Source organism: Canis lupus, chromosome 9 (assembly GCF_011100685.1).
Source record: "Canis lupus familiaris isolate Mischka breed German Shepherd chromosome 9, alternate assembly UU_Cfam_GSD_1.0, whole genome shotgun sequence".
NCBI lineage: Eukaryota > Metazoa > Chordata > Mammalia > Carnivora > Canidae > Canis > Canis lupus.
In genome coordinates, this window is record NC_049230.1 from 44589993 (window position 1) to 44815803 (window position 225811).

At 49.3% G+C, this 225811-nt stretch overlaps 3 protein-coding genes, 3 long non-coding RNA genes and 1 other non-coding gene across 18 annotated transcripts; 3 read left to right on the plus strand and 4 right to left on the minus strand.

Annotated features, from left to right (window-relative positions):
• The first annotated feature begins 4331 nt into the window (after positions 1–4331).
• On the plus strand, positions 4332–4438 carry LOC119873469. The gene has a single exon (XR_005365060.1). It is a non-coding gene; the product is annotated as a U6 spliceosomal RNA (small nuclear RNA).
• A 9876-nt stretch (positions 4439–14314) lies between these two features.
• On the plus strand, positions 14315–200577 carry ABR (ABR activator of RhoGEF and GTPase). 6 transcript variants are annotated; one of them, XM_038548426.1, is made up of 25 exons: positions 14315–14746; positions 14837–14977; positions 15041–15497; positions 104419–104603; positions 126778–126876; positions 134449–134634; positions 141138–141245; positions 143809–143869; positions 148613–148665; positions 149240–149380; positions 151425–151546; positions 153100–153265; positions 157173–157295; positions 157637–157712; positions 158169–158273; positions 159433–159507; positions 162411–162508; positions 162917–163048; positions 191631–191690; positions 191919–192028; positions 192725–192864; positions 193888–194022; positions 194842–194947; positions 197102–197249; positions 197875–200577. In XM_038548426.1, the coding sequence occupies exons 1-25, from the start codon at positions 14429–14431 to the stop codon at positions 197962–197964; spliced, it is 3435 nt and encodes a 1144-aa protein (XP_038404354.1). In that variant the 5' UTR covers positions 14315–14428; the 3' UTR covers positions 197965–200577. The 6 variants fall into 6 exon arrangements, with proteins under 6 accessions (XP_038404354.1, XP_038404350.1, XP_038404348.1 ...); XM_038548422.1 differs by lacking the exons at positions 14315–14746; positions 14837–14977; positions 15041–15497 and adding an exon at positions 55128–55640 and having other exon boundaries at positions 197875–197964; XM_038548420.1 differs by lacking the exons at positions 14315–14746; positions 14837–14977; positions 15041–15497 and adding an exon at positions 61029–61160 and having other exon boundaries at positions 197875–197964.
• LOC111097453 lies at positions 130409–140850 on the minus strand. The gene is made up of 3 exons (XR_005364747.1): positions 140732–140850; positions 136680–136781; positions 130409–131120 (listed from the first exon to the last, which is right to left on the minus strand). It is a non-coding gene; the product is annotated as an uncharacterized LOC111097453 (long non-coding RNA).
• Positions 154754–168486, minus strand: LOC111097452. 7 transcript variants are annotated; one of them, XR_005364741.1, is made up of 6 exons: positions 168246–168486; positions 165997–166199; positions 163136–163861; positions 156047–157846; positions 155734–155935; positions 154754–155206 (listed from the first exon to the last, which is right to left on the minus strand). It is a non-coding gene; the product is annotated as an uncharacterized LOC111097452 (long non-coding RNA). The 7 variants fall into 7 exon arrangements; XR_005364745.1 differs by having other exon boundaries at positions 155734–157846; positions 166142–166199; XR_005364744.1 differs by having other exon boundaries at positions 155734–157846; positions 163136–165937; positions 166142–166199.
• Positions 192610–195498, minus strand: LOC119873333. Its single transcript, XR_005364748.1, has 3 exons — positions 194396–195498; positions 194186–194251; positions 192610–193226 (listed from the first exon to the last, which is right to left on the minus strand). It is a non-coding gene; the product is annotated as an uncharacterized LOC119873333 (long non-coding RNA).
• Positions 200578–202505: 1928 nt separating the features above from the next.
• TIMM22 (translocase of inner mitochondrial membrane 22) lies at positions 202506–209533 on the minus strand. Its single transcript, XM_038548427.1, has 4 exons — positions 208977–209533; positions 206508–206704; positions 204762–204834; positions 202506–203190 (listed from the first exon to the last, which is right to left on the minus strand). The coding sequence occupies exons 1-4, from the start codon at positions 209209–209211 to the stop codon at positions 203114–203116; spliced, it is 582 nt and encodes a 193-aa protein (XP_038404355.1). The 5' UTR covers positions 209212–209533; the 3' UTR covers positions 202506–203113.
• A 3276-nt stretch (positions 209534–212809) lies between these two features.
• Positions 212810–213291, plus strand: LOC102152706 (thymosin beta-4). The gene has a single exon (XM_038548428.1). The coding sequence runs from the start codon at positions 212835–212837 to the stop codon at positions 212967–212969; it is 135 nt and encodes a 44-aa protein (XP_038404356.1). The 5' UTR covers positions 212810–212834; the 3' UTR covers positions 212970–213291.
• The last annotated feature ends 12520 nt before the right edge of the window (positions 213292–225811 follow it).

Consider the following 225811-nt stretch of genomic DNA (forward strand, 5'->3'; position numbering starts at 1 on the left):
TTTCCACTTTTTGGCTATTGTGAATAATGCTACCGTGCACGTTGGTGTCCAAGTATCTGTTCGATCTGCTTTCAATTCTCTTGGAAATAAGCATCTGGGAGTGGAATTGCCCTAATTTTGGCTTTTTAAAAAAGATTTTATTTATTTGAGAGAGAGAGAAGGAGCATAAGCGAGCACAGGGAGGTAGGGGTACAGGCAGAGGGAGAGGGAAAAACTCCCTCAGCAGGGAGCCCAGTGTGGGGCTTGATCCCAGGATCCTGGGATCATGACCGGAACTGAAGGCAGACACTTCACTGCCTGAGCCCCTCAGGCTCAGTTTTGGTTTTTAACCAACTGAGCTTATCAGAGAAACACTCCTATGATTAAGATTAAGGACTAGATGTTAAGAATGTGGACTGTGGGGAAAAGCTGGAAGAAAGTTAAAATACAAACAGTTAAGACAGTGTAAGACAGCCAAGCACCTCCTGTATATAAATGCATCACAATCAAATGGCGCAACAGAAATGTGAGACCACAGACCCTAATACTTCCCCTCTGTTTGTGCAGATGATCCACAGATGTGTTGGTATCTCATGTGGGTCTTCATCCCAGGACCATAAGGATTCTAAAAGACTCCCAGCACTCTTTCCTCTGCACCCCTCCATAGGAAGGACAGATGGGTCTGCAGCTTATACCTGCTCTTCATAAATTGGAACCAGGGCTATGCCTCTAACTGTCACAGTTTTTTTGGCAGTCGGCAAAGATGGCCTGTGGTGGCACTCATGTATCACTTGCTAATGAGAACTCTGAAAAAGGCTGCAAGCTTAGTAATTTGCTGATTGCCTCCTGACCGCCTCTGAGAGGGCTTCTGGGCAGGGACACTCCAAATAGCATCAAAACTGTGCGAAGGCACCACTGAATTAGTGAAATAAGCGCTCTCCCCTGCCCACTGGCATCAGTTTTTACTCACCGTGGACAGTGGGTGAGAGGCTATTTTTGAAGCTACTTTCTCTACTTAGAATATTTCAAAACCGTGGGACGGCCCAGGTGGCTCAGCGGTTTAGTGCCGCCTTCTGCCCAGGGTGTGATCCTGGAAACCCAGGATCGAGTCCCGCACCGGGCTCCCTGCATAGAGCCTGCTTCTGCCTGTATCTGTGCCTCTCTCTCTGTGTCTCTTATGAATAAATAAATAAAATATTTGGGGGAATAAAAAGAATATTTCAAAACTCTTCTCCAGTGGGTTGAGCACTCACACTTTCAGATGTGCACTTGGCCACCAACAAGTGCCCATGAGGAGCTCAGCTGCCCCATATTCACCCTGGGTGTCATTCTCACATGGCTTGTGTGCCAGGCAGATGACAGATGAGCCTCATCCTTTTTTTAAAAAAAGATTTTATTTATTTATTCATGAGAGACACAAAGAGAGGCAGAGACATAGACAGAGGGAGAAGCAGGCTCCCTGCAAGGAGCCTGACATGGGAGGATGTGGGACTTGATCCCGGGATGGGGATCACGCCCCAAGCCAAAGGCAGATGCTCAACCGCTGAGCCACCCAGGCGTCCCGAGCCTCGTGCTTATCTACAAAAAGAAAAGAGAGGGATGGCATTTGCAAAAGCAGCCTCCTCTGCCTGGAAGAGGAAGAAATAGGTTGTCTCTTTAGATATCACGTACACATACACACGTACACACATGGCTTCAAGGAAGTTACCAGAGTGTTTTATTTGTTTGTTCATTTAAGTATAAAAAAGTAAATGTTGCAATAGGTCTCAGGTTCTGCTCTGAAGAAGCAGCTACTTCCTTTCGGGGTGGCATTTTTAGTGGACGTGGTATCTGGAGAGGATTACCAACACCAGGGTCATAAGTATCAGTTGATCTTGGGACGCCTGGGTGGCCCCAGCACTAGCCATTTGGAACTGAGCTTAATGCCGCAAGCAGGTTACCCGACGCACCGTCTAGAGCGATTTATATTTTCTCTACACATGTAACTGTTTGAGCAAATGGTATGCTCCACAGATTAATCTGTTGCTTTGTCAGGTGGTACAGCCCACAGTGAGTCGCTATGACTGTCCCTAAGAATAAATACAATTTGCACCCCTCTGAGCTGCATGTTGGTCTCCACAGAAGAATCTGGCAACTCAGTGTCTTCCCTCAAACAGATAACATCAGGCGCATATGCCACTGAACAATGTGTCATTTTTCTTAGCAAGACACACCTTGTTAGGTGAGGTCAGGGGCCTCAGTTTTAGGCCCTATCTGAGTAACAAAATACCCCTAGGCAGTTTTTGTTTGTTTGTTTCTCGCCTTAGCTCTATGAGAGAAGCTCACCCCTGTGTATCCCATTTTCTTCCCAAAGCTCAGGGTTGGAGATCACTCCCCTACCCCCATCATCCCCACCTCACTGGAGAAGTAGCCTTGGTTAACTTGTCCTTTCTCCTCCCTCTCCCTGTTTTCCTCTCTCTTAGACACAGAAACTAATGCTTATGATCACAAGTGTTAGTCCTTTTAAGCCTTGTCACTATCTTATGAAGTTGGTAATACTATGATCCTTACTCTGCAGATGAGGGAAGTAGGGCACATGTCATTGACTTGTCCAAGGCCACACAGCTAGGAAGGGGCAAGGGTGGTGGTGGTCAGGCCCAGGCTCTCTCTCTGGTTCATAACCACTGTGCTTTTCTGCTTCTCCAGACTACACACACACACACACACACACACACACACCACCCACACTCTCCTGATCCTCTTGTGATCTGGACCCAGCCACCGGAAGCAGGGCATGATTTAGGCTTCTGAGATGTGCGCATTGCCTTTCCTGGACTTCACAGCGCCCTTTCCTGCTTACCCATTCAACAAGTCTCACCTTTCCATGATGATCACGCAGCCCTCCCCTCTGCTGCCCTATCCTCAGCTCCTCCTGCTTTAACTCTTCAATACCCTTTGGCGATGGATCCCTGTGCAGAGGAGCTTGTAAGCTCTTTAGGTGTCAGTCCTCTATCAGTGACACTAGAGAGAGGCTTGCTGATTCAGACTGGGAGCCCCCCGCCCCGCCCAGGCCTGACCCAGGATCCCAGATGGGCAAAAACGGATGGCTATACCGGAGCAGCGTGTTCACTTCTACACTGGGGAGTCTTTCTCTTTCTCTCTCTTTCTCTCTTTCTCTCTTTCCTTTCCTTTCCTTTTTTAAAGATTTTATTTATTTATTCATGAGAGACACAGAGAGAGAGAGAGGCAGAGACGCAGGCAGAGGGAGAAGCAGGCTCCATGCAGGGAGCCCGGTGTGGGACTCGATCCCCGGTCTCCAGGATCACACCCCAGCCAAAGGCGGCGCCAAACCTCTGCGCCACCGGGGCTGCCCCCTCCCCCTTTTTAAAAGGTTTATTTATTTATTCTTGAGAGACACACAGAGAGAGGCAGAGACATAGGCAGAGGGAGCAGAAGCAGGCTCCATGCAGGAAGCCCGATGCAGGACTGGATCCCGGATCCTGGGATCCCTTCCTGAGTGGAAGGCAGACGCTCAACCGCTGAGCCACCCAGGCATCCCAACACTGGGAGGTCTTGTGGTACAAACACAGAAGTGTTTACAAACCTTGCCTTCAAACACAGAAGGGATTTCAAACCATTTGCTCTAATTTCCCCATTTTACAGATGAGGAAACTGAGGGCTACAGGGGTGATGTGGTCTCCCCAAGACACCAGTTGGCCCACTGAAGCCTTGCAAGTCCAGCCCCAGGTCCTCTTCCCTCCACCCCCAGATGATGAAGCACATCATTGTCAGAGTGCAGTGGCCTCTAGCACCAAATGAGGGCAGGCATGTGGTCTGGCTTTCTTCAGAACATAATGGAAAAGATGTGGACACAGGGCAGTGACTGACATCTCTCTCTGCCTCTCAGTCTCAGAATGCCAAGGGCTGTAGGGCAGTGATTCCCAGATGGTGGTGCTCACCCCACAGGGGGGTGGCCCATGAAATGATTTCAGATGGTATCTGTGTTTTTATTTTAAGAGTAATGTACTTATGTTAATGGTCATTAGGGAGGTATACAAGTAGATGCCAAATCTATTAACATTTATCATGCCTGTGTATGACTGTGTAAGAGGGGGCTCAGTAACTAGAAATCCGGTCAACTAAATAGGAGCATGGGGGGATTTGTTAACTGGAAAAAGCCTTCTACGCAGATGACCGAAGTTTGGGAAGTGCTGTTGTGGAGAATACCAACCATTTTACAGAGGCTTAAACCAGGCACTTGCTTCTAGTGAAAAGACACAGTCTCAGCCTCATTAATTACCAAAGAAATGCAAACTCAAATTAGAATGAGATAAAATTTTTCACCTTTCAGATTGATAAAGATTATAAAATTTGTTCTCGCTTCAGCAGCACGTATACTAAATTTGGAAGGACACAGAGAGGATTGGCATGGTCCCTGGGTACAGATGACATGCAAATTGATGACAACTCCTGTGAGGCTGTGGTAGGAGTGATCAAGTTGATGTTTGTGAGAACAGGAGCTCTTTTTTGAGATGGAAATAGGAGAAGGAGAGTAAGTAGAAATTCTGTCATCCTGAATATTAATTGGAAAAGCCACTATAAATTCATCGTGGGCTGAGCTGTTCAGGTGGAGGCTGATGGAGTGGGGCAGTGGAAAGATTCACCTAAAGCAGAACAGAGATAGAAGTTTATTGAATACATGGCAAGGGGGCCGCGTGTAGGACAGCAAGAGAGAGACTGTCTGCCAGGAGGCAGAGCTGGGGGCTGTAGTTCAGGCGGGGCCTGAGGAGGCATGGGAACGCATAGAATTTTCCTTTGTTGGTACATATGCCCTGTTGTACGTTGCCCATTGGTCAGCTAGCACTTGCAGCTATTTTGAGGTGAGTCGCTTGATGACTCTGTTTGCACTCACCCTGGTGGTCACTGTGGCCTTTCTACCTCACACAGCTTCTGGTGCTCATGATGGTTGCCTAAAAACAGCCTCTACATTCGTGATATAGTTTAAATATAAATATTCCCTAGCTTTTTCCACTGAAAGGACCTATCAATAATGACTAATGCAATAGAAATAAACACTTTGAATACTTTAACTGACATCTCCAAGTACCATTTCCCACTAAAACAAAACTGGGCTCTTTGGAGAAATGGCGGATTTTAGGTGTGGGACAGGAAATACAACAGACAGGAAAACATCTGGAACATCTTGTCAAACAAGAAAACAATAAAGCTATCAAAGACCACTAGACTGATGTCAAAAAGCCTAGAAAGCCCAGCTTGAAGAGGCTCCTGCTGACCAAAGATGGGACAATTTGAATACCAATAAAGATAATAGCTACAGTAGAACAAAACATGAGTGTATATTTAAATCCCTAATTTAACTATTATATTAAAAACAATTCAAACCAAAATAAAACCTCATTGTTGCCTTTCAGGACACTAGTAAACCAACTCATTTTTTTTTTAATATTTTATTTTCTAGTAATCTCTAAACCCAATGTGGAACTCAACCCCACGACCCTGAGATCAAGAGTTGTACAGTTCACTGACTGAGCCAGCCAGGCATCCCTAAACCAACTCATTACTTAAAAAAAATTGGAAATAGGGGTATCTGGGGTGGCTCAGTTGGTTAAGTGCCTTAAGTGGCTCAGGTCATGATCTCAGGGTCCTGGGATCCAGCCCTGTATCAGGCTCCCTGCTCAGCAGAGAGTCTGCTTCTCCCTCTTCTTCTGCTTGGGAAGTGCTCCCTCCCACTTGTGCTGTCTCTCACATCCATGTGTGCTTGCTTGCTCTCTTTCAAATAAACAAAATCTTAAAAAGTAATAATTAAAAAAAATTGGAAATAAAGGTGAAAAATCAAGCATGTATCATGTGTTTTCTGTATGAACTGTATCTCTGGATAACCAAAGGGTTGATGAGGGAATGTTTCCCTTTATAGACATTTTCTAGCTACTAAATGAAGAAGGAATGGTTGTATAACACCATTTGCAATCATCAGCAATGGCTACTAACTTCACAAGAAGAGACAAGTCCAGACATGATGACATTTTCCCAAAGAAGACATTCAAATGACTAATAGGCACATGAAAAGGTGCTCAGCATCACTAAGCATTAGGGAAATGCAAATCAAAACCACAACGGAGACATCAGCTTGTACCTGTTAGGATGTCTGTTATAAAAAAGATAAGAAATAACAAGTGTTGGTAGGGATGTGGAGAAAAGGAATCCCCAAGCACTGTTGTGAAGAATGTAAATTGGTGCAGCCACTAAGGAAAACAGTATGGGTGTTCCTCAAAAAATTAAAAATAGAACTGCCATATGATCCAGTAATCCCACCTCTGGGTAAAAATCCAAAGTAAATGAAATTACCATCTGGAAGAGATATTTGCCCTCCTATGTTTTACTAATACATGCTACAACATGGATGAACCTAGAAAACATTATGTTAAGTGAAATAAGTCAGAAAAGTCCGGAAAAGAGCTAGTGGCTAGTGGGTTGGGGGGAATATAGGGAGTGACTGGTAATGGGCACAGGATTTTTTTTTTTAGTTTTATCTATTATTCATGAGAGACACAGAGAAAGAGGCAGAGACACAGGCAGAGGGAGAAGCAGGCTCCATGCAGGGAGCCCGATGTAGAACTCGATTCCAGGGCTCCAGGATCACGCCCTGGGCTGAAGGCAGGTGCTCAACTGCTGAGCCACCCAGGATTTCTTTTTAGGGTGATGAAAGTATTCTGGAAATAAATAATGGTGATGGTTATACAAGTGAGAAAATATACTAAAACCACTGAACTGTACACTTTAAGATGGCAAGATTTATAGCAGGTGAATGGTATCTCAATAAAAAGTCAAAACAAAAACATAAAAGCCCCAAATAATTCTACGATAAAAAATTACTAGAACTAATGTGTAAGTTTAGCAAGGTCTCAGGATGCAAAGTCAATATACAAAAAAACCAATTATAATGTTATAGTCCAATAATGAACAATTAGAAATGAAATAAAAGACAATCGCATTATGATAGCCTTTAAAAAATAAAGTACTTAGAAATTGAGCTAAAGATGTGCAAATCTACACACTGAAAACATGCAACATTGCTATGAGCAATTGAAGAAGACTGTAATGTATGGGGAGATACACCAAGTCATGGTTTGGAAGACTTAGTATTGTTAAGTTCTCCACAAATGTATCTGTACATTCAATATAATCCCAAAGCCCAAATAGACTTTTCTGAAAAATCCACAAGCTGATTTTTTAAAATATTTAATTTATTTATTCATGAGAGACAGACAGATAGAGAGAGAGAGAGAGAAACAGAGACATAGGCAGAGGGAGAAACAGGCTCCATGCAGGGAGCCCAATGTGGGACTCAATCTTGGGAATCTGGGATCCCCAAGCCAAAGGCAGATGCTTAACCACCAGCCACCCAGGCATCCCTACAAGCTGATTTTAAGATTTATACCAAAAGTCAAAGGACCTAGAAATAGCAAAGACAAATTTTTAAAGGAGCTGTTGGAGGGCTTTACTACCTGATTCAAGACCTATTATAAAACTGTGGTAACAAAACAGTGATATTGCTGTGAAAATAGACATATACACCAACAAAACAGAATGGAGTCTACAAATAGATCCACATTTACATGGTCAATTGACTTTTTACAAAGTTCCCAAAGTAATTAAGTGCAAAAAAGAGTCTTCAGGGCGGCCCCTGTGGCGCAGCGGTTTAGTGCCGCCTGCAGCCCGGGGTGTGATCCTGGAGACCCGGGATCGAGTCCCACGTCGGGTTCCCTGCATGGAGCCTGCTTCTCCCTCTGCCTGTGTCTCTGCCTCTCTCTCTCTCTCTCTCTCTGTGTCTCAATAAATAAATAAAATCTTAAAAAAAAGAAAAAGAAAAGAGTCTTCATACTAAATGGAGCTGCAACATTGGATATTCACATGGAAAGACATAGCCTCTGCCCTGACCCTATATCACGCCCTAAATTAACTAAAAGTGGATTGAAGACAAACACTAGACCTAACAGTATTCAAATTCTAGAATAAAATGTAAAAGAAATCTTTGTGATGTTGAGTTAGGCAAAGATTTCTTGAACAGGACACAGAAAGTGCAAAAAAAATTATGAACTGTAAATTTTATATATATAAACTATACAATTCTATTTATTTATTTATGAGTTTTATTTATTAATTTATGAGAGTTTTAAATTTATTTATGAGAGTAAACTATACAATTTAATATAAGCTGTAAAAATTAATAAACTGTACTTCATCAAAATATAAAATGTTTTTTTTTAAGATTTTATTTATTTATTGATGAGAGACAGAGAGAGGCAGAAACACAGGCAGAGGGAGAAGCAGGCTCCATGCAGGGAGCCTGATGTGGGACTTGATCCCAGGTCTCCAGGATCAGGCCCTGGGCTGAAGGCAAGCGCTAAACCGCTGAGCCATCGGGGCTGCCCAAAAAAGTTCATTAAAAAAATGAAAAGGCAAGCTATAGACTAGGAGACAGTTATTTGCAAAACATGTTCGACAAAAGGCCTGAATAAAGAATATAAAGAACTATTACAACTCAATTATAAGAAGACAAATGTCCAATGTAAAATGAGCAAAAAGATATGTACAGATACTTCACAAAGAATATATACAAATGGTCGAGAATCACATGAAAAGATGCTACACATCACTTGTAATCAAAGCAATATAAACTAAGATGGGCTAAAATGAAAAGACTCAGAACACTAAGTATTGCAGAGGATGTAGAGCAATGGGAGGGACCCTCATACCTTGTTGGTAGTAGCAGAAAATGGTATGGCCGCTTTTGGAAGCAAAATCTTATCAAGTTGGGCAGCCTGGGTAGCTCAGCAGTTTAGCACCGCCTTCAGCCCAGGGCGTGATCCTGGAGTCGTGGGATTGAGTCCCACATTGGGCTCCCTACATGGAGCCTGCTTCTCCCTCTGCCTGTGTCTCTGTCTTTCTCTGTCTCTCTCTGTGTCTCTCATGAATAAATAAATAAAATCTTTAAAAAAAAAAGAAAAATAATCGTATCAAGTTAAACATACAGTTGTCATACAACCCAGCAATCCCATTCCTGTGTGGGGTTTTGTTTTTGTTTTTGTTTTTGTTTTTGAGAGAAATGAAAAAGTATGTCCACACAAAGACAACCCAAATGTCCATCAACTGGAGAAGGATGAACAAATAGGGGTGTATTCATAGTATGGACTACGCCTCAGCAGTAAAAAGGAAGGAATGATCTAAACTTTACCAACTCTCTTAATTTCATCAAACCATAATCCATTTATCTGCAAGATGATGATAATACTTCTGTCACAGGACTTATGATAGAGATTGAAAGTGATAAAGTACCATTAAAATGCCTATTCTCAATCCTGGGGAGAGAGGAAAGGGAGGAATGAAATAGAAATACACTTAACATAAATGAGACTCAAAAACATTATGCTAAGTTTCAGCACTCAGCCGAAAACCACAAACTGCATTTATTCATATAAAATTACAGAAAAGGCAAAACTATAGTGACAAAAATTACAGAAAACTGTGGTTGTTTGTGACTGGGAGCTGGGGGAAGGGATTGATTGCAAAAGAACATGATGGAACATTTTAGGGACTCCTGGCTGGCTCAGTCATAGAACATGTGACTCAGGATTGTGAGTTTGAGTGCTATGTTGAGTATAGAGATTACTTAAAAATAAGAATCTTAAAAAAATAAAAGGTGGCATAGGATACAGTTTTAAAAGTCCAGGTAGGGTATTGATCATTCATTCAGTCATCATTTATTCATTCCTCAGCAGATGTGTCCTGGGTTCTGGCTGTTTGGCACCATATTAGGTGCTGTGACAGTTGGAGGAATAAGAAGTGACAGCTGGCTAGAGCCAGAATTTCCTCCAGGAGCCCTGTAATTAATTACAGTGTGGGGTGACTGGTGTTGCAACCAAGGTAAATCCCTCTGCAGATAAGCATATCTAACTAGACCCAGGAAAGGGAAGGCTTTAGAGAAAGTCCCAGTTGAGCTGGGCTTTGATAGATTACAAAGGATCTTATCAGGTAGAAGAGGAAGCAGCATGACCAAAGAAGACATGAGAGACCAAGGAGTAACTGGGGGAATGGTGAAGCACCTTGTGCGGCCATATCAGAGAGGGCACTGGGAGGCTGGAGGGTGTCTTAGTGGGTAAAACAGAGAAGGAGAGCAGGAAACGACACAACAACCTGGTGCGGGTATTTTAGTCAGGAGATTATCCCAGAAAGCAGAGGGGAGGGAGACAGACAAGAAGAGAAAGCCAAGGGAGATGTCATTATGGATTGGTTACCACTGTGAACAACTGGGGCTCGTTCCTATTGGACCCCTGAGTAACCATGTAGAGTATATCTCAGAAATGCCTTTCAAAGATAGTAGCCTTGGACATTTATTAAGCAGCTCCCATTTCCACTGTCCCTGGGATGGATATTAACTTCCGCTTTAGCAGTTTCCGTCTGGGATGCCATTGACACGACTTTGAAAAAAAAAACCCTGGGGCAGAAAGTGGGAGAATCATAGAGGTAGGTGCTTGAGACCACAGCAGCCTGTGGGAGGTACCCATGCCAGCTGCAGCAGAAATCTGAGATGGGCCAAAGGGAGATGGATCTGCTCAAAGGGTGACTCAGATTAAGAGACTGAATGCGTGCAGCAAGTGGAAGAAAAAGTTCAGAAAATGGGGTTGGAAAAGTAGGTTGGGTCAGAGATCCATTGTGAAGTGTCTTATATGCATTGTTTAAACTTTATTTGCTAAACTCTGGCACCTAACAGGTACTCAACAAATATATATTTTTAAAAGATTTATTTATTTATTTATTTATTTATTTATTTATTTATTTATTTATTTATCTATTTATTTATGAAGGATAGGTGGGGGTGGAGCAGAGGGAGAGGAGAGTCTTTTTTTTTTTTTAAGATTTTATTTATTTATTCATGAGAGACACGGAGAGAGGCAGAGACACAGGCAGAGGGAGAAGCAGGTTCCCTGCAGGGAGCTGGATGTAGGACTCGATCCCACCACCTCGGGATCATGACCTGAGCCAAAGGCAGCCATTGAACCACTGAGCTACCCTGGCATCCCTAGAGGAAAGAGTCTTAAGCAGATTCCCTGTCAAAGGCAGAACCCCATGCTGGGCTCAATCTCAAGACCCCAAGATCATGACTTAAGCCAAAACCAAGAGTCCAACGCTTAACAGTTGGTGCTACCCAGGTTCCCCTACAAGTGCTCAGTAGATATTTATTGAATGAATGAATGCTGATGACAGATGCACCTGGGCCAAACCTTTGCAAATCTACTGGGCTTTAGAATCCATCAGACTAGCTGTGTGACTTCTAACCTCTTTGATCTCTTTCTCTCTCTCTCTCTCCCTCCCTCCCTCCCTCCCTCCTTGAATATAATACCTTCTTTACAGAGTTTTGGTGAGGAATTAGATGAGATCAAAGATGTATGGCAACTAGAAGTATGGACTCAATAAATGTCAGCCACTCTACCTCTGCCCCCATGATGACCCAAAGCCAAGTAATAAAGCTGAACTACCCACCAGCTAGAGACAATGAAGGTTGCTCCTGGGATCTGTTTACAGAAGATGTATGCTGGCATTTCCAGCTATATTGGTCCTCACGGAAAAAATTAGTGGTATTAGTAACAACTTCCTTGGACCAAAAGGGAATCATACTGCTGTTTTAATTAAAGGACAGAGTTGAAACTATCCTCCTAGGGAATTTACAAATTCAGAAATTGATGCTTGTAGTAACTGATGGGTTTTTTTTTTCTTTGTGCATTTAAATGTACCTATTGAAACATCTTCTAATCAATATGCTGTTGACTGGGATCATCCATCCTTGCTGTGCTGCATTTCTCTCCCATTCTTAAATTTTAACAGAAGCCAAGATGCTTGTGGACTCTGTTTGATGGAATACCTCTGCACTGGTTGTCTGTAGGCATTGGGGGATCCTCAATCCTTCCCACAAGAGATTGTGGCGCCTCTGGAGATGTAGGGAGAAAATATAAAGCTAAGGTGGGAGAGAGAGCAGCTTGAGGAAGTAGGTGAAGGACTGAGAAATCACACAGACTGGGGAATTACTCAATTAATGTATCTTAAAACATCCATTCCATCAGTTTGACACAAGACAAACACTATGATGAGTCATGCCACTAGCACACCATTTTTTTTTAAAAGAGAGAGGGAAGAAAGGATATTGGGAAAATGAGTAACACAGACTTTGTCAAAGAAGGAAATTCCAGAGTTGAGAAGCCTCTGTGGGAAGCACATCTGCTCCTAGTCTGGAGTGATTCACAACTGGAGAAGGAGCAGGAACCACAAGGTGGAGATTCATTCATCTGCCCGCTTGTTCATTCATTCATTTCTTTCATTCAACAGTGATCAGTTATCTCTCTGCCACACTCTGAAAGAAGCAGCAAGAATACAAAAGTGGAAAAGACACAGACCCTGCCCTTGAGGGTTATAAAAGCAGGGGAAACAAAAGATGTCACTAACAGTTATAATAAAGTGGAGTAAGGGCAAAGATAAAGACATGGAGGAGATGGAGTGGTGGTAGAAAGAGGAGGGAGAGGGGCCAGAAAAGGGGGCCACTTCTCAGAGGTGGAGATCCTTTAGCTGGGTCCTAAAGGAGGTTGGAATTCCCCAGGCAGCAGGAAGTTGTGCCTGTGTGTAGGGATGAGGGTTCCAAGTAGGAGGAAAAGTCACCCATAAAGAGGGAGATGTCTTTGACGACAGTGTGGAGTTGGTAAGTCCAAAGCACAGGAGGAAGGCAGAGCAGTGGGCAGAGACCATGTATGGGAGGGCCTCCTGTATCCCGCACAGTCTAGGCATCATCCTGTAGGTAAGGAGGAGCCATTGAAGAGTTCTGAGCAGAAGCATGGCACTATCTCAGTTGTGGCTAAAGAATATCTTCCTGGTATCTTTCCAATGGCCAGCCTTAAGGGATGTATTTTTTTTTTTTAAGAGTTGTATTGAAAGGGATTGAAGAGTGGGAGTAGGCTAGCCTGTTCAGACAGTTCAGGTAGAGACAAGTACCTAGGTGGTAGGTGGCTTGAGGGAAAGGGTTGCTGAGTTTAGCTCTAGGCCCTAAAGGGCACTGTCTGCAGGAAGAGTTTGCAGCTGCCAAGTCACTTAGTCTCTTAGAATATCAATTTCTTCATCCTTGAAATGAAGGAAACGTGAATCACCGATAAGGTCCCCCATTGCAGCAAGCACGAGACAGGTTATCCGGATCTCTCTGTGCAGACACCGGGGCCTTCCCTAAAATCCTGACAAGAGGAAGGGCAACGCGCGTGGCGGCCGAGTGCGGAGGGGAGGCGAAGCCGGAGCCCCCCCCCCCCCCCCATTCGCTCCACCGCCAGTGCCAGCCCAGGCACCTGTCCCCAGCTCCTCCTTTCTTTTCCTCCCTAGGGGACTCGTGTGAGGTCACAGCGAGGAGGTGGAATGGAGGGCCCTCTTAGATGCCCAAGTGTCTATGGCTCCCGCTGCCATGGTTTGTCAGGCGCGGGTACTCTCAGCTTTGGAGTCACAGGGGGCTCCAGCCAGAACCCCTTGAAGCTGTCGCCCTTGCCCATCTCTCCGCCGGAACAGCTCTAGTGAGCACTGGAGAGAATGCTTTAAAAGGCGCTCGCATAAACCAAAGTTCACTCCCCAGTTTTGAATTAAACAGCTCTGTGATCTTGGACACATTAGCTCAAGGCGCTCAATAAATCCTGGGGAAGGACAACCCCGCTGGTCGGCGACCGCGCCCTCTGACACCTGCCCCGGCCGCCGCGCGCCGCGCCTCCCCCCGCCGCCGCCCCCACCTTCTCCTCCTTCCCGGTGCGAGGCGCCGCGCCGACTCCGGGCGGACGAGGCTGCGCAGGGCCGGGCGGCGGAGGGCTGGCTGCGAGCCCGGTGCGCCCCCGCCCGCTGCCTCGCCGGGGCTCCCGCCTCCCTCGGCCGCGCGGCCCCGCGCTCGGATGCAGGGAGCCCGCGCGGACGGCGCGCGGCGGCGGGGAAGGTGCGAGCCCGGCCTCCCGCCCGCGGCTCCTAGCGTCCGCCGCGCGGCTCCGGGGGCGCCCCCGAGGCCCCGCCCCCGGCCCGCCCCCGGCCCCGCCGCGGCTCCCCAGCCGCCGCAGCCCTCGGGTCTCCGGGCCCCGCGGCGGGAGCTGCACGCCGCAGACTTCGCGCGTCCTGCCCAGGGCGGGCCCAGGGCCCCCGACGCCCGCCTCCGCCGCGGGTGGCCGCTGACGTCAGGAGGCGAAACCCAGAAGAAGGGGAAAAAAAAAAAAAAGGCACAAGGGCGGAAGGGGTAAAACTTTTATTTTTTTCTCTTATTTTCTTCTAGGGCTGAAGTGAAGGGCAGGCGACTGCGCCCGCGAGGGCTTCCGGGAAGAGCCCGGCACAACCCCGGCCCGCTGCGCGCGGGGGAGCCGGGCCCCGGAGGCCCGAGGGGGCGGCCACCATGTGGGACCCCCGGGACTTTGAGCGGCACTGGCGGGCCCAATTCCCCGGGGAGGAGGCGCCCGTCATGCGGCTGGACTCGGTGCTGGACGTGGAGCGGGAGCTGGAGCGCTGCAAGCTCAACCTGAAGCGGCTGCAACAGGTGTTGGCTGAGGAGAAGTTCAAAGTCTCCTACCTGCAAGCGGCCCTGGCCAGGGAGAAGCGGGACGTCGGCTGCGGGCGCCCGGAGGGCGGACGCGGCGGCAGCCCGGGCGCTGGGGCCGAGGAGCCGGCGCCGGCCGGGCGGGAGCGGGCGCCGCCAGCGCGCACGGAGGACGGCGCGGCCGGCGGCGGCGCGGACCCCCCAGGCCCCGGGCGCGGGGACGCGGAGGTGGCCGCCACGGCCGAGACCCCTCCTTGCGCGGGCCAGGACCTTCACTCCTGGCCGGGGCCCGCGGGGGCAGGGGGCGCGGTGCGCAGCTTGACCGCCGCCATCCACCAGCAGCTGTTGCAGCCGCGCCTGCTCTTCAGGCCCCAGGAGGAGCACGCGCCCCCCGGCCACGATGGCACAGTCCCCAGCGCCCGGGGAGACGAGTTGTCCTCCGGGACTCGCGCGGGGCGGGGCTCGGACGAGGGCGAGCCGGACGCCTCGGTCGCGGATGATGGGGGCAACAGCAGTGATCACGACTTCGAGATGGTGGATTTGAACGAGAAATTCGTCCTCGGCCACTTACTCGTGGCCCCCTGCCGGCTCGGGGGCCGCGATGAGGCCGAGAAGCCGGCGCGGGCGGGCAGCCCCCATCGCTGGATGCACCTGATCCACGGGGGCCGGCGGCAGCAGCAGCAGCAGCAGCAGCAGCAGCGCCGGAGCCGCGACCTGGAGCAGCTGGAGGCGGAGGCCAAGGACGGGCGGAGCTCGCCCCTGGCGGCCGAGGAGCGCCCCCGGCGCGGGGCTCGGGAGCACCTCCCTCCGTGGCGGCGCAAGAGGTTCCTGCGGGTGCCGGAGCGGGACTCTCCCAGCCACAGCTCTCCCGAGAGGGGCAGTGACTGTAGCCACAACAGCTCGGACCACGAGGACGGCTTCTCTGCAGGTAGGCGCCCCCCTCGCGCGTCCCGGGGGCTCCCGGCCCCTTCCTGCACCCCTCCCTGACTCACCTTGTTGATCCTCAGGCGCTTGGGAAGAAGGGAGATAAAATGTTTCTGTTTATCTTGAAATCACTTGTAGAACTGAAAAAAAAAGAAAAAAAAAACCCACTAAGATTGTGCAACATGATTTCTCCTCGAGGATGTTTGTGAAAATAGGCAGTATGGCTAGGGCCAGGGGGTGATGGAATGGTGTGCTTGGCTAGACCACGGGAGGAACCTTTCTTTTCAGGCCTCAGCCCTTATGCTCTATTGTAAACATCACCGCCTTCCCTCCCCCCAACTCCTCTTCCACTGGTCGGTCAGATTCCTTTGCACTACATGATGGTACCATTCTCGTCACAAACTACAGTGGTTCCCCTTTTCCCCCAGATTCCTTGATGTGAAAGTTTAAATCTTTCACTTAATTTTTGAACTTCTCTCTCCATCTTTCCCCAGCCTGTATCTTGTATTCTGGCCAAACTGAAACATCCTTTCACTCAGGGAAAGGTACACAAATCCTCACTATCCCCTCCCTTTGCTGGCTGCCCCCTTCCTAGAAGGCTGCATCTGATCTGTCAGCTTCCAGGAGCCTGAGTGGGAAGGGGAGGGCATAGAACCATAGTTTTCAAGCTGGCCTAGTGCCCAGAGATCATGTCTAGTGCAGTATCTTCGTTTGACAAAGGAGAAAGCTTAAGCTCCGAAAGATTAAGTGCTTGTTGAAGTGCGCTGAGACCTCTACTCGAGCCTTCTTGTCATTTGTTGTTTCTCCTCACATTTGGCCACTATTTTGAGGACAGGACCTGGTCCTAGCCATCTTTGAGTCCTCTTGTGGCAGTCCGTATGGTGCCTTGCACATAGTAAGTGCTCACTAAATATTTCTTGAATAAATGGATGATTGCTTTGAACTGAATGTCTCCTAGCCACCGAAGTCCTCATAGGTCAGGGAGTAGGAATGGGGCTAAGGAGCAAAGGACAGATATGGATGGGAGGATCACCTGTCATTGCTCCTTTGCTGCCCCTGGAACTGTCAATGTCTCCTCAGTCACTGGGAAAGCATAAATTGATGTCTCGTTGGGTCAGGCTGTGATCAGGAACATAAGATGCCTTCTTGCTTGGTGAAGGAGAAAAAAAAAAAAAAAAAAGAAATCACTGATGCTGGGATTGTTCCAAAATCTCCATTATTAGATCTTATCTGGGTGAGTTTGCATTTGAATGAAAAACTGTCCACTTTGCTAAAAGCACATTTGGAAGGTCCATCAAGTCATCTGTTGTGATCAATTACACTTATTCATTAGCAGAGATTGGCTGCTTTTCCCATAGGTAATGCTTTTGATGTCCATGCTAGTAACATTTTTATGTGCCCCTTTAACTTAAGGAAAGAGTCTGAAGATTTCACTCTAGTGCCAAGTTCCAAATACTCCATGGAAGCTACCCAAGTGGACCAGAGCTGCCTCAGAGCTGGCTCCAATCCCATCTTCCCTGAGACCCACATCAATCACCCCTTCAGGTATGCCCAGTGCACTGGGTTTTCCCCAGGGAGTTCTTTTTATTTCTGTGTGCTGTCTCTTCTCTCCCTGAGGGCATTCTAGCACAAAGAACATCTTGATGAAGATTAGGAATTAGCATTCTCTCTGGCCTAATGAATTACAAAAGGTGCCCCCTTTCAGTGGACCCATGATAAAAAGATTCTCATTCCTCTGGGTTAAAAAGACTCCCGGTGGGGTCACATGTCTGGCACTTTGTGGCTGTGGCTTGTGGTGCCTGGGCTGTATTTTAGGCCTCACTCCAGGACCCCTCTGCAGGGCAGACTTGTGGAAGGAACCCAGCTGTTTGTCAGGGCCACACCTCCAAAACCTCCCCAGTGAGGGAGTGACTGGAGGTGGACATGCACATGCACACATGCGTGCACGCACGTACATGCATGCCTATACGTGCATACACCTGTGCACACAATCCCATGCATGTGTGCATGTGCACATAGTCTAGGAGAAAGAGCTTCAGACATATAGAGTCACTAGAGTAGAGGGATTAATAGCAGAGTTTTTCACTGTGGCCGGGTATGATGTGGGTGATAGCCCACTGAAATCAGTGTAGTGGGGAATGAAAATATCAAGAGGCCTTCCTTGGCCACTCTTGGCCATCCCTGGTTTATTTTTCTCCATAGCACTCACCAAATTACTGCTTCTTTTTTTTTTTTTTAAAGATTTTTATTTATTTATTCATAAGAGACACACAAAGGGAGGCAGAGACACAGGCAGAGGGAGAAGCAGGCTCCTTGCAGGGAGCCTGACACGGGACTCCATCCCAGACCCTGGGATCAGGCCCTGAGCCAAAGGCAGACGTTCAACCGCTGAGCCACTCAGGCATCCCCCAAATTACTGCTTCAGATGCTATGATTTTGCATGTTGATCTTTTTCACTCTCTCTCCAGTAAAATGCAAGTTCCGAGAGAGCAAGGATTGTTATCTTTTTCATCTACTGACATAACCTCAAAACCTAGAAGTGTCTAATACGTATTAGGTTTTACATAAATGTTTGAATGATGTATTTTTTAGTGAAATGGAATAGAAGAGAAAACATGGGAGTGAATTGTCTGTGGTAATGGTATTTTCTGTTTTAAAACTTTGTTTCAGGATGCCTGGGTGGCTCAGTGGTTGAGCATCTGTCTTTGGCTCAGGCCGTGATCCCGGGGTCTTGGGATGGGGTCCTGCATCGGGGTCCCTGCAGGGAACCTGCTTCTCCCTCTGCCTGTGTCTCTGCCTCTGTCTCTGTGTCTCTCATGAATAAATAAATAAAATAAGAATAAATAAATAAAACTTTGTTTTGATTATGTATACATGCAGGAGTATATACTGGGTCCTAATCTATTTCTTCTGTGGATTAGACAAAAAGGTTTGGAAATGCTGATAAAGACTATGGGCTTTGAAGCTAGACTGTGTGAACTTGGGAGAAGTTATTTGAATTTTCTGTGTCTTAGTTACTTCATCTGTAAAATGAGACTAATAAACACTGCTTACATCATACCATTGATACGAGTAATAATAATGGGGATTTTTGTTTCTGAAGGGCTTTGAACACATCTTGACACATAATCCGCACCCACAGTGTTAATTATCCATGACTATAGGTCATTTTCTTTTAGGTTGATGCTTCAAAGATTCTTTCTTTTTCTTTTTTAAAAGATTTTATTTATTTATTCATGCAAGACACAGAGAGAGAGGGGCAGAGACATAGGCTGAGAGAGAAGCAGACTCCCTGTGGGGAGCCTGATGCAGGACTCCATCCCAGGACCTCAGGATCACCACATAAGCTGAAGGCAGACGCTCAATCGCTGAGCCACCCAGGTGCCCAGTGCTTCAAAGATTCTTATTCCCAGACCATTCTGAATCACAGATGGTTTGGTTTTCTATAATGCATGCGTTTTTTCTAGCTTGGCTCTGGCTCTTTCTAGAACCTTCCAGGAGCAGAGCAGGACCCAGGGCTGAGTCTTGGCTCATGAGGCCCTCTTGCTGTATTGACCCTCATGTTTCTTATGTTTCTCCTTCTCTATTAGCAATCATGCCCTTTATTTGTATTCAGAGATCCTCAGTGAAAGTTGAGTTTTATTGGGCCATGCAATCTCAAGGTCTTGAGTCTCAAGAGCTACATGAGAGCCACATAAAAAAGCCCAGAGGCAGAGATGTCCCCCTCCTTGGAAAAGGACCATTTTCTCTTATGAGGTAGATTCCCATACAAAGACACATCTGTATCTATCTGTTTCTACATGTAGTAGCCAAACCAGAGTTTAAGTTAGAATCCCTGTTTTTTTAGTATCTTCCTTTTGGCACCTGTTAGCCTGGGTTGGTACCAAGGAAGACTAGGCCCTGTTGACAAGGATCAGGGTGGTGGTATGAATGGGGTGGGGGTTGCAGAACCAGAATTACTGGTGTTTGATCGTGGGTGCTCTAAAGACAGACCTGTGTGCCCTGGCTCTGCCCCTTACCAGGTCTGAGGCTACGGGCAAGCCACCTCAGTCTCTATTAGCTAGGAATAACAGGAATAGCCAAACTTACTGAGGGCTTGCTTTGTGTCAGTACCTGTTTTAAGCATTTTACATGTACAGACTCACTTGTACTTCACAACAGCTTCATAAGACAGGCACTATTAGGGATCCCTGGGTGGCGCAGCGGTTTGGCGCCTGCCTTTGGCCCAGGGTGCGATCCTGGAGACCCAGGATCGAATCCCACATCGGGTTCCCGGTGCATGGAGCCTGCTTCTCCCTCTGCCTATGTCTCTGCCTCTCTCTCTCTCACTGTGTGCCTATCATAAATAAATAAAAATTAAAAAAAAAAAAAGAATTCTTATTAAAAAAAAAAAAGACAGGCACTATTATAATTTCCATTTACATTTGAGTATCATGAGGCCCAGAGAGCTTACATAACCCTGGCTGAGGTCACTCAGCTTCTAAGTGGCACTTGGGATTTGAATCTAAGCAGTCTGACTCTTGAGTCCTTTTTTTCAAATTCTAAGCTATACTGCCTCAAATAATAGCACCTACCACTCAGGATAGTTATGAAAATTAAATACAATAAAATATTTAAAGAGTTTAACAAAGCACCTGGCACACAGTGACCGTTAAGGGCATACCTGTGTCTGTGAGCATTATTATTATTTTCTTCATTGCTAAAGTTCCCAGCAGACCCCAGCCCATCTGCTGCTGGGGTCAACCATCAGGGCTGCTGCCCACCCATGGGGCTCCTGTGTGGACTTGGCCTCCCAGGTGAGCAAACCACCTGCTGGATTTTAGATCTGCCCTCTTCAGCTGGGCACTGGGCAGACACAACAATATGCCCACATTCAGAGGCCTGATCAGTTGACATGCTTCCATGTCACTCCTGCCATAGAGGTTGGGTGACATTTTCTTCTCAGGGCTTATGCATCCCTTCTGTACCCTGTGGCATGCCCTGTGCCACATCTGTACTCCTTGTGAACCAAAGTACATTCTTCTAGCAAAGCCCAAAGGTGGCTTTGCAGAGTTAGGCATCCCCTTGACTGGTAAACTATTCATCTGATATTCTGGTTATAGTTTAGATGACAAAGTAAATATCATTAGTATTTTAAATTGGCAGCATTTTCTTCTTGGATTAAACTCGCTCAGTGGAGGACAAGTGGTCTCTATTTTTGCTGGCCCTTGAAATCCATTCATCTCTTCCCCTCAACAAGAATTTATTGAGGTCTTACGTCATGCCAGGTCTGTGTTAAGGGCCAAGACTGCAAAAGTCAGTGACCTGCCTCTATGGTTCTTACGGATTCTTTGGCTTCTGGGGTAGAAACCATACATTTTTAGATAAAGAAACAACTTTCCATTAGGTAACTTGGGAAATCCTGCAGTGAATGACCATTCATCTGAATCTTAGTGACATTCAAGAGCCTAGAACAGGAAGAGATCTTAGAGCAGGTCCACTCCTGCCTCTTCCAGACAGAACCCTGAAGACCTAAAAGTAACCTCAAGGTCACATGCTTATGACTTTCAAGGCTGGGCCTACGAGCCAGGATGAGGCTCTTTCCATTTTCCTATGGCCTTTTCTTTCCTAAAATTTTTTTCATTTCTTTTTTTAATTTAAAAAATTTGTTAAAGATTTTATTTATTCATTCTTGAGAGACACACAGAGAGAGGTAGAGACAAAGGCAGGTTGAGAAGCAGGCTCCCTTTGGGGAGCCCCATGTGGGACTCTATCCCAGGACCCCAGGATCACACATGACCTGAGCTAAAGGCAGATGCTCAACCACTGAGCTACCCAGGCACCCTCTTTACTAGAATTTTAAGCAGAGAACTCTAAAGACAGAAGTTCTGTCAAAGTCATGGTAATGGGAGCAGTAAGACACCTCATTTAGCCTTACAGCCATCTCAGGGGGTGGAAATTACTACTGCCATTTTATAGGTAAAGTGCTGAGGCTATGAGAAGTAAAGTAATATACTTGGAGTCAAACAGCTTGTGATGGAATCATCTTGAACTCAGGTCAGTCTTACAAAGATGACACTCTATAATTTTAATTTAGTGTTGTCCTGGGCCAGTTATAGAATTCCAGATTTCTGTACTTGGGAGGTCCTGCCATTGGATTCTGCCAAGGTGCCAAAGATTTTGTGTTTTTATTTTTATTTATTTATTTATTTTTAAAGATTTTATTTATTCATGAGACACACACAGAGAGAGGCAGAGACACAGGCAGAGGGATAAGCAGGCTCCATGCAGGGAGCCCGATGTGGGACTCAATCCCAGGACTCCAGGATCACGCCCTGGGCTGAAGGCAGATGCTCAAATGCTGAGCCACCTAGGTGTCCCAGATTTTGTATTTTTAATCTGCATAGGAAATGCATTTCCTATTAGGTACTCATGTTACCTAAATTGTTTGTAACCTAATAGGTTTTTTCCCCTTCCTGTGAGTGACTAATAGGATTTTTGCTCTAGGAAGAATTCCTTGTGTTCGGTGGATGTATCTGAATAACTTAACTCAAAGTACTGTGTTTTCTGCCTTAGTGGTGATAGAGTAATTTTTCCCCCCATTCCCTGGTGCAGAGAGATATTAAAACACTACCTGAGACCCATGATCTGCCGGTTGGCTGTGATTCATTTGTAACTGAAGTTGGCATTGCATCACTATTTGCTTGGTTTCTCAATGCTTACTTCCCTCCACCCCTCACCCCCACCATCTTAGCACTATCTACGCCTCAGGGGCACTCTACCAGCCAGCCAGGGGGTGTGGGTGGGTTTAAGAAATCCTTCCTCCTCTACACATAGTAAATACAACCAAGACTTAAAAACTTTTCTATTCCTCATCTGTTTGTTGTTCTTCTGGTTAAGAGGCTGTTCACAAAGCAATTGGCTCTGTACTTGGCTCTGGATCTTTATGTTTGAAAATCAGGATCTTGACATATTTTCCTGGCTTTGAAATAATGGTACACATTCCTCATCTGAAAAACAGGGTTGATGTGCGCCAGCCTACAAGGTTGTGAGGCTTATATTGGATAAGTTGCTTACTGTCTCTAAGCTCCAGGTTGCTTGTCTACCAAACGTGGGTGATGATAGCACCATGTCATAGACATGTTGTGAAGTGTAAATGAGATGAGTGTGAGGAGAGTGCATAGCACAGAGCCAGGCACATAAGCATTTAATAAAGCTTAGATGGTGGTGTTATTATTGTTCTAAGTCTAGGCCATAGCTCACACTCCTGTCTCCTCATATAATGAAGGTCCCCAAGTCTCTTCTTCTCCCTCTTTCTCTCCTTTCTTACTCCCTCCAGGTTTATTGGTGTTTACTCCTTTGGAGGAAGACAAGCTTTCTTCTTCCTCTTTTTTTTTTTAAAGACTTAGCTATTTATTTTGGAGAGAAGGGGAAAGAATGCATGGGGAGGGGAGGGGCAGAGAGAGAAAAAAAAAGGAGAGAAGCTGACTCCCTGCTGAGTGAAAGCTAGCCATGAGGCTAGATCTCATGACACCGGGATCATGACCTGAACTGGAACCAAGAGTTGGACACCCAACCAACTGAACCACCCAGGTGCCCCAAGCTTTCTTGTTCCTTTTTGGTCCCTAGTCCCTCCCCCATCAATCCCTGTTTTCCATGACATCTACAAAACTATCATCTGGCTTCTCTATTTCCTACTTTCTACCCACTTGTTTTCAGTCAATGCTCATTCCTGCCGGTGTCTTTTCCTGTGTTCTTTCTGGCATTCAAGATGCCCTCCTATCCCCATCTACCCAGTCACAAAGCCAACTCTTCCTATAATGGCTGGCTTTTTCATGGAAACTTGTGTTAGTTACGATACAGGTTTGCTGTATATAACAAAACCCCCCAAAAGTAGTGTAAGCCAGATAGAGGTTTATTTCCCTCTCAAGTAAAAGGATGCCAGAAGTAAGCAGTCCAGGGAGAGGATGGTGACTCCGTGATCATCAAGAATTTGGGCTTCTTTTGTATTCGTGCTTTTCTGCTTTAAGGTTGCCTCATGATCCAAAATATCTGCTGGAAATCTGGCCATCACACTCAAGTTTCAGAGGAGAATTAGAAGAAAGAGAGGAAGGACACAGGAGTGAGTAGCAGTTGTTGGTCTGCCTTTTAAGGCCCTTTCCTGGTAGCCGCTCCTAACAATTTCTGTTTAGATCTCATTAGCCACCTCTAGCTACAAGGGAAGCTGGGAAATGTAGTATTTTATCTGGGCACGTGGCCACCTCAAATAAAATAGGGGCTCTGTTACAAGGAAAAATGGAAGAATTGATATTGAGTAGGCAGCTAGCAGCCTCTGGCACAAGCCTCTTCCAGCTACTCCAACCCATCTTGTGGTTCTTAGAGTGAGCCCCACACTCACACAATTGTCTTATTATTGTGCCCTCTATTAATTCATTGACCCAAAGAACAAATGATGACTGAACCACTGCTCTGTGCAAGGCACAATGCCTTTTATATGTTTACTGTGAAGTGTTGCTTTCAAACTCAGAAGTTAGCTTGGCTCCTTGAGAGCAGGACCATGGCTTATGCTTCTTTTTCTCCCTCACAGTATCCTTCGCAGGGCTGGGCATGTGGTAGGTGCTTGATAAGTACCTGGTTGATTTTGGAATGTCACAAATGGGAATTACAGTGAAAATGTAAATCCCCTGCCTTGGTACTATGCTAGCAAATTCTGGTTGTGTAAGGCTTGTTTTTGTCTCATTGTGGTTTTGAGGAGCCAGAATAAGGAGAGTGAGGCATGGGACATCTCTAAACATCAGGGCTGCGCTGTAGCCACATGCACTTGTCCAGGTGTTAGGGCAGACTTAGGCTATTTTGGAAACTGGACTTGTTTGTATACCAAGCTAGAATTATAAGCGGAAATCTCTGCCTACCTGACTTTCTTTACCACCGCTCTGCATAGCTGTATTTACACCATGCGAATCTCGCCTGTTATTTCTGCACTGCTTAGCTGCAGAGTAAATCTGCAGTCTTTCTGCAGTGAGCGTGGGCTCTGGTTCACGTTGCTGCCTTCCCGTTTGATCCTTGCTCTAGTCTGCCTGAGACGAGACTGTCTGAAGGGAGCTTGCCTAGAGCTTATGTCACATCTTGTGGCTGCTGAGAAAATGATTGTTTTAAAATTTTTATTGGCACTTAGGAGGCGAACTTGAATATATTTAGCAACTACTACGTTCAAAGCACTATGTTTAGTGTTTAACCTGCATGATTGTGTATAATCCTCCTGTGAATACCGCTCTTCTCATTTTGCAGATGAGCACACTGAGGCTCTAACCAGTTATCTAACAAGCCCAGGTTCCCTTAGGGCTCAGCGTTGGGTTATTTGCTCTCCTGTTTAAAAAATTCATTATTTTTTACTGAGAGGTAATTCACATAGTATAAAACTCACCCCTTTAAAGTATACGGTCTGGGCAGCCCGGGTGGCTCAGTGGTTTAGCGCTACCTTCAGCTCAGGGTGTGATCCTGGAGACCAGAGATCGAGTCCCATGTTGGGCTCCCTGCATGGAGCCTGCTTCTCCCTCTGCCTGTGTCTCTGCCTCTCTCTCTGTGTTTCTCTCATGAATAAATAAATAAAATCTTAAAAAATAAATAATAAATAAATAAAGTATACGGCCATGAAGTTTTTGGTTTATTTCTTTTTTAAAGGTTTATTTATTTGAGAGAGAAAGAATGAGAGAGAGAGCACAAGCAGGAAGAGTGGCAGAGGGATGGGGAGAAGCAGGCTCCCCACCAAGCAGGGAGCCCAATGCCAGCTTGATCCCAGAATCCTGAGATCATGACCTGGGCTGAAGGTAGATGCTTAACTGACTGAGCCACCCAGAGGCCCCCAGTCTTGAGGTTTTAGTATATTCACAAACTTGTGCAACCATCCCTCGTCTCTAAGTCCAGACCATTTCCATCCGTGGTGGGGGTGGGGGGAAGGGAGGACAGTGAATTCTAGGCTTCTCCTGTGACCACACCATTTCCTCTTCTAAATCACCACATGCAGTGATTTAAAATAACTAGGCCAGGGATGCCTAGGTGGCTCAGCGGTTAAGCATCTGCCTTCGGCTCAGGGCGTGATCCCGGGGTTCTGGGATCGAGTCCCACATCGGGCTCCCCTCAGGGAGCCTGCTTCTCCCTCTGCCTGTGTCTCTGCTTCTCTCTTTCTGTGTCTCTCATGAATAAATAAATAAAATCTCAAAAAATATAACTAGACCAGATTTGTGGGGGGACATTAAGCTTGTTTGGGTGAGATATGTGCAGGAAAGGACCATCCAGTTCTTCAGTTGCTTTCCCATCATTGTGATGGTCCTGGTGCCCCTTTGCGTTCCTCTGGGCTGCACCCCACCCTGTCTGTGTTTTCTGGACTTGGGGTAGGGGAGCAGAACATCCCAAACCTAAGTTCACGAGCACCCATCACTCTTGCCCTGGGACTGTGGTTGGTGTGGTGAGAGGCACTCTTATTCTGACCTGGGTCTGATTTGTCCTTGTAGCCCCAGAATGTCACAGCACATAGAGGAGGTGCTCAAACAAAGTTCATGAATACCTGGGCTTTCATTTCATTGCCCCTGATGTAAACCACTGCAATAACCTATTGTTCTGCCTACAGCCTCAGCTTTTCTACTCCAGCCCCTGGTTATCTTCCACACTAAAGCCAAAGTGATTGCTCTTGCCCCTAAATTTAATTATGCGCCCCCTGCTTGCATTCTTCAATGACTCTCTGCCACCTATAAAGTAAACTCGGAGCTTCTAAGATACACATGTATCCAGCTGTTTGTGCTCCAGCCCACCCTCATCACTGTCCTCTCCTAATCCATATGTGCATGCACTTAATGCTCTAGCAATACTGAGCTGCTTGTAATTTCCAAACATATCCTGTGTACTTATTCCTCTGCATGTGCTATACCCTTTCCCTGGAATGCCCCTTCCATATTTGTTTATGTGACAAATTACTGTTCATCCCTCAGGTCTCAGCTAGGAGGCTACTTCATCTGTAAAGCCTCCCCTGCTTTCCTAGGTAGACCCAAGAGCTGGGTGTCAGTTAGGAGTGCATTTGGCTGCAGAGAAAGCTGCCATAATGGCTGTGGCATGCAGAATAATGGTCCCCAAAGGCATCCACGTCCCGATCCCTGGAACTTACGTTATCTTACATGGCAAAAGGAACTTTGCAGATGTGATCCAGTTAAGGACCTTGAGGGGCACCTCAGTGGTTCAGTTGGTTAAATGTCTTAGCTGAAATCAGGAGTCAGACGTTTAACCAACTGAACCACTGAGGTGCCCCTCAAGGTCCTTAACTGGATCGCTGTGATCTCAGGGTCATGGGATTGAGCCCTAGATCTGGCTCTGCACTCAGCAAGCATGAAATCTGTTTGACTGCCCCTCCCACTGTTCAGGAATACTCTGTCTCTCTCTCTCTCTCTCAAAAAAAAAAAAAAAAAAAAAGGACCTTGAAACAGATGATTCTGAATTATCCGGGTGGGCCCAATGTAGTAATATAGGTCTTAAAAATGGAAGAAGGAGGGATGTCTGGGTGGCTCAGTCGTTGAGCATCTGCCTTTGGCTCAAGTCGTGATCCCAGGATCCTGGGATTTGAGCCCCACATCAGGCTCCCGGCAGAGATCCTGCTTCTCCCTCTGCCTATATCTCTGTCCCCCCACTGTGTCTCTTATGAATAAATAAATTAAAAAATATTTTTAAAGAATTTATTTATTCATGAGAGACACAAGAGAGGAGAGGCAGAGACACAGGCAGAGGGAGAAGCAAGCTTCATGCAGGGAGCCTGATGTGGGACTCAATCGCGGGTCTCTAGGATCATGCCCTGGGCTGAAGGCAGCACTAAAGCACTGAGCCACCAGGCTGCCCCAATAAATTAAAATCTTAAAAAAAAAACTGGAAGAAGGAGATAGATCAGAGTGATACAGTGACATAAGGACTCAACCCACTGTTGCTAGCTTTGAAGAAGGAATGGGGCCTGAGTCAAGCATTATGAGCAGCCTCTAGAAGCTGGAAAAAGCAAGGAAACTAATTATCTTCCAGAGCCTCTGGAAAGGAACCCAGCCCTGCACTTTGATTTTAGCCCAGTGACAGACCCTGTCAGATTTCTCTCCTAATAGATAATAAATTGGTATTGTTTTAAGCCACAAAACTTGTGATGTTTTGTTAACAGCAATAGAGACTACTGCAGTGACTTGACCAGGTACAGATTTGTTTTCCTCCAGTCTAAGAACCCCAGAGGCAAGCTTTCTGGGATGGCTCAGCAGTACACTCAGGGGCCCAGACTTTCCCCATTATGGAGCAGAGAAGTGTTTGTCTTCTTGATTGTTGTCTCACAGTTAAAAAAAATCTGCTGCATCACGAGATGTGTGCTCATGTTTCAGAAAGGGAGTAGAGTGCAAAGGACTGTAGTGATCATACTGGCTGTTGCTTTAAAAAGCTTTCCCCCCAAGTCCTACCTAGCAACTGCTGCCTTCATGCTATTGGTCAACATTACATGGCCATCCTTAGCTGCAAGGAGGGCTTGGGATCAGGGATTTCAGCTCTTCAGCCTCTGTTGTAAAGATCCTTAAAGAGAGAAAGAGACTGGTTGGCTTTTGGAAAACCAGCCTAGTGCTAGCCACATAGTTCTTCCCTTCACTTTGCACATTTCACTCTTTTGAGCAATTATAATTTGGTTTAAAAAGGTTTGCCTCTCTGTCTTCCCCCACTGGATTTTTTTTTTTTTAAGATTGATTTATTCATGAGAGACACAGAGAGAAAGAGAGAGGCAGAGACACAAGCAGGCTCCATGCAGGGAACCTGATGTGGGACTTGATCCTGAGTCTCCAAGATCACACCTTGGACTGAAGGTGGCACTAAACCACTGAGCCACCCAGGCTGCCCCCCCAACCCCCACTGGATTCTAAACCCTTAAAGTGTATGTATGTTAGAAAAGGACTTTTTTAAAAAAAGATTTTATTTATTTATTCATGAGAGACAGGGGGGGGGGGGCAGAGGGAAAAGCAGGCTCCATGCATAAGCCCGACATGGGACTCTATCCCGTGACTCCAGGATCACACCCTGGGCTGAAGGCAGGCACTAAACCGCTGAGCCACCCAGGGATCCCCAAGGGACTACTTTTTAAAATTCTGGTCTTCCTGACCCTAGCACAATGCTGGTGTATTGTATTTATTAAACAAATAAAAGAATTATTGCATTTTCAAGAATTTTGTGGGATTTAGACTACCTGAGCAGACTGCTGGGGTTGCTAAGCATTTAAGGAGCTTTTACTTTTTTCTCCTCCTCTTACTTTTTTTTCTTTTAGATTTATTTATTTATTTTTAGAGAGAGAGAGAATGTGTGCACTTGTGCAAATAGGAGAGACAGAGGGAGAGGGAGAGAATCTCAGGCAGATTTCCCACAGAGCCCAGGACACAGGGTTTCATCTCATGACCCTGAGATCACGACCTGAGCCTAAATCAAGAGTCAAATGTTTAACTGACTGAGCCACCCAGGCACCCCTTCTTTGCTTTTATCTTCATCCTCTCTGTCCCTTCTCCTCTTTTTTGGGGGCCCAGAAGGACCCATTGATAAGACATATTCTAGAACCATTATTCTCAGGGCTGTGGTTTTTCTTCCTGAAGTTATTTTCAAGCTTTGTCTGCCCCCAAGAAGACTTTGACATGTGACCTTCTACCTTACTACCCTGTTTGTCTGCTCACCAGTTCAGAATCTGCCACATTGTGCCTCTTTTCCTTTTTTTTTTTTTTAAGATTTTATTTATTTATTTTAGAGACAGAGAGAGAGAGAGGCAGAGACATAGGCAGAGGGAGAAGCAGGCTCCCCATGGGGGGCCTGATGCAGGACTTGATCTCAGAACCCTGGGATCATGACTTGAGCTGAAGGCAGATACTCAACCACTGAGCCACCCAGGCATCCCCATGTGCCCCTTTTCCTCATGGGAGCATGCTGTGTCCTAAAGGTGGATGATACAGAAAAAGGATAATACTTCAAACTCAGCTAACTAGGCCCTCCCCAACTAATGGAGACCTGTGCTAGTCCTTAGGACAGTTAAACTAAGTATTTTGATTCCCCCTTGCTTTCCAGGAACATGGTAAGTAGGATTACATTCCTGGTTCCCTTGAAATTAGGTAGGGACCATTGCCTAGTTCTAACCAGTATGTTTGAATAGAAGTGATATGTGCAACTTCTGCATTAGAGCATTTAATGCTGTTATGAGACCTCTTTTCCCTTTGCTGCTGAAATGTACAGTGTGATTTAGATAGTGATTGTTCAGTCAGTGTGGGTCCTAGTGGGATGGCAAAACACAGCAGAGCTCCCAGTTAATCCTTAATAGACATGTACTAGAGTGAAAAACAAACTGTTTTTATTTTCAGCCACTGAAATGTTTGGTGCTCTTTGTTACTGCAGCATTACCTAGGTTATCCTGACTGACACAAATATCTGATGTAAATTCATAAAGAAGAATGGCTGTTTGGAGCTTCAGAAATCAAAGTATTTTCCTCAAAACCTCTAAGTTTCAGTAGAGCATGTGACTCTTGATGTAAAGGTCATGAGTTCAAGCCTCGTGTTGGGCTTGGAGCCTCTTTAAAAAAAAAAAAGAGTAGAAAAAAAAAAAGGAGAAGAAAGAAAGAAATGCAGGATCTCAGGCCCAACCTGAATCTGCATTAAAACAAAACAAAACAGAGGCACCTGGGTGGCTCAGTCTGTTGGGTGTCTGCCTTCAGCTCAGGTTATGATCTCAGGGTCCTGGGATTGAGCCCTGTGTCAGGCTCCCTGCTCAGTGGAGAAATCTACTTCTCCCTCTCCTTCTTCAGCTCTCCCTCCTTGTGCTCTCTTGCTCTCTCTCTTTCTCTCTCAAACAAACAAACAAACAAATAAATAAATAAAATCTTTAAAAAACAAAACAAACCTCTAAGTTCCCTTCTCACTAAGACCAAATGGTAACCGTAGCTGTTTGCAGATATATATGAGAGAGTCGGTCTCAGAAATGTGAAAAACAATGTCAGAAATGGCTCAATTTGTTTTACCATTGTTTTATTGAAGGATTTGCTAGAAGGGTATATAAGCCTCACTAGCAGATTAGACTCATGGCTAAGATTTTTTTACAGAGGATACAGAGCAAAAAGCAGCAAGAAAAATATACAGACACAGACACAGGAGAGGTCCAGCATAGGCTTTGATGTCTTTCCCTGTCTGAGGCCATGTAGGAGTGCTGTCTCTCTAAAAGCAAACTACAAAGACATGCGTAGAATATCTACTCCCAATGAAGTCTATTTGAGTCTTAAGGTTTGAAACTATTACTGGGTGCTGGTCACATGAGCATGTCCTGATAAACAACCAGGTACAGCAACTAAAAATAGGAACCCCAAAACGAAACCAAATGCAATCACCAATCTTGATGTTTGTGCCAAAGGACCAAACATGGCATCACAGCATGGTCCATAGTTCCAGGTACAGAATCATGAAATCACTACATAGTGAAAAGGATATTGGAATTAAAAACCATGAGCCCTGGGGGGCTTAGTCAGTTAAGCATCTGCCATTGGTTCAGGTAATGATTCCAGGGTCCTGGGTTCGAGTCCCTCGTTGGGCTCCCTACTCAATGGGGAATCTGCTTCTCCCTCTCTCTCTGCCTGCCACTCCCCGTTTGTGCTCTTTCTCTGTCAAATAAATAAATAAATAAGATCTTAAAAACAAACAAAACCTATCTTCTCCAGAATTCCACTGATGTGGTAGTAGATTAACTTTATTTGTGAGAGTAGAAGGCCTAAATGTCTAATCGCTCAGATCTTTGATAAATGTGATTTCCTTGGGATTTTGCACAAGAAGAGTGCCAACCAGAAAAGTTTTAGAAGTACAGTATAATTTTCCAAAATCGTTGTCTGTTTATTTGACTTTAGGGGCCAATTCTGGCAACCTACTTACCACTTACACATTATTTCAAATCATAAAGAACAGATTTGTAAGCAGAAGTTTGAAATTATCAATCTGTAATTTGGGGACCACCTGACTATAATGAAATGGCTTTGCCATGCTGAGTGTTTATTAGAAGTATATGTACACACATACTTTACTGTCCACGAGACTATTATTACTTCTGTACTATACTAATAAGTCTGGAAACACTGAGTCACTTGCCGAAGTCACATAGCTAATAAAGGACAGAGCTAGGATTGGAACCCAGCTCTTTTTGGGGCCAATGTTACTCTAGTAAAACCCACCACTAATTCTTTTTTTTAAAAAAGATTTTATTTATTTATTTGTGAGAGAAAGAGAGAGCATGAACAGGGGAGGGGCAGAGGGAGAAGCAGATTGCTCGCTGAGCAGAGAGCCCAACGGAGATGGGCTTATTAATTCCCGGACCCCCAGATCATGACCTGAGCAGAAGGCAGATTCTTAACTGACTGAGCCACTCAGGCACCCCTCTTTTTTTTTTAAAGTGAACTCTGTACCCATCATGGGGCTCGAACTTACAACACCAAGATCAAGAGTTGCATGCTTACCAACCAAACCACTAATTCTTAATCTCTCTGGGCTATATCTCCTCACCTGAAAAAAGATGATTGGACTAGAGGTTTTTCAGGCCTAAACTTTGTGAATACCAGTAAGTTAGATGGACTGGTACTGTGTGCCAAGTAATAGTTAAGAGCCTGGCTTTGTTTTTGTTTTTTTTTAAAGATTTATTTATTTAATCATGAGAGACACAGAGAGAGAGAGAGGCAGAGACACAGGCAGAGGGAGAAGGAGGCTCCCATGCAGGGAGCCCGACATGGGATTCGATCCTAGGTCTCCAGGATCATACCCTGGGCTGAAGGCGGCACTAAACCTCTGGGCCACCCAGGCTGCCCCACGCTGAGCCACCCGGGCTGCCCAAGAGCCTGGCTTTGAATCAGAGCAACCTGGATTTGGATCTAGTCTGTAGGCCACTTATTATTTTGTGCCTTTAACCAAATTACTTCCTCCTTCTATAAAACCTATTTTCTTTTCTGTTCAATGGAGATGATTATACCTCAACTGGAGTTGTGAAGATTAAATGAAATAAAGTATAGAAAATATGTGGGACAGGGCCTGGCATACAATAAGCTCTGTGTAAAATGCAAACAGCCACTGGTATGATGGTCAAGAGCATACTGTCTAGTATGAGTATAGCAATGAACCACATTGCTTGGGTTCAAAGCCCAGCTCTGCCACTTCACTGTTAATTTTTTTGTGCCTCAGTTTCCATAGCTGTAAACTGAAGGTGATAATAACAATATCAATGCCAAATTAAGTAGGTGTAAAGATTAAGTAACTTAATATATAAAGCACTTAGAAAAGCACCTGACACACAGTATATAATGTATGCTGGTTAATTTTATTATTATAGTTATCAGTTTCAGTTTTGCTGACAGTAAGGGTGAAAAATGGTACGTGGCTCATCTTGTTGCCTGGGCATATCCTTAATTGAAACCCAACGCATCTGGAAATCCTGCAGTTTGAATAATCCAAGAGCTGGAGCAGTGGAGCATCCAATTACGGATGCCTCACAGCTGCAGCCTGGGGAGGAAGGTAAGGCCTCAGCAATGTCTAGCTGAGGTTGGTCCTATTAGGGAGAAAGTTCTGCTTTGTATGCAGCTGCCTTGTCTTCCTTTTGACTGCATAATTGTGCCTTTTTGTTTTATTATAAAGCGTCTTGAAGAATTCAGAGCCCCCTCCCGCTGATAGCAGTAAAAGCCACAGAGTGTCAGTCTCTAATGAGCCTCGATGCTCTGATGGCTCTACCAAGGCAGCCAGGCAGGGAGCACACACACAGGCCCTGGCCGGTATCCACCGGCTCCCTTTGAGCATAGGCCACTACTCCAGACTTCATTATGGGGCTCCCTGAGTACCCCCAGGAGCCTCCATGCCTGTCCTCATTGTCTCAGAAGGGGACCTAGTTGCTTCCTGAATGCCGGGCTTCTTGGTAACCTTTGTGGACTGGCAAGTGAGAAAACAGAAATTAATTATTCATATCAGTGGGCCTAAAGGAGCTGTTGTTTGCAGAGTTGACTCCTCTTCTGGCCACCAGACTCAGAACTCCCCAGGGCCTTTGGGCAAGCAGGAGACCACACAGTCCTAGGGTACAGCTGCCCCAAGAGCAGGGGTGGCAGGGGGCTGGCCCTGTGCTACCTGCAGTCTGCTGATGTGCTTTTTTTGGGCCACAGAGGGTTAAAACAAAATGGAGACAATTTAAAATCTGGAAACTTGACATAAAAATCTGGATTTCTGGCTTTTATTGAAAGATGAGAAGATCTTGAGTACATGTGAAAATCATCAGGTAGTGCTGAACAGCTGACCCCTTCAGACCGGGCATGATTTCCCTCATTGCTTCAGCTTTCGTCTGGCCCTGTGTGCTGCTTACATTGTGAGGGGTGTGTGTATAGAGCAGTAAACGAGCAAGATTCTGGAGCTGGGCTGCCTGGGCTTGCATCACCTCTGCCTCTTACGAGCTGTATGACTGTAAGCAAATTACTTAACTCCTGTGGGCCTCGGTTTCCTCATCTGCAAAATGGGGGTGATATTAATAGCTTACCCAATAAATGTGTGAGAAATGAGTAGGTTAGTGTAAGTATTTTTACAGCAGCCTGTTAAATGATAAGTGCTGCTTGGGTGTTATTAGCTACTAGTATCATACTACTGGCCTAGTGTTTTAGGCATCTGAGATTAAATGCTAAAGACTTTTCCACAGAAGAAGAGAATCCTTCTCTTGTGCTAAAGACTTTTCCACAGAAGAAGAGAATATATTTCTTTCCTAGTGTGCTTCTTCACTCACTAATAAATCTTTACTCCCTCCTCCAGCCCCTAATCCCAGCACCTTGGAATAAGCCATCAGAGTAGTGCTACCCTCTGCAACAAACCAGCTTCAACATGGTGGTGGTTTAACAGGTGAAGTTTCTTCTGGATCCCATGACAGTGGATGTATTTGGAACCCAGGCTCCCGTGCTCTTGTGCATGGGCCCTCGTCCAGGTCCTGGTAGTTCTCAGTTTCCAGAGGGCATTAGGCAAACAAGAGAGTGAAGACACACATGCTTCTTAACTCCTCTTAGCCCAGAAATGATAGCCATTTCTTTCACTCACATTGTATTGGCAAAGATAAGGCCTGTGTCCCCTTTTAGCCCTCAGGCATCCTGGCAAGGGTAGCCCCTAACTGGCAGCTACTTCCCAGCTACAGTCTACCCTGGGAGGGGACCTGGGGCAGGAATCTTTGGTGGACACTCAGCAGTCTTTGCTACCAGTTAAAGAAGCCTCAAGCTGACATCTCCTCTGGCTTATTTTCTTGTTGCTACTTTTAGCTTGTGAAGAGTGACTGCCTTGTTTTTGTTTTTTGTCTGGTTTACTGCAGGGGGAGGGACCAAAACAACCTTTTTATTTTTAACTTCATGCTTCAAATTCCTATATACCATAAAAGCATTGATTTAAGATATCAAAATTAGATTTAGGCAATAGCATCTCACCCAAGTTACTTATTTGGAGAGAAATACAACTTAGTCATTGTGCTTATATATACATTGAGATAGCTGCCAACTTAGAGGAAAAAAGACATTTACAAGCAGAATTTTTATATTCAAATCTTAAATCTCTCCTTTTTTCTTCCTTTAAGTTGGGTTAAAGTAGGTAATTTAAACTTGTTACATGGAGGAGATATATGTATATATAATACAATCAAATATATCATAAATTTTAAAAATTGATGAAAGCCAAAGTACGTTTTTTAATTTTTATTTTTATTTTATTTTTTTTAAATTTTTATTTATTTATGATAGTCACAGAGAGAGAGAGAGAGAGAGAGAGGCAGAGACACAGGCAGAGGGAGAAGCAGGCTCCATGCACCGGGAGCCCGACGTGGGATTCGATCGCGGGTCTCGAGGATTGCGCCCTGGGCCAAAGGCAGGCGCCAAACCACTGCACCACCCAGGGATCCCTAAAGTACATTTTTAAAAAAGATTTTATTTATTTATTCATGAGACACAGAGAGAGAGGCAGAGACATAGGCAGAGGGAGAAGCAGGCTTCTTGCAGGGAGCCCGATGTAGGACTCGATCCTGAGACTCCAGGATCACCCCCTGAGCTGAAGGCAGATGCTCAACCACTGAACCACTCAGGTGTCCCCAAAGTACATTTTTAGAAGGGACTTTATAAAAGCTAATCTTTAGGATTAAGGGAATAAAGAAATGAAAAGATGTCCTAAACAGCATTTCACATCTCTTCAAAATAGAAATTGTTGCACACTGCCTGCTTTTAACCAATTTCTTCTTTCTTTTTTCGTGGGCTGGAGTTGGTGTGGATGGGCGGTTGTCTGGCTTTGGTTTGTTTGTGCGTGTGGTTTGGCGTGTCGGGTTGGGGCGGTTGGTTCTTGTTTCTTTATGTTTTTGTGCTTTTGTTTCTTTCTCTCTTCTCTTCTTTCTTCTTCTTTCTTTCTTTCTTTCTTTCTTTCTTTCTTTCTTTCTTTCTTTCTTTCTTTTTCTTTCTTTCTTTTCTTCCTTTCTTTCCTTTCTTTTCTCCAGTTTGTTTCTTTGGAACCACAGGGCCTGTCACATCTTTGAAGAAGAGAGATCACTGTGGGGTGAAGATAGTGTCTTCATCGCAGTTTGCACACAATCTCTGAGAAGGTTTTATGACCTAGGACAATGACCTCAGCGATCTTAATTCAGACTTAATTAGTTGGCTCTCTGGCTCCCAAATTTACAGATAGCTTTTTCCGTCCCTGCAAATCAGTCTTTAGGTGAATCGCAGAATGGGAAGGAAACACAGGATCTGAAGGTTTTTGACTACTTCCCAGGCTTACGTGACTCACATCCCGAGCACATTTCTAAAGCATAGGGTTTTAGGACACTGAAAGGTGGAAATAGACCACTCTCTTCCCAGGTCCCTGGGCTAGAGCTTGTTTAATGTCATATGTCAAAGAAAGATCTATATTAGAACAAACTCTGGATCTCTGATGTGGTCAGATGAGTTGACTCTTACTAATTCTTTTTGGCTCCATTCAAGGATTTGCTGGGGAATTTCACATGACTTTAGTTGATTGGCAAAAAGGTGAAAAATCACTTGAGTCCAAACCTGTCATCCCAGCTCAGGCTCCTCCCCCAGCATTTGTCTTTATGTCTCAATTTAGAACTTGCTTCATTCTGCCTCTTGTTTTTTGTTTGTTTGTTTAAAGATTTTATTTAAATGAGAAACACAGAGAGAGAGGCAGAGACATAGGCAGAGAGAGAAGTAGGCTCCATGCAGGTAGCCCGATGTGGGACTTGATCCCGGGTCTCCAGGATCACACTCTGGGCCCAAGGCAGGCACCAAACTGCAGAGCCACCCAGGTGTCCCATTCTGCCTCTTGTTATGGTCATTTCAATGACCATACTTTACAAGCCTTGTTGAAGTCAGGTGCGAGCTTATGGTGGTCAAGAAGGCAGATCCTGGAGCCACATTTACTAGCTGTGAGGACTTAAAAAAGCTATTTCACCTCTCTGTGCCTTGATTTTCTCATCTGTAAAATGGATGTGTTAGTAGCATATACCTCCTAAATGTAAGAATTTTTTTTTAAGATTTTATTTATTTATTCATGAGAGACACACACAGAGAGGCAGAGACACAGGCAGAGGGAGGAGCAGGCTCTTCATAGGAAGCCCGATGTGAGACTCCATCCCGGGACTCCAGGACCACGCCTGTGGACAGAAGGCAGATGCTCAACCGCTGAGCCACCCAGGTGTCCCTGAAATGTTGTAAGAATTAAGTGAAGTGAGGCTCCTGGGATGCCTAGGTGCCTCAGTGGTTGGACACCTGCCTTAGGCTCAGGTCATGTTCCCGGGATCCAGGATTGAGTCCTGGTCAGGCTCCCTGCGAGGAGCCTGCTTCTCCCTCTGCCTATGTCTTTGCCTCTCTCTCTCAGTCTGTGTCTCTCATGAATAAATAAATAAATCTTTAAAAAAAAAAAACTGGGGCTCCATTCCAGGACTCTGGGATCATAACCTGAGCCAAAGGCAGACTTTCAACCACTGAGCCACCCAGGTGCCTCTCCTTTATTTTTTTTTAAATAGAGATTTTATTTTTAAGTAATTTCTACACCCAGCATGGGGCTTGAACCCACAACCCCCGAGATCAAGAGTTGATCGTTCCACCAATTGAGCCAGCCAGGTGCCCCTCACATGCACTTTTATAGTTTGTTTTATCAAAAAGGAAATTTTTTTTAAAAGGAAATTTTATTACAATTGCCATCAAATATGGAAAACAGGGTGAGGCTATGTACATTACATCCTCTCTTTTTTTAAAAAAAAATTTTATTGTGGTGAAATACACATAACAAAGTTTATCATCTTAACCATTTTCAAGTGTACAGTTCAGTGATATTAAATACATTTATAATACTGTACAACTATCACCACCATCATCCTCCTCTTTTTATCTTGCAAAACTGAAACTCTACCCATAAAACAATAGCGCCCCAACCTCCACTTCCCCACTGTAGCCTCTGGCAACCACCATTTTTTCTGTCTCTATGAATTTAATTACTCTGTAAGTACCTCATGTAACTGGAATTATATAATATATATTATATGTAACTGCCTTACTTAGCATAATGTCCTCAAATTTTTCCATGCTATAGCATATGTCACGATTTCCTTATTTTATTTTAATTTTTAAAAAGATTTTATTTATTTGAGAGAGATTGAGAAAGAGAGAGAGAAAAAGAGAGAGAGAGCGCATGAGGGGAGAGGGAGAAGCAGGCTCTTCAAAGAGCAGGGATCCTGATGTGGGGCTTGATCCCTGAACCCCAGGATCATGACCTGAGCTGAAGGCAGACACTTAACTAACTGAACTACCCAGGCACTCCAGAATTTCCCTCTTTTTAAAGGCTGAATAATATTCCACTCTATGTCTATACCACATTTTGCCAAGGACACTTGGGTTGCTTCCACTTTTTAGCTCTTGTGAATAATGCTGCTATAAACTTGGAGTACAAATATCTTTTTGAGACTCTGCTTTCGGTTCTTTTGGGTAAATACCCAAAAGTGGAATTGCTAGAGCATGTCTAGTAAGGCCCTTTCTGCCCAGATAGCCCCAAAGATTGACATTAAAAGGAAGCCATAAAGGAATAACTTTGTGGCTCAGTCGGTTAAACATCTGCCTTTGGCTCAGGTCATGATCCCAGGGTCCTGGAATTGAGCCCTGCATGGGGCTCACTGATCAGTGGGGAGCCTGCTTCTTTTCCCTCTGCCATTCTCCCTGCTTGTGCTCTCTCTCTGTCTCTCTCAAATAAACAAAATCTTTTTTTTTTTTTTAAAGGAAGCCATAAAAAAATGTCCCCAGGTAACTTAAGAACTTTAGGTGCTGCTAAAAAAAATGTGGGGGGAAAAGCCTTTTGAGTTTATGTGTGAGTAGATAAGGAGTTGCCAGACAGTTGATAAAGTAATCCATTTGTGTTAGGAGCCAGCAAGCAGTCAGAGGGAGGAAGCAGCCCAGGGTGACCTTTGGCCTGAGAGCAAACACAGCGTCAGCAAGCTGAGTGACACTTAGATGGTGATACAGAGAAGTCCATTGTGATCTGCTATTTCAGAACACTTGGCTGATTGTGGTTTGAATCATGTAGGTCACCCTCTTGCTGCCCCTAGATTACCATCATGGTGTTGGAAGGTGTTGGGTTCCAAGTTGGAATGTTCACCCACATTCATTCCTCCTGCTGAGCTTTGGGGAAGGTAGGCAGTGGGGTGGGGTAATATCTTCCCACCCACATTACAAGTGATAGCCCCAGAGTCCCAACACAGGCTACGCTTATCTCTCTGAATTTCATTACTTTCTGCCTCTCCTTTCTCTCTGTCTCAAGGAGATCAGCCTCCACTAGCTTAGAGGTGGGCAGCATGAAATACTTGTGTGAATATTTTCTTTGGGAGCAGAGATTAATGAAAGTTAAGATAACCACTTCGCTGCAATTTATAAATTTGCTGGTGTGTAAATAGTTAAGCAAACCTGCTGGACTTAAATAGATGGAACTTTTTTTAGATTTTATTTATTTATTTTTATTTTTATTTTTAAAAAAATATTTTATTTATTCATTCATGAGAGACAGAGAAAGAGAGAGAGAGAAAGAGAGGCAGAGACACAGGCAGAGGGAGAAGCAGGCTCCATGCAGGGAGCCTGACGTGGGACTCAATCCTGGGTCTCCAGGATCAAGCCCTGGGCTAAAGGTGGCGCTTAAACCACTGAGCTGCCCGGGATGCCCTTATTTATTTATTTTTTAAAAGATTTATTTATTTATTCATGAGAGACACAGAGAGAAACAGAGGCAGAGACACAGGCAGAGGGAGAAGCAGGTTCCCCATAGGGAGCCCGATGCAGGACTTGATCTGGGATCCCAGGATCACGACCTGAGCCGAAGGCAGGTGCCCAACTGCTGAGCCACCCAGGCGTCCCTTTTTTTCAGATTTATTTATTTATTTATTTATTTATTTATTTATTTATTTATTTTCAGATTTTAAAAAGTCATTAGATAACATGGACTGTTTATAACCTCCAAGCTGATCAATAAAAAAAGGTCAACAGGGGCACCTGGGTGGCTCAGTAGTTGAGTGTCTCTGCCTTTGGCTCAGGTCATGATCCTGGGGTCCTGGAAGCAAATCCTTCATCAGGCTTCCTGCAGGGAGCCTGCTTCTCCCTCTGCCTGTGTCTCTTCCTCTCTTCTGTGTCTCTCATGAATAAATAAATAAAATCTTAAAAAAAAAAAAGGTTGACAAATACCTTTACTATATTTCTCAATGTTCATAGAGTATCTAAATTACCAAGTATTAGAGGGTTAAAAGAGGAGGATTTGGACAATAAAACATCATCCACAGGGCACCTGGGTAGCTTAATTGGTTAAGTGTCTGATTCTTGGTTTCGGCTCAGGTCATGATCTTAGGGTTGTGAGATCAAGCCCCAAGTTAGGCTCTGTGCTCAGGGTGGAGCCTCCATGAGATTCTTTCTCTCTCCCTCTCCCTCTGCACCTCCCCCACCTCTCTAAAAATAAATCTTTTTAAAAAACCAAAACATCATCCGTTTCAAAGCAGGTTGCAGAGAGTAAAGCATTGTGTATCTGATTTTGTGACCATGTGAGATAAATTCTGGGCTATCATATAAATTTCTTCTTTCTAGGAGAAAGGGATGCAGCCACTATTAAATCAACTTCATTTATACCTGAATTGTGCAAACGTGTCTGGGGAAAGAGTTCAAACCTATGCTTCAAGACCCTTCAGTTTCACTGTGGGAACAGGCTAGCAAACAGGTTTTCACTGCACGAATGTGAATACAATAGAGACCCATGCTAAGGGCTTGCCATCTTTAACTGTCTCCCAAGACACAAAGGTTTTTGTCTTCTTTGTTTGTTTCATTTTGTTTTGTTTTGTTTTTATTTTTGTTTTTGTTTTTTTTTGACACAAAGGTTTTTGTAAAACCGTCAGTAACCACTGTGTTCAAATACCGGAACGGTAACAACCACATCTTTGCAGATTGACCAATGTTACAGGAGTGGTAGTCCCTCTTCACAATCTTGAGGACACATCCTTCGGTATTTTTTTGTTTATTCAGCTCCAGTGCCCACATGCCTACCAGCAAAAATCCCAGCAGTTCCCTCTTGAAGCTTTCCCTTAGAGCCAGAGGGAGCAGTGGTCAGTGCTGCTACACCCAAATTGGCAGAAAATTTGAGTCTCATTAGTAATAAGGATTTCTCACTGCACAGGCCAACAGGTGACCCTGGAACATGAAAGTGGTATGGGAACGCACCAATCAAGACCCAGCACAGCCTGCTGTCGTCCTTGAGACAGGAAAACGTTAATTCCTTGGTCTTAAGCTCAGCCAACGGCACCTGCTCCTGATACCCATTCCTTTAGGCCATAGACAGAATGGCTTACCATGTGTTCATTTGCCCAGGAAGCCAAGAGGACAAGTTCTAGCGTCTGCCACTATTTCTTTTCCCTGGACAACCCATCTGGGGGAACTGGAAAACTCTTTTTAAACCTCCAAACTCAGTGGATCTTCTTATACCATCTTTCCTAAACTAGAGCAGGGAGGCTGCCTCTGATGTCAGGCAGTTCCAAAGTGGTTGATTTAAGGAATTATAAGGCTATAAGATCTGTGACTCCAAGAGCATTTTCTGCAGGGGGTGGTGGTGGTGGTGGCAAGAGGCACTTCTCTTTTCTATAGAAAAGGCAAAGGGACAAATCTAATTCCTGGTAGAGTGTCCAGTTTCTGCTATTCTAAGCAACACCAAAATTAAAACCATGTACATGACCCATGTGTGCATATGTGTGAATATTTCTCTAGAGAAGATCTAGACATGGACTCAAAAAGTTGAAGACTATGTGCATTTTAAATGTTCATCGATATTGTCAAGTTGTCCTCCAAAAATGCTGTTCCAGCTTAGACTCTTCATCACACTTTTTGAGGGTAAAGCACCAACATTTGTTACTATTTTTCGTTTGTGCCAATCTCATGGACAGAAATGGCATCTCAATGTACATATGGCCCCAGTTACTAATAAGGTACAGTATCTTTTATTCTTTGGCAATTCCTATTTTCTCTTCTTTGTGATATTCTTTGCCCATTTTCATTTACTTATTGATTTATTTTTTAAAGATTTTATTTATTTATTTGAGAGAGAGAGAGCTTGAGCAGGGGAAGGGGCAGAGAGGGAAGCAGGCTCACCACTAAGCAGGGAGCCTGATGCGGGGCTTCATACCAGGATCACAACCTGAGCTGAAGGCAGACACTCAACCGACTGAGCCACCTAGGCACCTATTTATGTATGTATGTATGTATGAAAGAGTGATGGGGTGGGGAGGAGCAGAGGGGGAAGGAAGAGGAGGGGGAAAGAATCTCAAGCAGACTGCGCTGAGCAGAGACTAAGACTAAGGTGGGGCTCGATCCCAGGACCCTGAGATTATGACCTGAGCGGAGTTAGATGCTTAACTGGCTGAGCCACTAGGGTGTCCTAAGCAGCTTTTTTTTTTTTTTTTTTAAGGTTAGTAATTTGTTGCGGTTTTTCTCTCAAACCAATATTTGGACTTTTTTTTTGAAAATCAGTAATTTCAAACTGCAAATCAAGTTCATATTGTGAATTCATGCTTTAAGCTTATCCCTCTGCTCTAAAAACCATAGATAAAACTTACTTATTATTTTTAAAAAAGATTTTATTTATTTATTCATGAGAGACACAGAGGCAGAGACATAGGCAGAGGGAGAAGCAGGCTCCATGCAGAAAGCCCGATGTGGGACTCGATTCAGGGACCCCGCGATCATGCCCTGAGCCAAAGGCAGACCTCAACCGCTGAGCCACCCAGGTATCACAAAACTTTTTTTTTTTTTAACATATAGCTGTTCTCAAAAATAAGATATACATTTCTATGAACCAGAAATGGAATGTGAGAAAGGCAGCTGAAGCCAGAGCCTACTGGGCTCTGGGTCTTGGGGAAGGGAGGTTGGGACAAGAGGGGGATTGGGAGCTAAACTGCCTGGGCGCTCCTCCTACTTCCTCTCTACTACTAGTCTCCCACATAGCTGCTCCTGATGCTTTCCTGCTCCAGGATCTACTTCTTCCCTGCACCCCATCTTACCCACTGTTCTGGCAGCAGTCCTTTCCTGGGTGTGTTGTGGCCTGTGGTTTCTTCTTTCCACCTGATACTCCCAATTCCTTCTAACTGGGATTACTTAGAATTCATGGTCGAGAGTACTCTGTGTTGGAGTACGTTGTTACAGGTTTTGTGTTAATACATGATTTAGATCATGTCAAGAGATTTGGGTTAAGAGGCGGAGGCATATAACAAGTTTATTATAATAGTGTAAAACATACAAAAAACCTCCGTGTGCTCAGTCTTCCACCTTGAACCAGAAGCCTCAAAGGAAAATTAAGTTAGAATTGATATCTCAGTTTTATTTTATTTATTTATTAAAAGATTTTATTTATTTATTCATGAGAGACAAAGAGAAAGAGGCAGAGACATACATAGCCTGCTTCTCCCTCTGCCTATGTCTCTGCCTCTTTCTCTGTGTCTCTCATGAATAAATAAATAAAAATCTTAAAATAAAAATAATAAAAATTAACATGAGTATCTACCATGAAGCAGTCCCTGTATTATGCATAAGAGTATTTTTATTATACAAGATGAAAACAGTAGGGAAGTCTTTGGAAGAAAACATATCAGTTCTAGGCACCTATCCCCACCACTTTCACTCCTCTCTCTTGAAAGAACCCTCAGTTAACAGCTTGTTGTAGACAATATATCTTTCCAGTCCTTTTATGGCACACATACAAATATCATATCTAATTTGTGCATTGTCTCATTTGTTCTCACAACCAAAAGAGATTAGTATTATTAATTTATTTTCTGGATGACAAAACAGAGGCCTAAGAAAGTTGGATAATGTGCCAAGGGGCTTCAGCTGATTAGTTTGAACTCATGGTTCTTATTTTGAAAAGAGCCAGTGCCTCTTTTTCAGGAGAGGGAGGCACTCGTCTTGAAAATAATTAATGAATGAACCTTGCTCAGTGGTGTATTTCTTACCCAAAAAGGTCTGAAGGAGTCTGAGGGACACTGGGGTCTCCCACTCAGCTGCATTCTCCTTTCGCAGTTGTCCTTTTGGAGACCTGAATGAGCAAGCCCTTGCCTAATAATTTGAGGTGACTCTTACCTGGATTTCAGATCTTGCATTTTGCTAGACGTTTTATGCCCTGTGAAAAGACATCGTACAAGTGCTTCCAAGAAAGGTTTTCAGGTGCTAGGGACTCTAACGGTTCTCCCAAGCGCCCGAGGGGGAATCCCAGAGCCCCTGACAGTGGCTCCTGCCAGGATGAGCTGGAGGAGAAGCCAAGAGGAAGTAGGTTGGCCGGGAGCCTAGGACAGATGCGCCTGTGCTTTCTCACTCCCCCTCTACTCCAGGGACTTCCCCAGTGGATCTGACACCAAGGCCAGGAAACGGAAACTCTTTGATCTATTTGTTTGTTTTAAAGCTTGAATAAAAGATTGGAGCTAGCTCCTCCTGCTTCAGCCAGCCTCCTGACTTGTGCGCCGCTTGGGGCTGTTTGGTTGCAGCGCGGCGGGACCCACACAAATGCCACATCCCATGGCAGGTCCCTTCCCACCGCAGCAGGGTGAGCTTGGGCCTCCCTTCACCCCGCAGGGTGCTGAGGGGTAGGCAGATCCCGAAGGGTTTGGGCATCTGCCTTCCTGCGCGAGTCAGAGAAAAAGAGGCCCCAGGCCCTGAGTACATTTGCATCGCAACAACTGCGTAAACCTCAGAAACCGAGGCCGCCTCCCCCACCGAAGAGGGGGGGTGGTCGAGCAGCGGGCCGCCCCGCGACTTGTGATTTGATATTGGATTAATCATGGGAGCAGCCTGCGAGGTTTAGCCCCGGTGCTCCATTTCACATTTAAACGCTGAAGGGCCCTGTCCTGTGACTAAGAGCCTGCGGTCCCGCCCCCATCCTGCCCTGAGGCCCCGCCCCCCAGCTGTCCAGAAGCCCCACTGGGGTCAGAAGCCCCACGCAAGGGGGGCCTCCCCAGGATCCGCTATGCACACAGACTAATGGAGGAACTAGTAGGGGTCAAGGAAGAGCTGAATTTACCATTCTGTAGGCGCCTGGAGCCTCCTCCTTTAAGTAAGAGGGCCATTTGTCTTCAAACCAACTGTTTCCAGCCCCAGTGTTTCAAACCCTAAACCTAGCAGGCTTTCATCAAGGGTCTGTGGATTAGGAATAGATGATTATGAATCATCTTCCCTTTCCTAGCAGGCTCATCAAATTTCATGCAACATTTACCAAGGGCTAATATGTGAGACATGAAAAGGGTGTTACACACTCTAATGGGCATATCATAGCAGGAGGTCCTTCAGAAGAGGGTTGGGAAGTTGGGCTCTTTGTCCACAGAGGAAATGCCCTTAAATATGGCCTCATCATTTGTGTGTGTGTGTATGTGTGTATATATATTGGTGTATACTGATTTCTAAGAATTTTTTTTTCTTAGTCCAACATTCTGATCTAGTGTTTACTCTGGATAATACAAGGTTTACAATTTATTTAAAAAAGATTTTATTTATTTATCCACGAGAGACACAGAGAGATGCAGAGAGAGGCAGACACAAGCAGAGGGAGAAGCAGGCTCCATGCAGGAAGCCCGACACGGGACTGGATTCCGGGTCTCCAGGATCATGCCCTGGGCTGTAGGTGGCACTAAATCGCTGAGCCACCTGGGATGCCCAAGGTTTGCAATTTTTTGAAAAGACTTTATTTATTTGAGAAAGAGTGAGCAGGAGAGAGAGCATATGAGCAAGGGTAGAGGGAGAGGGAGAAGGAGACTCCCCTGCTGAGCAGGGAACCGATGAGGCTCTTGATCCCAGGACCCCCGGGATCATGACCTGAGCAGAAGGCAGCACTTAACTAACCAACTGGGCCACCCAGGCGCCCTGCAAAGTTTACAATTTTAACATAAAATTACACTTATATCTTATTTACTTTGAACACACTTAGATACTTCATTCAGACCAACTTCCCTTTTGCCCAAGGAAGGTGCTCTACTTGGTGCCCTGGAGAAAATTCTGTTTGTCAAGAAATTCTATACTGAACTGAATTTTTCAGCTTCCACTGTTTTGGAAGTCTTTAAAGGATCTTTACCAATCTAGAAGCTCCTGGCTCTCTCAAATCTGACAGCCCTGACTTTAAGGCGAAGGGATTATATTTTTCTAGATGGATCTTCCTTTTCTTGCTCTAGCAGCTGTTGAATAGCAAAGTATGGAGGGTGCGCACACTTCTAAAGAGGGAATAGGGCTACTTTGACTCTTTACAAAATGCTAATGAGTTAACTCTGCAATAAAGATGAGACATCTACAAAGGACATAGGGTGTGGTTTGGCTTAGAAACCTCAGCACATCTCACAGTATCTCTTCACTAGGTTTCTGTAAGTTGGGTGGGGGTGGGAGGCTGTTTCACTTTTTGCCTTGTTTTGGCCCTCTGGAGAGCAGTGGGTGTAGTGTGTGTAGTGTGTGTGTGCATGTGCATGCAAAGCTCAAGCAGCATAACAGTGATAGCTAATGATGCTGAGTATGTAGACGGAGCAGGCACCCAGCCGGGTGTCTTACATCTGTTATCCCATTTCAGCTGTCTCAGATACCATCATTATCCTCATTTTACAATGAAAGAAATTGAAGCCTAGAAAGATTGAATTAAGGACACCAGGTCTTAAACCCAAGTCTGTTCTGTCTCTGGAACCCACATCCTGACCATTAAACTGCATCCGGACCAGCAGTGGCCCAGAAACTGGCCCCATGAAGCTATGGCTGATGTGAGTGGCTTTGGGTGATGCTGCTGCATGCAGGGGACGGAAGCTTTGAGCAGCAGTGCCCAGGGGAATTAGTAGGTGTCCCCTTCCTCCCCCTGCACCGGGGATGAGAAGATGGGCTAACCCAGCCCAGAGAAGAGCCACTCTTGTGCTGATGGTTCTGCTTTTGTAAAGTAATTATCTGTTTCTGCCTTGGCCGGCAGGCCTACAAACTCCTGAACAAGGAAATAGGAACCTTTTACCAAGACTGGCCCAAGCCATGGCATTCTCCTCTAAAGTATCAAATTATGCTTTATCAGCAGCCATTCCCAGCAGATAAAGTATCCTCCTGGGAAGCATGCCTCAGCCCCATTGAGTGTACAAGGGAACTCCCCTGGGCACTGCGTCATCTTATCAGCTGTGGGGGCCAGGATTGCTGCCTTCCAGGGAGTGTCATTGATTTTATATTGGCAGTGTGTGTGTGTGTGGGACGCTTATAAAGTCAGAAATGCTTATGAACCCTATGGCCACTTGGAAGGTTTATTGAAAGTAGAAGGGCTATCTCTTCCCATTCCTTCTCCCAGAGCTTGCAAATCAGTATACCTAGAATGTGTTGAAGGTATGAGGAAATACTGATGTTTCAGACTCTTGGTCTACTGGTCCCAGTGTGCTATGCAGACATGGGCATTTCCTGCCTGTGGCACATTGTGAAAAAGTTTGGTAAGCACATCTCTCTCCTGTTCTCCTGAGATTGCAATAGCAAACCCAACCCTCCAACTTACTTTGTCCCTATCATAGGTTGGGGTTTGGGTGGTGAATTCAAACTGAACTTTTCTTTAGAGATCTCCCCGCACCACCGCCCTCCCTCCTCCTCCTCAGTTTCCATTGCTAAAGGGCTGATGTTGCTAATATAGCCCTGGCCAATCCCAAGACTTCCTTCTAATCTCAAAACTGTGGTCCATCCCCAAGGAAGGAAGAGTCCCAAGGCCCGGTCAGTAGCAGTTCTCAGATTCTACTGAGGATACTACAGATGAGGCTTCATCTTCAGTATTTCCTGGGCAGTGCTGACAAGTGGGTGATGTTCCTCCCTCCCACAAGGAAGCAGAGACATCTCCCATGTACTGAGAACAAAATTCGATGATGAATTAGAGTTTCCTCCTGGGGGCTCATCTTCGTGTTTGGGCCCAAGGTGGCGCAGAGCAAAGTGAGGTTATAGTTCATCTAGGTAAAACTTCTGGACCCAGGAGAGAATAAAAGCTGGACTGGCCATGGCTCAGTGGCTGAGAAATGCCTGAGCATAGTCTAGAGAGCTGTTGATGATAACTACGCAAAGACCCCCTACTGTATGCATACCAAAGTAGACTGGAAAATGCTAATGCACATTTTACTCTTTTATTGTCTAAAAAATGTGTTTATGGCTTTATTACTGTTAGAACAGGAAACAAAAACCTGAATAAACTCACTAAACAGCTTAGAGGCCCCTGGGTGGCACAGTCAGTTAAAGCTTCCCTCCGAGTCTTAGTTTCAGCTCAGGTGTGATCTCAGGGTTGTCAACTCCACTCAGTGTGGAGTGCCGTTGAATTTCTCTCTCTCCCCCTCTGCCTCTCCCCACTGCTTGCTCTTTCTCTCAAGTAAATCAATCTTAAAAAACAAACAAACAAACAAAAAAAAAACACTAGCTTATATGCAGCACACCTTTTACATTGTCTTTTGGTGACATGTGAGATGCATACAAGTAAGCAAATTACAGAGTGCTAATTGCAGTGTCGCCTCTGAGCCAGCAGCCTGGGTGTTCTCCATAGCAGGACCCTGCCACAGTTCGTTTCCCCATTCTTCCCTGCCTCCTACAGACCTAGAGAGAACTGGTTTGCCAAAGTGTCTGTGACCCTGACCGCTCCTGAGCAAAGCTTCGCACCTTCGTCAGCTCCCTGAGAATGAGGGTCTTCATGGGAGATAGAGCACTGACCCTGGAATCAGGCACCTTTGCTTTCAGGATCAGGCAAGCCAGACGGGAAGTCAGCTTCTGTCGGTGTCTCGGGCTGTGTTGTCCTCCACAGAACAGACCTCTTCCTTTTGAAATCAGCAGAAGTGCTGCTGTGGACAGATGCGGCCACATGGACTACTGTTGGCGTTGGTGGTCTTTGTAGGAAGTCAAGGTTCCTTGTAGGCCTGGAAGGAAATGTGGCCTGCTTGCGTGTACAGCTCCATGTGTGGTCTCCCAGAGAGAACAGCAGGAAACCAGGGGCTGTAGGGGCCAGAGCTTCTCTGTGACTGCTTCCTCATCTGTGGTTAGTCGTGGTGGGAGGCAAATTGGATTTCTTTTACAAAAGCGGTCTTTTTTACCTCCAGAAAAAGAAGAAAACAACGGCTTGGCTTTCCTAAGGGCCTCTCCAAAACTAACTTCCAGTGTGGAGGCTCTGGCCAGCGAGGAACAGCAAAGGCTCCTATCTCAGCAGCCTCTAGCAGGACTTTGCTCCAACAGTCAGTAGGCTACATTTGCTCCAAGAACCAGGGATCTGGGGGGCAGAGCAGGCCTGGAGCCAGGTCCATCTGGTGTTAAGGGGAGGTGCCATGTCGTTCCCCACTTGTGTGGAGTGGTTGCTCTTATCTCCCGTTCAGGCTGCCAGGCACAAAACCCATGGACAGGGGCACCTCTGGGGTTTGCTCTCTGGTGAAACTGAAAACCAAGTCATGATCTTATCTGGTGAAACTGAAAACCAAGTCATGATCTTATCATGATCTTATCTTATCTGGGGTTGCACTGGTCTCCTTCTGGTGGTCTCAGGCCCCTGTGAGAGCAGGGAACCACCATCCACAGCCCTGGGGTCCTGGAAAGAGGCCCTTCTGGGTACCCTTCTCCCATTTGCTGGTGACCTGTGGCCACCCTCATGTGATGAGCATGTGGCTTCCTGGAGGAAAGAAACTTGCATAATCAGATAGAAATAGGAACCTGGAAAATAACTCAGTGGGCCATGGAAGGGATTGGGCAATGACTTGTCTAGAAGACTCTGGGCCATGAGGGGGGCGTCAGGGTGAGGAGCCAGGTTTCGTGTGAGTCCTGGCTGAGATCTAAGGAGGTCCCTAGAGTGGGAAACGTCCAAGGGGTCAGGAGGCAGAGGGACAGTGTCTTCCTATCTGCAACCTGCCAGCCTAGAAGCTGAGCACAGTCTCACCCTGGAGGGGTGGCCATGACGGGAATTTGAAATCACTTAGTGTGAGGCTGCTGCAGCTTCAAGTCCTCGGCCATGACCCTCTCTAGCCCAGACCATGAGCTCAGGCCCTCTTTCCTGGTGGCATTGGAATAGGAACGATTCTCTTGAAGTGCTCCTTATAAATACTTAGCTGGGCCTGGTCTGGGGGGATGCCCTTGTGGGAGAGATGCCTCAGAGATGAGGTGGGGCCTGCAGCATTGCAAAGTGCTCCCCCAAGATGGCACTGCAGGGGAACTACAATTCCTCAGAGCCTTTGCCCTTTGAGGTTCTGTGAAAAGGTTTCTCAAAAAGATAGGGTCCTTCCTTAGGAAGGTGAATCTCTCATAGCTCACTATGTGGTACTATCTTCCCCCATGGCCTCTGGCTTTGTTCAAAGTACAAAACATTTTTGAGAAAGTTCTGAGTGTACTGGTTCTCTTATTTGGGGCCAGGGCAGTGCAGACGTAAACATTTGGATGGGGCTGGATGTAGAGCTGACACCTCAGTTTTCTCTACCTCGTTACATTTGTCATTTCATGATACATGCAGTAAATCATCACATTGTATGCCTTAAACTCACACTGTGCTGTCAGTTACACCTCAATAAGCCTGGAAAGAAGAAAGGGTGAAAGTGATGTGCTTAACACAGTGCCTAGAACAACTATCAGTGAAGCTGGAGGCACATTGACTGAAGACTTGCAGTAACTGGGTGCCTTTGCCCACAAACTCACAGGGACAGCATGTAAGTCCAACTTTTGTTGGTGGTGTTGCAGGGAAGAGCTGTCCCTTCTTTCTAAAGACAGGCTTGAGAAAAGCTGTAAATTCTGTTGTGTCCTTGAATTTGTGCTGAGGCCAGACGTTTTATTAGCAAGTGCCTATGTTCTTCCCCAGTTTCCAGAAGAATCTTCTCTTCCAGGCATCCATTCTGGTTTCCCTCTTCACCTCCTATTTCTGCCTAATTACATTTCTGCATAATTGCTTATGCTTTTCCTTCCCTCTGAATGCCCTGTCTCCCTACCCCACCATTTTTGTCAGTGAAATATGAGGTGTCCTGCCAAGGCCTGGAAATGATACTTCCTCCAAGAAGTGTTTAGTTATCAGCTCATTTCTTTTTTTCTTTTTTAAGATTAGTTATTTATTCATGAGAGACACACATAGAGAGAGGCAGAGATAGGCAGAGGGAGAAGCATGCTCCCTGAAGAGAGCCCGATGCGGGACTCAATCCCAGGACCCCAGGATCATGTCCGAGCCAAAGGCAGATGCTTAGCCACTGAGCCATCCAGGTGCCCCTAATCAGCTCATTTCGAAGTGGTGACCCCTCCATCCCCTCTCTAATGTTCTGTCCACACCATCCTCTGGACCCACCAGACACTGCCTTGCCTCTTGGGGACTTCTAGACATGTCTCAAATCTACTATCACAAGCCTGACAAAGGAACCCAGCCTTATATAGAGCTCAGGGAATATTCAGTGGGCTAATGAATAGCTTTTCTAGCCTCGAAACCTCTGGGGCCTCCTGAAATATTGGGGAACTGAGGGGTGGGAAAGAAGAAAGTTTTTCCCCTCCCTTATCAGCTATTTCCTAGTCATCTATCTCTCAAGGAATCATAGACTGGACAATTTTGATCCCTGCATATCAAGGTAAGGAAACCAAGGTCCAGAGAGTAAAAGCAAGTTAGTGGCAGAGTCAGGGCTTAGACTCATGATGTGCTCAGTTTACTGCTCTTTCCCTTCTGTTGGGGAGGTAGTAGACATAAATTTTAGGGCAGTCAGGGATTACTTTGATAATTCAATGATTTCATACATGCAGAGTCCTGAGATCAGCCCTGGCCCAGTAAGCACAATATAAGTGTTTGTTACCATCACCTTTATTATCATTCCTCTGCCCATCATTGACAACTACTATCTCCTCCCCTCAGATCCCATCATTTCAGGGGAGAGAAGAACCCTGGGAATATTAACTATGCCAGAATACCCTTCCTAGGCAGCAGGTGAGAAGCTGGTGGGTAGCTTTAGAGGACTAACCATCTGGTTTATTGACTCTAGGTGCCTAGGGTGATTTCTGGACTATAGACCCAGGTCCCAGCAAATCAGACCTTGACTAAAAATTGGGTGTTTTGTCTCTTTCTTTTGGTGAAAGGAAAATGAAAAGGAATCTTCTTCCTTTTTTGCAGGTACCCAGCAGACTGGGTGAGTCTGGCACAGTACCTCCATTGTTCTCTGGCCGGCCCAGGAGCCCCATAGCTCAGTGCAAGCAGCAGCCACAGAGAGTCTACAAGCCCTGTCTGCCTGCCCTTGTGAGGCAACCTGAAGACCCTCTTGAGCAAGGTCTTCAGGAAGACAGGGTACCCAGAATCAGTTCCCATATACTTCTCCCATCATTGAGCTGAAAGGAAGATTTCCCATCTGTCTGTTTGAAGGGGCACCAAAGTCATCACTGGAACCCAGTGGGTGACAGCTTCAGCTTACAGCCCCTGGGACTGGGGAGTTCAGCATTGCTGCAGGCCAGCAGCATCTTATTTCTCAGACTCCCAACTTCTGTCCCCTGCCAGACAATGGGAGGAGGGACTGGACAGGTGCATTCTCAGGGACTGCTTTTTCCCACAGGAGGCCTACAATTTGCCCCCTTCCTCTAAAAACAAATGTAATTGCAAATTTGGGACGGGTCCAGGAGAAGGACTCTGAGAATTGAGACCAAAGTTCCCTTGGTGGGCTGAACCATTTCTTGGTTTCTATTTCATTTCCATGTTGGAGTCTGATTGGGCAAAAAAGAGTGCAGCATTGAATGCTGGCTGCTTAGTGAGGGAGCCCTGTGCATTGGGGAGTTTTTAGCTGGGATTTTGTGTGAACAGTTAGGAATTAATTAGAGCAGCAATCCTCTTGCCCCAAATCTGATTCTAGGATCCTGTTTTTTGTTTTTGTTTTTTTGTTTTTTTCTGAGTCTTTCCAGAGAGCATGACCCCTCTTGTCATGATATCCCAGCTGATCTAGACAGTTTTGGGTTTTTTTTTTCAGCTGGTGGACTTAGGCTGGCTGAAGTGTCTGTACTCCCTCATTCAAGGGTCTTTGTGACCAGGAACATATTTAGCCATCCATTCATTCATTTACTGAAACCACTATTTCAAGGTGCTGGGGTTATAGTGGTGAACAAGAGAGATGGCGGTTTGAATCCTCTTGGAGGGTTCCATTTAGCAGGAGACACAGGCATTGAGTGGTTTACAAAAGCACTGAGTAATCTGAAATGCAGGCCTTCCTGGGGAAAGCTTCCTAGCAGAAGTGACATTCAAGTTAAGATGGGAGGGAAGATGAAGAGATATCCAGGCATTTTAGCTAGAAATATCGTCCTATCCAAAAGTTTGGAAAAAGCAAGAGAGCTAGGGGACTGTGCCAGACAAAGCTGAAAGGAAGTAAGGAGCCAGGCCACAGGTCCTTGTGTGCCACCAAGAGGATGTGGGTCTTTATTCTGACAGCAATGGGAAGTGCTCTAGTTGCTGAGGGATGCTGGGAAGGTTTTTCCTCCAACTGTATCATCGTGTGATGATGTCAGCCTCCGGAGTCTGGGACTGCTCAAACCAACTCAGGTTGAGACTCAGGTCAAATGTGACCACTGCGCTGCTTTCTTTAGCCACCACGGCCAGAATTTTATTCCTTTCCACTCTCCCTTCATTAGAATACATGTCACATGTGTTGATTTCCTAAGTCAGCTGCTGGTACCAGACTGTTCCTGAGACAGAAGTGATTAGCCCAGGACAGAGTGCAGTGAACTTGGGGAAGGGGAAATAAGGAGTCACAAGGTTTCATGACTAGAACTTGAAAGTGCCTTTTGTAAAAGATGGGTGTCCTGGGACGGTTTGGGGAGAGAAAGCCAGTGGTAGATTGAATCATTCATGTGGGAAGGATGGCGGGGTGGTCCCTTGGTCTTCTGTGATTCTGGTCAGACACCATCTGCTGTTCCTAAGGGTCTGTTCTAGGCCACCCACCCTGCTGCTGCCCAAGGGTCATGAATGAGTACAGGTGTACCTAGCTTCTGGGTAGGGGCACCCTTTGTGAAGGTGGCCTAGGCCAGACCACTTCCTCTCTCCACCTCTAAGATTATAAAGGTGAAATTTTGGGAGGACATCAGAGGCAAAATGATGGGGAAAAGAACAGGAGGTGTGGGTATCCCTGGGTGGCTTAGCAGTTTAGCGCCTGCTTTCAGCCCAGGGTGTGATCCTAAAGTCCTGGGATCGAGTCCCACATCGGGCTCCCTGCATGGAGCCTGACTCTCCCTCTGCCTGTCTCTGCCTCTTCTCTCTCTGTGTCTCTCATGAATAAATAAATAAAAATCTTAAAAAAAAAAAAAAAACAGGAGGTGTGAACTTCCACATGTGCCCCTAACCAAGTAGTGTTCTCAGCACTGTTGACACCTGGGGACAGACATTCTTTGGGAGAGTTCTGCATTTTGCAGGACACTTTAACATCTCTGGCTTTAAAATGTTCCTATAAATTAAATTAATTAAATTAAACGAAATGCTCCTACATATTTGCAAATACTTCCTGTGGGGGAGTACCAACTGCCCTTCCCTCACTGAGAGACACTGTTACATGTTTATAGGCACCGGATATGCATAGCTGTGCTTTAGGTCCTGAAGGAGGCAAGCTTGGAAACTGGAAAAAAAAAGCCCATTGGAGAATATCTTAGAGAAGATTTTGTTCAGTGGGGTGGCTGGTTATTCTTCCCAGATTCCTGCTCTCTCCTGACCCCACACGGAGTTCCTCCTGCCTTCCCTAGCCTCTTTACTCACAATGGTCACCTGCAGTTCTGTGCAGAATCTAGTGGGCAAAGCTGAGATTTTTTTTTTTAAGATTTATTTATTTATTTATTCATGAGAGAGGCAGAGACACAGGCAGAGGGAGAAGTAGGCTCCCCGCAGGGAGCCCGATGTGGGACTCAATCCTGGATCTTGGGATCAAGCCTTGAGGCAAAGGCAGATGCTCAACCACCCAGGCATCCCAAAAGCTGAGGCTTTCCAGGCCTCTTGGCTGAACTGTGGCAGGACCACCTCTAGTGGCTGATGTGCTGCTCTGTTGGGCCACCAGATGGCACTCGGGAGCTCCCCCCCCCCCCCCCCCAATCCGCCGCAGGACTGCTGGTGGCTGGAAGTGTCTGCAGAGGGAACTTGCCTTAAAGAGGCCTGGCCCTTAAACAGATATGGCTGCACACCGCAAACTTGCACGGTAACCCCAAAACAAGCTTCTACTGCTGACAAGCACCACTGTTTAGGCTCTGATGCTCCTTTGTCCTTGCCTTCCCGAATGTTGAGCCGCCACCTCTTGGAGCCAATCTCCTTGACAGCCTATCCTCAGCCCCTGCGGCCATTCCTGGGTCTGACAGGGACGGGGGCCAGGTCTGGCTGGTAGCGTCACAGCTCCTGGCAGAGCAGCACAGGGCTGGGGTGCATCTGCAGAACACTGGCTGAAAGAACAAGACGCATGGCCAGTTTCAGGGGAATGGCAGCCACAGGAGAGCAGAGGGCCAGCCTGTGAGCTCTGACCCCAGGTGGGCATGCCTCTGCTGCATTCTGGATCTGATAAGGTTGGAACCACTGAACTTGGTCTCTGTGTTTTTGGGACTCAGAGAATCCTTCAATCTCTTCTGCTGGACTCTTTCCAAATGCTGACGAGGATGCTGTGGTGAGTAAATCAGGCAGGGGGCTCCACCGCTATTGTTGAGCCCTCTGATCCACTCTGTAGGAAACCTCTCACAATGACCCCTGGCAGGGGGAGGGGGTATGTGTGTGCAATCTGAGCCAAGTTGAGTGAGGGCCACTTTAGGGGCTTGGCACGAAGATCCTCCTGAAATTGTATTTACCTAGTATAATCTAGGGCAGCTAGTCTGTCCAGGAAGCTGAACTCACTGTGGCCAGTGGGGGGGAGCTAGGCTTCCCCCACATTGGAAATGTGTGGGTATGTGTAGGGAGCTTCATGGCTACAGTGAGTTGGATGTCACTGTGCCTTCTCCTGGCCATGGTGCTGAGGGAGGCAGCAAGGGGCGTGAATGCAGTTCTCTGGTTTACATCTTGCCAGGGCTGCAGATATTTATGACTCAAGCTGACACAAAACTTTGGTAGAGAAATAAATAATTGGGGAGGGCTTTGAGTTAATCTGTGCTATCTGTAGATCTCACTGTCTCTGGAAAAGCAAGGAGGCTGGGACAAGACAGGTCGGAAGAGGACCAAGGATAGAACTATCAGGCCAAGACTTCTCCTTGAGATGTGACCCAGCAGAGGCCTAGGGAATTTCTAGGCCCAAGGGGTGAAGGTGCATCTCAGAACAGTAAATACTATTTTCCCGTACCGGTAAAGAAAACAAAGCAAGAATCCAGAAACAGAATACAGTCGTCTGCCTGAGCTACCTGCGTATGCTACAGATTTGAAAACTGAGCTGGGAAAGGCTTGAGATAGGCCCAAGGATAGAAGCAGTAGAGTTCAGTGGGGACTGGAATTCCAGAAACTGTCACAGAATTGATTGCATCCAGCTTGTGTCCATAGTCATCTGCCCTGTTGTGGTAGATGTGGTGTTGAGTACCAGTTCTCATTTTGCTTAACCATTGATGGGCTTGGGGATGGGGTGGGGATGGGGGTGGGGGTGGTTCTGGAATTCCAGTCTTGCCTTCCTCCTATGGCTCCAATGTCTTTCTCCCTGAGTTTAACTTCATTCTATTCATTCATTTGTTCACTCATCGCAGCCCAATTCAGAGATTATACATGTGGACTCTGGATTCAGCATCTTAGTTCATTCTCAAGTGTCACCAGCTGCTAGCTGGCCAATGCTTACCCTGTCTGTTTCTGGGGAATGGAGAGAAGAGCAGTGCCTATCTCGTTGGCTTATTATGAGGGTTAAGTGAGCAGTGTCCCACACTTAAGAAGCACTCTGCAAACGTCAGCCGTCATTCATCTTACTTATTCAGCCTGTGCTGTTGAATGCCAGCCTGCTGGGCTTTGGGCAGAGAGTCTGGTCTGGGGGCACAATGTGGTTATGGCTGTTTTCGAGTCTACCTGAGCCTCATTCATCCATGGGGCTGAGTGCTGTGGATACCCCAGTGAAAAAAAAAGATGCAGTCCCAGCTTTTAAAGAGCAGATCTGGCAGGAAGGGTACAGAGTCTTTTTTTTGAGGGGGGGCTATCATAGTCTGTTTTTTTTTTAATTATTTTTTTCTTTATTTATTTATGATAGTCAGAGAGAGAGAGAGAGAGAGGCAGAGACACAGGCAGAGGGAGAAGCAGGCTCCATGCACCGGGAGACCGACATGGGATTCGATCCCGGGTCTCCAGGATCACGCCCTGGGCCAAAGGCAGGCACCAAACCACTGCGCCACCCAGGAATCCCCTGGTTTTGGTTTTTGTTTCCTAATTTGAATGTGGAGGCCCTCCACCCCTACATGCACATCCAGTCTCTCTGCACACTGGTGCCCCCTGCCAGCCCCAGCATGGGGAGAGGTGAACGGACATCCTTTCCAGGAGCAGTGACCTCCAGGTGATCAAGGAAGCTGGGACTCCCTGGCCTTCCTCTTGTGCACAGTGGAGGTGGGTTGCTCACAGTGAGGATGGAAGAAAAGTGGAGGTACTGAGGTTGTAAGCATAGTTACCGTTTTTCCATCTGAGTAAGTGGCTGTGGAAGCAAGAGTTGGTTGTTGGGAAGGTAGTGAGTGAGTAGCAGACCTGGGAATTAAGGGCAAGCCCACTGACCTTCAGGATAGGATATATCTAAAAAAAAAAAAAAAAAGGATAGGCTATATCTCCTTCCCGCTCAGCGTCTCATCGTTGGCCCAGCACTACGGGCAAGGCGACCAACCCTTAAGTCTCCCTTACATTGATGGGTGGTTTGGCAGGAGCAGGTAGTCACCAAGGCTGGTAGGGAGCTGAGGACAGGCTATGTGCACAGGCCAGAGGGAGCACTGGCAAAGGTGGAGAGGGTTTGCTCAAAAGCCTGGACAGGGAATGGTTCTTGTGGGCCTGGAGGATGAAGTGGGTTGGGTGCTGATTCAGTGCCTTGGGGGTTCGCAGGCAGATCTGCACTTAGCTGAATCAGGGCACTCTGTCCACAGGAAAGCCCCTCCCCTGCTCTGACAGACTGGGGTTTGGGCAGAGCACTTAACCTTTGGCAGAATACAGATGAGAATGATTCTTTAACTCCTTCCTTCCTAGAATGTATTGGGTCCCCCCCCAAACTCCTCCCTATGCTCAGTGCCAGGAATCTGGAGGCTTCTGTTCCAGTCTCAAATCGCTCTGGTGTTCAAAGGCCCACACACTTGTCTCTAAGCCAAGACTAGAATCAGGCTGTGTGGTGTTACCACCTACTGGATGCTACTAGAAATGGCATCAAGGGCATCTTGAAGTAACTGCCCTTTCCTGGGACGTGTGCATGGAGATGGGTGTGTGGAGATGGAGGAGGGCTGGGAGGGTTAACTCAGTGCCTCCGTTTTCTCATCTAGAAAACACAGGGAGCTGAAGATGGCAATGAGGTTCGCAGTGAGATGATCTTATAAGCAAAGCACTGGGGTCCTAGGCAGGTGCACCACAGACATTCTCCATTAATTACTACAAGTGTCCCTCCTTACTGCCTCCAAGACTCCTCTCTCTCCCTGTACCCTGTATAGTGTTCTGGAGTGGGAGATCCAGGACAGGATTGGACAGAATGTAGGGAAAAAAGCAAACTGTGGCAATGTTAAGGAGAGCAACTGTAACGTTTTAGCTTGGAAATGCTGAAAATAGCATGTTCAAGCCTTTGTAGATAAAAATGTAAAATGTATGCAAATGTATGTGTCTCACGCAGAGAAACATACATCTGTGGCCTCCTGACAGCACCCGGATGTGGCCATCAGAAAAATCCCTGCAGCATACAGAGGGGGCCCAGGCTGCCTTGGTGGTGGAGGTAGATATTGGGTAGGGGGCAGTTCTGCTGCCTCCCTGGTCCACATTCCCCTTTACCTTTCTTCTGGGTTCCGTGCCTTCTGAGAGTTCCATGTGGGAAGAAGAGAGGCTCTTGGGCCCATCTCCACTCCTCCACTCTCACCATCCTCCCTCTGGTTCCTCTGAGAGCCCATTTGCTTCCTCTCCCATCCTGGCTCTATTTCTGGAGCATCTCATTGGAGATGCACACCCCCCTCTCTGCCAAGCTCCAGGTGCCTGCTTGGTCCTCCCAGTCTTGTGTGCAAGTCAGGGCTGGTGGGAGGGTGACAGCTGAGCAGGGAGGGGCCACAAGAGCCAGAGCCAGAGTCTGAGCCAGGAGAGTTGGGGTGGGGGAGAGCTGAGTGGATTTGGGGAGGGCCCAGTGTTACCTGCAGTTAAAAAACACCCACCATAGCCACCTGTAGAGGCTTTCTGCTCATTTACCTTGCACCTCCCAAGGGCTTGCCTGACCTGGTATGGGTTGGAGGCCTCCACCCAAGCAGCAGCAAGGGGTTGGGTGCAGGCTTCCTTTCAGCATTGTGGGTGAGGAGGGTCTGCAAGAAGAACTAAATTTGCAGTTATTTGGAAGGATGAGGAGCATAGCCCCCATGTGGGTGGGTCCCAGTGGAGCTGAGTCCCTTGAAGTTTTCTGCTTCCCTTCTCTTGGTTTCAAGAGAGGAGCTTCAGTGCCCCTTGCCCTCTTCCTCCCTCCCCCACAGCCTGTAGCCTGACTCCCCTCCCTCTCAGGTCCTTCAGAGTCCTTGGCCATAGGAGGCCTACAGGACCGAATCTGCAGCAAAGTTGCCTTGGCTTCCCTAGAACCAGCACCCAGGAGATGGGCATAAAGCCCCCCCTTCACTGTTCTTGGGAGGTCTTACCAGAAACTTTCTTTCTTTTTAAGATTTTATTTATTTATTCAGGAGACACAGAGAGGCTGAGATCATAGGTAGAGGGAGAAGCAGGCTCCCTCCAGGGAGCTGGATGTGGGACTCGATCCCGGCACCCTGACATCACGCCCTGAGCAGAAGGCAGATGCTCAACCACTGAACCACCCAGGCGTCCCAGCAATTTTATTTCTAAAGGTTTTGTTTTCAGAGGCGTCTTGACCCCAGACTTCCCTGAACTTGTATGTGATCATGCCTACAAGGTATGCCTCCTGGGCTGCGACTGTAGATCCCCAAACAAGTCTCTTGGGGAACCCAGTGGAGACCCCGGAGTGTGTCCTGTCTCCCGTTTTTCCTTCACTGCCCCTCCTGGACCCCCCCAGCCCCCTGCCTCTCTCCAGCCTCCGCCTTCGGGTGTGTAGGGCAGAAGCGCCCGGCTTTTAGGTCAAGGGTGTTTAAACAGATGAGGTTGTTAAGGTTTGGAAGGAAAGAGTGGCCCAGCGGCCAAGGCTTTCCTCGGGCGGGCAGGACCTTAACCCCGTCAGCGCCGCCCCCCAGGCTTGCCTAGGGGAGGGGCCTGACGGCTGCACCGGCCCCAGAAACTGCGCTTAGAGATCCTGGGGCGGCAGGTGATGTCACCCCTGCGGGGCCCGTAGGGCTCCCCGCGGCACTTAGTCTGCGGGTTGCCAGAATTCGGCCGAGCCCAGCGAGGGGAGGAAGAGGAGCCTGCGCCTGCGCCTGCGCCGCGGCCGGGAGCCCCCCGCGGGACCACCACTCCGCCACCGGCCAGAGCCCGTCTCGCCCCGGCGTCCGGAGGGACCGGGGCTGCCCCCCACTCCCGCGAGGGTCTGGCGGCGCGCGGCGGGGGGAGGGGGCGCGAGGCTCGCGCGGATTGGTGGCGGCCCCGCCCCCGCCCCCGCCCCCGCCCCCGCCCCCGGCCCCGGCCCCGGCCGCCGCGCAGCCCCGGGAAGTTGCTAGTCTGCGGGCGGGCTGCGGGGCCGCGGCTCCGGGATCCGCAGCGGGGCCGGCCGGGGCCGCAGCAGCCGGAAGGGCTCCCAGGGGCGCCCGCCTGCCCTCGCCCGCCCTCCCGCACCCGCGCCGCAGCCCCGGCTCGCTCCTCCCAGCTACCTGTTTGCCTGCCTCCCCTCGCCTCCGGCCCGCGCCCGGCAACTCCGGCCTCCCGGGCTGACCGCCCCTCCCGGCGCCCCGCCGGCCCGCGGCCCGAGCCCTCCCTCCTTTGTTGTGCGATGAGGCTCGGGTTTCCGATCTGACGGAGCCGCCGCCGCCGCCGCCGCCGCCGCCGCGCGGAGCCGCGGGCATGGAGCCGCTCAGCCACCGGGGCCTGCCGCGTCTCTCCTGGATCGACACCCTCTACAGCAGTACGTGCGCGCTCGGGCCCGGGAGGCCGGGCGGGAGGGGGCCGCGGCGCCCCGACGGCCCCGGGGCGCGACCTGCGGGGCTGCGGGCGGAGGGCGCGGGACGTGGGGGACACACGGGGGGTCCCCCCCGCTCTGCCGCAGACCGGGTCCCCGGAGCGGACTTCCAGCGGGCGGGGGGCCGCGGGCCCGACGGGGCGGGAGAGCTGTGTCCCCCCGTTCCCACCTGTTGTGTAACCGAGCACTCCCCAGCCCTCAGGAAGCAGAGCCCTAGTAGGGTGCTCCCTGCGCTTCCCGACTGACTGCTCTGTCCACGCTGGAGCAGAAAGGCCATTTTGGCCAAGTCCTTGGCCCCCGAGTTTGTCGCCTCAGGGACATCCTGGGGCCATTGTGTGTTTTAGGGTGGAGGTGGGGTCGGGTGGGAGGGACCGTAGGCGCAGATCTCCGCGGGGGCCATTTGGATTGAAGGAGCTGGAAACCTCCGGCTCAGCAGTCTTTCCTGCCAGCCTCATCACCACCCCCACCCTCACCACCCCCCAAAAAAGAAGAAAAAAGAAAACAACAACAACAACAACAACAACAAAAAAAATCCCTCGGCTTCTCCACCCCCTCGCTCCCAAATCTGCCTCAATCATGTGATTGCTCTTGCACTGCCGCTGGGGATGTGTAACTGATCACTCACTCGTACATTCCAGGGGCTCCTTCCAGGCGGCAAGCACCCCCACCATACACCCTTCCTCTCTTAGGTGACTCTGGCCCTGCACTTCTCTCCACCTCTCCCTTGAAACACCTTCCCCAAAGCTTTCAGGGGAGTAGGAAGAGGGTCCTGGCCCCTGAAGGAGCTAGTAAGTGGATTTTGCCCTCTGAGCACTTTGGTGGGACCCTCCCACTCTCTTGCTATGTCTCCTAGCCCAGAGTCCTGGGGCAGGGGGTAAGGGTTGGGGAGGCAGGTGGTGCCAAGTTCAGTTTCTGGACACTGCATGCCATGGGACAAGGACATTTTTAAGGGTTAAGCTGGCTCAGATTCCTTGGTGACAGTTATATCGGGGAGGACAGGAATGAACAAGGATAGTGCTTTGAACCCCAAGGTCTTGCCCTGGAGGCTCCTCAGTGCTCAGCATCCAGCCTCTGACCTCTATATCCCCTTGGGTGCCTCTCATTCCCCATACCTGCTTCTCTTCCCTCTTCTCCCTCCTCCTCCACTTCTATTCCTTTTCCTCCCCCCCCCCCCCACCCCCAGCTCCCCTTATGATGGTTCATTCCGCTTTGGTTTTTCAACATCAAAGGGGCAAAGCCGGATCCCCTGGGTATCAGTCTTGCACCGAGCCCAGCCACTCCATCTGCTCCTTCTCCCACAGACGCCAGCAACGTTGGGTGAAGGTCAGGGCCCATGGCTGTATGGAGTGTGTGTGCACACATGTGTCTGCGTGAATAGAGGCATACATCTGTTCAGAGCCCTGCTGCAGATCAGCCCCTGACCTGAAGGAAGGATTAGTGACCTCTTAGCCGCGCTCTTGCAAATAACAGTAATAACAATGCCTCATATTCACATGCTACTTATGTTCCTGAATATTTTCTGGCTCCTTGCAAAATCCAGTAGTGGTTTCCGTATTTCTCAAAACATAGAATCCCATGGAAATCTCTGTCTAGGTTTCTCTCTGTTGCCCTGACGAAGACTCCCCAACGTAATTCTTTCCAAGTTTTCCTATCTCTCCCTCACCCCCACCTCTTGGAGTAGGGAAGTAAAATTGTCTGAGGTCTCCTTGAAAATTTCTGCCCAGAGGAAGATGGGACCTGAAAAGAGAAATTAGACTGAGACCTTCTTTGGGAGTACCTGTTAACCAACCCTGAGTGAAGCAAGCTAGCATCTGAGCTGTCTTGTCTGCTGCTGCTGCTGCTGCCCTGGCCCCTGGGCTTCTAGGAGCCTGGATGGGGGGGTGGGAGAGGCGCTGACTTGGCAGCAATGTGAGGAGTCCTTGCCTCCCTCCTTCCTCAGAATGGCTTATTTGAGAGCCATAGAATGAGGCTTCCTGGGGAGGTGCTGTGCAGTCATGTTTGGGCTGTTAGCCATGAAGTTTCCTCTTGACAAGAGCCTAAATTAAAACAAATACCCGGGCTGTCATTTGCCTGGCAGCCTGGTTTCGTGGCTCCCAGAGGAAGTTCCTCTGGCTCTCAGCTGTTTGCTTACAAGGCTTACTGGGGTGGCAAGTCCCCACAAAAGCTAAGTCCAGCAGGAGTAGTAAAGTGGATGCCTCCAGGGCACAGGGTGGCCCACATATGTCTTAGATATGGGAATGAGCCAGTGATAGAGGCCCTTCCTAAGTGCCGCTCCTGGTAGCAGTGATAATAGCATATCCTAAGGATCCAGTATATGCCAGGCATGATGCTGGGCTGTCTCCATCCATCCTCTCCAGACCACACGACTATGCAAGATACGTAGTCTTATTTCCATTTGGCAGGAAGAGAGATGTGGTAAGCTCAAATCCTTATCCAGAGTCACGTAACTGGTAAGTGACAAAGCTAGAATTCAGTTCATACCCTAGGTTGGTAAGGAAGACTCTGAGTGTCACCTAGATATGTCTGAGCTTCCTCAAGGCTTTGGAATGTCATGGAATGGGGAGCATCTGTCTCTTTGGTCCTCTGTGTTCTTGAAATGGTCCAGCAGGATAAGTGGCCTCAATGATTCTGAGCCCAACCTGTCCATGGGTCTCTTGTAGGAACTTGGGGCTGGTCCTGGAGCTAAGGCAGGGGTGGTTGAGGCTCTGAACTCACTGAGCTTGGTGATTTTCTACTCTTAGGGTGCCAGACTGCCAGCCAGCCCCTCCTCTGACTGACTTCTTGCCTTTGGAGTTGTCAGCTCATTCCTTCTGGCTTCAGCATCTATGCCAGGAGGAGTGTGTGTATTTTCATTGCAAGCTGATGGTCATTTGATAATGGGTAGGCAGCAGACCCCCCTTTTCCTCCTGTGGTAGAAGTACTGAAGGGCTACTGTGATGGCGATTTGTCTGACCCAAGGAGATGGGTTGACTCCCAGCTACCAGTTAATATAGGACTGATTGGAGCAGGGTCTTTGCTTCTGATAAGCTGGAGTGGCAGATGAGGCTTCCAGCCATCCTACTTCTTGTCTCTCTACCACTCATTTTCCTACGTTCATGTAATAAATCAGCTTTGCCCTTCAGTGCCTTGCCTTGACCCTCTCCCCAGAGCTGGTATGATTCTTTCCATAAAGGGCTATGTTCTTCATTTTATCTTCCCCGTGTCTTTGTCTCATCACCTTCTCCACTAAACACCACTTTCTCTTGGTTCTCTTCTATACCATGGGGTTAGGTTAGATTATATTAAGCTCTGTGGAATAGCAAAATGGGAGGTGCTCTGAGCCTGTCCCTCTGAGTGGATACCACCCTCCACACATATCTGAACTGAGAAATGTATGTACCCCAGGCAGGCAATAATTTGGTACTTCTTCAAATGTAAAGTCTTTCTTCTTTTACTCCAGGAAACATTTCCAAGGGATATTTCAGTTGCTCGTGATATTTACATGTCCCTTATAGACTCAGTACCCTCTCCAAGAGCCAAGAAAGCATTTGGGGCTGTAGGGATACAAACCCATCTCCAGATCATCATGAACCAGCCTCAGTTTCCCATCTTATTCCTATATTGGCCACACCAAGGGCCAGGCAGACTGTGGGTCTGATCAGAGCAGCTGTCTCACCCAGGCCGCATCAGACCACCCCAGATGTGCTGGTAGACACCTGCACCTGCAGATTGATGCTTTCTTATCCTCTGAAAAGCCCCAGCATTCATTCCTTTTTTTAACACCAGCCAATTATTGTCATGGCTGCTGGAGTCTCAGGTGGGGCTGATGGGAGAAGAAGTCATCTACTCAGAGAAAATTTTTGTTATTGTGATTGTTGCTGTTGTTCTTTAGGAAACAGAAGAGATGACAGGAACATTTGTGAAGAATTAGCTAAGTGGGTAGAAGACAGAGGAATAGTGAGAAAACCCATCCTGCCTCACTCTTGCAGGTGGGATGGAAGACTTGGGCTGTTCCCTGAGGTGTGGTCTGATTCCTGGGTACCCTGTGCATACCCCTCTGTAATGCCAGGCCATGACGTCTCTTGTAGATCCCATATGGATTAATTAATGTTTATAAGGTGTTTTGAAGGTGAGGAGCGCTACGGGACTGCTGCTCAGCTGTCCAGCTCATCATGGTCCTCATCACAAACGGGGGTCCGTGAAAGGTTTGCTGATGCGTAGAAAGGGCCGTAAAGGCGGTGAGGGTGCTGGCTGGTGCAGAGTGCTGGACGTGGTCCTTAGGTGGTGCCTTGGCCAGCTCCTCATTCCTAATAAGCCTTCAGTAATTTTTGGTAGCATAAGAGGGAAAAGAAAACTGGGTTCTTGGCTCCTTTAACTCCTTACTCCACCAGAAATCCCAGGAACCCATTCATTGGCCCATTCACAAGTTTCCAGCTGTGTGGATTTGGTAATTGTAGCATTTGTAGTGGAGTCGGAGACCCCCCAAGGGAGTCCCACGCGCTGCTAGGGCTTGTGATTGTGCAATTGGAAGACTTTACTGCCAGGGTTGGTGCTGCAGCTGTTTGGCTCAGCTTGAGCCCCGTAGGGGCAAACCAGGAACTAGGCAGCTTCACAGTTGGCCTCACAGTCAACTCCACGTCCTTCCTTCTTTGCTTCTGCCAGGCCCCTGGCTGTGATAGGTGGAGGCAATCCATGGAGCTCCAGTACCCATCACATTCTACCTACACGCTCTTAGCACTTTCCGCTGAGCACCAGTAGGAAGAGGCCTGGAGCTCACCTGTCTTGAGAGCAGGATAGAAGAGGTGGATTTTGATTTGTGGCCTGAGTCTGCCTTAGTTTGCATTTCTTTGGACAAGAAAGGCTCAGTTGGAGCCATGGATACTCCTGACTGGCAGTAGGAGTGTCCCACTTGTTCCTGCAGCTTGAAGGGAACCTGTCCAGACCCTGTAAATGGGAAGGAAGAAATCAGGGCAATAGGCAGACTATAGAAATGTCCCCATATGGGGATTGGGAATAGATGCCCAGTCCAACCCCCTGCCCAAGGCATTTGGCAAAGAGCTTTTCGAGGTGGAGCCAACTGGAACCATGACTGAATGGATGAGGAATAGATGTTTTCTATCTTCTCTTCTGCCCTTTCTTCCCTGGCACACACCAGAATGAAAAATGAATGTGGGTTTAGTAGCCATGTAGAAACTACCAGGGTCAGTGTGGTCTTCAGGAGATGGGGCAGGTGGGGTGGGCTCTGTGATGGCCTAATTTGTCAAGTGCCATTTTTCTCTTTTCTCCACCCTTACTTCTGAAGCCTGCATGTCCCTCCTTCTAGACCGTAGGCAGACATGAGGATGTGGTCAGGCATTTTGCATAAGGTGAGCAAGGTCTCCAGAAAGGGATGAGTGCCTAGAAGGCCTTGAGTGGGCCAGTGGTGCTGGAGCTCAGAGTCCTTGTCACTCTGGGCAACATGGCCTTTTGCCTCACTGATGTGTCGGCAGAGCCAGTGCTGCCTAGAAAAGCCCCATATTGGCTGGGGATCTGTGGGTTTACTTGGGGCTGTTCGGAAAGGATGTGTCCATAATTGCCTTCATGGGATTGAAGGGCTGATCCTATTAATACTCGGGCTAACCCCTTCCTCCTGGGCATTGCCTCCTGGCCAGCAGCAAGGGTTTAATGAACCAAGATTATGGAGACCAAAGATTTTTGTGTAATTTTTTTTTAAGATTTTATTTATTTATTCATGAGAGAGAGGGCGGGGGGGCGGGGCAGAGACACAGGCAGAGGGAGAAGCAGGCTCCATGCAGGGAGCCGAACATGGGACTCGATCCCAGGTCTCCAGGATCACACCCTGGGCCGAAGGCGGTGCTAAACCACTGAGCTACCCAGGCTGCCCAGATTTTGTGTAATTAAGCCCAGTTCTTTATCTTTTCTCCACAGCAACAATTTATTTCCTCATTTGTGGTTGCCTTGTTCAGCTGCAAATTACCCTGGGCCTAAAGAGCGGAGGGGCTGTCTTTGTGAATGAGTTTCTCCTTTGAAGGTGAAATTTTAGGTGAAAAACCCTTTTCTGGGAATTCTGGAGTCAGAGTGGCAGTGCGTTCCATATGATGGCACACCTTGGAGTTGCACGATGGGAACCTCTTTGGGAAATGTGTCTGGGTGCCTCAAAGGTACATAAAAACCTCACCCTTGGGTCTCTCACTGGGCCCAGTAAAAAGAAAGCTTGTCAGTCCTGCTGGGTTTGTAGAAATTAGTTTTTCCATTTGGTTTGGGAAGAATGGACATGACCTATAACCAGCCCTACTATGTGCCAGATGCTGTGCTGTGCTATACACTTTCCTTATGTTATCCTAACACCCCAACAAAGTACCTGTTACCAGCCCCCTGTTTTATAGAGATGAGAGAACAGGGAAGTTAGGTTATTGGCAAAGGTCTCCAGTTTGAACTGGATCAGATTTCAGATTGCTCGGACTCTCTGTGTAGCTTCCAACAGCAATAATGGTTATAGCCAATCCTGTTGAGTACCTACAACGTGTCAACACTGTCCTGGGCACCTACCCTGTTTTATCACCAATCCCCATTAGGCCCTACTTTGTGAGGCAGGAGTTATTATCTCTACTTTATAGAAAGGAAAGAAACAAGCCCAGGGAAGTTAAGTAATTAATTCAAGTTTCTAGAGCTAGAGCACAAGCCAGGCTTTGAACATGAGGTTGGCTGGATTCGAAACTTGCTTTCTCCTACACCCTTTGCCTCTCATAGCCGGGTCAGTGAAGGCCCCTTGGCAGCTGGGGGTTCATGGACGTTGATTGATCTGTTCACCTCTCTAGCTAAAATGACAACTGTAAAAACTGTCTTGGCTCCCCCATGGTGTTCAAGGAGCTCTTGGCCTACAGGTGGCCTGTAGGTGCCTACTAACTGGACTACCTCTTCCTAAGGAGTGATCCCAAGGAGATCTCCCCATAGGCACTTGGAGAGTGAGATTACCTTCTCCCTGGGATTATTGGCCAGAAACACTGATGATTAACAACAACAAAACAAGTTTTAAGGGAAAGAGAGAAAATAGGCTTTGGGGGGTAGAAATGAGGTACAGCTAGTGCCCAGTTTCTAGAGCAGAGGAAGGCGAGAGGCAAGGAGATGGGGACTGGAGGAGGGGACTTGGCACAGCCAAGGCGTGCTGGTCTCACTCCTCGGCCTTTTAAAATTCACCTCCACAGTTTCCAGAGGAGAATAAAGGGCCCTCAGCCCTAAATCAGGCCACTGCACACCAAGGTCCTTTGCCCAGGGCCAGTTGTGCTGCAGTTCCAGGTTCTGCTTTTGAACTCGCGCAGGCACAGCATGCTAATGATGGGGTGGTTCCATACAGCCCCTCCAGCCCCTCTCCCCATCCCCCCAAGGGCCCCAGAGCCCAGAGCCCCCTGCCAAGGGGTCAGTCTGCTGGGGCTGGGTATGGCCTGTACCCTACGTTGTTCACCTTACCAGACCCCTCTTTCAGGATCGTTGCAGAAAGGGTTTGTGTGTGCTAAGTGTTCTGGATGTGATAAAACAGAGGATTGCCTTCCCTGAGCTGAGAACCAAAGCCTGAAGGTGTAAGTGGGGAGGAGAGAGGGGCATTCCACAACTCCATTCTCTTCCCTGCCTGAAAATTCACTGGCAGCGTACTTCCCTCATTGAGTCTGCAGGCATTTTTAGGAATTCCTGTTGAGTTGGGTGTAGGGACCCATGACCTGACCCTCCCATGCTACTGCCCTCCCTGTGGTTCCAGGATGCAGTCAGACCAGGGGTTCGGCCTTGACCAGGTCTAGCCTCTAGGTGCCACCCTGTGGTGCTCTCTATCCCACCCCCCTCCCTGCACCCCTCATCCTTACCCCCAGCTGTCTCCTGTTCTTCTTGCCCTTCCCCCCCAGCCTTTCAAGGGAAGAGACACCACTAAGGGAAGACAGCTGAAATGGGGCTGCCCGAGCCAAAGAATTGAGAGGGCTGGGAGAGCATGTCCTGGTGATGGGGATCCTGTCCCTCCAAAAAGGACATGGCTCCACTCTAGTGCTTCTCCACAATTCTTTTTGTGCAGGTTGAAATGATGCCTCATTGCAAAGTGCCCAAATCCTCCTTCACCTGAGCAGGGCTGGGGAGTGCCCGTTTCATGACCTGCTGCAGTAGCTACTACTGTCAGCTCTGTGTCATGAGACAGGAGCCAGAGGGCTAAGGTGGGGACCTCCAGTGTATACCATTAAGGGCCTGCTCACAGGTGGCCTGGTCAAAGGAGTTAGCTCCTCACCATTGAAATTAACTTAGCAGTGGCTGGGAGATTAAGCTAGATGCTAACTCTTGCTAACTCTTACAACCTAAACATAATACGTATATTTTATGTTATAAACCAGTAGATACACAAAGTAAAACAAAAGTTTCATTGGACTGTACTTAACTTTTCTATAATATTTGCAATGTACTTAAATTTTTATACTCTTCTATTCCATGCCATTTCATTGCATTCAAAGCAAACCCAGAAAGTGCTGGTCATGACCCGCTACATTGATTTCATGACCTACAGTATGAAAACAGCAGACAAGATTATCTCAAAAGGGCTTTTATAAACTGTAAGGAATAATAATTTACTGAACTATAGTCATTTATATACCTGTGTTGTGGTTTTTGCCAGATTCACACAGTTTTATTCCTATGGACTTAATGTTTTTCTTCAATTTGATTCAGTTTAAAATATAACTTACTTAGAAAGGGAACTAGTGGAAAATCTGTACCACTTGGAATAAACCAAAAGTTACCTTACAAATAAATGCACTAAAAATTAAACAGTGTTATTAATTCTAATTATGCACTGTTGCCCTTGGAAGGATCTAGATCTGAACCTCCTGTGTCCTTGTTTAAAGAAAAAGGAATAGAAGATACAGGGATGTTAAAGACATACTGGCATCAAACAGAGTCTTTCTTCTTCACTAACAGGGAGATTGAAAGGAATCAAGATGGGAATAATTTTCTCAACATGTGCCTGAGTGTGCTTTAATGCAGTGTGGCTAGCAAGTAGGTGCTAATCAAAGGGCCCTTCTGTGTTGACATTCTCTACTTCTGTCTACCCAGGACCCCTATTTCCTGTGGTGGGAGAGGAGAGGAGAGGAGAGGAGAGGAGAGGAGAGGAGAGGAGAGAAGATGGTTTTCTCCTAGGGACAAATATACTAGAGCAGAATCTCAAACTCTGCTGTGTATTTGAATCGCCTGGGGATCTTGTTAAGATGCAAATTCTCATCTGCATCTTAACAGATCTGAGGCCCAAGGTTCTGCATTCTAGCAAGCTCCCAAGTAATGCCAGTGCTACTGAACAGTCTGGGGATCACAGTTTGGGTAGCATAACTCCAGGGTCCTTTATTCCCATCCCTAGGAGGATGACTACAGACCAGGAACCAAGTCAGACTGTAACTGGATTCTAGACAGGTGAAGAGCCACCCATGACACATACCTCTTTTGAGCTCACTTTTCAATAAAAGCAAAAAGAACGAAGCGGTTGATTGGATATCTAGTGGGTACCAGATGTGGGCTAGTGTTCTCACATTCATGATCTCATTTAATCCTCACAGTAAACCTGTGAAAGGTTGTTACCCTCATGCAAGGATGAGAAGAGAGAATGGCCATTGTGGTTGGCCTCTGCTGGGGATTTCTGGCATGGCAGGCACACCAGACCTCTGTGTTCACCCCTTCCCTGAGTGGCAGAAATTCAGGCATCTGCCTTTTTGAGTGCCTCTGTCTAGACAACACTGGTATCCTCCCTACCTCCTTTCCCCTGCAGGGCAAACGCCAGTGTTAATGGAGCAAAATGCCTTTGTTGTTCATTTTCTAGTGCATGATTGAGAGGGTTAATGAGGGACCAGCTGGTGTGCCGCTCAGCCATGTGGAAACACCATTTCCCCTTGATTTAGGTGGGCAAACATTTGCAGGCCCCATGGCAGCTCCTGACTAAATGTTCCCCTTTTGGGCCTGGATGGTGCCTACCTAGATGTCAATGGGCATTGTGTGCCATCTTTGGTTGTAGAAACTTTAGAGGCCAAAAGCAGGAGCTGGTTCTGTCTCCTCCCTGGAAAGGAAGGATGGGACACAAATTTGATGTCTGAATGCCGTTTCTGGCCTGGGAACCCTGTCCTGGCTGATTGCTGCCACCACAGGCAGGGCCCTTGCAGCAGATGGCTGAGCACCTGGAAGCCCCTTTTCTTTTTATTATTTTTTTAAAGCTTTTATTTATTTATTCATGACAGCAGAGAGAGAGGGGGGGGGGGGGGGGCAGAGACACAGGCAGAGAGAGAAGCAGGCTCCATGCAGGGAGCCTGACGTGGGACTTGATTCCGGGTTTCCAGGATCACACCCCGGGCCGAAGGTGGCGCTAAACCACTGGGCCACCGGGGCTCCCTTTTCTGATGCTTTCTGATGCCACCCCACCTTTCCCTGTAGCCGGAGTTATGGTAAACCCACTTCCATCTGCCACTCCTTTGCCCAGAAACCTTCCATGGGGCCACATTTTATTTCCAGATGAGATCCAAACTGCCTTCAAGATCCTCCACGTTAGGGGATCCTCACACTTTCCTTTCAGGTTTCCCAGCATCCCGCAGCCAACCTCCATGCTCTGTTGAACTCCCTTCCAACCTCAAACCTCAGCTTGATGCCCACCAGCTCTAGGAAGCCTCCCATGCCTGATTGTAGTGCTCCCCTGGTTGAGGGCCCCAGCTCAGAGCTCTTGCTTGCTCTGGGCCCCATCATTTTTTTTTTTTTTTTTTTTTTTTCTGGGCCCCATCATGGAGCACTTTCTTACCTGTTGTTCTGTAGTGTTTTCCTATATGGTGTTTCCAGTCTGTTGTCATTTCTTCTCTGTCAGACTACACTCCCTAGAGACATGAAGAAAAATAACAAAGGCTGCCATTTATAGAGTGCCAGACACTGTCCTTAAGTACTTTACAAACAATGTTCCATTTAAGCTTCAACCTCCTGTGGAGGTCGCACCTATTTTTATCCAGTTTTATAGATGAGGAAACTTTAAAAAAGGATTCTAGAGACATTAAACAGTTTTCTTATAAAGGGCTGAGCTGGACTCTAAACCCGGATGTATGTCAGTTCCCCCAGCCTGTGGTCTGCACCAGAAAGGCCCAAGTGCCAGGGTCCTCTGAATGAGAACTGTATGTTTGAAAAACTCCTCTGCATGCCTCTTCCAGTTTGGGGACTGGCTCTTAACCACCACGTGCTTCTCCTGTTCCCACATACCCAGCTGTGCCCTAACCACGTGGTAGCTTGGAAACGCTTGGTGACGTTTGGTGATTGGTGGAGAAGGTATAAAGAAACAGTGTTCTGAGGGGCCCAGGTCCATCATACAAGGACCACCTAAGAGAATCATGGAGCAGGAGAGATGCAAGGAGGCAGTAGGGCTGGGCCTAAGGAGGGCAGAAGGCCAGTCAAAAAAGGATATTGGAGAGGCTAAGTCAGTCAGTGATCCTCTCTCAGTCCCACCTATAATTCAGGGCCTCACTCACATCAGGTCTGTGAATCAGCAGGGGCATCTTGTGAAAATAGATTCTTTTTATTTTATTTTTTAAAGATTTTATTTATTTATGCATGAGAGACACACACAGAGAGAGAGGCAGAGACACAGGCAGAGGGAGAAGCAGGCTCCATGCAGGGAGCCCGACATGGGACTTGATCCCCAGTCTCCAGGATCAGGCCCTGGGCCAAAGGCAGGTACCAAACCGCTCAGCCACCGGGGCTGCCCGTGAAAATAGATTCTGATCCAGTAAGTCCAGAGCAGAGTCTCCCACTTAGCTTTTTTTTTTTTTTTTTTTTTTTTAAGATTTTATTTTTTATTTCAGAGAAAGAGCACAAACAGTGGGGGAAGATCAAAGGAAGAGAGAGAAGCATACTCCCCACTGAGCAGGGAGCCCAATGCAGGACTGGATCCCAGGACCCTGAGATCATGACTTGACTCGAAGGCAGACACTTAACTGCCTGAGCCATCCAGGTGCCTTCATTTGGCATTTCTAGCAAGCCCCCGGTGATGCCCATTCTGAGTAGGAAGGACCTAGGCTCTTCGAAGCCGTTCTAGAGGATCTGATTCAACCACTTGCCAGTCTGGCACCTTCCTACCTCCCTTCTAAACCCCTTAGCATAGTGTGGGGAGCCTTTTCAGACACTGTCCCCAGCCCACCTCTCGCTTCACTTCCTGGTGTTCCCTACCACACTCCCGACCCTCCAGCCAAACTGAATTCTTCAAGTCCTCAGACACACCATGCCCCATCGTGGTTTGGTATTTTCTGCATGCTGTTCGCTGTTCCTTTCCCTAGAGAAGCACCCGTTGACCTTTCTTAACTAGATGATGATGAGGCTGAATGTCACCTCCTTGGGAAGTCATGGACTGGGGAGTGGGCTTTAGACCTAAGCTTCTAGCCCTGAAGAGAAGTCCCCCAGAGGTTTTTAGAACCCTTCCCTGTCCTGCTCTCAGCAAAGGTTAGCCATGGTCCCTGGCTTTGCAGAGTTGGAATCAGGTGACTTAATTGTCCTGCTTCTAACCTTCATTGTTTCTTGCCACCTTTGAGTAAAAATAGAGCTGAGAATGACTGAAGTGAAACCTGCCTTGGAGTCCAGAAAGGCAGAGATGGGGCCCCTCCCTGGAAAGGCATGGAGGTGTTCTTTGGAGCCCAGGGAGGCCCGAAGCCATCTGTGTGAACTCTGCGGAGGGGGCCTTGTGACCTGGGCCAGGGCTGCTGGGGCACTGTGGTCATGCCTGGGACTCTGAGAGGCCAGCCTGGCCCTCCTGTCAGTGTTCTTACAGCTGCTTTCACTTTAACGTTTTCTCCCTGGGCTGTGGAAACATTTCAGGACTTCCGGAGGGGTTTCCTTTGGTGCTTCCAGAGTTTTCCCCTGGGCTCTTTGCCTCCAGAATCCAGCCATAGGCAAGAGCAGCTTCCGGAAGGGCTGGGGCTGCTGCCCTGGCTGCCGGCAGCCCTCTTGGGGACCTCCTACCTGCTGGTCACCCACCCTTCCTCTCCTGCAGGAAGGCTCTCTGGGGCACTGGTTTTGGTGGAGCAATAGCTCCCACTCTGCAGAAAAATTGGCTCTTCTCATGTGTACACTTCCTGTCCAGGGGCTGAGGAGCGTGCTGCTGTAGGCAGGTAATTGAGGGCTTGACTTCTTGGGCTTCTGGCTTGTTTCTTCTGAGAGGAGCAGCTGGAGGGAACCAATGTGTGGCTGACAGAACATAGCCTTTAAGTACTTGCTCCAACAATGATCTCGGGTGATTTACTTAACCTCGTTGAGCTTTGTTTAGTCACCTATAAGATGAGAATGTTACGACCCATAATGATACGGCTGCCAAAGTTTTCAGCAAAGAAAAATAGAGGATGTCCAGTTAAATGTGAATTTTAGATAAAGAATGAAAAAATGTAAATGTAAGTATATCCCATATTTGGGATATTTTTTTAAAGATTTATTTATTTATTTATGATAGACAGAGAGAGAGAGAGAGAGAGAGAGAGGCAGAGACATAGGCAGAGGGAGAAGCAGGCTCCATGCTGGGAGCCCGATGCGGGACTCGATCCTGGGACTCCAGGATCTCGCCCTGGGCCAAAGGCAGGCGTCAAACCGCTGAGCCACCCAGGGATCCCCCTATTTGGGATATATTTGTACTAAAACTTATTCCTTACTCATCTGAAGTTCACATTTTCCTGGGTGTCTTGCTTTTTATCTGGTGTCTCTACCCCAGATTAAATGGCATGTATGTAACACTTAGCCAGGGACCCATCTAGATGTTCCTTGTTGATTTCATTACTCTCTTCTCTCCTCTGGGCCACCCCCTGATTCCTAGAGGCTAAGCTGATGAGAAGCTTCTGTAGACTTGACACAGAAATACTGATACTGTTTTTATAGACTTGACACAAAAAAATAATGATATGATTAATGGGAAAATGCCAGTGATAATAGCTATCATGTATCTAGCACTTGCTATATGTCCTACATTGTTCTAAGCACTTTATGCATATAAATTCTCTTATTCTTGACAACAATCCTATGAAGAAGACACATATGTTCACTTTATAAATGAGAACACAGATGCATAAATTAGGCAAGTAACTTGCTCAAAGACGCATAGTCAGTGATGAGCTGGAATATGAACCCAAGCAGTTGGACCCCTGTGTTCTTGGTCTTTAACAGGACATGAGGCTACATCTTGCAGTTGGTAGCAACTACCACAGTTAAAGATGTAAAGTTTCTTTAAGGTCAAGGACATAGAAACCTCCAGGGATGGTTTCACAGAGCAGGTGATAACACAGCCTGCTCCCAGAGGGAGGTGTGACTTCATGGTTTCCCTTGAGATCCCTGGATGGAAAGAAGGTTTAGGCAGGCATGAAGACCTCACAGTAGGGTCTATACTCACCTGCACCCCCCCTCCCCATCATGTTGTGGAGACACTGGCCACATGCCAGCCTGTCACCAGGTGCAAGAGATTCATCTCTGTATTTGCTGAGAGGTTGTAGAAAGTGAGTGTCCTTAACTGGCCTGGGCCCCAGGCCTGTCTGAGGTCGATGACTGTAAATCCTAATTCCAGATCCCCTTCAGATTTATTAACTCACAAATAATTGTGTTACAATGTGATAACTTCCTTCTTAAGAATCTTCATGATTCTCCAGGATAGAATTTTTTCCCTTTGTATAAGGAATGCATGCAGTTCTTGAAGATGAGAAAAATACCCAAAAATAGAGGGGAGAAAAATCCACGTTCCACCATCCTACCCCCTGAGAAGAGCTTTCTTCCTCTTTGCTCTTCTTTGTCACCTCAGGTCTGGGCATGTAGCCGAACTGTGTGCTCCTGGCAGAGGTGAGGCTGGAGGCCAGGGCATGATCGAAACCTCTAACAGCCCCATGTCCCAGCACCAGCCTTGGATGCTTGTGCCAAGGAAAGAGGATCTGCAAACCAACAGGTGGCATCTCCCCTTCTCCAGCTGGCTCTTTCAGACGGGGTGAGGATCAAGTGCCCGCAGCTTCTCTCTCAAGCCCATCCCAGGGGCACAGTGTGGAAGTACCTGCTGCTATGAGGGGCTGCCCTGGCTCTGTCCCAGCTTGTCACTGGAGACCAGTTTCGAGAACTCTCATGTAGGTAGCATTAGTGGCTCTGTTTGGCTGGAAGCCTAGATCCAAGCGTCCCCTACCTCTTTTTCTACCACGTGCCTCCCCCAGGTCCAGTTTCTCAGTGTTGTGGTCTTTCTTCATTTTCCAAAGGTTAACTCCAGTTAATTTAAAGAGAAATCCGAGACCAAGAGCTTTGTCTGATGTCTCTGCTACTAGTTTCTTCCAGTTGTCTGCCATCTTCTTCCTTTCTCTGCATCCTCTTCCCCCAGCACCCGAGGGACTGTTCAATAAGTGCTTGTTGGCAGGTTCCGAGATGCCCTGGCTCAGCCATCTGGAGACCGGAGTCCCCAGTCAGTTGCTTTACTGCAGCATCCATTAGGGTCCAGCAGGAAACAGGTGGCACACTCGGGCTGGGGAGTTTGGGGAGAGCTTAAACAGAACTATGACCAAAATGTGAGCAGGGGAAGGGGAGGCTCTGGTTCTCATACCTGGAGGCACGGAGGCCATGTGTTGAGGCTTGGCAGGAGCTGCAACCTTCAGAGGAAGCATATACCCTTAGTGGCCCACAGGGAAGGGCAGGGGGAGAAATGTCCCACCTCATGCCCTCTCTTCCTCTGATTTCTCTGGGGGCAGAAACCAGGGTGGAGAAGCAGGGAGAATGGACTGGAGGGGCACACTCCAGGAAACTAGCCCGTGTCCAGGGAAAATCATTCTGTCTGAATCTTTCCTCATCTGCAAAGTGAGGGTTATAAAATCTGTCCTGTGTGTGTTGTGAGGTCACTGGAAAAATCAGCTAAGATGATGAGTGGTGACAACATGTGTTTAGCATACTGTTTTATACCAGAATAAGGAGTGATTGTTATCATTAATTAACACTCACTGGGTACCCCCCCCCCCCCCGTGAAATGAGGGTTCTACATTCTTACTTCTGCTGGGGATCCTCTAATCTCCAAAGGATATGTGGATAAAGGAAACAAAAAATGCAAAGTTGCAAGAGCCTGGATCTGAATTCTCGAGCCCTGTTGAAAATGAAAATGTTTGTGTGGCATTGGGCAGGTTGTCAATGAGCCTCTCTGCAGTGGAAGTACCTCACTGGGCTGGTTTGGGGTTCAGGGGAGCATGGATGCTGTCATGACTATTAGTCAGCCCTGCGGGGGGTGGGGTAGGTTAGAAGACCTAACAGGCGACCTTGACCCAGTAGGAAAGACTTAACTTCCAGATGGGTGGTGTTTCTGAAAGGCCCAAGATGGGTGCTGAGGTCCCAGCCTTCGTGGTGTCCGTGGGCTGGGAGTCTGCAGGGTTCTCTGGCTGGGCTAGTAGATGGTGAGGCACCGCTGCTGCCTGCTTGCTTCTCTCAGCCACAGCACTTGTCAGCAGCACTCCCTAGAGGCTGAAAGAGTCAAGAACAACAAGCACGTCAAGCCAGTGTCTTCACTGGGTAAGTGTCCCACCTTGGGAGACTTCCACATAACTAAAGATTTATTGAGTGAACAAAGGAATGAATGAACACATGAATGAAGGATTGTTAGTCTGCAGTAAAGGTTCTCCTTTACCTGGGAGGCTTAGATGTGAATGTGGGTTCTATGGAGTAGTTACATCTTTAACCCTTGGCTTCCTCATCTGTGAATTCGCTGTATGATTCATGTTTATGGTGAGGTTGCAAAGCTGACATTTGATGAAATTTGGTTATGTAATGCACAGAGATGCCAGGCCCATGGATGCACCCACTGAATGTCACTTTTTGCCCTTTAGCAATACACGAGACCACAGGCACTGTGGACACAGGTCCTCTGTGGATCCCTCGCAGGGCTCTGTTTCCTGGAGGGCCTGCCTCCCTGTCCCCAGGCAAGGCCTGCTGTGGGTCCCTCTCCTTTCAGTCCTAAGGGACCTGTTCTCTCTGGGCAAGCACCCCCTCCCTGGGGGTGCCATCACTTCCAGGGGCCCGAGTTCAGGGTAGCATCCCTCATCCTTCAGCTGAATCTAGGCCCTACTGTGGTCCCCAGGCTCCAAGACGTGGGACCCCAGTATCTCTCCTTAGCATCACTGACTCAGGCCCAAGGCCACAGAAGCAACTCCTAATATTGACAATAACCATGGCTGACTTTTTTTGAGTCCTTACTATGCACAGGCACTGATCATCAGTTCATCCTCTTGGACTCACCAGAGTCCCTGTGGCTAGCTCGCATAGCATTTCAGGGAAACTGATTTCCCTTGTAGTCCTATGTACTTTATGCATTTCAAAACATTCTTCAGAGAAGGATCCATTCAGGGCACCTGGGTGGTTCGGTTGAGCATCTGCTTTTGGCTCAGGTCATGATCCCAGGGTTCTGGGCTCGAGTCCCACATCAAGTCCCTGCAGGGAACCTGCTTCTCCCTCTGCCTGTGTCTCGGCCTTTCTCTGTCTCATGAATAAATAAAAAAAATTGAAGGAAGGAAGGAAGGAAGGAAGGAAGGAAGGAAGGAAGGAAGGAAGGAAAAAGAAAAGAAAGAAAGAAAGAAGAAAGAAAGAAAGAAAAGAAAGAAAAGAAAGAAAAGAAAGAAAGAAAAGAAAAGAGAAAAGAAAAGAATCCATTCACTTCACCAGACTGCCATGGGTCCTTGGCACAAAAGAGTGAAGGGTCCCTGCTCATTCCCAGGGGACTTCAAAGTTCCAGGTTCCCTGTCCTCTGGAGGGAATTTAGCCTTCTGTGCGTGACTCTGGGCTGTGGCTCTCTGACAGTGGCCTTCAATGAACTGGGAATTAGAAGACCTGGGGTCTTCTCCAAGCCTGGCTGCTCCCTGGCTGCATGACCCTAGGCAGGTTCTCGGTGTCCTCAACCAAAACCTGTAATGATGGGGCTATCCCTACATGATTTTTATTTCTATTCTTTATATGAAATAGCACATATACTAAAGAGTTGATTAAATGTCTGGGTTTGGCTTAATAAAGACTTACAAGACAGTCTCCATTTGTCCTCCATTAAACTTAGAGAGACCTTGGCCAGGCCTGTGAAGGGACTGTGTGCCTCACTGTGTTCGTTTGCTAACATAAAGCACCACAGACTGGGGTGTTTAAACAATAGAGATGTGTTGGCTCATGCTTCTGGAGACCAGAAGTCCAATATCAAGGTGCCAGAAGGGTTGATTCCTTCTGAGGAAGAATCTGTTCTATGACTCCTTCCTCGCTTCTGCTGGTTTGCTGGCAGTCCTTGGGGTTTCACAGCTTGTAGATGCGTCACCTCGATTGACCTCTGCCTTCCCTCTTCACGTAGTATTCTCCCTATGTCTCTACATCTGCGTTCCCCCTTTGTAAAAAGAAAAGAGTCATGTTGAATTAGGGCCCACCCTAATGATGTCATTGTAACTCGATTAGCTCTGTATAGACCATGTTTCCAAATGAGTCACATTTCTGAGTGCTGGGGGTTAAGACTCCAGCTTATCTTTTTTTGGGGAAGACACAATTCATCCCATCACACTCACCTTCACTGCCCTCCCCCACCCCCAATGCAGACAGAGGTAACCACTGTCTTGAATTTCGTGTTAATCATTCCCTCCTTTTCTTCAGAGTTTTACCGCATAGGTGTGTATTCCTAAATAACATAACTGTGCAGGTTTGCCAGTGATTTATATAAATAGAATCATAGTATAAGTATTTTTCTGTGGCTTAACTTTTCCTGCTTAAAATTATATTTCTGAGATTCATCTTTGTTCTTGCCTATTGCTTTAGATTATTCATTGTCAAAGCTGCATAGAATTCTATTCTATGAATAAACTATAACTTATTTAGTAGTAATAATGGTACTCCTCTAGTTTTGGACAAAATCCACAGTAGGAAAACCATTTTACACTGTGACACAGCACACACGTACATACATACTGTATATATATCTGAAACAAGCTTCACCAGACAATACCTACTCTTAGTTGTGAGATGCTCCTTTTTAATCCATCCTAAGAGGTGACCTGCCAGAGTGACTGCATAATGCACTGACGGGTCAATTTACGATGACTGAATGTGCCCCCTCGTATGTCTGGCTTGATGGCCTTGTGGTTCTGTGCCCAGCAGGTAGGCACAGGGCATGGCTCTGCTGCTTTCACCGGGGCAGTCTGCGCATGCACTCATTGGCATGAGACCGCTGTGCCTGCTGGTTCCCACTCTTCCATCTGTCATGACTATTGGCATCTCCCCACTCCTACTGGGCATTTTATACCTGTGGCCTTGCCCCTGTAGCCCATCCCATGGGCTGTGGCCTGAGAGACCAAATCCCTGGGCATGTTAGAAGTGTGTGCTCTGTTGCATTACCGATTTGGTCAGGTAGCAAGAGAGAAGGTGGTTTCTGGGACCAGACTCCCTGGGTTCCAAGCTTGGCCACTCTGCAGCTATGTGACCTTGGGCAAGACATGTGGCCTCTCTGTGCCTCAGTTTCTTCATCTGGAAAATGGAATATTGAGAGTACCCACCTTATTGGGACAGAGTGAGGATAAAGTGGGTCAATCGTTAGTATAAGTATAGGCTCTTATTATTGTCCCTGAGCCCAATTGTGTGTCAGGGTCTGGAATCTCATTTTTGTTAATCTTTCTGGACACAATGGCTACACTGGGAAGAGGTTAGAATACTCCGTTAAAAGAAGTTGGAGGTGGATAGAAGAGCTGGTTCTGGACCCAGACTGCCTGTATTCAGATCTCAGCTCCACCACTAACTAGCCACGTAGCCATGAGCAAATTATTTTTAACCTTCCTGGGTCTCCACTTACTCATCTACAAAATGGGGCCATTAATAGAACCTGCCACATAATTATTAAGAGGATTGAATAAGCAAATGCACATAAAGCTTTTTTAAAAAAATATTTTATTTATTTATTCATGAGACAGAATGAGAGAGAGAGAGACAGACAGACAGACAGACAGACCTAGAGAGAGAGACAGACCTAGGCAGCGGGAGAAGCAGGCTCCATGCAGGGAGCTTGCACATAAAGCTTTTAGCACAGCATCTGGCTTTGCCTTCAACCTGCTTGCCCAGCCAAAACTTTAGGAGATGGCTCTTAAAAAAACAAATAGAAAAGAGATTTATTTTTAGGAATCACATTACTGGATATTTACCCCCAAAATACAAAACCACTAATTAAAAGGAGTATATGCACTCCTGTGTTTATTGCAGAATTATTTACGATAGCCAAGATATGGAAACAGCCCAAGGGACCATTCATAGATGAATGGATAAATATGTGGTGTATACACACACACACACACACCCAGAGGAGTATTACCCAGCCATAAAAAGAAGGAAATCTTGTCATTTGCAACCACATGGATGGATCTAGAGAATATAATGCTAAGTGAAATAAGTCAGTCCGAGAAAGACAAATACTGAATGATCTCACTCATGTGGAATTTAAGCACAAAACAAATAAATGAGCAAAGGGAAAAAAGAGAGAGGGACAAACCAAGAAACAGATTCTAGAAAACAAACTGATGGTTACCTGAGGGGACGGGGGCAGGTTATGGGGAGATGGGAGGAATAGGTGATGTAGAAAAAAAAAGAGATTTGTTTTCTCTCAGGACGCTGTCACCTATGTGAGGGGAGCAGCCACCTGGGCAAGGTTCCCTTTCAGCAAAAGCTCATTTCTTGGAACTGCCCTGGTCATGAGCCACTACAACTGGAGGCCCGGGCTCTCTCTCGTGACAAAGTGTGCACACCTTAGAATACATGCCTTCCCTGTGGTGCTGGCTGGTAGGGATGGGTGTCTTAAACTGGGTCCCCTTCGGCCCCAGCTATTATTGTCCTTATGAGGAGCACATTGGACTCAGACCCAGAGTTGTCCAGTCGCGAGGCAGGTAACAACACCCCACAGTGAGCACCTTTCCTTCTGTCCCTTGGTGGCCAGCAGATGCCTGCCCTGCCCACCCTATCCTTGTTACAGATGTAGGAGCCACGTGGAGGAGGATGTTCTCAGCACTCTTGTCTGCCACCTGCACCTGAGTCATCATCTTTCCCAGTCCTCCATAGCTGGTCAGCCAGACCCATGTCTTCCCCTGGCAGCTCCTCTCAGCCAACTCAGGGCACTTCCAAATTAAAATAGGATCAGATTCCCCTCCTGCTTCTGTGGTTCCCCATTGCCCTCTGGGAGGGAGGAGTCCCACTACTTAGCATAGACTTTGGGGCTCTATGGCCCAGCCTCCTGGCTTCTAGGACCACAGCACTGTCTCTGCCCTCACCTTGTACTTCTGCCTTCTGCTCTACAACCTCTGACTCCCCCCGAATTTCCCAGACTCCGCTTGATTCTTGCATCTGTACCTCGCAAGTCTCCTTCCCCATTTGCTTGCCTAAGGAAGAGGTTCAAAACCAGTTCATTATTTCATCCCTCAAACAGCTCTCTCTGACTCCTAGTAGAATGAATCATTTCTAATAATATTTAATATCATGCAATTGTTCAGGATATGGGCTCTGGAGAGAAGACTGCCCCGGGTTGGAATCTCAGCCCCACCACTTATTAACTGTGTGCTCTTGAGCTAGCTCCCTAACCTCTCTGTGTCTCAGTTTGCTCATGCCAGGAGCTCTCAGAGTTTCTGCCTCATTATGAGAATTAAAGGTGCACCAGACACATAGTGTCCACTGTCCGTGCACTGGATGTAAGCCTCACAAAGACAGAGGCTGAGTCTCCTTTGCCTCCCATTTGTGTTCTTATCATCTGGCACAGTGCCCGGCATATAGTAGGTACACATTGGATATCCATCAATGTAATGGAGGAAAGCTGCTTTTACCCTCCTTGGAGAGATATCTGTTTGGATCCTTTGCCTATTTTTTAGTTGGGTTATGTGTCTTCTTATTGTCAAGTGATTTGTAAGATTTCTTTATATACTCTAGCCACAAGTCCCTTACTAGATATATGATTTGCAAATATTTTCTCCCGATCTGTGGGTTGTCTTTTCACTGTCTCAATATTGTCCTTTGAAGCACAAAAGCTTTTGATTTTGATGACGTTCAATTTATCTACGTTTTCTTTTCTTGCTTTGTGTCCTTCGCCAAATCCAAGGTTATGAGCTTTACCCCTATGTTTTCTTCCAAGAGGTTTATAGTTTTAGCTCTTACATTTAGGTCTTCAATCCATTTTGAATTAATTTTTGTATATGAAATAACATATGAAATAAGGGTCTAAGTTCATTCTTTTGTAGGCAGACACCTAGTTGTCTCAGCCCCATTTGTTGAAAAACTATTGAATGGTCTTGGCACTCCTGTAGAAAATTCAGGTGACCACACACAGATGTGTTTATGTCTGGCATCTCAGATCTACTCCATTGATCTCTATATGTGGAAAGCCACCTCTAGCTCTGACCATTTACCATCTCTGCCCATCTGTCCTCAGCAGTCCTGGAGGCTCCTGCAGGACGAGTTACCAGAACACCCCACAGTGGAACACCATCTCCCAAGTGGCCCCTGGAGTTAACCACTTCCTGCATCTGGCAGGGTGACCACAGGGACATGCGACTGGCCCCTGAAAGCACATGGGGGAGGGTGCTGTGGAAGCATGCTTTCCCTCCCTCTGCTCGCACGCCTGCACATCTCCCAGGGAAGAGTACAAGGTCCCAGAGCAGGGCCTGTTTGTGCCAAAGCCCAGCTTCTGATTGGATGGATGCCCTTGATGTGGGCCAGGTAGGAGGGAACGTAGGGAGGGTAGTGGCTCTTGGGATGGAGAAGAGAGTGGGGCCTGCAGGAGGAAAGCATTCCTGGCACTAGAGGCATCTTCACCAGGACAACAGCCTTGGGAGGGAGAACCCTGCATCCATGGGTAGGCACTGGGATGCTGGAAAGGGCCATTAGTGTTGCCAAGCTCTGGTCCTAACCTGGCTTCCTTCCCTGTTTCTTGAGTGTGTGTGTGTGTGTGTGTGCGCGCGCGCGCCCGCGGGGGAGTGGGAGTGTGTGACTTTATCCCCCTCCTTCCCAAGTTCTTATTCCATGAGGTTGGGGGACTTGAATGCTTTAAGAGGTCAGGTGGGCTCTTGGCTGGTATATTCTCTGTGTAGGATTGTTGTCTCACATTGACTCCAGCCAGTGAATGAGACTTTTGTGGAGTGGGATAGAGAGCTGGGAGGATGGGGATCGGTGGTATCATGGGGACATTTTAGCTGCCGGGGAGTTCCAGACTTAGGGGTACTTTCGTGCAATATAGGCAGAGAACACAACGGAGCAGAGAACTGTAAAGCTACACCTGTTGAATTCTGTGTTGCTGGGCTTCCTGTGGGCTGAGGGTAGCGGGGGGTGCTTTAGCTGCCCGGGGGGGGGGGGGGGGGGGGGGGGGGGGCTGGGGAATGCTGGCTCAGAAGGCAGGGAAGGGGCCATGGGGTGGTGGTGGTGGAGAGGCCAATGGTGATGGTGCCGTCTGTCTCTCCCTCCTCCGGATCTCCTAAGGCCTTAGAGACGAATCTTCTAGAAGTGGCAGCCACTGTGGTGAGACCGTATTTGTTAGGTGCACGAGAGGGGAATCTATTGCTTGCTTCAGGGCCCACATCTCTTATCTCCAGTCCTCCAAAGGAACTGTGGGGAGAGCAGAGTTTTCTGTAGGGTGTGTGCCCACCTCCTCCCTCTTTGTTTGCTCCGCCCACTCACCCACCCCCAGAGCTGTGTGAGCCCAGTTGGAGTTGCTCACTGCCTGAGAATTGCATCAGCCCCGCCTGGCAGGCTGGAGCAGGAGCCTGTTGCTATGGTGACCACGAGGCTTCAAACCAGTGAGAAGGATGAGTTAGTCACAGGGTGTGGTTTTCTTGCCTTGCGATGCTATCATGTGATAGGCACACAGGTCTGTGGGCCTGTATTTCTAGCCCTCCACGGGGAGATGTGTCATCTGCCTAGGTGGGCATGGTGGGGCAGCTGCTCCCAAAGCCTTGTGGGCATTGGCCAGGTCTGGTGTGTGTGACCTGAAGACACAAGTGGCTCCCTTAGCCCATCTGCCTCATTTTGGAAACAGTGGGTGATTTGACCAAGTAAACCAGATTCTGGGGGAAGGAAGGGATCCAGACTAAAACCTGTCACCCAGTACAGAGGGCAGCTCTGCATCCCAGCCACGATTTTTTTTTTCCTAAACCACCTGACAGAGCTCATCTTGCCAACGATATTAAAGTGCTTGGCCAAGCCAGCACAGTACTTTGGTTCAGATATCTTCTCTCACATTTTGCCTGTAAGGGGAAGGAGGTAAAAAGTCCACATTCCAGCCATATCAAGGACCTGCTATGTGCCAGGCACTGCACTAAAATACCTCATCATTTTATCTCCTTGCCTTCACATTGGGGTGTAGGTAATGCTGTCTCCATTTTGCAGAGGAGCAGGCTCACGGACCTGGAGAGTTTCAAGTGACTTGCCCAAAGAGTTAAACCTAAATCTTTGGGTTTCATGTCCAGTGTTCTTTTGGATTCCGGGTCCACTAGAATCAGGAATTCTTAGGTTGTCTAATAAAGAAACACTGTATGTCTTCTGGTGGAAACACCATGGCAGTCTCTCTGCAGAGAAACCCGCATGTTCTGTGTATGGCGTGGTTGACTGGAGCTGTTCCTGATTTCTGCATGGGCAGAATGAGAGATGTGGGCATTGCCTGAGGACAGAGGAAAACCCGGGAAGCAGTTGGTGATGTCAGGGCAGGGCCCAGACTTGAGTCATTGATAGAGCTTGGGATTTCTGCCTGGGACCCTCTAGGAGTGAAGACTACTTGTTAAATGAATTCTCAGCAGAGAGAGGTTTGGTGAACTGGTCCAGAGTAAGATGGAGAACCAGGAGAATGAGGGCCTTTTCCACAGCCTGGCAATCAGATCTGACTTGTCGTGTTTATGAGGCATGTCAAGTTTATGAGTAGTTAGTACTTAGGTGGTGCTAGCACTCTTCTAAGTACACTTTAGATATACTTTACTCATTTAATCCTTACAGAAACCCTCGGAGATTGGGTGATATTACTCTATTTTGAACATGAAATAGAGGCACGGAGATGTTAAGTGATTTGCCCAAGGTCACACAGCTGGTAAGAGGTGGAGCTGAGATTCAAGCCTAGGTAGTCTAGCTCTGGAGCATGAACACTTGACTACTGTCTCTGCTCTTATCTTCTGGAAATATGATAGGGAGTTAGCTTGCATGGCCTACCCTGGAGAGTGTGTGTGTACATGTACGTACACATACACACACAGTTTACCAGCAATGGGAGGGAAGGCTCAGGGCTACACTTAAGAGCTCCTGTGTGTTAATGGCTGTGGCCTGTGTATTTGTGGGAGCCCAGGGAGACCTGTACCTGTGTGCACGAGGGCCCCTTTCTTCTTCCCTCCTTGCCTTTGTGGTTCCCTGGAGGCTGTGTGCCCTGCCATCACTGGTGTAGAGCTCTAGAACATATTGCTGCAGACTGTGCACCTGGATTGCTTGCTTAATCCTGTTGGAGGGCCCCAGGCTCCCAGGAAGGAGCTTGGATCTGGGGCTGTGAGTGGATAGTGGGCCCTGAAGAAGCAGGCAGTGAAAGTGGAAACACAATTGCTGTATATTTGGGCTTTTCTCTTGTGCCTCTTTTGGTACTTGGGTAGCCTATGGAGTGTCCACACAATGTGCAGCTTCTTTTTTTTTTTTTTAAGGAAGGAAGAAATCCCCCTTTTTTATTGTTAAATGTATGTATGTATGTATGTATGTATGTATTTATTTATTTAACAGAGAAAGCTCTCACAGGTAAGGGGGCAGGAGAAACAGACTCCTCACTGAGCGGGGATCCCAACATGGGGCATGATCCCAGGACCCTAGGATCATGACCTGAGCCAAAGGCAGATACTTAATTGACTGAGCCACCCAAGGCCCACCATTGTGCAGCTTCTTTCAGCCCCTGAGACACCAGACAAACTAGGATTTCTCTCAATGTCTTTCCAAGGGCCAGGATTTAGAGGATAAATAATAATAATAATAATAATAATAATAATAATAATAATAATAATATCAACAATAACAGTCCCCAACATTATTTACTACATGCGAGGCCCTGTTCTTAGTCCTTTACTTGAGCTAACTAACTCATTTGACTGTCACAGAGCTCTATAAAATAGTGTTATTATTATTGTCTTCTTTTTTTTTTTAATTTTTATTTATTTATGATAGTCACACAGAGAGAGAGAGAGAGGCAGAGACACAGGCAGAGGGAGAAGCAGGCTCCATGCACCGGGAGCCCGAGGTGGGATTCGATCCCGGGTCTTCAGGATCGTGCCCTGGGCCAAAGGCAGGCGCCAAACCGCTGCACCACCCAGGGATCCCTATTGTCTTCTTTTTATAAAGGAGGAAACTCAAGCACAGAGAGGTTAAGTAAATTGCCTAAGGTCACACAGCTAAAACTGGGATTTGAATTTAGATAGCCTAGCTCCAGAGTCAGTGCTATCAAAGCACTACCCACTCCTGTGCCCTTTCATGGCTCCTCGAGGAAGTCTCCAGGCCCTATAACCCTTCTCTTGCCCTCAATTCAGAGTCTTGCTCTCATTTTCCTGGGAGACTGGGATGTACCCACTTGCCTGCCTGCAGGTCCTATGTATGAGATACAGCCTCCGACAGCAGCCAAGCCCTGGTTTTTGTGGGTATTGTGCCCCTTCTCTCCTCTCATGCTCACATGCCCAGATGTGGAAGGGACATTTCCAGGAGGTCTCCTGGGAGCAGGGGTAATTAATTGACTTTGGCCATTGCTCCTCCGGCCTCATCCCACCAGTCTGCCCGCACTCAGATAATCCAGTGTGTAAATAACAGGTCCTGCCGGCCCTGTGGGCTCTGGTACCTGTGTCTCTTGGCTTGTCTTCTCTGGCCTGTGGTCTGCAGCCACACTTGTATGAGAGCCAGGTTGCAACCTCTTTCCCTCCCTTCTCCCACATCAGCCCCTGGGTCATGTCTGGTCCTGAACTAGTTCTTGGAGGAGGTTTTATTCCTGCAGGAGGTAAGGCTGGCATCTCTGGCAGCCAGGTGGGAGGATGGAGCTGTGGATCTGAGTGGAGGACCTGGGAGGTGGCAGAGGGGTAGGGGCAGAACCAGGGGAAGTGGTGACCTGGGAGAAGTTACATTTCCAGCTGTGACCCCTGGGATGGTTCTGTATGCTCTCCAAGACATTGCCATGGCATCGGTTGGGTATAGGGCGGTTGAACACTGTAATGGGTGCTCAGGTGCTATTTGATGGGAGAGAGAGTATTGGAATTGGGGCCAGCAGATACCTGACAGCCCCTGCCTAGAGCAGAGCTGGGCTTGTCTTGTGCCAGGTAGTTGGCAGCAAAACAGAAATGAACTGTGGAGGTGGAACCTACCTGTGTAACGCAGAAAGTGACTCCAAAGCCCTCTTTGGAAATCAGGTGGACTCCAGGCCTGGTTTAGTTCCCTGCCTCCTGCTAACCCCCATGAAAGAGTTTCTGTCTTTGGTTCTGCTCCTTCTGTTCCTTCTTGTCTGCTTTTTTTTTTTTTTTTAATTTATTCATGAGAGACACACACAGAGAGAGGCAGAGACACAGGCAGAGGGAGAAGCAGGCTCCATGCATGGAACCCAACGTGGGACTCGATCCCAGGTCTCCAGGATCACGCCCTGGGCTGAAGGCGGCACTAAACCGCTGAGCCACCGGGGCTGCCCCCTTGTCTGCTTTTTAAAAATATTTTATTCTATTTTTAAATTGTGATAAAATACATGAAAGAAAATTTACCATCGTAATCATTTTTAAGTATGCAGTTCAGTGGCATGAAGTACATTCACCTTGCTGTGCAACCTTCCTTACTGTCTGTCACCAGAACTCTTGTCATCTTGTGAAACTGAAACTCTGTACCCATTAAACACTAACTCCTCCTCTGCCCAACTGAGCTCCTGGCAACCATCATTCCACTTCCTGTCTCTGTGAATTTGACTACTCGAAGTACCTCATATAAATGGAATCATAGAGTATTTGTCTTTTTGTGACTGGCTCATTTCACTTAGCATGATGTCCTCAAGATTCATCCACATTGTAGCAGGTCAGAATTTTTTTCCTTTTTAAGACTGGATAATATTCCATTGTATGTATATCACCATGTTTACATTTTATTTATCCATTTATTCATCATTAGAGGTGTGGGTTTCTTCAGTGTTTCACTGCTGTGAATAATGCCACAATGAATACGGGTGTTTTTCTGTCTACTTTTGGACTTAGTTCTCACACCAGTGATAGGCCATCCTTGGGGCTTGGTCAGGGATGGGCTTGCTGACTTGGTCTTAGGAAAGTGGGTGGGTCACCAAATTGGTGGGAAGGCTTGACCTTCTGGTGTCGGCTTCTACCAAACACTAAGCCTGTTGATGCTCCTGGCATCAATCTACTTGCCTGAGGACATTCCAGACTTCCTTCTCCTCTGCCCTCAGAAGAGAGTGCTGGTTCTCTCCAAAATAGGAGGAAGGTGGCTGTAGCTCACCACAAGCCTGGCATGGGTGGTGTCAGGAGAAAGGGACTAGTGGGCATTGCAAAGTGCATGTGGAACTTCTTTGAGACTGAGGCTGGCCAGCTGACCTTACATGGAGTACTTGGAGATGTTTTAGGGTAAGCTGGTTATGCTGTAGAACCAGCTCAGTCCTGGAATCTCTATGACTTAACGCAAGCAAGGTTTACTGCTTGCTCACACCTCCTTGTCGGTAGGTAGGGGCCTCTGCTCCACGTGGTCACTTAGGGACCCAGTTAGATGGAGGCTGTACCTTCTGAACCCATAGCCTCCAAGGTCACTGCAGCTGGGGAAGAAGAATGGAGAATTGTGCATGAAGGCTGACCAGAGCAGAGAGAGTCAGAAGGCATCAGGGCCTTGGTGTGGTTATGTGTCTGTATCTGTGTGCACCTGTATGCATGTGTGTGCCTCTCTGTGTGCATGTATGTGTGCATGTGGGCAAAGAGCAGAAACCAGCTGGCTGGGCAAACCACATTGCCCTTTCCCCGCTCAGCCCTCACCTGGCTTTGTACCACTCCTGAGGATAGGTAATCTGGTGGTTCAGGAAGAGGCCATTGACTTGGGGGGATCCTCTCATCTCCTCTCAGTGGATGACAAAAGAGAATTTGTCAGACAAAACCACTGACACTCTGGAGCTGAGGGGGCAGAGAAGGACATGAATTTGGAGGTACCCTTATATAGCCCTGTTCAATAATAGAGTGATTTTTAAGGTCTAGGGAAGCTCTGTGGAGAGCCAGCAGCTTGAGCTGAATGCCAGGAAGTTGGCCTCCTGGAAGCAATGGACAGAGATGTGGGGTGTTTTTGTGGATGTATGTGTGAGGGTGTCTAAGCATGTGCAAGCTGGAAATGTCTTGGCTGACTTCTACAGAGAAAGGTGGGAGCCTGGGGCTACTTGGCCCTGAGATTGAAGGGAACCCCCAGTATGGAGGGCAGGAGTCATAGATTCTGGTCCTGGATGCCACCAAAGCACAAGGCTGCTCTAGGGGTTTTACTGATCCCTCTGGACCTTACATTACTTACTGTTTTCTGAACTGTCCCTTCTTACTTCTCAGCACTAGATTGAGGGTCATTTAATTTTTATAAATACCCTAGGGACTCATGAAACCATATATAGGAGAGGGGTCTCTGAGGAGGCCATCCCAGGCGGGTGCTAAGTGGGATTGGATTTGAAAGTCATTGTCATAATGCTTCCTCTTCACTACCTCCTATCCATTCCCCCTTCTGCCTCTTTGGGGCCAAGTAGCATTTCCCACCAGCATGTGGGCAGAGAGGAAGAAGAGCAGAGCCTTAAATCAAATCAGTCCAGGATCATTACTTGTCATTAATCCATGGCAGTTCAGAGGGGAAGCTGGAGACAAATTAAAGCTGTTAACTCTAACAAGAGTTAGAGCTCCTGTAGGATTTGTCAGAGTGACCTCCTGGCCCCAGACCCTAAATAATTGAATTGGTTGTTATGGGAGGAGATTCACAGGAGTTTTATCGAAATCAATTAGTTGGCAGAGACCTAGCATCTGCTAGGTGAGCGCCGGAAGAGGCCGTCCTTGCTCTCCAGACTCCTGCCACCTAGTGGGGGAAGCCAGAATCCGCCAAAGGCCAAATGAGTGCGAATTCAACTTTCTTTGTAAAGAATGGTTTTTGTCTGATTGATTGAATGCTATACTGTTCGTAAAATACTTTGCTTATTTGGCATCTTACAGTGCTCTTCAGAGCAGCCCCATGGGATGGGCGGGGCATCTGTGGTATCCCATTTCACAATGAGAAAGTAGAGGCACCCAAAGAATGAGCAATTTGCTAGAAGTACAGAAGAGCTGGGAGAACCCAGGTTTGTCTGACTTCTGGCTCCAGGCTTGACTCATTGTAAGCCACTGATTGGCTGATGGGCTACTGATAGTAGCAGTGGGGTTGTTCAGTCCTGCTCGGGGTCTGTTCCTTTCCCTGGGTCCTGCACATAATAATGCAGGAGATGTTGAATGACTATTGTTCATTGACACAGAAAGATTTCCTCCATTATGCCAACGTCATCTAACCATTCTGGACCAGTATTCCTGTATGTTCAGAAGGTATAGAACTGCTTTTTTCCTAGAGCAATTAGAAATTCTAGGTTCTTTGGAGACTATGCCAGTCAGACTATGCCAGTCTTTTGGACTTGGTCCAAAGAGTAGACTCTAATTTGTGGGTCAGTTGTTTATTAGCCAGGTGGCCCTGGACAAGGACCAGAACCTCTTTGAGCCTCAGTTTCCCCCTGTGTAAAATGGAGGAGTAATATCCACTCTGACAACATCTGAATATTGTGAGAACTGGGCTGCGGGGTTGCTCTGCACACTGTAAAACGTGGTGCAGATAATAGTGTTTATCTTCCATCTCTCTGAGCCTGGACACTGCTAAAGCCACTCTTCTCTGCCCAGGGCTGTTGGCAGGCCCCTTCCCCCTTGCCTGCTGCTTCTGCCCTTGTCATTGAACCCCGAGACTTAAGATTCCTTTGTCTCAGGCTTTGGGGCCCTGGCTTCTCCGGGCAGGTCCCCGTCTCTGCCTTCCTCCCCAAGGGAGCCTGGAGGGAGAGCATCTGATCGAATCTCCATGGCAACCAGAGAGGCCAAGCTGTACCCCCATACTGGGGTGGGGGGGGCATTGAGTCTGTTCCCAGCAGTGAGGCCGAGCCAGAACCCACTGCTCCAACTGCAGCTCTCCCAAGGCACTTGCAGGAACCAGCTGCTGCATCGCTAATTCCTTGTCTTCCGGCTGCCCCTTCGCTGGGTTAGCACCCCTGCTCTGGGCCTATGTGAAGGCCTCCAGGTGAGGAGGAGACTACCCTGTGGTCCAGGTGGCTGCTGCAGGCTCTGTGTGACTGGGGTAGGGGCTGTATCTCCCCGCCCCAGCCTGCACCCTGTGCACAATCTGAGTAAAGCCTTCTATGATCGCCTCCTCTGCCTCTTCCCAGGGAGCCCTCCTTCAGGACTTAATTCCAACCCACCTCTTGCAAGTAATCTTTCCTGGGCTTCTCATTCCACATAGCCGATGGCTTCCCAGTACGGTTTCAGGCTTCAGTTTCATTTGACTTGGGGTCCTTATGTTCGTCTGGTGGTTCTCAGCCTTACAATACATTGGAATCACCTGGGGAGTTTATAACAGCTCCAATGCCCAGCTCCCATCCCTAATTCAATGTGGATCTCTGGAGTGGGAGCCAGATAATTTCCAAAGTAGTTTCCAAACTTTCTGGGGGATTCCAGTGTGCAGTGAAGTTGAAGATTTGAACTATTCTGATGGCCTGTGATGCCTTGCTCAAAGCTGAACCTCTTGAATATAGGCTGATGGAGGAACAGTTGGGCCAGCTGATGGAGGAAGGCCTCCAAGAGCCTTGCCCTGTGGTCAGTTTCCAAAGCCCTGGTTCTGTTTTTTGTTTTTCAAGGACTAGGAGATCCCTGAGGGCACTTGCCCCACAGGAAGAGGACCAAGTTAGTAATGACGATTACTGTTTATTTAGCATTTGCCCTGGGCCACATGCCTCATACTAATATATTTTCTCATTGGGACCCCACAGAAAACTCATGAGGCTTAGACATTATGTGTTTTACCTCATTCATAGATGAGGAAACTGAGGCTCTGGAAGTGTTAATACTGGAATTATAACCTGCATCTGACTCAAAGCCCATGCCCTGGGCCACTGTGCCATCCCAGCTGCCCAGCCCCTTTCCTGTCAGTTGTAGAGCAGGGGCTATGGAGAAGGAGGTCGCTGGAAATGTGATGGCCCAGGGACACCTCACCTTAGTGCTATGCTACCCCTGAGGGCTCCTAGTGGTATCTCCTGGATCTGCTGAGGTCATGGGGCCCAGAAGGTGTCCAGCCTGCTTTGCTGTTCCTTCAACTGACCTCTCCTGACGACTCTTCTGCCCAGACACTGTCCAAGTCCTTTAACTTAATTATGTTATTTAATGGCAGCTCACAGCCCACTTGTAACATGAGCATCATTATCCCTGTCTCAAGGGTGAGTAACAAAACACAGTTCTTCCAGTTCTGTGGCAGCCTAGCTCCGGCATGGACAAGAAGACCCTAGATTGTGGGTCAGCTTTGGGGTCTTTGTTTCCACCACACTGTGGGGAGGCCAAGTTTCATAGTCCTGTGTGCCCCTCAGCTGTGCGGAGATGAGGCTCACTGTAGGGGTTGTCAGCCTCAAAACTGACCCCAGTGTCCTGGCCTCCTGAGAATATGGGGAAGACCTGGCTTAGTTGGAGGAGGAATTGAGGGGAGTTAGGGGATTTGGTGGGAAATGAGCCGTTCTGTGCCTATCCCAGGAAGGGGCTGACATTGGGGAGCCACATGTACACAACAGGGTACAGGCTTCAGCCCAGTACCTGGCAACCAGGGGAGGTCTGGATAGGGAGCAGAATCATTGTCTGGGACCTGGTGACAGGAATGGCAGGTCGGAAGGACTCTATCCATGCAAGAGGGCACTGAGACCCCAGCTCCAGCTACACCCGTCTGTTCTGCAATGCCCAAACAAAAGGGCACAGTTATAACCCTGTTCTTCACAGCTCTGTTCACCTCACTGGAAATAGCTTCTTCCTTCCCTTCCTGTCTCACTTCCCATCAAGGGATGCTCAGACACTCCTCCAAATGGATCTCTTCCTTTACCAGAGTTTAACACCTGTTGTTTCTTCCACTTCTGGGCCCTGACAGCAACCCGCCCACATGATTTTTCTTTATTCATTCTGGTCTTCCACATTATAATGGTTAAAGCACCAGTCCAGGAGTCAGACTAGCTGTGTTCAACTCAATCTTCCACTTGCCAGTCTAAACCTTGGGCAAGTGACTTGGCTCCCAATGCCCCCACTTCCTTTTTTTGTAAATGAGACTCATGACAGTACTACTTGCTTGGTTTTAAATTTTACATATGTCTACTTGTGTAACGACCACTCAGATCGAGATATAGAGTATTTCCAGCACCTCAGAAAGTTCCCTCTTGCCCCTTCCCAGTCAACACCCACTGCCTCCTATGCCCACCCTGGGAGCCACTAATGAGAATTTCTATCACCATCCATTTGTTTTGCCTGTTCTTGAATGTCATATAAATGGACCTGTGTATGCACTCTTTTGTGTCTGGTTTCTTTTGCTGAACATGTTTGTAAGATTTGTACATCACTGGGTTGCTTGGAAGATCAGGCTATGCACAACCAGTGCCCAGCACAGCCACAAATGACAGTGAGTGTGCATAGGACCACAGTGGGAGATCCCAGAGGGCAAGAATGCCACCTCTGCCCCTTTGCTTTGTTACTACCTGATGTAGCGTGTGACACACAGAGACTTTGGACGTTCTCTGAAGACCTTTAATGCTGCTTTGGTGGGAATGATGGTCAGGACTGGGCTTCCCAAGGTTGCCCTTCCCCAGTCCTATGGCAGTTCTGGGGCAGAAAATAAGCCTATCACCTAACATGAGCCTTCATAGCACACCTGCTGGGAGGGCAGGACTATTCCATACCTAGAACGTAACTTTATCCTGCACCTACATGGTTCTTAGAGTTGCTGAGAAGAAGTGGGAAAGATTCCCTCAAACTGCCCTCGGCATCTGTTTTGGAGGTTGGATGTACCAGGATATATTCTTGGCTGTGTCTAACATCATTGGTACTAGACAGCCTCAGGGGAAGGTTGTAAACAGCTTGACACCTGTGTGCCTCCAGCTGTTGGGTTACCCCTTCCCTCCCCTTGCACCTACCAGAGCTGAGGATGGTGAAAATGACGTCTGGTCATTTGGGTTTGAACCTTACCCCTCAACAGGCCAACTCTCCACCTTGCCCCAAAAGAGCATATCCAAGGTCTCTGTGGTCTGTCACTGGTTGGCTTATGTCCTGCCATCTGGCACAGGCTCCGTTACAGGTTTAGAATAGGTAACCCTGTGTTCATGTGTGGTCAACCTGGATGACTTCTAGATCTGGAGGTCACAGGATCCTCTGCCTGGATTGTAACTTGAGAGGAATATGTGCATCGGGCAGAATGACCTAAAGTTAGTGATATTTGGCAGTGATGTGGCCGGCAAGACCCCACAGGGTTAATGTTCCAGATCAGCAGTCCCCACTGGGTCCTGCCTAGCTCTCAGCTTGGTTCATGAGGCCCCCAGTGTGCCAGCCTGTGCCTGCTTCTCCAGTGCTCTCTGCTACCTCACCCTCCTGTTCACGCAGTGTTCTAGCCATGCTGGGCTATTTATAGTCCCCTTGAGGGGCCCTGCTGTTTGCATTTTGTGCCTTTGCCAAGCCTCTTCTCATTGCCTGGAACTCTGCTCCCATCCCCATCTGCCTGGCAAGCACCCACACATCCTTCAAGATTCAATTAATAATATTAATAACAGCCACTAAGATTTATTGGGTACTTACTATGTGCTAAATACTCTGTGCATTATTCCAGTTAATGCTCAGAGCAGCCCTGGGCACTAGGCTCCTTCATCATCCTCTTTCACATTCACTAGGTTAACCTGTATTCATTCATAGGTGGCTACCCTGTGTCAGGCACTCTTCTGAGCACAGACAGGTTAGAAACTGACAGATCCTGGACTGGAACCTAAGCTGTGTGACCCCAGGGTCTTGCTCTTAGCCACAGTAACAAACCATCTCCTGCTGAGTACCACCTGAGCTCTTCCAGCCATCCCCTTACCCACACAGTTGCCTCCTCCCTCCTCTCTGCCTCACCTGCAAGGTACTTCTGTCATGGCACCCAGAATGTTTTATTGCCCACTGAACAGTTTTCCTTTGCTGGGCTATAAGGGTATCACTTAGGAATATATTTATTTTAAGTGACAGAAAATCTAATATTTAGGGGCTTATATTTTTCACTTAAGTGAAAAATGAGATGGGCTACTTCTGGTGTGGTTCGGTGGCTCAACAGCTTCGAGGGAATGTCTATGTTCTTTCTTGATCATTTCCTCAGGCAGCAATATGGCCACTATAGCTCCAGTCATCACACTAGAGTTCAAAGCAAGAAGTCCCTTTTTAATTATCAAGGCAAAGGCCTTACCAGAGGCCCCATCAAGACTTTGCTTGTGTCTCATTGACCAGAGTGATATCAAATGGCCACTCCTAGTTGTAAGTGAGTCAAAGAAAGCGAGCATCTTGCCTGGGGCTGGGTCCTTTGCCACCTCATATAAAACCAGGGTGAGATAAGCAGGGATGAAGAGAAGGTGGATATTGGGCAGGAGATAAGCGGTACGTGCTTGTGTCTTAGGGCATAGAGATCATGTACTTCCAAATTCTTAGAATCTGAATGCTTTATAATGCAATGTGCTGTTGCCTTGCATTTATTCTATGCACATACACTTTTATTTTTTTTAAACATAGTATCCTACTGTACACATTATTTCCCTTTTCTCTTAATAAGATGATATACACCATCCATATAATTTTAATGGCTGCATAGTAGTCCATCTTGGAGAAATACTATACTCAACCAATTCCCTATAATCATTCAGTTTGTTTTTAATATTTCACAATCACAAACAGCCCTATGATTAATAACATAACCTTATTTGTAGATACACATAATTAATTTCGTAATCTTGGGTTATGCTGGGTTAAAAGCTGTGCCAACTATTAAAGCTTTCCAAGTGAGTTACCAAACTGACTTCAGACGAGTTGTGCCAGTTGTACATACTCTCCAAGTATGTTCTTTTTTTCTTTTAAAGGATTTTATTTTAAGTAATCTCTACACCCAACATGGGCTTGAACTCATGACCCAGAGATCAAGAGTCACACACTCTATGGGCATTCCGGGTGGCTCTGCGTTTTAGCGCCACCTTTGGCCCAGGGCATGATCCTGGAGACCCGGGATCGAGTCCCATGTCGGTCTCCCTGCATGGGGCCTGCCTCTCCCTCTGTGTCTCTGCGTCTTTCTCTCTGTGTGTCTCTCATGAATAAATAAAATCTTAAAAAAAAAAAAAAAAACCCAAAAGAGTCACACACTCTACTGACTGGGCCAGCCAGGAGCCCCTGTACCCTCCAAGAGTTTCTGAGGGTGCCTATTCCCTGACAACTTTGGGTATTTTTTTAAACCTTGATGATTTGATAGAAAATTGCAAATATATATATGTAAATATATATATGTGTGTATACATATATGTTTGCATTTTCTTTTATTACATTTTTTAAAAGATTTTATTTATTTATGAGAGATACAGAGAAGGAGAGTGAGAGAGGCAGAGACACAGGCAGAGGGAGAAGCAGGCTCCCCACAGGGAGCCCGACATGGGACTCGATCCTGGGTCTCCAGGATCAGGCCCTGGGTCTCTAGGATCAGGCCCTGGGCCAAAGGCGGCGCTAAACTGCTGAGCCACCCGGGCTGCCCTTTTATTACATTTTAAATGTACATATACACTGAGCATTTGTAGTCTCCATTTAATTGTCTCTTCATTTTTCTAACATTTAGAACATTTTGCAGAAGTTTGTGCAAGTGCTTTATATATTCAGGAGACGAGGAAGTTTATGGGAGCAAGGTGCAGCTGAGCCAAATTTGAAGGCTAAATAGGATTTCACAGGGTGGAAAGGGCTGAGGGTAGTGTTCTAGGTCTAGGAATAGCATATGCAAAGGTCCAGAGGGGGAAAACAGTGTTGCATGTCTGGGGACTGTATTAATTTCACAGAGGTGCTATAAAAATTGTTACCACAAATTTGGTGGCTTAAAACAACAGAAATTTATTTTCTCACAGCCTGGAAACCAGACTCCAAAATAAAAGTATTGGCAAGGCAGTGCTCCTTGCTGAGATTGGTGGGGGGAGAATTCTTTCTTGCTTCTTCCAACCTCTGGTGACTCCAGGCATTCCTTGGCTTTTGGCAGCCTAACTCCAATCTCTGTCTCCGTCTTCACATGGCCTTCTTTACATCTGTGTCCTCTCCCCTTCTGTTTCCCGTAAGGACCTATCATCAGATTTAGGATCCGCTCAATTAATCTAGGAATATCTCATCTTGAGATATATATTTTTTTTATTCATGAGAGACATAGAGAGAGGCAGAGACACAGGTGGAGGGAGAAGCAGGCTCCCCACAGGGAGCCCGATGTGGGGCTTGGTCCCCGGGCCCTGGGACCACGACCTGAGCCGAAGGCAGACGCTCACTCGCTGAGCCACCCAGGCGCCCCTCATCTTGAGATCTTTAACTTAATGACATCTGCAAATACCCTCTTTTCTTTTTGTTAAAGAGTTTTTATTTATTTATTCATAAGAGACAGAGAGAGGCAAAGACATAGGCAGAGGGAGAAGCAGACTCCTTGCAGGGAGCCTGATGCAGGACTTGATCCCAGGACCCCAGGATCATGACCTCACCCAAAGGCAGACTCTCAACCACTAAGCCACCCAGGTGACCCTGCAAATCCCCTCTTTTCAAATAAGGTCACATTCATAGGAACTGAGGTTAAGATTTGAGTGGTTAGGGCAGCCCGTGTGGCTCAGCGGTTTAGCGCCGCCTTCAGTCCAGGCATGATCCCGGAGACCCGGGATCGAGTCCCACATCAGGCTCCCTGTATGGAGCCTGCTTCTCCCTCTGCCTGTGCCTCTGCCTCTCTCTCTCTCTCTCTCTGAATAAATAAATAAAATCTTAAAAAAAGATTTGTGCGTTTATATATATTTCTACTGTAGCACCCACTGCAGGGACCTGGGAGATGTCTGATATTACTTGGCAGCAGAGTATGACCTGTAAAGGTAGATTCAGGTGCTGACCATGAAGGGCTTCGAGCTGGGGCATTCGGGTTTTACCCTTGAAATGAATGTGGAACTGTTGAATTTCGAATAGGGGAGAAACAGTCAGATTTGCAGTCTGGCTCATGGGAAGACAGTGTTGTAATTGTCCTCGTAAGAGCTGATGAGAGTGGGGAAGAGGTTGGGGAATGGGGATATTTCAGGATATAGAAGATGAGGAGCAGGAAGAAGGAGGGATCTAGAATGACTTCTAGGTTTCCAACTTGAGCAATCTAACATATTAACTTCAGGAAAGGGGTGGACTTGAGGTTCCTGAGGATGGAGATGTCCAGGAAATAGAGAGATGAGTCTATACCCCAGACTTCTCTCTGGTGTGTAAATAAAATTTGGGAGGGGCAGCAAAGCAGGGGTGACGGAAGCTTGGAAAGCACTATTTCCCCCCATCATTTTATTTTCAAATAGAAAAGTTTGAAGAATTATACAGTGAGGAGCACCTGGCTGGTTCAGTCAGTAGAACATGTAATCCTTAATCTCAGGGTTATAAATTCAAGCCCCACTTTGGGCATGGAGTCTACTTAAAATTTAAAAAAAAGAATTGTACAGTGAATACCCATGTACCCACCATCTAGAATCTATAATTATCTGTACTTTTTAGATGTTTTCTGTGCTTGCTTTATCATCCATATCTCCATTCCTTTGAGTATCATCAATCCATCTTGTTACATGTTTCAGAGCAAGTTGCAAACAGCAGTACACTTCAACACTTAAGCATGAATATCATTAACTAGAGTTCAGTGTTTAGTGAAATGCACAGATCTTAAGTGTATTTCACGAAGTTGACGAATGCATCAACCTGTGTACCCCAAATTCCTGCCAGCATACAGAATATTTTTTAATATTTATTTATTTATTTATTTATTTGAGAGAGAGCATGCATGTGCAAGCAGGGGGAGAGACAGAGGGAGAGAGTCCTCAAGCCGACTTCCCAATGAGCACAGATCCCGATGCAGGGCTTGGTCCCAGGACCCTGAAATCATGACCTGAACCGAAATCAAGAGTTGAGCCCTTAACCCACTGAGCCACCCAGGTGCCCTGAGACATAGAACATTTCTATCACCCTGAAAGTTCCCTGTGCTCTTTACAATCAACTGCTGTCTCTCTGCAAACCCAGAGGTAACTACTGTTTTCTTTTTATTTTCAACCATAGAGTAATTTTGTCTGTTCTAGAACTTCATGTAAGTGGAGCCATACAGGATATGCGCCTTTGTGTCTGGCTTCTTTCACTTAGCATAATGCCTGTAGGAGTTACTGCTGTTGTTGTATGTATCAGTAGTTTGTCCCTTTTTATTGGTGAGCAGTATTCTGTTGTAAGGATACATACAGAATACCTATTTTTAAGGTGTGGGCAGAGAAAAAGGATTCCACCAGGGACACTTAGAAGAACAGTGAAGGCAACAGAAAAAGCACCTGACAGAATGTCAAGGAAAATCTCCATCAGTTATATTGTTTGAGTACATATAACATAAAAGCTAAATAACAGTGGCTTAAACCACATGAGCATTTTTTTCCTCTCATATATAAAAGATGTCTGGGGGCACCTGGGTGGCTCAGTTTGTTAAGTGTCTGCCTTCAGCTCAGGTCATGATCCCCGGGTCTCAGGATAGAGTTTCTGGTGGGCTCCCTGCTCAGTGGGGAGTCTGCTTCTCCCTCCCCCTCTGCCCCTCCCCTCTGCTTGTGCTTTCTCTCAAATAATCTTGTTTTAAAAGAGTTTTATTTATTCATTTATTTGAGGCAGAGTGAGCATGAGAGAGCACAAGCAGGGGGAGAGACAGGGAAAGGGAGAAGCAGCCCCCCCCCCCTCCCTGAGCAGAGAGGTTCAATGTTCAATTCTGGGATCCTGGGATCATGACCTGAGCCAAAGGCAGGCACTCAACCAATTGAGCCACCCAGGTGCCCCTAAATAAATAAAAAACATATTTTTAAAAGACTTTATTTATTTATTCATGAGAGACACAGAGAGGCAGAGACACAGGCAGAGGGAGAAGCAGGTTCCCTGCAGGAAGCCTGATGTGAAACTCAGTCCTGGAACTGCAGGGTCACGCCCTGAGCCAAAGGCAGACACTCGACCACTGAGCCACCCAGGCATCCCTAAATAAATAAAATCTTAGAAAGAAGAAGCAGTCTGGAGGTAGGCAGTCCAGGAGTGGTATGGCAACTCCTTGTGCCATCACCAGCCCAGGTTCCTAGCTGTCTGCTCAGCTAGCTTCAGCGCTGGCTTCTACCCTCAGTATCACCTCATGGTTTAATATGGCTGCTGGAGCTCCAGCCATCCCATCTTCTTGCCAAACTGGCAATAGAAGGAGGAACCATGGGGGTGGGGGTGGAGTAGGGTGTGGTATACCTTCCAGCTAAGCCAGTCGTTTTTAGCAGCCTTCCTCAAAGTTCCACACATATCCACTTAACATCTCATTGGCTGGAACTTAACCACATGGCTCACACCACTAGGGAAAGTAGTCTTTTAGTTAGCCACTGGGCACACTGCCACTCCAAATATAATGATAGTTCTGCTACTAGGAAGGGAAACGGATATTGGCTGTTAGCAGCCTCCTCTGCTTTCTCTCTTTTGAGACCTGGCGGCCGAGCCTTTTTATCTGTGGCTTCTTATAAACTGAAGCCCGTGGTTGGTAGATTTCCATCCTCCTGAGTTCCCAGGGCTCCTTCCTTCTCTGAGAATTGGTTTCTCTCTTTTTTGTGTCTTTTGTACCCTTTTCCTGGTAAGGGTTCTCCTGGGTCTCTGACTGGTTTTACAGAGGGTGGAATGAAAGGGAAAGTATCTAAGAACATTTGCAGAGGGCTCTGTGTGTACCCCTGGGCCTCCCCCACTGCTGTGGCTGGCGCCCGTCCCTCCCCTCTTTGGTCAACTCTCCTGACAAGGAGAGCTGTGGAAGTAGACTTCTCTGGAAGTTAGACACTCAAAGGGAAAAGGATGGCATTTGGAGACAGACAGGCACACCTGGGCTCAGATCTTCTCTGGGCAAATCTTTCTGAGACTCCCTGACCTTGGCTGTAAATTGGGGATAGTACCCAGAGCCTCACAGATGTTTCTAGGTTGAGAGGAATAGGAGACACAGGTTCACGGCTGCCACTCTGATGAGAATGAATTGGATCTTATCCAGATCTCATCCTGTGACTTCTGGGAATATAGGTCAGTGTTGAGGAGGGTCAGCATGGCCTGCTGGCATCTGAACTGTTGGCTAGGTCAGGGTTCACCATAGCTCATACCCTGGCCTTGACTCCAAGCACTAGCAGGGCAGCTGGGAACCTCCTGGAGGAGAGGTTGGTTAACGTGATGTTTCGTTCCCTCCTTATGCTTCTCCAAAATGAGGAGACCTCACTAAACAGCCGGGCTCCCTCACAGTGCCAGACTTGGGCCTATTGGACTCTGCAGCTTCTTTTCCTTCCTTCTGCCCCCTGGAAATAGCAGAATCGGCTCCCTCCCCTGCCAGCCTCGTGCACAAGCCCTGTGTCCTCCCGTCAGTGGGCCCTATTTCCGTGTGCCTGGCATGCACACATTTCGGCGGCTGGATCTCATGGTTCTTCACATACATGCCTGTTCTGGAGAAAAAAAAAAATAACAGCTTACATCTTCTGACAGCTTAATGGGCTGTCAGCATAGGGACTGGAGCGAAAGTCAGAGGGAGCAGGTGCGGCGAGCCTGGGGGAAGCTCCTGGCTGCCGAAGGGCCAGATTGGACTGAGTATAGCTGTGGCCAGAAACCTTGGTGACCTGTTAACACCATTCTCAGGCTGCTGGCTGCCCAGGGCCTGGTATGTTGTGACAGAAGAGGAGGAGCCAGGGCCCCGTGGAGAATTTGGCTCAAACCCGAGACCTGAGAGGGACAGTGCATTCCTCTGCTCATTCATTCCGTCTGCACATTACTTGCCGAGGTCCTACTGCACGTGGGCCTGTGGGTTCTGGGCACACAGCGATGACTGAGACAGCCAGTTCCTGGCCCAGGGGCTCAGGGACAAGTGGGCAGGATCAACAGAAGCACTGGGAGGCCACATGCTGTAGTTCTGAGCTGAGGTGCCAGGGAGGACATCCTGGAAGATGTGGTATCTGAGCAGTTGACGGGACGGGGCCCAGACAGGGGGTGAGGGGCAGTGAGAGGGTTGCCGGTGCTGCTGCAGGAGAGACCCCACTGGTGGAGCTTGAGGGCCTTTCTGAGGTGCTGTGCCCCCAGGGGGCCCAGCCCACTGTCCCCTTGGCAGGGCTGCCTGTGCGTGGGCTGTGCAGCCTGCTTGGTGCCAGCAGCACCAAGGCAGTTAACAGCAGCTCGACTTCCCCGCGGCCTTCTCTCCCCCCTTCTCTGAAGGGAGCCTCCATTGAAATCACAGAAAGAAGTGCCAGCTTTTGAGTCTGCCATGAAACCCTGTCCCTGCCAGGCCTTGGAGCCACCCTCTCACCCACACCCTGCCAGCCTCGGGCTCCATCGTGTGCAGGGGGCCTTGTTTGGAGGCGGGTGCGGTACCTGCACCCTCCACCCTGAAACCCGTGCTGCCCCCCACACCAGGGATCGGCTCAATGTACAAATGGTACCCAAGGAGGAGGGGCTCAGGAAGTGACATCGCTCGGCCCGCCCCACCTCCTTATTCCCTATAAAAAGTAAAATGGTGACTCAGAGAGGAGAGTTGGAAGCGTCCTGCCTCCTGCTCCCACTGTGAATTTTTAGATTTGGAATTAGGCAGGAGGCAAAGGAAACGGCAGCTCAGAGTCTGCAACTGACATGCTATTAAGCGGGTGGCAACGGTGGAGCCTCTCCCCCCTGACTCCCAGCAGCCCCTGAACTGCAGCCCCGTTGCCTGCTGGCGCTCCCCAGCCTCTCCCGACGCCCGGGCCCCCCACGCAGCCCCCGCCCGGGCCAGGCCCTGCATGCTGCGGTGGGGGACATGGCAGCCGGGGGTCGCCGCCGGCGCCCACCGCGCTACCAGTCCCTGGCAGCCCTCGTGGAGGACTCTCAGTGGCCTTTCTTGTTCCTTGTCTCAGACTTCAGCTACGGGGCAGACGACTACGACGGAGAAGGGAATGAAGAGCAGAAGGGGCCCCCAGAGGGCTCGGAGACCATGCCATACATCGACGAGTCGCCCACCATGTCACCCCAGCTCAGCGCCCGTGGTCAGGGCGGCGGGGACAGCACCTCTCCCACCCCACCCGAGGGGCTGGCACCTGGGGTAGGTACACCTGCTTTTCCTTCTGGGTTGGGGAAGAGGGGGCCCCAGGGGACGGGGGGGCTAGGCAGGCCTGTGTGTCACAGGCCAGAGAATGCTTGGGATGCTCCTGGGGGAGCAGGGCTAGGGAAGTGTGGACCTGGATGTTGTTGATGCCCTCGTTACCTCCTTCAGGTCCCGGGCACCTCGTAGACTAGGCTCCCCGCCCCCCACCACCTGCTGCTCTCTCTGCCACCCCGGTACCTATCTCTGCCTCCTCTACCAGCCATCTGTTTCCCCTGCCTCCTGGGCACCCTCACTTCCTCTCTCAGCTTTCTCTTCCAGCCCCTCTCGAGCAGGATGGGGCCTGGGGGAGGGAACAGGCTCTCCTCTGGGCTGCAGCTGGGCAGGGGCTGCGCATGTGACCTGCGGGCTGTATGGTACAGATGCCTGCTAGGCAGAGCAAGGCTGGTCTCTCTGCTCTCTGTGGGGTGGAGTGAATTGCTTCAGTAACATTCCCTGAAGATTAAAGGCCCCATTCTGCCCTCCTCTGGTGACTCTGGAACGGAATGAGCTCTAATGGTGTCCCCCTCTCCTCCTGTCGACTGATAGGAGCTCTGCTCCAAAGAGAAACATTTTACAAGGAATATTAAGTATGTGCTTTGAGACAAGGTAGGAGGCTTGCAAACCTTATAATGAATCCTGCTTCTGGCCACAGAGATCAGCTCTGTCTGTGCCCAGCTTGTACACGTGTACCTGAAACACAGGGATGAGGGAAACATAGGGGCTCCTGGGGGCTATTTTTCTGGTGTTGGGGAGAATCAAAGCCATTCCTCAATTGTGGGGAGGGGTGGGACTTGGAGTGCCTGGTCCTGCTTGGTAGAGGGCTTGTCCAGGTGTGTTTTGTGGGGGTCCCCTTTCTTCTCTCTGATACCGCCCAGGAGCAGTCACTGAAGTGTGGTGGGATACTTGTTCCCCTCCTGAAGGGCCCAGCAATCCCCACTCCAGCAGGAGGGCTGCCCGGACCCTATCATTTCTGGAGAACCCCCTGCTTCTTTGCCTTGCAGCCTCCTTGGTCACCCTCCGCCCCTCCTCTCGCCCCCTCTTCACACACCAGGGTGGCTGTTATAGCCTTTGGCAACAAGGGCCTTGGCAACCAGCTTCCCACTTGGGGGAAGCCAGATTGTTGCTATGGCAACAGAGGCCTGCGGCAGAGCTTAGTGGCTGCCAGGCAGTGCAGGTTTGGAAATGGATGGTGGGGGCAGGTGAACAGTGGAGGGGACCAGTGAGGCTTGGGACCCCCCACAGCCAGCATTCTGGATTGTTGCCCTGTTGTCCTAAGGAAAGTGAGAGACCACCATCTTGAACATGTAGGGTAGGGTTTTTCTACTGATGAAGGAGGGAGTATTCTGGGACCTGAGCTAAGGCCACCCAGGGGAAACAAGGAGAAAATTCTTGTTCCCATCCTTGCCTTCAGGTCTCTGACCAAACAGCTCAGAGGACCCCTGGACGACTACGCTATTACCTCATTATGAGCAGATGCAGGAAGATTAACTATAGGACCCAACCCGGGACCAGGAATGCTAGCTAAGGGTTGAGAACCTGTGGCTGAATAGAGCTACTGGCTGAAAAGAAAAGCACTTTTGCCATTTACTTCTCCCCTCTCTGCCTTCCTCCTTGCTCCCTGTCACTGTCCCGTTCCTGATCACCTTGCTAGAATGCGGGTCCATTGATTTTTAGATTCCTTGATGAAGGATACTGTCTGGTGCCTTCTCCAGTGAAACAGGCACAACAGGAGACACCCCTACCCCCGTAGCCCTCCCCGGAGCTCTGAGGCTTTGGGGCAGTGACTTTTTTCACTTTGTGGCTGCCCACTTTGCTTGGTGGCTCACAAGGGAATAACTTGGTTTGAGGCTTTGAAATCCAGAGATGCTACAGTGACAACTGACTAAAAGGGCTTGGAAACCCTGGAATTGATTTTTTACACCATTGACTAGAAGTCATGCAAGATGGGGGTGAGGACCACTTATCCAACTTGGGGATGGTGGTGAAGATTCCAGCCCCACGCACCCTCACACCCTCTGCCTGCCAGCTTTCACTCTTAGAGTTGGTTGCATTTCTGCCCTTTCCACCGGGTCACTGGCTCCATCTAGTGGACTCTGCAAGTATTGCTGTTTACATTGGGGTGCTGGGGAGCGTTGACACACCCCTTCCTGAGTACTTGGGGGTTGTTTTGGTTAAAACAAAAAAAGAAAACAAAACAAAAGAAAATGAAGGTTTCTGCTACTTGGCTCTGCTCTTTTGGCTAGTCAGGGCTCCTCCCTGCCAGGCTTCCTGTTGGGGCCTTGGGAACCAAGGGGACTTTTGGACTAAATCAGACAATTGTTCTAGATATTCAGATGTCTGGCCTCTGGCAGCTGGGCATTTCATACCGAAATATGCAGCCAACCTGTGCCGGGAAGCCTAAGGTTTGGTCTTTGTATTTGGTCAGGGTCCTCCAGAGAAATAGAACCAATAGGGTGCCTACCTGCATCTGCATCTGCATCTAGATCTAGATATATAGAGAGATTTATAAGGAACTGGTGTGCTTCATTATGGATGCCAAGAAGTCCCAAGACCTTCAGTCAGCAAGCTGGACATGCAGGAATGATGTATAGTTTTAGGTTGAGCCTAAAGGCCTAAGAACAGCAGAGCCAAGTGGCATACATTGCAGTCTGAAGCCAGCAGGCTCAAAATCCAAAAAGAGCCAATGTTTCGAGCTGAGTGTAAAGCCTGAAAGAGACTCATGACTCAGCTCACCTGGCAGGAAGAGTTCCCTCTTATTCAGTCTTTTTCTTCTATTTGGGTCTTCAGTTAGTTAGATGAGGCCCACCATTCACATTAGGGAGAACAACCTGCTCTATCCAGTCACCTGATCAAATGTTAATTTCACTCAGAACCGCTCTCACTGCCACACTTGGAATCATTTTCACCAAATGTCTGGGTACCCATGGCCCAGTCAGGTTGACACATGAATGTGACCATCTTAGCAGCTTTACTCAGTGCCCCGGAAAATGGGAGGAACATGAGCTTTCCTCATCTTTATTTATTTATTTTTTTAAGATTTATTTATTTATTTGAAAGGGAGAAAGAGGGAGAGTGGAGGGTGGGACAGAGGGAGATGGAGAGAATCTCAAGCAGACTCCATGCTGAGTATGGAGCCCCATGTGGGGCTTGATCTCATGACCCTGAGATAATGATCTATGATGAAATCAGATGCTTGACTAACTGAGCCACTCAGGTGCTCCCTGATCATCTTGAAATAGGCTCACCTATCCAAAGGATTATTGACAGGAGGGACTGGGATAGCTCAGGTAAAGCCTGCAGCATTAGGTCGGGCTCATCATGATGCTCCGTCCTTGGTGACTGGGACCCACAGGACTTTTCTTGCCAGCTTTTGGAGCCAAGACCATTGAAAGGACCTAGGCTAATGAATATTTCCTAGATAACAACTGAATCTGCTTTTTGCAACCCCCTTTCTGGAATTGGATCAGTCCTGCGAGGTATGGTAGCCTAGATGAAGCCAGGTCTCTATAGTGTTGGCAGGACACACAATGCTCATTCCCCAACATGTCCCCGACAGCCTTGCTCTACTGCTCTTGTCTTAGATATACCCCCAGCTGTGCAGCTCACTGGGCATCAGGGTGAAACCTGAAGCCCTGCCCTGCAAACCCTCACTCTCTTCAAGCCCAAGCTGAGCAGGGCTCCTTAGTAGGTCTGGAGCCTCACACCACTGCTGGCTCGATTCAGCTGAGAGTGTCTGGTTTCACCTTGGGAAGGAAGGGCAGGGACTCTTGATCTCAGCCAACAAGTGGGGACAGACATTCCTCTGCCAGGACCATGGTCTTACAGAAAAGCTTGCTTCCTATAAGCCATAGACTCCTCTGTCTCCCCTCTTAGGAGATGCAGTAAAAAATGGAAACAACGCAAAGATTTGGTGTTGTCTTAGTGCTAGCATTTTCTAGCTGTGTGACCTGAGGGATGTCACTCACCCTGGCTGGGCTATAGTTGACAGATCTGTACAGGGAAGATACTGAGAATTTCCTCCCTCCTGACCTCACAGCTGTTGTGAGGTTTCCATAAGACAGCATTAGGCAGAGCACTTTGCAATTGCAAAGTTTGTATGTGTGTGGGTGGGACTGCTCAGTGTCAGACTCATTCTATAGTTCTTGTGGTACCCAGATGCATGCAGTTCAGAGGTTTTCTTTTCTTTTCTTTTTTCTTTTCTTTTCTTTTCTTTTCTTTTCTTTTCTTTTCTTTTCTTTTCTTTTCTTTTCTTCTTTCTTTCAGATTTTTATTTATTCAATCATGAGAGACACACACACACACAGGCAGAGACACAGAGAAGCAGGATCCCAGGTCTCCAGAATCACACCCTGGGCTGAAGGCTGTGCTAAACCGCTGAGCCACCCAGGCTGCCCCAGTTCAGAGGTTTCTAATAAAAGGATTAATTGAGGGGCTCAGACTTCAGCTAGCAGGAGAATCCAAAGTAAGAGTAGGAGAGTGTTGAGATGATCACCATTGTCCTCGTCTTCCCTACCCCTTCCTCCTCATCATCACAGCTGCTTGGACTTGCACCAAGCCTCATTTCTCCACTGGTGTGTGTTAGTGCTTTCTTTTACATGGACAATGTGCTGGTGAGCCTTCCACCCTCAAGGCTGTGGACTGGCTGCTTCTGTCTGGAGGGCCTCCAGATCCCTCAATCTCCTACCTGTGTAGTAGAACAAAGAGAACGCATGGAAACACTTTCACAGCAGTTGCTAAATTCAGGCGCTGTTATGGCACTTTATAAACATCAATGCTCTTAGCCCTCATCATGACCCTGTGAGGAAGAGCACCGTTATGGCCCTCTTTTGCAGATATGGAAACCTGGATACAGAGAGGTTACACAACCCATGCGGGGCCCCATAGTTGGTAAGTGGTAGGGTACTCGTCACAGCCGCTCTCTGTGACCTCTCCAGAATAGGAGCCTTGGCACCTTTGTTTTATATTTTTCTGGCTGTGTGGCTTTGGGCAACTTGCAGAGTGTTGGTACCCTTGGCTGTAAATGAGGATAAATGCCTCCTATCTGGAAGGGCTGCTGCGAGGACCAAGTGACATAGATCCATAAGAACACCTTATGCCGTGCCACACAAGAGGACCCACTCCCAATGTGGGTGTTGAATTTGAATCTCTCCTAGGATGGGAACCCAGTTTTTCATGAGGCGCCAGCTCTGGCTGCCCTAGGACCTTCCTGTCCCTGCTGTAGTCCTGTAGAGGTGGCTCAGCTCCCAGCAGCATTCCTCCGTGGTGAAGGCCCCTCTGGGGGACACCACCAGGCAGGATTCAACAGGGAGAGAGGCACAAAAAGGCGAGCCTGGTTGCTGGGAAGGAGGTTAGAGTTGTCTTGGGCTATTTCTCACTTAGTCACAATCTGCCTTCCCTTCTCCCTGACTGCCACTGCAAGGTGCTCCCCTTAAGCCCACCTTGCTGGACACCAACCCACTGCCAAGAGTTTGTGTGCTTAAGGAAGGACGGAAGTGCTGGGAAATCGAGATAAAGCCACACTTGGTCTGCTGCATTTGGCACTGGTGGATTCTCACTCTCCCCCGCCCCTCAGCCTGGTTTCCTTCAGTAGGACTGTGTTCCCTTTAGTCCCAAGAGCCCCCATCATACAACCACTTTCCATAGGAATCATTTATCTAATCTGAACCCCTTGATTTATCTTCTTGAGAGATCCTTTGCCTTGCCCTAGAAGCTTCCATGTGTACTCACTAAGTATTTTCGGAGCACCTACTTCTTATAAGATATTGTTCCAACTCTTTGGGGGAATTAGCAGGAATGGGGTTTTCCTGACGCCCCCCTCCCCCAACACACACATACTCCCTCTATTTCAAGGCCATCTGTGCAACAGCCTTGAGAGATGCACAGCATCCCAAGGGAGGAATCATGTGACCTCAGGTCAGGAAACCAGGGAGGGGAGTCCGTGGGAGGTAGCTTCAGAGAGTAGGTAGTGTTCTGCTTGGGTCCTGGTCAGGAAAACATTCTAGATAAAGAGGGCTGTGTAAGTTCTGGAATGTGAGAAAACCTCCTGAAGTTTGAGAAAAGGATAATGGCATTGGGCCCAATAGAAGAGGTGGGAGGTGAGGCTTGGAGTGAGCTAGGGCCCCCCACTTCTGTGCTCCCCACACCCCACCACCACTGCCAAAGGAAAGGAGATTAGCTAGTGCCTAACAAGGGCTGACACTTGCCAGGCACTGCCCTACATGTTCTAGTCCTCCCTGCAACCCCGAACTTGGTGCTATAATTGTCCCCATTTTACAGATGAGGAAATTGAGACCTTGGGAGCTTGAGCGACTTGCCCAGGGTCACACAAATGGCAACAGGCAGAGTGAGGATTCAAATCCAGGATCTAGGGGAGTTCTTTTTGTTTTTGTTTTACCATATAAGGGGTATCATGTACTGGCGTCTTCCCAACATTGGCTTTATGTAATAAACTATATATGATTTTTGGAATGACTTCTGTAACAGAGAGAGAAAGGCAGAGGGAGAAGCACGGTTACCAGGAAGATGATGCGTCTGATTTGATCTGCGGCTGTAGCAGACTCTGCCTGCCCCTGGCACTGGCCCCTTGGGGTCAGTTCCCATTGGGTGGTGTCTGTTCCTATTGGCCCAGAGTCTACTGAGCTCCAGAAAATCTGGAGGTGGAACTTCAGCTTTTGCCAAGAAAGTTGAGAGGGCCAGGGATAGTCATAGAGGAGGGAGTAGAGGCTTCAAGCCCAGTATGAGGCGGGGAAGTGAGAATGTGCCTGACCAGTTCAGGGGAGAGCGAGGAACAGAGGCTGTTGATTGGTTGAGTTACCAGCAAGGGCCCCATTCCCCTTGTTGAAGCTGACCTGGTGGCTTCCTGCTGGGCAGAGTGAGCAATGTTTCAGAAAGAATAATCTGATGTTAATGGGAGGCAAGACCATTGAACAATGGTCATGTCATTCCCTGCTTAAAACCCTCCAATGCAAAAAAAAAAAAAGAGAGAGAGAGAAAAAAAACCCTCCAATGCATTCCTTTCTCCTAGTGGTAAAATACAACCCTTAGCTATGCTGTCAAGACTCTGCTTGATCTGACCACTTGGCCCCTGACTACTTCTGCAACCTCATGAATGTGAGCTCCAAGATGGAGTCTTGTCTGTTTTGTCACCAAATGTTTGTTCATTGAAAACTCTAGTGCCAAAAAAAAAGAAAACTCTAGTGCCTAGAACTGTGCCTGATGCATAGCGGATGTTCAGTAAATGTCAATTGAGTGATCGAATGAATGCACACTCGCCACCCAGACTGAACTCATTTCCTTGTGCCTCACACAGTCCCATTTGCCTTCTCTGCCATCTCTACTCACATGGCTAACCCCTGGTCATTTCGAGGTATGAACTTCAATGTCATCTCCTCCAGCAAACCTTCTGTGACTCCCCCTTTGCTGCATCAGCTGCGTCTGTCTTGTGCACTCAGAGCCCAGTCTGCTTTCCCAACTGTGGCACTTCTTTTTTTAACTTCTTTATTTTCTCTGATTACATCACTGAAAATTAACTTTACAGAAATATATAATGTAGAAAGTAAAAGTCTCCTAACGTCCCATCCTACAGATAGAACTTCTGTTAAAAGTTGGTTGTATACTTCTCCTTATTTTTCTATGTGACATATAAATATGTGTATATGCTTTTTTCTTAAATCATACTGGTATACTGTTATGCAATTTGCTGTCCCTATTTTACTTAGTAGGTCTTGGATATTTTGTATATCAGTAAGTAAAGATCCACCTCATTCTTCTTTCTTTATGACTGCACACGTATTTCACTTTACGAATGTGCCGTAATTCACTTAACCATCCACTTCCGCTAGACATTTGGGCTGTTTCTAGTCTTGCGCTGGCATAAGCATTACTGCAGTGAATGTCTTCGTACACAGATCTTTGTGCACCTGTAGAAATATTTTTTTTTTTTTAATTTATTCATGATAGGCACACAGTGAGAGAGAGAGAGGCAGAGACACAGGCAGAGGGAGAAGCAGGCTCCATGCACCGGGAGCCCGATGTGGGACTCGATCCCGGGTCTCCAGGATCGCGCCCTGGGCCAAAGGCAGGCGCCAAACCGCTGCGCCACCCAGGGATCCCCTGTAGAAATATTTTTGCAGAAAAATGTCTTAAAGTGGAGTTGCTGAGTCAGAGAGTGTGAACATTTAAAACTATATAGGAGCACACCTGCATGGTTCAGTTGGTTAAGTGTCCATCAGACTCTTGGTTTCAGCTCAGGTCATGATCTCAGGATTGTGACATGGAGCCCCACATCAGGCTGCACCCTCAGTGCAGAGTCTGTTTAAGACTCATCCCCCACTCCCGTGCATGCTCTTCCTCTAAAATAGATAAATAAATCTTTTGAAAAAAATAAATATTTTTCAGAAAAATCCCTTACAGTTGCTGGGTCAGAGGATGTGAAAATTTAAAATCACAACAGACACTTCCATATTATCCTTTCTGGGGGAATTGTACCTCAGCCCCATAGTGCTAAGATAGTGCCCCATTCTTGGCACTGCCTTGGCCAGACTGACAATGGTCAGTCTGGCCCTAAGCCTATCAGCTCCATGGAAGTAGACATAGTGTCCCATTTGTGGCAGCATTATGAATGCCCAGTGCACAGTAGGCAGTTAATAAATACTTATTGATTTAGTGACTAAGAGAATAAGGGATGGAGAGTGAGTATGAGGGAAGACCATGGGGTTTGGGGAGAGGAAACTATCAGTGGCTTTGAGAGTGTGGGCTTGGCAAATGTCAGAATTCTCAGTCAATTAAGTGTCTGACTCTTGGTTTTGGCTCAGGTCATGATCTCAGGGTTGTGAGATCGAGCGCCACATCTGGCTCCATGCTAGGTGTGGAGCCTGCTTAGGATTCTCTCTCTTCTTTTGCCCCTCCCCACCTCTCTCTCAAGAAAAGAAAAGAAAAGAAAAGAAAAGGAAAAAGAAATCGCAGTCAGTGCCCCTCACCCTCCATAGTGTGCTTCTCCAAACTCACCTCCTGCCCCTTTTCTATTCTGGCCTCCCTCTGTGTTTGCACAGAAAGAAGTTCTCCTTTCTGGCCTCCCTCCTCCCTTTGCCCACAAACTCTTCCCCTTTTCCAAATGCTGCTTAGAAGCCACTCTCTGTGAGGCTTTTCCTCTGAGGCAGGGATAGTGCCTTTGTCCTGCATTCCCCTGTGTTGATCACTGAGACACTGTCTCTTTTGTTCCTATGTCCTTCACTTGATATAGGTTGAGAGCACTCTTGGATTTGTGTTTGTAATGCCAGGCCTTCTCTGGGTATGAAAGAGCAAACAAGTGAACAGATAGATGGACAGTCAAGATCAGGACTCAGAATGGAATGTTATCCTGACAGTGTAGGAGTGAGATGCAAACTTTGTCTGGGGCGGTGGCTTTAGAAAAGGAAAAGAAGGAAGAACCAAAGGGATTCTGTAAAAGGGATGTGGGGCCTGGGGGAAGGAAGAGTTGCAAGATGGTGGCCCTGCCAACAGAAGGGGAGAAGCCAGAAGGGGAAGCTGGCTTAGGGAGAGAGAAGGGTCATTTGGTCTAGATATGTGGAGTTGAGGGGCTGTTGGTAGAACTTCCAAGGGAAGAGATGCAGCTTGACAGTGTAGATGTCATGCTTGGAGCTGAGCAAGATGCTGGAGCTACAAATGGTGATGGGTTGCCATTGGCCTGGAAGCGAGAAGGGATGAGAGGTAGAGAGGGTAGAGAGCAGCGGGCCAAGGCTGGGGTCCTGAATGGGTGACTCCAGTTTACAGGAGGCCAGAGAAAGAAGGGCCAGCCTGAGCCAGAGCGGTCAGAGCAGCACTAGCATGCTCATGGGAGCTGAGGGATTTGCCAAAGCCCAGACTGCAGAGGCTGTGGAGTAGGAGAGGGAGGCCTCCGGCTTTGGAATAAGGCAGTTTAGATACCTTTGAAACAGGCTTCTTCTCTGGAAGGAGGAGCAGGAGCCAGGCTGAAGCAGTGGAGTGTGGAGGATGCAGAGAGGAAGCTCAGGTCCAGGGCTGGCTCAGGGCACTTGTAGGGGAAAGGGAGGGAGCATTGCTGGGACTTGTGAGTCACTTCCCCCCCACCAGGGGGAGGACTGAGGGCCTCTAAGTGGTGTCTGTGTGCCCGATGAAGATGGAAGGGCATTCTAGTTACTCACTGGAATTTCCAGCCAGCTGGGGTAGGGTGGAGCAGAGATGCCTTGGATGTTAAGGGAGCAGCTTCTGAGAGGTTTCAGGGTTTGGGGAAGAAGTGGGTATGGATATACTGGCTAGGGGCATGGGAAATGAAGAGGGGGATACTCCAGGAGACTTCTAAGGGTACTTCATGCTCACTTGGGTGGGAGAAGGGACATAGGAGGGGCCCTTGGGCTTTTAGACCCTTCTCGCATTCCACCTGCTTGTCTGATCAGTGGGGGCAGTCCTGCCATGTACTTGAAACTTGCAGGGTAGAAGACAGAAGCTGTGACATAGAGCCCTGGGCTGGCACACTTATGCCCTGGGGAATGCCAGGCCCAGTTGTTCCCAAGCTCTGGGAACAGCCTCACCCGCCCAAACCAAATGAGGAATTGTGGCTGAAAGGGCCCTTCAGATGTGCTCCGGGTATTTATAACCCAGCCAGGGCAAGGACAGGGAAAAACCAGGGACTGAGGGAGGGGGTGGGGTATAAGGTAGGGTGTGCCTCTGTGGAACCCTGTCAGCCTTGAGACCCCAAAGAGCCTACCCCAAATCCCTCAGTTTGTATTTCACCTTTGGTGACAGGCAGTCAGTGATGACATATTCTCAATTCCAACAGAATAGCAGGAGCCCCACCCACCTCAAACTCAGAGCTTCCACAGACTTCTTTGGGGAGTTGGGATAAACCATTTCCATTCTCCTCTCTCCTCAAACTTCCATCCAGCTTGGAGGCTCAGCCAGGGGCCCTGTTCTTAACTGAGGTATCCAGTGGAAAGGTGAGGGAGTGATGTCAGGTGGACCCAGGATGGTGCACAGTTGATCTTCCTTTGGAGCTCATTTCCAAAGAGTTTGAGTCCTCCCCGCTGTGGCCTAATATTACCACCTAACAGGGTATGTGACATGTGCATAAGGGGGCTGGTGGTACATACACACACTGATGGACAGGTCAGACACTGGATCATTAAGAGCCATGCTGACTGGTCCTGGCAACTATGTTTTAGGAGAGAACATTGTGAACCAGAAGCATCAGGAAGATTTCAGGGGAATCCCTGGCTGGAGACATTGTCTAGGGGCTGGTGGGAGATTGTGGGGGTTGGCTTGTGTGGGGCTGAAGCTTCAGGGCTCACCACCCAGAATCCTTAATCTTCACTTGATCACCACCCAGAATTCTGAATTTTTACTTCATCTACCTGGTAGCACCTATTATGCAGATTTACAAAGGGAAGTGGGTTGGTAGTGTGTGACGCTGAGCTGGATTCCAAGATGCCAGGTCCAGTGAGGAAGTGGGACAGTGGGGATATTCGGGGAACACCCCCCCCAATCTCCCACACCTACACAACTCCCAGCTTCCCTCAAAGAAACAATCTTCTGCAGCCTTGTCTGTGGTCCTAATTCAGTTCATGGATGTGTTTTATTTAGACTGCACCATGTTTCATTTCATTTTGTTTGTTTTTAAAGATTTTATCCATTTATTCCTGCGAGACAAAGAGAGAGGGTCAGAGACATACACAGAGGGAGAAGCAGGCTCCCTGAGGGGAGCCTGATGCAGGACTCGATCCCAGGACCCTGGGATCACGACCTGAGCCAAAGGCAGGTGCTCAACCACTGAGCCACCCAGGCGCCTCTTCGTTTTGTTTTAATGTCATTTATCTGCCATCATTTTTAAATGGAGAGATATCAGCTAAGAATCCAAATCCCCAGCTTTTCTAGGACAATCTGAGATGGGGCACCCTGAAGCCTATATTGCCCTAGCAGCCATTAGCTGGAGCTGAGTGGTGGAATTTTTCATTCCACCCTGCTCCTACCTGGCTCACTCCTACCTAGCTGCACTGTGGCGGCTACAGGAGTTTGCAACCTTTGCCCTAGGTATTGTGTGGTGAAAGAGCTTTTCCCAGGTGCTGCCCCTGAACTCCTCCCTCGGGAGAGTAAATGGATGCTCCCCTCTGGCTGGGGCCTAGACAACCACAAGGTGGACTTCACTATCTGGGTGGATCTCGCTTCTGCCACCCTCGCTAAAGCCAAGGGAAGCAGGCTGGGAGCGGGAAGGGCTGCTGGTGTTGCCCGTCCTGGGTTTATGTGTATCCTCTGCCATCAGGCTGGCTCTACTGGGCAGAGGCCTCTCTGGAGGCAGAAGAGCCCCAGGGAGGTGGGACTGCTCATCCCAGCAGCATCCGTGAGTAGGAGATGTGGCACCTCCCGCCGTCCGAGGTGGGCCTGCTGCAGACCCCGGCTGGCACTTCTGGTTCTGTTGCAGTGAGGCGGCCCAGGCCTCCTTTGCACAAAGCCTTGTTCTCCCAACCACAGTGGTGATAGAAACTGTCTCCTCGTCAGGCCCTGGCCTCCTCTCTGCAAAGGTGTCAGGACCTGAGGCAGAGATGAGCAGGGGGCTCAGCTTGTGGCCACCCCAAGGTGACAGCGAGGTTCGCCGGGCCTCCCAGAGGCCGCGCGGGCAGCTGCTCCGCCGCTCCTCCCCCTGCTGCCCGGGCTCTGGCGAGGGGCTGTAAATAAAGCCTGTCTCTGGGAAGCAGACCTCCCCCTGCGCCCGGCCCGTCTGCGGCCTCCTCGCCCCTCCTCCGCGCTCCAGAAGCCTCCGCCAGCCGCCGGCCGGTGACCGCAGAGGGAACGGCTCCACCTCACGAGTCAAGTCGTGCATTTCCTGTGTATTAATAGCAAACGCGAGCCTCGGAGTCCAGAAAGGGCGGGATCGCTGGGGCCCGCGGCGGCGGGGCGGCGGGGCGGCGGGGCGGCCGGCCCGAGCTCGGGAGCGGCGGCCGGGGAGCGCGGGGCCCCGCCTGCGCCCGGGCCGGCGCGCACCGCAGGAAGGGCCGCGGCGGCCGGCGGGGGCGCCTCCTCCTGGTCCGCCGGCGCGCCGCGCGGTCTCTCCGGTGACGGCCCTGCGCTCGCGGCGGCGGCGGGGCGGCGGCGGGGCTGCCGAGCGCGGCTGCCCCTCTCCGGCCGGGGACGCGCGCGAGGCGGCCCGCAGCCCCGGCGCGCGGGAGGGCCGGGAAGCGGCGGCAGGAAAAGGTTCATAATGGAGCCTTTCATCGGGAGCCGGTGGCCGGGTGCCAGGACTGACTCCGGGGAGGCCAGCATGCTGGTTTAGGCCTGCCCTGCACGCTCTTCCCCTCCCTGCCCGCCTGCCTCCCTCGGGGGCGGCGGCGGCAACGGCTGCTGCTGCTGCGTGGACCTCGCTTCCTGTTTGCCCTCCGCGCCTCCGGCTGCCATGGAAGAGGAAGAGGAGGCTATAGGCTTTTTGGACAAGGTGCTGGAGGATGAAGATGTGTTTCTCCTGGAGGAGTGCGAGCTGGGAACCCCGACCAGCCCCGGCTCAGGGTCCCCCTTCTTGGTGGCCGTGAAGGTGGGAACGTGACACGCCCTGGATGCTTGTCGGGGGAGGGGCAGGGCTGGCAGCTCTCGACTGCCGAAGCCGTGTGCGGGCAGAAATGGCTGGTTTGTGCACAGACCTCATGGCTGGGTGGAAACACCGCACTCTGGCCGGCAGGGGCAGGAAGCGAGGGGATGCGAGGGGCTGAGCTCTCTGGCAGCTGTTCCCAGGGCAGAGGTGCGGTGCCTGCCTTCCTCCTCCCCCCGGACCAGTTGTCCGCAGCGGGAGTGGCTGCTGGTTTTCCCCAGGCCAGCTGTGCTGGGGTCTTTCTCTGGCAGTGACATAAGTCACCTGGTGGGCACGGCCCTGGTTGTGAGCCTGCTGCCCCAGAGGAGCTGGTGGACTTGAAACCAGGAGGCCATAATTCACTGTTTCCATGGCTACAGTAGGATAAGGGCACTTGGGAAGTTTGGCCGAAGGGGCCACTTGCTTCTGAGCAAGGAGACTTGGGAGCTGAGGCCAGAGAGCATGGGGAAAGATTGGGAGCCAGAGGTCACTGAGCTCCGTTGAAGGAAAAGAATTGGATCCGCTGAAAATGGGGTGATAACAGCTGGCTTCCAGGCAGGAGCCAGGTGGGTAGGCATTTTTCCCAAGGTGGGTATAGGCAAGAAGCATCTGCCAGGGCCCCAGCCCACTCAGTCTAGGGCTTTGAACATTCTCCCCAGCAGTGGTCCTGTCCTTTCATAGCACTTGCCTTGAAGGCAGAGCAGGAGGGAGCTGTGCATCAATCCCCTTTCCTTCTCTTCACCTCCTCCCCAGGGGCGGGGGTCTACCTCCATTGCAACCACACCAGTGCTGCCTGAAGGCATGGCACACTGCACCATTGATTCTTTCTTTCAGCTTAGCCCACTTCTAAGAGCCCTAAGCTCGGCCTTTTGCTCATCACCTCTGTTCTGTGGCTAGAAGGGAATGCCAGTGGGAATGTATGGCAGGGAGTTTGCAGACTGCAAGCCAGGTTGCCTAACACCCTGTCCATTTGTGCCCCTTTCCCTGCCGGGCCGTCTGCACCCCAGAGGGTGTGGTACACAGAGCATTGCTGTGGGCAGGAGGCTGCCACTGGGCCTCTCTGGGCCTCTTTGTCCCTCCTTTGAGATGGGGATCACAGCTCTGCCACGCCCGCACTGCAGTGTGGTTCAGAGGACAAGCTAATGGAGGTAAAAAAACAGACTACAGACCCACAGGAGATGGCTGATGTGGGGTGTCTGGGTGGAGCTGTAGCTGTGGGCCTGGGTGCAGTGGAGAGAGGAGCTGTAATGGGAGGCTGGCAGTGGCTAGCATCCCACCCCTGGTTCTCTCATCTGATACTAGCTCAGAGCACTGGGGTTAAGTCACATCTCTACTAGGCCTGCAAAGGCCTCTGCACTCAGGATCTGAGCAACCTTCCCACCAGAAACAGGATAGGGAAAAGTCTGGTAATGAACCAAGAACACTGATTGGGAGCTAAGTAGTGTGTGGGATGGGAGATGTGTGTGTGTGGGGGGGGGGGGGGGTCCCTAATGGGCCTTCTCTGAGAACTCCTCCCCAGCACAGATGGGGTCCTGTTCATGTACTACCTAATGGACCCACCCTTACTCTCTAGACTCTGGCTTGTACCTGGGTCTTAGCCTGTATTTCAGTCTGCTCAGAACTCTAGACACCTGCCTCCTCAATTATGCCCTGTTATCCTCAAGGGCAAGGGCCATGTTGTATTCACTACTGAACACTGCACAGAGCTTGGGACGTGACTGATGCTCAGTGAATTTGTGGAGTGAGGGAGGCTTCATGGGGCCTGCAAAGGGTGTACCATGTTCCCGACCTTTTTCTCCTACTCAGAGGTGTTCCAAGGAGGAAGCACACAGATGCCAAGGGGGCCCAGGCACGCATCAGTCCTAAAACCCCAGATCCTCCCAGAGTCCTGTGAGCACCTAGATGGGAGTCTTCCCCTCTTTGCTGCCTCAATATTCCTGGACTTGTTTCAGCATGGGGGAAGGAGCCCTCCCTGAGTGTTGGAGAATCCCAGGCCCCCATCTCATCCTGAACACCCCTAGGATGCCCTCATTCTCTCCCAAGCTTGGTCAGTTATAGAGGGAGCAGGCAAACAAGGTGGCTACCAGAGGGGTGGGGAGAAACCTCATCCATTCATTCAACAAACACTGCCAGGTTGTGTTCTAGTCAAAGCACTTTGCCCGGCACTGGGGAGGAGACAAGATGAACATGGCATGGTCCTTTTTCACAAAGAGTTCTCCGTTCAGGGCAAGGGGACAAGTGCACAGATAATAGGAATAGAATGAGAAAGTACTCAAGGTTCTGATAAAAGGGTATGAACTTCGGGGGAGGAGAGACCACTTGTGTTTGGGTCAGAGTTGGACTGGGTGCGCACGTGTGTGCCCGTGTGTGTGTATGTGCACACGTGCGTACTCACAGGGCACTTCTGGAGGGTGCGTTCCTGTCCTAGGCTCTGGATGGTCTTCACCGTCTTGAATAAGAAACTCTCCTCAACAGCAGGTGGGAATCCAAGGCAGTTCTCTCTTTGCTGTAACTTTCTTTCAGGAGTACTTACTTTAAACCATGTTTGTATTCGTGAGCATGTGTCCAAATGTCAGTCCTATAAATCAATCCTGTTTTCAGTGTCATCTCTGAGATGCTCCATCTTCCTGGGGAACAGAGGTGAAAAGTGGTTTCCTCCAGAGCTGGGGCTGGAGCTTGCTCTGTCTTTCAACCCAGGCTTCTTTTTGAGGAGTTAATTCTCTATAAACAGTAACGTTAATACCGATAGCAACATCACCTCCTGGCGGTACAGAGTTGTGTGCTTTCCAAAAATCTTTCATACAATTCTATTTAAAGGTATGTGGGGCTGATAGCGACCATGCTATCTAAAAGCTGCTATTTAAAGGAACTCATTTGTCAAGAAGAAAAATCCTTCTGTAATGCAGATTAACCCATCAGGTGTTATTCATTGCCAGTTTTTAAATAGTTGGAAACACCCACATTTGCTTCACCTGCCCCAGTGTCTTCGGCCCCCACTGGCGGTGATGGCCATGCCTGTGTCCCCCACTGAGGTGTTTTCCTGAAGTGTGAGCTGCGCATATGATGGTTTGAGATGTGATTTTAGGTGGCACCTAGGTGTAATTTTTGCACTTTAGTAGCAGGCTTATATTTTAACATATATTAGGGAAAATACAACTTATACATCTTACGATTTCAAATACAATGCTTGGGGTAAGGCTGTGCTTTATTATTATTATTATTATTTTTTTAGGATTGTTATTTATTGAGAGGGAAAGAGAAAGCATGTGCAGGAAGGAAAGGGAGAGCAGGCTCCCCACCGAGCAGGAAGCCACATGAGGGGCTCTGTCCCTGAGGCAAATGCTTAATGGCTTAAGGTACTGAGCCAGGAAGGTGCCCCAAGGCTGTGCTTTTAAGAAGTCAGTTGTAAAGAACAATATTAAGTACCCAGTAGTGCAGGTGGTATGTATGACAAAACTACACGGATGGTTATATGAATACCTGGCCTTTGGAAACACTGCTGGACCTGCCTAAAGTCTCGGACAGCAAGGAGCCTAGAACACAGGGATCCACCCTCTAAATTCTGCTGAGAAATAGCTGAAGGAGACCTCCCCGGTGCCTAGCGCTAGGAAGAGGAGGAATGGCTGGATGTCCCTGCATTGTCTTGGCTCAGAGAGGGGCCAGCTGTCCTGAGGCTGATGGTAAGCATGGGCACAGCTCCTAGACCCAGTGGCATCTACTCTGTGCAGATCCTGATTGGGGCTCCTTGAAAAGTGGTGTGGCCCGTGAACTGAACTCTGCTGTGTGTAGTGCCACGTGGCCTAAGGCTCTGAATGGCAGGTGGCCCTGCCAGTTCAGTCCTCACTATTGTCTTGGAGGAGGTCAAAGTTACTGGACAGATCCTATCTTGATTTGGCCTCGAGCCAAACCTTTAGGGCCTTTTATTTAGCCTCTAAACTCTGTAGAAGACCAGGCCAGAGCTGGCTAAACTTACCTTGTAGATACTGACCCTACCAGAGGGACTTGAGCTCTTGGATGGGGGGCGGGGGGGGGGGGGGGGGGGGGGGGGGGGGGGGGGGGGGGGGTGGGGTGGGGGGAGGGAGGGGGGAGGGAGCCGACAAACTTTCAGCCTAGCAGATTGTGTAAAATGCTGGGAATGAACAAGCCCACAGTGGCTGCACTTACTTCATGAGCTTCATTTGGGGAAGAAATGGAGACAGTGTCACTCAGAAGGCAGCTTCCCTATGCTGGGGGCTGCCATCCCGTGGGGGACCTGAACTCTTCAGAGTACTGGCCCCAGGATTCTGGGTATGTGGGCACCACCTCTGGAGGGCTCTCTGGAGGCAGAGACCATCTCTCTCACCATTGTATTTGTATTCCCAGGGCCTGGCACATAGGGCAGAGTGAATGAATGTCCAGTGCTGGTGTTTTATGAAATAAGAATAGTCCCACAAGGATTGAAGAAACAATTGTGATTTTCTGGATAATTCTAAGCCAGGAACATGTGGGTCTGAGGAAAGAAAATAAAAAAAGAGAAAAGGGAAGAGGTTTTGGGTGGTAACTGAGAACAGGCCTCCTGTTGGTAACATGAGCAGAACTTAATTTCACATGCTCAAGCTCTCCACCACTTCCACCCCTATGCCAGCCAAAATTTCAGAGGGAGAGTAGCCGAGGGTGGAACTCTTGGAGGTGACTATTGACTTTGGAGGAGCTCTTTCAAGATTGGACTCTGAGGTAGAGTCTCTTGTGGAGAGGGTCTTGCTGAAATGGGCTGTCGCAAGGACTGTCACAGGTTCTGCGCTCATGCCAAGATGGGGGAGCTTGGCAGGAGCTGCAATCACCAGGTCTACACTCCGGTCCTAGTCCAACCAGCCCTACAGCTAAACTCACAATGTGCTTCAAGTGACTTCTCTTACAGGATGTTTTTCAGGCCCTCAGGTAAATCTTTGGTTGTCAGGGAACAGGAAGGGAGTGGGGTGCAGTAGGGGAGCACTGGCCCCCAACATGGAAGGTGAGTTTCCATTTGTCAGACGTGCAACGGGGCTGCCTCAGATCTGACCATCAGGGGCTAGGGCTGTGGCTCTGCTTCCAGCTAGTAGGACTTTGCTCCTTGAAGGGTGTGCTGCCTGCCTGAAGTGCCAACAGCTCCAAGCAGCTGGCAATTTCCACTCTGTGCCTCAGAGGGATAATGACAACACCTTGTAGACTGTGGGATTGTAGTGAGTTAATTCCTGGAAAGCTCTTAGGAACAGTGCCTGGTACTTGTGAAGCCATCAATAAATAACTATCGTCCTTCCCTAAAACTTAGTGTCCATACTGGTTTCCTAATGCTGCTGAAATAAGTTACCACATGTTTAGTGGTTTAAAACACAAATTTGTTCTCTTATACACTAGTCTTAAAGGCTCAGCAGTTCCTTCTGGAAGCTCTAGGGGTGAGAATCCATTCCCAGGCCTTTTTCCAGCTTCTAGAGGCTCCGTACTCCTTGGCTCATGGCCCCATCCTGGTCCTGAAAGCCAGCAGTGTGGCATCTTGCAGTCTTGCAATCTCTTTCCCTTCCCCTGCTCCCTTTCTCTGGTCACATTGCTTTTTCTGACTCTGACCCTCTTGCCACCCCCTCATAAAAGCCCTTTTGATTACATAATCCAGTGTCATCTCTCCATCAAAAAATCCTTAGTTTAATCATACCTGCAAAAATCCTTTTTTCTATATAAGGTGCTGTAATTATAGGTTTGGGGACTATCTTTGGCAGGACTTTTTTTTTTTTTTTTATGATAGTCACACAGAGAGAGAGAGAGAGAGAGAGGCAGAGACACAGGCAGAGGGAGAAGCAGGCTCCATGCACTGGGAGCCCGACGTGGGATTCGATCCCGGGTCACCAGGATCGCGCCCTGGGCCAAAGGCAGGCGCTAAACCTCTGCGCCACCCAGGGATCCCTGGATGTTGTTTTTCTATCACAGGGTCAGATACATTTCAGAGACTCTGAGGGCAGCAGCCTCTGGCACAGAGCTGATAACCCGGTTGCTAATGGAAGGCTGAGGATGCAGGCCCTCACCTGGGGAAGGGTGGGAACGCAGTGGGGCAGGTCATGCAGCTGGGGAAAAGCCACTTTTCTCCAGACTTCAGAAATTTCTGATAGCTTCATTCACTCTCCCAGCCTGTGCTAAATAAGTAAGGGTGTGCATGTAATGCCCAGAGAGGGTTCTGTTTGAGATTCCAGGTAAGCATCCGATGCTTGAAAAAGAAAATGAGAGCAAGGACATCATTAAAACAGTGGAAGAGCCTAGAATCTGGTATTCCCAGGACTGGGATGGAATCCCAGCTCTGCCACTTCCTGGCTGTGTGACCCTGGGCTCTTTTCTTCCCTCTTCCAAGTCCTATTTGCTTCCAATTTGCATAATGGAAAATATAGTACCGACCTCAGTGAGGTATTGGAGGGCTAAAGGAGTGCAAGAGGAACTTACAAGGCTTAATAAATATAAGGTGCCCACATGCTGGGGGTATTTTGCGCTGCCAGCCTTCAGGGATATGCAGAAGAGTGTGCTTCAGAGGCTCCCCAGGATCACCTGGCAGTTCACAAGAGGGCCCGCGTGTCAGATGGGAGGGTCTATGCCCAGAGAAGAGCCAGGGTGGAGAAAGCCTCTTAGGCAGCTGGAAGTAAGTGCAGAGGCATGAACACTCCCAGCAGGTTGGGAAGGCCAACAGATCTGCCGTCTGTAGGGGATGGCAGCAGGGGAGGGAGAGGAGCTAGGAGCTGGCAAAGGTGTTTAAGCAAAGACTAAGCCAGACCCCATATCACAGTGTATCGTTACATGTTTATATTTACTTGTTTTTTTTTTTACTGTCTTTCCTCTAGGTTATAAACCACATAAGAGTAGGGATTATTGTGTGTTTGCTTCTCCTTATATCTACAGAGTCTGGTGGCCATTCAGTAAATATTTGTTGGACGAATAAATGAATGACCTAATTGAATCCCTGAATAGTCACATCTTGCAATGTTGATTTTTTTATTTTTATTTTTTAAATTCCAGTATAGTTAACATAGTGTTACATTAGTGCCTGGTGTACAATATAGTGATCCAACAATTCTCTGCGTTACTCAGGGCTCATCTTGAGTGTACTCTTAATCCTCTTCACCCATTTCCCCCAGCCCCCTGACCCACCTCCCCTCTGGCAACTACCAGTTTCTTCTATATAGTTCTACAAAGAGTCTGGTTTTCTGTTTCTTTTTTTTTCTTTGTTAGTTTGTTTTGTGTGAAATCATATGGTATTTGTCTTTCTATGACTGACCTATTTCACTGTTATACCCTCTAGACCCACCCATGTTTTTGCAAATAGCAAGGTTTTACAGTATTGGTATTAAGTCCTTGACAAGCATCAGGTGTGAGCTGGTGCTCTCATAAGGTTAACCTGGCTCTGGTGTGTGGTGTGAAGGGAGGAGGGAGAGGCAGAGGTCAGTTAGAAGAATTCAGGTAGCAGAGCCAAAGCCCGTAGCAGAAGGGAGGGGTGGAACTGAGTCCTTGTAAGAGATTAACAAGACAGACTTTCAAGGCTAAATGGGGCACAATCACCATAGAAGAGAAGGAATCCTGGAGTGGGGAGGAGGCCGGTTAGGATATGTGGCTTGCACAATAAGGCAGTCAGGAAGTGCTTGGGTGATGTTGAGGACCTCAGCTAGCATCTTCTGTTGTGGGCTGGAGCCCTTGGGGACAGGAAGATATAGCCAGAGGTGAAGCTAGAAAGCCACAAGATGAGGCTCCTGTGGCCAGTTCATTGCATTCTCTGTATCCTCAGTTGGTACTACTTCGGGAGCCTCTTCCAGCCCCTGTTGGGTCTTCCCATGTGACCATGCCCTGCCTCTGTCATAGCTGATTTCCTTCCTTCCTTCCTTCCTTCCTTCCTTCCTTCCTTCCTTCCTTCCTTCCTTCCTTCCTTCCTTCCTTCCTTTTTTTTTATAATTTTTTTATTTATGATAGTCACACAGAGAGAGAGAGAGGCAGAGACACAGGCAGAGGGAGAAGCAGGGAGCCTGATGTGGAACTCGATCCCGGGTCCCCAGGATCACGCCCTGGGCTGAAGGCGGCACTAAACGGCTGAGCCACCCAGGCTGCCCTATTTTTTTAAAAAGTAGGCTCCACACCCAGTGTGGAGCTCAACTCGGGGCTTGAACTCACGGCCCCAAGATCAAGATGTGAGCTGAGATCAAGAGTCCTCCGTTTAAACGACTGAGCCACCCAGGCACCCCTCTAATTTCTCTGGTCTGTATTCCCCCTGTTAAACTGCCCCCTACACATGAGGCCAGGTCCTTGGTTATCATGCTCACTGTTACAAGACTGAATAGGTGGATGGGTGGATAGCAAATAAGGAAATGTGGGAAAAAGAATGTAGGAGAGAAAGTAAGATGTTAGCAACAGAAATATGGGTGATTGTTTTTCCTTTTTTATTCTGTATTTTCCAAAGTATAATAAACATATCTGGCTTTTATTCCCTACAAAAGTGATAAAGAGAAAAAAGGCAAGAAAACAGGTCACTCGGGTTTTTAGCCTCCTTTTTCACGAGCTGTTGGCTCTTGGTTTGCTTTCATACAGGTGGAAGCAGGGAAAGGCCTGGAGATGAGGAAGCTGGTTCTCTCGGGGTTCCTGGCCAGTGAAGAGATCTACATTAACCAACTGGAAGCCTTGTTGCTGGTGAGTATATGCTCTGGCTTGCTGGTAGGTGTCATGCTCGAAAATTACTTTTGGGTTTGGGGAAGAAGGGGAACCTGGACCAGCAGAGTCTGGACCAGCAGTATTGCTCTGCTGACAGCTTGACATTGGGTGGCCAGGGTCATTGCCAGAAAGGGGCCTGTGCCTCTCAGCCTCAGCCCTCTGTTACCTGCCCTGGGAAAGGCGGGAGAAGCACAGCCAGGTTGGAGATGGCAAATGCTCATGGCCCATGACCACGCACAGGCATTACTAATCAATGGTGGTACTCTGTCCAGATGGGGACCCAGCATCCACCTCCACACTGCTCTGGGCAGTCTGCCAGTCTATCAAGCTGAGCCTTCTTTGGCATTCCCCTAGTCCCTCATCCCTGGGGTACAGAGCTGAGGCCATCCCAAGACCCCGTGGCAGGAAATGGGAAGTGGAAGGGTATCTGTGTCATTTGAGAAACACCATAGCTTCACCTCTGTGAAGGTGCCTCAGTTTCCTCCCACGATGGAGGCATTGTGAGACTCAGACTGGGAGGGAAATATTATTTATATTAGATAAAGGTATTACACAGGTGTAAGAAGTTTTTGCCTTTGAGGAAAGTGCTCCTTAGATGCAGCTAGATATAATAGAGTAACTGTGGCATGTAAAGTTCTTTCCCTTGGGTGTTTTGCAGTCTGAAACATAGGATGATATCAGTAAAAGGGAGAATAAGAAATGAGGATGTAGATGAGTAGAAACTCATTCTTACAAGAATTGTAAGACCTTTTTTCTTTTTAAGATTTTATTTATTTATTCATGAGAGACAGAGAGAGAGAGAGGCAGAGACACAGGCAGAGGGAGAAGCAGGCTCTCTGTAGAAGCCCGATGTGGGACTGTATCCTGGGCCCCAGGATCATGCCCTGAGTCAAAGGCAGATGCCCAACCGCTGAGCCACCCAGGAGTCCCTGTAAGATAGACCTTTATGTACTTGCTGTGGGATGTGAGATGTTGTCACCCAATGCCTGACTTGGCATTTATCACCCAAGGAATAGCTATCGAAATGTGCAGGTACTTTGGGGCACCTGGGTGGCTCAGTTGGTTAAGCATCCATCTCTTGATTTCAACTCAGGTCGTGATCTCAGAGTCGTGGGATCGAGCCCCATGTTTGCTTGTCCCTCTCCCTCTCCTCCTATCCCCCACTCACACTCTCTCTCTTTCAAATAAATAAATAAAATCTTTATTTAAAAAAGCAGATATTCTGTGACTGCCTGGGTTCAGTTTGTGGTAGCTCTCCCTGGGAATTTATTGGTAGGCACAGCAATGTTTTTCAAGTTATGGACAGTATAGCAGATAGACAAGGACTGCAGTCTGGGGCCAGAACTAGGGCAAGACTTGACTCTGCCATTAATCATAGACTCAGTGCACTGTTGTTCATACTCTGCATCTGAACCCATTAGTGTGTTATGAAATCAACATAAGTTGAACCAGTATTTTTTTTTAACTGAGAAAATATTAGTGTGCATCACACATAGTAAAAGTACTGTTTCACTTAACTTTGGGTTGTTTGTATACGTGTATGTATATGTATGTACTGGGCCACATTCTTTTTGTCCTTTTTGAAAACCACTGGCTTTGGGCAAGCCATGAGTAACCTCCTTGGGCCTCATTTTCCTCATCTGGAGATGAGAATAATCCTCTTACCTCCTCTCTCTCTTTGTCATGGGGCTGAGAAGATCAGATGATCCTTTGGGGGACCTAGTAAAAGCCTGGTACATAGGCACTCAGATTAGCTGAAGGAAGGAGGACAGGTAGAGGACCAGACACATGTGAAGGGCACCTCACAGACGGAGAATTGCCAGTGCAGAATGGGGGGGGGGGGGGTGCGGCAAAGTAGTCCTCACTAAAAGGATGTGTGTTTGAAAGGAGTTCAGACAAAGGACCCAGACTGCGTGCCAGTGTCCCCCTTTGACAGCTCTTGCCCTTCAGCAGGTTAATGAACCCTGTGCAAGCCGCCCACCCTGAGATTAGCACTGTGTGCGTGGGGTTGTTGTAGGGACAAAATGAGTTTGTACATGAAGCTCTTAGAACGGAGACGAAGCCTTAGCTGGTGTTATTGTGTCCAGCGCTGGGAGAGACACATGTCGGGACCTGTTTCTGTCAACACACCCTTTCCCTGAAGGGAGGGGAGGCACGTCCTCAGCAGAGGCCAGCCACTCGCAGATTCCAACTTGTGCTCCCATCAGTCATTGGGCCTCATGTGAGTTTCCTTGTGTCCAGGCAAAGATAACATCAGATGTGAAGGCCAAGACACTCCCTCCCTGCCTCACCTTTCTAACAGCTCATGCCTCGAAGACAAACCCTGTGAGTCCTGAGGCATCCTGAGGTGACCCAGGGCACATCCTGCCTGTCCCCAGGAGGGAGGGGAGAGGCCAGGCCCAGGCCGGAACCTGGTCTGACCTAGTCTGCGCTGAAGGGCCCCAGGAAGAGGGGGCAGGACCCTCTACGGCCTCAACCTCAGATAATGAGCCTCAGAGATAAAGCATCAAGCCTCCCCGCCCTCTACTTGACCTGGGAGCCCTCCCCTCACAGCCCTTTAGTTGCTAAAGCCCTTTGCTCTTTGGGGGTGACCTGACCAAGGGGCGCAGGGAAAAAAATCGCTCCTCTCCGTGGCCCACTCCCAGATCTCCTACTCATTACCCAGCCCCCTGGCTCTGCTCCTACCGTGTTTGTGTGAGACTATTCTCAGCCTAACACTTCCTGATATGCAGATGGCTGGGTGTGTGTGGTGTGTGTACCCAAGACTGTGCATACACAGACGCAGCTGGAACCCACGCAAGAGCCTCTGTTCCTGTCCCCTGAACTGTTGGCTGGGGCCAGGTTTGGTAATCTGGAAACCTCCAGGTTCCTGGTTGGCTCAGATTACAAGCCAAGTGGGTCTGGGAGCCTGGGCTGAAATGGACGGTGGAGGAAGGGAGACAAACCAAGTGCCTGTCATTCTTCATCTCGCCAACTGTGGGGACTGTGGGAAGTGAGCTCAGGTGCTGCCTCTGGCCATTGCCTACAGCACCTCCCACCTCTGGGCCCCACTGGTTCTCCTCTCTCAGCTTCTTATTCTGACAGTTTGCTCTGGGGTTCTCAGGGCCCTTGTCTCTAAAATAGGTTAATGACGCTTCCCTCCCTGAGTTCTGGGAGGAGGAGCAACTGAGGTGATAGCAGCCTCCAGGCCTTCTGGGATAGGAGGTGGAGGAAGTCAGCTGATTTCTTTCTCCTGTTTTGAAGGGCAGGTTGCTGGGGGACAGAGTTGAGAGATGGTGGTGTGGAGCCCCACTATAAGTCAGAACCCACCTGGCCCATCTTCCTGAGAGGTATTTCATGGGAGACCGAGAGCCAGGCTTAGCTCCCAAGCCACTCAGTGATCCTCTCTTTTAAGAATTTAAGAATTTTAAGAATCCCTGGGATCCCTGGGTGGCTCAGAGGTTAAGCGTCTGCCTTCAGCCCAGGGCATGATCCTGGAGTCCCAGGATCAAGTCCTGAGATCTGAGTCCTGCATCAGGCTCCCTGCATGGAGCCTGCTTCTCCCTCTGCCTATGTCTCTCTGCCTTTCTCTCTCTGTGTGTCTCTCATGAATAAATAAATAAAATCTTAAAAAAAAGAATCCATTTACCTTCCAATAAAACAGAGAGCCAGGGGCTCACTCTGCTTTCTACAGCAGGATTTTGGGAGGAGGTAACAATATGCTAGATTTGGGCACAAGAATAGTGTTGGATCAAAGCTCAGTGTTGGGTTGCCTTGGCCTTTTAGCCGTCTGGACCTGAGGCCTGGATTCAGGGCTTCACCAGATAAAAGTAACTGTCTTCGGGGGTCTCTGGCTAGCCAGGGCTCACACACACCCAGCACTTGCCCTTCCCCCCACAGGTGAAATCAGGGCTGAGAGCAAAGGTCCCCAACCCTGTCCTGGGAACACTCTGATGGGCTGAGTACAGGCCCTGTCATGTGACCTGCTGCTGGTGAGCACCCATTTCTTCCTTTTTGTTGACAGAGTGGGAAGTTGAGGAGGAAGCAGAGCAGTTGGGTCTTATCTTTGCATAGGCGGCTGATGAGTGCTTCCCCAGCAGCTTCTGAGAAGTCCTGACCCTTTGGCTTCCCAGGACCATTCCCTTCCTAGGTCCTTTATTCCCCTGTCTGTGGGGATTGCACCCAGGCAGGAGCAAGAAGTAGTGGTTCTGGGACTCTGTGGTAACTTGTCCCTCCACTGGATCCTGGGTAGAAGGAAAAAGGAAGACTAGGACAGTGATCTTTTTTTTTTTTTTTTTTTTTTTTAACATTTTATTTATTTGAGAGAGAGAGAGAGAGCGAGCACAAGCACAAGCAGGGAATGGGGCAGAGGGAGAAGCAGACTCCTCACTGACCAGAGAGCCTGACATGGGGCTCCATCCCAGGACCCTTAGATCATGACCTGATCCGAAGGCAGACACTTGGCTGACTGAGTCACCCAGGTGCCCCCAGGACAGTGATCCTGAGGAACAGCTCTATATCCCTCACAGAGTGTTGGGAGCCCTGAAGCTGAGTGGGGCTGCACACCTGGGGTTGGGAGAACAGTGTTCCCTTTCTCTGGCTCCTGGTTCCTTCTGTTTCCCTGCCTGGTGTGCTTAGCCATGCCCTCTGCCTGCTCAGATCTCCCAACCTTCGAGGCCCTGTTCCTGTCACCTCCTCTGTGAAGCCCGCTGGGCTGTGCCAGCGGGACCACTTGGTTGGTATTTATAGTCCAAAATGGGTAATACCTTTCTGGCTTTGTCCACTAAATTGTTTCATTTGTGTTGGTTCAGTTTACTGAAATGGGTGATAATGTTCTCCAGAGCAAGAATCATGAGTCAGAAAAACAATCTAAAAAGAGAATTGTCCCCCCCATCACTCCCCTGCCTAAATCCCGCCAGGAAAAACCATGTCATTGCAGGGGCTTAAAAGCTGCATTCCTGGGGCAGCCCGGTGGCTTAGCGGTTTAACGCTGCCTTCAGCCGCCTTCAGCCCAGGGCTTGATCCTGGAGTCCTGGGATTGAGTCCCGTGTTGGGCTCCCTGCATGGAGCCCACTTCTCCCTCTGCCTGTGTCTCTGCCTCTCTCTCTCTCTCTGTCCTTCATGAATAAATAAATAAATAAAATCTTAAAAAAAAAAAAAGGCTGCATTCCTTTCCCCTGCCTGGTCTGGCCCCTACCCAGTCCTGCAGCCCTGCCTGGCCCCACACTTCCCCCTTGCCCTTGCCCACCACACACAGGCTCCCTGGCTTTTTCTAGCTCCTCTCTCTCAGCAAGCCTATGCCTATGCCTACCTTGGGACTGGTGTTGAGGAAGTCTGCCTGGAATACTGTCTTCTGCGCCCCCATGCTTCCATTTCAGGGTAAATGTTCCTTCACCACCCTGTCTTAGGAGGTTCCCTTCTTATTTCTTTCATTGCAGTTAGGTGTAATTAATGTATTTGACCATTTCCTTGTATTTTGTCTGTCTCTCCTAATGGATGGGAGGCTCCTCGGGGCAGGGATTGGATATGTGTTGTGAATCCATAAGTACCTGGTCTGGCTTCACATTAGGCACCTGGTGCACTATTTGTGGGGTGAATAATTATAATAGTAGCAGCTAACATTATTGACTGCCTTCTGTGTGCCAGGCACAAACTTGATATTTTATATAAATTATAGCTTTTGATCTTCCCATCAGTGTTCTTGAGAAGGTAATATTATACCAGTTTTACAGACAAGGCTGCTGAGGCCCAGATGCTAAGAGACGTGCCCACAGCTATTAAATGGCAGAGACTCAACCCCACACCTCCTGGCCTGCACCAAGTAAAGCCCCAGCCTACTTTTCAAACAAAGCCTGGATGTTAGGGTTGGTTGGTTCCAGCGCTAAGAGGGTCGGAAGGAGGGCTCTGCTTTTCCTTGCATTTATCATTGTTTCTGGACTTTTTAGATGTGGGAAGACGAGGGAGCTGAAAGTCAGAACACCATCTGGGTATTTGAGTAGATGGGCCTTCCTCTTACAGACAGACATGGCCCTGCCACCACCAGAGAGGCAGAAGGGACGAGACCTGGAGGCTTGGCTGGAGTTTGGCAGCTGTGGTGGCTTGAGCTGGTGGTCATTTCTCAGAGTGAGCCAGTGACAACTTTGGTCTCTATTGTCAGTGTTCCATCCAGTCCAGTACCGAGTTGCCCATTATCTGCTAGAATGCTTCTCTGGTTGGAAAACTCACTACCCAGTCCTGTGAGGTAATGGGGTACAGCCCTAGTGAGTCCACACCTGCCCCCATAACTTCTCCGTGCTGTTCCTGGGTCTCCATACTGACTCACTAAGTCAAAGGCCTCTTTCCACACAGCCCTTCAGCTAGATGAAGAACATCAACCATGTCTGACTTAGGCTTCTTTCTGCTGGGGAAACATGCCTGCCCCTCCTATACTTTCTCTAAATGGCAGGTGTCCTGGAGGGCCTCTGGAGTGTAGTCTAGGCATCTCTGGGGGCTTTGGGCCTGGGGAAGGCTAATCAAGGAGGAGATCCTTATCTTTTGATATCAGGTTTGTTTGTTTGTTTGTTTTTGCTTCAACTATGAATTTTAATAGCCTTTTTCCCCCTGATTATAAAATTAATATTTACTTGTTGTAGGTGATTTAGAAAATACAGAAAATCACACTAAAGAAAATGCACCCAGGTACCATTCTCCTAACAGTCCTACTATTGGGCATGAAGGTGATAGCTTCAGCTCCCTGCCAGTGTTAGGTAGTGGTCCTGAGTTACTTTTTTGCCACATCATGCACTCCACCTGCAGGCCCTGGCGCACCTTGGTGTAGATAAGCAGAGTCGACAGATAAGTTTCATCTTACATGTGAATGTCAGCATTGAGAAAGAGTCTGAGACAATGACCAGGCTCTGTGAGAAAGAGCATTATGATTGACTTAGAAATGTCTGCCATTAAAAAAAAAAAAAAAGAAATGTCTGCCATGGGTGTGGGAGGTAGGATGGTGGTATGTGTGCCATCTGCTTGCTCTCTATATACTAAATGAAGGGAACTTGAAATGTCAGTGCAGCTGAGATTGGTTTTGGGTCTCTTTGAGACTCTACCCTCAAATTCTAGAGCCATATTTTGTTTCTTGGAAGGAAATAGCTAAGGGTTTGAGTTCTCCCTTCCACTGATGTGGGACAATAGAGCTTATAACCCAGAGTCTGAGGCCATTGTGGAAGAAAGGCATGGACCCTGTTACACCAATAAGCGAATCCAGTATAAGCTAGGAGCCAGGGACTCCCTTGGGAGCCAAGGGCATGGGGGAAATGTGTCCTGGCATTGACCCTTGGGCCTGGGAGGGCTGCTAGACCAGGCCCTGGCTGTCAGGGTCCCCACCCCCCCCACCCCTTGCAGTGGGTCATGGCTTGTTGGGGCCTGTGACACCAGCTACTTGCTACAACCCACACTTCAAGTGCCCTACCCTCCGTGGCCTTGACTAGGCACAACTCCAGCTGCAGGAAGGGCTACTCCATGCCCTGGGCCTTCTGACCATTTGGTTTATTGCCTCTAACCTTCTCTCTCTCTCTTCCTCCTCATTCCCAGCCCATGAAACCCCTGAAGGCCACAGCCACCACCTCCCAGCCTGTGCTCACCATCCAACAGATCGAGACCATCTTCTACAAGATCCAGGACATCTATGAGATCCACAAGGAGTTCTATGACAACCTCTGCCCTAAGGTGCAGCAGTGGGACAGCCAGGTCACCATGGGCCACCTCTTCCAGAAGCTGGTGAGTCTTCCACTGAGGGAGGGTCCTTATCTGGTACCTCAGTGGAGCTGCTGGTGCTGGGGGACATCTAGTCTTCCCCAGTCCTCTTGGCCTCCTTGAAGGCCTGGGTTATTTCTGAGTCCTGGAGGAAAACCTGGGCTTCTGCTCTGTTGGTACCAGGGCCTAGTGTCTCAACTCCTGGCTTCCCACTAAAGTGAAGCCCTAAAGTACTTCTACGGATGTGAGAGGCCACATGCAGAGGTGCTCCTGGGAGGACACTGATTATCTCTCAAAGGGGGGCTCCAGGGCTGGAATGAAGGCTCAGCTGCTGGATTTCAGGTCGCCTGTCCCTCAGCTGACAGAGGGGCATGTGCCAGATGGGCAGGCAGGGATTGTTCTCTTGGAACACTGTGGGCATTTGCCATACTGCAGTGCTGCCCCTGAAATGAAGCAGTCAGGCTGGAGACAGGTCAGTAAACGATCCTCTCCTGAGGACCCTGGAGCAGAAATCACGAAGAGCTCAGTCCACCCACCATTACAGGGGAGGGAAAAGGTACAAGGAGGTAGAATGAATGTGCAAACATAGTGTTGGGAAAGGCTTTCGGAGGTCTTCCAGTTCCTAAGGCTTCTGTGACACCCTTTCTGAGACTGTCTCTGGGTGTATCCCCTTGAAGACCCCTAGGCAGACCCACAATGTCCCCAACCCCACTCTTCCCTGATCTTTCCCTGCCCATAACTTTGGCCTGCCCAGGGGACAGCAAGGAGACTGCCAGTCCATGGTGTTTGTTCTCTGGGTGTGAAGGGTGGTGGGCAGGGAGCAGTGCCTCTCCCTTACCTCCTCTGCAGTGGTGCGACTGATTGAATGGGCAGGCCTATACTTTCCTTATACTAGAGAAGACTCTTGCTTGGATACTCCTAGGGCTTCAAGCTCATAGCATGTTCAGAATGGAACTCACTATCTCAGAAGTTCTTTGCTCTTCCTGCCTCTTTCTCGGTGGGTGCTGCCATCATCCCATTCCTCATCCATCCACAACTCCCTTGGACTAGTCCTTGGCACCTCCCTTGTCCCATCCCTTTCCCCCATCCCTACTTCCAGAGGATGCTCACTGCCACCTACCTCTCCCCGACTGTCCAGGGCCCTCACCTCAGGAGCTGCTCCTGCCTTCAAGCCTGCCTCCCTGTGAGCCTCCCACCTCTACCTAGCAGCAGCAGAGAGTTATCTGAACAACTGACCACACCTCTCTTCTCCCCTACTTAGATCCCTTCAGTGGCTTCCCCTTGCCTGTTGGATAAATTCCAGGCTCAGAGAAATGGCTTATGAGACCCTTTGCATGCTGGCCTCTGTCCACCCTGGCCTCTGGCTATTGCCTCCCCTATCCTTATGCTGCCTGACACTGAACTTTCTATTTTCAGTTCCTGCAGCAGACACTCTTGACCTCTCTTTTCTTGCAGCTCTAGCTGCCTGAAATGTCCTTCCCTAACTGCTCCCAGCTTAGAAGTGACCTCTTTGGAGAAGCCTTCCCCCAACAACCTTTGAATGCAGCCCCATGCTTATCCCCTCAGTGAACATAGTAACTACCTGTCTCCCTAAAACCATAAGCTCTGGGAGAACAGACTATATTTTCTTCATCAGTAGACCCCAGAACCAGCCCAGTATTCAATACATGATTGAGTGAGTGCACCATGACCTTGACCTCTGTCACAAGGGAGAACTTGGAAGAGCGTTGATGGGGACATCACAGGGTCTGAGGTCTGTGTCCTGAGAGGCCAGCAGTGTTATAGGAACAGACATAGCTTCTAGAGCCACAGCCGACTTTGTTTTTTGTTTTTGTTTTAAGATTTACTTATTTATTTGAGAGTCAGAGAGCACGCATGCACACACACAGTGGGGGGGGGGGGGAGGAGTTGGGCAGAGGGAGAGAGACTCCCAAGCAGACTGCGCTGAATGGGGAGCCCAGTGTGGGGCTTGAAGTGCTGAGCGTGGAGCCCATTTGAACTTAAAGCAGGGTTTGATCCCAAAACCCTGAGATCATGACCTGAGCTAAAAGCAAGAGTCAAATGCTTACCTGACTACACCATCCAGGCATCCCATCCACAGCTCACATTGAATCCTGGCTCTGCCACAGATGAAACCTGTGGGTGCAATCTCTGTGACTCAGCTTCCTCATCTGTAAAAGAGAGGGTAATAATAGTATTTACCTCATTGAATTGTTGTGAGGACTAAGTCAGTTACTACCTTAAAAGTACTTGGAACAGGGCCCCGAAAAAGGAAATTAGTAAATACTCAATAGTCGGCCATTAGCATTATTGTTTTTACTATCACTACTGTCACCACCATCGTCTTTGTTATTCTTAGCAAGAGGTACCCCAGAAGTATTGCAGGGGACCCCACGCTCTTGGTTCCAGCACCCCAGAGTGCTTGCCCCCGTTCAGGGACAGTGAGTACCCAGTCATTACTCCGGGCCTGGTCCCAGGAGCCTGAGCTGATTGGCTTGGGGGACAGCCTGTCCTTGGCCCTCAGGAGGACAAAGCGAGCAAACCAGGGGGGTTTGGGGGCTGTCCCAGCTTCTCTTTGATACTCGGAAGCTGCTGTCACCAGGGTTCCCCATTCTGGTCTCAGCTCCACAGGCCTGGGTCATGAATTTGCTACCCTCCTTCCCTCCCCCAGCATTATGAACTGCTATCTGCGGCCCCTGGAGCTGCAGGCTTGGGAGAGCTGGGGTAGAGCCGGGCAGTCCAGGCATCTGGAGGTAGTTTATTTTCAGCTGGTCTCCATTACTGAGAAGGGAATTAGCATCTCTGCTATTTGTTTTATGAGATCACCCCAGTGCTAAGCTGCTGTTTCTAAGCAACCTCTACTTCCCAGTTAATGGCCCTGCAGGCCAGGCTTTTTAGGTTCTACAGATGGGGGTACATGGTGGAGATGGCAGTGCCAGGGATAGTCAGTAACCCCTTTATGCAGCCCTTCTGCCCAGGTGGCTTTGCTCTGACTCAGCCCCTGCTACTCCTTTAGGCCATGGGATGGGAGGATAGTGTTCCAACCTGGGCAGCCAGGGGGATGAGGAGAGAGCACATACCTGAGAGAAGGAAAGCAATGATTTTTACTTTGGTTTAGGAAGCAGCTGTCTAGCACCTTCCCTGTAGTTTGGGACACTGATGGGCCAGTACTCCCCCTGGAAAAGGAATTGAATTCATCCCTTCCTGCACTTCCCCCAAGATTTTTCTTTTTTGCAAAGTTTGGCCTGTCTGGGGTTGAGATGCACAGGACTCTGGCCTTGGCTTCCAGTTCTCATTTTTCCCTCTGGCTCTCCTGGCCCCCCCACCTGCCAGCTTCCTGCCACCTTCCTGCCACCTTCCACCTGCCCCACCTCTTTGGGATCTGGAGAAGCACAAAGATTCTGCAGAAAGCAGAGTGGTACAGGGTGGGTCTCAGGGGCAGCCCACTTTCCCCAGCACCTTGGTGGGATCCCAGGAGGAAGTCCCATAGCAGCTGAACCTCCTTGCTACTTCACTGCAAAATATTTAAATCAGAAATTCTAGAGAATAGGGATCCCTGGGTGGCACAGCGGTTTGGCGCCTGCCTTTGGCCCAGGGCAGGATCCTGGAGACCGGGGATCGAATCCCACGTCGGGCTCCCGGTGCATGGAGCCTGCTTCTCCCTCTGCCTGTGTCTCTGCCTCTCTCTCTCTCTCTGTGACTATCATAAATAAATAAAAATTAAAAAAAAAAAAGAAATTCTAGAGAATAAATGTAGCCAACAACTGTGCATTCATCTCTCAGAATTAACAGATGTTAACTCTGAAGATAGGCAGAAAGACTTTTTTTTAATATCTTTTTTTAAGATTTTTATTTATTTATTCATGAGAGACAGAGAGAGAAGGCAGAGACACAGGCAGCGGGAGAAGCAGGCTCCCCACAGGGAGCCTGATGTGGGACTCAATCCAGGGACTCCGGGAACATGCCCTGGGCCTAAAGCAGGCACTCAACCTCTGAGCCACCCAGGTGTTATGGGCAGAAAGACTTTTTAATCAAGAAAACAAAGCATTGGGATCCCTGGGTGGCGCAGCAGTTTAGCACCTGCCTTTGGCCCAGGGCGTGATCCTGGAGACCCGGGATCGAATCCCACGTCGGGCTCCCTGCATGGAGCCTGCTTCTCCCTCTGCCTGTGTCTCTGCCTCTCTCTCTCTCTCTCTCTGTGATGACTATCATAAATAAATAAAATTAAAAAAAAAAAAGAAAGAAAGAAAACAAAGCATTATAGATGAAGTCCCTCTTTCCCTTCCCCTTGCCCTTCTGCTCAGCCTGGAAGCAGCTACAGGAATGAATTTGGTGTGTTGCCTTCTGGGCTGTGGTTTGTATTTTTATTATATATCTGTATCTTCTTACTGTATTACATGTACTTTTAAAATGTATATGTTTTATATATTTTGCAATTCCATCTACCTTTGGGAAGTTGTCAGTGTTACTACACACAGATCTAGTTCATTCATTTTAACTGTAGTGTGTGTATGGATTCTCCTGTTTGTGAGCATTTGTTACCAGCCTTTCCACAGGAGGAAGGATGAAGCAGTGATTACCCTTGCTCACATTTCCTTGGGTACACATGTGCAAGTTTCTCTAAAATGGTGCTTCCAGTAGAAATATAGTGTAAGCCACATATATAATTCTAAATTTTCTAATAGCCCTATACTTAAAAGTAAAAATAAACACATGAAATTAGTTTTAAGAATATATTTTATGGAACGCCTTGGTGGCTCAGTGGTTGAGCATCTGTCTTTGGGTCAGGGCATGACCCCCGAGTCCCAGGATCTAGTCCCACATCGGGCTTCCTGCATGGAGCCCTCTTCTCCCTCTGCCTATGTCTCTGCCCCACTGTATGTCTCTCATGAATAAATAAATAAAATCTTTTTTAAAAAAGAAAAAATATATTTTATTTTTATAAAAGAAAATGTATTAAGCCCAGTAGATCTAGAATATTTTCATTTCAACATGTAATCAATATTTTAAAATTAATAAGATAATTTACATTCTCTTTTATACTGTATCTAAGCCTTTGAAATCCAGTGTGTATTTTATACTTAGAGCACATCTTGGGGAGCCTAGGTGGCTCTGTCGGTTAAGCGTCTGATTTTTGATTTTGGCTCAGGTCATGATCTCAGTGTTGTGAGATTGAGCCCCCTTATCAGGCTCTGCTCTGGGTGTGGAGCCTGCTTAAGATTCTCTCTCTCCCTCTGCCCCTCCACCCCTTCTTAAAATATATATATAATATATTTATAATATATATAATATAGAATACATATAATATATTTATATATTATGTCCACGCAGACACTTACACCAAATCTCAATTTGGACTAGCCACATTTCAGGTGCTCACTGGACGCAAGTAGTGATTGACTCCTGTACTGGACAGCAGAGCTCTGAGGTTTGTATGTAGAAGTGGATTTGCTAAGTAGTAGGCCGAGCTGTGCATATTTTCAGCTTTATCAGTTATTGACAAATTACTGTCCAAATAACAGTACTAACACCCCCATGAGCAGTCTATAAAAGCTCTAATCCCCCTTCCTCCCTCATTCTTGCCAACCCTTGATATCATTAGACTTTTAAATCTTGGCCAGATTGATGGGGATGAAATAGTATCTCGTGGTCTTAATTCACATTTTTCCACCCTTTACTCTCCCAAGAGGAAATATATATGCAAAGCACAGAGAAGACTTTCCATAAATATTTGAGGAACTGAATTCATGAGCCTTGGTTTCCCCATTTGCAGAAAGGGGTGATGGTGTCTGTTCTGCCTCCCAGAGATGAGGTTTTGTGTGGTTGTTAAGTAGTGGAGAGCTTTTGTGTTAGGTCCAGAAGGACAGGCAAATGTATACTGAGGCAGGTCAAGTCTCTGGTTCCCTAAGAGGCAGAGGATATGAGGACAGGGACCAAGAGAGCCCAAGGAAAGTGGGGACCACACCATTTTTTAAAAAGTAATCTACACCCAACATGGGGCTCAAACCCACAACTCCAAGATCAAGAGTTGCATGCTCCACTGACTGAGCTGGCCAGGCACCCTGGAACTGCACCTTTAAATGCTGTGCCTTACATTCAGCATGGGGAATGGGGTACAGACCTGGCCATGCTTGCCCTCCCAGCTCCAGCTAATTCCAGAATATGAAAGACACGTGAGGCATTAAGGGGCTTCAAACCCTGAGAGACCTTTATGATGCTAAATAAAGCCAAATGCTGTAGAATTTCTCAAGTGCCAACAAAGGCCCTGCCCTGCTCTCCCCCAACCCCCCAGTGCCCTCTCCTTAACCTTATTGGCTGAGCTGGTTTCCATGGAAACTGTCAAGTTCAAAGGGATACTGTAGTATGTGTATCCAGCCTTTCCCCTCTGTTCGCACATAGCCCTTTGGAGCAAAGTTAGAGGTTCTGAGTGCAAGGGAGCTCCAGGAGCCCTGTTTACGCTTTCATCCATTCATTAATCCTGTCTCCCATCCCACTGCCCTCCTCCCTCTCTCCTCTTCTCCCTGCAGGCCAGCCAGCTTGGCGTGTACAAAGCATTTGTGGATAACTATAAAGTCGCTCTGGAGACAGCTGAGAAGTGCAGCCAGTCCAACAACCAATTCCAGAAGATCTCTGAGGTGGGCAGCTCCCTGCACAGCCCCTGACAACTTGGAGCCTTCCAGTCTTCTGGCCTGTTGCCAGTTAGGGAAACAGTTCCCCTGAGGGTAACACTTAGAGAGTAATGATTTGTTTGATTTTGTTATTCTATTTAGGTTACTCTTATTAAAACAGAGGAGACAAAAAAAAAAAAAAACAGGAGACAAAAAAGGGGAAAAAAAGCAGTATTCTCATGCACTGTGGTGACCTTGGGCAAGTCACTTCCCTTCTCTTGGCCTTATTTCCTTTCCCATCAAATGAGGTATCTGGATTCTTCAGCTCATCCCAAACTTGCTTGATAAGAACCACCAGGGGCACTGTTTAAAATGCAGATCTTCAGATACCTTCCCTCAAAATTTAATTTGGAGAGTTTGGGGTGGGACCCAGGAGTCTATATTTTTAACAAACTTCTTAGGCGATGGTGGTCTCTTAAGAGCTTTGCAGTCCCCCCGACAGAGAGAGGACTGGGGCCCTTTGTGTGGAGAAGCAGCACTAGCCCCTGCCGCTGCAGCCAAGCCTTCCTTCCACACTCTGGAAGGAAGCAGGGCAAAGATGCTAATGGCAGGGAGGAGCTCTAATATCCTTCAGGAGCACAGCCCAGCCTACCTCTTTGGTCAAAAGAATCTCTGTAAGCATCCCACCCCCGAAGCTGTTGGCCTCACAGCTCCAGCTCCAAGCTTGGGTCAAGAGAACCTCTGGTTCTAGGGAGGGGGAGCTCCTTCTGCAGTTTTGGAAATTCTGCCTTACAGGCCTCCTTGGACCTTTTGCATTCCCATATCCGCTCTGATGCTAGAAAAGTTGGTGAGATACGGGATTGTGTTTGTGAGACTCCTGGGGTTATGGGTTATACTCCAGCTTGGAATCAGCTGAAAGGCAGCATAAGAGTTGGACAGATGGAGATGAAAATACCAGCCTGATTATAAGTAAAAGGCAGATTGGAAAAATCTGGACTTGGATCTGTAGCCACATTGGGCTTGCTGGGCATCTATCAGAGATGGAAACGGGGAGCTAAGCTTAGTTTCTTCTCCCGGACCCAGCCAGCAAGTGAGTCACCCTCTGCCTAGGAGGACAGAGTTGGGTAGGGAAGTCCCTGTCTGTGGAGTCACAAGGTTAGAGAAATGGTGCTTCCCTTCCTTGCTCCCAGCCCTTCCTGGGAACAAACTGGATATGCCTGATTAACTGCTCAGGGGAGCAGAGAGTGGTGAGCCTCCTCTTAGCCTAGGCCCACTGCCCCTTCTTGGGTCAGCAGGAACCCCTGCACTCCTCCCCAAGTCCTTCTGGAAGCCTGCCATCCCCTTGGCCTGCTGCCAGGTGGCTTCTCACCCTGACTCATGTGCTCATGCTGGCGCTTCCTACTGGCACTTCCACTTAATTACTGCAATTAGGGCCCTTCTCTGCAGTGGAGCAATTTCCTACCTCTAGGCTACACTGAGGTGGGTGATGGGCATGGAGACAAATTTCCTGAAGCAGGGAATCCAGTCACCAGCCAGAGACACAGACCTGAGGAGCTGAGTAACCCCCTTCTTCCCACCCCACACCCATGTTCCATCCCTACGGGTTTTTTCTGTTGAGAAACAGCTTGAGGCAGGAGTAGGAAATGTGGAGCTCCCACTGCCTGGGCCTTCCTCACCTCCCTTCCAGGCAGAGCAGGCAACATCACCTGGGTTCCTGACCTTGGCCTCACCTCACCCTGGCCTCCCTGCTGACATTCCACTTGGAGGTGCCTGCAAGTGAGGATTGCATGACAGCTCCAGTTGCAGGCCATCGTGGTCTGTGGCCAAGGGCTAGAGCTGGAACCTCTCTCTAAAGGCAGAGAGAAGAGGATCAGATCAGCCATCCCTAGTTTCTTTCTAGCACTCATACCAGGTCACTTTGCTTAGGGTTCAAGGAGGGGTATTGCCTCTTCATTGCTTGCAATTTCCTCCCTGATGCTAGCACCCATGGTGTGGGGAGTGGCAGGTAGGGTTGGGGGCTGAGTGAAACCCTCTCGGTGTGGTAAGATATAGGTGAGACTGCCCTGTGGAGCTCAGTCTGCCCTGGGTGCACTGCCTCCCAGCTTGCCCCTGTGCAGATGGGCACAACCCCTTGCCCCTTATCCCCAGGGCTGCTCATGCCCTAAGGTGCAGGTACACCTGCTGTTTGTCCTCTCAAATCCCAGGTACCCCAGGCTGATGTGGACAGACCCGTAAATAGTGGCTGCTGCTGGGGGATCCAGCTCTTGGCCCCTCTCTGGAAGGCCCTCAGAGTCACCAGGGAGGGGCTTTAGGGGGTATGTCTGAAGACCACCAATGTTAAAGACTTCTCTGGCACCCAGAACCCCTCTTTCTTGCCTGCACCCAGCTTCAGTACTCCACAGGCTCCTGGAGATCATGAGTGTGGCAGAGGAAGTCGAGCTCATAAGTCAGGGAGAGACCTGTGCTTTGGAATTTGTCCTCCTATCTGCACTCTGGGTTTCAGAGCACTTCTTGCTGCTCTGTCCACATCAGGGGGATGGGGAGGCTCAGAGGGCAGGCCATGTAGTGATTCCTCCCCTCTGTTTGGCAGGAACTCAAAGTGAAAGGTCCCAAGGACTCCAAGGACAGCCATACATCAGTCACTATGGAAGGTACTCTGGGGACCGGGTTGGGTAACAGTCACCTTCCTTTGTCTGGTTTCTGTGGACTATAGTGCCCTGCTTGTGTGAGCATGTGCACGTGAGTGTGTGTGTGTGTGTGGTGCACAGACGCGAGGAATCCAGCCTCTGTCCCTCGGCAGCCAGCCAGCTACAAACGTGCTCCTCCTTAGGATGCCAGCAGGCAGCTCTCTCCCCTCCTCCCCTCCTCCTCCCCCCTCCCGTCTCTCCACGCACCTCCCCTCTGCGCCCCTCCCCCTTGCGAGAGGAGCACTCTGAAGCGGCTGCTTGATTCAGGCTGTGCAGCAGCAGCCGACAAGGTGGCTGAGTGGCCAGGCTGCTGATGGGAGCCTCCGAGCGATGGCCGCAAGCTCCTGCCGCTGGGACAGAGGCTGCCATGGAAATTCTTCTCATCATTCGCTTCTGCTGTAACTGCACCTATGGTAACCCAGGCCCCCCTCTCACGGAAGGTGGTGTAGCTTCCCACCTCTGGGGCTGGCTGGAGTGGGCTTATTTGTGGCTGGGGAGGTTGGGGGGGCAGCAGGGAAGGGGGGTGCAAGCGGCTGGATCTGTGTTTACCCCTGTTCTGGCCAGCATCCAGCCTGGAGTTGAAGTCTGGAGCCATCCCTGGGCAGGGTGGCTTGGAAATGGGGGGTGGGGGGGAATTGGGGAATGGGGGAATTGTGGCGTGGCTTAGGAGGGAGTAGGCAACTTCCTGGAGATGCTGTTAAGGAGAGAAAGTGACAGGGCTGTGCCTGCAGGTGTGGCAGCCCTGGGGCTGGAGGGGGGGTCAGCAGGGGCTGCCAAACAGTGGCATCTGGTCTGGGCAGCAGTGCCTCTGCCCAGGGGGGCTCCAGCTCCTGCTACAGGGACAAGTTGGGAGTTTCTTTGTTTCGGGGAGAGAAAAGAAGGGGTTGAGCCGCTAGGGTATTGTGTGCTCCGAGTGCACATGCTGCCTTCACAACATTCTCTCCTCAGAACTGTGGTGATGGGAGAACAGGGCCACGGTTGGGAGAGCAGGAGAGAACTGGGTTGTTCCCAGAGGGTGTTTCTAGCTAATGGAGACCCTCAAGCTGAGGTTCTGGTGCTTGGTGCATGCTGGTGGGAGAGGGGGGCGTGGCAGGCCGCTGCTCTGTGAAGGTCATGTACTCACCGGTCAGTGGAAGGGACCCAGAGCAGTCTCTGGGCAGCTTCTTCAGCAAGGGGGTCCTGGGACAGGCATGTGCCGTCAGCCGGCGCTTGCTCAGCCCCGGCCGAAGCAGGCCTAGGCAAGGAGGTGTCTAGAAGTGGACCCTACCTGCTGAGGCAAGAAGTGCTTCAGGGATGATCCAGGCTGCCTTTGGCAGGGGTGGGGGTCAAGTGTTGCCTCTAGGCCAGCTGTCCTGGGCCCCACAGTGTGTTGGAGTGGCAGGTGGCTGGTTTTAGGATCTTCTTCCCTCTTACCAGGCGTTTTGTCTGCACCCTCTCAGTCACTTTGCCTTCACATCTCCGTGGTAACCTGGAGCTCCTTGGCGAAGGCTGAACAGAGGGGGGTGGCAGTTTGTTGGAGGAGAAATGATGAGGTTTCTTAGGCTCTTTCTCAGAGGCCACTGTGCTCAGGGGGGCTATTGTCCACTCACCTTCTCAGGCTGTCCTGGGCCGAGGATCGCTCTGGTTGGAGGAACCCCTGGGCCGCCCCTCTCCAGCTGCCGCAGCAGGACAGCTATGGGATCTCTAGTCACTGGCCAGAAGCAGCCCTGTGCCCCACCTGCTGGCTCAGATTCTGACAGGCTGGGGTCAGGAGGAGAGATGGACTTGAAATTGGCCTGTTTGAAGATCAGAAGAGAAATGCTGGCCTAGGAGTAGGTCAGGTCTCAACTCTGCCACCTTAAAAAAGAAAAGGGATTGGTCCTTGGCTTCCTCTTCCCTCCCCAAAAGGGAGTTTGGTCTTAGTGATACAGACCTGGACCTGGAGTTCAGTGTTTCTTTGGTTCCTGAGATGCTGTCTTTGAAGTCAGCTTCAAAGTGGGGAGGGAGGAGAGAACGAGCCCTTCCCAACCACACTATTTAGGATCTTCTCAGCCCCTCCAAGGGAGGCTGCTTCTGGGGTGCCCCGGGGGAGATTCTACACTTGGGGCTCACTCTGGCTTAATGGTTATTTGCTGAGCATCCACCCTGCAGATCTCTGTGCCAGATGCTGGGGAGGGGGGTAGATTCAAAAGGAAGTCATGTGTGATCCAGCCCCCACCCCCCAAGAGGGGACTCACTTTGGTAACAAAAGAGACAAGCTTACCCACTCCTTCCTGGTGAATCTTTCCAAGGATCCTCCCAAGGGTCACTGAGCTTTTACAGATGCTACCCTCCTGTACCAAAGAACTCAAAGTTAGGAGCATGGGTAGACCTGCGTTCAAAACCCAGCTACCATTGGCACCTTGTCATTGTGAGCAAGTCACATAACTTCTCTGTGCCTTAGAGAGGTTTCCTCACCTGTAAATGGGGCTAGTGATAATGGCTTCTCTTTTTAATCAAAGGAAATAGTGCATATAAGATAGTGCCACTAGACACAGTAAGTACCCAGCAAACTACAGAGAGGCCAGTTTGCTCACATCAGCAGTCTTTTAGGCACTGTGGGTGTGGTCTGCAAAAGTGCTCACTTTTGAGTCAGGGAAGGCTCCCTGGAGGAGGTGGGGAGACAGGCATTGTAACTTGGTAAGTGGTGTCTATCTCAAGAACAGGAATGGCATGGTGAGGAGAAGGGAGGGTAGGGGAAGCAGCTGGGCCTGGGAGAGCCATGGAACAGATGAGGGGGAGAAGGGTGGGGTCCCCTGCATTGCCAGGGGAAGCCAGTGCACAGGGGCCCTGGGGAGCGCAAACAGAACATTGGGGTTGTTCTTCCTCCCCTTCTTCCCTCCATATCTGACTGTGGCGCCAGGGTGCTCCTCCTACCTTTCCTCCTAGATCTTCTCCCCCAACCTGGGCAGTCATTGCATATCCCCAATCAGGTAGATTCAAGGCAACCGCAGGCATATTAATAACCCCTCTGAAACCCAAGCCACCATTTGTTTAGATCTCTGAGCTTAGTCAGAAACCTCTTCCTCCTGGGACCTGAGAGAGGGACAGAGCTGACATGGCAGTATCAGCTATCCCTGGGCTGGAACTCCAGGGCCCACCCTGGCAGCTATCTGCTGAACTTGCACTTTCTCTTGGGCCTTTGGGGTTCTCGGGTGTTATTTCACCCTGAAGATGATCTGAGCCACAGGTAGGTACTCTAGTGTCAGTACCGAGTCCCCCCACCTGGGCTGGGAACTGGGCTCCACCAACCCAGGATACCCTAAGGCTGGTCCTGCTGGTCTTAGCTCCCATAGACCATGAGGAGGGTCTCTAGCAACTGCTAAGTTAAGAGGGGGCTACAGATAAGTCACGGGAAGTGTGTTTGCATAAAGAGTGGTTTTCAACCATAGCTACATACTAAAATCTGCAAAGGAGCTTTTTAAAAAATGCTGATACCCAGGTTCCAACTAGCAGAGCCTGGGATTTAGTTGATGAGGTGGGGAGAGGGGGACAGGCAGCTGTTTCTTTCTTTCTTTCAGGGGCAGCCAAGCCAAAACTGCAGATAAGGCTCATGGCATACCACTGAGACTGTATCTTCTCCACAGCCAGCAGATAGCTCCCCATAGCGTCTGCCTAGTGATGCGTGGGGTATTTCTGTCCAGGGTTCCAGGGAACCCTTTGGTTTGGAGACTGGCTAGGGCATGAATGGTGGCTCTGGCACTGTCATAACCAGCATCCCACCCCTTCCTGCCCTTGTGGCAGGAGAGCAGAGGTCATGACCCCATGGACAGTGACATCCAGGTTTAGGACTCAGGCTGAACCACCTACCTATGTGGGGAGGGGCAAGCCACAGCTGCTTGCAGGAAGCTCTGCTGGGAAGTGTGGTCAGCCAGCTGCTGCCTCCACCTGTCCCTACTGAATCCCAGCAATCCTCATTTGGTGTCCTGGTTGGCCAAGGGCTGTGAGGAATGCCCCACGCTGAGTCTGAACTCTTTTCCCCAGCCCCTTCAGCACCCCCAGAGGCCCCACCTGAATTCCTTCAGGAAATCTTTGCTGTCTCAGCTGCCACTTGCTCGAGAGCAGAGCCTTTGTGCGAAGGGCTGGCCTGCCTCCCTGGCCCTCAGCCTGTCTTAGGCCTTTGTTGGGGAGTTTGATGACACAGAGGCCAATCTTCTCCTGGAGATGAGGCCAGCCGTGTGGGTCAAAGCAAAGCCTGCCATGTCCAGCTGGTTGGTGATGCCAGGCCTTGGGCCAGAGGAGTATCAGAATGGTTGGCGTGGGGGAGCTGCCTTCCCTGGAAAAACATCTTGTCTCTTACCTGTGTTCTGAGGTGCTGGGAGTGTCCGAGATGCACTAGAGCTCTGTGGGGCAAGGCTAGGGATAGCCGTATGATGCAGGCTTAGGGGTACAGAGGAACATCTTCATCCATTCTGAGCCTGGTCAGACAAGGATATCCTGAGAGATGGCCCTTCAAGAGGTCACATCTGATAGGAGACAGGATGAGGCAGGTGGGAGGGGACCTGGGTTTCCAGGGCTGAATGTCTGACTGTTGGCACTGTCTGGCCCACCATGGGAAAGAATGGAGCTGTGACTTCCTCCCCGTGGGTGTCCATGAGGCGGGTGGAGGGATAAGGCTCATCTCTAAGGTGTCAAGCTGCTCCCTATATTTCATCTGTCCTGTGCCCTTCTCCCCACCTTTGCCCACAGCTCTGCTCTACAAGCCCATTGACCGTGTCACCAGGAGCACCCTGGTCCTACATGTAAGTGTCAGGCCCCTGAATGGCTAGAGAGGGGTTAGAAGTTTAGTGGGAGATGAGCCTTGGGTGGTGGGCACTGGAGTCACTGAGAGCAGCCCATGTTGGGAGCTGGACAGCGAGGCCCTGACTACCCACCTGGCCTGTGGTGACCACACCACTGGGGCCAGAGCCCAAGTATAGCTTGGCTACTAAGCTTGACATTTGGCCAAATGTGTCATAGAGGCAGGCACTTCCTGCTTCCCCACCCCTTGCCTAATGGTCTCCAGGGTCCTGGGAGCAGCTGTGGGGTGGGTAGAGGGGTGTTTCTCCCAGCTGCTTGGGGAGATGAGACTCCACCTGTCTTGCTCTGCCCAAGGGGAAGAGTAATGACTGCAGTAGTAATAAAGGGGCACCCCTGCCCCCACCCCTGCTTCTCTGACCCTCATTTTTAGCTCAGATTTTACAGGCATGACCAGATTGGAACTTGGGTCCCTTAATGCCCCACCTTGGAATTCCTTTGGTGAAGATTGAGTCCCTACTGTCTTCTCGTTGAGCCCCAGAACTACTGCCCCCGACTCACCACCCCACCCCTTCCCAGGACCTGCTGAAACACACGCCAGTGGACCACCCAGACTACCCACTGCTGCAAGATGCCCTCCGCATCTCCCAGAACTTCCTGTCCAGCATCAACGAGGACATCGACCCCCGCCGGACTGCGGTCACAACTCCCAAGGGAGAGGTGAGCGCAGGACCCAGCCTAGCTTTTCACCCAGGCTGAGAAAGGCACAACAGACCACATCACCCATAAAGGCTGTCCTGCTTAGATGGGCACCACTGCCCTATCCTTTGTGCCTCTCCAACCTTCATCTCCCATGCCCAGCCAAGAAAAGGTCTTCAGGTCTCATTTATCTTCATAATAATCCACTAGAGAGTCTCTGCAGATCTGACACAAGGCCATAAGTGTTGGAACCAGATCATTCAGCAGGGGTTATCTGTCTTCAAGCCTGATGCGCTGTCCCCTAGACCAGGGAAACCAGGGGCTCTGGCTATCACATTATTGAATGTAAACACCCACTGTAGGCAGTATGATGCCCCCAGGGTCTCCTGGAAGGTAATGGCTCAGCCTGAAGGAGCCCAGGGAATCTGAGAGCAGAACTCTGAGCTCCGTGTTAACAGCCTGCATGAACAGGTGGGCAGGAGGTAGGGAGCAAGCCATAAAGCAAGACTTTATCTTGAGGACATAACTGAACTGTCACCACCCCCCCAACCCAACCTGAAGGGTTAGTACAGTGAATGTTATAAAGCAGATATGAACAGTTTGAAGGACTGGAACCAATATTAACTGACAAACAACTTCCATCTAAATTATCATAAAAATGTTTAAGTAAAAAAAAAAAAAAAAAAGGAGGGAAAGGGGGTGGGTGATGAGGGTTTCAGATTGAACAAGATCCTTACATTTCATCTAATACATTCAATCCTGACTAGAGTATACCAAAATTACTACAAAAGTAATGAAAGGCTGGAACAGGAGGTGGCCAAGGCTGTCAGGTTGCTGGAATGTCCCGAGGACAGATGTGGTATAGCAGCTCCAGTTCCTTGGGGGCCCTTCTTCGTGGAAGGGCGGGGATACACCAGAGAGGAGAAGCAGTGTGAAGAATTGGAGGGACAGTTACCCATATGGGTCAGCAACCTGGCCCTTATTCAGTACTTCCTGTCCAGGAGAGATAATTAAGTGGCATTTAGGAGTGAAGACTGGCTGGGTTTATGCTCCTTTGTTACATTTGTGAGCCTCCAGTGTCTCCTAGGGAGGGAAGTAATGAAGGGGTCTGGAGCATGACTAATGAGGCACAGAGAGCTGTCTCTGTGTACAACCCTTAGCCCCGGTTTACAAACCCTGGAATGTCACTGGTTGGTTTGACTCGAGGATATCTGAAAGATCTCCAGAGGGTTTAGAGCACTATCAGTTTCAGATCATTTTAACTATATATTTTCACCATGCTCACCTACATATTGCAGCATACGTAGGTCACACAGTATATAACAAACATGGGATAGGCTACGGCAGATTGTGACAACCCCTGAGAAGCCTGCTGGCTGTGAGGGTGTCAGGGCAGGAATCCTGGAAGTTCTACATGGAGCACAATGCTCTTAACCATCCAGAACCCAGGTTAAAGATGGCTGCAGGTTCCCCCAGGAGCTGCTACAGCCCCATCAAAGGTAGCCAGTGTCTCCCATCCACCTGAGGGAAGTTGTAAAATCTTAACTCACAGGTAGCCTAAACAGACTGAGAGGGTCTGTGGGTCACGGTTGAATTGAAACAAGATCAACTTCCTAGGCAGCATTGAAGAGGTTCCCAGGACCAGGGGGCAGGGTGTGAGGGAGCTAGACTCTGCTTATTATGCCCCAGTGTGGAGGAACCAAGTCATTCTGGACTAGGGTCTATCCAGGTGAGAGCCATTGACAGCTGCAGGAAAATATAAAGCTACCATTTATTGATCACATATTATGTGCCAGGCATGGGGCTCTTTCACATATACCCTCTTGATGAATCCTATGTAACAGGGCTGCCGTCATTATCCCCATTTTACAGATGTTAAGATTGAGACTCAGGTCAGGGAATGTGCCCAAGATTACAACCAGAAAGCCCATTGTGTGACCTTAACCACCAGGGACCAAAGCCCCCTCCCTGAGGCCCCTCCCAGCTGGCTGGTGTCCCCAGTACAGGCTGGGCCCTGGGTTGACTTCCCCTGAGCAGGTGGGGGTGGGTGTGCCATCTCCCTCAGACGCGGCAGCTGGTGAAGGATGGCTTCCTGGTGGAAGTGTCGGAGAGCTCCCGGAAGCTGCGGCACGTCTTCCTCTTTACAGATGTTCTCCTGTGTGCCAAGCTCAAGAAGACATCTGCAGGGTGAGTCCAGGGGCAGGGTGGGAGGCAGCTAGACTCTGCCCCCAAAGGACCCCCCAGCACCAGGGGCAATCTGCATTTATTTTTTCCTTTTAAAAAATATTTTAATTAATTTTATTTTACTACATGCCCCTTTTCTAAAAATAAATCATGCTTTTAATTATAAAGATAATATAACCAAATCACAGGGGGAAAACCCATCACCCATCGAATATAAGCATCAGTCGCCTGCTGCTATATTTCCTTCCAGTTTTTTAAAACATTCTTATGTTTCTTCATGTACTTGTAATCAGAGTGAATACCCAATTTTGGTCTCTGCTTTTTCCATTTCATGTCATAAGCATTTTCCCAGTCTCTTCCTAATCTTCATAATCATCCTTTACTTTCCTGCGTGATGTTACAAGTGGATATGCCATAATTTACTTAAGCACTCTCCTTTTATTAGACATCTCTAAATTTTTGCTAACTGCAATTCAGTGAATATTCATTAAATCTGCTGTCATTATTGGGTGCTTATGCCATGCCAGGTGCCATGACAAATGCTTCGACTCTATTATTTCCAGTCTTCCCAAAAACTCTCACAGATGAGAGGAAAGACTTAGAAAAGTTAAATCAGTTGCCCAAGGTCGCATAACTAGAGGTAGAGAAGATGGAATTTGAACCTTAATCGGACCCGAAGGCTGCTTTCCACCTCCATCTCTGCACCCAGTGAGCGAGGTCCGCCCTGTGCACTGAGCAGAAGAGGTTATGCAGAACTCATTCCCACATTCTCCCACCTCCATTTCCTTGCCATCTCCTGTGTACCAAGTACACTACCTCACAGTCCAGGGAGACAAGCCTCATGCCCACCTCAGCACTAGGGCTAGAGCAAGAGGTGCAAGCCTAAGTCCTAGGGGAAGCGAAGGAAGGAGAGGTTAGTAGTATGAGTGCACTTCAATAGAGGGGGTGACTCCCTGGAACTAGATCACAGATGAGATCATTCTAGAGCACAGATGGCAGTCATAATAAGCAAACACATCTATGCCTTTAGTCTTTTGCCCATGACAGACATTACTAATGAACCACAGCACTATTTCCCACTGGGCTTGGATGTGGCCTTATAATCTTCCGCCCAGGACCCCATGTGACCTCCATTGATCAGAATTGGCATTAAAAATAACGTGTGTATTCCATCTCCAGCAGAAAGGACAATGACTATGAGCTAAGTATAGATAAGCTAGGGGGAGGGGAGAGCGTGGGATGGAGGATAGGAAAGTGTTAGAGGTTTGGGATGTTTAAAAACATCAGTCCTACTGGGCCTGAAGATTGGCAAGGCCAAGTTCCAGAGCCCTCACTGCCGCTTGACTTTAGACCCCAACTGTCATTTCTCCGCATGTGGGTTTCCTGATCAGACTCCTCAAGGACACAGATCATTCTTGCCTGTGACAAATTCTCAGCAAATCCCTCTTGGGTTTTTTTTTTGTTTTGTTTTGTTTTGTTTTGTTTTTTGTTCTAGCAGTTCAGGCTTGCAGAGCCAAGTTCTCTCTCGCTCACATCTCTCTCTGGCTTGTTTGCAGGAAGCACCAGCAATATGACTGCAAATGGTACATCCCCCTGGCCGATCTAGTGTTTCCATCCCCTGAGGAGTCTGAGGCCAGCCCCCAGGTGCATCCCTTTCCAGACCATGAGCTGGAGGACATGAAAATGAAGATCTCTGCCCTCAAGAGTGAAATCCAGAAGGAGGTGAGCAGAGCCTGGCATCTGAATGGAGATAGAGAGGGGGAAGAAGGCCCTTTTCCTTGGGGCCCTTTGAGCCAGATGTGCCAGGGTGGCAGAAGGTTTGAGAGCCTGATAAGGGAGACAGGATGCAAGAGTAGGAGACCTCAGGTACACGCTCAGGAAAAGACTGGTGGTAGCACATAAGTGCTGAGCAGATGAAAGGAGGACCAAGAAGTCACTGTTCAGGATTTAATGGGGTTAGTCGTGGGAAGTTTCCTAGTGTATGCCAAGCACCATAGAAAAGGAAGGCAAGAGAAGAAGGCTTTCTTAAGGAAAAGCAGGGAGGACGCCAGAGAAGGTGCTTGAGAGGCTGCTCAGAAACGGACAGATCAAGTGGGCAAATAGTAGGGAGAGATACAATAACACAGTCAACATGCTCCTGCCTGATGTAAAAATGCACAGATGCTTGCACCCTAGCCTAGAACTGAAATTCTTCTCCAGCACATATGCAGCATTTACACACAGCAATCGTGTATTAAACTTGCAAAGGAAATCTGAAATTTCAAAAGCACTTTGTTGATTTTTTTAAAAAGTAGGTTCTAGACCTAACATGGGGCTTGAATTCATGGGAGATCTCTCCTCTGGGAGATCGAGAGTCACATGCTCTACTGACTGAGTCAGCCAGGGGCCCCTAAAAAAGTTTGATAGCATATTTCTGGACTACGGTACAGCGAGATTAGAAATCAACAACTAGAATACAGCTAAGTATATGCCTAGAAAATTAAGACTTTCAAGGTAGAGAGGAAATCAAAATGGAAACTGCAGACTGTTTAGAACTGCATGAAAATGAGAGTACTCCTATTGGAGTGTGGGTGTGACCAAAGCACTCTTTAGAGGAAAATGGATAGCCTTCAATTCATATGTTTGAAAATAGTGGCTAAAGTACCCCTGGGAGGCAGCTTTCCCACGCATGTCACAAAGGGCAGGGAGAGGCCTGGCTTCCTTTTTCTACCCGTTGGCTCAGCTTAGGCCTCACCTTTCAGGGAGCCTTCCTTGCTGTGCACCCACCATAGTCTGGGTTGGACACTCTGCTTTCCAGTACACCCTGCAGTCTGCCTCTTCCATTTGCTTTATAGGTCACAAATTGCAGTTTCATAGGCCACTTTCTCTCCCCACCCTTGAATTTGAACTCTAGTGAGGGCACTTTCTTCAGCTCTATGTCCCTAGGACTTAGCACGTAGTAGGTGCTTCATAAATAGTTGTTGAGGAATCCATGACCAGGTGGCTTTTTTTTTTTTTTTTAAGATTTTATTTATTTATTCATGAGAGACACAGAGAGAGAGAGGCAGAGACATAGGCAAAGAGAGAAGCAGGCTCCCTGCAGGGATCCCAATGTGGGACTCGATCCTGGGACTCCAGGATCATGCCCTGAGCCAAAGACAGATGCTCAACCTCTGAGCCACCCAGGCGTCCCCTGACCAGGTGGCTTCTAAGAATCCTTTCAGCAAAAAAAAAAAAAAAAAAAAAAAAAGATTCCTTTCAGCTTTGACATCCCTCTTTGAAGGAGAGGAAGACCACAGTGATGACCCCAGGGGGGTCTGGGGCAAAGGGATGACCTAGGACTGAGGGTCTCACTGGGGGCACATCTGCTCAGAGGGGCACAGGTGTCCTCCTCCTGACTGGCCAAGCCTCACCCTGCCTCAGTGGAGCCTGTTTCCCCAGCCAGCACTGCCTACCAGCCCCACCCAGGGCATCCTGCATGCCTGTTTCTCCCAGTCCTGGTCGCTGGTGGACTTTGTCTCCTCCCTCCTGCCCCAGGTGTGCAGACATGGCCTTCTGCTCAGTCGAATCAACACTTCCTGAACTCCACTGGTTGCTCGCTGCAGGGGTGTGCCAGACACCTCACGGAGCTCCTTGTCTTGCCCGTTACTGACCTCAGCATGTGACACGATGTGAGGAGAGTCCCTGGGGAGGCACATTGTTGTTCTCTGAGTCACAGGAGAAGCAGTGATTTATTCTTTTAATAATACTTTTTGAAAACTTATTTTTGTTCTCATCACCACATAACACTGGCTTGTTATAGCAAGAAATACAATACTGAAGCACACAGAGTGTAACAGATTATCACCCACCCCCCGTTGTTAACAGTTTGATATGTATTCTTCTCGACTCTTCTGTGCTTATGCTGGTGTGTATGGTTTTTGTTTTTTGTTTTTTGTTTTTAATGAGACTAGACTGTATGTGCCATTTTGCAACTTGAGCTTTTTGCTTTATTTTTGTGCATTATAGAGCTCTCTGGATCTGTCAGGTTCTAACAGCTGCATCCTATTCTGTTGCTTAACTGTGCAATGATGTATGAGATACTTAGATTGTTTCTGGTTCTTTTAATAGGCAAGACTACAGTAAACCTGACTGTATTCCTATTCCTCTCTGGTAGCTTCCTTACAAGGGGATGGCTGGGGCAGAGGGCTTGCTCTAATTGCCAGATTTACCTCTGGGAAGATTGCAGTCCATTGTGTACCCCACCAGCAGTGTGAGAGTCACTGTCCCCTCCTACGCTGTCATAACACTGGCTGTGAGCAGTTGTTACCATTGTTGCCAGTCTAGTGGGTAAAGCAAGTCCGTAGAGATGAATTCTAACTGAGGAACTTGAAGTTGATGCTGGAACAGAAACTTGAAGCCTCATAACAGTTACTAAAAGGGAAGGGAAAAAAAAATAAAAGGGAAGGGATCCTTCATAAAATGTAAAGTTGAAAAATTGGGCTGAGACATAAGGGCTTATTAAAGAACAAGAAATAGGGGCACCTGTTTGGCTCATTCGATTAAGTGTCTGCAGAAGTTGATGCTGGAACAGAAACTTGAAGCCTCATAACAGTTACTAAAAGGGAAGGGATCCTTCATAAAATGTAAAGTTGAAAAATTGGGCTGAGACATAAGGGCTTATTAAAGAACAAGAAATAGGGGCACCTGTTTGGCTCATTCGATTAAGTGTCTGCCTTTAGCTCAGGTCATGATCCCAGGGTTCTGGGATTGAGCCCCGCATCAGGCTCCCTGCTGGAGCCTGGTTCTCCCGCTCCGCCTGCTTGTGCTCGCTCGCTCGCTCTTTCTCTCTGTGTGTCAAAGAAATAAAAATCTTTAAAAAAAAAAAATGAACAAGGAATAATACTGTGCGGCTGAGGTGGAACATACAGGGTGGGGCATGGTAGGGTATTTGGCTGGGCACAGAGGCCCCATGTGCCAGGCCAGCAGTTAGGGTTTTGCTGAATGGCATCTGAGGTTTTTAAGCAGGGTATTTTGATGGTACCCAGTCACCAGTGATTTATTGAGGTGACTGAGTGATGACGTGGTTAGGCTAGTGGCACTACAAGAGGATTCTTATTTCTCACAGTTACCAAGAGGAAGGGGCGCATCATCCCACTCAGGGCCACAGGGGAAGCACCAGTTTTGGGCAGGATGCCAAAGACACAGGGGGAGAACCCAGCCCAGAGCCTGTATTGTGTCTGCCATAGGAAAGGAAAGCAGGCAGAGGCAACTGCTTAGGACTAGGGGTTTGAAAACTCAGTAGGGTCTGGGCTCTGGGGTGGTCCCTAGCTGTCTGCTACCTGGCCCTGGGTTATTTAGGACAGAGGAATATTGGGTCAGTGAATTGGGGGTAGGTAGAGGAAGTGTTTGGGGGTATGAACCCAGGCCTGGATGGTTTATCCATGGAGGTATGTACACAGAGAGGTCCTTTACTATCTTAGGGATCAGCTTGCCCTAGGAGGGGTAGTTTTCTCCCTGGCCAACTAGGCACCCCCAAGATAACAAAGCATCATAAAATATAAACAAAGGAAAAGACACGATTAGTGCCCAAGGAAGTGCTGTGCATAGAGCTGCCAAGTGAGGAGTGAAGTGTGTGAGGGAAACCATCTGTGCCCTCTGGCCCCCACAGAAAGCCAACAAAGGACAGAGCCGGGCCATTGAGCGCCTGAAAAAGAAGATGTTCGAGAATGAGTTCTTGTTGCTGCTCAACTCCCCCACGATCCCATTTCGGATCCACAATCGGAATGGAAAGGTGAGGGAGGGGTGGTGATGGGACCAAGGTGGCCCCCTTCCTCAGTCCAGGGCTGCCTGTTCTCTAGGGCTCCTATCTATGACCTGTGGGAATCAGGGACTCAGGCCCAATTCCCAAGGATGTTGCCACAGCTCCTGCCCCTGGACTCCCTCCCCCGGCTGGTGAGGAGCCAGTGCCCCCTGCTGGCCATCGCTGGCACTGCCACTCCTGTCGCTGGGCTTCCAGACTGGGGGCTCTCCTCCCAGCTGCCCCCTGGGCCAAGCCTCAAGTGCCTGGGTGAGAAGGAGCCGGGAATGTGCTTGGCCGTGTGGTCACCCCGCTGAATTCTCATCTGTCTTCAGAGCTACTTGTTCCTACTGTCCTCGGACTATGAGAGGTCGGAGTGGAGAGAAGCCATTCAGAAGCTACAGAAGAAGGGTAAAGTCCCACCCCACTTCACACTTATCTGTGACAAGAGCGGCCTCTTGCGTTTCCATAGTCTCCTCTGTGGCCCTCACAGTCACCCCACGAGGTGCCAGGGCAGGTGGCACTTAATTGATGTTACTGTTCACCTAAGGCCAAAGAATTGAGGTGATTTGCTTAAGGCACGAAATGAATTAGTGACAGGACTGGGCCTGGAGCCCAGGCTTGTCTCTTTTTCTTGTTCCCACTGTCACTCACACACAGTCTCGAGCCTTTTCAGTTAGACTCTCCCATTCTTTGCCCTCTAACAGAACCTATCACTGTCCCCATGTCCCTACAAGTCTTTCCCTCCCTTCCAGTGACCAACTCTGCCTCTAGACCTATGCTTCTTTCCTGCGGTAGCCCCCAGAGCAGAACAGCAGGTCCTAGTGGCCCTGTGATGACATCTTCCTTGCTTGGCTTCTCCTACAGATCTCCAGGCCTTTGTCCTGAGCTCCGTGGAGCTCCAGGTGCTCACGGGATCCTGTTTCAAACTTAGGACTGTACACAACATTCCTGTCACCAGCAATAAAGACGGTAAGATTTGGAACCTAAGGTTGCCTCATCAGCAGGTCTAAGCCCCTGGGGCATTCCTGGAGCCTCCTACAAGGACCTAGCCAGACACAGGGGTGTAACAACTCACTGGCCAGGTACACAGAGAGCTTGAATAGGGGTTGTTCTCTGCTGGGTTTCCAGATAGTCCCAACTCCTCCTTGGCCCTCTCTGGCTTGAGAGAAGAATCGGACACCTTCATGCACTGGAATCATGTTGCTAATATGTTTGTGAGGTAGTCAGACGATGTAAGCAAACGACTGAAGCATGGGATGTGGGGTGGTGGAGGGGAGAAAGGGTAGGTGGATTAGCATATGAGAAATAAGGCCAGAAGTTTCCAGGGACCAGGTCTTGGAATGCCAAGCCAGGGAGTATGTTCAAGCCGAGGAGACTATAGGATGTTATTGAGCAGGGGAGAGCTGTCATTAGGATGGGTCCAGAATAGGTGGAACCTGGTTGCTCATGGGTGCTGGGAAGGGGTTTTGAAGGCAGGCTCTCCTCCCTATGTGGGGATTATCTGCCCCTGTCCCAAGAGAAGCCAGACTTATATTGGTTAATTTTTACTTTGAAAGGCTGCACTGAGGAGGACAGCCAGGGGATAGGCAGGATTCCAGGGTGGGAGGAAAAGTAGCCCTGGTATGGGGTATGAAATTGTGTGAAACCCCTGGCCCAAGGCAGCCCCAGTGGCTCAGCGGTTTAGTGCTGCCTTCAGCCCAGGGCCTGATCCTGGAGACCCTGTATCGGCTTGTTGCAGCTTGACAAGTCCCACGTCAGGCTCCCTGCATGGAGCCTCCTTCTCCCTCTGCCTGTGTCTCTGCCTCTCTCTCCCTCCCCCCACCCTCTCTCTGTATCTCTCATTTTAATTAATAAATAAATTAAAATCTTTAAAAAAAAAATTCTAAGAAACGCCTGGCCCAGCAGGGAAGGTGTGGACTGGCCTTCCAGGCCAAGTGAGGGAAAAGGGATACCAGCTCACTTTCCAGGAAGCAGTGGACTCTGGAAACTCCAGCCACCAGGTGGTGCTGTGAGACCAAGACTCAGACTGTGTCTCCCACCCTTTTGGCCTTCCTATGAGCTGGGGTGAGAAGGGGCTGAAACCCGCCCTCTCACCAACCCTTACCCCAGGGGCTTTCTTCTCTTACAGACGATGAGTCTCCAGGACTCTATGGCTTCCTCCATGTCATCGTCCACTCTGCCAAGGGGTTTAAGCAGTCAGCCAGTAAGTACCCCCTGACCCCCAGCCCTAGGAAGAGTGGGGAGCCAGTGTTCATCCTTTCACAGGAAGTCTCCATGGACCCCTTGCATGGGGCCTCCCACCGCCTACCAACTCTCTGGTAGGCCCCAGGCTGGGGCCCTGACAGCCACCCTGACATGTGGGTAGGCATTCCCCCAACGGTCAGGAACCGGCTCCTCTTGGCAGGAGGATCATTTCTGCTTTGTGTCTCCAAGGTCTGCTCTTCCCTAAGCCCTCTCCAACTCTTGGGTGTCTGAAATCCTGCACTCGTCCCCGGCAGATGTGGGGAACATGCTCTGTGACCCCCTTAAGAGGTTAAGGCATGTCTCTTAACCTCTCGGGGCCTCAGCTTCTTTCTCCGTAAAAGGCAAACACACTTGTTAATACTGACCTAAGAACAGGCTTAGATATGACCGAATATGTGCATTGCCAGCACACTGCCACACACATCCCTTTTTCTTTCCCCTTCATCACCATCTCCCAAATCTTTGCAGTTCTTAGTGTTTAACAAGATATAGTCACACTTTTTTACCTAATGTTCCCGCATAAGAATTTATGAGTCAGTTAGACAGCTAATAGTTTCTTACCGTTTGCCAGATGAGAAAACTGTCACAAAGGGACTGAACATTGCAGAAGATCACAAACCCAGGGCTCCTAACTCCTGTCCTCTCCTCCTGCCCCTTCCCACCCCCTTCTCTCTGCCTCTGGGGGGTGAGGTCTGCCCTGGGCCTCTCTACCTACAGTCCACTGCACAGAAAGCAAGGTGTTGGCTCGCAAGCAGGCATTTGATAAACATTGATGGTGAAGTTCATGCGGTACCTTACTGGTGTGTGCCTGGGTACCTTGGAGGGCTGGAGAAAATGCAAACATGGCCAGCGTCTGGACGATGCCTTGGCATGTTCTGAAGCCTTTTCAAGTGCATTTTATGCTCTCATCCTCCTGACATCACTCCGAGGTCCCTGATATCATCCCCACTTACCAAAGCCCATACTTTTCACTTTAGAGCAGCATTCTGTCAGGATGGCCAGGACCACCGCACTCACCACTCAGCCTGTGCTGCTGGTACACATGTGGCAGCCTCCTGGACCCTCCCCAGACACACAAAACCCCCTTCTAGGAGGCACTGCCCAGGAGTATTCCTGGTTAGTGAGTTCTGTAGGGCTGTTCCGCACACCTGAGTCTGTGGCCCATTGTGCCCAGATGCCTCACCTGTTTGCCAGGATGAGCCTCAGGGAGCATGGCCATTGGGGTGCAGTGGCCCACTCTCCCAGAGCAGATGTTTTACCTCCCAAACTGAGACAGGGTGGTTAGACATGAGGTGAGCTGTTACAGAATCTCTCCTGACCTCCAGGGTGTCCTCACCTCCTTCGACTGGCCTCCTGAGCCACTTACATGTTCACTCTGACTCAGTAGGGTTAGGCCCCATGAATCTTCAACCATGGCTCTTTGTCCTGATATGTTCATTGCCACCTCCACAGTCGGGCCTGGGGTATAGGCACCATTGTTAGTTCTGTTTTATAGATGAAAGTGCTAAGGCAGAGAGGTTCAGTGATTTGTGCAGAGCTAGGATTTGAACCCAGTCAGTCAGACTCAAAGACCTCCCTTCTGTTCTGTGAATGTTCCCTTGACCCCTGACAGTGTTCACTCACATGAAAATCAGTAAATGGGGATGGCACTCATTCCCTCCATCTCTCAGCCACCCAGACCTGCTCTGGGGTGCTGAAGGCCTCTGGTGTTGTTCACCTGTTAATCCGTGCCCACATTTCCCGGTGTGCTCTGATGCCCAGCTATATCTGGTCTGCGTCATACCCAGGCAGAGACAACTCGGGGGCGGCTCCATCCATTCTCACTTCTGAGGAAAGCCCTTTAATGGGGGCCCAGGAGGAGCATGTATGTCCATCCTCTGACCTCTGCCTCTTGATCCACACTGCAGAGGGTTGGCTTGAATAAACGCACCTCCAGTGCACCCTTCTATGGGGATACATCTGTGGCAGCTCCCATGGAGAGGGACAGGTGTCAGGGTCTTAGCCCCAGAGGGAGTGTTTGGCTTTGCAGAGGGCCTAGGGTGGCCACCCAAACCTAGTGTTTGGCTGTGGCTGTGTCACCTGGGTCTGAGAGTAGAGGGGAGATTTTCAGCCTTAAAGGCCATGGTTCAAGGTAGAGCCACTAGGGCAGGCTTCCCTTCCTCCTCCCCAGCCCTCCACCACTTTGTTACCTGAAGCACATGGGCGGTGGTGCCTACTGTGTGCTGGCTCTGTGTGAGCCAGGGGCACACCGGGGGCTGGGAAGACAAGGCTTCTGCCTGTGTGGTGTTGTGGTGTAGTAAGGGGAGACAGACAGGCGGAAAAGATAACTTGAGTTAAAGTCAAGTACAATGAAGAAAACAACAAACCAAGCTTTTGGAATGTGGGGGGTATTTTTGGTTGTCACAGTGAGTGGGGTTTCCTCCAGATTTTCAGCACCCAGAGGCCAAATGCCCTCCAGAGACTTCCACCTCAAATGCCAGATGTCCTGTTGAGGAACCTGGGATAGGTGGGAGAAGGAAAGGGGGAGAAAGGACTTTTTTAGCCAGCATGGCCAGTGAAAACCTTGGCCTAAAGCTTCAGCCAAGTGGGGATGAGGGATGAAGGGACTGAAGGTGTCAGGGCCCTCAGGTGAGAGCAGCTGGGTAGGTCAGAGGGAGGACGCCAGTGTAGCTGGAGGGTGGAATGAGGCGGAGAAGGGCGGAGCCAGCTAAGAAGAGGGCGGAGAAGTGGGAAGGAGCCAGAACGTGGAGGGCTGTCCTACAGGGATGTTGCGGGGGACAGAAGCCTTTATTCCCCTTTCCATCCTGAGGTCCTGATCCAGGGGCCTCACTCCATGTGTGTCTCTGCCTGTCCCCGCTGCAGACCTGTACTGTACCCTGGAAGTGGATTCCTTTGGCTATTTTGTCAGCAAAGCCAAAACCAGGGTGTTCCGGGACACGACAGAGCCCAAGTGGGATGAGGTGAGTGGAGGTGGCTGGCATCCTCCTAGGGACCCCTGAGCTTGTCACCAAGTATACCTGCCCCACTCCTGGTGCTCGCTTCCTGTTGACTGGGGTGGCCAAGCCTGCTGGCTGGGTGAATTCTGTCTCCCCAACCCCCTGCCCTCCACTCCCCGCTCATTTAAGTGTCTGGTATTGTGTTTACGTCTAGACTTGGGGTTTTCAGCTCAGGCCCAGATTCCACTTCATCAGCAATTTGGAGGCCTCTGGAGCTCCAGAGAGGGAGGAGGTTCCTCCATGCCTTATGATGTGCTCCTCATGGGCCTTCCTCACCCCCTTCTAACCCATGCAAAGTTGGGGCCCACACTTGCCAGGAAGCTATGTGTCTTGGCTTTGGAGGTTCAGCATTGTTGTACTGTCTTTCCCCAGGAGTTTGAGATTGAGCTGGAGGGCTCCCAGTCCCTGAGGATCCTGTGCTATGAGAAGTGTTATGACAAGACCAAGGTCAACAAGGACAACAATGAGATCGTGGACAAGATCATGGGCAAAGGACAGATCCAGGTGAGGGTCCAGATGCAGCTAGGGCATCAAGGCAGGCTTCTGGGATCTGCCAGGAGGTGGTGCCTTCTGGGAAAGAGTCCTTCTCACCTGCCTTCTTGGTTAAGGTGCTTGGTCTTTTGTGACTTGAGTTCAAAACTGGTTTGAGAAAATTTCCCAAGGCGGTGGTTCTCCCCTGCTGAGATGGTGTCTTATTCTAGCTCCAGAAACCCATGTGTGCCTGCTTCCTCAGGCTTCCAAGGCTGGTTCAGGTGCATCATGCTCACTCCTGCACAATGGACTCAGGGGATAGCAGCCATCTTTGCTTTCACTTCCCAATTCTATAGTCTATTGATGGCTCTTCCTGGGAACACTGTGTTAAGAAGAATTCTGAAGCTGTGTCCGTGAATGCTGTGTTCGATTAGCAATGTCTGGCATAGGAGGCGTGGGGCCCTGAGCATTTGCCACTGAAGTAGAAGGGCTTAGAATCCTGCTGGCTTGCTGAGGGCTGGTCTCTGACTTGCTGCTAGGGTGGCTGAGCCTTATCCACGCCAGTTGATTGACTTAAGATGGGTTCTCTGGGTATTGGTAGAACCAGGTCCTGAGTCAGGTTAAGAGTATTTGTGCCTCAGCTGTATTTCTTGGGGCCCTCATTTGCAGCCTATGTCTCTGGAACATTCTGCCAGTTTTGAAGATGGCTACTATTCATTTACCTATCAGGAGGATGTAGGTTTGGGAGGATGACATTCAGCATGGAGCCATCCATACTCCATCTGGCACCTTGTGTGGTCTCAGGTTTAGGACATAGGTGGCCTCATTGGGGTGGATTCTGTGACCCTGAAATCAAGGAAAACAGTAACCGGCCCTGGGACTGAGCCCATGGGTGTTTGGTGCTCTGAGCTTCTTAACAATCGCCCAGATGTGATCTGGAGGGGTCAAGGGAGCTGAGCAATGCTTTTTGAAGGAAGTGTTTGTTGTCTGAGGCCCTGTGGAGATTGCAGAGTCTGGTGTCTGGCCTTTGGCTGGGTCTTCTTGGTGGTAGCACCCTTAGGGACCCAGGTGGGCCTCCTCCCCTCCCTACCTGTTTCACCTGAATGTTTGACTAGGGGAATGGCACCATTCAGTGGGGGCCCAGCCATCTGCCTCCTGTCTCCTCCCACCCCCCTCACCCCCAGAGTGTTCCTGTGCATGGCCCTTCCTGATGCTGTGGGACCAGCCCTTGAGCACTGTCGCCAGGGAGACAGTGTTGCCAGGCAACCATAAGCCAGTTCTCCGTCACTTAGATCAGAGAGAGGTTTGTAAATCAGTCTTGGGAACCTGCTTTCTGCAGGGATAATGGGTGGGAGCTCTGTCTCCACAGCCCTGGGCTGGCCAGAGGGACAGGCGGGGAAAAGGTTCTGTCTGCCTAGCTCCAGGAGATATCCAGCCAAGAAACATGAGCGGCTGCCGTGCTTCCTGAGCCATTGGTGGCCACGAAATGGAAGAATTAAAGAGGCTGGGGCAGCCATTTCAGTGAGCACCATGGGCCCCGACCCCCTCCCCTGCCAGAATCCAGATGCCAGGGCCCCATGGCACTGTCTCCACCTGGACTTCCAAGTCCTTTTCCTTCCCTCCTCCTTGTTCCTGTCAGCCACATAAGCCTCAGGAAAAACGCACCATAAATCATTACATCTTGGCGACAGGAGCAGATGGAGGCTTTGGGGGAAGGGGAGGTCGCCAGGTTATGTTTGGCAGAGCAGCAAGCCAGTCTGGTAAGGAAAATGTTTCTGTGTTTAAGCTTCGAGGAATGTTAAATGCCTGGGAATTGATATTAAGAGAAACACAAACCTTCCTGCTGCCAGCTGACCTGGGCCTGTGAGTAGCCAGCCTGGAGCCCGAGTTCAGTGGAGGACTCGAAGTGTCTAGGCCTCACCTCCTCAGGATGCAGCCCCCACGCGGCCCTGGGCCCTCAGCTATGGAGCCATCTCGCCCACCTTCCCGCGGGTCAGGGAGGGGGATAGGCTGTCCCACAAGGGGTACACCATGCCCCGTGAAGTCCGCTTGCCCTGCGACACCCCTCAGAGCCCCCTAAGGATGACCATGCTGGGTGGAAAGCCTGCACTAAGCCATTCCCATGTGGCCAGGCCCCACTGAACTGCAGAACAGTCTGTTCCCACAGCTTGCTCCCACCTCCCTTTCAGCCACGTGTCCAAGGAAGAGACTTGGCACCAGCCTCTGGCACTGGGTTCTGCTCCCCTTCAGCAGGCACCGAGGGTAAAGCTAAAGGTGGCTTTACATTAGAGGCTGTCTTCACTGATGTTCAGGTGGCCTGAAGGAGAGGCTGGGGGAACAGGGCCACCCCTTCTTCCGCCTTCTTTCTAAGGCGCTTCTCCCTCAGCCTGTCCAGAGAAGAGCAAGGGACCCCATTTCCTGAACTCTGCGTGTTTGCCCCAGAATGAATCTCTTTCTGGCTTTGCCTGATGCATCAATGGGGACCAGGAATCCTGAGTGGCAAACTAGGGGGATGGGGGACAGCATTTAGTGACAGGCAAATGGCAGCCCTAAGCAGCGACATGTGTGTGTGGCACTTGTGCCCCAGGAGGCACATTCCCAAACATCTCTGATCCTCGCAGCAGCTCCGTAAGGGAAGTGACAAGCATGTCCTCCTCACAAGGACACGGAGGCCCACTGCCTCTGCTGGCCATGTGCAGGGCAGCTATGCGCTCTCCTCTGTGTTGTGTCCTTATGCCCTGGGCCTCCATCAGGGAGTCTCTCAGCCCCAGCACAAGGCACTGGCATGGCTAGCGGCCTGGAGGAGGAGTCAGGCTGCTGTCCCACCCTCGTATCCCCGTTCACTGTATAAGTGAGCTTAAGCCTTCTTCTTTAATCTGGGGTCCTCTTATCTTGGCGGGGGATCCTCACTGCCTGGTGCACCTGGAGGGAAGCAGAACGAGCACACATGCATGGGAATGAGCCACGGGAGAGAGACTCACCATCCCCCTGCATTGCACCTAGCACAGGCTAGCCATTCCAAGGGCCATAGGGGCCTGGCTTCAAGATGAGACAAATGTGTCAAGACATGCCAAGCCAGTAGAGAGCACAAGATGCCAGTCTTGATGACAGTGCCTGAGAACTTACTGGGAGCCCAGCATGGGCTGCTGCTTACAGCCATCATCTCAGGGGTCTTCATATACCTCTGGTGGAGGGAAAAAAACATGATTAGATTAAAAAAAAAAGCTGAGGCACCAAAATGGTGACTAACCTGTCCAAGGCCAAGTACCCCGAGGGGAGGGAACCAGGACTGGAAGCAGACCCAGGCCCTGCCCTCCCATCTGCCATTGTTCCTACAGAATAAGATGGAAAAGTGTGCAGCAGGAATTCAAAGAAGGCAAGATCATCGTGGGCTGGAGTTTCAGAAGCTCCAGGGAGAAAATGGAAGGAGAGGGATCAGAGAGCATTGTGTTTTTTTCATTCCAAATGCAATGTTTATATTAGAAGGCAAATGGCAATTATAGTACAGAGACTTGAAACATAATCACAAACCATCCCTACTCCCACTCCTCCAAAGCAGCCGTTTGATTTTGTGCCTTTTCCCTTCCTCGGGCATAGAAATTTTATATAGTTTTAGTCACTGTGTGTATTTTGTATTCTTTCTATTTTCACGTAATATTACCATAAGCCTCTCTTTTTTTCTAGGGCTATGTGTTGTTTTTTTTTAATGACCTTTTTTGTTATATTGTCAAAAGTACTTCTTATACCTCATAAAAATCATTGTACATAATGGCCAGCACATTAATTGCCATTTTAAGGCTGTGTGTTATTCTAGCAAGGTGGGCAGGCTCTGGATCAGCAGAAAGGAGCAGGGTGGGCATTCTGGAGAAAGGGCCTTCATGGCCACGCAGGGAGATGGGAATGTGCAGAGGGTGTCCCAGGAAATTAAGGAGCCTGCCTGCCCTGAGCAGGAGCCATTGTGAGTCACACAAGAGGGAGGTTGAAGGAATGAATGAAAGAAGAGGATCAGTAGGGTTTTAGGCCAAAAGGCTCCTAGAGTGCATTTAGTTGAATTCTGTTTTGGGGTGAAAAGGAACTGAGACCAGAAAAGATGAGTGACATACCACAGTGGTTGAACCAAGGGTTCTAAATTCAGGAGCTCAGCCCCACATCTGTCATGCTTGTTTTGGGCTGCTGGGGAAAGGAATGAAAGGAAAGAAAATGCCCCTAGATGGGATGGGAGTAGACTTGAATATCAGCCCGTGACCCTCAACAGTCTGCCTTTTGTCATTACAAATCTCGTGGGGCTCCCTCCCATGCAGCTGGGTGCGTTTCTCCTCTTCTAGGCTCAGGAGTCCTCCCTTGGTCATCCCCCTTCCTCCCCCAAGCAGCTAGTATCTGCAGATTCTCCATCCAGGCCACCCCCACTGCCCGCCTCCTCCTCCTTGCCTCTGCCTGGCCCAGGAACCTCCCAGCTAGGAGGCCCCTCTTTGTCTGCCTTGGCTCCCTGGCCCCAGAGGACTCCCATATATTTATCCCAGTCTATTTCCAACCCTGCTGCTCCAGACTCCAGATGCACCATCCCCAACTGGGACCTGGCTGCTGCCTGATTAGCATATTCCCAGGGCCTAGCCCTGGTTGACTGGCTGGGCTAGAGGGGGTGAGTTCTCCCGGAGGACCTCACAGCTCGGTTCCTGCCACTGACTATGGACTGAAGAGGAGTCTGAGACCCAGAAGATACCTAAGCCAGAGGAGCCCTCCCATGCCCCTGCTCTCTGCCATTCCCTAGTTTGGCCACAAGCCTGGCGACAGCCCCCACCCTTGGGTCTGCACAACCATTCCCCCACCCCCACCCCCGCCAAAGCACACATCCCAGAGTAGGAGGCAGCTTCACTCAAGACCTTGATGTGGGAAAGGGCAGGGTCCCAGTCCAGGAAGGAAGCTCCAACCCTCCCGGTGCCCTTCACCCACACTTGAAAAGTTCAGGCTTGATGGGATGCCTTGCCTCCATCCTCTTCCCTTTTGAAGCTTAGAGCCCATGTCTGAAGGGGAAACAGGTAGTTTCTATAATGACCTTAACCTGGCCTCATAAAAGCTTGTTGAGAGTACAGAGCTATTATAAATGATGCTCAGGAGGAGGTCATGAAGGCCAGTCCCCTGCCTTCAGGACTAGGGTACAGAGCTCAGACTGGCAAATCTGATGATATCTAGACTATTACTCTTTTTGTTCATTGTGGTAAAATATACATACCATAAAATACATCATTTTAATAATTTTTAGGTGTACCATCAGAGGCGTTAAGTACATTCACATTGTTGTGCCACCATCACCACCATGCATCTCCAGAGCTTTCTTTCCTTCTTTTTTTTTTTTCTAGAACTTTCTTGTCCCAACTGACCATACCCATTAAACGGTAACTCTCCAGGAGCATCTGGCTGGCACTCCCCAGGCAGCCACCATTCAACTTTCTATGATTTTGACTATTCCAGGGAACTCATGGAAGTAGAATTCTACAATACCTGTCCTTTTGTGACTTCACTTAGTGTAATGTCTTCGAGGTTCATCTGTGCTGTAGCACGTGTCAGAATCCCTTCCTTAAGGCTGAGAGACATTGTGTGCGTAGACCACCTTTCGTTGATCCAGTCATGCACAAGTGGACATTTTGGTTGTTTTCACCTTAGACTTTCTTCCTTTTTTTTTTTTAATTTTATTTATTTATTCATAGACACAGAGAGAGAGAGGCAGAGACACAGGCAGAGGGAGAGGGAGAAGCAGGCTCCATGCAGGGAGCCCGATGTGGGACTCCATCCCAGGTCTCCAGGATCACACCCCAGGCTGCAGGCGGCGCCAAACCGCTGCGCCACTGGGGCTGCCCGACTTTCTTCCTTTTAAGTGAGAAAAGGAGCCTGGTCTTTGAGGATGGAGATTTCGTTGCCTCCTGGCTTTCTCACCCCAGAGTTAGGCATCCTTGTCTCCTTGACCTCATTTCCTCAGATCTCGTCTGCCCTCCCCTTGGTCCTGGTTTATATGTATCGAGTGTGAAGGGAGTTACCCTGATTCTGAGGCTCAGAAGATCACCATTTGGGTCATTTGATCCCTGGGGGCCTCAGTTTCTTCATCTCTTAAATGGGGATAATTATTCCCACTCTTCCTTCATCACCAGCTTGTGTTGTGAGGTTGAAAAGACAAAATATACCTAAAAGAGTCAGAGCTATGACATGTATATTTGTGCCATCACCAGCTTATCCATGCATTTCTACGTGCTGAGCGCCCTCTAAGTGTCAGGCACTATGCTGCAGATATGAAGAATGACCTCACCATATAGTAAAGAAGACAGAATTTCAATTGATCAGTGTTGATGGGCCTTTGAAGTCAAAACAGATTTGGGGGTCAGTCCCCCTTTCCTTCTTCATTAGTTGGGAGAATAGAGTAAGTTACTTTACTTTCGGAGCCTGTTTCCTCACCCATAAAATGTGTCCTAATGAGACTTGAATGTGAAAGTCCATTGAAGCCCTTGTCAGGGGCTGGCACAGAGTCATACTCATCTAATGATGACAGTCCTTTGCCCAAACTGGCATGTCCAGGTACACTGTCCTCTACCTTCCTGCAAGGACTCCAGGTCCTGGAGCAGTGCCCCCCAACCCAGGCCATCACTTGCCAGTGGCCCCCTGTGTACAGGCCATAGGCTGGCTGAGGCCACATCTGTTTTCTTACATTGATGAAGTCAGATCCAGCTTCGATGAACTGACCTCAGAGTAGACTGAAGGTCAAGGTTAGGGTGCTCACCACCTGCCAGCCCTGCCTTCACCTTGGGTCAAACAGCTCTGGGCTCTTCCCCCTTGATACTGCTCTCAGCTTGGCATGGTGTAGTCAGGCCTGGAGTGCAGAGTGAGCGAGGAGCTGGGAACAAGGGGCCATTGTCAGCCTAGAGTTGTTTCTGGTTTCAATTACTCTGCAGAGCAGGAGGAAATTCAGAGTAAGCATGGGTCAGGAGCCTGCTAGGGCGGGAGTCAGGGGCTCCCCCACCCCAAATCCCTCTCTCCAGCCACCGAAGGGTCTGTTTTCCCTGTTTGACCCTGCTTGAAGGGTCAGCATGCCAGTTTTATTGTTCTGGGAGCCTGGGCTTTGGGGCATTGGTCTGGTTGACCCAAAAACGCTTTTAGTTCTTGCCACTCTAGTTCTTCATGGGCTGGTACCAGGAGGTGCCGGCTCCCTCCCTGGGTGGGATGACAGAAGGGCATTCACGTGGGTCCTTAACACCTCCCAATGTCCTTTAAGCCACACTGACCACAGCTGGGCACCTGAATCCTGGGAATGGCCTGGTTTTGACTGGGGGTGGGGTGGGGGGTGGAGGCAGCTGTGAAAAAGCCTTGGGGCTGGCTTCTCTCTTTCATTCCACCACCCCAGCCCCCAACCCCTGGCCTGGCACCTCACAACCCTAGACAGCTCTCTACCCCAGGAGGCTGCAGTGGCAGTGCTGGGTGTGGCTTTGCAGACTTCTCCCCCCTCACCAAGGCCACCCTTCCCTTGCACCCATCCCAGGCCTGATGTGCACAACCAGGGGAAGTGTCTGCTTCTAGAGTCTGTGCTTCATATCTCTGCTGCCTGCTGTTCTTAGAGCCAGCCCACGTGGGATTCTTTCCTTTGCCGCTGTCATCACCACTGTGCCAGCCCAGAGGCACATGGGGACAGGGGTGGTTGAGTGCCAGGACTGTTCCTCTCCCTGCTTCCTCTCAGGGCCCTTGGGACTCGAGCCATTGCCCTCCCCACTCCCCACCTCCACCCCCCACCCCCTCTAGAGTAGCTGTTCCTTCTCCATGCCCCACCTGCTCTCACTCCTCAAGACAGGTCCAGATGCCTCAGTTACACTTGGAGAGCAGGCTAGGTATGATGGGGGGAAGCCAGAGTCAGATCCCTTGAGAGGGCCACCCTGCTGCCCAAAGACTTCCGCGCACTTGTACAACCTCTCCACACCCTTGCTCGGCCACCTCTGTCTCCCAGGTGTTCCTGATTTGGTGAGGCAGACTCTGCCCAGTGGATTCTGGAGAGAAGAAGCATTCAATAGGAAGCAGCTGGAGGCTCAAGTCTCCCTCTTGCTCTCCCGCCCCATTTGGGAATGCCACCTTGATGGGCAGGCTGGCTGCCCACTCCCCAGGGCCACCTCTCCGGGGTGGGTGTCGAGCAGAGGAGCTGATCCAGAGAGGACCCCGGGGACCGACTCATTCAATGTCTGAGAATACCCAGCTTCTCAATACACCAAAAGAGGGGTGTGTTCTTCCCAGCTCTGGAGGGGCTCCTAGACTCAGGCGGAAGAGCCAGGTTTGATCCCAGCTCCCCCACCTAATAGCAAGGTGGCCCCAGGTGACCTCTCCAACTCGTGTGAATATTAAATGAGATTACAGAGGTAATAGTACCTGGCTAAGCTCCCTGCAGGCGGAGGCTATAACTGCATCCTCCTAGAAATCCAAAAATTGGTCCCTAGGGTGGTCTCACTTTTGATTTTTTTAAAACCTCTGAGAAAAGGACTTAGAGGAATTGCCAGGGACACCCTCGAGTGAGGGCTGAGGCGAATGCTTTTAGGGGGCACCTTGTGTGGGTTCTTCCAGCTTCCCTCACTGCGGGTGCTGCGGACCCCCCATGGCCCCTCACTGCAGCCAAGCCTCTGCCATGGTATGCAGGGGGGTAGTGGTGGTGGCACCCGCTACTCGCTAAGGGTCTAACCCCCAGGCACAGCCTGCTCCCCACGGGCTGGCATGGGAAAGACGGGGGACGGCCTGCTCCTACCCTTGAGGCAGGACCTGAGCTGTGCTGGCTTCAGAGCTAAGATGACCCAGAAAGCACCAGCCTGAATGACTCGATAAGTGTTAGTAGCCCAGCAAAGGGAGGGAAGGTTGGGAAGGGAGCCAGCAAAGCAGAGGCCCGCAGCATTCCCAAAACAGAGAGAAAAGTAGAGATAAGACTTGAGTTTCAGATCTAGGACCCTGACCCGGAAGTTTCCTTAAAAAGCCCTTAATCTCCCTGGCCTCCACATCTCCCCACCCTGGGGCGAGCTGGAGCAATGGCTGTGGTTGAGAGAGATGGCAGTTCTCATGAGAACCTTCCCCCGGAAGGAGGCTCAAGGGCTCCAGGTTCTGCCTGCAGAGCTTAGGGATTGCTGGGAGGGACTTGCAGCACCCCAAGGGCTTCAGTCCAGGGCCTCTGCCTTCCTCGCTTTTATCTGATTGAGAAGCAGGGAGACTTTGGCATAAGATTTCATTTGGAAAGAAAGGCAGAGAGTGCCCTCTGCTTAAAAAAATAGATAGATAGATAGATAGATAGATAGATAGATAGATAGATAGATAGATAGATAATCTCCATTGATGACTGTTTGTCTGGTCCAAGCTCCTGTTTTTGACAGATGTGGAAACTGAGCCCAGAGGGAAAAAGTGGTTCCTGAGTCGCCAGTGACCAGGCAGGACTCTCAGCCAGGTTCCCTGGCTCCCAGGAGCTTTCTTCTGTTCACTTGGAGCTCAGATTTGGGTGGGAAAAGAACTGGATAATAATAGAGGAGAAGAAAGGCATGCAAGGTTCAGTGGACCCTGACCTACTTTCACACCTTCCTGCCTGAGGCTGTTCTGTCTTCAGCAGGAGGCTTGGGGGTCCCCTGTGGTACTCTGCTTACCACCCCCTCTGACTCACGTGGTGCTGGGAGACCCTGGCCATATACCTCCTTTCTGTGAGAAGGAGTAGGAAAGAGGCCAAGGGAGTCTGGCTCTTGGTCTGGCCATGAGTTTTATGGGGAAGTAATGGAAGGACATATGGTGGGTGTCCTCTGCCCACTCTGTCCCTGGATTGGTTTTGTTTTAGATAAGCAAGATGTTCCCAAAGGCTCAAGTGGATTTTCCAGCCATTTCCACACCATGAAAATCACTAGGGGTTACCAGGGGTGTACCAACAGGACAGTTCTTCTGCAGTGGACAAGTTCTGTGGTTATTTCAGCTCCTCCTGCTTACCTAGAGCCTACCAGCCTGGGGTAGCCAGGCAGAGTGGAGAAGGAGGCCATGTGGGGAACAAGACATGCTTTGACCCGTGCTGCCAAGCGGCACAGGCCCTGGGACATGGGAGGACTGTGCTACACCTGGGGCAGGCCGTGGGGCTGAGCTTCCAGAGCTGCGAGCCCATAGCCCTATGCACAGCTGGTCAGTGAGTTGGGCCCGGGCCCCAAGGAGTTCTGGCCTGAACTGCCCAAAAGAGTCCCGATTGCTGTGACCTTCTTTGAGAGGTGGTCGTTAGACTGGGACCCGCTCAAGGTCCTCCCCACCTTGAATGGGGAGTAGGTGTCTATTCAATGACAAATGAATGAATGAGTCAGTAAGTGAAAGTATAGCATCTAGGCTCAGCTCTATGCTATTGGTATTTGGTGATTTTGAGCAAAGTGTTTCTGTCCCTGGGCCTAATACAGGCCTTGAACATAGCAGACATTCAGTAGGTATGGATGGATAGATAAAATAACATAAATGGGTCTTGCTTTCTCATCCTCTGGAGATCTGTACCCTTCCAGTGCCCTTCCAATGGGTTAGGATAAGTACGCAAAGAGGTGGGAACACACATTAGGGATGCAGGGACTACAGAGCCAGGAATCTTAAGGGGAGTTTTCCATCTTCCTTTCTCTCTCTCTTTTTTTTTAAATAAGATTTTATTTATTTATGCATGAGAGACACAGAGAGAGAGAGGCAGAGACATAGGCAGAGGGAGAAGCAGGCTCCATGCAGGGAGCCTGATGTGGGACTCCATCCCCAGACCTGAGTCAAAGGCAGACGCTCAATTGCTGAGCCACCCAGGCATCCCCCATCTTCCTTTCTCACAGTGCCCTGTGATGTGCCACCCTGCCCACCAGTTTGTGCACAGCCTGCATGAGGGCCCCGATCTCTCTGGGCTCCTGAGCACTGCTGGTCCTGCTGGTTCTCTCAGCCTGGACTCCCATGCCAGTCTTTGGGTGGGGACCCCTGTGAACTTCCTTTCTTCAGCCCTCCAGCCTCAGACCCTACCTTGCCCTCCACCACCACCTTGCCCCCCAGCTCTGCTCCTGTGGGGCCTGCTCCATGCTGTGTTCCCTCTGGGGCTGAGAAAGAGCAATCTTGACAGACCTCCTGGTCCTCATCCTCAACACAATCCTAGGCTCCTCTCAGGCTCCCAGTTCCTGTACCCAAACTCTCTAGGTAGCCTGTTGGGGCTCTCATCTTCCCCCCTCACTCCCAGGCTGTCCCCTAGGATGTCTGTGACCTTGGTCTAGCTGGTTGTACAGAAACCCCCTAACCTGATTTAGTGTCATTTGGCTAGAGGAGAAGCGGAGAGAATCAGGGTTCCAATCTGGGCTGGGTGAGAAGACAAAATTCATTCCATTGGGAAAAAGGAGGTCACTCCAGAAAGTGGCAGCAGCATCCCAAAGTTCTGAGAAAGAACCTTCTTCCTCGTGTTCACAGGCTAGAGGATTTGCCTGGAAGCTGTCCCCACCCCCAGCTGTCACCAAGGCAGCACTGGTGGCAGTCCCTGCCTCTCCCGCCCACACATCTCAAGCTGCATATATTCCCTGTTGGCCTTTTTTCCTGCAGTGATGCTGCTGATGATCACTTTTACCTGATTTTGCCTCAGTCCCAGCTGTGGCTGTATGCCTGGCCCCAAGAGCCCCAGGATATACCCCTCCCTGGGTAGAACCCAGGGCCCTGCATGTATCTCCCTGAGGATGGCCCTTCTCATTACTCCTGCAGAGAGCCTGGGGTAGGGGTAGGGAGGCAGGGGAGATGAGGGAGGACAGGACAGTCCACTAGAAATGCTTTTAATTCCAAAGACAGCGACATCTGTTCATGTGGGCCTTCCTGCCTGGGCTCTGTTTATCCAGACAGGGGGCCCTTGCATGTCCTCAGAGGCGGTTTCTGCCAGGTGTGGCTGGATGGAAGGGATGGACGGAGGGAGGAGGGAATGCGGTCCCTTCCTGGGTGGTCAGAACAGCCTGAGCCTAGACCATCCAGCAGAGATGAGAAAGGGTCCATGGTGGGCTGGAAGGTCCAGAATTCAGACCTTTGCTTTTGAGGAACTGACTGGGAACATTTGTCTTGCACACCCCAACCGCCCCCTGCTGCAGCCTGCTCCTATCCTAGACCATTGATTCCGGGAAGGAGTGAGTCAGGCTGAAGGAAGAGAAGGCAAATTTGTGCTGTCCCAGAGAGAGCCCCCAGCCCACGGGGAGGCAGGGAAGATGAACACCTCAAGGGAAGAGCCTCCCAACTCAGCTACCCATCTGCTAAGGCGCTTATGTCACCATGGAGACCAGTTGGCCAGCTTTCACCCAATCGGAGCTTGCTTTACCCAGACGACTATTGAGCCTGGGGCGTCGGGAACAGGATCTGTACTGCCCTCCTTCTCCCACACACCCGGTTAGGGGGGTTGCACACCTTGCAATGCACTCCTCCAATCTGCACCCGATGGCATATGATCCAGATAGAGGGAAGAGAACCTTAGAAAGCCAGCAAGGGGCCAGTTTTGAAGTTAACCAGCTGGTGGTACCAAGCACACTGACATGGTCAGCAATTATAATGGCACCTTACCAGCCAGATACACAAGCAGCAATGGCACATTAGCCAAAGGAATGCAGAGGAAAGCCAGGGTGGATGGCCTATTTCCACAGCTCTTAAGGGCCATGCCAACCCCTCCTCCTCCAGGAAGCCTTCCGTGGTTCCTCTAGCTAGAAATTTTCTCTCCTTTTTCTCAACTGTTATTGTACTTTATCTGTATTGTTCTTATGGCATAAGACTGGGTTTCTTGAAAGCGAAGATGATGCTTTGTCCATCTAGGTATGGCACATGGTAGGTGTATGCTCGGTATGTGCCAAATGCACAAATACTTTACTGCTTCCTGTCAAAAGGTGTTTAAGCCCATGTCTTGGACTGTCAGTTTTATGAAGCACAGGCTTTTGATTCATGTCTGTGATTCCTTTGCCTCCACCCAGGGTTGGACTCAGCCAGGCCCTCAGTTAGTGCCTCTTGAATGAAATGAATGAGTTGGAGAAGTGAAGACTGCAGGAAAGAGCAGAGCGGCCCTGGAGGAAATAGGTGTTGTAACAGCCAGGGTGGGACTGGAGAGAGACTCTTCAGGGTAGACCTGGTGCCCTGGAAAGGGCAGGTGGGGGACAGGTCAGGAAGGGTGGCTCAGGCCTCAGCTGAGCAGGAGACATACTTGTGTCCCTGCGTCTCTGGGCCTCTTTCCTTCCCCCTTGGGGAGTACTGGGCAAGGTGTTATAGACCAAACCTGTATAGCTGCAGTGGCTTTGGGCAACTTTGACTTAGATATGGGGAGGCTCTGTGCAGTGTTGGCAGCCCAGCCATGTCTGTACCGCGTTGGCAGCCCAGCCGTGTCTGTACCGTGTAAAAGCAGGTATGGCATGTGGAGCCCTAGAAAAGATGGAGCTAGCCCAGCCATCCTACAGGGCCCCCAGAGCCCTGCAAAGCTCCAGGACCCCACCTCCACCAGCTAGGCAGAGGGGAGGGCAGGACCAGAGCCTGCTCTACCAGGATATCACGGTGGTGCTGTCAGCCAGACCTTGGTTATGGCCCAGTCCAGCATGGCCTTGGGCAGAGTGCTTGACGTCTCAGTCTCCTTCATTTCCTTGAATGGAAAATGGGGGTGCTGGTACTTACTTCATAAGGTTGAGGAGCATTGAGTTAATCTGTGTGGAAATTTAGCATGGTGTCCATCGCATCACTCATTAAGGGCAGCTCTTACTATGACCAGGTCTCCGTTATCTTTGCAGTGGAGCTGCCAAGGGCTAGCTCTGTGCCCTGACCCACCTGCCCTGGGGTAACCAAGAAATCTAGACTCAGCTCCATTTCCTGAATCTAAAGAATCAGCCACACTTCTGCAAGGCCCAGGGGTCATGAGCACCGATAGCTTTGGAAGAGGCCTGTCGTTCCCCAGCTGCAGATGGGTGACCTCAGGGGAGCACTTTACCTCCCTGAGCTGAAGTCCTCAAAACTCAAAAACAGAGACAGCAACATAAGCATCACAAAAGTTATGAGGCTTAAATGCAATCGAATATCTGAAAGTCTTCTGCATGGGACCTGGCTCATGGGTGGTACCCTGAAAATGTTGGTTTCCTTCCTACTCTGAGCCTAGCGATACATAATGTCACATCCTGGGTGCCTCTGGGTTTGGTGTACCCTAACTATCTGGGGGTTCAGCCCTTTCTCTTTTTCCCCAGGCACCAGACTCTAATTTGATGCTTCACTTCTCACTCTGGTTAGAATGTTTACCAACTTGAGGGTTCAAGAACAAGTTCTTTCTTCTCTGCCTTCTGAGCCATGCAGCGCAGACAAAGTGGCTGATGGCCCCTTTGCCAGTGTGTGTCCGATGCCCCTGGCAGTACAAACCTGTTTTGGGCTTTTCTGCTGAGGTGCACGGGGCCACGGTTAAAAGTGGCCATCAGAGAGGCACCTTTGCCGGGCATTTGTAACCAGTGTCATTCTTGGCTTTTGCTCATGTCCCTGGAGATGGCCCATAATGGCCATTTCCTTCCGGTCCACTGGAGCCCAGAGGCTGCCCTGCTAGGGATCTTCCTTATTCTTCACATTCCCAAGAAGAGGTCTGTGAGTGCCAGTCCACCTGTGTCGGGCTCTGTCACCAAATTGGCATCCAGGGAGGTGCCTTGGGACAGGAGTTGGGAGTTCGGGAGGCAGAACTCCAGGGCAGGGCAGGTCCTTCGCCAGGGCAAGGGCAGTTGCCCCTTGCCGACCCCCTCTGGCTTCCTCCCAAGCCTCCCTTAGGCACCCCGCGGGCCCCCGGGGAGCAGCCTGGTGGTGAAGGGGTTAACCGGGAATCTAGAAGGGAAGGGACTGGATTGTGTTTAGCCGTTTGTCAAACTTTAGTTAGTACTTGGGCTGAGTGAGGGTCCCGAGCCGGAGCCAGCCTGCCAAGAGTTAAAACCCAGAGATTGGGATTTTCGGAGGGGCAGCCGCCGGCGCCTCCTTTGAGTCACTTCCTTTGGTGGGGGCGGGCCCTCGCGCCGTGTCGGCCGGGTGCACCCTCCGGGGCGTCCCTGCAAGCCTCGCGGGGACCAGCAGGCGGAGGAGAGGGCCCAGGCCGCGCGGGTCCGCTCCTCCGGGAGGCCGTCTCCGGGGAGGGAGGGGGGGAGGGAGGGGGGAGGGAGGGAGGAGGAAGCCGCGCCTCCCACCACGCGCTGCCCTGCCGGCTCGTAGCGGTCCCGGCCCCGGGGGCTGAGCACTCGGCGCCCCTCCGGCTCCTCCGCGTTCGCCGCTCCCGCCCAGCCCGGCTCCGGCTCCGCGGGCCAGTCCCGGGCCGGGCCAGGCGCTGCCGCCGCCGGCATGACCGACGTTCTGCCTCAGCCGGATTGCAGCCTGAAGGCGGTGTGTGAGCCTCTGGAGCGCTGCTGCCTGGATCGGCTGGACGAGCCGGGGAGCAAGCGGCCCCCCAACACAGGCGCCCGGCTCTGGGGCCGCGTGCGCAGCAAGCTGCTCCGCCAAAAGGTGCGAGCGGGGTGGGGTGGGGGGACCGAGTGGTGGGAGGGCTGGGGACTGCTGGGGCCGCTGTTTCCCCACCCTCCTTGGAGACCCGTGACTGCTCCTGCCTGGTTATGGAGTCCTAGGACGGAGGCCGGGGTACGGTGCGGGTCCGCTCTAAGTGGCCGTGAATTGATGATTAATGCTGTTGCCACCCCCACCCCCCACCCCAGCTGCTTTCTCTTCATCTGTCCCTGTGTCAGGAAAAGGGGGGTTGTCTCCTGTGGGAGAGAACCCTCTGGCTCCTTTCTGAGTCTATACAGGTGGGAAAGTGAGTGGTTAAGCAGGAGTCTCCTGGGTCTCGGTCACCCCCAGCCCCAACTGGACCCCCTTCCCAAACCCAGTGGACATTGCTGGCTGCCCCTTTACTGAGGGGCACTGGTAGAGGCATCTCAACACCACTGACCATGTAAGACTTCTTTGTATGGGGTTGAGGGCATCATGCCCCACCAAGGAGGAAGGGAGGGTTGTGTGGAGGTAGTGGAGCTGCTGAGTCTCGGGCTCCAGCATCCAGGGGGATGCCTCATCAGGGACCACCCAGACAACTGCTGGCCCAGTGCCAGCTAGGCACCAGTGTGCCAGGGGTTCCCTGACCCAGCAGGCGGCTCAGACCAACCTGGGCCAGGGCCGACTGCCAGTCCTGCAGCTGGACAGGCCACCTTGGGGCTGTCTTTGGGCCCTGGCACAGGGTGTCCAAGGAAGAACCAGACCCAGCACCTAGAACACAGTAAGCACTTGATAACTGCAGCCTGAACTAAATGCCTAAGCAAGATGTCATGGGGTGCTTGTCCTGGCTGGCAAGGGCCATGCCCATCCTTCAATGGAGGCTTTGGCTATTCCCTGTGGCGGATGGAGATTTGCAAACCATCTTGTCGCTCAGAGGAGGGGTAACCCTCCATGCGAGTCCTCCATGCCAGCCAGCACCTGCCAAGAGGAAGCGATCCCGGGCCTATTGGCTCCTTGCCAAGTTTCACCCCCTGCTAGTAGGGCATACTTGACCTTCCAGAGGTGACATCAGTCCTGGAAAGTGCTGGGCAGGGCAGCAACTTGAGCTGTCCTGCATTGGCCCCTGTGTCACCTTCAGCATCTCTAGGGACCAGGCTAGCAGAGCTCTGCTGGCTTCAGCTGCTACCAGAGCCCCTCTGTGCTGAGGCAGCTGTCTGTGCCCGGCAGCAAGGAGCCGTCCCTTCCCTGCACACCCCCCTGTCCCCTAGCCCCTGCTGAGGCCAGCAGATACCAGCCCAGAGCTCATTGTCCACTCCCAAACCTCAGGGCTGGCAAGAAACTGACCTGGCAGGTCCCTGGCCTGCTGCCAGCCAAACAGAGGCATTCCACCTTCCTGTCCTTTGGGGGAGGTGCTGGCAAATAAGGGGCAACTTTTAAACCCCAAAAATCCCAGACTTTTTTCTTTCCCTGTGCGTTTGTGACTGGCAGATCTAAGAATCCACTTTGGATTTCTTTAGCCAGTTTTGCCTCTGGTGGCCTCATGTATCTGCAAGTCTGACTGTGCCTTCTGGGCAAGGGCAGTGGGCCAGCCAGGTGCTTGACTGCTGAGCCCACTGGCATCAGTGCTACTGCGGGGTGACTCTGGCCCTGGGGTACCCCTATGAGGCAGAGGTCCAGGCCCCTAGCTCCTGCCGTGTGACAAAGTGTGTCAGTGTCACAGACACAAGGGTCTGCGTGGTGGGCCATTCACTCACCCTGTTGTGCCCAGGCCAGTGGGCAAGCAGGGAGACTTGCAGAGCCAGCCTGCTTCCTGCTCCCCTTCTTTCCTCGCCTGCTCCCCCCTGGCCCCCCCCTCCCCGCCTGCATTAACCTATTTGTTTTGGTGCCATAGGCTCAGGCTCAGGCTGGCTGCCAGCTAGGGGGCTGGGACCAGGCAGCAGCTTAGGCGGCCTGGGGGAAGGGCACCAGGTACCGCCCAGCCTGGCAGGAGGGGTCACCCATTAACCCTCACCAGCTTCGCCCTGAGATGTGATGCTCTGGATGCCAGGACACTGTGGCCCTCCTAGTCCCATTTCACTAAAGATTCTTTACATTAAAGGCTGGAGGGGGGTCATGAATGTGACTCATCTGGGAACCCCATGCTAAAGAATCTTTTCAGATGGAAGAGCCCTGGGATCAACCTGGGGGTCCCTGGCCCTGGGGGTCTGCTGTTGCTTGGACAGGCTCTCCTTTGGGGCTCGGGGTGGTTCTTGCGCCCAAGAAAGTTCTGGGGCTGAAGCCTCCTTCTGGCCTCTGACTTGGCAGTTGGTTTGTTGTGCAAGCGTTGAGCAGAGGAGACACGTGGCATGGGGTTTGTGGGTTCTGCCGGTGCTCTCGGCACTTCACATTTCTACTTTCCTTTTCCTGTATTTTTTCCCTTAATTTTCAATTCTTAAATTTTTTGCCTCAAAGCACACAGAGACCAGGCTAGGTGCCTGTTCTTCCTGCCCTCCCACCTGCTTCTGGATCCTTAGGTAGGACTGGAGAGGCTGAAGGAGGAGTCCCATCCCCTGTCCCCCAAAGTGTCTAAAGGCTCTCATGGGGTCATTGTGGGAACCATAGAAAGGCTAGCAGGACCCCGTGAGGCCAAGGCCAAGCTGGAAGCATTTGGGGTGGGTGTGTCTGGAGGCAGGGCCCAGAGGAGTAGGGGAGAGTGGAGGTCAGTTCCTGATGACCTTGTCTCTGCTTGAGGGGTTGCCATGTGGGGCTGAGAATTCCCTGCATCAGAACTTCTGTCCAGAAGCTAGAGACCAGAAGGGCAAATGGAAGCATTTCCTGCTGAACCACAGAGTGACTCCAGCTGCTCTGTGACGGGGTTTGCTTCCCCATACTTAAGAGGAGAGTCAGAGGTCTTGCCTGAGGAGGGACAGGATAGGCAGCCCCCCCCCCCCGCCTTTGGGCCATTTGTCTGAGAAACCTTAGGGCTCAGGAGGGTCCCTTTCTTGCCGTCTTGACTGCGACTGCCAGACAGCTCCTGGCCCCTCCGAGAGTCTGTCATTTAACTTGACAGTTCTTCCTAACAGGTAGCACCAGGTATGTAAACTGTGTGTACACCCCCTAGGCTTACCTGCCATTTGCTGGCCATTCAAGGTGTTGAGGGTACAAGGGTGCTAGGCTGTCAGACGTAGATATGTCTTGGGCTTATTAATTTTATTTCATGATCTGGCTCTGGGCATCAAGAAAGATCTTGAAACCTTACGTGGGAGACATCTATCCTGCCCTGGCTGTCCGCACTCGGCCCTGCTCCCTTCCCCTGCCCCGCCCCTCTCTGCCTTATCTGCTGGAGGGAAGGGACCCTGGCTTGTATGGTAACCATTCATATGCCCACTTGCACCCCTCTGGCAATCCCTCAGCTGTAGGAAAGCGACAGTAGCAGCTCTCCCTTGAGCTGGAGATGCCTACAGCTGGCCCGTTTCCCCCTGGGCCTCTGCAAGAGCCAGGATTGTAACTAGGCTGGTTGGAGAGTGGGAATGGAGAGCAGAGCCGCTTCCCTGCATCCCCACGACCATTCTCATAGCACTTGCTCACTCCCTAGAGTGAGAGGCTCTTACTTCTCCGGCCACATGACTGGTTTCCTGACCGCCAGTGCCCCTACTTCTCTACTAAGCTAGCTCCCAAGAGACCTGTTTGATTTCCCCAGAGCAGGGATCCTCAACTCTGAGAATCTCCTAGAGGTTATGGATCCTCCATGTAGAGAGCCACCTGTCTGTACAGTTGTATGCTGTTTTAGATCAGGGTCACAAAACCCCTACTCTGAGTGTGGCTGGCAGGGTGCTGGGGAGGTTAGAGAGGGCATTGGCCTCTCCAATATCTCTGTGGCCCACAGGTGGCTTGGTCAGGCAGCCATGCTGGGCTTGGTGCCCCAGTGTTTAGATGGCCTTGGACCAGCAGGAACTGAGCCTGCCAACCAGTGTGGTTCCTGAAAGGCCAAAGCTGTTGGAGCCCAGTGTTGCAGTAGTATCCAGAGGCAGAGAGGCCTCAGGAGGGCAACATTTTGGAAAGAGCCCAGAAACTTCTGCAGGTGCTGGTTCGGGGAAGTTGCCAGGCTTTGGTCAGGGAGCACGCCCAGCCCACTGCTGCGTGGCCTTGTCAGCTGCCCAAATTGTTGGGAGCAGGTCAGCAGGCGGTTTTTGGCTTCCTTTTCCCTATCAGGTAGCACTGGGGACCTGAAGAGTATTTGTGTTCCAGCGGCTCCCTAACACCTAGAGGAACGCACATTCTCGCATGTCGAGAACCTGCATGCCCAATCCCTGGGAGAAACCAGAGTCCGTCCAGAATCCCAGTGAGCCTTAGTTTAAGGTCTCATTGTCCTTTGTCCCTAGGGTATGCTTAGAAAGAAGAAAAGCCACCCTGAGCACTGCCCTTGGGATTCTTCCGCAGAGGGGCTGGGAGGGCACCGTAACCCCGCAGTGATTTCCTCAGCTCTGCTTTGGCTGAGAGTGGAACTTATGCCTCGGCCAGGAGCTAGAACCACCTGTGTCCCGGACAGTGATCCCTGCCAAGGTTGGTGCCTCAGATGGGCACAGCCAGAGCAATGACAGCCACAGCTCTGCTTCCCATCGCATGCATTAAGCCTTCTTTGTGCTCTGGCCCCCTCCTTGGAGCACCTACACCCCTCAGGCTCACATGGCATAGGGTGTTAGAGACTCTACCAGGCTAGTAGGAGTCAAGGGGCCTTATTTTTCTAACCCTGAGTCTGCTGTCTTTACTGGCTGTGTGACCGTGAGCAAATCTCTTCACCTTTCTAGTTCTCTGGCATCAGTATCATGAAGGAGCTGAACAGGATGATCTCCTAGATCCAGCTCATATGATGATGTTGGCCATGTCTCAAGATTCCTGTTCCTAAGCCTTAAACTCTCAACACACTGGGAAAGTCTGGGTGGGAGAGGTCACAGGGCTGCCCCTGGGCCAAGGCCAGCCATTCACTGAACACAGCAGAAGAGAAGTGAGCAGGAATGTGGGGCTTCTTGACCCCTGTCCTGAAGGAGCTTTGGTGGAAAGGCATTGCTTTCTCCATATCCCACATCCCATTTCATTCATTCGGTCCCTGAGTATCGATGGGTACCTTACATGTACTGGGCACGCCACAGGTGGGAGGCAAAGAGCCCTTAATCTCATGGAACATTTTGTCTACAGAAGGGTCAGGCAATAAATAAGATCACGTCAAGCTGGACAAGTGCTGGGAAAAAAATAAAATTGGGTAATGGACTAGGGAGTAATGGAGAAGGAGTAGCCTTGCTGGAAGAGGTAATTTCGAACCAAGATTTAAGTGACAAGAGGATTCTGGGGGCACCTTGGTAGCCCAGTTGGTCAAGTGTGCAACTCTTATTTTCAGCTCAGGTTGTGATTTCAGGGTTGTGAGGTCAAGCCCTCTGTCAGGCTCCACGCTCATCACAGAGTCCGCTTAAGTCTTTCTCTCTCTCTCTCATTCCCTCTGCCCCTCCCCACCAATAAATAAATTAAAAAAAAAAAAAAAAGAAAAGAAAGAAAGAAAAGAACAATTCTGGAAAGATCCAGGACAGGCATTCCAGGCAGAGGAACTATCAAGGTAAAAACTCTGTGGCTGGTGGGGTGGCCATGACGTCTTCAGAAGCAGACAGAGGCCACGGGCGAGGGTAGGAGGTCACTCTGGTTGGAGCAGGCAGTGGCCGGATGGGGTAGGACCTTGTAGGCCACAGCAAAGAGTTCAGCTTTTAATCAAAGTGCAGCGGGAAGCTGCTGGGGAGCTTAAGCCTGGTTTTAGTGATGCTGTCAAGTTTTGAGCACTGGCGGAGTCCCAGACGTCATTCTCAGCCTGTGCCGTGAGAGGTGATAACCTATGCAGAGTTATTATTATCTACTCTGCTTTGCATGCAGAAACTGAGGCTCAGAGAGTGACCCAGAAGGACTGGAGTGGCTCCATGCAGGAGCTGCCACCCAAACCCGGCTCTCAGCTGGTGGGCCGCCCTGCCTGGGTGGAGAGCCAGAGCCCCATGGGGGTCTTCGGCTCTTCTTAGCTGCCTGATTGTCTAGGTGCTCATGGAGCCCATCAGGGTCAGGGCTGGATGCCCTGGATGGGTGCCTTCCTGCCTGGGGTACCCAGCTTAGCACGCTGTTCAGAGAAACGAGCGGTTACTTTTAGTGCTGTCTAGTGAACGTGGGACTCTCAGCATGTGGGACCAGGGCCAGGGCTGAGAGGTCCTCAGAGCAGGCCCAGGACATGGAATCGCCAGGGCTGCTCATTCCCAGGGACAGCTCTATGCCCAGATTGCATTCCTGGCCTGGGCAGGGAGGATGAGGTCAGCTTCAGACCAGGACTTTCTTTTCTTTCTTCTTCTTTTTTTTTTTTTTTTTTTTTTTTTTTTTTTTCAGAGCAGGACTTTCATAATGCTCACCGAAGTACTCCAAGTCCAGAGGGAGGCCACGGAGCCCACGGTGCTCCCACAGGCCCTTAGCTTTCCCATGGCAATGAGCATGAAGCTTCCTGCTTGGGACCTCAGCCTCCCACTCCCAACTTTGGAGATGAGCCCCTCTGGGCTGCCTCAGTGTTGCTCTGGCCCTGGCCAGGGTGACCCTCCCATCATTACCCTGGTGCCCCCGACATGGCCCTGAGCTGAGGCGAGTCAGCTTCCTGTTTGTCTGAGACCTGGTTCTGGGGCGAAGTGTCCAGATTATGTGAAGCAGGGAAGGTGGTGGGGTGCGGACAGCACTGAGGAAGACAGGGCCTCAGGGCTCTGGGAGAGATGCACCCAGCTTTGGGGGCCTCCCGAAGCAGCCCAGGTTTGAGTGCCATCTGCAGCCATGCCTGGCCCAAGGACTAAAAGTGTGGCAGGCTCAGAGCAGACTGAGGCTCTGGATTGCCAAGTGCTGGGGCAGGCAGGTCACAGTGGGTGCTATGAGGCTAACCTGGCTTCAATAAAAGCCTCATTCAGAGCTGCTAAACCCTTTCCATATGTGGGCCTGTAAGAACTTCAAAGTCCAGGGAGGGTGGGGGGAGGGGAGGCATGATCCTGGACTTGCATATAGTCAGCACAGGCCTGTCATTGGGCTGCCCTGGGAGAGGGGGCCTGACCCTGCAGGGTGAGGGCCGGCGGGGCAGAGCTTGCCTGGCCTAATCATGGGGGAGCCAGCCTCTTGGAAAATGGGGTGATTTAACGGATCCTGAGTGTGGTCTTCTCCAGACCAGCTGCTGAGCTGAAAGGCAGGATTTAGGCCCTGGCATCCCCCCTCCCCCTCCACCCTGCCTCTTTGAGTTTCTCTCAGAGCAGCCACGTTGACGGAATCCTCCAGTACCCTTCCCAAGAGGGAGGAGAGGCAGGCCTTGGCAGCTCCCTATTCCCCCCGTTGCCAGCCCTACCATGCCTCTCACGCCTGTGGTCTGTCCCAATGACAGACTGGCTTTGGCATTCCAAGGGGACCCAGCCCAGAGCATGTGGACACACTTGAGGGAGGGCAGGAAAAAGCCAACCCGGTACCGCCACCGTGGCCACTGGCCTGGGAGCCACAGGAAGTGTACCCCCGTCAGATGGGACACCTGGCTCAGAGCCTGGTCTCCACAGCGCAGCACTCAGCCTCTGGCAGGCATCTCCAGAAGCACAGCCAGCTATCTCTACCTTCCATTCGGTATCCCGTTCACCTCTGACGGTGACAACTCCAGTATACTAGATTTATTGCCCTTTTTGTTAAAGCATTTATTTTTATTAGCCCTAGAAACAACTGGCTTCAAGAGAGGTCCATACCACCTCCCCAGGTCAGGCCGAGGATGCCAGGCCCCAGACTCAGAAAGCCTAGGGTAGAGCAGTGCTGGAGTGAAAGAAAGCAGGAAGCCAGGCCCATGGAGGCAGGAGGTCAGGGATCAAGTAGGCTCCTCAGGACCTCAGGCCTGTGCTGTAGAAGTGACAGAGTGAGGATCTGAGGAAAGGGGCTCGGTGCCAAGGGGCTCTTGTGGAGGAGGGGAAGTGGAGGCCTGGGAGCCCCCGTGTTACATCCCAAAGTAACACACTGATGGCTGTGCCTCCCCGCTGCTGGTTCCATCTGGTAAGCCCCACTGCCCACGGACAAGACACATGTGAGGGTGTGGGGGATGGCAGCAGCAGAAGACTTTGGGGCAAGCTGCAGGGCTGCAGGAGTGCAGTACAGTGGGAAGGCCACGGCCCATGTTTGAACACGGACTGTGTCATCTACCCAGGAGAGCAAGAATGGGGACCCCAAACTCGCTGGTGCCTCTGAGACCCCAGGCCCTGGGAGGTGGCCATGAAGGAGGCCAGAGGGAAGGAGGTGCACTGAGGTCACCTGCCCCAGGCCGGCGAGAAAGCAGCAAGAAGGAAGGGCTTAGGCCTGAGGCTCCCTAAGGATGTTCCTGGAGGAACCAGGTGCACCCACCATCCAGAGGATGCCTCCCCTGCCCTCCTGTTCTTGGATCCTTTCCAAGCCCCTGCAAGGCCACTGGGGTTTCCTGTCCTAGACTCGAGGCTGGTCAAGCAGCTCCCCAACCACCTGCCAGATTCTCTTTGAGAAAGTGTCTCCATCTCCTTATGTGGGCTCAGGATTTCGCTGCAGATGACCTGGTGAGTCTCTTGTGGATATGGTTCCAAAGGTCAGCCGTGTCTCCTGGGCAGAGGGTTGCACATGCAGCCATGACCTGACTGAGTCTAAATGCAAAGGCAAACAGAACATAACTGAGCTGCTCCTGGCGGCATGGATGGCACACTTGTTCATAACTTTCTCCAGGATGTCCTATGGCTCATTTCTGTCTCCTGCCTGCTCCCTACTTTGGGGGAGCCCCAACTGTATATTACCTGTGGGGTGAAGGAAGGGCCCTCTGGAGGTCTCCCCCAGCCTGGCCTTCGCAGCCCCATCTATCTCCCCGCCTTGGGTGATCTGGCCTCGCCGAGGTACGCACTCCGTAGGGCTGGTGGTAGTGGCACCTGTCTGTTGGGACCGGACGGTAAGCAGTCAGGTATTCGCGTCCACTGACATCCTGGGGGCTGGCTCTTCCACCCCCAGCACTAATCTAATCAGGAAATAGCAAGTCCACATTTCCCAGGGGTTATAAATAGCCACAGCAGCTCAGGCAGCATCATTTCTCTGGAAAATGTGCCATGTCCCTCTCTACTCCTCACCCTCCCTTTTCTGTATTTAAATGACGTCCTAAAAATAGATTTGGTTTCTGGAGGCTGCTGGCCTGCCTGGAGGGAGACAGAACTTCATTGTCGGGGCACCAGGGCCGCACCTGCTAAGGGCACCCAGGATATGGCGGTGGTGGGGACTCACAGTAAAACACAGGACTGCCGCCTTACTCAGCCCTGGCCTCGGACCCGTGAAGTGTGCGAAGCAACAGCAGAGGGTGCCAGCAGGCTGCAAAGGGACAGTGTCTCGGTGTACCAGGAAGGCAGAGGAGAACCGAAGGCCTGAGTTCTCCAAGGAAAGCTTCCCAGAAGAAGCAGGGCAAGAACTGGGCCTTTGCATCAGAAGTTGCTTTTTCTGCATCTCCCATTCCCCCCAGGAAAATGTAAGGTTGCTGCTCGGCAGCTAGAACAGAAGCAATAGGGAGAGGAAAAATGGCAGAGTTGTACTGGAGGCAGCCCCAGATCAGGCACCAGGAGGCCTGATGTCTCCTTTCTAAATAAATAACGGAAAGAGCAGATACGTTGCTGCTGAGAGACACAGGCACCAGGCAAGGTGCTTTACACCTTACCTTGCAGGGCAGGTGAGTCAGGGACACTTGATCTTGTACCCCAACTCTCACTTCCTATGTGACATTGGGCAAATTCCTTATTCCCCTTAAGCCTCAGTGTTCTCATCTGTAAAACGGGAGCATAAAAAGGCTTAAACCTCACAGCTTTGTTAGGATGATTAATTGAGATTCTATATGTGAAGGGTTTGTCATTGTGTCAGACTCCTAGGAAATGCTCAGAACATTAGTTCTATGATTATTTTACATAGAACTAATGTACATTAGTTCTATGATTATTTTCCAGAACAATCCTTTGAGGTGGTATGGATGCCCCTGTGAGGAAGTTGAGGTTTGGGGGAGTTAAGTGACTTGCCCAAATTCACACAGTTGAGTGGAAGAGCAGACATTTGAACCTAGACAGGCCTGATTCTCAATCCCTGCTTTTCCCCACTTGTGCCCAGATGCCACTCCAGAACAGGGAGGGACCAATAACTTAGTCCATGGCAGCTGCCAGGAAGTGCCAGGTCATGGGAGATTAGAGCATGGGAGGGGCATTAGGTGCAGGGGCACCTGAGGGGCAGCCTGTGCCACAGACCTGGTGAGGGTTTGGGACAAAAAAAGTCTAGGAGAGGGAAGTTTTCTGGGACCAGTAGGACGCTTGGCCCCAGGGCTTCTGGAGTATTGAGCCTGGGCCACAGCCAGGCTGATGTATCCCACATGCCTTCCTCTGTGTGAGGAGGTGCTCGGACAGGGTCAGGGAGCATGGGGGCTGCTGAGTCCTGTCCACACTGCTCTCCCCCTGTTCTCTGCTCAATTCCACCCCTCCTCCATGCAGGGAACCTATTGCTGGAGGCAGGGCCTAGACCAAAGCTGGCCCACATGCAGACCCCAGAGCCACTGCCACCTGTCCCCAGCTGGTGTGTGGACAATAGAAGGTGTGGAAGGGGGGTGGGTGCCTGGGTGGCTCAGTCGGTTAAGAATCTACCTTTGGCTCAGTCATGACCCCAGGGTCCTGGGATCGAGCCCACATCAGGTTCTCTGCTCAGCAGCTCCCTCTCCCTCTGCTTCTCTCCACTGCTTGTGCTCTCTTTATCTCTGTCTCTCTCTCTCAAGTAAATAAATAAAATCTTAAATTTAAAAAAAAAGAAGAAGAAAAAGGTGCGGAGTCCCCTCAAGCTGTAGGAAGCTCCAGAACCCAGCCCACCCTGGGCCCACACAATTGTTTAGCTCTGTGGAAAACTAGAACAGTGGTGGCCACACTGTGGTGCACATGCTCTTGGGGGTGCACAGACTTTGCAGGCGGTATGTGGGCAGGTAAAGTTTTCAGAGAACCCATCTGTAGGCTCTCAGCTCCCACAGGTGCAACTGCCAGAAAGCAATCTGCCTGAGAAGGGCTTTTGGTCTCCAGCTGCCCTCCTCTGCCGGGAGCCCAGGGCTCGCTGTGGGGCCCAGCCCAGGGTGCCAAGGCCTCCTGGGTGGCCAACAGTGGGGCCTCTAGAAACATAGGGGTACATGTGGAGAAATAGAAGATGCTGATGGCTGCATGATGAATGCTTTCACAAGTCCGGTGTTTTCTAGTTCTTTGCTCTCCACAAAACTATTGGAAATTGTCCGCTGAGAGGTCATTTATTTTTTTTTTTATAAATTTTTATTTTTTATTTTTATTTTTTTAATTTATTTATGATAGTCACAGAGAGAGAGAGAGAGGCAGAGACACAGGCAGAAGGAGAAGCAGGCTCCATGCAGGGAGCCCGATGTGGGACTCAATCCCGGGTCTCCAGGATCGCGCCCTGGGCCAAAGGCAGGTGCCAAACTGCTGCGCCACTCAGGGATCCCCTGAGAGGTCATTTAAAATAAAGTTTGCTAATTAGGTATATAGGTAATTTAAGGCAGCTGAAGAGGAAAAAGTTAACACTGCGATAACAAAACTATTTTCAGCCCCATCTAGTTACTTACATGAACAAGATGTTTCACCCTTTATGTGTTTAAAAACAAAACCCAGGGCACCCAGCTCGCTCAGTCTCGGAGCCTGGGACTCTGGATCTCAGGGTCGTGAGTTCGAGCCCCACATCGGGTGTGGAGATTACTAAAAAAATAATAAGTCAACTTAGAACACACACATACATACACACACTCATATTGAGGCTGCACCCAGTTCCACCCTAGCAAAATACACACACGAACTAAAACAAAAAAAGTGTTCTACCCACCTCATGAAGAGACGCAAGCCCACCAAGATGGTACTTGGCTGCTGAATATTCATTAGAACTTATTTGTAACGTGCTGATTAGTGTTTTTTTTGTGCTCTGCCGGTCACTGTAATAACTAATCTAGAACGTGTCTTGATTATTGGAGCCTTGTGGTCTCAGGAAGCATTTCATTGCTACTTGTACAGATATTTTTGGTGAAGCAAAATATGATAGGGTGATGAATAAAAGACCGTAAGACAGAAAAGTACAAACTAGGACAAAACTCTTTGGGAGGGCAAAGAAACCATGCAGGATATCTGCAAGGGAAAAGGAGAGCTTGTATTTTCCTCATGGATGATGGTGGGTATCAGATCGCTGTGGTAATTGGATCCCACTGAATACACTGAAGACAGTGATGTAACAGTTTTATTTTAAGATGTAAATATTTACATTATCCTGGAAGTCCTACTCTTTGCAACTATTTAAACTTGCTTTGGAAATATTCAGATGGTGAGTTGCAAATGTGCTGGGGAGTGCATAATTTTTCCAAATCGTCGTGTGGGTGCGCAAGGAAAAACACTTTGAAGGCCACTGAGTCAGAGGAATGGAGTCCTGTCCCCCGTGAGGGATGCCTCGGATCCTCCCCTGCCATCCCCACTTCTTGGAGCTCCTGCCCAATCCGGGGGCCTTCCCTACAGAGTGTTTTTCTCCTTGGAGGTCAGCTGCTCACCCCCACTTGTCTCAGGGAGCCTTCGCAACAGTCCACAAGGCAGCTTCTGCTACTGGCCATGGGGAGCAGATGAAGCAGAAGAGGCTGAGCCAGGATCCCAAGGCCTCAGATCCAGGCAGCCTGGCTCCTGAGTTGGGGCCCCTGACTTCTGCCCACCCCCGTTCAGCACCTCCGTATGCACTGGCTGCAGCACCTCCTGTTTGTGAGCCTGTGTCTGCATCTGCAAAGTGGGTGATAGAACCCATCTCAGTGGGCGGCGGTCAGGAAGAAAGGAGGCGTGATGGGCCAGCGTGCCTACTCGTGTGCCCCAGCCCTTTCACGGAGGAGGGGAGTCCTTTACTAGCCAGGACAGGAGGGGCTGGGTGCTGGAGCCACCCCGAAGGGCTGATTTTGAGAGAACCATAGCCCCCAATCCTGCCTTCCTGACCAGTTAGCCCACTGTGACCGCCGCCAGCCAGCAGAGAGCTTGCCCCCAAGCCGTCATCTCCATCCCTCACGCTCACGTTCTCCTTCTTCCTTTCTCTGCAGTTGGATCCACAAACTGTAGAAACCAAGAACTGGCACACAGATGTGATTGAGATGAACGGGGTGAGTCCGGAGAGGCAGGAAATGTCTGCGCAGTGGGTGGGCCTCTGGCTGCTGTCCTCGGGGTGCTGTCGCGCCCCGTCCCCTCTCCTGTGCCTGCACCCTTCCCACTTCCACCCCGGGTGGTGAAGATGGCCCTCGTCCACAGCCCTGGGGAGGGGACCCGGGCTTTGGAGGCGCTCCGCAGGCACTCATACTTGGGGGGCCTTGTGCCTGCCTCCCCCCCACCAGATCAAAGTTGAATTCTCCATGAAATTCACCAGCCGGGATATGAGCCTGAAGAGGACTCCATCCAAAAAGCAGACTGGCGTCTTTGGCGTGAAGATCAGCGTGGTGACTAAGTAGGTGCCGCCCGCAGTGTCTGAGCGCTGGCATTGGTGCCCGGGGGCCCTGGCAGCCCCTGCCGCCCAGCCCCCCCCGCCTGTCTGGCCCCTAATTGGTTGCCCTCCAGCTCAGTAGTGACGGATGGCCAGTTTGGAAGCCAAAAGTGGCCTGCTGGGGTAGGTCTCCATCCTACACGATGCTGTAGAAAGAAACAAACCCCGGGAGATTGCCTGTGAAAATCCCAGACCGTCAGCTTCTGGTAATAAACGAGAAGCTCTGACAACTGTAGTGTACATTGAGGCTTGACACCAGCAGGCCGGAAGCCAGGAGTGGCTGCCCCTCAGGAAAGGGTCTGCATCCTTCTGCTCCCTGCCACCCCCTCCATGTCCCTGGTCTCCGGGACCTCAAGCATCAGCCTCAGTGGACCACGTGTAGGTCCCACGTAGGCACCTGAAGTTGGGATCTGTTCTGGGGAACATTCTTGCCTCAGGAGTCTTTGGGCTGGTCTCCCAAACCTTCCTCCTGCCTTTGTCCCTTGCTGTGGTACAGCCTGCCCAGGCTGGTTGGGCGGGGCGGGGGGGGGCTCTTAGCCCCTTCCGAGGCCCCAACCCTGGAGGAAGCAGGAGCCATCCAGGGATGCAGAGAGGGAGCTGTGAGGTCTCCATGGAGGGGAGGGGACGCCCTCCACCACCCCTCACAGCCCCTCCCAACAGGCGGGAGCGCTCCAAGGTGCCCTACATCGTGCGGCAGTGTGTGGAGGAGGTGGAGAAGAGGGGTATCGAGGAGGTCGGCATCTACCGGATATCAGGGGTGGCCACGGACATCCAGGCGCTGAAGGCTGTCTTTGATGCCAGTGAGTGTGGGAGGCCCTGCCTGGGCACTGGTGGGGAGAGGGCACTCCGGGAGCGCAGGAGAACCAGAGGCCTTGTCCACAGAGAGGCCCCAAGTAGCCGATGGCCAAGGAGCCTTGTCCTGTGAACTACAGTTCAGTGTGCCACGCGGTGGGCCATCTCGGAGTCTCTGATGCGAGGACTCTGCCTGTATTTTCTTGTGACATCGCCTCCCCTCCAGTCCCTTATCGATTGCTGCAGATGAGGAACTGAGACTCCGAGAGGCCAAGTCACCCAGCTTATAGGTTTTGAGCCTCCTTTCTCCTCAGCTCTTCCTTACTCCTGTGTTCCTGGCTTTCTTGCTAGCTCCCCGGTGCATAGTGGGCTGTAAGGAAATTAAAGGGCTTCGAGCCTGGGCTGGCTGGCTTGGGCTCCCTTCTGCTCTCTCCAGAGCCCGAGTGCCCTGGGGGAGGGACATTGCTGCCTCTAGCCCTGTAAACTCCTCCGTGGTGGGGCCTGACCTTTCTGGTTCTTCTCTCCCCCATCTTGCTGGTTCAAGCTTCAGTAGTCCGGCAACCTGAACTGCCCAGGCAGTGCTGATTCCATGGGAGCCGAGGGGAGGCCTGTGTTCGGGAAGCCTGGGGGTGAGGGACTGGGGATGTGCTGGCATACGGCTCCTCGGTGCAGCCTAGAAGCTGAGGCTTTGTCAGAACATGATTTTACGTGTAAAAAATGTGCGGGGCCTTCCAGAGGGAGGCTCAGCAGTGGGGAGATTCTAAAGAGGGTGTCTGACATGTGGTGTGAGTGTGACTCCAGAACTCTGGATGAAGAGCTCTGCTCCCCTGCCCCCCACAGGACTGAGTCACAGACCACCTGTGGGCACTGCCTACATCCTGCCTTTCCTGGGGAGACCAGAGCTCACATGGAGTGGGTGGGGGCTTCCCTGGCTGTGTCGTGTGGGATGGAGCGGGGCCCGCCCACCTGGCTGAGGACTGCGTGGAAGACGGGCTCAGGCTGGTGCCCTCCCGATTGCACCCCCTCTGCAGATAACAAGGACATCCTGCTGATGCTGAGTGACATGGACATTAATGCCATCGCCGGCACCCTAAAGCTCTACTTCCGGGAGCTGCCCGAGCCCCTCCTCACAGACCGGCTTTACCCAGCCTTCATGGAGGGCATCGGTGAGGCTCTGTGGGACCAGAGGGCTGGGCTGACGTCCATGGCTCTGAGAGGGTGAGGCGTGACCTGCTGGGGCCTGATCCAGAGGCTGGACCCTCTCTCAGCTGCCTCTCTCCCCTCTTATCCCTGTGGGCCGCCCTCTGTGCTTCCTCCTTGAATACTGACCTCCTTGCTTGGAAAGCCTGGTGTCCAGGGAAATGTGCCCTGAGGTGGGTGGTCAGGGCCAGCATCCTAGAGCCAAAGACAAGCCTGGCTGGAATGCACTGGAGATGGCTGGAACCCAGCCTTCCAGAGGAGCACTTGCTCACTCTCACTGATGCCACGGGTGGGGCGGAAGCCAAGGGCCTTGCCAGCGGGGCTCCAGCCGCCACCCACCTGGGCTGAATCCAGGCCTGGGCACATTCCCTCCTGCCTCTCCCCTGCCTCTCCCCTGCCTCCTCCTCGGGCAGATCAGGGCTTCAGCCACCACAAGAAGTGAGGAACCCCACGGAAGGCTGCTAAATGCCTGCTCCAGCATCACAGGCAGCTGAAAGAGAGGAAATGTTCAAAGCAGTGTTCTCGTTGCCTAAAACTTAGCCTCCTAGACCAGGGACGGGAAAGGGCAAGAGCCATGAAGGCCCATGCAGGAGGGGTCCAAAGTTGCCTGCTCCCCCCAGCCGGCCTCCTGACTGAGTTACAGGTCACAGGTGGGGGCTTCCACAGGAATCAGCTGTTCATAGCCCACCCCCGGGAAGATACTAGGCCCTTCATTCCCCCACAGGGTCTGCTCAGGCCTCCCCACCCGGGAGCTGAGCCCCACCCTAGCTCCGCTCTCCCCACAGCCCTGTCAGACCCTGCTGCCAAGGAAAACTGCATGATGCACCTGCTCCGCACCCTGCCCGACCCCAACCTCATCACCTTCCTCTTCCTGCTGGAACACTTGAAAAGGTAATGAGCGGGGGCCCAGGGCAGGCCACTGTCTGGGGAGGACACATTCATTGGCTGGGGAACCCACCTCCTCAGCCCTGCCTCATGGGTGCTGGCCTCTGCTGGGTCATCCATCAAATGGTAAGAGTTTGCTTTTCAAACTCTTGCCTTCAAATTCTTCTGTTTTGAGAAATATTTGAGTCTTAATAACAACCTCAAATATTGGCCATACATTGCTTAGAAAGACAGGGCCAGAACCAACGACTGGGTGGATCCTGTAGTCAGTGGTCATTCAGTCAGTTTCACATTTTTAAATGGAAGGAACCAGACAGCATAGGGTACATGTTGTTAGGGTACATAGGGTACAAGCAGTAGCGTGCATGTTGTTCTGTTCAGTTGCACGTGGTCATGTGTCCTGGGTTATGACATCAAGTGTGTTTGTTGTGGCTCACAGTCAGAAGTTTGCAACCTGCTGGTCTTGACCTACACCTCATCTAACAGATAGGGAAACTGAGCCCCAGCCCAGCACAGATTTGCTTGAGGTTAGCAACGCTCTGTCCTTGGAAGGCACAGATCCCAAATCCTAAGCCCCCTCCCACCTTCTGCCCGCCCCTTCTATCCTTGAGTCCAGCAAAGAGCTGTTCAAGTCGATGCCTGCAGCAAAGTTCAGAATGGAAACCAGCCCTCACGGTGTCCTCACCACTCGATTTGGAGCCCAGTGCTGGACCGGGTGTTAGTGGGAAGGAAAAGCATCCTGGTGTCCCTTCAATCCACTTGCCACCCAGGACCAGGAAGCACCCTGAGCCGGGGCCACGCTGTGGGCCAGCTCCTCCCTGGGCCTGGGCTCTAGGCTGCGACTCAGCCAGGCCAGCTCTGGAGGGCCAGCAGAGCCCTGGAAATGCCTGGGGCTGCTGTCTTATTTTTCCCATTATGAGACATTTTCCCTCTGGTTTGGCCAGAACCGAAGCCCCAGCCAATTCCCATAGGTTGGTGAGCACTGTGGGGAGAGGACACACAGAAGAGGAGTGGGAAGGGAAAATCCATTAGGTTTTCCACCCTGGGAACCAGGCAGTCTGTTCCCACATCTGGGCCCCTGGCTAGTGTGTGTGTGTGTGTGTGTGTGTGTGTGTGTGTGTAGCGGGGGCTGGGCTGGCTGCACAGCTGCCTCCTGACTGGGCAATGTTTGCCCATTTCCAAAGCAGTCATCATGCGCATCCGTGGCTCTTGTCTAGAGGCTGGGGATGATGGTATAGCTGGGAGTGGAGGCGGGTACTGCTCATGGCCAGTGGTCTCAGCCACAGGAACATTTCCTTGGGCCGAGGGAGGCCCAGGGCCTCTTTGATGTGTTGGGTGGTACTGGGTCTGCCTGGACCCCAGCCACAGATGGCAGCCCCTGCTGTCACTCAGAGAAAATAGCTATTGAGCATGTGGCCCATTAGGTAAGAAGCAGAGAAAGATCCGAAGGGAAGCAACTGTGGAGTCCCATGAGGAAGACCCTTCTGGAAAGACACAGAATAGCCCCTGGGCTCCATCTGGGATTAGGGTCATTCTTGCCACAGCACAGCAGGCAGAACCGAGGTCTAGTTAGCAGCTGCTGCTGACCCCTGCCACTTCCCCCCCCCACACACACACACACAGGGACCCTCTCCCCGAGCACCTCACGGCAGCTTGGCTGACTCTGGGGAGAGCACAGGGTGGTGGAGAACATGGGCTCTGAAGGCAGACCGTGCGGGGTCAGACCCCAGCTCTGCCGCTGGCTAGCAGTGTGACCTTGGGCAAGTCACGTCACGCCTCTGTACTCTGGTTTCTTCATCTGTACGGTGGTGGTGATGAGGACGTCCCCACAGGCTGTGGTGAGCAGGAGCAGGAGGGAAAGTTCTTGAGTTGGTAATGTCATTATCCCCAAGGCGAAGGAGTTGGAGTTGGTCCTCATTCTGGCAGTTTACCATCAAGGGGTGGCCCTGAGAGCTAGGAATCTAATATAGGAACGTACTGGGACATAGCTGGAGACTTGGTCCATTGGCTTCGTCCCTCCCTACCAAGAGGTCTCTACCCTTAGGGTGGGCAGTGCCCACCTTCTGGGAGTCCTTCCAGTTCTTCTAGCTAAGGACAAGGGTCTGGAGTTCCCAGTGGCTGCTAAGAAGTGACTTCTGTGGCCCCTCCCCCACCTTTCAGGGTTGCTGAGAAGGAACCCGTCAACAAAATGTCCCTTCACAACCTGGCTACTGTGTTTGGCCCCACGTTACTGAGACCCTCAGAAGTGGAGAGCAAAGCACACCTCACGTCAGCTGCAGACATCTGGTCCCATGATGTCATGGCACAGGTACCTCCAGCACTGCGTGGGCCTGTGACTGGCAGAGTCGTGCGACGGGCTTCCCCTCGGGGGCGGAGGGAAAACAGCTCAGGGTGCCACTCCCTTCCCTGCTGAGCAGCTGGGCATTGAGTCTGTAGGATGTCACCAGGGAGGCAGGGCTCTGCACCAGGGGCCTGGAGTACATCTGTCCCAGGGGCTGACTGCAATCCTGGGGGTGCCTCAATCTCGCCACTCGATTTGGGCACATCTGGGGGCCTTGTCCTCATGTGTGCAAGCTCTAGGATTGCTTCCAAAGTGAGGAAGTTTTCCCCTGAATCCCTACGAGATCCAGGGCAGAGTCCAGTCTGGAGGCAGAGCCGCGCAGCCAAAGCCAACCTCTGGAGCAGGCTTGGAAGCTTCTGGCTGAGGTTGCGGAGTGGCCCTGGGCTCCGCAGCCCTCTGCTCTGCAGCGCCCTCTGCTGCTACAAGTGGGCACACACCTGGGCTTCTGGAGAGGGCCAAGTGGCCTGAGACAGCCCAAGGTTGGGGGCGGGGGGCACAGAGGTGACCCCAGCCCAGGGACCACTTCTCCACCTAATGGAGGAGGGCCAGGAGGACAAGGAGCCCAGGCTGAGTCTTCCCTGTCCCCCCACAGGTCCAGGTCCTCCTCTACTACCTGCAGCACCCCCCCATTTCCTTCGCAGAACTGAAGCGGAACACACTGTACTTCTCCACTGACGTGTAGCCAAGGTGGGAGCTGCTGTGGGGACGCCCCGGCCAGCCTCTCCAGCCCGGGGACCCGACACAGACTGGAAAGACTACACTAGGAACCCCCCCCTACCCAGCACTCCAGACTCCAAGGGACGCAGATTTCCAAGAACTGGAATATGTGCATCTTCCGTGCCACCTGTACAAAGCCGGCTGCCCCCGCCTCCCCCGCCACGCCCCAACCCTGCCCTCCGTACCTCTAGTTGTGTCTAATGCTCCGTGCCGTTCAGGAATTGTTTTATGTCTATTTGTCATGCAGAAATGGTAGTGACCGACCCAGTGTGGGCATACAGACAGCCTGCTTTGTTCTTTCGTTTCCTCCACCACTTTCTCCCCCCACCCCCCAAGTCCAGTCCAAGGGCTTTTATTTTGCGCTCTGTAACTGCTGCCAGCTTCTCCTCTCTTGGCCCTGCTCCCAGATCGCAGCCTCCAGGCCGCGTCCCCTCGGTTTGCCTCCACCCTCTCCTTCCTCCCAGCCTGCCCACATGCATGTGCAGCCTTGGTTTTTGCTCCATCACTCTGAGAGTTGAGGGGGCCCCGGGTGGCGGTGGCGGCGGTGGCAGTGGCCCCATCCAAGGCCGCCGCTGGCTGCCCTCCGGCCCTTCCCCCGCCCCCAGCCTGTGGAAGCACACCTGCTTCGCCCTGCTGCCCATGCACATGTCAGACACGGAGGCAGCCTCACACTAATCCTCAGCTTAGCACAGAGCTAGAGAGCAGATTTCTGGAACTTCCACCTGACAATCTCCATTTCTGGGGTTTATCTGTTCCAATTCCTGCCTCCCAGTGAGGCATCTTTGACTGTTTCTTCTGCTTTTCAGTTCCTTTTCCCCTGGTGTTCTATTTTCCTTTGAGTGTAAAGACTCACAAGTGACCTGCTATCAAGAGAGCCAGAGGGTCAGGAATCCAGGGATACGGGAGAGTTGGGTCACTGAGGAAACAGGATGGGCTGAACATCCAGAAAAGTGCCATGTAGCACTGGGCACCCTAAGTTGGGGGGAAGCGGCTCTCAGCAGCAAGGGATTATAGTGGCTTTTCTACTGGAGCCAGGTCTCTAGGAGGGCAATGGATAGGGCTGAAGCAGGTGCCCGGAAGCAGGCAGGCTCCGTCCAGGAGGCAGCCCCTTCCAGGTACCTCTCGTACCTCGTGGTAACTTTGCCTTAGAATTTACACATCCTCCACAGCCAAGCACTGCCACAGGGCAGCCCCTATGGCCACGTGTGCTCCGGGGCCTGGGAAAGACAGGCACAGTCCAGCAGTAGCCAGCCATCATGGTGCTGCCTCCTCACCCACAGCTTCTAGATGCGCCTTTTGGCTGAACTCTAGGAAACTGCAGAAGTTGGGGAGGAATGAGGAGTCCCAGGCACCTGCCTCTCTCGGGACTGGGCTTTGCTGGGGACATTGTCGACACTCTACTCCAGAGTAGAGGATCAGCAGGTTCTATTCCCAACCATGAGACCCATTTCTCCGTACCAGGAAGGAATAAGAGGTATCCTGAAAGGGCAGTTTCCTCCCATCCGAGCAGTAGCTGCCAGCACATGGCAGTTGGCCTGAGAGAGCAAACCCTCCCGGGCTGCAGGGGCTTGAGCACTGTTTTCTGGCTCTCCTGTGTGGCAGAGAGTAGAGTCTAGGCCCTCAGAATTAGAGAAACCGCTCCCTTAGCTTGCACTCAGGGCTGAGTTTTAAAGAAGGGTCTGCTGGCCCTAAAGCTATAGCATTGGCTTAGTGAGAGGCAGGGCCCTTTCTCATCTAGTTTACACCTGTTGCCCAGTCTTGGGCAGAACGGTACACATTCTGTGCACATGAGAGGAAAGAAAAGCCTAGGGAGGGAAATGATTCTGACCACGTAGCTGTTAGTGGCTTAGCAAGGAGCCCTGCTCCCTGGGACCGGAGGTGGAGAAGGAACACAATGGAGTCTGAAGAGCCCAGCCTGTGACCATCCCTGGAACCTCTGCTCAGCACTCTGGCGTGTGGCATGGAAGGCTTGTGCTTCCAAAGCCACTGATGATGGTGAACTGGAGGCCCAGCTAGAGCTAGCTACAGCTAAAAGTGGGTGCCTCCCACCTCCCCTAAACGAGATGTTGGCTTCTCGGCATCAGGTAGCTACCACAGCCCCCAGGCTTGCTTAGGCGATCCTGAGAATAGGAGGAAGGCTGGGGGCGCTGAGAAATGCAAAAGGCTCAGAATATTTATAAATCCCACCCCCAGGGTGGGGAGGGGCAGGTACCAGACACCGAAGAAGCTGCACTCCAAGGAAACAGCCCATGGGTTCTCCTGAGTCGGGCTGCGCAGCCCAGAACCCCTGGCCACTGCGCCCAGCAGGACAGGCTGTGCCAACAGGAGCCCAGCACCCAGCCTGCAGGAATCCCAGTGTGCCTGTCCCTGCTGGCAATGGCTGTTGGCTGCCAGTTTTTGCTGATACAGGTAGGATGGGAATCTTCATTAATATTTGACTTTAAGAAGTTGGTAAGGATATATTTTTTTTGTCTATGTTCTGTTTCAACTTATGTAGATTATTATAAATTGATGTAAACCACGTGAGAGGAAAATGTTAATAAAAAAATGCAAAGCCCCAACATTTGCACACAACTCAGCCCTGTGGTGTGGACATTTGTATACTCAGTAGTCCAGGGAAGACCACCAATCTAAATATTTAACTCTTCCAGCTGCCTCCAGATAGGAGGAGTTTCCAGGAATCTATGCACCCAGTTAACTTCCCTTGAGCTTCCCTTCAGCCTATGGGGGCTGTGGCAGTTGGGGGGGGGGGGGGGGGAGGTAGGCAAACCCAAGACCTTGTGCAGAGTCCTCCAGGTCCGTCACCAGTCAGATTCCTTTCATGAAGGACAAAGGCCCCAACAAAGACCTGGCCATCAGTATGCCTGCGAGGGATGGCAGAAAGCTGTCAACCCAAGTAGAGGCTTCTTACTTTATGTAAACTTTTCTCTACATTTTCCTTGGAAGTAGATGTCTTTGGGGCAGCCTTTTGGCCTAGTCTGATTGTTGGAGAGGCTGGATCCCCTAGGGGGCCCAGCCTCCCTTTAGGAGAGCCAGCAGGGTTAATATAGGTTCCCACCAGCCTAAGCCAGTGAACACAATGTTTATTCTGGAGATCAGGAACAGATGTCTCTGAAAATTGGTGTTTGGTTTGTGAGCTCATACTGACTCCTTAGCCATCTAAAACAGGAAACTATTCATCTCCTTTCTTGACTGAATAGTCAATGTGGACAATGCTTGGCTTATTGAAATGATGGCTACTGACAGCCCCAGGGCTCATCTGCTTCAAGGGAGTCATAAAGGCAGCGTTTCTTGTATTCATTCAGGGTATTTGACCCTCCTTGTTAGACTGCCTGGTAGAAAATGCCAGGCATCCTAGTACTTTGACAGCTGCCAGGTAGGAGCGTCTGCTCTTGCTCTCAAAGTGCTCATAGGTGACTTATTTAGGGACAGTATAGGAAACACTCCTTTGTTCCCAGACCTTTGAGGATACTCCAGCCGGCCTAGGAGCAGTGAAGCCTCATACCTGTGAGACTGGGCTCAATATTATTTAGAATTCATCATAGAAGGACGTAAACTCTATGCATTAACTCACATTCACTGCAAAGAAAATGGGTATGGCCAGAGAAAGGTGTTACCAAGCTGAATTTGACATTATCACTCACTCTCACACACACACACCACAGGACATCAGGACCTCTCAGCCAAGTCTGAATTCTGGTTAGAAGGAGGTAAGTTAGAAGACAGCAGAAAAGGGGGGTAAGAAAGCCAAAAAAGGTGAAGGCGTTTGTGTACAGTAGAAAACAAGACATTACTGCTGGCTGAAAGTGGCTGGAGTTTCACGGCCCCACCAAGCCTACCTTCCTGCCCCCAAATGGGAAAGCCTGAGCTCATTACCTTCATGTATTACCAAAGGACCAGAGTAAAGAAGCACTCGTGGCAGATCCTAACCATAAGAGCCTTTTTTTTTGCCCCAGGGCACATAATCAAGCTGAGCTGCTATTGTCAAAAAAAGGCTACTACTAGGTCAAATAAAAAACTATGTTAAACACACACACACACATAAACGAAAAAGCCTGATACCTGAGAACAAGGGTAGTGGTGAACAGCCCCTCAACACTGATCTTCCCCAGCAGCTGCTGATTTGAGTCATCAGGAGGACCTTAGCAGGAGTCTTCATACGTCGTGTCCTTGAGCTGGGTCTAGTCCAGTGGTCAGACCATAAAACCAATGTGGCTCAGACCATAGGCATTCCCATCGGCCAGCACACAGGAAGGTTTTTAGAAGAGGCCAAGGATTATGCATGGAATGTCCATGTATCTTAGGACATGGCTAGGCTAGGCTTCTTGGACAGTAGGCCCCGGCTGAGGTAACAATCTCCATTAACACTATTCTACAAACCCTGAGAATCGAACATTCTATTCTCAAGAGCTTTCTCACTCTCCCTCTGGATGTCCAATCTCTGGGCCACCTGGCACCATTTTTGGGAATCATGGAATATGAAAATAAAAATAAACCAACCTGTTATTTATTCATTGATTTTATAGTATGAACGGCCTTTATTGTTCGTAATGGGAAGTGAAAGGGAGGAGGGGACATGACGACTCTGGCTCCAAAGGCAGCTCCGAAGACTCTGTCGCTGTTCCCTCCTGCCAAAAACTTAACCAACCTTTTAAATTGTAATATAATATTTTTTAACAAAGAACACTAAACGAAATAACAATGGGTCAGAAGGTATAAATGTACTCTGCCCTGCCACGTGAGATGACCGACTACAGGGACATCCAAAGTAGACAAGCTTCCTGGATCTGTGTCCAGTCACCTCTGGTCCCACCGCACCGAATGGCCAGAATGCCAGCTGTGGTCGGGGCTGAACCTTTGGGGAGCTGAGTTCCTACAAGTCAATACATTCCTGATCTGCCTGAGAAGGGCTGGTATGGCACATTCCACACCCCCAAAGTGTGGCTGGAATCCAGGAGCCGAGAACGTGGCTCCTCAAGGTGGCAGTCAGGTGGCTCCCTCGTGACGCTAACCACATGAGGGAAAGCAAAGGTGTGTGGTCTCTGAAGCAACTGCCCTCCACAGGGCAGCTCTGATCCTGGGGTGGCAGTGTCCTTCCCTGGAGGCAGTAACTCTCACCGTAGGTAATAATCAATTGCAGCAGAGAAAGCAGCAAAACCTCCACAACCAATGACCCCGGCCTTTAAGCCAGCTGTAAAGCAAAGAGAAGTGACATTACTTGTGGTGACAGACACCGAGTCAGACTACATTCAGAAGTGTGCCTCGCCGTAGATGCAGAGACACTGGTGTCAATATTCTCCTTCAACCAACCCATCAGATCTGTCAGACTTCTACGAAGCAGTGTCCACAATCTACTCCTGTGTGCTTTATCTAGCTGTACATCCAGCTTTTCTCATTCCAAAAAATTACGATTTCGATTTCCAGTTTCATGAAATAGCTCCTCGCAGGCAGGAAACTGGTTAAGAGAACCAGCCCTTGGAACCAAGTGAAAGCATATGGCCTGTTCCCCGGATTTGTTTATGAAATAAATTCCTGGGAAGGTGACCAAAGCAATCCTAGAGGGAGCTGAGCTTCTCAAAGTCCCTGACAAAGCTGAGCGATGGAAAGATCAAAGGAAAAGTTACTCTATAAATCACAAATGGCTGTCAGAGGAGCAGAAGCAGCTTTTAATGATAGCAAATCATCCTGCTTTTCAGAAAAGGAGAAAACAGGCTTTTTGTTTTGGGCAAATCAGGGCACAGCAGATAGAGAGTGGCCCAGCAATGGACACTGGGAGGAGAGTTGGGTCATTGACACCCCACACCACCCCCTTGATGGGCACACCAACAGGGAGAAGTGCAGAGAACAGTTTTCTTTGTTGTTACAATTGATAACCTGACATTTCTAGAATACCTCTATCTGGCTTTCAATGGGTAGAAATCTAAGAATCCTCAACTGCAAAAACAACTACCGTGTAACTTATACATAATATTAAAACTGACAGTTGTACAGTATTAAAATGTCTTAACTGCTTGAGACAAAGTCCAGCAGGGACTTTGGATAAATGGGCTCTCCGGAGCTGAATGAGACTTAGCTGTACGTCTGTACTATCCTGCAAATCAACACAGTTCAGGAATTACCTACTGGGAGAAGTTCTCATGTGTTCAATGTGAGGGCAGTTTTGTTTTTTAGATTTTACTTATTTGTTCATGAGACACAGAGAGAGAGGCAGAGGGAGAAGCAGACTCCCTGCGGGGAGCTGGAGGTAGAACTCGATCCCAGGACTCTAGAATCACACTCTGAGCCATCCAAGCATCCCATCTTTTTTCTAAAATGTAGATCTTTCTGTGGTTCTTACCATGGGTGATTTTGTCCCCTAGGGGAATTTGGCAATGTCTAAAAGATACTTTCAATAGTCACTGCTAACTGATACTTCTAGCTTCTAGTGGGTAGAGGCAAGGGATACTGCTAAACATCCTACAATGCATGAATAGCCCCACTCTCCTCCCAGAAAAGATATATCTGGTCCAAAATGCCAGTGGTGCCAAAGATGAAAACCCCTGATTTAGATATTAGAAGTTCCCAAAATTAAAAAAAAAAAAAGAGAAGTTCCCAAAATTAAGTTAATGCAAAAGTAAATGTGTGTTACTTATCAGAAGGGAAGAGTATCAAGTATCCACATATGCCTTGGGCTGTCCCTGGAACACTCACATGTTTGAAAATGTCAACTATAGCACGTTGTCCAAGGCCACAAAGAAAACCATGCAAGAGTTGTTTACTAACCTCTGAAACCAATGGCTCCTCCAGTGATGCAGCCACTAATGACACTGTTCTTCCAATCTGATTTTCCCCGGTACTGTGGGTGGAAAAGTGCAGTTTAGAGCCAAAGAAACAAGCCAGACAAGATGATTAAGGGAAAAAAAAACACAGTTTCTAGCTGGCTAATTTAGTCCCTCCCCCAAAGGAAACCTAATCCTTTTCACTTTCAAAAGTATAGTTCCTAAAATTTGAATGTGTTCATGGATACTTCCTGCAGGTGGTACCAGAGTGCTGAAACCAAGTGTACCATTTGAGAAGCAATCAAAATCTCTTCTCTGGTTCCCCAATAAGTCTCATGATTAAAATGATTAAGCAACTTCTAACAGACACATGAAAACATGCTCAATATCACTCATCACCAGGGAAATGCAAATCAAAACTAAATGAGCTAACGCCTCACATCTCTCAGAATGGCTAAAATCAACACAATAAACAACAGGTGTTGGGTGAGGATATGGAGAAAGGGGAACCCCTTTCCACTGCTGGTGAGAATGCAAACTGATGCAGCCACTCTGGAAATCAGTATGAAGGTTCCTCAGAAAGTTAAAAATAGAACTCTTGGGGTGCCTGGCTGGCTCAGTCAGTGGAGCATGTGTCTCTTGAGCTCAGGGTTAGGAGTTCGAGCCCCACGTTGGGTATAGAGAGTAGTTAAAAATAAAATCTTAAAAGAAAAAAAAGCTCTACTGTACAATCCAGCAGACTGCTAGGTATTTACCCAAAGAATACAAATACTACTTCAAAGGGAAACATGCATCCCGATATTTATAGCAGCATTATCTACAATAGCCAAATTATGAAAACAGGACAAGTGTCCATCTATTGACAAATGGGTAAAGATGTGATGTTTACACACACACACACACACACACACACACACTTGAATATTACTCAGCTATAAAAAGAATTTTGCCATTTGCAATGTCATGGATGGAGCTAGGGAGTATTATGCTAAGCAAAATAAGTCAGAGAAAAACAAATACCATATGATTTCACTCATGTGGAATTTAAGAAACAAAAACAAATAGGCAAAGGGAAAAAAAGAGAGAAAAGGGCAAGCCAAGAAACAAACTCAACTACAGAGAACAAACCGATGGTGACCAGAAGGGGAGGGGGTGGGGGATGGGTGAAATAGGTGATAGGGATTAAGGAGCGCACTTGTGATGAGCACCAGGTGTTGTATGGAAGTGTGGAATCAGACACCTGGATGGCTCAGCAGTTGGGCGTCTGCCTTTGGCTCAGGATGTGATCCCGCAGTCCCGGGATATCGGGATCAAGTTCCACATCGGGCTCCCTGCATGGAGCTTGCTTCTCCCTCTGCCTCTGTGTGTCTCTCATGAATAAATAAATAAAACCTTTAAAAAAAAAAGGAAGTGAAAAAAAATAAAAATAAAAAAATAAAAAAAATTTTAAAAAGGAAGTGTGGAAATCACTATATTGTATGCCTGAAACTAATATTACACTGTATGTTAACTAGAATTTTACAAAATTTAAAAAATAAATCATTAACCAAATTCTAGCCTACAAAGAAACGTAAAAAACAATGCAAGCCCAAGTAAATGCAATAAATGCACAAAAAGTTTACATTCAGAACTATTCAATGAAAATTCAATCTAGCAAGTATCAGACATTTCTGCTCTGCTTTCTAATTAATAGCGCTCTTTAGAAGTCATAAGATGGTACAAGTCTTTCTCAGAAGGCAGAGACACTTACAGATTCTACCAAACACTCGGTGCAAGAAAACATGGCGCCCACAATGGCAAAATTTTTGGCGTAAGACATTCCTCTCTGTCCCATGTCTTTCAGAACTTCTTTTGCTGTCGGTGTACGGTAAGGATCCTTAGGGTCAAAGCCCACATTGGTATCAATGCCAGCAGTGAACACTCCAAAGGCACCTCCCAAGACAAATCCTAAAAAGACACACAGATGAAGACTTCTTTGGCATGTTTTCTGGGTTACTGTAATGAGGTCATACTCGAATTGCACATTTGGCTGGCTACCAGCAAAGAGGACACCCCCTACCTACCGCCCCTACTCCATCTTACCAAACTCTCCAGTTATCTGGTTGCACATCACACAAGCCGTAAACTATCTTGTTGACATCTTCTTCTCAGTCTTTGATTTCTTCCTCTTTTCATTTTCTAACATTCCTGAAGATTCGATCTTTAACCTTCTGTTCTGTCTGTACTCATACATTCAACTCTCAACTTTGCAAATCACTCCCTTGACAATGGTGACATTCATAACTATCATTTAGTGAGTACCATGCTCCAATCACTCTGATGCTTTATAGTCACAGCTCCTTTTATTCTTCACAATAGTCTCGTGAGGTAGATACTATTACCCTTTCCATTCTACAGCTGAATCGGCTGAGGCTCAGGGAGGTTAAGTAACTTTCCTAAGGTCACAAAGCTACCAAATAGCAACCATACACTGCTGTCCCCATCTTTCTGAGCCTGCTAGACACTTCTATATAGATGTCCTCTCATCACCCCAAGGTCAAAATATGTTTAATGAAGTCATGGGCACCTTCCCTCCAGACTTTCTTCCTTCTTTCCAGGCACTCCAACTCCAAAGCTGAAGGGCATTTCTGACCGGTTCTTTGCTTTCCCCTACAACCCTATGTTCACAGTTATCATCCTAGTCTAAGGCCTGTATCACTCCCACTCTAGAGCATTACAAAGACTTATTCATCATTTTAACAAATATGTAAGTGATGTAGTAGGGTCGGACATAATGATGAACAAACACCAAGGCCAGGCTGCACTGCACCTCAGTTTTGCAAATTCCCTATGCCGTCTTCCCACCCACACTTTCTTTCTTCACCACACTCTATGCTGGGTCATCATGTGCATCAATTACTGCTCTAATGCCTAAAGACAAAAAAGCCCAAAGCCCCAACTCCACCTCCAACTTGAAAGGGCATTTCTCCTCCTCTTTACCCCCATTCTCTCAATCCTTCAAGATACAGCTGCAGTCTCACCTCTTGTAGCCTTCCCCAAACCATAAAAATACTGCTCTCTTTCTACTACATACCTGCACTCCCACTGTATTTGTTTCTTGTCTTTCATTCTCATGAGATTTCAACTCATCTGCAAATGTGGCCAACCTCTTTACAGGAGGGACACCATACACTCTCAAATCCTTTTTCAAAAGGTCTAAAAAAAAAAAAAAAGTGTGTGTGGGGGGGGAGTCTTTCCCCCTTGTTTCCCACCATCTAATCACACTGTCCACACTGGCCTTTGTTTTCTTTTTCTTTTTAAGATTTTATTTATTTATTTGAGAGCGAGCTAGGGAGAGAGCACTAGCTGGGGGAGGGGCCGAGGGAGAGGGAGAGGGAGAGAGCAGACTCCCCGCTGAGCAGGGAGCCCCAAGGCGGGGTGGATCCCAGGTCCCTGGAGTCATGACCCGACCTGATGGCAGATGCTTAACCTGCTGAACCACAGAGGTACCCCTGTCCTTTGTTTTTCAAACAGGAAGCCAGCTCCTACCGGACCTTGGCAGTTGCTGCTCCCCCATGTTCCACTTTCCTGCCTGGCTCCTTCCCAACATTCTTGTTTCTATATATATATATATATATATATATATATATATATATATATATATATATATATATATATATATTAAAATGTGAGCTTCATGAGAACCTGGCTCTGGTCTCTAACCCTGTCCCTCCACCCCTGAGCACGTGACGGTTACTTTTAACAACTCGTTGAAAGAATGCTTATTTAGGGACGCCTGGGTGGCTTAGCAGTTGAGCGTCTGCCTTTAGCTCAGGGCATGATCCCAGAGTTCCGGGATCGAGTCCCACATCGGGCTCCCTGCATGGAGCCTGCTTCTCCCTCTGCCTCTTTCTCTGTGTCTCTCATGAATAAATAAATAAAATCTTAAAAAAAAAAATAAAGAATGCTTATTTAAAAGCGAACCAACGAATGAAGGCAGGCATTTTATAACCTTTAGGCCCCAACCCATATGGTACCGATTCTCTGACCCAATTTCCAGGGGCGAAAAAGAACCTCAGGGCCTAGAGAGGGGTCACCCGAGCTCACGGATCCAGGCAGGGGTGCAGTCAGGAGCGAGGTCCACAGGCTCCTCGCCTCCCAGGCCGTGGTCTTCTTGGCAGAGGACCCCGCTGCCGTGCAAGCCCTCAGCCTCCCACCGGGCCCCCTAGTCTTGCCTCACCTCCCACGCAGGCCAGCGCCGCCTTGAAGGCGCAGCTTTCCATCGCCTTCTCGATCATCTTCTGTTCCTCACTCTTGATCGGGCTCGGGATCCCGCCCAGACTACTGGGCTCCAGCAGCCGGGGCTGACGCTTGTCGCCCACCAGGTACTGCAGAAGAAGGCTGTACTGCAGCGGGGCTTCGGCGGAACCCGCTGCCTCCGGCGCGGAGGCCCCCGTACTGGGGGTAGTCGCCATGACTGCAGATGCTCGAGAAACCCTGGCGTTCTTCTTCCCACAGCAGATTCCGCAAGCTTCACGTTAGGGCGCGCCTAGCCCCCGTGACGCAACGGCAGATTCGCCACAACGAGCAAGTGCAAGAAACGACGCCAGCGAAGTCCGTTCGTGCCTCCGGCGAAAGAGATACCATGTTCCCCAAAAGCCCCTTGTCAATACCGAGTCAGGCTTGTGCAGCATCCAAACGGCCCTAATGAACAAGATTCAGAGTCACCAGAAAGCGCCCTCTTCGTCAGGGCGGCAGCGCGGGGGGTACCGCGATCTGTATAGCCCAGGCATCTCCCAGGAGGCTCTGCGCGGGCGCGCGCCTCGGGGCCTCGTCTGGAGCTCCCGACTGCGGGGAGGGGGCGGAGGAGCGCCCCCGCGAGGCTGCAGCGCGCCGGAGCCTCGCCAGGGGGCGCACGCACCGCGCCGCTGCCCTTCCAGCCTACTCCTTCCTCGCAGGGGTGGTGAGAGGTAAATGGTGGAAAGTGCTTTGTGAATAAACGTAAAAGCCTGGTATAAGTGTATGCAATATATGTTTTATTTGACAATTAAACCCTTGCGGAGAGAGAAGGGGCCCAACAAATGAGTGAACTAATGAGCGAAGCTAGCTAAGTGTAAGAAAAGGAGGTGGAGGGATCCCTGGGTGGTGCAGCGGTTTAGCGCCTGCCTTTGGCCCAGGGCGTGATCCTGGAGACCCGGGATCGAATCCCATGTCGGGCTCCCGGTGCATGGAGCCTGCTTCTCCCTCTGCCTGTGTCTCTGCCTCTCTCTCTCTCTCTCTCTCTCTCTCTCTCTCTGACTATCATAAATAAATAAAAAAAAAATTAAAAAAAAGAAAAGGAGGTGGAGAGGGCAAGGCCGGGGCCCCTACCCACGCTCCAGCCAGTTATTGTTGTCGGTGGAATTGGTGATGTGGGACTAGCATTGCCCTGGAAAGCCAGGTTTAGATTATGTGAAACCAATTAAAGTGCTCACCAGCTTGCAGACTCAGAACCTGAAGGTAAACTGTAAGGTAGTACTATGCATGAATCCAGAAAAACTTTTGCACTAGTTTTTATGTTACTAAAATAGATTCCACACTATTGCATTGGTCCAGACTAGCAATGTATTTGAGTGTTTTAGCTAAGAGAAACCTTAATGGAAACAGGTGGTGAGCATAGCCAGTTGAGGTGGGCAGAGATATTTCTTTGGTACCCGAAGTTCTCAGTGCATCCCAGCACAGCATATGCTTTGATGTGGAAAACAAAGGCAGAAGAAAAATTGCTAAATTTTCTTACTCCCTACAGCCCAGTGACAAGACCTTGAAACAGGCAGAGTGACATTCCTCTAGGGACTCAATGCCTCCATGTTGATACTTTGTTAAGGGCAGAAGGGAATCTTAGGATCCTGTAAGTCTACTTTAACATATAGAAATTCCTTTAGAAATTTTCTTTATCTCTAACCCCCCAAGATACATGTTGGAGATCATCCCCCAAGCATATGACCTAACAATATTCATCTGAAGGGGCCCATGACATTATTGTATCAGACAGTAGTAAATGGCCTTTTCCCAACAATAGCTACCCCATCAAGGTCCTGGAAACCCTGCTTCCAAAATTCCTTAGAGACTTAAGGTGTCTCTAAGCCCTCCCAACTTAAAGTATATGAACAGGCCGCTCCTCATGACCCCAGAGCAGCTCTTTCTGCCCACAGGTCCTGTCCCCGTGCTTTCATAAAATCACCTTTTTGCACCAAAGACATTTCAAGAATTCTTTCTCGACCCTTGGCTTTGAACCCTAATGTCTTTTCCTACCTCATGCTTCACCCTGATTCTGTTCCCACCAAGCCATTGAGTGGGCTGGTCTGAGGGTCCCCAGGGATTTCCCAGTTGTTGAATCTCTTATTTTAAGATTTATTTATTTACTTGAGAGAGAGAGCGCGCGAGAACACAGAGGCAGAGAGAGAGGGAGAAGCAGACTCCTTGCTGAGCAAGGAGTCCAATGCAGGGCTCGATCTCAGGACCCTGGGATCATGACCTGAGCCGAAGGCAGAAACTTAAACGACTGAGCCACCAGGAGTCCCCTAGTTGTTGAATCTAATTCAGGCCTGATTTTACTAGACTTCTGTACTGCATTTGACACTGTTGTCTCCCTTCTTGTCTGAAGTTTCTTCATATTTTTAGTGGAGCCCCTCTTTCCTAGTTCTGCTACAGCCTCTCCAGATGCTCCATCTCCTTTGCACGCACCTCTGCGTGGCCTTTTCTTGTTGGTCCTCTCAGGGCTTCATCCTTTACCGTCTTCCTCCGCAGCTCATTCTACCTGAGCAACTCATCTTCGTGGCTTCTACTCCACCTCAAATTGCATTAATGACTCTCAAATCTAAAAAAAAAAAAAAAAAAAAAAATGACTCTCAAATCTTCATCTTCAGCTTAGACCCTTCTCATAAACACAGGAACCAGACACTTCCCATAAGCACCTCTAACTCAACATGCCCTCGCAACCACCCTTTCCTTCCAGATGAATGAAGGGCCCAGAGCTCTGATTTATGCTGAAGTCTTTTTTTCTTTTTTCAGATTTTGTTTATTCATTTGATAGAGAGCAAAAGTAGCAGAGCAAGAGGCAGAGGGAGAGGAAGAAGCAGGCTCCCCACTGAGCAGAGAGCTTGATAAGGGGCTCGATCCCAGGACCCTGGAATCATGACCTGAGCCAAAGGCAGATGCTTAATCAACTGAGCCACTCAGATGCCCCATGCCAAGATCTTCAGAGCTACAGTTGGATCTGAGAGAACCTGGGACAGCCACCCCCCACCCACCCTTGGCAAGTCCCAGGTAAGGTGGCCTTGGAAAACAAGGAATGGTCTAAATAATTAACCCATGGAACTACTTAGAGAGTAATAATCAATCCCCAAATGAAGGGTCTTCATTAGAGTTCAGGTGAGGTCCAGGTCAGCATGTGAAGAAATTCCATGTGGCCAAGGTACATGAATGAGGGAGCCTTTTATGGAACATCCTTGGCCTGGATCATAGATGGAGAGAGAACAATTACAGACACTGATCTGGTATCTCTCTCCACTCACCCAATTTCCTTCCATAGGTAGTTTTCTGATGGAAAACTTGAACCTCTCCAAGCATATTCTGAAAGTGAAAAGTGGTTTCCCATGTCTGTTTCCCAGGGCTGAACCTCTGCCAATAGTCTGGGGACTCTATCTGGCCCTGGCATCATTGGGAATCCAGCAGCCTCGTGTTACAGTTTGGTTCCCCACGTCACATTGTCTGTCCCGATCACAAGGCAACAGGGAAGCATCTCAGTGGGCCAGAGAGAACAGGGAACAGTTAAAGAGGAAAATTAAAAAAAAAAAAATTTCTATTTATTCACGAGAGACACAGAGAAAGAGGCAGAGACATAGGCAGAGGGAGAAGCAGGCTCCCCACGGGAAGCCCGATGCAGGACTCAACCCCAGGACCCAGGGATCATGACCTGAGCCAAAGGCAGGTGCTAAACCACTGAGCCACCCGGGTGCCCAGTTAAAGAGGAATTAGTTATTCGCCAGCGACCACAGCGCAGACCGGATCCCTCTCTATCCAGCTCGCTCGTGCGCCTCGCTCCGCTTCCTCTGCAACCATGTCTGACAAACCCGATATGGCTGAGATTGAGAAATTCGATAAGTCGAAATTGAAGAAGACCGAAACGCAAGAGAAAAATCCACTGCCTTCGAAAGAAACGATTGAACAGGAGAAGCAAGCAGGCGAATCGTAATGAGGCGTGCGCCGCCAATATGCACTGTACATTCCACAAGCATTGCCTTCTTATTTTACTTCTTTTAGCTGTTTAACTTTGTAAGATGCAAAGCGGTTGGATCAAGTTTAAATGACTGTGCTGCTCCTTTTCACATCAAAGAATGGAGAACTACTGACAACGAAGGCGCCTGCCTTTCCCATCTGCCTGTCTGGCTGGCTGGCAGGGAAGGAAAAGAACTTGCATGTTGGTGAAGGAAGAAGCTGGGTGGGAGGACACTGAGATCTAGAGTAAAAAACCAAGCTGGCCCAAGGTATCTTGCAGGCTGTTAAAATGCAGTTTAATCAGGTGCCAAATGAGTTCAAATGAGTTTAATTGTTGGAATGCACAATTTTTTAATATGCAAATAAAGTTTTAAAACGTGAGAAAAAAAAGGAATTAGTTTCACAGGGAAGGTGATAGAGTCAGAACAGTCTGAGGGGAGGACTCTCACTTGAAGGATGCCAGCTCGTAGATGCTCAACAGGAGGAGGGTCTGATCATATCTCATCCCAGGTGTCCAGGAGCCCTTAGCTGGCCTGTAGTTCACTCAGCATGTCACTGGAGCCTGGAAGTAAAAGAAAGAGCATGAGTGGGATAGAATGAGGAGGTCCAAGTGGAGAAGTGTGCTGTGTCCACGTGGATTTGAATTGTATGTGACTTTGGTAACAGAGAGTCGACTGAATAGTCCTGTCACCAGCAGGAGGTATGGCCACATAGATATTCTCATTAGCCAACTGATTCACTGTGGACAGTGGGTGCTGGACAACTGACTGTATTTAAGGGTCCTTGGGGCCACCAGGTGGTGCAGTTGGTTAAGCATCCAACTCTTGGTTTCAGCTCAAGTCATGATCTCAGGGCTGTGAGGTTGAGTCAGGCTCTGTTCTCAGTACAGTCTGCTTGAGATTCTCTCTCCCTCTGGCTCTACCCCCCTCCCCATGCATGCACTCACTCTCTGTCTCTAAAATATATAAAATAAATCTTAAAAAAAATAAATAAAATAAAGGGCCTTCGTCCATGCCCTCCACAACCATAGGGTAACTGGAAGCCAAGGATGGAAATGTGGTATCTGAAAAGTTCATGGAAGGAGAAGACACTAAGAAGTGGCGGTAGCTGGGCTGGAGCGGGAGCTGAAGTAGCCTGAGAAGGTGGCACTATCCCCCAGCATCACCAGGATGGATTTGTCTTCATGTGAGAACTGTGGGTTAGAGGGGAAATCCAAGGAGATTTAGGAATTAAGAGTTGGTACAATCTTTGCACTGCCTGTCACATATGGTGGCATAAGGCAGGGTGTTGGTTTTAACATGGGGCCACCTGAAGCCCTGCACACCTGCTTGGCTATAGTTTCTGGCTAGGAAAGAATGATGGGTCAGGCACCACATTTGGACAGAGACTGCCCCTACCTGGGTATATGGCCATACCACTTGTCTCTCCCCAAAAGTCCTTCCTGGACAGCCCTACTTCCCTCTGAGATGCCTATACAGCATCTCTTAGATCAGCAGCAAGTGAGGCAAATAGCATCCAGTTTTTCTGGGCTGAGGATTCAGGGTTAAAGTTGCCCACTCTTGTTGGTCCTCTAGATTTCTTTTTTTTTAATTTTTATTTATTTATGATAGTCACAGAGAGAGAGAGAGAGAGAGAGGCAGAGACATAGGCAGAGGGAGAAGCAGGCTCCATGCACTGGGAGCCCAACGTGGGACTCGATCCCGGGTCCCCAGGATCACGCCCTGGGCCAAAGGCAGGCGCTAAACCGCTGCGCAACCCAGGGATCCCTCTAGATTTCTTTTCAGAAGCTTTGGCTAGTAAACTTGAATTGTCTAGAAGAAAGATATACCCCCTGGATCATTGTAAACCTTGGGATGTAAGGTAACTGTTCAAAATTTGAGAGGCACCTTGGGCATGCCAGTAGCCCATTGGAACAAACATGTACTTACAAGCCAAGATCTTCGATCATTTGCCATATGCAGTCCTTCCTTCATCTTTGAAGGGACGGGCTTGGTAAATTGTCACCAGTGTCCCACAAACATTCTTTCACCTGGTTTGGCCTTTTCTTTCTAAAGAGAATATTCATTCAAGTTACAAGAAAGCAAAGGATAAAAAAACCACAAAGTTGTTTTGCAAAGTTCATACATTTTTCTCCAAATCCAAAGATACTTTGCTAGCTTGTTACTTGATGATATTTAATGTATATACTAATACCTTTCAGCATCTCAAATAAAGTTGTGATTGAAAATCATTTAAGGGGCAGCCCAGGTGGCTCAGAAGTTTAGCACCTGCCTTCGGCCCAGGGCGTAATCCTGGAGTCCCAGGATTGGGTTCCACGTCAGGCTCCCTGCATGGAGCCTGCTTCTCCCTCTGCCTATGTCTCTGCCTCTGTGTGTGTGTGTGTGTGTGTGTGTGTGTGTGTCTCATGAATAAATAAATAAAATCTTAAAAAAAAAAAGAAAAAGAAAAAGAAAATCATTTAGGGAGCCTGAGTGGCTCAGTGGTTGAGCTTCTGCCTTCGGCTCAGGGCATGATCCCAGATTCCAGGATTGAGTCCCATATCAGGCTCCCCGCAGGAAGCCTGCTTCTCCCTCGGCCTATGTCTCTGCTTCTCTCTTGTGTGTCTCTCATGAATAAAGAAATAAAATCTTAAAAAAAAAAAGGAAAGAAAATAATTTATATTGGAAGCAGTTTCTATGTACTCATTTGGATTTTCAAAAGGAAGTTAAGTCACCCAACTTCTTGGAAGTAGTGGTTAAGTTGTGTCCCATGAGGAAGCTCCCTCTGTCCATCGCTCTAAGAGAGGCAGGATAAGTTCTCTACTGTTCAGACTTTTGAAGCAAAAAAAAGAACAAAATAAACCTTTCTAGAGGAGGGCTGAAAAAGCAGTGTAGCTAATTTGACTGTTAATAAATAATCACTGCTTTATTACTGAGAGCAGAAAACTGGGACTTCTGAAAAACTTCCTCTACTGATCCTTATCTCTTGAGGTTTTTTTTTTAATATTTTATTTATTCATGAGAGACAGAGATGGAGACACAGGCAGAGGGATAAGCAGGCTCCACATGGGGCTCGATCCCAGGTCTCCAGGACCACACCCTGAGCTGAAGGCGGCGCTAAACCGCTGAGCCAGCAGGGCTGCCCATCTCTTGAGGTTTTAAAACTTCAAGATAACAGGCAAAAAAGGAGCCAACTAATTAACCTCTGGCCTAGCAAAAAAGGAAGAAACCTCCTTTGATCTCTGACCAGAATTTTCTAAGCTACAGAGTAAATATTATCTTCATTGTAAGCAACAGAAACCAACCCTGGCCAGCTCCCACAAAAAGAGAGGGACTTATTAGAAGTATAATGGGGTGGGGAGCCTGGCTGGCTCAGTCAATAGAGCACGTGACTCTTGATCTAGGGATTGTGAGTTCGAGCCACACATCGGGGGGAAGGATAGAAATTACTTAGAGAAAATTTTTTTTAGAGGGGCAGCCCCGGTGGCTCAGTGGTTTACCACCACCTTTGGCCCAGGGTGTGATCCTGGAGACCTGGGATTGAGTCCCACGTCGGGCTCCCTGCATGGAACCTGCTTCTCCCTCTGCCTGTGTCTCTGCCTCTCTCTCTCTCTCTCCGTGACTATCATGAATAAATAAATAAAAAATCTTAAAAAAAAAAAATGTTGTGCCTTACTTGTCCCTTTCACCCCAGCCAGGGATTTCAGGAAGAATCTGTTATCAGCAATGGGGTCCTGGGGCGAGCTCCTACTTATTCACAAGAGCTGCCTCTCATAGGAATTTTTTAAACTGGTTATTAAGCATGACCATTATTTTAAATTATATACATTTACAATTAAATTCTATTAAAAATATGGGACACCTGGATGGCTCAGTCAGTTAAGCGTCTGCCTTCAGCTCAGGTCATGATCTCAGGGTCCTAGGATTGAGCTCTACATTGGGCTCCCAGCTCAATAGGGAATCTGCTTCTCCCTCTCCCACTGCCCCTACCCCTGCTCATGCCTTCTCTCTCTCTCTCACACACACAAATAAATAAAATCTTTTTAAAAAATAAAGGTAATATATGTATATACTCAAAGCTCCTCACCTCCTAAATATATTTGTTGGGGAAGGACATGGAGGATGCATGACTGCTGCTGCCCTGTGAATGGGATCCAGGCACTCAGAGGAGCCTCAGCCCCTCCCCTGTCTCTGGAATGTGAGTTCTGCAGGCCCTCCTCTCGCACAACCTTGAGTTAGTGAGGTGGTGCTGAGAACATCTGCACCCAGTAGATGTGACTGGACCCAGGTAAGGCCTCTATATCAACTTTTCAGATGTGGTGAGTGGGTGTGGAGAGCTACTGTCTCATAGCTCCCCAAGACAAACCTCATTCCCTTGCTTATTAAACTTGCCCCCTACCCAGCTGGAGTGATTTGTCTCCTCCTCCTGTCTCTCCCTGCCCTCTGCATGTGGGCCAGTTTCAGATCACAGCCGGGAAGCCCCGGGGGAGCCTGCAAACCAACGTTCCTATTTATGCTCTTGAGGCTATCGATCATATCTGTTTGATAGAAATGCCACGTAATGGTGTCCTGCTGGCCTGTCTTCTCAAGTTTGCGATCAGTGACTTCATGTTGGTAGCTGGAAGTTGGCCATGATGGGAATATTTACACCATAGGAATCAGTACATGCTGTAAGTTGGGGCTTTTTGTTGTTATTGTTCAACATCTACCAGCCTACCACTACTACAAGCAAGCTGTGGGAACAGGGAACACCTTCCCCTTTCTGAGGAAACCAGTTGGGGGGCAATAGGGCAAAAAGGTGAGACATGAACTGCTAGAAATATGTAGGAAAGCCCTGGGAAATGGTGAATGTTCCTGACTGATAATTAGAAAGAGAGGGGTTCTGGGGCACCTGGTTGGCTCAGTCTGTAAAGCATGTGACTTCTGATCTCAGGGTCCTGAGTTTGAGCCCATGTTGGGTGTAGAGATTACTAATAACAATAAAAAAAGAGACAGAGGGGTTCTCATTTCCGTGAATGGAACACCATGTTTGATATCATTTTGGCTTCCTTATATGGACAAAATGTTGCCCAGGCGCTCTTCTTGATTTTGGCCTGGAGGTATTGCTATAGCAGACACCTGGCTACCTGTACCAGGGACCCTCAGAGGATGTAGGTCAAAAGAAGATGAAAAGCTCCCCCAAGGAAACAGTGGCTATTCAGTTCAGAAGGATGCACAAGATGATTTTCATCAGGGGCGGTGAGAGGAGGCTGAGGCTCCTGCATGGTCTTGGGTCCTGATGCCTTTTTCCTGGCTGAGGGAGAAACCTGGAGATCCTCCGGGTTGAGAAAGCTTTTCTCGGAGAGGCACAGCAGGTGTGATGCTTGGCTGGGGCCATGGCACAGGCAGGGCAAGCGGAGTTCTATATTTTTCTGTCATAACATCCTCACAGCTAATCACCTGTCACTCAGGAGCACGATTTTCTTCGAGGATCATTGGCAGGAGGCTTCTGATCAGACAGCAGAATAAGAGCCAGGCATCAAATGGACCTGAGCCAGGTCCTCAGGCACGAGGACCTCATATGGACAAGAAGAGTTTGTCAGATTGGAAGCAGGTCCAGGACGCAGGATGCTGAGACCAACCTGGTTTTAGTTTTTAATTTTTAAATTAAAAGATTTTTTTAAAAGATTTTGTTTCTTTGACAGAGAGAGAGTACAAGCAGGGGGAGCTGCAGGCAGAGGGAGAGGGAGAAGCAGACTTCCCACTGAGCAGGGACCCCAATGCAGGGTTGATCCCAGGGTCCTGAGATCATGAGCTGTGCTGAAAGTAGACGAAGTTAACCAACTGAGCCACTGAGGTGCTCCTCAACCTGGGTTTTTTTTTTAAATATTTTATTTATTTATTCATAGACACAGAGAGAGAGAGGCAGAGACACAGGCAGAGGGAGAGGGAGAAGCAGGCTCCATGCAGGGAGCCCGATGCGGGACTCGATCCCAGGTCTCCAGGATCACACCCTGGGCCAAAGGCAGACGCTCAACCACTGAGCCACGCAGGCGTCCCTGAGCTCGGACTTTTTGACTGTGTGTCATTTCTTTTACTTGTGCCCTGTCCTCAGTCAAGGACAATGGTTAGAAAATATTTATTATTAGGATTTCTTAATTCCTTTTTGCCTCTTACTTAAGAAAGCCATGGTGAGAGCAAAGCTATCCTGTGCTGTTTCCAGTGACAGATCTTTAGACTGTAGCTTGATTCTGGTGGGTGGTCTTAACGTTCTGGAGCAGATTTCTCCCATGGCATAATTGTTTGGAGCTTTTACTTCCTTATCCATACCCAATAATCCAGATTTGCTTACTATCTCTTGGGCTGTTGCTTTGGCTTTGCTTACAAAAAGTGATTGGAGACTTGGCAAACAGTCTGGCAGTCTGGTGGATTGTTAGGACCTAACTTCAGACTCGGTTAATGAATCATCCACTTTGGCTGTGTCTGCAATAGGGTCACAGTGATGCCAAATTGTGATCCTGGTTTGATCTGAGAAGTATTGGAGACAATGGAAATATGCATAATGTTTTTCCAGCACCTCACACTTCCAACTCAGAAAAGTGTTAGGAGGCTTCGGGACTAGAGGCTCTTTCTGCTCTGCTGAGGGATGATGTGAACAATAAAAACAGTAATGATGACTTCCCAAAGTTACCTGTGAAGTTGGTGCCAGCGAGATAAGCACCACATTTCTGATTATAACCAATGAGGACGATGCCCTGCTTTCCTGTCCCTCATCATGACCCTCAACACATCTCCACTCAACTCTCTGTCTAGGAATTTACCTTATCAGTGGATCTGCAGAAAAGACCAACTTTTTAAAAAGGAGCAGATAATGGGGTGTGTGGGTGGCTCAGTCAGTTAAGCAACCGACTCTTGGCTTGGGCTCAGGTCTTGATCTCAGGGGTCGTGGGATCAAGCCCATGTGGGGCTCTGAGCTCAGCAGGGAGTCTGCTTGAGATACTCTCCCTCTGTTTCTCCCACCAGATTAGTGCCCGCACCCCCCCAAAAAAGAAATAAATCTTTTAAAAAAAGGAACAGATAAAACACATATAAAATCTGTAATACAACATTAATCTACAGAAAAAATCTTTTACAGGGAACTCTCAATTAAATGGAATGCACTTTTTGTTTGAATCTATCTTGATTTAAAATTTGTTGAATCAGGATGCCTGGGTGGCTCAGTGGTTGAGCATCTGCCTTTGGCTCACGGTGTGATCCCAGAGTTTCCGGATCGAGTCCCTCATCAGATTGAGTTCCACATTGGGCTCCTCACTGGGAGACTGCTTCTCCCTCTGCCTCTCTCTCTGTGTCTCTCATGAATAGATAAATAAAAATCTTTTTAAAAAATAAATAAATATAAAATTTATTGAATTATTTTTAAAAATATTTTATTTATTTATTCATGAGAGAGAGAGAGAGACAGGCAGAGTGAGAAGCAGTCTCCATGCAGGGAGCCTGATGTGAGACTCGATCCCGGGTCTCCAGGATCACACCCTTGGCTGAAGGCAGCGCTAAACCGCTGAGCCACCGGGGCTGCCCCTGAATCAATTATTTTTTAAACTAAGTGGACTTGGAAGACTTTTATAATTTAAATGTTCATTTTGTAGTAAACAGGCTTTTTTATAATGGAACTTGAATTTTTTGGTAGGACACCTTATTTTTTTCTTTCATTCAGAGATGTCCAGATGTACTTTATTTTTTTTGTCCTGATGTACTTTAATATTTTTTCTCTACTTATAGTATCTTATCTTTTGAATAAACTCTTATTTGAAAATCCAAAAAGTATTTTATTCTTGGGCTAAAATACTTTCCATATTTTTCTCACATCTATTTCTAGTCCTTCAATTTCCTTCCTGAAGCAACCTATTACTATTTCTTTTTTTTTTTTAATGATTTTGTTTATTTATTCATGAGAGACACACAGAGAGACAGAGACACAAGCAGAGAAAGAAGCAGGCTCCATGCAGGGAGCCCAATGTGGGACTCGATCCCAGGATTCCAGGATTCCAGGATTCCAGGTTCACGCCCTGGGCTGAAGGCGGCGCTAAACCGCTGAGCTACCCGGGCTGCCCCCGGAGGAAGATTTGAATAATCAAGTGGATAGGATGACCCATTCTGTGGATAGTTAGGCCTCTTTCTACAATTACTTCAGCCATTGCCCAATGAGTTCATGAGCAAAGTGACCACGGGGGCAGGGATTGAGGTTATGTGCGCTCAACAACATGAACTTCTACTCACCAAAGCTGAATTGGTTGTAGCCACTGCTGAGTGCCAGATCTTCAAGCAGCAGAGACCAACACCAAGGCTCCAGTATGACACCATGGCAATCAATCAGCTACCTGGTGGCAGGTTGGTTCCTTTGGATTGTTTCCATCATGGAAGGGGCAATGTTTTATTGTTACTAGAATAGATACTTCATCTGGACATGGATAGTTGGCAGTACCTCACAGGGTGGAGGAAGATTCTCTAGAAGGCTGTGTATGCCCTGAACTAGTATCCAATAAATTCATGGGTCTGGGAATCAAGGGGAAGAAATGGTGTGTGGCACCACTAATTACTACCCCTAGTTGCCCACTAGCAAAAATTTTGCTTGTTGTTTGCCAAATTTTCTGCTCTCCTGGCTGAGGGGAGTCATAGTTCCAAAGAGAGGGATGCTTACACCAGTAACAACACAACGATTTCATGGCCCTGAAAGTTAAGACTGCTACCTAGCCACTTGGAGCTCCTCATACCTCTGAACCAGCAGGCAAAGAAGGGCTGCTGTGCTGGCTGGGTGATTGATCCTGGCTATCAAGGAGAAATTGGACTCCTACTCCACTGTAGAGGCAAGAAAGAGTGTGTCTGGGATATAGGAGGTCCCATCAGGCATGATTAAGGTCAATGGAAACTACAACGACCTAATCCAGGCGGGACTACTAATGGCCCAGACCCTTCAGGAATGAAGGTTGGAGTCACTCCACCAGGTAAAGAAACAAGACCAGCTGAGGAGCTTGCTTAAAACAAGGGAGATACAAGAAGCATAGTAGTTATAATACTAGCTGCGATCATATGACCAGTTGTAGACATGAGAACTATAATTGTCATGAATATTTCCTTCTTATATTGTTAGGAATATGTATGTATACATAAAGGTTTGGCAAACATCTTTGTTTCTTCCTTCTCTTATTCACTTATAATGTAACATAGATGTATTTAAGTATTTTTTTAAAGATTTTATTTATTTATTCATGGGATACAGAGAGAGAAAGAGAGAGGCAGAGAGAGACACAGGCAGAAGGAGAAGCAGGCTCCATGCAGGGAGCCCGAAGTGGGACTCGATCCCAGGACTCTAGGATTGAAGGCAGGTGCTAAACGGCTGAGCCACCCAGGCGTCCCTATTTAAGTATTGTTAACTTAACATTATTATATTCAAGTCACAGGAGAAGGAGAAGAGTAAACATCACTAAGGGACTTTATCTCTTATGGTAAAAGAGTGCATTTTTGGTTGTAGACAGGATATTTGTAGCATGTTAGGCAGAATTACGATCTCATTATTGTCTTTATTTGGAGAGCAAGCCTGATTTAAGGAGATGCATATGGAGGCCAACTTGACAAGGGATTGACTTGTGATGTTTAATTTTATGTATCAACTTGACTGGGACACAAGGTGCCCAGATAATTTGGTTAAACATTATTGTGAGTGTGTCTATGAAGGCATTTCTAGATGAGATGAACATGTGAATCAGGAGATTGCCCTCTCCCTTGAGGGCCTCATTTAATTGGATGGAGGCCTGAACAGAACAAAAGTGAGGCAAGGGAGAATTTGTTCTATCTCCAAGCTGGGACATAGGTCTTCTCCTGCCTTTGGATTCAGACAGAACTCACACCATCACCTCCCCTGGTCCTCAGGCCTTTGGACTCAGACTGGAACTCTACTATCAGGTCTCCTGGGTCCAGCCTGCTGATGGCAGATTTTGGGACTTCTCAGCCTCCCTAATCAATGTGAGCCAATTCCTTGTAATAAATCACTATAAAAAAAAAATAAAAAAAAATCACTATATATATTGGTTCTGTTTCATTGAAAAATATGGACTAATACAGTGCAAATTGAATTTTTGTTAATTATTTTCAATGACTAGATTGTATTTCAAATGGTAATGTGGTAATGATTTAATCATCTTTGTGAATACACAGGCTGTTTCCAATTTTCCAGTCTTTCTGATTGCACCACTTTATCAATAAATATCTGTACACACACATCTTTGTGCACATATGCTACTATACTTGAGTACCAAGAAATGTGATTTAAAAATATTTTTTGAAGGACTTATTTGACATACACAGAGAGAGAGGGAAAGCACAAGTAGGCAGAGTGGCAGGCGAGGGAGAGGTAGAAGCAGGCTCTGAGCAGAGAGCCTGATGCGCAGCTTGATCCCAGGACCCTGGGATCATGATCCAAGCCAGAGGCAGATGCTTAACTGACTGAGCCACTCAAGTGCCTTAGTGATTTAAAAATCTTAAAAGGTGGGGATCCCTGGGTGGCGCAGCGGTTTGGCGCCTGCCTTTGGCCCAGGGCGCGATCCTGGAGACCCGGGATCGAATCCCACGTCGGGCTCCCGGTGCATGGAGCCTGCTTCTCCCTCTGCCTGTGTCTCTGCCTCTCTCTCTCACTGTGTGCCTATCATAAATAAATAATAATAATAAAAAAATCTTAAAAGGTGACAGGCGTACGTGTGTGTATGTCAGTACATGTTTTGTATGGCATCATGTGCCTTAGAAAGCAATTTCTCAAAAGGGAAATTCTGTAAATATGTATGTTCTGTACAATGTCAAGCATATTGTGGTCCCTAAATAGACATTTTAAAACAATAATTTTCAGTATAGCTAAGGGTGCCTTGGTGGCTCAGTTAAGTGTCTGACTTCGGCTGAGGTCATGATCTCAGAGTCCTGGGATCAAGGCCAGTGGCAAACCCCACATGGCACTCCCCACTCAGTGGGAAGTCTGCTTCTCTCTCTCCATCTGCCCCTCTCCACACTTATGCTCTCTCTCTCTTAAATAAATAAATAAATAAATAAAATCTTTAGAAAAATAATAGCTAGTCAACTCATATAACTAGCTAAATACCAGTAGGGACATAATCTGTGGGTCTCTTGAACTGCATAAGCAGAGAGAGTGCTTTTCACAAGCCAAAGGATGTTGGCTATTCTTTACAGGAAGCCAAATGAGTCTCCTTGGGCTTCTTCTTGTAACAAACACCCACCAGAATTATGATTTTGGAATCATTTCCATTGCAAATCTCCTCTTTCCACACCCTTTTAAAAGGCAGCTGTGCTATTTGGCTTCTAACCAAGGCCTGCTGCACCAACAATTCTCTAAATTTTATTTATATTTCATGTGCAGTATGTTCAAACTCTCACTTTCCCAGGTGCCAGATGCTGGTTTGGATACACTCCAGTGGAAAGTGCTTTCCTGTAAAATAATAAAAGTAAAATGCTGAACAAACTACCTCTTTATATCAGGCTTGCACCTAGTGTACCAAAGCTAAGTATTCTAATAGTGACTGTACTATTTTCCCAAATTTGCAATCCCCCAAATTCCCACTTCACCTAGCTCCACACCAAATACTTTGTCCTTTGGCTTACATAGGATGTAAATGCTTCTAGTCCTTTTATACCTCTTTAGTGTTCATTTGAAAATGTCCGAACGTAGGATCTATCTGTCTCACATGATTTCAGTGGTGCTTAATATAAGCCACCAATGAGTATTTCAAGGATGCTTTGGGTGAAAAAACAAGGATTTTAACTTACTTTCAGAATCTTTTCCTTAAAAAAAAAAAAAAACAAAAAAACTCTATGTCTAACGTGGGGTTTGAACTCATGACCCTGAGGGCAAAAGCCTGCCAGGTTCTACCAACTGAGCTGGCCAGGTGCCTCTATTTTCAGGATTTTAAAAGATATCTAATAACTTAATGTCTGTTATGTTAATAGCTTTAATACATTTTCACTAAAAAGTGATGCTTTCTGTGTGTTTTAAAATAAGATTGTCCCTGTAGTGGCACAGAATTTTGGCATGGCACTCTACGATGTACCTCAGAATTTGCCTTTTGCAATAGGGTTCCTGCCTGTTTAAAAGCAGTCCTCAATCCAAAGATCCTCCCTGTGAAATGAGCAGCAATATTAGGTGGAAACTAGGAGAGTGGGTATACTTTTTAGAGATGGTCAATCCACTCTTGGTTTCCACCATCACCTGTTTTACCAGTTTGTGTGGTTAACGTTTCCACTGAGATGAAAACTAGTACAATTCTTTGTTCTATCCTAGGGAGAAAAAAACAAAACAAAACGAGAACCTTGGCCATGAAAATTTGTTTGTGCAAAATCTTGCGATTATATTGAGGTTTAAATGAAGTCTTGTAAAACATGCCATGATTTGTGTGTGTTTGTGTGCGTGGAAAGCCGCTATAAAATAACAGAAATACTGTTTGCCAGCCGTGTCTCTTCACACACTGGGCTCTGGCAGGTCTCGCTTTTTCCCCACTGTTTCCATTAGATGGCGGTAGATGCCCAAAAAATAACTTCCAAAGGCGAGGCGGAGGGCGGCGAGGGGCGTTTTTTCCCTTTCACTAGGATGTTGGTAGCTGAGCTCACACACTGAATGAAGCTCCTCCATCGCGACTTGGCAGAGTATGCATTTTATTTTTTCGTGTGTGTGAGGCGGGAAGGCTTGCCACAGACCACCTGTTCAATCGAAGCACAGGGTAGCGTCTTGCCAGCTGGCTAAATAAATAAATAAATAAATAAATAAATAAATAAAATTCCTAGAATTTTTCTTAACTACCACCAGACT

Coding starts and splice junctions, on each gene's coding strand:
- TIMM22 (XM_038548427.1), bottom strand. CDS start 209,211: ATGGCGACTACCCCCAGTACGGGGGCCTCCGCGCCGGAGGCAGCGGGT. Junction 206,705..208,976: donor GGCGCTGGCCTGCGTGGGAG/GTGAGGCAAGAC, acceptor GTGTCTTTTTAG/GATTTGTCTTGGGAGGTGCC. Junction 204,835..206,507: donor CCGAGTGTTTGGTAGAATCT/GTAAGTGTCTCT, acceptor TTCCACCCACAG/TACCGGGGAAAATCAGATTG.
- LOC102152706 (XM_038548428.1), top strand. CDS start 212,835: ATGTCTGACAAACCCGATATGGCTGAGATTGAGAAATTCGATAAGTCG.
- ABR (XM_038548426.1), top strand. CDS start 14,429: ATGTGGGACCCCCGGGACTTTGAGCGGCACTGGCGGGCCCAATTCCCC. Junction 14,978..15,040: donor CCCCCGGCCACGATGGCACA/GTCCCCAGCGCC, acceptor GGCTCGGACGAG/GGCGAGCCGGACGCCTCGGT. Junction 191,691..191,918: donor ATGTGATTGAGATGAACGGG/GTGAGTCCGGAG, acceptor CCCCCCCACCAG/ATCAAAGTTGAATTCTCCAT.